Below are 243,441 nucleotides of genomic sequence, written 5' to 3'. Positions count from 1 at the left end.
TTTTAACTGTAACAAAACCTATAAACTTAACCCAGTAGCATGACACCTGGTAAGTCACATGACTTAGGTGGTAAGGGCAAAAGGTGGTGTGTCACGTGACGCGGGTGGTAAGGGCAACAGGTGATCAGTCACATGATTCGGGCGGTAAGGGCACAGTGCAGTATACTGTACACAGCAGTGGGATTTAAACCCTTAATCCTGAGGGTATCCGCTAAACCACCACGCCACCCAGCCACATATCCTAACTATTTACCCGTAGAATAAAAAACAAAATTTTACTCAATTTGGCATTGTTATTCCATATTTTTAGGTCAGCATATAACGATGTCACATTTAATATGGTCTCGCTAAAATCTTAAACGCCTGCATGCAGTCATTATCATCATCCAATTCCAAAGGCTAATACGTTGTTAGCAGACTAAGTGTCAATCAGTTATTTTTTTAATGAGCGATCATTTTAATTGTGAGGAAGCACGCGATAAAGCCATTACAAAAGTACAATTCACTACTGTCCAATTCGAACTAGGCCTAGTAAAAACTTACATTACCATTCTTTAAAAATCTTTAAATAAATGTCAAACAATAAAATCAGACAAAAGACATTGTATACTATCTCCAAGAACAGTGGAGTAGTGTGTGTATTACATTCATAAAGCCCATGCAAATACGGTAACAGATACTCTTGTCTCATTCATTGTGTAGCAGTTAAGAAACTGGCCAAACGGTTAAAAGTTCAGATCTCAGCAGGAAAACACTGCATCCTGTCTTGTAGTCCTTAGCTTGACCTGCTTCATTTTTTTCTTCTTCTGTATAAATACATCAATGAGCGTCGTACGAAAGTAAATGCATGGTCCTTCTCAGCTAAATAAATCTTTTACTTTAGCCAACAACTAATGATATATCATTATGGGTGGTGTATACTAGCTTATAACTAATTCATACTGTACACTGCACGATTGATGTCATTCATATTGTTACGAATCATAGTCACGTCAATTAAATACATTAATGAAACAGGTTAAATCGGGATGTACGGTAAAACCGGATATGATTTATAAATTTTAAATCGCTAGTACGCCTCATCTGGTACAGCATGAAGCTGCACAGGAGAGTTTCTAACTGTTGAAAAAATCAGGGGATTAAGTGAAGTCTACCTGGGGCTTGACTTTTATATTGAAGGAAGCTTGACATCGGGGTTAAAATACTCGGGGCTCGGCTTAAAATGTTCTGGGATACAGCCCCGAGGGATCGGACCTAACGACGCTCATGCAGCTGCACATTATTATGAGTGTTTTCAACGTGGCGCAAATCGCCGATGGGGTGCAGAAAACCATAATAAAGACTAATTCCGTACCTGTCATCGTAGCAAAAATCAGCGCCCAAGGTGTTAAGATAGATGACCAAAGCCACTGCGCTTGACACCAGCTCTGCAATCATTTCTCAGAAAAGAAAAAGAAAAAGGAAGAAAAGTAAGTAAATGGGAAACTGTATGTCCAGTTTCCTTCGTGGCAATGCTTTCACTATTCTCCCTTGTCTTTGTGCGCCCGCAAATCCCGAGTCTACATGCTCTCAGATCAGTCTGAATTTATAATCCACGCATCATTCCTCTCTAACCCATTTTGATTTGCGGCGGTTTCGGAGAGGTGCCTTTCGGCAGCGGGGAGAGTGCGCTGGCGCCGTACGCTGCCCAGAGCGACTCCTGGGTGCGCTCGCTGGAGCCCTCCCCTGGTCCCCCCCACCCCGGCGTTTGTGACTGTACCCGCCCCATCTGCACGCCGGGAATGAACCTGAATCCCCAACAAGTAGCGTGAGTCCCCGTTATTGAAGCTTTCTCCGTCCATATGTCTTTCATTTAAAACAATAATACTTAATAAACAAGCACAAATTAAAATAACGTAACTGTGAAGGAATGACGACAGTGCACACTACAATTTGCATACATTTGCATGGCACCAATAACTATGTAAATGAGCTAGAATTTTTAAAAATGAAACGGCAATGCTATATCGTACGAGAACAGGTATTGTGTCAGTCATGTATTATATTTAGGTAAAAAGTCAAGCTACGTAGGCCCACATTGTACATTAATGTGTGTGTTTAATTTTAAATACCCAAGAATTTTCCAATCATGCATTCTGCTTTATTCTTTTATACTATCATTTTATTTTATTCTGCTTTTGGCTTGAAGATATAATAGATTTCACCAATTCTCCACCAAATCTATGCATGCATATTTCATCTAGCAGAATTACTGTACTGTATGACAAAATAAGGATAAAAAAACAGAATTTTCCCAAAGAAATAGGTGTCACGTGAAGCGAGAACATACAGAACCTAATTTCTGACCTCAAGCAGTGTCATGATTGGATCATTTTGATGATAACCAACATTTTTTTCTAGGTAGAAGAGTTAATAGCATCACTATGATATTACAAAAGCTAAAATAAGGGCAGGATAGCATCATGCACAATGCATGTCTTTAAGGTGCGGAGGCATTGCTGTTGGTGTTTGGGCCAGACAGTTCATTATGGATTCACTTACACCTCTTCCAGCAACATCTTTGCCCTCAGGGTGTCTCCAGTACAACTGCTGTCTAAGGCCAGATCTGCTTAGCTTCAGGTGTTCCATGCAGAGGTCTGACAAGGTGAGAAGTCTGCTGGGGGAAGCCCATGCTGTCAGTGGTCCACACAATTCCGGGGTCTGCTTGCCATCAGCAAAATGAGAACCGTTGTCCGTGTCTAAGTCAAAGCAGACACAGACTACAAGTCTGATGTACACATAATTTATTATATTTTGCATTCAGACCCACCATGTAAGAGAAATTATTGAGCTGTCAAACTTAGAGTTAATAGTTAATCGGTCAAACAGTATAGACTTGGTGAAAGCGCAAGATTATGCCTATTGCCTTATTAGCTAACTGAGAAGCATCCATGTTGAAGCCTGCCTTAGGACTAGAGATGGGAGAAATGGTGCTTCGAATGTGGCTTTCTTTAAATCATTGATCGACGGGATGTAGTAACCTGCCCCCCCCCCCCCCCCCCCACAGTGGGCTTTAATGTCTCAATTTTCATGTCGCTGTTTAATCTCACCCTTCTTTTCCGTAGTATGATTCATTACAATTTCAGGTTCCACTGAGCACCAGTGAGGACAGATCATATGAGGGATACTGCTCTCCAGTCATCTGCACCTTTTAAGTGTTGACAGCGGGACATTGGGTGCCCCCCCTTATGCCCCATCGGTGGAGAGTGGTCCTTCTCTGCATCATCTAGGATGCTCACTGCTGTTCATAGACGGAGAGCCCACATGCGACTGCTATGGGGGAGGACTCACCCATGACGGATGAAATGGAAGGGCTCTCGGCGATCATCACAGGGTCTAGGAGGACCTTGCTGATGTCATTAGAGTTCCTTCCCATTTTCTCAGAGGACTGTCAGACAGAGTCAGAATCGTTTAAATGAGGTTACGATATGTAACCATGCAGGATTCCAGATTCCCCAGAAGCAAGATTTCGTTAAAATAAATAACAAAAGCCATGAGGTTCTCGGCTTTTGTGACAAATGTTGTGATGACTCAGCCTCACTTTGACCTAAGTCACTAATCCTAACACTATTATGTATTTTTTTCACAATATTATGAGTCAGTTGCTCATTTTTATTATCAGAATAAAAGTCTTGAAAAACACAAGATCGGCCAACATATCCTATTAGTATTAAATATTGAATAATTTTTATAATATTTTTGAGTTGGGATTGCAGGTTATCCACACTGGTTAAGCAATATTAGCTCAAATAGACCAAATCAAACGATTATGGATGGATCTAGTACCATGGAAATGTGAGTTGTAGCACTGATTAGCAAGCAAACCCTTTCATGACGGAGCGGCAAACATTTCAGTTTGCTGTCAGTGCGCTCTGAGAAGACTGCTGTCTAGCTGAAGCCATCTGGTTACTGTCTGTGATTCAGAATCTCACTGGGATATTGTGGCCTTAATTGAATCTTTATACCAAGTCGGACAGGAGGGTTTTGGGTGGGTCCTCCTTCCCACGAGCATTTTGCCAGGCCCAGCCGTAGCTTCTGCCAGAGTCACGCCTTCTGTCTATCAAACCCAAGTCAGGAGACTGAAGTCCTTGGCGTCGGGGCTTATTTACATATTCAAATTAGCCTTCAGTAACCTATTGCATGGTTGAATCAACAGCCATCTTTAGGGTGGCTGTGACAGTCCTGTCATCTCCGTTCATCATGTCTGGCCTCCACCCCAGCCTGGCGCCTTGGACAGCGAAGGGGTCAAGCAGAGCGGCTCCCCTTGTATGCCAGGAGACAGCAGGGGCCAAACAAGGCTCCTTAGGCTAAGCTACGTCCAAACGGGCGGCCATCTGCTCCAGCTGGCATCCTTGTTTGTTGGGGAGGGGGTTATTGGCCACTGGTTCCTTTTGGCTACATCTCAGGTACCTGTCAGCAAAGCTGCCGTTTACCCTAAGACCCCCCCCCTGCCCGACACCCCCACCTCACCATGACCAATATTCACGTGGTTTTGCACACAACGCATTTTATCAAATCAACTGTGATGCAGTACTGATGAGGCATATTCCAGAGAATTTAAAAAGCTTCTGTTTTTAATTTTAAATGTAGTAGTAGTACATAGTAGTTTGATTATTTTAATTTAATATTTGAAGGAAGAATTTAATTAGACAAAACCTGACTAAAAGAGTCAAAGAGCAGCATTTTGGCAGGAGAAATGATTAAAACGATCATGAAACTCTTAATGATGCTGCATTCAGTTTATTTATTGTTTCTTATTTCTTATAAGCTGGGAATCTTGGCTAATGTACAGCATAATTGAGGTGAAGGACTAGCAGAAGTTAAGTGGCCATTCTATACACATGTCTTATATCTGGGAAATGTCTCCCCCTTCAGGTTTGTTTATGCATTGCATAAGACATACACCATTAATCTGATTGGACTTTATGGCTTCCATGGAGAGATGTTACTAGGTAATATACCATAGATAAAAGATCCAAGCTGTTTGGAATGTAGCAGCTTACAGCATCGTTCAGCACTGTATTATTCCCAGGACTGTGCTGTGAAAAAACACAATGAACTTGACTCGAGTTTTGTGACTGCAAAGCTGAAGAGAAAGTAACTGCAGGATTGCAGGTGAATCCATGGCTGAGCCAAACCAAATTCTAAGTCTGCTCGACTTCATAAGTAAGCCATGCTTTATTTGAGTTGCTGCGACATGAAAGCCTTAACACCACAAATTAACACTTAAATTCTTTCTGTAAGGTGAAGTAACAGGTGAAACATCACACATTAAGATAAGGGCTGCAAGATTTGAGATTTTTATGTGTCACGTATATGAATGTACTGGTATACAGCAGTGAAACAAAAGTTCCGCTACTCCAGACAGCAAACAAGGTAGAAGGAGAAAAAATATATAAACGTTAACAATTTGATTACTGAAATGCAGAAATATACATAAATATATAAAAAGTAAAGTTGTAAGAAAATTGTTGAGGTTGTAGTTATAGGCTATTGTAATCAGTGGTGTTAATGATCCTACTGTGCTGGGGGTAGCAGCTTCTCCTCAGCCTCTCAGTCCGACCTGAGCGCAGCCCCTGGGACAGTTTGTGGAACATTGTTGGATATAGATGTACCGCAGGGTGGGCAGTTTTGTCCTGGTGATTCCCTCAGTGCACCATTTCACACTTTCCAGGGTCTGTGCAGTAACAGTAAGAGCGTCTGGTCTCAGCCATGCCATTTTGCATGCCCTTTACCTCAAATCAGCCTCAGATCTTCCTTTCATGTTTCATCTGATCTGGGATTATTTGGCATGGAATACAGTGAACATACTTGCTGACCCTGGAGTTAGCAGAAAAATGGGCAGGAGTGTGTCTGGCTTCTACAGGAAGAACATTGGAACAGGCTTTTCATCTTCCTCACTCTCTGGCATTTTCTTACTCTTTTAAACACAGACTTCACCTGAAGAGCAGATGGGTGTGAAACCGGTTTGAAGTTTAATTAAGACCACATGCTGAAGCGTGGTGATATTTAAGCTGCGATTACTGGGCCTCATGTGGTATGATGGCACGACCTACTGGTCCCTGGCTCACAAAGAGTGCAAGAGCCCATCCTGAAGTGGTCGCCTTTGCTTCTGGAAGTGTGGATGTTTGCGTAGAGAACGTTCCTTAGAAACTGTGGACTGGTTGAAGAAAAAAAGAAGACAAGCCATGTGTTACACAGTGGGGCTTGTCAACACTCAGGCTTTGGGTAGAGATGAAACGTGCTAAACCTGGAAGGCAGGTCTTCAAAGCAGCCCACCGTGTTTCAGAACATCTGCAGTTACAGGACATGGTGTGGAATTAAACATGGCCGCCCCCGCCTTAAACTCACTCTGACATCATTATGTCTCCATTGAGAGCTGTCAATAGGTACCAGGTCCAAGTTACAATCTGGAAACTGTGTAAGATTTCTCAGCAATAATAAGCACAATGAAACCTTCTTTGGAAAAAGTAAAAAATTCATACATACATATTTTATAGCACGAGTTGTTAAGTCTGTTCTTGTTAACATTCTATTCAGTGACTCTCCGGCAATATACAAAAGATCATTGGCTTCTGTGAAGACCTATTTTCTGGGACCTGACTTTGCGTAAGTGGGGCTGTAAGCAGCAGTGTGATTTACGGTTCGTATAATGACAGAACCTCACGGTACCGCTTTAAATTGTTTCCATTGAACAGCCGATGCATCTTGTTTCTGGCTTAGCCTCTTTATGCTGCTGCACTTAAAACTATTGGGTCAAAATCCTGTTTTGTACCTCCCAAGCTACAATATTCTTTAAAACCCATAGGACTTGAGCTAAAATTGCAACATCACTTTCACTGTTAAGGTTTGGGTCCAGAGGCAAAAAAAATTGACAGAATTTATCTGTCAGTTAATTGAAACATATACTGAAATAGTGTCAACAAACTGGCTGGCATGGAATTTTCAATTCGAGACAAGTCTGCACACTCATTCACATGTATGTAACATTATTAACGTTCCCCAAACGCTCACTAATGACAGTGTTGTCGTGGGGCAGGGCCCAGTCCCAGGCACATGCAGAGGGGGGAAGCTGCGGGGGACCTGAGTACCTGCCTTTAAAGGCACTGAGTGGCTTTTTTAACCTTTGAGCGCAGTTCAGGTCAGGTTGGCGAACATGCACTGGTAAAACCCTGCATTGGTCACAAGCAGTGTGCCCTCAACTGGATGCCATGCAGTTCGATGTAAAAATATTTATTTGAAAAATCGTTTCGGTCTAATATGCAAAATGTGCGAATGCAAAAATATACAAATTAATTAAATAAAAATCAGTCCAATAAGGATATTATGGAAATCGAAGATGCTGTAAACTAGATTTAGGTAAACTAAGTTTAGAAAATGTTACCACAATTTATACAGTATATCAGTCCAAGGCATATAGTTCTTATTTACCCAGTGTTAAATCTGGATATGGTGCAGTTAATATATACCAGTGGAAGCAGACACTTTGCTGTACAATGGCAGTTTCTACAATATTATTTCGACATAACAAAAGCAATAATTACTGTGGTTTTTTTAAAAGGTCGGGGAGAGCTCAATGCACTTAGAGGTGTAGGAACATCGTAAAATTACTTATTATTCACCCTTGATAAACATATCAAACAGTGATGATTCTTGTTTTTAATAGACAGCATGTGATAATCATTGTTGCAAGGCACCATTAAAGCGTATGGCAAACCTAATGGATGATACAGTCACGTTGTTGGTATATCGCTCTTTTTCCCATGGTTCTCTATTCTCACACACTCATGCAAACCCACACAAAGGAAATTACATAAAAATCAAATGTAGATAAACAAAGAATTCACATGAATGCTCAAGTAAATATTCAACATAATCTGCTTGTGTTTTATTGTGAAATCCAATGTAATTATACTGTCTGGAGTTGGAAAAGCTTCTCAGTCACAGTTCCAGAAGGACTAAGAGGTTTTGGCAAGTCTGTTCACAGTATCAAAGTTTTAGTTTTGTACCGGTCTCTGTCCTGGTTATCATCTTGTTTGTATACTGTAGTTGATGTCTATAGTTTGTGCTCTTACATTTTGCTAGGAATCGGTGTTGTTTTATATTTTACACCTGCATTGAGATAAGACAGCTTGCACAAACATGACATTGGGCGTATTCTGCAGTGACCTCAATAAAAGAATATATTAGAAAATTAACAAAGAATTAAATTATATATATATATATATATATATATATATATATATATATGTGTGTGCATTTTGTGCATTTGGGCACAGAAAACAGTGCTGGGGAAGTTACTCACAAAAATAATCAATTGAAGATAGAGATGGAAAGTTCAGGTCCAGAAAGTAAAAATCCAGACCAGGATTTTGGTTCGACCAACCAGTTGAGTTCTCTGTGACTGTGACTCTTTATGCTCAGCTGTTTGGTTGAAACAAAACCCTGGTCTGGACTTGTACTCTCTGTCTTTAATGGATTATTTTTGTGAGTAACTTCCCCAACACTGACGGTAAACCAGCTTCTGGGTGGCCTTCTGAACTATGGCCCTATGACCATCACCGGCAGATGACACAGCTACTGTCAGAGCTCATTCCCCCACTTTAGTTAAGACCACATGACTACCCTGTATGTTATGTGGTTTATTTACGGCAGGTTCCCCTAAGCAAATAGCATCCAGATGGACCGGTGGGAGGCGGAAGCTATTTCTGATGGGTGTTTAAGCAGCATAAAAACCACCTTTCTGATTTCTGGTGTAGCTCCAAAGCTGGAGGACATTACAGCTGAGTAAGCTTACATATAAAAATTTTATTGCGAAGAAATACAGAGATGTCATATGCGGATGCGGTTATGTTCTAGTGGCCTATAAAACGAAGACTAATTCATGTATTATTGGAACATTATGTTAGCACAGATGCAGTTAGCAGTCATCCTCCAAGACGTTTTCATGTTTTGGCTTCAGGATGCCTGACATTCACCAAAATGCACTTCTTCATTTCCTTTATTCTATAAATAGCCATATTTCCTACATCATGTGATTTTTGTTATTGTTTTTTATGTCAGCGGTTGTCAACTGGTTTAACTCCATCACCCACATTTTCCTTGGTCATTTAGTCATGACGCAGCAAACTTGTTGACATGGGTGGTGGGGGCAGAGATAATAAACGTTGTTTATTAAGTGGGGGGTTGTTTTTTTTTTAACACTGTTTACTCTAATGGTGAAGCCTTTTTAAAGACATACCTAAAGTTTGTGACATTCTCTCACCTACGGTTTCTGTGTTGCTTTTTTAAATTCCCTATCAACCTTCATTGGGCAAAGAAACAATTCCACACATAATTTAGAAATTTTATAGGAATATGGCTGAAAAACTTCCATTCTAGTAGGTGAACAGCCAAAATCCCACTTAATCCCACGCTGAACCTAGAATAAGTTCAGGTCCCAGGAACATGCTTTTATTGAAAGTAATTCGCAGCTAGCTTACAGCTCTGTGCTTCTTAAATATAGCTGGAATCTATGTTCATTTGCTGAATTAATTGTCATTGGACATCTTGCTCTAGGTTGGGCTCTGCAGGTACAGTAGCTACTCTATGCTACATCCAGGACTATACGAACAGGCACTATAGACTCTGGTATGGGTTTGACGCGTGCGTCAATATCTATGGGCATCTCAGAGAAGCCGGTACGCAGATGCAGAAACTGGCATCTCTGGACGGAGCCAAACCAGAGCATCTCCACACAGTCAATGAGGTCGGGTGAAGTAGTGCAGACATACCTCCAGCATTACAGCATTCATTTTTCAGCTCACACAACATTGTGTCAGGGTCACAGAAGCTGGGCTGTGGGGATGAAGGGGGGGTGGGCAGCTCTCTGACAGCAGCACTGCATCACCTCACGCAACTGGGTTCTTATGAACAGCTGTGTGCATGTGATCCATTATGAAGCATTACAAAGGCAGACGTAAAACACTGCAAAGCAAAGACTCGCAATAATGCGTTTATTGTGTAACATTACACAACACGTCATGAGTAGTACTTAATATCCTTTGCTGCAATGCACACAAAATGACTATCATCTTCAGTGACAAAAAAAAAATTTAAAAATTGTGAAACCTTAATTTGCAGTTTTTACAGCATTTTTAATCTGCGACATTTCTCGTCTCATGCTGGGTGTTTTTTTTTTTTTAACAATCGATTTCAATTCCTTTTTAATTAATCAGAAGATTAACTTAGATTTGAAAATCTTTCTGATCGCATTACCAATAGCAATGTGTGGACACTGGCCATACTGTATGTGCTCCAGTGTGGTCAGAGACATCTGAGTCTTCCACTGCGAATGCAGTGTGGTCAGAGACATCTGAGTCTCCCACTGCAAATGTGATGGCTTTTCAGGTGCAGGCAGTTACATGAGGTCAGCTCTCTTTGTACCAAATTCAAAGCTTTTTCCATTCACATGACTGGGCAAACTCCATGGCAATCAATAACCCAAGAGCTGGAAGGCAACTGAGATGGCAGAGTAAAGCTCAGTCAGAGAGCGTTTGGCCAGAACTGTGTGACAGGAGCATTTATATTAAGCGGTAAGAGTCTAGCTTTGATATATGCTTTCATCGATCCTGGATTTCTGGAAAGAATTCCAACATCCAAGAGACGTTGGGACTGCATAAAATGGAATACTGAATACCACTGGTGACCCCGAGTCAGAACATTTTTTCCTCTTCTCTGGTCATTGTTATTCTGAAAGAAATTCTCAGTGTGGCCAAATCTGCTTTCAGTCCAAAGCTGTTCTCCTATACATTATGCAGTATTCCTTAATTATCTAGTATATCGACATTCAGTGTTTTGAGAGTGATCTGTATTTTCCAGTTCACTGATATTCATCAAGTTCAAATTTCTAAATGTTGTTGGGTGCTTGCAGTCTGACAGTTCTAATAAACATACATGCACATTAATTTTTTAAATGAAGTCGACAGGCAAGTACAAAAAATGGATGTATAAAAATGTTATTTGAAATCATTTATAAGAATGATGCAGTGATTGAAGATGTTTTGGTTTTTATGGTTAGAGGTAAAGTATTCAAAAACTTATTTGTACATTTTGTTCATGTCTAATGTATTTGTTTATTTACATTTATTTCCATAAATACTGGTTATGTTTCAAGTTTTCAGCTTATGCAGAACGAATATTCAAGACGAATGAACCAACAAAAAATTTTAATCCATCCTTCACAAGCTCTTATCCAGCACAAGGTCACAGGGAAGCTGGAACCTATCCCAGAATGCACAGGGGCAGGGAACACCCTTTCCCAGAATGCACAGGGGCAGGGAACACCCTATCCCAGAATGCACAGGGGCAGGGAACACCCTGGACAGAATGCCAGTCCATCACAAAAACAATAAGTGTCTTGGCAAATTACCGTCTCAATCAGTTTTCAATGCATCAAAGTGCCTTGACCTTGAGGACTTCCTGTTTCTGTCCCATCTGTCACCTCACACGCTTGTCTACAGCATGGTTGGACCCAAATACGTCACCCTAATAAGCTATTCAGCAAGAAAACAAAGACTCCCTCATCCAGCAGCCTTGAGTCTCCGTGGGATGGGAAAAGTATTACTGAAAAGCCGAGACTGAAATAGGGCCTCACACTTGAGAATTCTTAAATTTTCGATTCCTGCAACTTGATATAGCATCAGTCATGCTAATGGCTGGAGTGGGACTAGGAAACATTGTTTTGCTCATTTTTTTCTCCATCACCTACTAAATATCCTGGAAGCAAAACTCTTTCAGCACAAGGCCCTTCAAAGCATGTCAGGGACACTGATCCTGAACATCCGTCTCTTTAACCCTTTACCACGGTTCTATCCGGTGGCCGTACAAATCACACAATGCCCATATCTCAGCAGGGGAGAACAAGGTTTCCATAAACATTTTTTTTTGTGCTCCACACTGTTAAAACATTTCCTTAAGGATTTTTAATAGTATTAAAGTCACTAAGCATGAAGTACCATGTTAAAAAAGGCATCTGGATTTATCCTGCTTGGATTTAAACATGTTTCTGAGGACTTTTGGCAAGAATGTTATTTTTCCATCAGATGACAAACATAGTAAGAAATAACTTGCTAAAGGATGGAACTTCACTAGAAAAAATCCATTATCTCATTGACAAACCCTTCTAAAACTTTTTGGCACAGACAATATTTAAAGCTATTTGTCTGGGTAGTAAGTGTATATTTGCTGATAAAAAACACAGTTTAAGATTAGAACATACAGTACGTAACATATGCGGTAAAACAACCTGACCATTCCATGCATTTGCTAAATTTCACCTCCAGCTCTCTTACTGTAATTAATTAACTTAAATAGTCAAATAACTCAATAAGGCATTGATTAGTCAAACATGGTGTGGTAGTGATCAAGTCAAAAATGCATGGGGTGTATTGGACAGCTGCTGCAAATACTGGGGTGACAGTATTTTGACAGACACAAAACATGAGGATCATTTAAACATGAATTTCTTCGCCTGCCTAATACTTTTTTACGGTTCTGCATCCTAAGGCATTTTTCATGCTTAAGCTAACATGAGGAGGTAAGGGCCAATGAGATGCTTGTGACCCCCTGCGATCTGACAGAAGGGGACTGAGGGACAGAGCCATGGTCTCTTTGCACCGTGATGAGCACCTGAGGCAGCATGGGTAAGGCAGGCTCCGTTACAGTCGCGATGCTGGGCCATAACAATGGCCCGAGCCTGCAAACAGCGCCTGGCGAAGGAGCTGCAGTGTCCAAGCCCAGGAAGCTGCTGTACAGCACATCTGGATTTATCCGGCTCGGAGAGAGCGATGCGCCTGAGGACTGCTGGCAAGAATCATATTTTTCCATTAGATGACGACCATAGTCAGAAATTCCATGTAAAGGATGGTGTTTCCTTGAGTCTAAAGCTCTGATTTTAAATGGTATCAAAGCCACAACAATAAGAAATGTATATGATATATGAGATTGTGCATTAGATATTACATGATAAATGTAAGTAGAATTATATATGATTGTATATTTTCTATGTCTCAAACTGTGACTGAATCAACTCAATTCTGTATAATGCCTCTTGTCTCTAACTTTTCAATAGCAGCAACCGCAGGTGGTACATCTGCCGTCACATGTTTCCGTCTGTTATTTCAACAGTAGCATTAGGCTCTAGGTCTCTGTGGTCTCTGTTGGGGTCCTCTGTGGACGACATCTTTGACTAAGTAGCTACCACAGAAAGAAGATGGCGATGTGCTGAACGCACATTGCAATGCGCATGACGGAGTTATTTCCATTTTTACAGCAGATAATCTGCCTGATCTGATACGAATGCAATGCAAATATCACACAATAAATTCATTTCTCCCATAGAAATAAAAAAAAAAACGTTAAAAAATACAATACAAACTGAAACAAATACTGTACATTTAGCTTAAACTTGCGACGATCTGCATTTCCCAGCATTATGGATTGAAAATTCCTTTATCATCCTTTACATGCGGAGGAACTTTCAGACATTTACTGATATCTACTCACCCAGAATGTCCGTCCCTGGGGCGTACGGATAACACCCTCTGGCGTTCCCTCAGCATGACCTTATTGATCCTTCGGAAACTACAAAAGAAGCTCCGATTTCCCAGGGCCTGTGAGCTGCAGAAATGTGGCCCTTGGGTCTTGTAAGCGGCACGCATGGTTCTGTATAGTAGTCTCCGCTCATGCCTCGCACGTATCTTTCCAAAGGCTTATCCAAAAAACTGCCATGAATTACGATTCATTGGGGGGGCTTTGGTACTACAAAGACCCAGTTGCATTAAATAAGCTTTACAATCCACATTTGCACACAAAAACCGCTTATAAGTGGTGTATATAACAACATCAAGAAGGGAATGTGACTGGAATATGTTTCCCCAAATAACATCTTGTGTGCTAGTGATTGAACCACTCAATAGATATAAAAATAGTCCATTTAATCTATTTTGACCTACATTTACTTTTTTATTATTGCTACTATTTCCATTGAAACCTTGTTACATTTTCCAAAAGGCTTATGTGTCCAATTGAATGAAAATAGCTACTTATATGGAGCCAAGTTATGAGGTTTGTAGACCTATATCAACCACTATAAATGTCCAATAATATATCAACCAATAATATTTAGCTTCAGATTGTTGGAATATTAATTGGTTAATACATTTTCACCTAATTCAGTATTAATTCACAATTAGTGCATAAATTGACTGACCTTTTGCAGGGCGTACACACATTCATACACACATTCATACACACATTCATACACACATTCATACACACATTCATACCTTTGGGCAATTTAGCAACTTCAATTCACCTTAGAACGTGAAAATGTTTTTGAATGATGTACGGAACCTGGAGGAAGCTACCGAATTACACAGGGAGAACTCAGGAGGAATGAACGTTGGTCCCAGATGTCTGAACTGCACCACCATTCCAAGCCCGCCAAGAAATTTTAATTACTATAATTACTTTTGTATTATATCCTGATCTAAATTTCCGTGGCCAGAGAATAGATATCAGACCCAATATACACAACAGAAAGGCATACTGTAAATGCCACCAGGTAGGTCATAAATACTGAGGTTTGTGCAAGTTTAACAATATGCATCCATACATATATTACATTTTACATATACTGCTCACTTACCTTTCTGTTTCCAAAGATCTCCCTCACACTTTGTGCGTTTTAGACTTTTAGACACAATAAAAGGCTTAAGCACGTCACTGTAATATTTTAAACCATGGGGAAAATCCACAGCTGCGAATGTCTGGGCAGTTTTCAAAGGATTTGACAGGGCTGTTTGAGCATGGCATGATTTTCAAAGGGACCGATGGTACCTGGCAGCGTTTTGTAGTGGCTGACTTGGGCTTCGCTACAAAAATGCAAGCAAAAAAGCACACAAAGTTTAACGGCGTGCACAGGTGTGGCAGCCATGCTGAGTGTGTCTTGGTTGCGCTGTCTTGGTCTCTTGGGTATCAGAGCTAAACTTCAGGGTCCTACCTCTCTTTTTGTGGAAGTTCACAGCAGCCTACAGACTCTATGGGCACTCCAGGAGACCATGGACGCCCCAGTGCTAAAGTACAAATGGCTGGCAGGAGACAGCAGGGTTTGGGAACCGCGCCAGAGTCACGAGCGGGAGAAAACGGCGCGATACAGCCTTCTGCACCACCGAAGCCTGCTGGTCCAGATACTCAAATCCTGCTGGTTATTCTTCAGCCCTGACAGTTGGCAGCATTGTGGAAAGAAGACGTTATTTCCCAGTGCCCTGCTGGCACTGAATGATGGGCAGCCTGGTACTCAATGCTAACTCATTCCAAGGCTTTATAATGTGAAATGTGCTAAGCACATTTTTAATTAAGCGAAAATGTGGGAGAAGTGCACAAATTTGCATGTGTATATCAGCAGAAGGCTTTCGTTTGCATTATAAATTCACCTGACATTATGATTTAATAAATTTAGTCCCGTGAAGTGAAAATCCATTAACATTTTTTGCAGTTAAAAAGAATGAAGTTTCACAATCAAAAATGTTTGCAAACCCTAAAATCATACATATTTGTTTCTGTCTGTTGTGAGCATGTCTGCAAGCGTCTATCTGGCATGCTGTTGGACGATTACTGTATGCATAAACACAAAATATGATTGATCAATAACTTGTCAGATTTAAGGTAGGTAAGGTAAGGTAAGGTAGGTAATGTCAGTGAATGAAGAGTCCATTTAAACTGAGGTACCCTGAACCTAGTGGAGAATGGGGATCAATATCATGAAGCTGGATTTCTTGTCAGATTTAAGGTGCCCTAGTTTAAATGGACTTTATCTTTGTTCACTTACATTTAGCCCAGACTACCTTAAATCCGACAAGTTAACCAGCTAGGCCAGAAATCCTGCTTTAGGATATAGGACCCCAGTTGTATTTTCCAGGTTCTGATGGACAGAGCTATAGACTAATATAGAGCTGAGACCCTCCTTTGTAGTTCTGGGTAAATGGTGCCATGTGTGTAGTCCCCAAATGGCTTCACTGAGGGCAAAATGTCAGCTGGGGCAGGTTGTGAAGTCAGGCTTCTCAAAAAAAAAAAAAAAAAAAAACGCTCATATCTCACAAACAGAATATCATAGAAAGAAAATTGCAACACAGATTTATTCCTAAAAAAAGTCCTAAAAATCAAGTCTCCGCCTGGGTCACATGTGTGCGGAGTTCGCATGTTCTCCCCATGTCATCGTGGGGTTTCCTCCGGGTACTCCGGTTTCCCCCCACAGTCCAAAAACATGCTGAGGCTAATTGGAGTTACTAAATTGCCCATAGGTGTGCATGTGTGAGTGAATGGTGTGTGAGTGTGCCCTGCGATGGGCTGGCCCCCCATCCTGGGTTGTTCCCTGCCTCATGCCCATTGCTTCCGGGATAGGCTCCGGACCCCCCCACGACCCAGTAGGATAAGCTGTTTGGAAAATGGATGGATGGATCACTCTAGTCCAACAGATGGGAATTCAGTGTTAAACAGGTTAAAAGTTTAACTCTTAAAAGGGTTTCAGAGCCAATAACCAAGCTGAAAGCTAAATTCATAAAATCAAGGTTAGCGGTTAGCAGTTATCATTACCATACGCTAAATATTTTTGTGGTTTATTGGTTTATTGAATTAATCTTCAGAATAAGCAGATTAGTGGTTATCAAAGCTAACTTTTCAGTAAGCTGTGCCCAACACTGCATATGGTCCTAGTCAAAAGGCCAGACACACCTAATGAAAATCATTTGTTTTTCAACAAGATAGCGACCCAAAGCAAGGTTATGTAGTAAGTATTAGTAAGTATCTGATTCTTATGCATTGCTTAATTTCCTCAAGGCCATTTGCTATTGGGTGAATGGCATAACTACAATAAAGAGAAATGTATTAAAACCAGGTATTTCCAGACTTTTGACTGGCACAGTAAATGAATCATATTCTTCATTACTGTTTTATACAGTCAGTGTTGACCCTCCATATGTCATGGAGCAGCTGTCAAACAACAGACACCACAGCCTGATAAAGGCTTTTTAAGGACCAGATTCTTACGGCAAAGCTTGACATGAATATATATTCAAACATTTATAGGTTCTGAAATATTGCAGATGCTAAAAGTGAAGACAAAATCCAGCCGGCGAGAACATTAAGAGGACAGAGATGTCAAAAAAAATCATAAAGTGGATTCTTAATTCCCAGACATAAGCTCGGAAGGCTTCCTCTATTTTTTGACAATAACACCGTTGACATCATTGTGGATGTTCCCAGCCAAAGCTCATCCATTTCTGAGTAGAAGGCAATAAGCTGAATGGAGCTGAGTCCCATTAAAGCCTCAGAGTAGGTCCTTTGGCAATTCCATTGGAATATATGGTGGTGTTTAGCCTGAGAATGATGTTTGATTCAGGCGATACATGGTTTGCTTCCTAGACAACAGAATGTGTCTTTTGAGTGTGTTATCTTCTTTCCCACCATTTAATTTGCCTCCTCAAAGAAAATAACAATCTGTAGTATAAGTGAAATATAATAGCCAAATACCAACATTTTTAACAAATGAAAAAAACATTTGGCATGTCTATGGAATATGACAGACAAAACAAAAATCATGTTAAACCTCTGAAGGTTTATTTTGAAACCATCTCCAACCATCTGCCTCTCACATCAGATTCTTCGTCAGGTCTCGGTGCTTACTGTAAGTATGAAGAATGAACTATAGCTTTTCCGTTGTAAATCGTTGTAGTTGAAGGTATTTTTCTGCTTTCTGTATTAAAAGTTTTTATCAAACTATAAATCTCAACGGCGCTCTGAAGAAGGCCAGGCAGATGTGAGATACTTCCTTCAGATCCGCCGCGCTCGAACACGCTGACATGCATGCTCTTCTTCTTCTGTGATTACGAGAAGCGTGAATCCGGGGTCGGAGTTTGGGGGGGCAGCCTGCACATGTTCTGCGCTTTTCTTTGCATAAACAGTTTGTTGATACCCTATAGGTAGACAAAATAACAGGCTATGAGTGCATCAAGTACGTACATTGACACATAAGGTAAGCAAGATGCAATTTTTTGTACCCCCAACAACAAATGTTAAATGTGTGAATCAACACTTTTTAAAGATACATCACTATATGATACATCACTACTCATGACAGGTAGACAGAGTTGGATATTTATTTGCGCAATAAATATTATTTGGGAAGCTCATCAGAGAGGTGGATACCAAACTTGGTCACATGGAACCAGGCCCACAGTCGGAAATGAATTTCATTGTGGGGGGGGGGGGGGGGGGTGCTTGGTATATTTCACCGACTGGGGTGCAGAAGCAAATTTTGAGGCAGATTCAAACTCATCATTTTCATTACTGGCTGTGTGTCTGATTGGTTCAAACCCATAATTTTACTTTGTGGCTACATGCCTGCATGATCTTCCCTCCCCAGCTAAATAAAGATCCGGTTTGTGTGCTGAATACTTCGTAAGTAAACCTGGAGTGTCTCTGTGCATCGATAGGCAGGATCCTTTGGTAATTCTGCCTAAACTTCATCTAATGGAATGCCATATTTGATTTGAGATATCTTGTAACTTATTATTAAATCCTGCTGCTGATTTTCCCTGAGGAAAATGTTGAACCTGTGGTTTCTGGCTAACCCAGGCTAAGATGTGCATTATAGTAACCTGTGCTCATGAATTATAAGTTCTTGATGTCCAGTTCACATGAGCCGTGAAACCAGTATTAGCTGAATCTGAGAAAGCACAGAAGGAAACCACAAATATAGCCCCACTGGTCCAGTACGGGTTGTGTGGGATTGGACTGGTCCAGACCAGACCACACCGACTTCCCAGTAAATAGGACCCATTCCGAGGCACACTGTGGAAATTCTCCATAACTCATCAGTATCTCGCTGGAATAAAAGGACATTTGATTTAAGTATTAAACATGCAGGCACTAAAAATCATTTCATGCTTAACAAATCACAAGTTTAACAAATATGAGAATATATGTCCTTATTATTGTTATAAGGCCATTTTAATCAGAAGAATAATATATTTGTATAATTATTATTTTCATTTGGAAACATCTGGATTTGAAAACAGAATGGAATTGAATGGGTGTAGCTGGTCATTAAATCATATACAAAAAAAGTTATGAATGTGTCATAGACAATGGTTAAAATAACAATAGCTCAACAATATTTTATTCCTCCTGTTTGCAGTGTTAGCTATCAACCCCTCATAACCATACATAATTCCATATTCAGTTTTATTATGCGTGAACTCTCATGCCAATAGCAGCCTCACCACTCCAAGCGAAGTATATTATTTAAAGTCAAGTAAAATTTTCAAACATTTTGTTGATTCACACCCAACACAAATAAGTGGTGGTGTCCATTTTGTTTGTGTAACATAACTCAAGCCTCAGAACATGAAACCAGTGAACGTGCTACATTTTGGGATTCACCCTGCGGTTAGACACAGCTCGCTGCCCTTCATGTACTATATCGTAGACCCTGAGAGGATCGTTTCACCCCTGAGAGCTCTGCACAGGCAGGTCCTGCAGCTCTGGGCACTCTGCTGGAAATCGGTCTGGTGTAACGGATGAAATGGGAAGTATTTTAACTGGCACAACACTGGACTGATAAATCAACTCACACATCTATCGCCAATGTAGTAAAAAAAGTGCAAAATGAAGCTAAGTTCCATTTTTGGGCACATCTTGAGTAGCTCATGTGTCTGGCTCAGCAGAAAGCTTAGAGACACATTAAGATTATCATTTCTTTTTTTGATGATGGTGCAGATTGAGTAAACAGTTGCATTAAAACCATTGATGAACAGACTTTGGGTGCCCCTAAAATTGCATACTTGTTTGCTATATAGTATGCAAAATATACTATAGTATGCAAAGTGAGTAGGATGTCCAAATCATCAGAAATTCTCAAGTGTACTACCGATGGACGCTAAACTATCGCTTGCTCAGAAATTTTGGTCAAGATGGGGAAGGGAGTGTTATCTCTGTAGAAATTTAGATAGGTAATAATGCCTGGTTACATAAGTTGACTCAAATATGTGTTTTTTTTGTTAACAGTTTTAAACAGTTTTTTTTTTAAGTGGGGGTCAAGGTACATTATTGGTAAACATTTGAGTCAGCTAATATGAAAGATGTCAACTGCACTATGTTTGAGAGCATGCATAGAAGCCTAATAAATAGTATGCTTTTATCAAAATTTAGTATATACTGTATACTATAAGTGTGTGATTTTAGATGCATCCTCTAACTACTGCAAACCTCCATTCTCCATCTTATTTAAGCTGTAGCAGAGAAAATAGTAAGTATTCAGTGTGGAAAATTCTCCTTAAATCCAGGGATTATATGTTTGCCTCTTGGCAAAATTGTCATATTCTCCAAATGTTTTAAGCAGATTAATACAAAGAAACATTAATATACATTATTGGAAAGTGCAACGTAACATTGCATTTATCAAATTTGTTTTGCAAATAATGTACAGAAATGTAAAAGTTCTTGCTCTTTGCTGCAGTGTTTCGTGATCCTGTGCCTGTTAATTTGAGAACAGGCGCATTTTCAAGACCTATTGTCACAGGCAAGAAAACCATAAAATACGTTCTGTTTGGCATCTTCAAAGCTTGCAGTTGGAAGGATCCCTGTGAGCCCGAAATAGCATCTGAACTTGAGGTAATAATGTAACACTCAGCTGTGTAAATCTGTACGTGACATTTATTTAATACCCAGCTGGTTGTCTTAAAGTGTTTTAGGATTAAGGGCGCCAAATAAAAGACTTCTTTAAAAATAATGTTTACCTTACACAGTTTGTGGTCAGGGCTGAAAACCACAGGATTCTGCATATTTATCTCCAGCTGCAATTTTGGCCATGTTGACAAAAAACAGTCACTGTGTATTTAAACACTCCATCATGACACGAAACAAACAACTTTTCCCTGAAAGCCTTTTTGGCTGTTTCTATAATGCAGACTTTCACAGAAATGCAAATTTCAGGACCTATAAATCAATAAGGTGCATTTCAGCAGAAAAATTTATAACAATAGCGTTTTCCATTTTGTTAAACTCTGTTGTGATAGAAAATGCAGACTGTAGATTTTCCTTACCAGAGTGCTGTTTTCATTTAGCTGGATATCCAAAGACTTCAAAGACAACACATCAGTTATATTTATTAATAATAATAATAATAATAATAATATAGAATTTTTTACATTTAGAATGCATGCAACGTTTCAAGTCTACATACAGTTTTTTCATATGATGTCTCAGGAAATTTAAATATAGTGAATATAAAAAAAGCAGGTGAACATTATACTTCAATGTAACGCAAAACCATTTCAAAGATGTAGAGCATAACTGCAAACACAGAAGACCTTCATAATTGGTCATAATAATCAGTTAACTTCAGTGTAGCTGTTGGCACTGGAGAAATCTGCTCAGTTATTGGCAGACAACCAACCAAATGTTTAACTAATTGATGGCATGATCCGAGTGGAGGGTGAAATTGGAGCATCAAATTAAATCATACCCTCAGTCCCCAAAGATAAAATGCATCAGACCTCCTTTTCTCTCAGTAAAAGGGGGCGGTAAATGAAAGTGAAAGATGAATGAAATAACTTTAAAAGTACTTTACTGTAATAATTTTAAAAATGAAAACATATTTCCTGATAGGAAGCCATCCATCTTCTTTATCCAGTGGTGGGTCAAAATGAGCCGGTAGCCAAACCCAAGATGCACTGTGCAAAAATTACGAGGGGTCACTATGGATACCCACGGAAACCACACAGCACTCACGAACACACTCACACGCACCACAGTCAATTTAGAGCCCTGTTACAGTAGGAATTAATTTCCCAAGAGTGTTTGTAGTTTAATCCTACTGAATATCTGCTGAAAGTAATAACCTTCACTTTACTGGTTTTATTCCAAAGTGCTCTGTGTTGCAAAAATAAAATAAGGTCTCGGTTCTAAGATGTCATTGTCATTTCAAGCCTGAGCTGCTTTGATTGAGTGACACATGGGCAGATTTGAGGGGAAGAGGAATGGAGTGCTATGCCGGTACATCCCTGCAGGACCAGTCCAGAGAAAAACAGCTGCCACATCCCACTACCACTGTCGGCGCGCTTGGGCAGCATGATGCAGACTAAAAATCAACACTGATCAAGCTCAATCTGGAGGTCAGCATTGTCTGTGCTATGGACCCACACAGTTCACCGATGTTCAGGAAATAACAGGCAGTTGACAGGGTAGCAGTTTCCAGGCTCAGTCTCTAAAAACAGGAATACAGATAGGGGTCGACATTTTGTTCCCCCCCCCCCACACACACACACACACACACAAATGCATGGTTTGAGTAGCAGTAAATACCGCTGCTGAATACAGAAATTATTAAAATAAAGGGTGTTTTGTAACATTATTCAATAAATAAATTTGTTATTTCAATCATTACTTAAATTATCAAATTACATTTTAAATTGTAATTTAAATGATTATTTAAAGGGATATTTAAATAGGCATGCAAATATTTGTTTGAAATATAATTTATACTGTATTATACCACCAACTATTTACAAAACTGTCCATCAAAGTCATCCATCAAACTCAGTGCTCGGGCTCTAAATAAAAGGTAACATCTGATTGGTTACATTGCAATCTATAACTCACAAATGATCGATTTCACCAAGTCGAATGCATTCTCATTTACAACTGTGTTTTGTCTGTTCCATCCTGGGAACAGACATTTAAATAATCAATTAAAGTGTTTAAATGGTATCTTCATAAACAATAATTTCAACGGCTATTTAAATGATAATTTAAATAACTGCTTAAATGACATTTATTTGTTGAAAATTGCCACAAAACACCATTCATAGGTTAAATGTCGCTGAATGGAACACAATATGAAAAGAACCACCGCCCTCTGCTGGCAAGTGCGAGAACAGCCACAAGAGCAAAGAGGTCACTGAAACCTCAGTCTTTTACTGTAGTCCTGATTCATTTACTGACTGCTGCCTTTGAACATTAAATGATATCGCAGACGTGTGGAACGTCATTGACTCGAAAGCTTTTCAAAGTAACTTCAGTTCCGGAGACGAACGTCCCACCACAAAACAGGAAACATATTTGAAACTCACGATCATCTCATGGTGTGTGAAGCAGACCTACTGTGGGTGCAGAAGCAGTGACAGAAACCAACCCTTCAGAGTGTTTTCAGCTGGTTGAGATTGCCACGTCGAAGCCTTTCACTTAATTAAACGTTAAACAGCGCGACACAAATTTTCACACCCATATATAGTGTCCGTGTCAGATTCGGATTGCTCGGTATTTATTATTTTATATATTATATTAGTACTGAACCGCTGTGATATTTACTTCTTAACTATTAATTCGTAATTAGTAAGGCCGGCATATTCGAGGCAGTATGCTTCGAGGCTTCAGGAACATAAAAGAAGCGAATGAAAACTTCGACAATGCTTTGTATGCACAGTAGATGGCAGCAGAGACTTTTGTAATTCATGAGCAAACTAAGACGCAATGAACAGAAGTTACACTTTACCTTGGAAAACATGTTTTATATTTAATAAAAAGAGAATGCGTGCAAGGAGAACTAATCTTTTAACTTTATACCATATGTTTACAATAAATCAGTCTCAGACCTTTCTGGTAATAATAATAATAATAGTAGTAATAATAACAATAGATTATAATTTTGAATAAAAAGTAAGCATTACAGGCTGTACATTGTCACTGTCAGAAATATTCGTACTTGATTCTTTCCATTTCAATTGAATTTTTAAAAAAGCACTTTTGCGTCACCAGTTTTGATTTTGATGAAATTTGCCATGTGAATTACACACACCTTCCAGAGCTCAAAAATGGTTTTAGCTATCGTTTGTAAGTTAATTGATGTTAAATTATTTTTTTAAGAAATAAAATAATTTCTGAGCTCTGGAAGACGATGATGATGATGATAATGATGATGATGGTCATGATGATGAAACCCTTTATTGCTGTTGCAATACACCATGACACTAGTCACAAGTACCAGCGAAAACACTGGCCATCAACCCGACCATACATGTACACAAACATCACAGTAGGGGGGAGACAGGTCGGGAGACAGGGGCAAACAGAGAGAAGAAAAGAAACAGAATAACATGAGGAGAGAGGAGGAGAATAAAAAAACAGCCCCCAGACTGTACTCCAGTGGGGAGGACATTTTAGGAACCGAAAAAAACACCTCAGCAACATAAGCACATGGTCACTACACCTTACAACACGACTTGCAACGGGTGGGGGAAATGGGGAGGTGGAGGTAGTCCAGCATAGACAGACAGCCATCCGGTCCTGCAGCCACGAGGGCGCTGGTCACAGACCCGCCTGTTCACACTGGGGGTATGAAGCGGCGAAGGCATGGGATGGGGGGAGGGTGCGGTGAGTCCTTGGGATTGGGGGAGAGGAATGCAAGAGAGTCTCACTGCCTTGCTCTTCCGGGCGTGTTGTTAGTTCAGCAGCGGCCTTGGCCAATGCCAGCGCTGATTAGGGGGGAGCCAAAACCAGATAGGGTGGGGTTGTTTGGGTTTCCGTACGAGAAGCTGTAATTTCCAGCTCCACTAATGTCCACGCTGGTCTCTGCCATCCAATAAGTTTTGCAAAGCTGTGAGCTTCTCCATGATGTTATCCAGTTTCACAGTCTGAGTGCTAACAGCTCTTCCCACTCCATCAATCATCTCGGCCAGCCTAGTGAGGCTTTCAGTGGCCGTCACCGTTTTCTTCAATCTCCGATAAACCAGGGCAATGCCTAATCCAATCAGCATAAGACCTGTAATCATGGTTCCGAATAGGTAGATGTCTTCGATGTCCTCCACGGAAAGAACTGCCAGGCACACGACCCTCCACCTCTCCCATCCGTCCATCGTGTAGCCAGCTGCATACGTTCCTGCAGGACAGTCAGGTTCCCCCGAACCTACGCTTCTCGTCGAGAAGATGGTGTCAGTTGTGTTGAGAGACCAGTTGATCAAATCCATGATTTTTGCTTAGTTTGGAGAGCAGAGCTGAGAGAGTCTCTCAAAGTATAAGACAGTAGACTAGACGAGACGAGAGGAGCGAAGCAGGGAAGATAAGGGGAGGGAGAGGGAGAGAAGTGCGTCTGCCTCCGCTGAGAGCCAAGGATAAAATGCGTGTGTGTAATTCACACGCCGAACTTCATCAGAAGCAAAAACGGTGATGCAAAGGCCATTTGTTGAATTCAAATGGAATGACTCATTTAAAATTAAGCAGAAGTGAGGCTCCAGGATTGGGGGTTTAAATCCCACCCCTGCCACACCTGTGTGTAGTCTGCCTGTTTACCCGTCTTTTCCCGGCTTCCTTCTGCAGTCCAAAGACGTACAGTCACTCAATTTAGCATCTTTTAACTTCCCAAGGTGCTCTGTGATGAACTGCCATCCTATCCAAATTGAGCCTGTCCAGTCAGCGATAGGAATAAATATCCAGGCACCACATATGTGCCTGCAAACATTTGAGCTTAGTCAGATTTGTGTAGGTACACAATACAGTATAGCCAAAAGTATGTGGACATCCCTATTAATTAGAGTAATTGCCTAATCAAGCCACACGCATTGCTGACACAGGTGTATAATTAAGCACACAGTCAACAAACATTAGCAGCAGAACGGGTGGTTGTACCGAAGAAGTCAGTGACTCTGCACTTGCGGACGTCATACGACGGCATCTTTACAACATGTCAGGTCGCCATGTGTCTGCCCTGATGAAGCCGCCCCGATCAACAGCAAGCGAAGCGACTGTGAATGTCACGATGTCTGGGCGCTAGTCCAGTCGCAAAGCCCCCCCCCCTCCCCCCCCCCCAAGCTCCCAGTATCGACGCCCAACCTGAATGGCAGCAAATCCCATCAGCAATGTTCCAGCATCTAATGCAAAGCCTTCCCAGAGAGACTATTACAGAGAAGTGTAAACCAAAAATACTGACATGGAATGTCGCACAAGCTGATGTCCACATACTTTCGGCCATATACTGTTTATCCATCTGTAGTGCTTTGTACATTATTGGTTTTGAGAAACGTCTGAAATAGTTCCAATGTTTTAGTGGGTGTGTTTATACTTACTGTTTGGGGCTCGTCTGTAGACATGTGTAGTTCTTAGAGTAACGGTGTGGTAGCGATTCCTCTGGAGGAATATATCATGTTCTGACTTCTACAGTAAAACACAAACCGAATAACCTCCAGTCTTCCTCCTGACCATCCCAGCAGAATGAACATACCTCCGACTCTCCTCTGCTATTGTCTCTTTCAGTGGCAGAGGGGAGGGAGTCACTCATAGCTGGGAAAATCGTCAGTCTCATCCGAAGGGGCAGCTGGTCCAAAAAGGGCTTTTAAAATGCCAGATTGGAAATAAATAAAAATAGATAGATAGATAGATAGATAGATAGATAGATAGATAGATAGATAGATAGATAGATAGATAGATAGATAGATAGATAGATAGATAAAAGGCTGAAAATTTGCTTGCTGAAAATATTTCAATGAAAGAAAAGGAAAGCTATAGAGATCTCACATTCCTAGTCAAATGCTTTATACAACTCTGGAAATTAAGAGACCACTCCATATTTTAAAAAAAAAATATATATATATTTTTAAACCTTGATTTAATCCTGCTTCTGCTGGCAGAAGGCTACACTGCACAGCAGGCTGCTTCCAGGCTCAAAGTATCTAAGACTGCAGTACACAAGGACGAGGTGAAGCAGGAAGTTTGGTCACCATACTTTAAGAAGGACATTGCTGCCTTGGAAAAGGTGCAGCGTAGGGCTACGAGAATGATTCCTGGTCTTAGAGGAATGTCTTATGAGGAGAGGTTAGCTGAGCTATGACACTGGGAATGACCAAAGCTCAGTGAGGTAGAGGGCAGAAGCAACTTTCTAAGGCCCATAACTTTTCTGGCAGAGGCTCATCAGTCAGAGGACGACCTCAAGTGACCTTCAAAAAGGATTGGAAACATTAAGTGGCGTGAAGTGCTCTGCTAGGACAATTCATAACAGGCTGCTGGAAGCAGGACTGAAGACCCATAAAGCAAGGAAGCAGCCCGTCATCTATGAGAAACATGGAAGAGCCAGGCTGGAGTTTGCAAAAAAAATTTATATTTTGCACAGGAGCATACCTTGGGGATGTTCCGCAAATCAGGATTTCTCAGTTAGCTGGGTTAACTTAAGCTAGAAGTAATGATCATCCAATGAAAGTTTAAGTAAGGAGCGTTTCTATTGGACAATCATAACTACTGGCTTAAGTTAACCCAGTTAACTGGGAAATCCTGATTTGTGGAACATCCCCCCCCCAGGTTACAGCACCCATGGGGTAACAATCTCTGGGCCTACTGTGAGCCTACAGTACTTTGATTAATCCACTTAGGCACATATTACTGTGAATGGAGTGGCTGCAATGGGTCTAATTAAGTCCCAAGACATTTGCTTCAAAACTCATTACGTAAACAACTGAAAAACCTAAGCAGATGGCACCCTCTTCTGGGAGCGAAAAGTAAATAAGAGTGGTCTTGGTGAAAGAAAATATTACGTTTCATTCGAAGCTAAGTAACGGTTATTTGATTATGTCAAATAAAACGAGATTTTCATATCAAGGAAATTGCATTTCAAAGAGATTGCATATTAGCAAATACCCCATGTGTTTCTGGACAGATACTGTAGCTGATGAAAACCTTCAAAGCTTGATATTATACACTGTCATATAATGTTAGTTATCCTAGCAAGCTGCAAAAATGTGTCTGGATTTCCACAGGCAGCTCATATTGGTGGGATTGGCTAGAAAACTAGTTAATTAGCTATTATTATGTGTATTTGTATGTCCCTATATCATTTAATTGATTGCAGATGGTTATATCAACAGGAATGTCAGTAATAAAATGTTTTAAAATACCAAAGCTTAGATGAAACACGAGTACAGTTGCCTGACTGATGACCTTCTGAGGGCCTTAGTTGAGTTCTTCACCGAGGAAATTATCAATTTGAGCAAAGGATAAAAGACACCCGCAAGGAAAATCGCTACATCCTCATTTCTATTGAGTTTTACTGAGTCTCATAAATGAATTTCTCGCTTTATATCATTTAAGGAATTAGTATAATGTTATAACGTTTGTCTGTAGTTTCCATCAAAAGCGGATAAATATTTGTGAATCCTTTTAACAGCTGTCACGGAGAATGAACTAAATAGGTCATGACAAATTTTACCCTGCAACTGTCTGCAAGCAATAATTATTATAGTTTTGGAGTGAATTATAATATGATATTACAATATATGAAATATTGTAGTTAGTCTGGGCTATTATCTGAGAATTACCTGATCATCAGTTACATTATATTTAGCATCTACTGCACTACACAAGAGAGTGGTGAGGGAGTCAAATGTGAATGTAATCGTTCCTAATGTGCCTGCAGTCATGGGGAAGCGGAGGGTGGTGAATGGGACAGGTAGCGCCTGTTTGGGAATTCTCTTCAGCCTGGGGAGGGAGTGTAAAAATAGCTGGGTGGGGGGGGGGGGTTAAAGGCCTGTGCTGTTACCCGCCTGCCAAAGTGGGACATGAAATAATAGCCCTTTCCAGTCAGCGCAGGTCCAACACCTTTTTTGAGTAGCATCCCGGGGTCTGTATCGCAAAGCCAGATTTCTTGCTTAGACAGATGACTTGTCGGATTTAAGGTAGTCTGGGCTAAATGTCAGTGAACGAAGATAAAGTCCATTTAAACTGGGGTACCTTAAATCCAGCAAGTTGTCTGGCTAAGCAAGAAATCCTGCTTTATGATACAGAGCCCTCATCTGGTCTCTGGAGGAGAACCTCTGCTGGTTATGGTCCCCACACAAAGCCTCCAGCAGCAGCCGGAAAGGAGCCACGGGCATCAGTAAAGCCCACCCCCCCATGCCGTCCACTCCTAATTACACCGACAATACACCGACTGCTCCTATCCCAGTCGATGTCTACCAAATGTTTACTCTCGATTACTCTCAAAAGCTGTCCACAGGAAACACTGCAGGTAACATCACGTCCTCTCCCACTGCAGCCCTTTCATTCATGGCAGGAGATGGGTCTCCTCTAGCCACACCCCTATACGGTGCTTCATGATTTCCATGCTGCCGATTGGCTGTTTATACAAGTGATGATGTCATTGCACAACTTTAAGCAACATGTTAGACAGGCACACGGCAGTGTGACGTACAGTGGGGCTGTGGTGCTGCATTGTGAATTTGCAAATATTAATTAATTGCGCCTTTAGGAGCTGCCTGAGCTTGTCATCCCACAGAAAGAATTAATGTACAGCACATTTTCATGCTCAAAACGTCAGAAGTTTGTTTTGAAATGCTGCAATGTAGGACGAATGGTAATTACGTCTATTACGTTTTTAAAGTAAGATTTCAGAGTTTTGCTGAAAGTTAAATTACCAGATACATTTCCTTCGAAAGGTATTCACACCCTGAAAATGTGTGTGAGAAATTTTGGCTGTAATCATGTTCTGTGTGAATGTGTCACAAAGACGCATCTACATTGTTTATAATTCAGCAACATTTGTTTGTCTGAATTGGGTCTAGCTAAGACATAGGTTGGGTGTCAGGATTTTCTGTAGGGGCTAAGCAGTGTTTGGGTAGAAGGGCTCAAAAATGTATCTTAAAGAGTCTTTAAAAAGGCTCCATTCACAGTAATAATTTTATACGTCTGTGATTGGTTGGAATTTTGGGGTGATGTGGTGGTGCAGTGGTTAGTACTGTTGCCTCACACCTCTGGGACCCGAGTTCTCCACCTGGTTTCCTCTGGGTGCATTCCAAAGAAGAGCCAGTAATATAACCTGTCTTTGCTCTGTTTCCAGCACATTTTCTGCCTGAACAGGAAACATTTCTTGAATCTCTTTCGGCCCGATGCAGGGCCAGGCAGCTCACAGAGCTGTTTAATTGGTTGCAGGTGTTTGCTGCTTAAAAATGCGAAAATTCGAGCACCAGCCCACTAAACGGAGGGAAGCATGCACTGAAAACAAGAGTTGACATGGTGTGCTGCTAATTGCCTCTTGTGCTGTTAACATTGTTTGTCAGTGGTTGTAGTTTGCTAAAGTGACTTTCTCTCTGGGACACAAATATAGAGGCATACAAGCAAGCTGCTGCTTGAGCTCTTTATTAAGATCTATAGTAGTGTTTCTCAAATCGGTCCTTGATGTTTTTGCTCCCTTCCCTACGGGAAGCAAAAATGTGGACTTTCAGGCAGGGAGCTGAGAGGTAGCAAAAATGGTCTGGGGGGTCGTCAAGGACTGGATGGAGATTATAATGTAATGGCAGGGACTGCAGAGACCAGTGCACCATAAAAGACAACAAGTGGAACCCTGTAAGATGCTTTGTATCCTACTTTATGCCAGGCAATTACAATATGTAATGTGGTTTGCATCTGGCTGGATGCCTGATTAGATTTGTTGTTGTATCTAGCAGCCACAAGGGGGCTCTCTTCTGCATTTTTCCGCAGAATGTATAGAAGTCAAAGACTGCTGTAGTTATTAAGAAAGAGCTGCTGTGTTGACAGTGTATCATATTGAAACAATGTATATGCAGTAGGATCTTTGGTTGTTTTAGGTCCTTAGATTTAAAATGATTAAAATGTATATTCTTTTTGCTTGTTTTATTTGTAGCGACCAGCTAAATGTCATTCCGAGAAAAAGCGTAAAGAGGCCATGTTATGTTCAGTACATCAGCAAGCTATAGCCAAGCTGATGTAATTTAAGGAGCTTTAAGTGAATTGGAGGGAACAGGCACTGTCTACACACATGGCAATAGCACCCTGCCTGTTTAAGGAGCACTACAATTGTCTGTCTCGCTAATCTCGGTGGTTAGGCCAGTCGTGTGAAGTTTACAAGGCGCTATATATGCTTAGAACGCCACCATGACGGCCTTTTATTAATGGCTGCTAATATCTGCTCATTAGCTTCCTTCTAAATGACACAGTGCCCGAGGCGGGTGCTTTGTTTGGTCGTTTCCCCACTTGCACAGGGCCTAACGAGGTGCCAGTGAAGGGCCAGCTAATAGGAGGAGACTACAGGGCCACACATGGTGCGTGGGACTCCTGCCCTATTTCACGGTGTCCCTGATGCGGAAGGAGCCCTTCTGCCCTGGCCCAGTTACAGGGAACAGCGGGCAGCAGCTCTCTCTGTGAAATCCTCTAGAGGATGGAAAGCAGAGGGCGGAGATGGCCGAGCATGGGGATGGGGGCGAGTCAGACACCAACGTCTTTGTGGGATCTGGAGGCCGTGACCTGGGGGGGGGGGGGGCATTGTATTCCTAGGCTTCTGAAAGGGGTGCAAAACTCTCCTGTCCAACTGAATCTATCATGATTAGTCGCCTGGATCTACGCACAGAAATGAAGACCTAAATTGTGGCGTCCCCAAGGCCAGGTGACGGACCTTGATCACACCACTCACTCTCAGGAGGAAAGAGACAATGGATAAGGTTAAATTCTTCGGAAACAGACTGCTGTTCTATTTAGGAGGTCTATTATATGTAATATTCATATATTTCTATGCAGACAGATTTTAGCTGCTGATCCATTGGAAGACCTGTACTTAGTTACTGTTAGTTTCCTTTCAAGGTGCCAGTTGTGGTTCTGTCTGTCTGCATTATAATTACTCGCATATCCATTTGTGCGATGATTCCCTCCCCTCTGCGGCACACTTTCATCCAGCTGGTTGGCTCAGTCATTTGAATCTCTAGGCCTATGATCTACAGCAGAAGGGCTTTACTTCCTTTGTCGTCGAGATCATGTAGGCGCTTGCAGTAGAACATCCAAGATGTGGGATCATTGTTCGCTCTGATTTTTACCCTAGTCTTTATACCCAAAACAACTTGCTTCACCTACAGGTACCCATCTGCAGAGAAGGGTTAATAGAGTGGGAACCGAAACCTCAGGTCCCTCATCACCAGCTGTCATTCTCCTCCAAACTATGGTCCACTGGAGGTCTTCTTCACCTGTTCTGCCACATCATGCTCTGTGAACTCCCTGTGTATTGATGCTTCACAGCCTTTCTGAAAAGCTAGTCCGACATTTATTCTCTTTTGTGCAGCACTGCGGGGTTCCATCTTGTTGGCAGGGCCAGATCCAGAAATAGGCAAACTAGGTAGCTGTCTAGGGCCAGATCGGCACAAGGAGGCCCAGGCAAAGTCATGAAAAAAATAATATATGTAAAGATATTGAGACAATACTTTGAATTCAGGTGCCTCATTCAGACCCATTGTCAGAGGTGTATAAAAATCAAGCACCTACTGTAGCTACTTTATGCAGTCAGGTTTACAAACATTTGTGAAAGCACGGTTGGTTTTGAAGAACTCAGTGATTTCAAGAGTGTTACTGTTATCAGATCATGAAATTTCTTCCTTGCTAGATGTTCCATATTCAACTGTAAGTGGTATTATTGCAAAATTGAAGCATTTAGGAATAACAGAAACTCAGCCATGAAGTGGCAGAACATGTAAAGTAATAGAGTGGGGGAGTAGAGTGCTGAGGAGCATAGTGTGTAAAAGTCACCAATGCTCTGTTGATTCAGTGACGACAGAGTTCCAAACTTCCTCTGGCATTAACCCCAGCATGAAAACTGTGTGTTGGAGCTTCTTGGAATGGGCTTCCATGGCCGAGCAGTTGCATGCAAGCATCACATCACCAAAAGCAATGCCAAACGTTGAATGGAGTGGTGTAAAGCACCTGACACCGGACTCTGAAGCAGTGGAAATGTGTTCTGTAGCGTGACAAATCACGCTTCTCCGTCTGGCAGTCCGATGAACGGGTCTGGATTCAGTGGATGCCAGGAGAACATTACCTGCCTGACTGCATTGTGCCAAATGTTCGAAGGGATAATGGTATGAGGTTGTTTTTAGGAGTTGGGCTAGGTCCCATCGTTCCAGTGAGGGGAACTCTTAATGCTTCAGCATACCAAGACATTTTAGATAATTTTATGGTTCCATTTTATGCTTTATACTTCCTTTGTAGGAACAGTTTGGGGAAGGCCCTTTTCTGTTACAGCATAACTGTGCTCCAGTGCACCAATCGAGGTCCATAAAGACATGACTGGGTGAGTTTGGTGTGGAAGATCTTGACTGGCCCACACAGAGCTCTGACCTCATCGATCACATTTGGGATAAACTAGAACATCAATTGCTAACCAGACCTTCACATCTAACATCAGTGCCTGTCCTCACAAATGCTCTTCTGGATGAATGGGCAAACAGTCCCACAGACACACTTCAAAATCCTGTGGAAAGCCTTCTCAGAAGAGTGGCAGCTGTTATAGCTGCAAAGGGGAGACTAGCTCCATATTAATGCCTATGGATTTAGAATGTGATGTCATAATAGTTCCTGTAGATGTTACGGCCAGGACCCCAATACTTTTGTCCATTTACAGTATATATAAAATTTATGAATGGGAATAATAAATAATAATACCATATAATTCAAATTAAATGTTTATGTGCAGGCGGAAATATGGCCAGCTTTAGCTATAGGCAAAATAGGTTATTGCTTAGAGTGAAACGCTGACTATGGGCTCTGAAAAAGTACATCTGGGCATGCATGTTAGATTTGTTATTTAGGTAAGAATTTCAGTGCTTAAGCTCAGTGTCAAGGTCAGTGTCAGGCTCAGTGTCAAGCTCAGTGTCAAGCTCAGTGTCAGGCTCAGTGTCAGGCTCAGTGTCAAGCTCAGTGTCAGGCTCAGTGTCAGGTTCAGTGTCAAGCTCAGTGTCAGGCTCAGTGTCAGGCTCAGTGTCAGGCTCAGTGTCAAGCTCAGTGTCAGGCTCAGTGTCAAGCTCAGTGTTAGGTTCAGTGTCAGGCTCAGTGTCAGGCTCAGTGTCAAGCTCAGTGTTAGGCTCAGTGTCAGGCTCAGTGTCTATTGAGCACAGGTGGGTGCTTTCAGCGGTGTGGCAGTCTTATAAAAGGAAGTGACCAGAGACAAACAAAATTTTACCATATGCAGAGAACACTCCTCAACTTTGCTTACTGTGGAAGTGCTGAAGCTCTGAAATGATTATTCAAATAAATTCTAACCAAAGTACAAAGGTTGGTTTTGCTTTACCCGGAATAATAACTCTGGTGTACTGCAGGATTTCTGAGCCTCAGGTTTTAGTCGCATGGTGCCTTATTGCTGAGAACTTTTGCTGCTCACAGTAATTATGTGTGCTGCTCAGTAGTGTGCAATGTATAGTTCTGCAATGGCATTATTGCATGCTCACGCTATACACAGGTTCTTAGGTTTGATATGATTATTCTGGCAGCTGGGGATTTGATCCCATGACCTACTGTACATAGACATAAATCCCAAAACCACTAAGCTACACACTTCCCCCCAGTGCATAATGACCGTAAAAAAGTCAGGTGTTTATAGTTCTAAATATCCAGGAAAAATTACTGTGGCAACAGGCTGGAATAATGTTGGAGGCGGTGGGTGGGTTGGAAAATGTGCATGAACTCACTGGTATTTTGTGAAAGCTGTGCTGAATCAAATCAAGACTGGTTTGTTGCATAAAACCCAGGTTGTGCAACAAGCAGTGTAAGTATATGTGCAAGCAAAATTACATGCAACATATTTGAAAAAATTATTTTTTTCAGCTTTCATTCTTAACTTTTAAAAGGTGAAAATTGGAAAGTGAAATATTTTAGTCATGTTTTGCTGAAGGGATTGATTGCATATTCACTGTGCATAAACAGTGTATCACGGTGTCACGAAACATTCATCCCTCTAGTTTTTAAAATGGCATATCACTTCATTATTGTCATACTGGCGTTTCCAGAGTATCACTCATGTCAAAGATCTTTCGATTGAAATTACTGTAATTGCAATCTCTCCATTGGATGGGGGAGGAGGAAAACGCTCTTGAAATGTCAATACAACGTTGAGACAATACTGAGATAATAGCGTGATTCACTGAGCAGTAACTGGTCTTGTCACTGGCCCGATGCCCCAAGCAGTTCACTGCTGTAAAGGGCAGTTCACTCCAGGTGTCACCTTCCTCAGCAGTAATTGACGTGTTTAACTCAGAGAAATCAGCAGTGCTTTTCTCAGCCTATGACCTGTGGGTCTCTTTCACCTCTCAGCCATCTGCAGGGGCACTGCACAGGTTTACCCAGGCTGAAGGCCTGGGGCCTCCCCAAAAATGGGATCTCAACTAGCCCTACTTAATCAAATTTTATACCAGTGAATTGCCATTCGTTCCATATTTGAATAGTAAAATGCAATTTATTTCATATTTTCATGTCTGGGCCAATGCACCATAATTTGGGCTGATCCATCAATTGAAACAATTCCCCCCACCCCCCTATCTCCAATCGGCAGTTTGAACACCATCATAGAAAATAGGGGCCTTTCGATGACTCCGATAGCCCAGGGGCCACTGACCCTCTGGCCTCCAGCATTCACCAGTGAAAGGGCCTGAATTCCCCTTGAGCTGCAGGGGATGACCTAAAGATCTTAGGAAATCATTATATTCCTGCTCTTATCAAACAGTTCAAAAAGTTCCAAAGTTCATATAAATCGGCAAACCACTGTACTGTATTTCCTGGGGGAGTAGTGGGCTGGAGCTGGACGTGGAGGCAGGCCTGCGAGGCTCTTGTGGAAAGCCAGCGGAAGCAGCGACAGGCTCTGAAAGGAAGCCAACGAGGAGCAGACGAGTAGAGAATCTATACTCCACACGCTGGCACTTCAAATACCAAAAATCAGCAGAGCAGCTGTTCGCAAATGCTGTGGGAAACGTAGGCTTGGACATCATGCCGTACCATAGGCATCTTCTCAGGATGTGTGAAAGGCGCTACATTCTCCTCCAGTTCACTAATACCACATATATATTTTAAAGAGGCAGAGAAAATACATATTTTATAGAATCTGACTGCTTCTAAAAATAGTGACAGAGAGCAAATAATAAATGAAAAGCATGGATCTATCTCCAAATTAAAATTAGGATGATATAAGACTATAGGATTACTAGAATTTCTGGGGCTCGGAAAATCTCATCCGCAATTGGCCAAGAGCATTTAGAAAAAGCGTTACTGTCATTTGGAGCCTGAATTGGGTTCATTGGTAACTCTGAGGCTCCGCAGCGCCTGGGCAGGGGCTTTGAATACCATCCCTGCTTTGCGTGTGGAGTCTGCACATTCTTCTGTGCTGTGCTGGTTTCCTCTCGCAGTCCAAAGCTGTGCAGTTAGGTAGTGTGGGATTTGTAAATTCCCCATAAGGAGTGTGTGTGTGTGTCTGTACCCTGCCCATTGTCTCCAGCACTTTTTGGAACAGCCTCCCCCGCCCCCCCCCCCCCCCCCCCCCCCACAGTCCTGCAGTGGAAGGTTTGGAGACACTTTGAAGAAAGTGGAAGAACAGATATTTCAAAAATTCAGGAAGCTAAAAATTCATTTCATATGGATCGGTATTCATGCGTTTATGTCCAGTGATGCAGGGAGATTATAACCACAAATGGTGTAAAAAAAAGAAAAAAAAACAATTAAATTTTACCCATCAGTGATGACCCCATGACCTGGGGTTAAAATTCAGGTTGGAGAAAACTATAAAAACCTGCACTCACAGCATTTTGGAAGCATTGCAAATGGCATAATTACATACATACATAAACAGAGAACCCTGACTATTATGAATAGTACAGGAATTAATTTGTCACATTTATAATAGTACTTTTATTTTGGTTCTGTGGCCAGCAAAATGACAGTAATTTTCTCTCCTAACATTATGTATCAGTAGAGGGCGCAATGGTTAAGGACATGGTGTCAAAAGGCAAGAGGTGTCTACTGAAGCAGTCATATCCCTGTCGTATCCCTGAGAGAGGTACCTTACCTGGATTCCTCAAATAAAACGTCTTAAATCTCAAATATTTTCAGTGTAATTCAAAAATTATTTCGTAATCTGGATCCCAATCATGACATTCGGAATTTATATAAGACCGTTCTGTTCAGAATCAAACCAACACAGTCAAATTTAAAACCTTCCCAGCATCCCAAGCTGTGCCAAGATGTGGGGAATGTTTCGCCATTTTCTCTAACACGATATTCAGTTCTACATGTCACTTAAAATTGCCAAGCCCAGAGATCCATTTCTGCAGATGGAAACATTCGCTTTGACGCTGTTCCTAAAACGTTATATTAGAATACGTTCCCTGTAGCAGTATTTTAACTAAAATAGTAATTTGCCAGGGGCGAACAATTGTGACCAAATAACCATGAGCCGTGTTTCCTTATTTCTTTTGCGTTTGACATTTTACTCTGGTCTGTGTGACTGGTTCTCCATCACCGTGGTGCTGCTGTGTCATCTAAAAACGTAGAGGTTAGTTAGCATGAAGTACAGTTTGTTTGAGGCTGAGTTGAAAACAGGCCACTTTGCTGGTGTTGGCACATGGCCGTTAGTCAGCAGAGCAGATGAACAGCTTGGAAGTGACACTTTGTTAGGTTGCAGCCGCAACAGATGAATTAATCTTTAGGGGAAACAGCATTACCTCTTCCAGAATGCTAATGACTGTTTCCGAGTGTAGAGCTATTTGGGGATTCAATCAAATGGTAATTCAATTATTGCTATATCCCATCTGTATAATCACCATGAGGGAACTGTCAAGTGAGCACAGAGCCAAACAGTTTAAATGCAGGTACAATAATCATTCTCATGGAATTGATTATTATGGCTTTATGCATATTTTCATGCTTATTTTATTTTTATTTTTTTTGTCTGTGGCAAAAATGACCCTTTGGGAAAATGGTGCTTAACCCTACGAAGCTGACTCCAGGAAAATCAAAGAGCTTTGAAGATTCATTGGTCACTCTTTCCCTCCTCACGTTAAGCCAGTAAGGATTATGTAGCATTATTGTTGTACTCTCCCTTATATAGTACTGTAAATAACCTTCAGTGACATTATATTTGAGTGTGCTTCAAAAACATTGATGTTATTTTATGCCAATTCCATTGGGAGAGATTTTCAAATGGCCACTGATTTGGGCTTTTATTCCCCCATTTTAATTCCCTCACGCCTCTCGAGATCTTGGTCAGAACTTCCACTTAAGCTTGTCTGGGTCACATTCACGCTAATGTTGCTTGCAGCTGATTTGCGATTTTGGGAGCTATTTGCTATTCCAGCATGGGCGGAGCCCGGTAGCATTCATTACAGCTGGCAGCGAAAAACCATGCATGGTTATACCAACAGAAGCTATCGTCAGATCAGCTGACAAAACAACAGGTGTTTGAGGGCAGTAATGAGACCATACCGCTTCTTAAATCGAATATGCCCGCTGGGTATTGCTTAATACGGAACCTGGACATGGAAAACGGGTAATGAGATCGATGATAGAGGACAATAATCAGGAGTGTGTCTCTGAGTGAATATGCTCGCCGAGTAGAGCTGCAAGGTGCGGCTTGTGGTTTTGGCAGGCTGCTCTGCCGAACGGAGCAGCGATTGATGGGGTCTGATTAATAGTGGGTAGTAATTCCAGGCGTCAGGTGTCAGGTTTTTGGCTGAAGAGCGCCCCCAGCAGGGGGGAAGGGGAACGAAGAGCGGCGGGGGCCACAGGGTGATTAGATGAGGAGAGAGTGACCTGGGAAGGACATGTGGAGACACGGTGTGTTTTATCCACACGCCGCTCGTGACTCCCACTCGTGTGTGTTGACATACTTTTGACGCTACTCTGCAAACGGCCAACCATAGCCGCCACCAGCAGTGATGTCGACGTACATTGATGTTAGGAATTAAACATTTTTATTATGTTCATTAAGAACCTACTTTTTTTTCCAAAGCAACATACAACTGAGAGAACAGGATCAGGCTGTCCTTGGAACAGGAGTGATTCTAGTATTTTTTTAAGCTGAGGAGAGAGGAGGGGCCATAATTCATGCTTAGGGGTTTACGTTATCATTAGATAGTGATGTGTTTTGAATCAATGAGTGACAGGGATGGGGCACTCTGTGGACCAATCAGCTTTCAGCTGGGGCCAGTGCCCCCATATACGCCCAAGCCCTGGAGCAATTGGGGTTTAGGACCTAACGTTGAAATAACTGTGACAGCCGCGGGATTTAAGAGGGTGACTCCCCCAATCTTGGGTACAACCTTAGGCGCCATCGACAGTCTAACCTAGAAAGTTGTATATCATCCATCCATTTTCCAAACTGCTTATCCTACTGGGTCGCGGGGGGTCCGGAGCCTATCCCGGAAGCAATGGGCACAAAGCAGGGAACAACCTGGGGGGGGGGGGACAGCCCATCGCAGGGCACACTCACACACCATTCACTCACACATGCACACCTACGGGCAATTTAGTAACTCCAATTAGCCTCAGCATGTTTTTGGACTGTGGGGGGAAACCGGAGTACCCGGAGGAAACCCCACGATGACATGGGGAGAACGTGCAAACTTCACACACATGTGACCCAGGCGGAGACTCGAACCCGGGTCCCAGAGGTGTGAGACAACAGTGCTAACCACTGCACCACCATGCCGCCCCGAGTTGTATGACTTCTCATTTAATAACACATTTAGTACCTCTAGCTATCTCTGGGAAGCCTGGGGATGGTGGTTCACGTATAGCCTTTATTACTGTTTTGTTGTTGGCTTGTTTGTGGAGAGACACTTGAGTAAATAGTCTGGCTCTCATGACTCATCAAGTCAATTTACGTTAAAGGGTGAAGCTTGTGAGTTGCTCAGGTGATCGTTCTGGAGGGTCCTGGTGGTGCTAATAAAGTCAAACCTAAAATCCACGCCCCCCCGTGTTGGGTACATTTCTCACTATTCTGCTGTGTCAAAAGCTGCTCAGGTTAATCATATGGCAGAGTATTCCGTGATATTGTCCTTCACACTAGGATTATCCCTCCATTATTAGACAGTGGGTCTATCACTGGTCTGCTATGATGTAGCTCTTAAATAACTTATATTTAGCAGATGAATGGGTTTTCTGCTGGACAGTGCCCAGGCCTTTGGAACTGCAACAAATCCCTGCAACTGGTTAACTCTGGTTTCACTCTTGGGAAACCCTTCCGATTAGCTCCTAAGCTTTAATTCTCATTGGACTGAAGACTCACTTTTGTCTGCAGGGCTTGTTTGTCTCACTGTCGTGTTTATATCTACACAAAGTCTAATTTTAGATGGCGGTGATGCAACAACTTGATGAAAGGCTGAAATGATTCATTTGAGGAGCTGCAGTAGGAAGTTTCTACACTGAGTAAAAACATGCATCGCGCATCTTTTATGCTGCATTCCCGTGGCTTATTCATAAAACTTTAATGGACTTTTTGATATAATGCAACATTTGAGAAGAATGGGGTTTGCAGTGAGTTTAAAGTTCTTTGTAATTATTAAAAGCAGAATATACTTTCAAAGGATCTACTTAAATCGTTAAGGAAATTATTGATATTTATGTTCTTTTCTTTATTGTTATGTGTGTTAATTTTCTATATATGTTCAGTCCGAGTCGGATTCTTTATATCAGTGTTTCTCAAACCAGTCCTCGTCGGATCCAAGCCCGTCTAGGTTTTGCTCTCTCCCATTTCCATGGACGTTGGGAGGGAACAAAAACATGGACAGTTTGGGGGTCCCCAAGGGCCGCATTGAGAAACATGGCATTATATGATGGAGATACAATGTTAGGTACAATACTGTAAAACCAGGTGGTGGCAGTCGTGAAATGACTCTCCCGTAAAATGGACGCACTCCCTCCCATGCCCATCTGAGTGCACACACATGCACAGATGGAGAACAGCAGCTTCCGATGAAACGTAAAAGGATGTAAGCCAAGTGGCGCGGGGGTGTCGAGAGAAGCTTGTTTGCCGGTGGGCACGCCGCACGATGAAGTGGGTGTTGGAGACACTGCCGGGGCCTTCTCGCGAGACTGATGTCTTTTGACAACGGCCACATAAAACTTCCCAAAAGAAACAATATACAGCTTGTCATCTGACAAGAGTGATGGGCCGCCCTGGAGGGGCAGAACATATTTAGCGATAGGGACTCCCGGACCTTCAGCTAGAAATGAATCATCTTGTGTATTGGCCAAGGTGGGGGGAGGGGCACTCCCCTGTATTCAGAATGGCTCTTGAATGGCTATGTGGTAGATTCTAGTACTCTACGTTATACCCTCTGGCAATGACCGTACTGGGAGTTACCGTTTCTTAAGGTCTATTCATAATAGATCTATACCGTGTCTGAGTGCGTTTGATCCCCAAAGCCCAGTTTGTTTGACTAGTGTGGTTGCTCTGTATCGTGCCCAAGCTGGGAACACCACACAGCATCCCGCTCGAGGTGAGGTAAACCCTGGGCATGGCTCAACTGCACTCGGGCACAGTATGCATCCAGTGCGATTGATTACTGTGCCTGAGCACGGAACTCAGACATGACGCCAGTGATGGGAATGGTCATTTAACAGACATGGCACATGGGATCACTTTGGTCCACAGTAGAGGTGCAGTGCTTGCTGGGAATTTTGGCTGATGAGAGGTTCCAGTCCCACGGTGATGACGAAAGTGTGCTTGGGCAGGACGTTACCCACGATATGAGCGGAGACGCACAGGAGACCCGTCCAGGTCTTTCAACAAAACCTGAAAATGGATGACAATTTTACATATTTGTTTTTATGAAAGTGTCGATAACTTCAACAAGAATTATATTAGATTTGAATACATGTCACACAGACTTTGTACATATATCATGATTTTCTTGTGTTTCTCATATGTATTTTATATATTTTACAACAGAATTTGTGCATTTTTCCACCTCAGTATTGTAATTATCTTCATATTCCCTCACTGGCTGCACTTATTTATTTTTATACAGAAATGTTTGTATGTGATACTGTGTATTGTCTATTTTTGTCTTTTGTGTAGTGATGTACTGTGCAGTCTATAACTAAAAATAGTCTCCACCAGGAAAATATAAATGTAGAAGTATTTTGATTCCGATTTACTTTACAGGCCTGTATGCATAGATGAATAGCAGCCAGACTCAGAATAACAGTGAACTACATTTCATTTGCTTAGTTGATGTTACCTGTTTATACTGGTGTATAAATTATGAAACGTCTTCAGAGTTCTTCAGACGGCAAACCGATTTATAGGACGGAAATTTTTTGGAGGAACGAGGAAGATTTATGTGGGCATCCTCATGGTCTGACAGGTGAGCAGAAGGAAACATGATACAAGAGCTCTTCAGACGGTGAACCGATTCACGCGACACGGAGAACTTCTAGAGGAAGTTCTCTGATCAGATGGATGGGCAGGAGGGAATAAGACAGAACTAATGGTTTACTTGCTAATTTAAATTAGCAAATCGTTTCATCACGAGAATCAGACCATTGCTCTCAGTCTCTCCCTTGATTGATACACAGTAACCATGTGTTTTACATAAGAACATAAGAAATTTACAAACGAGAAATTCGGCCCATCAAGCTTGTTTTGGGAGAACTTACCTAATAGCTCAGAGTTGTTAAAATCTTATCTAGCTCTGATTTAAAGGAACCCAGGGTTTTAGCTTGCGCTACACTAGCAGGAAGACTGTTCCATACTCTAACTACACGCAGTGCTTTCTCAAATTCATTTTAAAATGTTCTCCCGCTAATTTCCACTTATGGCCACGAGTTACACCTGAATAATTTGTCAAAAGACCGCACCCTTCCCAGAAACATTCACACACTCCCCACATTCCACATAGATATGTTAGCATACAGGTTAAAAACCAGACCTTTTAGATTCTACTGCAAAGCATTCTGGAACTTATAAGGTTATATTACATATTGCTTTCCATTTGCTTTGATTTCTATACCATAGAATATATCCAAAAACAAATCCTCAAAAACATTAATAATCATCTTGCAAGCAATAATTGTTATTGCACCCATTCCTGCAGAGTTTGAGATGAAATTAATGAAATTATGATAATCATCCTCAGATTAATTAGCAAATGGTGTATTTTTCAATGACTTCTGCAAACACAAAATCACCATCTTTCTGTTCCCAAGAGTCAATAATCTAGATAAATCACCTGTAAGCAGATGAAAGTCATTTCTCTAGATAATCCACAAGTTTCCTCATAATCCATACATTTCCAGAGTTAATTTTTCTTTTTCTAGTTTCTTGTCTCCTCCTTGTCATTTGTCGTGCATGAGCTGCACAAAAACCATCCTTGGAAGAAAACTAGCAGTTGTTTGTCGAGATACTTAATTTGGGACTGGTGAGTCAGGCACACGCGTGGCCGGCCCAGAGGTGTGACTCCAACAGGAAGCAGTCATCGCTGACTGGACCCCTGCCGTGACACCCCTCTCCTCTCCCCATCCTTGATTGTCCTCCTCTAAAAGGAGAGAGACCATCTGTAGGATTACAAATCCATTGTGGCACCACGGGGCATCTGCTGTAGATAGGAAAGCCAAGGAACTCCTCTGTTTATAGCTGATAGTCAGTAGGAATTTACTCATACTAAGGTCTTCTCCGTATTTTAATACTTACTTGAGTGCACCTTCGTAATGCATTCATATAACATTCATAAGCAGTATGCAAGTACACCTTACATCCTAACATCCCTTAACAGCTTTAATATAAATTAATAATAAACATTACATGATTATGCAATTATAATGTTTGTTATTATTATATAATGTTTGTATATTACAGCTGTTAAGGAATGTTAGGATGTAAAGGCATACATGCATGATGTTTATGAATGATTTCTGAATACTTAATGAATACATTATGAAGGTGTACTGAACGTTTTATGAATACAATATAAAAGCATTATGAAAGTGCAGTTAATGTAAAGCGCTACCATTTGTTTTGTAGCAGTATCAGTGTATTAGTTATCAATAGAGCTGTATGTTTTCTCATCCTTCATGTTTTATAGACAGAAGACAAGCACCTTGTTACTTGCATAAACCAATGCAGTGTTCCTAATGCCCCACTAAAATGATGGTGCTTAAATTGTAATATTAAATTTGACGAGCTCTGCTTTATTTAATCTTATATTTAGCATTTTTGAACAATTTCCATAATCAGTCAAGATCTATAGGAAGAGATCCTCACCTTTCTGGAGCAATATCAGCCAAGACAGTTTGAGTGAGATGCCAAATGAAAAGAGTAGATCTGGTCTCTGCTGAGCTGTGGACGGTCCTTGAGAATGTAGTGTTTGTGCTGCTGTGCATTCCCCTGAGAGAGGGACTTGAGGCTGTCGGGCTCCCAATGCATGCACGCTACGTGCAAGGCATGCAGAAACACACACGCGTGCAAACCCCTGCACCGTGCCTCACGAACAGCTGCGTATCAGTTAGGCTCCACACCGCTGGACGGTTGCCTGGCAACCGAGAATTTACGCAGCATGTTTCCGAATGCAACAGGATTTTCTCCTAATAAAAAAAGTCCTTTATATGTAATTGATAATGATATCTCTCTTAACAGCCTTCATTTATACAACACAGGATACTTATAACTAATGAATGATCCATTGTAATGTTTACTTTTTGATATCTTCATTTGTATGCACTAAGATGACCAGAGGAATTAAAAGGATAACAAAATCTATCTGCCCTTGTTCGAGATTGCTGCATATTTTGTGGAATGCACTAATCATACTAAACAACACGTAATTATGTATCATTACCCTGATATTATCACCAGTGGTGGATCCTTTTAAGTTGAATCGAGGCAAGTGAGACTACTGTATAATGTATAAGGTGATACTGTCTTTAGCATTTAGTTAGACACTCATCCGAATATATTGAAATTCACACTGAGAGAAGCACAGAGCCTTTCTCCCTAGCTGGTGTCTCACTGGAGTTAGCTCATTCAGCTCTAATGTTACACGTATGCTGGGAAGTTTCCAGAATAAACCCAAAACACCCATCAGGATCTGTTACTGTTGGCGTGCAGTAGTACCATGATGTAGATTTACATCATGAAAAGGCCAACAGGTCACCGCACATAAAACCACCAATACGTTTCAATACAGTTATTTCCAAAGCATATAAATAAGTACTGTCGAACAGGGCTATTGACTCTGCAAGGTTAAAGCCCTCCTTAGATAGTCGGACTCAACCAGATACAGTAACTCCACAAATAGTTCCATCATCTCTATAAAGCATTCCAGCTAACCCTAACCCTAACCCTCCTCAGCTGTTTTCCCGGTTATGACATGTTAATCAGCAACTAGATAAGGGCATTTCTTTCCAGAGGCTTGAACTATACTAGTTTCTGTTGGATGGATGGAACCTCTACTGTAGCATCCTACTGAAATGTGTTCCTGAGTTTAACCTGTGTAGCATATATACAACATCAAGAAAATATTACATCAGTTGAAAGTCTTCTTTACAGTAGCAACAAGGATTCCTCACAATAAAGTAATAGATTTATAGCAATTTTCTAATGTAATTCTTCCTAGAAATCACTCCAAAGCTGTTTTCTCTTTCTGTCCTCGTGGAAGTGCCCCTGAGTGTTACTTAAACACTGGTTATAAACCATACCTACGACTAGCTTGCTGCTTGATGTCAGGTTCTGTTGAAAGCACCATCGATTCTGATAAAGATTCACATCCACTGGCCACACAACTGCCCGACATTAAACTTGCTATGAATTCAATCCACAGTGTTCAGCCACAGGAGAAATACGTACAGGAGTAATTATGTATTGAGCCATATTACTCCTGTCAGGAAGTTCAGGAATGACACTGCTCAGTGTATTTATGCTGCGACGTGCTATACAAAGTCTACAGAATCTGCTTTGCCGAACAAGAAAGTAGTAATTAGAAATAACTCGCAAATAACTCTGCTAGCCTTCCACATCATGAACGCTTTTCAGTCGTGTTTCCAGTGTGGTGTAAAAGCATTTCACAGATTTTTGTTCATCTTTTGTCTTTCCTTGAGACCTGAAGGTCTTCCCCCGGAGTCCTGAACTACTGTGAATTTTCAAAGGTCAGATATTTAGTCCTGCAAGCAAATACATTTTCAATACAATTTTCTTTCGATTTCTGATACATTTCTTTCTCAGACAGTCTCACATCTGATGGCATTTCCATTGTACAGACAAAGACTGCCTCCAAGGTATTTTTGCCTGGGCTAGATGCTTTTTTTCATTGGCACAAGGGAGAAAGACATACACTACCAGAACCTTTTCCAGTGATGTCTTTCATTGTCTAACTTTATGATGTACCGGTCAAGAATATGAGTGTAGTGATTACTTTCTTAAGCGAGCACGTAGAGCAAAGAGTCTCTGAAGGTGTCGTATAGTCTAAAGGTCGTAAACGAGTTTCACCAACAATTACATGGAGTGCAGGAAAGTGTAATCAGCAAATATCTCTCACCACAATGGGCCTATAACAGCTCACCACTGCCTTTATGACCTCCTTAGAAATGACTTGGCTCCGTTCAGCCTTTATTAGCTGTGTGGCTGCTACAGGCAGGAGAGAAGGGCACCTGAATTAGAAGCCCATGAAAAGGCATCATTATATCAGTCCTGGTGTTTGATGGTGAGATAAAAGAGATTTACCAAAGATTGGGTGCTTGCAATCTATTCACTTCCATTGTGGTCTGGAATATCCCAGAACCCTGGTTGAAACCATTTCTTTAAGCAGATATGTAAAAGAGCCAGATTTACATATCAGAGGCTATCCAGAGGCTGGCCTGTCGCAATTTTCACATTTTGACCTTCAGTGCAAAGGTAAAATTACATGACTATCTGTCACAAGGTACCGGAAAAACCATCAAATGACACGGCAATTCAGATTTAGCTTTTTCCGAAGTGGTTATTTTTGCTGAGCAAAATGTCAGATCTGATAACCAAGCTTCATTTCCCGGGTAAAGACATGTTTGATCAAGTTCTTCTTCTTGCTACTGAATGGCCGTATCTGCCCCTTACGGGAGACGTGGACAGAGGAGACAAACACACCTTGCCCTTCAATCCAGTATCCATATCCTCAGTTCTGCAAAACTACAGAACTGGTGTGTGTGTGTGTGTGTGTGTGTGTGTGTGTGTGCTTTTCTAAGTACTGCACTCTCTATTCTAGGGGTCACTGAGGTTTTAATGAGTGATTAGCATTTGCGGAAGTGAAATGCAAATAGGTTAATCTACATGTCCACAAGCAGAAAGGGCACGTCTAATGGAATGAATAGTATTTGAGAGTCTTAACCTTTGACAAAGAAAATTGGATTCATTATGTACTATGGGTCACTCCTCTTTATATGTAGACGTGGCAAATTAACATGAATGACATAGTTGTAAGATAATAAAAAATATTATTATTGTTATTGCTGTTCTGTGTATGCAATAAGCTTACAGGAATCCTATGGAAATGGTACAAAGACCAAGCATAGAAATAGTGGATATATTATGGCATAACAAGTAAATAGAAAAATGAAATTATTACATAAATAATGCTTATTATAACAGGACTTGTTATAAACAGATGTTTAAATTGTGTTTTGAAAAGTTATTATTATAGACTATGTTATACAGAGCAGTGTGAATATGTTATAAGTATACACCTGTGTGTTATTCTGAAAATATGCAAGTTAAGAACCACTGTCGTGTATTCAGAGGGCCATGCCGAGCCTGGAATTCCCCGGCTGCCTGCAGAGCGGTGAACCAGTTTTTCGGAGTCTGGGGTTTTTGATCACAAATGCACAAGTGCACATAAGCTCAGCGGGTATCAGTGGGACGGCAACATTAGCCGCCGTCCTCCGTGCAGCACCCTGGACAGCAGCAAGCACGTTCGCGCCCTCGTATCCATGGTGACGTCGGAGTGACACTGGCTTCACACCTTAGCAGAAGACATGCATTGTCACGAACTGTACCCTGTGGAGATCCCCCTTTGTTTCCGAAGCAGTGACATGTCATATTGCTCAGGGGTTGAGGATAAGGGTTCAAGAGGATCCTAAGTCCTTGCACCAAGGATGCAAACGCACCAACTGTATCTTCAATAGCTTCACTTCATACCATTGTATAAATATACAAAATTACAAGTTACTGTAAGTCACTGCATGATTTTGTGATGTTTGTGGTGTTTCGTTGATAAATGCGATATAGGATTTCTTTCTTTCTTTGTCAGTATTTTTCAGGCAGAGATTGATATTGTTTTATATGATCCTAGACTTTCAGTAGATTGATTTTAGATTGCTAGCATTTTAGTGTGTGTTTGATGATGAAATGTGTCTGCATTTTACTGCTGGCCTTGAATTGCCTCTCTGGGGACAAATAAAGTATTTTGAATTGAATTGAATTGGTAAAAGGTGAAAAGCATAACTGTTACTTACCCTTTTGTCCATCTATTCTGCATCCTGTAGCCTCTTATCTGATGCAGTGCCGTCGTGACCTTGGACCCTGTCCCAGACCAGGGTCACAGGACACATATCCACACAAAACTGATAAACAGAGTCTCTTTGAACCATGAGAGGAAAAGAGTGTCAGTATGAGGAGGGACTCAAACCAACAACCATGGAGGTGTGTGGGCACTATGGCATCTCACTATTTATTTATCAAAGTAAAATATTTACAGTTCAAGAAATTCAATAGTCGAATTCAGTACAAAGCAAAAGCCAGGGGCTATTTTTTGATGAAAGTCCATGCACCTATGTGAGCAGCCTGTTAAAGACAGATATCTCCTCCTTCCATCCTCCTCCTTCCAGTGGCTTTTCCAGTACTGAGCTGAAGCAGTGCTGGTGCCTATCCCAGGACACAAGGCAGGGGTACAGCCAGTTCTAGACCCTGTTTAGGAGGTCTTTAGCGCCCCTTATTTTTTTTTGTCTCTACTCGCCTGAAAAATTGCTTTTTTAAAACCCGTCAGCAATTTGTCCCTGATTGGCGTATTCATTTCGTACCGCCAGCTCGGCAAAATTTATCGTGGGGATCCCCCTTTTTATCATGGGAGGGGGGTGGGGTGGGGTTACGTTCCATATTTCTTTAAAGGGTACAAACTCCCCAGAAAAAGAAGAATCGCTCCTGAGTATGCTCCAGATGGGGTGCCAGTCCATTGCATGGCACACAATACACATATTAAAATTAGGTGCCACTTTATCATTCAAAAATTGTATTTTGTGACGTCATGCATTTAAATGAGGCTACATTTGAGCATGTTCGCGATGGAAAAAAGTCAAAAATGGTGAAGACGCAAAACTCTGTTGTTAATTGTTTTTGTTTCCTTACAGTCATAACCGGTCTTGCACTGGCAATCCAGTTAATTAGCAAATCAGCCATTTCCTATAGTTCAGGAGCTGTTTGGAGTGTACATACCTTCACACAGCATCTAATTCGGATATTGCATACCGCAAACTCTTTAAAGTCGCCGTATTGTATAATAAAGTGTTATCTGAGAAATGTGCATGGAATTGCTGGAGGTGAACGCATGATACTGTTTTGGCAGAGACCACTGCTGTAAAGCGAAGAGGTAAGGGGATACACAGCACTTCACTTTTTACTTTGCTAGAGTTTGTAGTTACATTTAATATCCGCGATTCTCCAAATTGGAGCGCCTATACTTTGCATAAAATTAAAGCGATTCCTTTATAATGTGAATAAAAAACTGAAAATGTCGTTGCAATCATTCATATAATCTGCTGACCATTGTTACTGTCGCCCCCAGAATTTCTTCAAAGCTCTTATTTGTAGTAATACCCCTGTCCTAAATCTTTGCTTTGGTGTTCTGCATACGTTTTGGTTCATGCAGTTATTTTCTTTCCCATTCTACCGCGCAGCATTCATTAATTTGCATGCCCACATTAGTCAAAATAAGATTTTTTTTACTATGCATTTGCATTTTCAAAGAATCTGAGATTTACTCCTTACTCTAAAAATGCACATCTGCAACTTTAAGACCCAGCTCCCCTCCATCTGCGCAAACAATGGTCTTTACCGGGCCGAGCTTCCCAGTGCACAGATTGTTACATGCCATCTTTACACCAATGGGTATTTTTGGAAAACGTAATGTCACCGCAAAGCCGGACAGTTTGAAGTGTTTCTTGCAAAAAATGCCAGCTGTGGATTTAAGCGCGGCGTTTCCTCCGGCATCGCCAGTTTCCTTCCCGTTAGAGGGGTACTAGGAATACGGCCGTCTGTATGATTGCATTAAGCGGCGGGGACTGCGGCTGTCATTGATCTGGTTGTAGGAGCGGATACAGACACACTGTAAGTATCAAAGGCGTGACATTTCGTCTTTTCCCCAACTCGGCACTGCTGAGTATCGTGCGATTCGTGACCTGTTGTACGGGAACCGAAATGGGTGAATGAATAAGATGATTTCTTTTGGGGCGGTACGAGGGAAACTTCTTGCAGATGTGCATGAGACTGGAGTGAAACAGCTTGCTTTCAAGGAAGGCACGCTTAACCACCTACGTTTTGCATAATTCCATCCTCGTTTATTACCGGGGAAAACCCGGGGAAAGGAGGGGAAATCCAGCTTGTCAGACTGTGCTGTGACACGAAAGCGTTGTAGTCAAACTGCGGGGAGGGAGGAGCATGATGTAATGCTTTCTGGGCTATTGTCTCCGGTTTTCTTCAATTAAACTGGCAGACCCGGCGAGAATGGCAGTCCCCATCGGAGAGTATAAATATACACTTATATTAGCTTTATATTCTGGGTGTAAAGAGGGAAAGGTGAGCCGGGTGAGCTTCTGTTTCCAGCGGGCATTCGGAGACCGGAGTGCAACGAGGGATGCTCTCCACATTGACAAGTGACATTTATTACACGGCTTGTAAAATCCAAACAAATGTCACAGAAATCCTGAAAGCATCAGTCATGTGGAGACGGACATCCGTCCTTGGTTCACTGCTTGAGTGTTGACACTGGATTATCCATATCAAATACATTTCGATAATTGGCTAACTAACATGAATAATGGGTCATTAACCATGTTAAATATTGATTAAGCTCTATATACTTGAAGAGGCACGTTATGAATGAAAAAAAAACCTATTTTGATGATTTTACTGATGCTACCAATACAGTAGACGCAAGTCCAGTGGTTTTGTCTTCATCGTTATTAAATTTACGATTCTTTATACCAATGCCAACGTTAATCACGTTTAATTCCATTATTGATTCGCTCAGCGGTTTTGATCGCTGTGAAATGAACTTGGTTATTTTGAGGGAGCGTGCGATGGCATCCTTTGGTGGCCCCATCCCTCGATGCCACACGCCGGCGCCCGGCGAAGCGCATCTGCAGCCTTGCCTTTGAAATAGTGTCGAACTGACCTGCCTCGTCCGCTACAGATGAGGTCGGGTCTGATTATAAAGCCGATCGCTTTCCTTTATCTGTGTTTTATTAGATGTTCATTGATTTACGGTCTGGGTAACCTTGCTGTACCCACACGGCTATCGGATGACATCATTCTGGAGGAAACTCGCTTTTCTTCTCCTGAGACCTGATGCAGCCCAAGGAGAGAGAGAGAGAGAGAGAGAGAGAGAGAGAGAGAGAGAGAGCCCATAAATGGGCAAATAAATTTATCTTTCCCTCGTGGACCATTTCTGAACTTGAAGTGCCCTATATTTCTACTTAATGTATTAAAACTGCGAGCCATTAAAGTCTACTGGAGTGGACCATTTGTTTTGCTACGGGCGCCGTGTCAAAAAAAGTTCAATTCTCCAGTGTCTTTGTATCATTATGTGGATCTTTATTTCATTATTATTATTTAGTCGGATTGAGTTCGGACCCAGCTAGCATTCGTTCGTTGGGCCGACGTCGGCTGTTGGTCGTTATGTCGATGGTCAAAAGCGGACGTCGACACAACGTCTGGCCAACATAATGAAAATAAGATTTTTGGATATTATTGTTTGTTAGATACACTAACTGCCTTTTAATGGGCTAATTTCCTTTCTTTCTGAATCGATGAAATACACTTGATGTCGTCCAAATTTTTCGTCGGCGTAACGTCTGGCAGACGTCTCATAGACCTTTACTCTATGTCCAAGATCGAATTTATACATATTTCTTTTCAGATCAAGATGAACTGTACAACCTATACCTCCACAGAAAAAGTTTAAAGGATTCCATAACAATCCCTTTTCTTCGTTGGCTTCATGTCCTGACAACGTTGGGTATTGACTAACTCATGGTCAGTCCCGGACGTTGTCCAGACGTGCAGCCAACGTCCAGAATGTACAGTATACCACAACCATGACAGCTTCCCAGCTAACATTTAACGTTGGCCCAACGTTGGTAGAACGTCGGACACAACGTGCATTTGCACATCGGGTTTACGTCAACTCAACGTCTGGAGTTAACGTCAAATGCACGTTGTCCCATCATAGGTCAACATGCAAACTCTCAAAGGATTATTTAGACACTTAATTATATTGCTATTATCAAGGCGTGTCTAATAAATAAACTTGATCCTGTTGAAAGTTTTCGTCAGCTTACCGACAGACGTTCATCGCGTCTGTAACCCAGGTTACAAATATTGTAAATAATAAAATAAATAAATATTTAGTAAATAATTAACTATAAGATAAGACATAAAACAAAGATTTGTAAAATAGCCTAATTTACACGTGAAAACATTTACATATAAAAAAAATGTGCCCCTCCCTTCTCCTCGTGCATGCGCAGTAATGTAGTGCATACTAACAAGTAACTAATTAAAATAGGTATTTTATAAATGGGCTGTGTGTTAGGTCGGAGTACAGATACTTGTTTAACACATTCCACAGTTGTGACAGGGACCAAAAAACTGATATATAACTGCATATCTTTTAAATCATTTTCTGCATAAACATGTATTGTGTAAGCAGGGTAATGTCATATTAATATTTCTAAAATATTATAAATATTATAAACTGTAGCGTTCACAATGGACCATGTGTTATGTACATAGAATACAAGTATTACCTGTAGTGAAAGAACAAGAAAATTAACATAATTGGGTACAAATGTTTTAAAATTCAAGGTGATTTTATTATTTGTGATGCAATTTAATGATGTTCATTTTTCATTGTTACTGCTGAGTTGAATTATTTATCAATGTCCTGTTAACATGGCTGTTATCATAACAACTGGAATGTTAAGGGTTACCTGAAATAAATTATAGGCAACAAGTAGTGACCTCAAACATTCTATATTACATGTATTTGGGTTGTTGATGTCATCCTGGGTAATGCCTGATGTTCAAGATGCTGTGTATTTCTTGATGTCAGTTTTACTTGGTACCTCGGAACTTTGTACATGTAAAAAGTTAGATTTTATGGGGATTTTAATATTTCATATCCCTTGTAAAATTTATTTTAAGACAATATAATAAATTTAATTTGGAAAATTTGAGTATGTGTGTCTTTTTGTTCCCTTTTTAGAGAATTTTGATAATTTTCTTCTTCATTATATTTAGTTTACTGAGCGTTGGCACAATGTGCATTTTACGCTAGCTGCAGACGTTGAGTTGACGTAACCCAGACATTGAAAGTAGGTTGGCACATGGTCCCCATAATGTCCGTGGGACGTTGGTTTTACGTTGGCCACAGGGAATTGCACACATTTGCTTATCACTACTTGGTTTACTGCACGTTGGGAGAACGTGCATTTGACGTTCGCTGCAGACGTTGAGTTGACGTAAACCCGATGTGCAGATGCACGTCCGGCCAACGTCTGCTAATGACGTTGGGCCGACGTTATGTCCGACGTTCTACCAACGTTGGGCCAACGTTAAATGTTAGCTGGGGACTTGTCTGCCCGCACCCCCCTGCTGTCCATCGCCGGAACCCGGAGACATCTTCCGAGTTTCTCCGTAGTATTTCTGCTCTCGATGGCCAGTCCCCGCCTGGCTTTTCTGGTCCTTCAGCAATAGGGAATCCTTTTTTCCTGGCACACCGGGTTCACTCGAAGCTGGGCGGGGTGACTCTGGACGAAGGCCAAATGTATTACCTGCCAATTGCAGGGCCTCGCAAAGTCAAAACCCATGCTTGGAAAAGAGAGTCTGCTGAGATGGTAGACCTTTGTTTCTGGGTGAACAAATATGCAGGCGTATTTTTGTATTTAAGCTTTATTAATTGCTTATAACATAATATCGGTCCTTGTGTGTTTCCGTAAATGTTATTCTTCTTCTTCTTCTTATTATTATTATTATTATTATTACACAGGCAGAAAATCCTGCATTTGTATATCAACAAAAATTTTTTATGTCTTTTAGGAGTCACTTTCAGTTATGGTTTGTACTGCCATAATGTCGACCAAGAGCATTCAAGACATTGGGTCTCCCTGTAGATGTGTGTAAGTTTCCATAAAATAACGTCCTACCCAAAAGGCCACGGATCTCGTTTGTATAACCTTCCCACACACTGTACCTAGATAACATCACCTGCCGCAAATTCGGTGTCAGTCTTTCTTTTAAAGTCCTTATAATTTGGTGAGAATGATACCAAGAAGTTAGTAATGTTATGAACAACCCACATACAGTCAGTCCCTGCTCTCAGTAATTTTACCCCCTGCCCCCCCCCCCCCCCCCCCCCCCCGATTGTCTGGATAATGTTAAGTGGATCTTCCTGGCTCAGCTGAAGAATCAGTGGCTAAACCAAGGTGTGACTTTGCAGGGCAGCGTGTATAAATAAAACTATGCTGGTTAAAGTGATTATATACAAACACCAAGGGGAAGAGAGCAGCCTTGCTGACAAGCACGAGTGTGCAGTGATGGGGTGTGTGTGTGTGGATTAGGTTACATTTCACCTTGTGAGGACCAAATGTCCCCCACAATGTAATAAAAACCTGTTTTTTTTAGCATTGTGGGGATCATCTTTCAAGTCCCCACAAAGATCTGTCAATGCAATTAAAAAGTTAAAAATGCAAAAGTCTCGTATTTTGTTTGGTTACTTATGGTTAAGGTTAGGGCTGGGTAGGGGTTAAGGTCGTCATGTTGGGATTAGCGTTATCCCCATCCCCATAGAAATGAATGGAGAGTCCCCACAAAGATATAATTACAACCCCCCTGTGTGTGTGTGTGTAAGAGAGAGAGCAAGAAAGACAGTGAGAGACTTGTCCGAGTTCCATTAGTAAAGCTGACAAATCTTCTCGTCCTTTTTGTCAGTCCTGCTCCAAAACAAACCGACGTAGAATAATGAGCTCATCCCCCCCCCACCCCCCCACCAGCTGGATGGCAGGTCGTTTCCCTGGAATGGGGGTTAAAAATGAACGCTAAGTCTGTTTGGAGGATTTGCCATTGTAACCTGCCACATTGAAACCAGTATTTGCCTCTGTTAATGTAACAACAAATTCAGTGAGTAAAGTTTACACTTTGAAGATTCCCCAGGATGATTACGAGCTGTGTATGTATTTAACACAAGGCTGTGTGCAAACTTTATGGTAGTCGATGAAGCTCTATGTTTGGGAGTGTATTTGGTTTGTGCTGCAGTCTTTCATCCACTCTATGTAGGTCGCAAATATGTGAAAAGACACAGAATGCTGAGTGATAGGACATCGCGTCTGACCATCGTTATTCTGGTCTGAGTGGGGGGGAGGGGTGGTTGGGTTAATTTAATTACACCAGTTACCAAAGTGCAGTACATTCAAACACCACACACAGCCCTCCAGCCCTGGAGGTGTGAGATCACAGTACTTTCCGCTGAGCCACTGCTACCCAGCAACGGAACTGCGTTAAGCTCTGTCTTCACCAGTGCCGACTGGACACCCGTTAAATCCAGTGCATTGAGCCAGAGACTGTCCTTCCATGTCATTCATCTAGATTTTATCTTTTACTTACAGTGTATCCCCATAGTTCTGCTACATCAACTGTGACTCCTTGCGGTAGTACTGTCAGAAGTGTCCTGATAATTAAGGCTCTTGTGCACATCAAAGGGAGTTTAATTGGTGGGAATTTGCAAGGTTTTCTCCTATTGGATAAATGGTTGAGTATTTTTGTGGCGCGTGTGATGCAGATTTGACCTGGCTGATTCAATCTCCCTATCGCAGAGTTGTGCCCTTAGTGTACCCGGGTCATTTTTGGGGTAAATGCCACATTAGTGTTGATTTAATCCATGTGGCTATACCAGCAAAGATATGCTGATTGATAAATTATTCATAGAGTAAGAATAGTTTATGGTTATAGGCTTAGGAAATTTTGAATATATATCATGTATAAAATTGTCTTTCTGTGATACTTCTTATAATTTTCCATTTTAAATGGGTATCTCAATAGAGAATATTCATTATTTCGATCGTATCTTTGTCATATGAATTAGACTCCCCTTTTACAGCTGTGTTTGCTATGCAGTTGGATATTTACTGATGCAGAGCATGATTTTCAGTGCAGAAGACCAGCTTGCCTACCCACGGTACCAACTAGTACCTGTTATATTAATAATAAGGCATCAGAGGTTGCGATCAACTGCCTTTGATCGCAAGTTGCTAAATTATGGACTCAAATCAGGCTTAGTTAATTTGATCTGTTGTTCAGGTTGAAGACATAGTCTGCTTATAATACTCGTAGGTCAAGGGCTTGTAGGATGAAGATGATTTCATGGCGCGTGTCAACAAAGAGGATTGTGCAAGAGAAATGGTGTGAAATGTAAAGCGATGGATGTATTTGCTTTGGTTTGGGTCTATGTTGAGGCTGTGTGAGGTCACCACTCAGTTGTGCAATGCGACAATAAAAATTATGCTAGTCTTCATTTGTATCAGGAATATACTATTAGTTTTTTTTTTTAAATATTGAATATCTCTGTTCACCGCAATGGATTTGCTGGTTTCATCTACACTGGTACTTGGCCCTTTGGCCTATGGGATGGAGAGTTCCCTCAGTTAACTGGGAAAAAGACTGTACAGTATATAGTTTAGCATGTCTTTTAGTTAGGTTAAATCCAAACAGGAGTAGCAGTATCCTGTCATGGTCCTCAGTGTTCTGTGTCTCTGGGGTGCCACGTAGCTCAAACCTGAACGATGTCCTCAGGGTGACCAGAAAGTTGACTTAGCGCCGGGGCATTGAAAAACGTAGCAGGCCCAGCGCCGGAAATCGTGGGCTGGCTAGCGATCACTCGTGGCACTCCGAGAGGAAGCGGTGGGATCCTCGAGAAATTGGCAAGGCCACCGTGTGCAGACAGAGTTCCGGCGGATCCTCGACTAAGGAGGAGATGCGGAAGACACTGGTGGGTGACCCACCAAGCGACATGAGCGCGACATCTGGAGTGCAGTGCAGGGTGTCTTCGAGGCATAAAATCATCTACAAAACCTGAGAGTTCTGCAGTGCTACTTGCCGGGGAGTTTGTCTCATTGTTCCTCAGGCCTCTCGGACCGAGGTCAGTCCTAAGTGAGTAAGCATATTGATGCCTCTGATGCCACACAAGATGCCATGCTGCCCCTTGAGCACCTATCCAGCTTCCTCGAGCTTCTTCCGCTCTTTGTTTTTCAGGTGTGATCGACCCATCTGAGAGGCCTTAGTGTAGTAGCCTGTATAACGGCTTTCTTTGATTTAAGAAAAGACCTTGAGGAAAACCTTTCTTCCAGCTGTCATGGCGAAGCAATAAATTTGTGTTTTTCCTGGATGAATATTAACATTTGCCTTTTTACAGTACAGCACAAATAAGGGGTAAATATGAGTATCTGGTGCAAGTTTGGTGAATGTAGCATTTTCCTAGCCAGAGTTAGACAGGGGGGACATTCTGTGGCAAGGTGGCTTGCTCTAAGATGCTCCCCCCCCAGCTAGAATCTTTTCCGTATGGTGCAGCCCAAGGTAATGTATACAGCACAAATAAGGCACAAATATGAGTAACTGGTGCAAGTTTGGTGCATGTGGGATTTTCCAAGCCAGAGTTAGACGGGGGGGGCATTCTGTGGCAAGGTGGCCTGCTCTAAGATGTCCCCCCCCCCAGCTAGAATCTTTTCCTTATGGCCCTGCCAAAAGTAATTTCTACAGCATAAATATGGGGTAAATATGAGTATCTCGTGCAAGTTTGGTACATGTGGGATTTTCCCAGCCAGAGTTAGACAGGGGGGGCATTCTGTGGCAGGGTGGCCCGCTCTAAGATGCCCCCCCAGCTAGAATCTTTTCCTTATGGCCCAGCTCAAAGTAATTTCTACAGCACAAATTAGGGGTAAATATGAGTAACTGGTGCAAGTTTGGTGAATGTGGGATTTTCCCAGCCAGAGTTAGACAGGGGGGGCATTCTGTGGCAAGGTGGCCTGCTCTAAGATGCCCCCCCCAGATAGAATATTTTCCTTATGACCCAGCCCAAAGTAATTTCTACAGCACAAATAAGGGGTAAATTTGAGTATCTCTTGCAAGTTTGATGCATGTGGGATTTTCCCAGCCAGAGTTAGACAGGGGGGGCATTCTGTGGCTAGGTGGCCTGCTCTAAGATGCCCCCCAACTAGAATCTTTTCCTTATGGCCCAGCCCAAAGTAATTTATACAGTATTTGTCTGTGTTTTGCAGTATTTACCTTTTTACACATGTATTGATGTATTATTCATTTGTGTGTCTGTGTTTAGTGGTAGAGGAGTATCTCATCTATTTTCAAGTTTAATTATAAGTAACTTTGAAATAACTCATTACTGTAACTTATTTGTCCTTCAAAATCACATTTCTCTTTTCTTTGGAAAAATGCAATATTATCTATTTCCTATTTTTTTTGAGCCACCCATCACCACTGATATATAACGATATGATATGTAATATTTAACCTAATGTCGAATTATTTCGTTAGAATATCTGTCTATTCACTCTTTTAACCCCCCAGGGAAAGATGCTGTGCGAGGTGATGCCAACCATCAGCGAGGACACGGCGGCCGGCCAGCGCGGCTCCCAGAGCAGTGCCTCGGACCCTGACTCGCACTTCGAGCAGCTGATGGTCAACATGCTGGACGAGCGCGACCGGCTGCTGGACACGCTGCGTGAGACGCAGGAGAGCCTGGGGCTGGCCCAGCAGCACCTGCAGGACGTCATCTACGACCGCGATTCGCTGCAGAGGCAGCTGAGCTCCGCCCTGCCTCAGGTAAGCCCCGCCCACATCACAGCCCTGTTATCCCTGCACTGTCAGCTGTTGGAGTTGCTTCCTCTGCCCCCCCCTACTTTGGACTCCCCGGAGCTAGAGCATGTGCTGATTTTTTGTCCTGTTCGAGTCTTTAAATTTTGCTTTGGTTATTTAAAGGGCTTGCAGTCATTTAAATCCTGCTAAACTCAATGTGTTAACTGAGAAGCCAATACGTTTCGGTTGTTAAACCACATTTTATTAGGAAATGGTTACAGGAACATAAAAAAAATCTTTAGCTCTCTGCTTCACTCCCACCCAGAATAAACTAGACTTTAAAAGTCACACTCAGTATCTGCATCTAGGGCTAAGAATGAGTGAGTAAATAAATGATTATTTGAGAAAATGAACGCTGATGTTATGTCATTTATTGGAAATAATTTTATATTCTTCTGTTTCACTATTGTGTTATTAATGCATGCAGTGTGACATGATCCCCAGTTTATGGGGACAGGAGTCAGTGATCTGTTTGCATTGCGTTTTTGTTCAATTAAAGGGAAATTAGGAACTACCACACAGTGAAAGCCAGTCTATCCTGACCCTGTGTGGATTTCACAGTCACATTGTAGAATATTCCAAACTGCAAGTCTGTTTTCTTATTTTGTCTTGACGCCTTGCTGCCTGTCATGGTCCTGGATGATGTCATAAGCAGTGGGCAAAAGGCAGGTCATGTGACCTCTTGAAAAAGCCATCTTGCGGCCGATGTCCTTAATGACACGGCCCCTGCAAAGCTGTGCAAGAAGACTGCGCTAAAGTAGCATCAGGACTGATGGAAGCATGTAATATTCTCTGCGTTTCTCTCAAGTGCATGCTTGCCTTGGTGTGTATTATCCAGGGAACGATAGCAGACGTCTGTAAGACACTTTTACATCTTCGTGTAGATAACTGAAGATGGTTCCGGATTACCAGCCCTCACTATTTCTCTATCTAGGGGTTTTCTCCACATAACCAAACAAACCAGAAGCAAGTTTCACACCTATATGGTTCATCCATGTGATCGCTAGAGGACTCACGGAGTTGTCAGCAGTAGTGGGTGTTTCTCCTCGAGTTTCAGTGTTCTGTGCAAAGGCACCTACATTAAAATATTACCAACTGATTATTTTCCAGTGTGCTATAATCAAATTACTGTTTAATTTCTTCTGTTGAATTTTTGCATAAAGTCTAAGAACAGCACCAAAATGTGTGTCAGTGCATGTGAGTGTTGTGTATGTATAATTTTATCAAAGGCACAATATTTCGATCCAATTCCAGATCAGGTGGCATGGAGCTCTTCGGTATTTGGTTTCATTTATATATTTTTAGTATAATGTTCATCTGAGAATGTCCTGCTACAGCCTGATGTTCTGGTCCGGCTGTGCCCAGAACAGCCAGCCTCAGATTGCGGGTCGCGATCCAAAACCGTGTCGAACGGTAACTTGGGTCATCACTGGCCAGGCAGGCTTCATGTCAGCAGTCCTCCGTGAGGTGACAGCACAAGTGTGTGGCACCCTCCCTTGTCATTTTTACAACAAAGCCCCCCCTTTTATAGATGTTCTTGTGCTGCGACTGTTCTGTTAATTAATGTGGCGACACCAATTAACCTGGGTGGTATCGCTGCCGTGCGACTGCTCCCTGGGGCCGTAGCGGACCGTGACAATGGCAAACGGGAATTCGTGCGGGCTGGCGGAGGCTTCTGGGAGGTTCCCGCGGCGTCCACACACGTGGGAATACGTGCCGAGGAATCAGTCTGAGGGCACCCATCAATCTCTGTCTAGGTTTGTTAAAACATTATACATAATTCTTCACAATTAATCTCTAATTTGGTGCAGCAGTGTTCCAATTACAGCAGAGCTTCCATATGTGCACCAAGACCTACTGCAGTTACCCAAAACCAGCAGCATATAACATACCTATCATAATACTTCATTTATAAATTACACACAATAAGACATCAGCAAATAAACATATAACAATTCTAATAATATACTGTAATAAGAGTTATGTGAATCTGGTCTATGTCTGTCTGTCTATGTCCCACTAATGAATGGGATTCAGACGTTTCCACTTAACCCCCCATGAACAATCGGGTGACGCAAGTACGAAAGGCGACGCAAAGTGGCGCAGAATTTAAAACTCATGTACCGTTTACTTTTGGAATATTCCGCAATATTTTCGGGCCATGGTAAACCGCAGGTACTGTAACTGAGACCGTGACTCAGCAGATGTAGGGCTTCCACTATAAGTAACTGTTTTAACAAGATGAGGAAAATCCTCTTTTCGGAGTGTGGCCGGTACTTATATTATATTCATGCTGTAAGTGTTGCTGATAATGTGCCCTATTTTAAAAAACGTTGGATGACGCATCCGTTCGACAAAGCATGACAGATCATTGAAATGTCACAACAGTTATTCAGGCCTTACGTTGGGGCACGTTACACTATTGGGACGCCTCTTGCTACTCGCTGTCCATACCTCACGCCGTGGTCCTGGGGGAGCCTTACCCTCTACTTCTGTAGAGCTGTACATGGATGGAATGGCAATGAAGCCAACTAGCCTTGACAGTATATAGAGACAAAGGGCGTAGGTTTAGTTTCAAAATGGGTGGGAACCAAATCAGGCCTCGCCCCCCGAAACACAAACGGTACTCCCCTAATGTTGGTAGGGAAACGCCCCTACCATCCAAACCTAAATCTACGCCCTTGCTAGACAGTATATCATTCTGGCAACACTGTGAAAATGGTCTTGTCCTCTTTAGAGAGTGGTAAAGGCCGTAGCGTAGAGAGGAAGCTGTGATTGGCTGAGGATATACTCCAGATCCCCTCCCCCACTCGGCCCAGCCTTCCCATCCTGCCCTGCGGCTCCGTGTGACTCATCCCGGCGACTTGCACTCAAGGCGCCTCCTCGCATTGTGACAGCCCTCCCCGGGAGGTTGAGGCACGACTGCCTTTCCGTGCTTAAAAATAAAATCAAATGTATGTCTTGGCTCCGTTTTGTTGGCGACGCGGCCTGGGTGGGTGGGTGTCGGGAAGCACGGGCTCGTGCTGGGAACCTCCTCAGCTCGCGTCCTTCCAGCATGGCGCCGCTCTTCCTGCTCCGCCGCTTGGGCTGCGGCCCATCGCAGCCGAGGCTGTCTTCGTTAGATGCCAGGCACTGCTCCACGAGGGACGGCCACCCAGTGCTTAGCTCCACCCATTAGCGCTCGCTCCTCTTGCCCATGCTCTTGCCGGTTTGTCGGATCCTTTTTCCAATTCGATACTTGATATCTCCTTCTTGTTTGTCTCAGGCGATGAATAGACTGTCTCGTGGGGCCTGTTTGACCTTGAGCTGCATGGAAGACCCCGTCAGGCCTGCACCATGGTACCTTTGCCATGCAGTTTGTCTTCGGGACTGTGTATTTTCTCATGCTGAGCTTTTCTCTCTTCCCTCTGGCAATCGAATTAATGAGCTGCAGTCCTCAGCTGGACAGCAATGATGTACCTGTTCGTATCAATTGCAAATGAAGGACATACTGAAAACTTCTGTTTACATCTGAGATATGTCCGTCTTCCTTGTATCCATCTGTCTCTCCAGCTGTCTGTCTCTGAATTGCATGTGTATAGCATGATGAATCCTCACCCGCTTTGCTGGATTGATGTGGAGTGCGGGTGGCACAGCGGCTCAGTGCATAGTGCTGGTGCCTCAGTATACCCCTGGTGTGTGATTGTGCGGGTCAGCATGTGCCCTGCGACGGACTGGTGCCCCCTTCAGCGCGTACCCCTGCTTTGAACCCCGTAGCTTCCCTGTGACCCTGTATGTTTAGTTGTTTTCTTGAAAATGCAAAATAAGCCGACTGACATGGATATCTTTAGGTGTTTAGTTGTTTTGATGGAAGGTGAAAATCGCAGGGTTAGGGTTAGGGTTAAAAATCGCCATCAGAGAGATTAAAGTTTTAAGATGCCTTCTACATACTTACTGGCTACTGGTTTCCTCCAACTGCACAGTGCCACGCTCTAGTCTTGTGTTTCCCAATCCAGTCCACAGTGCACACTGGACAAAGCCACATTTTTGTGTTTTTCCCGTTACACCTGTAATTCCTGCTTGCTTGGGTCGGGTGTTCTGGGAAGTGGGATAAAACAAAAAACGTGGATCCATCCAGTTTGGAGACTGATTTGGGAAACACTGTTCTAGTCCCCAGTTCTGTTTGTTCTGGTTATTGGTTCGATGCCTGTTATCCATCCATTTTCCAAACCGCTTATCCTACTGAGTCGTGGGGGGTCCGGAGCCTATCCCGGAAGCAATGGGCACAAGGCAGGGAACAACCCAGGATGGGGGGCCAGCCCATCGCAGGGCACACTCACACACCATTCACTCACACATGCACTCCTACGGGCAATTTAGTATCTCCAATTAGCCTCAGCATGTTTTTGGACTGTGGGGGGAAACCGGAGTACCCGGAGAAAACCCCACGACGACATGGGGAGAACATGCAATCTCCACACACACGTGACCCAGGCGGAGACTCGAACCCAGGTCCCAGAGGTGTGAGGCAACAGTGCTAACCACTGCACCACCATGCTGCCCCCGGTTCGATGCCTGTTATAAAATTTTTAATTCCATTAGAGTATGAAGGATTTAGTGTAATTGGTCCATGTTTCCATATAGCCATCTTTCTGACTGTCCCTGCCAGAACCAAGGTTCTACCTTTTTTTACCAGACCTGAGCAAATATTGCGGCTCGTGAAGAACAAGGGTCTTGTTTGTTTTCCTTTCCTGGTAAACAGAGCACAAAGGCGCGATTGATAGAAGGAGAAATATAGAGAGGGGAAGGTTCCCTGGTATGTGTCCCAATGAAATTTATGTAATCTAATACTTTAAAGAGTAATGCCTGTTTGTTAACGGCATTAAGGAGCCTGCTAGCGTGATCTGGTAGCGTTTAAACAGGAAAAGGCCGTTTAATTGCGAATGGACAATGAGTGTTCCCCTTTATTGGGCTTGCAGCTGGCTGTAATTAAGGGTTGCATTTGTAACTTTGGAATTCTTTGAAGGGTCTAAAAATAGTTCCGGATGTCACATCCTCTCTGTGTCAAATGGTATATTCTGTTCGAAGGCTGATGAGGAGAATTGACATGCTGGAGCATCGGTGCATCTTGACATGCGGGTGAAGTGTCTGCCGGTTAGAACATCTCTTGTTAGGAAAGGGCAGTTCATGTGCAGTGGTTTTCATTCTCTCCAGTGGAAAGCCTCTTTTTCAGTCTGCAGCGAATGTGTGTGTGGTCCGGATATACCTTACATGAGGGGACCAAATGTCCCCACAACGTGATAAAAACCTGTTATTTTGACACTGTGGGAACCATTTTTTTCAGTCCCCATAAGGATAACCTCAATTTTATAAAAATTGGTGACTGCAATCAAAAGACTGAAAATGCCAAAAGTCTTGTATTTTGCTTGGTTACTTATAGTTAAGGTTTGAGCTGGGTAGGGGTTAAGGTTGTCATGTTGTGATTGAAGTTTTCCCCATAGAAATGAATGGAGAGTCCCCACAAATATATAATTACAAACCCATGTGTGTGTGTATGTTTAGGATCTTACATTAGGGGATTCAGCTATGTTCTGGTTACTCCCACTTGTCACAGACCTCCACTCCTCTGAATTGAACCACCTTCTCGTTCCTCCTACCTTCCTGGTTCACCCTTGACCTGGTGGTCAGTGAAATCCAGAAAGGAATGAGAGGGGACCAACAGCCCTATTGATAGAGCCATGTGACTGCTGTTTCTGAACCATGTGACTGCTGTTCCAGAGTCATGTGACTGCTGTTCCTGAGACATGTGACTGCTGTTTCTGAGTCATGTGAGCTGCTGTTCCCTGGCAAGATTCCGTTTAGTGTCAGCTTTAACCAGACGGGATTATGCCCCTCTTTTCACTGCTTTTGTGAAAACGCCACATGTGGTTTTGTCATGTTTAAATGTCACCTTTTCGCAACCTGTAAGCTTCGGATCTTGCTGACTGCGTTAGAGCCTTGGGGTTCTTATCTTTTATTTTATAAACACAGTGAAGTTGGAGATGCCTACAGAAGCACAACTGAGGTCTCTCAGATGTTCTCTGGGATGATTGGATCTTCTCTGGGATATCCCAGATCTCCTCTAGGATGATCATAAAACCAACCAATGACCAGCATTTCTCTTGTAGCATCCCATAGCTCTGCATCGGGGATTATCTGGCCTTCTGTATGTAAATGAGCTCATTTGGCATAGTAGTTGGAGAATCTTCAAGCAGGCTGCGGACAACGTCCGTCGTAGTGGTTGCCCATAGATTTCTCACCTACGTGGCGCTGCTCAGTTCGATTACTTCAGTATGACTTCTTTCTGGAAGACGTAAATATACACGGAATTCTAACTCTTCCCCCCGCATTTCCGATCCTTCTGGCCGACATAGCATGATTCGTACGAGCTCGGGATGCTCAGTCCGTTATGCAGGCGGTAGGCAGACTGTTCACCGGTGAGTGTTTACTTCTTCTGCTATTTATTCCTTATTTATTTATTTCGACTGGCCTCCAGCTTCCTGGGTAGTGATAATTACAGGTTGGCTGCAGAATGCCCACCCGTCGTCGCCAAAGCTGCCTGTTCTCTTCCGGGAGACAGGTACCTCCCTCCATAACCTCGGAATATCCAGCCCTGTGAGTAGATGCCCTGGAGGGAGGAGCGGACACCGGGACATCGGGGAGGTGGGTCTGAAGCACCCGAGATTCAACCACATGGAAGGTTACAACAACTGAAGATGTACCATTAGCTAGTGTTAGTCATAATTAGCTGAGTCAGTATTGCATCACTAAGAGCACTTTTGGGATTCTCTTAAAGGCTCTTCTGAACGATGGAGACATGCACGGTGTTTTCTGGACTTTGCCAAATTTAAGTTATCAGCCACCGAGGGAGATTGGGCACCTCTGACGTCAGAATTCAAGTGTAGATGCTGTTAACCAAGATAATGAGGCACCTTCGGCATCCGATAATCGGATTGCGTCCAGACATCGCCCGGTTATTTCCGTGTAACAGTAGGTAATTCTCACCCCCTGCCCTTCTCCAGTCCTGTTCAGAATCACTGCACACAAGTGTTAAATCAGTCCAGCTTGGCGTAATAACGAGTTTAGTGAAGTGTGTGCGCTCAGATAGACTGAAAACCAACATACTCTACAGACCCATTCTACCAGGGCCGAAGATGCCAGCCATGTGAATCTCTCACCAGAGGTGGTGGTATCGGGGCTAAACAAAGAGCTTTTCTGCCAGTGTGTCATGTGATTGGGCCACCCCAAACAGATGTGATTGTTCCTGCGGGGTCATGTGACACCATGCCTCACAACCCGCCCTGCCCTGTGTGTCTGTTTGCCTTCTCCAGGGTTTCTCTGCTCAAGATGATCGTCATGTGAGCTGCATTTGGAGATTTAGCTCTTGTGATGCCGCTTTTATGTAGATCTGCTCCCCGTCAAGGATCCTTTACATTTTTTTCCTTAAATGTCATTTCTAGCTAATGTTCTGATTCTGTAGGCCCAACTTGCAAGTTGGGGAGGCATACTTTTATACATTCCATCGTTTTTCTGGTTCCTGTGCTTAAAACGAGGCTTGTCAGCCCTTAATTGCTCTGCTTCACTTAATTTAATCTGGAGAAATGTCTGAAGTATGTAGCTTGACAGCAGCATTCAGCTGAAACCACTTGAGTACAGGTTTGGGAATCACCAAACCTGTTGAGCGTGACTCTTGTCAGCAAGCCGAACGCGCTGCCTTTACGCAGTGAGCTTCATGTAGCTGTTCTGTGTCGCTCATCCTATCATTTCTGACAGCTCTGTGCTACATTTCGCCAGGTTGACTAACTGGAGACAATGCTTGTTACAGACTTTACAAGCGTTTGTCACTGGGAGCCGGCCTTACTTTAGGTTTTGAAATTTATTTTTCATCCATCAATTCTTCTTATAACCACCTATCCTGGTCAGGATCCCTGGTGGGCCTCGAGCCTATACTTACTGTACTGTATATTCTGGATGGAACGCATAAAAGGAGCTGGGAACAGTGACCAATCACTCAGCCTGTTAAGGCATGTAGCAGCCCAGGGAGGAAACAAACACACTAGGGATAAAGGCGCTGCAAGACAGAGGAGGGAACAGGACGGCCAGCGACACCTGCTGACCAAACGGGAACGAAACATATAGGACAGGACCAGATGGGCACTGATCCTGACGGTACCACTATGAAACATTAGGTCTTTGGGTTATGGGAGGAAACTGGACTGCTAAGGTGGATAGTTTAGTTCCAGAAGGTGAAAATCCAGACGCAGATTTTGTTTCAGCCAACTAGTTGAGTACCCTGTGAATGCTTCTCATTTTTCAGCTGGTCCACTTCTGAGTTGGGAACCCAGTATGATTCTTATGGCTCAAACTCTAACATCGTTATGCTAAGCTGAGCTGGCAGGATCCTAAAAACAACCTAATCTCTAAATAAACTGGAATTATCCGCTTAACCTCTTGCAGCTCAGTTTTCCTTATTGTGAGGCACTGGAACTTAGAATGCTGTAGTCAAACCTGTTATGAGTGAATTGGAAAAGATAGCTTTTTTGTAAGATTAATAGATTTGAATATGTGATGCTTTTTACTGAGTACTGTTAAAACTAAGTCTTTTTTTACTTTTACTTGAGTAGGATTTTACTTGACTTTTATTTGTGTAGCATTTTGGTGTGATATCTGTACTTTTACTTAAGTATGAAAACAGCTATTTTTTTCACCAGGTGATTTCCACCAGTATCCCCCACACTCAGTCCTGGAGACTGTGCGTGTGTGTGTGTGTGTGTGTGTGTGTGTGTGTGTGAGAGAGAGAGAGAGAGAGAGAGAGAGAGAGAAAGAGTGAGTGAGTGAGTGGGTATACCTATCCTTATGGGGACCGGTTTCCTGGCCCCCATAAGGGAAAACTATATTTTATAAAAATCAGTGACTCCTATGAAAAAACTAAAAATGCAAAAACTGTTGTATTTTGCTTGGTTATTTATGGTTATGGTTAGGGCAGGGTGGGGGTTAATGTTGTCATAGTTAGCGTTAGCGGGCCCCATAAGGATAGATGTACCCTACACGTGTGTGTGTGTGTGTGAGTGTGTGTGATAGTGTGCGTGTCTGTGCCCTTAAATTGACTGTCACTCCACCTTCCTGTTTCCCTGGATTTACGATGCCCTTTTCTTGGAATATATTCTCGATCATCGTGCTGCTGTTTGGATGATCGATCATTCATGTATGGCAGTCCAACATCTGTTTCTCTGATGCTGATAAAGAAATCGCATTCCAGTTCCATGACAAATAAACCGGCCTTCTTGTGCTTGATTAGTAATTCATACATTTGTTTATCTGGCAGACACTTTTTATCCAGAGCAACTTGCGATCCAAAGCGAGGCAGATGATCCAGTGCAAGCATATGGAAGCCCACAGAGTGCTGCTAGCCTGAGCTTCCAGTGAATGACCAGCAACAACTGCATGTTAGCGCTGGAGCAAGAGCTGCAAAATACATCACAAAACTCAGTGAGAGCTCAACTCCAGAAGCGCCACTGACATCATGAAGACTAGGAACACTTTGGTTCCAGTGGTTTTAGCAACATTTAGTGAATGTTCTAGATGTCATGACATATGATAACCTTGCGTATATTTCATTATTTACTTTAAAAGCCATGGATGATTTTTTCTTTCGCTCTAGTACTCTACAGAGTCCATAAAAGGGGACTAGGATTGAAATGGTGCACATTGCATCTCTTTAGGTGAGGCTTTCTGATTCCAGGGAAATGTCTATGAGTACAAAGCAGAACTTGTCAGTTCTGGCCTCCTTTAGAGGCTGGAACCCTCCCTCCCGGAGACTTGGAGCAGCACAGTGGGATGACGCAGAGTCTCTTGGCTGTAAGTTCTAGTTCTTGTAAGTAGGTCGCAGCCAACCCCCCAATGTAGAGAACCGCATCCACCTCACTCTGTGCTCCACACAGTTTAGGACCAGGTACGGCCAGAAGATGGAAGGATCCCCACACCCGAGGATGATCGGGAGATATCACAGTGCCACGATGCGTCATTGGCAGACAGACTCGTTGACGTTGGTGATGGTTACCTTTGCCTGGGTTGCTGAGACTGGAAGCTGACTTGCTGTACCAGTCAAACGTTTGAGTAGATGTGCTGGTAGCCAGTTTTTTTTATAATGTTTCAGTACAAATACTTAATTGACAATATAAATATTAGGGATGCCAAACCACTGTTCACAAAAACTGAGAATTCCCTATGTTCCCGATATATTCCTGATTCTCTTGGATTCCTCAGAAAAGCAACCATTTACCTTTTTGGCCTGGCCCTTTTCAGCTCTTCAGGAATTCTCAGAGATATAGCATGCTTGTTTTTTTATACCTTTCTGTCCAGTTTTTCCCATAGAAGGTCTATGGGTCTGGAGACCCAGGCCAGGTGATTATTTGTCCTTCATGTTCTACCTTTCCGTTACAGATATTGAGGTGTGTTCTAGTTTGTTATCTTTGTGAAGAATGGACTGCCCATTCAGCTGTAATCCAGATGGAATGGCATTCCTTTGACATGCTCTTTCAGAATTCCGTGGGTTTGGTTAAGCTCACCAACTCTGTAACCAGAAACATAACCCAAGATTACGTGGTGGTTGGACCTAAATATTCAAATTTTGACACATTAGTCCATTTGATTGACTTACCTACCTACCAACAAGTAAGCACAAATTCAATCGGGTGTATTTAGACTTTTAACAAACTACCCATTAAGTTTAAACTTTGAACTGCAAGCTTGGACAGTGATGTCACTTACAAGCATACATTCATCCGTGGCCCCATTATGAATGCCTGTGGGTTAGAGCTCAAAATCAGCTGTGAAGTTACTTGGAGGATTTCAGCCTTGCTCAGTCCTGATTTAATGAGTTAGTTTACATTTTTGTAGTTAAATCCATGTTCTTCTGGAACACTCTACTCTGTAATGCTCTTGGGCCTCGTTTACAATGTCAATAACAATTAAAGTATTGAATTTAATGTCAGTTGTAGCACAGATCTACATCTTGTGTGGTTTACAGGTGCTTTTGTTGAAATTCCTTTAATCTTTTCTTGAAAAAATTGCTTTGGATTGTTGTTGGACATTTGACTACATTGCAGTGGTTGTCCAGCAAACAAATTTCTTGGCTGTACATAGCTTAATTTACTTTACATATTATTATTTTTTGCCAAAAACTAAATGTATTTAAACTGAATGGTGCTGGCTGACTGAAACCGTTTCTTACATTCTCTTGGGTAACCTCAACAGAGTTCTGGAGAAATCCACCCAATAGTCCTTTCAGACTATTCTTTAAATATATGCCCACAGTTGCAATCAAACCCTGCATGTTAAGAACATAAATGAAGTGAAAGGTGGAGTGAGGCAGAAGAAGGGAGGGGGTGTGTGTAGCAAGGAAGGGGCAGCACACTCAGCGTAAATCACGCCAGCAGGGGCAGTGGTAGGCCTACCCCTTCACTGTGGGTGAACTTTGGGCTGTCCCACCATGTGATAAGATAAAATCGCAGCCATATTTTTGGGACCCCCCCCCCCCCCACTCTTCCTCCACCCTTGCATGTGAGATAGTCATAAATCGAACCCTGGCCAGTGATTTAAGCAGACAAATAACCAGAAAGGGTCCGTGTACTTTAAAAACCTTGGCTTAAAGACTGATAGGTTGAGGGTTCAATATCAAGGAGGTTATGGACCTTACAGAAGGATCGTGTCTGACGTGGCTGAACATCTAACTGACTTATCCAGCCAGTTAACATGGCTTGTCTTCAGATAGACAACATCACAGCTGATATTTTAGGAAACCTGAACCAAAAAAGTAAACCAATAGAATTAAATTAACCCTCCATCACAATATCCGGAATAGGACCGAGTACAATGGAGTTTTTTGCAGGAGTCCAAAATATTGCATTCACATCGAAAAAGTATTTAAAATGTAAACTTGGATAACTCTACAGTGCAGTGCAGAACAATTCTGTACATAAGACATCACACAGGACATAACATAACACCATAATAGAGAGCAATCAGATGTCTTAGTCCCTCCTTCTCTAGTTACTTGGACCCACCTCCTCTACAATCTAATTGGTTATCCCTCTGAACCAATCATTTCTCATTCTGCCCTCAGAACATTTTTGTTAAAGTAAAACTACCACAAGTTTTTTTTTTCCTCTGTAGTATCTCTTCTTCGTTGATCTTGGTGTGACAGCGTTAGACATCCAGACTGTCCGCACTTCCCGCTCTGCCAAAATCGACGCAGTGCTTTTCCTTTCCAAGTGTTCCTTTCACACATTTTCTGCAACAGATTGTTGAGTAACTATCAAATCATCTGTTTGCTGATTGCGTTTTGTCTTATGGGGTGGAGAGGGTGGTGAGTAGGCAAGCTTCTATTAATGTAGCAAGCTACAGAGTTTATGTGTCAGAACTAAAAGGTTATAAGACGAAACTCCCTGATGGGCAAAGGTGATGTGGATTCTGTAAGGTACTTTCCTGTTGTCTTGCTAGATCCTAACCCGCTGTTACTCATACACGGCTCACGAGCTGAAACAGAAGAAACGTAACATTCATTCTATTCCCGGGGTACAAAGTTTTGCTAATGGACACTTTGGAACTTGTTCAATGCCGCACAAATTCATTCATAAAGTGCTTTCATTTGTATCATTAAATATTTATGTCAATCTTTTGCCACGCAAGACCAAAGCAGTTTGTCAGCGTGATGCATAAGGGAGGTGGTCAGAAAGCAGAGTCTTTAACGCTCTTCACCTTCTCCGTGGGTTTTGGTCGAATTTCACATCTCTTCTTGCCAAATTCCCCAATCTTTACTGATTTTGGGGGGGGCTCCGCTCTTAGATAGAAATTTTGAGATGGATAGACTGCTTCAGAGACTCGAAAGGCCATGGAATACAGACCTTTTGTGAAAGAAGGAACTTCAAAACAAATTTGAAGCTGTTTTGAAAGTGATCTTTCGGCTCGGAATCCTCTTATGGACAGACTTGTTAGCTAATGGAGAATTTTTTTGTTATGTTGCAGTTTAAAACCTTGGTTTTCTTTATTGCCATTGATATTTATTGTTTATTTGGTAAATGCTCTGTTAATTAAAACAACAGAATACATTTCTGGCAATACGTGGGCCATAGATCTCACTTTGCTGGCTCCGGCATCCGGTTTTTTTAATTAAAAAATCCCATGAATTAATTATACCGCGTATCCCACTGAATTCTATGCTCACCCTGATACTTAGAAATCAAATTCTTGCATGAAATTTAGCTTAAGGGGGTGCTGTTTGTTTTTCCACATACATCAATCCATCCATCTTCTGTAGCTGCTTATCTAGTACTGGGTTTTCGCAGATCCAAGAACCTCTCGGGAGGTACGGGGTTTGAGGCAGAAAGCATCATGGATGGGATGCCAGACACTCAACATACAGCTCACTCTGTTGTAATTTCAGTACTGTAAGGCTATTATTGTGGGCGACTTCTGCTGTATTTTCTGATTGAGTAGACATGCAGGTATGGTCCTGAGCATTACATCAGTGGCCTTATCATCTGGTTCCAGTGACATTTAATAGCTTGCCCCAGGCAGCATGCAATGCACCATCTGCTTTTAGCCGTCCTGTCTCAGTGGGTGTTGCTCCCTGGCGGGGGCTCCCCCAGCCCCCCTCTGGTCTCTGCTCGGCGCTCCCCTCATCTAGCCTGTAAACGCGGGAGTCCACTCTCGGGGGACGGGCCCCTAGTGCGCGACAGTGTCTGTTGGGCCCATGAACCCCGCGGTGAAGGACCTTGTCTTTTCATCCCTGATTAGGGGCAAGTCAACCTAGCATTATAGCAAAGAGAGAACCAAGCATAGTCACAGCGAAATAAAGGCTCCAGAGAAGGAGTCCAGTATGATGGAAACCTGTAAAACGTATGTAATATAGATAGATAGATAGATAGATAGATAGATAGATAGATAGATAGATAGATAGATAGATAGATATGGTTGGATAGACAGACAGACATAGGCAGATGGGCAGACAGATAGAAAGACAGACAGGCAGACATCGACAGACAGAAATGGATGGATAGATAGACGGACAAACAGCTAGACAGACATAGACAGAGAGACAGAAATGGATGGATATATAGACAGACAGCAGACAGACATAGATGGACAAATGGACAGTCAGACAGACAGACAGATACACTCGGTTAATCTTGAAGGATTTTGAAATCAATTAATGTCCATGTTATCTGTGAATTAAAGTTACGCTGTGAGATGTTCCTGTCTGTCCCTTCATTAATTAATCAACAGCAGACGTGCAGGATGCTTCTCGTGGCTGCCAAAGCATCGGGAATCACGTCGGCGATCTGGACAGTTATGCCAGTGCCTGGATGTCAACGAAGAGTGATACGCCACCCTGCCCAGACTCCATACGCCTGGCTCTCTTCCACGTCTTATCCAGCATCTTATCCAAAATGCTAATTTAATTGATCCCAGAATCGCCGCGCCTGTGGGTGACATCTCACTTGGAGGAAGACGTGAGGAAGGAAGACAGCGGAAAGGAAATTGCAGAAAGCAAGACTGATGGCTGTCCCAGTGGCACTTCTGTGGGTGAATGGGATGCAGCTGCCTGTCATTTACCCTTATAGAAACGAAGGGGTTTCCTTTGTGTGTGCGAGGGGGTTTCCTATGTGTGTGCGAGGGGGTTTCCTATGTGTGTGCGAGGGGGTTTCCTATGTGTGTGATGACAAGTTTTACATGCAAAAATTCATCCAATCATTTAAGAAGCTTTGGTTGAGAAGATCAATAATATGTAAGTCAAGGCAGCTGTAGTTGGATGGCTTTACGTGGTGTCTTAGTGGGGTTTCCCCCCACTTTCCAAAACAGTCTAAGGTGAACTGGAGTTATCAGGTGTGAACGGTGTGTGTGTACTGCGATGGGTTGTATCCCATCCTGGCTTGTTCCCTGCTTTGTGCCCATAGCATCCAGGATAAGATCTGGATCCCTATGCCCCTGCATAGGACAAACAAATATAGAAATGGATGGATGGAATAGTCTCCTAAAATTTGTGCAGGATCAGTGGAGGCTGTGCATGTAGTCATGTTGTATCAGAGACGTGAATCAGGCGTGAATAGGGAGAGCAGTGACCATGTTTGGAGGGAGCCCGCCTGTGTTTTGCCATGTGATGAAGTCCAGAATCCTCCACAGATCCTGTGAGTGATGGGTAGGGATGACTTGGGAGCCCCTGGACTTGGTGCGTTGTTTGCCGAAGACACCAACCTGACATCCTGGGGTTGCATGTGCAGGAGAGACAGTGCGGTGATCCTTTGATCACTGCCTAACGGATTTCACCAAGGGGAGGGTAGAGGCGCATGTTAAAGATTGTGGAATTTTATGAATGTCTGAATTTACGTTGACTATGTGGTTGTAGAACTGATCCAGAGTTAAGGACCCACAGTTAACTGTGAACCTCTGGCGGTTATTGCTGTCTCCCTCTAATGGCCTTTACTGGAACTGTCTCCACAGGCTCAGTTGTTAGTTGCTGTGGAGAACGAAGTTCTTGGAATGGGAGGCAGCTTGTTCGCAGGTGTACAACGCACGTTTTTTCCTGAAAGTAAATATACATTGGAGTCATTCTTGGAGCCATCTGCTGCTAGTCTGAGGGTCCAGTGCTGAACATCACAGCGTCCGGTTTGTGTTCCTTGAAAAGTTTAACTGCAAAGCCAGGGTCGAAGCACATTTGCGCGTTCCTGCTACCAGTAAGTGTTTATTCGAGGCGGCGTTTGTCTACTTGAATTTACATAAAGTTTCACACATGTACATTATATTCTTGCTGTTTTCAGCTAGTTTTGGTGTATGTTGTGTAACTTGAGGATATGATTACTTAATAAACACTTAGGGATTGTACAGTATGGGCCTTATGTGAGCTTGTTTGTACCTGTTTTGTGCTACAGGAGCAGACATTCGATAAAAAATTTCCTACTACTCCAGATTTTTTTTACAGACACTTTACTTCGAATCTAGGGCTATAAATGCAAGAAGAAATATATTATTCAGGTTCTTAAAGGATTTTTTTTCTCTATGTGAAAGTAAGTGGTGCATATTTCTAAGTTACTTGAATATTCCAGTATTTGCTGTGGGAGCATTTTTACACGATGCTAAACAGTCGGATTAGAATTTTTGAAAATTTTGGTAATCGTTTAATATAAAGTGTTCCTGTAGTACTGGTCAGGGAAAGGGGGTATTACAGTGTTTTGTTGAGGCTTAGCAGATGTCAAGAAAGTCTATGTGTTTTTAGTTATCTCATTTTCACGAAAACATTCTTATCGCAAATGTCTAGGCACTGGTTCCTGTTCTCTTCTGATTGAAAGTGTTGAGGAAGTCTATCTTGCAACTAAATCATGTGATTCAAAAGCTGACTTTTAAGTTACTGTGACATGTAGCAATTTATCCTCAGAAAGCAGGTCAAAACCTCCTTTTGGTAAAACTGAATTCATGCATTGTCCCCACGGCGAGAAAGAATAACATTTAGTGGTGCGTTTGCAGTCTGTGATGTCAATTTCCGCTGGCTGCTTCAGTGCACATTACCGCGAATGTATTTTGACATGCACAGTGTTGGCGTATGGTTGTAGCTCGTTTAATCACAGATAAGGAAGCCTCTTATGCAAACTTTGTCACATGTTCCGAATCACATTGACTCATCGATGAAGATTCCATTATAGAATATGCCCAATATTATCATTATTAGCCAATATCCCAGGCCCTTATGGACTGAAACAGTGTTTCGCAATCCGGTCCTCTTGGACCCACGGACAGCCCATGTTTTTGCCCAAAATTGTGGTCTGTCTGGCAGGGAGCTGGGAGGGAGCAAAAATGTGGACTGTCTGGCAGGGAGCTTGGAGGGAGCAAAAAATGTGGAGCGACTGCAAATCTCCATGGACTGGATTGGGAAAAAAAACTGAAGCATTTGTATCAGAGTCAGACATCGCACCATGCCAGTTAAATCACTGGGGTGAAAAATTTCATTCCAAACGGTTTAGCGATGGACTGGCTCTCCTTTGCTCCAATTCCAGCCGAGGTACACAGCGCATCCTGTAGATCTCTGTCAAGATTTGCCAAGATGAGAGCAATAGAGAAGATATATGTGAGACGCTGCAGACATAAGAGTATTTTCATGATCTTTATACTGCTGATAATCTCTGTGTTTGGCAAAACATTGATATTCTGGGTAGCACAGATATGATGGATCCTCAAGCCCTGAAAAAGTCTGACTTTGTCTCCTTCAGAATTATGCTATGTAGCCAAGAATTGATTTTAAAAGTAGATACTCAGATTGGATGGAAACAAATTCAAGAAAACATCACTTGGAATTCCTGCGATCTGTCTATATAATATAGAACCTTCCACATGTGCAAACTTTTTGAAAGGAAGTTCCAGGAACTACTTTTATAGCTTTGGATCAGAGATTTCAGCAGATAATATTAGAGATTCCAAAAGTTACTGTATTTCCAACCTCAGAACTGGTGCATTTGTGTAGCTTGCTGGTGCCCAGTCTGAAATTAACTGGGAAGTGTTTCGCTTGGACGGTGGGGTGCCACCTGGTATGACACCCCCCTCCCCCCGATCTCACTTGGCAGGTGAACCATCCAGACTTGCTATGGAATACAGAAGTGAACACAGTATTGACGAACCCCAAAGGGCAACGTGTTGATATTAGAAGAATAGACTCATCACATGAGGAGGATTCAAGATGAAACAGAATCTCTGGCATCGTGAACCAGGCTTTGCAAACCACATTTATCTGTCAGAATCCATACCCAAGCTGATTGCTATATCAATGATCGTAGTAACAGTTGTGATATGACACTGGAGAATCACACATGGTTTTCTTCATGCTCAAATAAGCCTCTTCCTTCTGCCTCTGTACTTGTGAATCATCAGCTTTCAAACAGTTGTCAAGCCAATACTCGATCTGTTCATTTGAAAATTTAACCAGGTGAAACACATTTCCATTGGCATATCTAGCAGGTAATATTATACATGATTATCCTGTGAGATCCCTTTTATAAATCAATTATAAACAATGTATGTACATGGTGATGACAGCAGTGCAAATATATATTCATAAGGTTATGATCTTCACAGGGTGCACTGCTAAATGATACCAATAGAGGGCACCGTTTACTAAGAATCTTAGCAGGATCTGTAAGCTGGGACATACTGTGGATCAATCAATATGAGTTTTATGTATGTGTGTGTGTTCTGTGTGTGTGTGTGTGTGTGTGTGTGTAATCGTCACACCATTTTGGGAAAGGTTGTGATACTGTGTTATGATCATCTTAGAAGATGCATGGGAATCTTCATGAGAACTGTAATGGATTGATGGCTGAGGGTCATCACATGAGAGACCCCATTGCAGTGAGGAGGATTAAAATATCTGAATTCAAATAATCTTCTGCATTTGCTGTCAACAGGCCTTTGCTAACTTCATAAATACTGTCAGCCAGTGTTTGAGTTGTGTGTCTATAGCTGCAATGCAGTACAGTTTTGGACCACATGGTACCCAGTAAGTCTTTTAATCACAGACGAACCTGTCAGGACGCTTCACATTTCTCTGAGTCAGACAAGGCCCAGATATCTCCAAGAATACAGCAGACCTGTTAGGTCTGAAGGTCCTGGGGTCTCAGGAACTCTCCGTTCAAATGAAGGTCTTTTTTTTGATCTGTGGCAGAGGGTACTGAAGTGTGTTAGACCCATAACACCGAGGTCATTTCCTGTTACAGGAGGTGCCTTCCTAGGTGCCTGATCCAAATTTCTCCTGTGAAATTCAGGTGGAAAAACGCAATACATTCACCTAGTGACCGCAGAAAACCTACATGTACAGTTCATTTTTGGAAATAAACAATCACAAAGATATATTAGCTATACAGCTCATTTGCTGATTGAGGGTTAATTATAAGAATATACCTCAGAAATATATGCTCACGCCATTAGAATGAATCATTTTGGACACCCCCCCCCCCCAGCATTAATTCAAAGCAGTAACATAAAATTCCCCGTTAAACTCGTCATCACAATTAAAGAAAGTGCTGTGCGAATGTGTTTATCTAAGTTAAGACCTACAAGTAGAGACATTGGTTTCTTCTTGGCTGTTAGTGTGTAGTGAGGGTGGGATCTTTCATTTCTGTTACACATTTTCGATGCAATGGAACTGTTTTCACTTGAGTAATGTCGGTTCCTACAGAGTTATCCTACATGATATAATGTGCGGGTCTCCACATACAGATCTTCTCCGTGCAGGTGTATCTCTGTCTATCCTGTTAAAAAATCGGCCTGGTGCAGTTGATGAAATAAGCGAAATATCAAAGGATGATCGAATAAGATGGAACTTTGGAGCCGCATGCCAGGTCTCTAACTTGGTTAAATTGTCCTTTATTTGTTTTTAAGTAGTTTTAGTGAAAACTTTGACTTTTATTCCTCTCCCCCCCCCCCCACAGAATAGGTTGTTGAGGCAGGAGACATTTGTCATGAGACTGGAGGCGGTAATGAGAGTTTTATATAAGGTTGTTCATCCCCTGACTCCATGCAGATTTATGACTCTGAACTGGCAGCTGAAGTTAAACCAATCAGGCCTTTTTGGAGGAGCAGCTGTATTGGGGAAAGCTGAGATTGAGGGAGATGTTTGGAGGAAGTTCACAAGATGCATGGCTCTTTATTTTAACTGTGTGAGTGTTTCTTTTGCCCGGCAAATACATTGGATAAATATGAGAGACACATTTTTCTTCAAACCTATCTGACAGCCCAATTTTGTTTTACATTTGGCTTGTCATAACAATGTATAGAACAGTTAGCAATAATTGTGAAGGCTTTAGTGTCCATTGCAATTTGTTGAACGACTGCTTGCTGTTCAAATGCCCTACCTTGGGCTCCAGATGCAACACCCTGCAACGAATGAGTGCGGCCCAGATCGCTATGGAGCCGTCTCATTGGACAGCTGGCTGGACTTTGCCATACGTTCTTGTTCAGTGGAGCTGTCCAATGTGCTGAACCCATCTTGCCCCCTGTATTTTCTATCTATCCATCCATTTTCCAATCCGCTTAGCCTTTTCTGGAAGCAATGGGGACGAGGCAGGGAATAACCCAGGATGGGGTTCTGCCCATCGCAGGGCACACTCACACACCATTCACTCTCACATGCACACCTACGGGCAATTTAGCAACTCCAATTAGCCTCAGCATGTTTTTGGACTGTGGGGGGAAACCAGAGTACCTGGTGGAAACCCCACGACAACATGGGGAGAACATGCAAACTCCACACACATGTGACCCAAGCAGAGACTCGAACCCGGGTCCCAGAGGTGTGAGGCAACAGTGCTAATCACTGCACCACCATGCCACCCCTTGTATTTTCTAGATACAGCCAAATGAAGCTTCATGAACCATTTTCTGTATTTCTGACTCCGCTCTTGGTTTGCTTTGGGGAATGAATTGAGCCAAAGCTCAATTACCAAAGAGCACCATCTAGTGGTGTCGGAAAATACAGCAAATGGTTCATGGAACTTCATTTGGCCATCTCTAGTTGCCCTGACTAAGAACACCTGACTTACAGATTCATACTCACAAACGAACTGTCATAAAGCCTACTTTATGACACTCATGAAAACATTGCATGGCTTCAGCGATTCATTGGCTTGTGGTACAGTGCAATACTGAATTATTACTGTTCTGACTACAAATATGAGTTTAAAACATACTTAGGGAAGGGTCTCGTTCGTAACCTGTGGACTGCCTGTACTTGTCTTTATTTTGCTATCTTTACAGAAGTAGCCCTTTTGCAACATTACAACATTTGAGCTTTTGAGCACAGTACCCACACAGGTACAAGTCTCCTGCATTAGTAAGATCCTTCTAACCAGTATCAGTGGCTCCCTGTTGGAACATTCTGTGTATTTCAATGCATTATTCATCACTTTAATTAATTAGGCCCTGATTGTTGTGCGCTGCAGTTATTGGCTTCACTTCAAGATTGTGCTCTACAGGAAGGAAACCTGTTAGCTAGTGAAGGTACCTCTCCTATTGCATTGGCTGTCAGACTGGCACCTTTTAATTGGCAGCTTTTGACAGTTGTGGTTTATCTTACAGAAAAGAAACACTGTTGTCTTTATAAGGAGGTCTGCTTTGTTAGCTCTTCAACAAAACAAAGCTGAAGTCTCATAAATACTTGGATTAGTCACATACTTTAGGTGTGCGTGACTAACATACTAAGAAACTTGAACAGAGTTGATTCTATGATTTCTTAGGTCCAGGGCATAAGAGGTGCAGACGGTCTAATCGTATCATTAGCTAATATGTTTTGAATTGGTGATTGGCTGGCAGAGTGGCACTCTGGCAACCAATCAGCTCCCAGCTGGGGGCAGTGCCCCTGTGTCTCCCCCCTGTACATGCCCCTGGATCATGGGTAGCTTGAAGTGAGATTGAGCAATATGAGTATAAGATGGAAGGAATGTACAAACGCAGTCACGAGATATGCTACATTTTCGCACTCCAGTATGAACCAGCAGTCTCAGTCAATTTGCATAACCTAATTAATCTTCTCTTACTCTGCTTAATTTCCACAGCTTTACCCCTCAGTGTTAAACCTTTAAAAGTGTTTTCATGCAGGTATGCGGCAAGGGATTTGTTATATTTTTTAAAAATACATACAATTATCAAATGTAACATAGTACACGCGTTTTCTCATACAAAAACACCTCCACGCTCAATTTTGCCTGCAATTTTCATTTAGTCACAAATCATCACTGTTTTCCCTGAAGATCTGAAGATGTCTTGGAACAGCCTGAGAACAGTGATGTGATGCTGTTTTAAAAGAGCTTAATGGGCACGACCCACCGTCAACCAGCCTTACCTGTCAGGAGGGAATTAAACCTCAAAGGGTTTTCCTGTAAAGATGGCTATTAAGGAGAGTGAGACATCAGTGGAAAGTTTTTCTCTTGCCATTGTCCTAACACTTTCCATTTCATCCCTCTCCCAGGTGCTTTCCCATGTGTTCTGAGCTGCTTTGATTTCCCTGCTAATCTCTCTCGAGGTGTTTAATCATTGGCGAACTGTGTATGGGTACTCCTACAGTGCCAAACATCACACTTGTCAGATTTCCATTTATTTATTTTTTAATGTGCCTACGCGTTATTTTTTGGGCGTATTGTGAGAATACCTGCTATATTGGGGGAAAGCGTGTATTCTTTGGAAAAGCTAGAGAAATATATCCAGGAACATGGTGAGTGGACAAAATGGGTGATGCCATCGAGAAGCTTAAAGACTCCGATAGAAACCAAACTGGGGTCAGCACTGACTTGACTGCACAATAATAATTAATAAGCCATTTTGGGACGCTGAATGTGAAACCTTATGATATTTGAGCTAATTTAATATCAGTCACAAAAAAGACGGTCAGTGTTGATCTTGTTTCAAATTTTGAGCCGGACATTCAGCTAAATGGCTGTAACTTACTGGCCCTTGTGACACATTTCAAAAGACAAAAGGTCCGACATGCATGTATCAGTTGAGATGTCTTTCCTTCTTAGGCTGTGTTACCTGCATTGGCCGATGGGAACATCACACTTCACGCTGTGTGCATTTTTTGCACTTTTCTTCCAAGACATCTTGTTGACTAGAACATTATCCAGGCACTAGGAGGAAAATAAGCGAGCAAATGTATTAGCAGCACAACAAGCGGGGATCCATTGTATTGTGTCATGGTGTGATTTGCTTACAGAAGATTTTCATGTTGTTTATGTTTGCGAGCAGAATATGTGTTTCTCTCTGGAATGAATTTTGTTGTCTAATTTGGCAAAGACACCCTGGGCTGGTGAGTCTATTTGCCCTCGTCAATAAGTTGAGAATTCAGCATGAAATATGCAGCGAATGTGAAAATTAGGAGCCTGTGCATATTTCGGGAGGTGTGAATGGGACTGACTGTTCTGGAAGTGTAGAGAGACGGGGTCATGCTGGATCCGAATTAAGCTAGCAAAGACATAAAGGAGCAGCTGTCGGACCTTCTGACAGATGCATGTGCTGAGGTAAGCAAGCTGGCTCGCTTTTAATTTCAGTAAGGGGGTCCATTTGGCCAGGACTTCTGCTAAATGTACAGTACAAAGGAGATGCCTGTGACTTCTGCTACATGCGTACATAAGGATGTTTATGTTAATAACTTTCTCCCTTTAATCTAGATTCATATTGGCCACCTTTCCAGTATTTTGATACTGGAATTTAGTAGTTCATGGGAACAAATGCAGACCACTGTAGAGGGGGAATGTCCCAACTGGATTCGAAACATGAGAGGACGTAAAGAGATGTCTCCTATGAGATAAGGATTCTCATTATGGTTAGGGTTGAGACTAAGATTAGCTTCTGGCTTGTCATTAGGTGTAGGGCTTGAGTAAAATTTAGGGTTACTTTTAGGTATCGGGTTAAGATTAGCTCTCACATCTACCCTGGGGTCAAATTGACCCCAAAGGCACATGTTCTCATAGTATCATACTTAATGTACAGTAGGAGCCTATAAGGGTTAAGTTTGAACATAGATTTATGTCTATGGTTAAGACTAGTGTTATAGTTATGGCTAGGGTTAAGTTTGGTTTTTCAGATTATGGTTGGCTTTACGGTTAGGGCTAGAGTTGGTCTTAATGTTACAGCTAAAGTTTGGGTTGGTTTCCACGTATGGCTAGGGTTAAGGTTAGGGTTAGGGTCTGTGTTGAAGTTAGGGTTGGCTTTGCTTTTAGTGCCGGGGTTAGGGATGCATTTAGGGTTACTCTTAGGGCTGCTATTGGGGTACAGTTAAGGTTAGGTTCAAGACTAGGTTTAAGGATGGCTTTAGGGATAGGGCTAGGGTTGGTATTAGTATTTTGTCTTAGTTTAGGTTTAGTATTAATGCTACTGCTATGGTCAGGGTTTTCTGTACGTATAGGGTTAGAGATTGTGTTGTGCTCGGTATTATGGTTAGGAGTTAGGGTTAGGGTCTGGTTTAGGGTATTAGAGCTGCAGCTGAGCTCAGTGTTCACATTGTGGGCATCGTAGCCTCCAACGTGCAGGCTTGTGAATTTGAGCCCCACACTGGCTTGTGTGTAAAGTGTGCAGGTTTTCCTTGGGTGTGTGCAGGTTTGTGCTGGTTCTCTGGTTGCCTCCTGGAGTCCAACAACATCGAGCTGCTGCATCAAATTTGCCCTCGGTATTAAGTGGGTGTGTGAGCGAGCGCTGTGATGGATTGGCACCCGGGCACGATTCCCTCTGCCTCAGGCCCTGTACTTCTTAGAATAGACTCCTAGGTCAATATGGCCCTGCATTAGCTAAACGGAAGCTGAAAATGGATAGGTGGATAATGCTGTAATCCCTAATTATTTCAGAGTGCTCCTTTAATTGAAGTGGAATATACAGTATTGTGCAATAGTCTTACGCAGTCAAAGTAAATGATGCTTAAATGATCTTCATGTTGGTGTAAAAGTCACACACCGTTCACTCACAAACTTCACATGCAAATGGGCAATTTAGCGACTCCAATTAGCCTCAGCATGTCTTTGGACTGTGGGGGGAAACCGGAGTACCCGGAGTAAACCCCACGGCGACATGGGGAGAACATGCAAACTCCACACACATGTGACCCAGGCGGAGACTCGAACCCGGGTCCCAGAGGTGTGAGGCAACAGCACCATGCTGCCCCCCTACCTCATTCAGTATATCTATATTTGACTAATATAATTCATGCATTCCACACTCAATATTCTGTATCCATGCTGAGATTATATATATATTTCTCCAGTGCGTATCGTTATGGTGGCAGTTGTGAGACACAGCAAATATATTTTTTCATGTATTTAAGCTGAGGTTTTAAAGTAGATAAATTTTGGGGTTAAAATCCCCTCCCTGCTCTCTGTCTATGGAGTTTGAATGTTCTTCCAATGTTGCATTTGTTTCCTAACTGGTGACTCGAAATTGCCCATTGTGTGCAATAGACTGGTATCCTATCCAGGGTGCACCTAGCTTTGTGTTCTGTGCTGCATCAGATAGGCTTCGGGCCCCCTATGACCCTGATCAGGAGAAGCAACTGGAAAATGCATATAGCTGAATATGTTCCTTCCCCTATTTACGCATGGTAAAATTCCATGGACAGCCAGCGCTAAGGGAAATAAACACAGCACACTGTATGGGTCCATGATTTAAGGCAGTCTAGGAGGAAAGAAGCTTTTCTGTTTGCTCAGTGTGCATGCTTAGAAAAAAGGAACAATACGGTATTGGTGAGACAGGCTGCGATGCGGCGCATGATGAGTTTTGGGGAGGGGAGGTGATGGAGAGGGGAGCAGAGGGGTTTGGTTCGCGGCGCTATCCGCATCCCTCATGGACCTTGCCTAAGTTTGCACACTGGTATTCCGGGAGCGCTGTCTCTGTCCTGCATTTTATTAGTAAGAGCTGATTCTGAAGGCGAAACGGAGATACCTAAATAAAGAGAGATTAAAGTTATCTGGTCGTTTTCCTCTGCAATGTGGATGGGCGTGCGGTGCCCAAAGTGCGGGTTAAACTAATCGAATGGGACGGGGGGGGGGGGTATCCATCTTTTAGCCGCATCTCGCTGAATACCTGCTGATAAAAAGATTTAATACTGCTACGGCTCCAAGGGTTTCGTCGCTCAGGACTTTTGCGGCTTATTCAGACAGCAGACATGATTTTCTCGGAAATGAGCGCAGTCTCAAGCTCCCCCAAGGCGCATCCGCTTAATGGGACGCGGTTTTACACATTTCAGGCAAGTACTTTCTTATGTATTACCGTGCGTTGTGTTTTCAGCATAATACAAGCAAAAAAACGCAACTAGTATTGCGGCGATCCCTGGCCGTCCGCTATCCGGTGAGTTTAGGGTCACCTGCTGTGGGAAACGGCAAGATGTTGGAATTGCAGTGAGAGGAGTACAGGTCTGGGGGAGATGTTTCGTATTCCGTTCATCAGACTTTCTTAAACCCCGTAGTCGGTATTCCGTACTGGTGAAGGACTGGTTATAAAACCCGTCTCGTGTTTTTTTTCCTCCCTTTTTTGTACTGCAGAAGCATCTGTTTTCTGCCCCATTGTCTTATTGTGTTTTCACCGATTAATATCTAGATAAAGGAGCCAGAGATAATTGGCAATGTCTTCAAAAGCCTGCGTTTGCGTGTGATAATGCATTTGGTGCTATATGTATTTGCATGAGTTTCTTCGTAATCTCCGACTTGAGTGTTGTAAATGATACTGTTTTGATAAAGTTCATGATTATTACTTATATAGTAGAGCTGTGCTGTATTACCATTAGTGTAGTTGGGTCGGCTGTGACACGTTTTACTGGAAAAGGCGTTAACCGCATAATGTAAGTCAGCAACCGACGCCGCGATCGCGAAAATGCATTTTTTTTAGCGCTGGTGCCGGTGTCACATGGCGCCTGTAAATAAGCTTTAACCCTTCAGATTCATACTGCGCTTCAGTGCGGTCACGGTTAGTCCTCCACTCTTGCCGTTTGCCGGGTATTTATACAGTAAGCTTTCACAGCTTAAACATGATCGGCGGCTTTTTGATGCATTGTAAATAATGAATCGTTTTTTTTAAAAAATATATCTTGCTTGTTTATTGCTGAATCCTCCTACAGATAGAATATATAAAACATCGACATTATTTCCCCATTATGTCCTTCCCTACAGTTATTTTGCAGTGGGTATGTCGGTTAATAGAAATCAAAGATTGTTTTGTTGCAGTTTTACAATAATATATAACACTGGCAACTAAAACACTTTAAAGTGGCTCCTTTTGTTACAAGGAGATTTTGCAGTTACTTTTAGTAGGCCTGTTAAATATATTTTTTTGCAGGGATATTGATCTGTTTATTGCTGTCAAGACTGTAAAAATTATTTGCGGTTTTGTGAAAGACTGAGCAGTCAGAATAAATGTTGGAAAATGAAACCGGCAGTGTGTCATGTTATGTATATGAAATACTGAAATAATTTTGCACCCAAGCACCACTGAGACTTTGTGGTTACCTGCTTTCTCTGGTGCCGATCACATGTTCTCTCCGGCACTTACGAATGCAGTTAAACCCGTCCCTGCAGCATTGTCTTGTAATCCCTCATGTACACATGGTGTGTTATGTAATTGCCGTCTCTGTAGGATAGATGTACAGTCTGATTGCCAGGGGCGATGCAAATGTAATGAAGCTTTATTTTATGCAACAAATAATCATCGTTCCCTCTTGTCTGGCGGTTCTCTGGAACAGTCAAGGCACACAGAAATCTGTAAAATGTTACTTGCAAATTGCAGAGGGTAGCTTTTTGTATTCAAAAAGTGCATCGCTGACCCCTATTGACATACAATGAAACGTATCTCTGCCTCACTGAGCTTCAGGTTATGGTATTTACTGGCGCGGTATTTATTTTGCTTTCGACAGCAAGGCAGGAAGACTTTCTCTCAGGAGCAAACCACTAACATTAACTGGCATTATTGTTAGACATAAAAAGCAACCCCCTCCCTATTAATTCTGACTTTAAAAAAAACATCCTCCCTGCTACTAAGCCACACACATACACACACACACACAATGGGACCTAGATGTGGCTACAACTAGATATCCGGATATGCTTATAATTTCTGACACATTTAGTTTTCATTTAAGCAGTAAAGTGGCTATAGGAAAAGGATGGATGGATGTTTTGGTCTAACTGCATGAATTTATTTTTTGAGAAGTCAGATTCATGTAATGTTTGATAAGGTTAGATGGTTTTTTTCTCCATTCACTTTTTGTCAATATTATTTATTGTTATTGTTCTTTAGTTTTTACCTTATATCACTTTATACAGAGGTGCACTTTTTTGCACATATGGTTAATGTAAAAACAGATGGGGATTCTTTTATAAGAGGTTCCTTTACAGGTTTAGCAGGGTGATGTAGACGCGAGGAAAGCTTGGGGACCGAGACCTGAGTCGGCCAGCGTCTAGCATCCCTGGAGCAGTTGGACTTGAGAATTTGGCCCTGATACGATTACTCTGCCAGGATTCAAACCCACAACCTTCTGGGCACTGGCACGGACCCTTAACCCTACGGAGCTGTACCCAGCCCTATATGCTCGGTCACATCACTAACCTCATTCTGTAGTTCATGGGAATGCAGAGCTGATTTCCCTTGTGGACTAGGATGAGAGTCCACTAGCTCATTGGTCCCTAACCAGTAAGTGATGGATGACTGTAAGGTCTGTTCCGACAGACCTACCAGCTGTTTGAACCAGTCACTGTTTGACACCTCAGTAGAATATCTCAAATAGTTCCTACCCCTCATAGGAGGTGGTGGAAGTTAACATGGCCCCCGGCACAGTGCCATCTAGAAAGACGGTTTGTGACATTTCTTCTGTTTATTTGATCAGTCCAGTCAGTTTTTTATGATAATGAAGCCCCTCATCATTCTGCCATAACCGAACAGTCCTGGCTGACATCCTGGGCATGTTTTCTTTCTCTGTCCCAACTTTCTCTTCTGATGCTAGAGTCAAAAATGATCTTTATTATTATATATATCTCTTATCAGTGCCTGTGCATTAAGACCTTGGGCAGGCAGATGGGGAGTGGAGTTTCACCCACTTTGAGTCATTTCTCACAGATTAGATTAAGCTTGTACCAACAGTAGCTGTGCAAATACTTTCCCGCTGGTTTTGACTTTTTGTCTCGTACAAAGGCCTGGAGATTCCAGGATAAAATCCTTTATGTTCTTTCAATCTCTATTTTCCAATAGATCGGAGTGGGGGAAGTATGTATGATCAATGGATCCCATGTATAAGATTTTAGTATAAGTCTGGAAATTTCTGGTGGTACCTCTGCCTGCTTGTGTTTTTGATGTTGGGGGTGGGGGGCTGTCTGTCTATCAATAAAATCGAAGGAGGTGGAAGTAGGGAGTCCATTGAGCAGATGGTGCAGTGACTTGATTATTGGCAAGAGTTGCCTCAACAGCCATGTCTAGACAAAATCAGTGTTGATTCTTTTCAGACACTTGTGTGCAACAAAAGCAATCAGTGTATCTGCTAAGGCCAGAGAACATTGCTGAACATTGATTTGTCGCGAACGTATCAGAAGTAGAACTCTGAGTGTGTCAAATGCTCATCGCGACAATCCAGGTTGATGATTTTGGTTTTAGTTATGTAATTCCACATATACACAATCTTGTATTATTACTATGCACTGCGATGACATCATCTGCACCTCACTGAAGTGTAAGTGAGACCTGTTACACAGTAGAAGAGATCGGAGACGTCTTTGGGCTCAATGGCTCGTCATTATGTTCTTAAACATAGTGTTTCTTTGAGTGTTTTCCAATGAAGTTGTCGAGGCATTTGGAGAAAACACACGTCACAGTGACCATGTTTTTCTCAACTGTGGCAAAATCTGCACAAGTAATACAATGGAGTTAGTGGTGGACTTTCCTAATGCCATGGAACCTGTAAGACTGGTTACCTACCAGGAAGTGGAAGTGATGTGGAAGTGATGTGGAAGTGGAAGTGATGTGGTCATGCAAGTACTTGGGGTTCCATTTAAAGAGCAGATTGGATTAGAGGGACAACAATGATACACTGTACAAGAAAGGCAAGAGCAGGCTAGCCATCCTTTTTGAGAAGACTAAGGTCGTTCAGTGTGCAGCGAGCTCTGGGGATGTTCTGCCAGCCCATAGCATCCCGCATAATTTACTGTGTTGTGGTCCTGCTGGATGAGCTGAGGGATGCACAGTAACTGAACAAATTGGTCAGGAAGGCTGCTCTTGGACCAAGACATTATGACTAGTGTTGCTTATCTACTTGGCACCGTTACATCCATAAACATCAGCTATCTGCTAATCCCACCACTATTTGCTAAGAAACATTACGGGGCTGCTTTCTGTGAGAGGTCACAAGACTTTATAATGTCTTCTCCCAACTCGCCCCCCACACGTTCCTGCCAACTGTAACCGGGCAGTATTCAATGCCACACAATCAATGGCCAAGCTATGTAAAAACCATGCATACAACAATCAGCAGTACTGCTCATCAAACTACCCATCTCGTCATTTATTTATGTATCAGCATCTGTTTTTATACTGTCTCTTCTGTCCTTGCATTCATGTACTTCGACGGTGCTGCATTTTCCCGGTTGAGATCAAAGAAGTCGGTCTGTGGGCCAGTCTTGTGTTTTGTTTATAAGAATCTCCATGGAGACGTGTACATTCTCCTGCCTCTAGAATCTGCGCTGACCATCTGATTCAGATGGTCAGGCTGTGGGCTTATTCTCACCGCGCGCTCACGTAACGTCCTGAGGATCACATCGTCTGGGGGAAGTGTCCGCACCTGTCGGAACCTGCTTCGCCCCACCATGTCATCAGGCACTGGTGTCCCGTCCGGATTGACAGTCTGGGGCAGCATGGTAGTCCTGCAGCTTAGGGTTTCCTTTGGCTGCTCCGATTCCCCCCCCCCACACACACACACACACATGCTAAGCTGAATCAGAGTCACCAAACTTCCCGTACGTGTGAATGGTGTGTGAGCCCTGGAATGAATCGGTGCCCCATCCTGAGTTATTCCCTGCCATGTGCTTCTACTGTAGCTTCCAGGCTCCGGACCCCCGTAATCCTGAATCGGAAAGGCAAGTACAGAAAATGGATGGATGGCCTTCATTCGCTCATCACTGCTAGATGCTGTCTGTTGTGCTTCAATGGGAAATTCTTGTTAGATTTCTTTTCTGTAAGGATTATTAATTGTTATACCTAAAGCTACAAAACGCAGAGCTGCTGTTGTCCTTGACAGCTTCATGCTACATCTTCACAACAGTAGCGTAAGCAGAAACACGACGTGCTGTTGGGCTTGGACTGTTCACCATCCAGCAGCTGTAGTCCAATTTTGTTTCCCACCCACCAGGATGATCCTGTTAAACACTGTGTGCCATTATCAACCCCCCAAAAGGGTGAGATTATCTGATGAGGACTCGTGGGATCTGACAAACACCCATACTGGTGCTGATGAAGCAGAAGCATTTACATTCTTCATTACATTTTGTGTATTTAGCAGATACTTTGAGAAAACAGGATCAAACAGCACGTGGAGCAATTGGGGTTTAAGGGCCTAGCTTTGGAGCCCAGTAGTGAAATCAGTCTGCCCACACTGGGATCTGAAGCCTCTGATGGCAGTTGCCATACAGGAGAGGATAGTGCCAGGTTGTTGGTGCTTAGCAGTCTAGCATTGCAAATAGCACCATAGCTAATGGCACAGATTCATTCCCTTAAGGTTGTCAGTTCAGTTCCCAAAAAATGCTTGTACTAAAGTATCCTGAGGACTGTTAGTAGCCTTATTTCAGTGCACGATCCAGTTAGAAAAGGAAAAATAATTTGTTGCTTTTGAGGGAAAGGTTAAGAAAATAATAATTAAAAATGAAGGTTTCTGCATCACATTTTGTTGAAAGTTCTGTAGAGAATGTGTAGTTCAGTTATTGTTGCATTGTTCAAAGGCGGTGTAAAAGTCAGCAACCTGTGGACCCAAGAATCCCCATCATACATGAGCCCGTAATAGGGAGCAGCTGGGAAATTAATTACTGTTTTAAATAGCAAAGTGTAGTCAAAGGCCCTTGAGGTTTGTGCAGATTTTACTTAGGTTTCTCTAAAATTAACTGCAAATCAGAACCCTAATTGTCAGTGTGTGTCGGGGCGTGAGGAAGCAGCTCTCTGGACAGCATCTGAAAACATCTAACACCCTTGTTATCTGATCTAGGTTGTCAGCTGAGCATTCCTTCCAAGTACAACTTGCCAGAAGGAAATTATGAGTATGTGATTATTTATATATCTGTGTTTGTAGCAGACTGGATGACTAGAAGAGAGCAGAATTTGAAAATTTAAATAGTCAAGATGTTCTTGTGTATTTTATTTAAGATATTACATCCCATCCTGGGTTCTTCCCTGCCTTGGGCCTGTAGCTTCAGAAAATGGATGGAGGTATGGATGGATAGATTGATGGAACATTGCATTGCCATATAAAATGTAAATGTAGAGAAAATACCTCCACTGGGGTGGTTTGATGGTTCGCAGCTGAGTGTGAGGTGGCTGGAATGAGGATCTGCATCTCCAAGTTTGAGGCCTTGATTCTTGACTGGAAAAGGGTGGATTGCTCTCTCCTGTTGGGGGATGGGTTGCAGTGCAGGAGCTTTAGTATCTTGGGGTCTTATTAACAAGTGAGGGAAGAAGGGAGCGGGAGATCGACAGACGGATTGGTGCAGCGTCGGCAGTAATGCAGACGCTGTACTGTTCTGTCATGGCGAAGAGGGAGCTCAGCTGGAAGGCGAAGCTCTTGATTTACTATTCGATCTACGGCCCTAACTCAACCTATGGTCATGAGCTTTGGGTAGTGATCAAAAAAATGAGATTGTGGATACAAGCGGCCGAAATGAGCTGCAGGGTGTCTGGGCTCAGCCTTAGAGATATGGTGAGGAGCTCAGACCGTCGGGAGGGGCTCGAAGTAGAGCTGCTGCTCCTCCGCATCGAAAGGAGCCAGCTGAGGTGGTTCGGGTATCTATCTAGGATGCTTCCTGGACGGCTCCCTGGGGAGATGTTTCGGGAATGCCCAACCAGGAGGAGGCCCAGGGGCAGACCCAGGACACGCTGGAGAGATCATATCTCAGGACTGGCCTTGGGACACCTTGGTATTCCCTGGTGGGGCTGGAGGAGGTGGCTGGGGAGAAGGAGGTTTGGGCATCACTGCATCATTGCTACCCCTGCAACCCAACCCGAGATAAGCGGCAGAAAATGGATGGATGGATGCAGAGAAAAGGCTAAATTTGAGCAAGCAGTCTATATATTGAAGTGCAGCGCTGTCACGTCATTTAGAACAGGATGAATTCAGGAGGGAATCTTTGTTGTAGTTTTTAATTTGTGGGTCACCATGGTTCTGACGAGTGTGTCACGTCTTTGGACAGTGATATATAGGTGTGCTGGCGTGCTGGTTTAGCCTTTCTGTTCAGAGTTGTCATCAAAGTGTTACATTGAGCTGTGCCGGGCCTTTGCCCTGCTGTGCTGTAACAGATGTCTGTCACCTGGAGGCGGACGGCCAATCGAAGGGACCCGCTGAGGCATGGCCGGCCTTCGGCTCACGCTGGGAACGCTGTGTCTTGTTGCCGTGGCAATTACCACCGAGCTGATGCCGCAGATTGACTGAGGATTGTTGCAGCCAACGGCCACCGAAATACACCTTTTCAGCGAAACAAGCACTTTAAATCACAAGCTTTGTTGGGGACATCAAAGAAATTGCCACGCTCAATGGAATCACTTTGAAAAGGGCTGAAGATCTGGCAGCACGATAGACTGAGATTAGCCTCGTTACCTTGTCACAGAGCAGGAAATCTTACATTCAGAGATTGTTTTTCCCATCGTGCTGCTTTGGGGGGTTTTGCTGATGAATTTGGGGTTCAGGGTTGTTCCAGTCTTTCCAAGTGATGCCGCAATATTATCCGTCCCTTATGTTGATTGGCTGCTATGTAGAAATACTCTGAATAGCATGTTATTATTGACAGGATTGGTTGCGCCACTGTTTCATAAAATGGAAAACATTCATCTGTTTATGTGTGGTTATAAAATAAAAAGTCACACAGTGTATCTCTGTGAGCTGGCATATGCGTGAAATCTGCCTGGTGTCAGGTCTCCACATTCTTGTTGACAAACAGCAAATGGCGCGATTTCCGGCAGAGTTCTTCTGCCGGGGTTTTTTGTTTAATTTATGGGCTGAAAAGTGAAGCGATGTTTGAAGGCCCAAGGGAAAGGAGAGCCAACTCGTCTTGGCCTGGATACTTGTCGTTTTTACCCCTCTTTTTTCCATATGCATGCATGTTTGCCATTAAAATTTGAATCTCTGAAAATGCAAATGCTTGTACTTTAGCCAGTCATCTAGAACCCTCTCAGAACTGCCAAATTTCTAATATCACACAAATTGTAGCATTTTAAAAGCTGCTTGGTCATATTTTGACTGCAGAAACGGCACCAATGCTCAGTTCCACAAATCCCCCCCCCACTTTAATCTTAAACAAAATGCAAATAAAACCACTTCTTAAAGCCTAGTGTCATATGATTCCATTCCCTGAGCTATTAAATCTCCCGCAAGAAAGTTATTACTTTTCATCAACCAGTGATTTTAAGTGCATGTATAAGATGTAGTAATGTATGTTCGTTTTATTTTGAGGTATCTAAGAGTTAATTGTTTTGATCTATAAAGAAAAGCAGAATTTTTACACATTAATAACTTAAAAACGTCCCAGTGTTCATTAGAATCTTCCAAAGCTCCATTCATTATTTAGCATTATTTCTGTGCAGCGATAGTATATATGTATAAAAAAAACTATACTGTTTAGAAGTACTGAAACACAAGAAGTTCGTACCTGTTTTGCTGACTCATCTGCACACTCTACCTGCCCTCACTCCTCACTGGCTTCATTTTCCACACGGATCTTCCATAGACACGAGTCATGGCAGCGTCAACCTACAGCTGGGAGCAGTGTTTGCTGCTGCATGTGAATGTACCTCACAGACACAAACGAAAGGTCCAGCATATACAGCCACTGTAGTCTTCATTTTGGTTATAATTGGAATTTTTGTTCAACTGAAGGAGTCATGTGCCAGACAGGAAGGTCAGCTGACCTCAGCTTTGGTCACATGACTCAGATTTGCCCTGCCTGTGTGTTGTCTCATTTTCTTCAATGGATTCTGTATTCTCTTTCTCCAGCACTCTCTAAAACACGGTACACCTTGACCGGCGTCGGACAGGTGGTAACTTGCATTGTGATTGGCTCGGCCTCGTTCCTTTGGTCACGCATCGTGGGTTAGATGTTTTTACCAAGCCTGACATTAATTAAGCATCTACATGTTCTTTTTTTCCCACCTCCGCTCACCTGATATGAGTTCAGCGACTTGCGAGTATGTTATTGAAGCTGAACTGACCAGCAGTCAGTTCAGATGGCTGTGTTATGTCTTCTGTGCCTTTGAACTGTTGTGCTTGTGATGAGTCTGTGCTTTTATTTAACTCACGTTTCCTGTGTCTGGTTCAAAATGTTGCAAGGATACAGCTTCCATACCCTTGAGCAAGCTACTTGATCTCTGTTCACTTTCAACTGTATCAACTTTTGACGCTAGTCTATTCTGAAGACGGCCTTTCTTGGTATTACATCATCAGCATGGCTGTAGCTACCATCATCATCGTTAAATTATTAGTCATGGTTTGTTTCAGATCAATACAGCATGACTTTTAACTGGTGAGCTTTTGATTTCCCTGGACTGTCTGTTTGTCGACTGTTACAGTAGGTTTCATTGTAGAAGTGTCCTGTCTGTACATTTGCATTCATTTATTTATCAGACGCTTTTGTCAAATTTGACACACAAGAAAAGCAGCTAATCCACCGCAAACACAGAGCTGTCAAGAAGGCGACTTACAGTAGGTGCATTGGTTTGTGAACACATTGTAAAACATGCATTTTTGAGAGGTTTCATTTTAAGTTTTCCATAACTATCTGAAAGCCAAACAATGGAACACATGTGGTATGGATTCTTTCAGAATACTGATGTTAAACTGGAAAAGAGACATGTACTGTACAGGTTCTGCTATGTATTGTTAAGCCCATAGGTGGCGCTCTTTTAGAAGTAGTACACTTGTCGTATACAGACGGGTGTGGTCCATGGTATTTGAGGATGCAAGTCTGTAGCCATTATGTCTTACAGAGCTGCTGTGCCTTTGAAGATCACAGATAAGTGACAGAGGTGGGGTAACATAAACTCTGACATGTAGCCCAATAGAATTGTGAAGCTTTTAGCATGAAACTAGTTCATTGACACTATATCCATGGTGATGCTTGGTGGTCTTGACTTCCTCAGGAAATTGGCACATTTTGTCTGTTTGTGACAGAATGTGCAGTAGGAACCTGTGACAAAGGCAGGATGAAGCACAAGACAGAAGGGCTTATTCAAACGAAAGGACTGGGGCTGGCATCAGATCAAGATTCCTTGTATAATGAGGGAAGTGAAGGAGGACGTGCTGAAAAATGCCTAACCTGACATCAGAATCACCTGCGGATGGACATTGTGCTTCGCTGACCATATTTAGTTGATCCCAAAACTGTGTCTCCAACTGAGACAACTGGGTTAAGTAACACTGTCGCCTGCAGGCATGGGGTGGGTTATTGATTACAATGGTTACAAAGCTTGGCCTGGGCCGTCACTCTGGGTGCATCCAGAATCATGTTTACTATGCAGTAGCCAAAATATAGTATGTAGAATGAGTTGAGTCCAAATACTCAGTATACATCAAACAGTAGGCTAAGGGTACCCAAATGACATTCTGTGAAATTCCAAAGTCCACAACTATTGGATGTTGCACTTTCCCACAAAGCCACAAGAGCTGTAAACAGAGACGAAAAACTTCACTTGTGTCAATATGGTGGAGGAAGTTTATACATGTAGTATGTACTACATTAACAGTCGAGTAGTAGGCTTATAATGAAATATAGTATGTACTGTGTAAGTACAGTATGCGATTTTGGATGCACCTACAGTGTCCTGGTTCATAGTTCCTTTGGCAGTGTTATATGGCCATTCCTAACAGGGCGGTCCTGATTTCCTTCTTTCCGTTCCATCTTTCAATCAAATTACAAATGAAGCATTAATGCACGTTGAAGAATCGTAATTGGAATCCTGTTGTTTTCTTTAGTTTCCATTATATGTCAATACTTTTTCTTGAGTTAAAGGAAAGATCTGTCAACAAATGGCATGCATGCCTCCTCACTGTATGTACATGTCTTCTGTACTTCATGGATCCAATTTTGAGTTTATAAACAAATTTTTAGAGCAGATGTACAAAACTTGGGTTCAAACCCTCCCCCGATGAAATGTCATCGGCAAATTTTTCCTATCCAAAGAAAGACTTACAGTAAGTAAGTGTGGAGTTGAAGTTTCAAAGTGAAACGGTCTATGAGGACAGTTTTATTCCAGTGTTGACTGCTGCAGAATGCGAACATGGAACACGGCATGCATTCCAGGTTTATTCGAGTCTGTCTGAAGACGTCTTTTTCAGTTTCAGTGTTTTTTCAGAGGCTTTGATATCTCCGGTTTTCTTTATGCTTGGGAGAGGATGAAAAGGTCCTCTTGTGAGTCTAGGCAGCCAAAATCAGTTGGGGGAGTCTAGGTCCCTCCTAATATCCCCCATTGAGCTCGTGATTAATTGCCTCCTGATTGATGATAATACAATGAATCGACTTATGGCATGTAGCTATATTAAACTTCTCACAGATAATGTATACATACAATATTGTCTTCTGAAGGAAGGTAACCTGCACCTAAAGGTCGTTGTGTATGGTGTCATTTCGGCATTTAATCTTTTTGTGTGTGTTTTCACTTTGATGTGTTTCAAAGTCTATGTACCTTATGGTTTTAGCACTTGTCCACTGAGGAATACAATGTGATCTCTGACAGCATCGCGTCGAGTCTAAGAGACGAGAGCCAACTCTCATTGGCCATACTTGAGTGTAGCATGGGCCTTGGGAAGATTGCTAACGCACCCTTAAGTATGCATGACTATTAACAGTGAAGAAGCCCATGTGTGACAGTGCATGCCTGCGGTCTGATAGAGGCTAAAGCCACTGAAATCCTTATGCCTAGAAAAAGGTGACTCTGATGTCATCAATCTGAGCCAAGACTCCTTCAGCCTCGTTCACATTCATTTTCTTTAACAGCTACAGCCAAGAATGCCGCATGGTGTAGTCTCTTCCAGTTTTGCTGTCCTCTTACATCAAGACAGACAGACATGGTGAAACTGCTTCTGACCGTCTTTAATCAGTCATCCAGTTATTCAAAGGTCTTTATACTCAAATGTCATGATTTTCTCACATACTGTAGAATCATGAGTGTTTTGCTTCCACGTTGAAATGGAAATCTTTGTTTTTAACATCACTAATAATAATAATAAGAAGAAGAATAATATTTGATTCTTCATTGATCCCTATGTGGAAATGCTCTTCATGCCTCCCCCAGCTTGCTCTCTGTAGGTGGGTGCAAGCTGCCCACGAAGGGCAGCCCCCCATAGCAGGTCCCCGCGAGCTGGGGGTTAAGGGCCTCACTCAAGGTCCTGCAGAGGCTTGAATTGGTGACCTTCTGATCACAGGCACAGAGGCTTAGCCCACTGAGCCTCATACGGCCCCTGGGGGCCAGAAAGGCCACATCGCCCGTCTCCCGATTAACTGGTTGAATAACACATTTCTTAATGCAGTATTTGTCACATGGGTAAGCAAAAGCTTGAAAGGAATTCTTTCTGTCATCCTTCTGTTTTTCATGCGTGTTGGATCTTCTGAGAAAAGCCGGTGCAAAGGCCAGAAGTTACCCCCCCCCCCCCACTGTTTCCATGCACGGGGGTTTGGTAGTCGAAAGGCTATGACATGAGCAAGCAGAAACATAAATATCCCATGAAGTAGTATGGCGGTGAAACAGGACCCTCCCCCCGCGGGATGTGCTGGATCCAAGCCGTGCGTTTCTTGCTTCAAGCTGCGCGTTTTGCACGCCGTCTGGTTAAGCGCTCTCACCACTGGGGCTGACTTGTGTAGCTGGGGGGGGTGAACTGGGTCGCAGAGCCTAGAGACCTGGAGATGGATTTGTTGGACTGCATTGTGCTGCGTTCATGTACCCTCCGGCTGATCGCTAACTTTGACTGGAGAAACTCGGGCATGTGGTGCACCTTGATGAACCCCCCCCCCCCCCCAAATGAGTCATGATTTTAAACAGCTTAAGTGTAGGAAAACACACTATTATCATCTGTATCTGTGAGTTAAGTATTCCCTCTGTACTGATGGTTAATTGCACATTGTAAGTGTGGATGTATATTCAAAGGTGATGTGGCGGCCTTTGATTGGTATGCAGTAATGCTTATAGAAACAGGGTGGATTTGTTTGGGAACGATGGGGCTTTTGATTCTGTAAAGAATTCAGGTTTTGTCATGTAAACAGTAGTTCAAAAAATCTCCAAAATATGATGTTGAGGCAATTCCTCGACTACTCTGATGGCGGCTGGCATTTTCCTACTTTATCCTCGAGGGTTGCGGGGCACGCGATGGTGCGATTGGTCCTTATTTACACTCTGAGTCAGCACCTGTGCATTTATACTCTCATCCAAAAGAAAACATGAAAACCTGAAGGATTTCAGTCTTGGAAATTGCCTACAATTCCTTTGCAATAAGTTGGACATTTTGCATAAAAATTTGAGTCTAGATTCTACTGTGGATGCTCCTAAATGATGCGTACATCTTAATCTGATTTAGCCTTTGATTAATAATCTTTTAAGTGGCACATTCCTTTATTAGAATACCAGCAGATTTCTGATTGACTAGAAAATGTGGAATTTAATTAATATGATTTTTTGTAATCAGTTGAATTTTAGGTTTAATTCTTCCATAATGGTTTTTCATGAAGGCATAAGCACATAAGCACTAAGTTGGTTAACTCCAGTTGTGTTTCATAGCAGATTTTTTTGATGATCCGCCTGATGGATTTTAGAACTTACAAACTAATTTGAGGGCCTTGAAAAACACAAGGCATACAATTTGATTTACCCTGTTACAAATAACCTTAATGAATGAGACAAGTTTGAATTTGATGAGTGGCTTTTAACAGTTGCTGTTTTGAGTCACTGTTGCTGGGCAGGTTTGGACTGGGAAGCGGAAATGTGGAATGACAGATACGGTCTTCGGCGCGGATGAGGCGAACAACTGGCTGTAGCGGGATTCGAAGAGAAGGAGAGAGTGTTAACTCCCCCTCATCAACATGCCCCCTGGGTATTTGGGGGGGGGGCGGCGGGGTGTGTCATGCATCTGTGGAGCAGAGCCAGTCTCAGAACATTTATCCCCGAGTCTACTGGCTATATCCCTGAAAAGATCGCGTGCATGAATATGCCTGTGAGTGGCTGTATGTGCCTTTGCTCCCTGCCTCTCTGCATGCAGGTTTCTCTTCTGTCCAGCGTGTTTTTTACAAGAGTGGTAAAAGGTACCGATGTGCGACAGCTCTGGCTGCTGTCTGTCCTCATTGTCTTTTCTGCAGGGTTAAACATTAGGATCCCTTCTCGGGGTCTGGTCTTTCTCCCATGTACACATCGTACTGGATCAGTCTCCTGTCTTCATCCATCCATCCATTTTCCAAACCACTTATCCTACTGGGTCGTGGGGGGTCCGGAGCCTATCCCAGAAGCAATGGGTATGAGGCAGGGAACAACCCAGGATGGGGGGCCAGCCCATCGCAGGGCACACTCACACACCATTCACTCTCACATGCACACCAACAGGCAATTTAGTAATTCCAATTAGCCTCAGCATGTTTTTGGACTGTGGGGGGAAACCGGAGTACCCGGAGGAAACCCCACGACGGCATGGGGAGAACATGCAAACTCCACACACATGTGACCCAGGCAGAGACTCGAACCCGGGTCCCAGAGGTGTGAGGCAACAGTGCTAACTACTGCACCACCATGCCGCCCCTGTCTCCTGTTTCTATAACCATTATCCCATACCTTTTGTATTATCCTACTTTGCATTTGTAACATTTCTACAGTTCATATTTAAGTAGCATAGCAATGAATTCTGTCCACCGCACATGTTGTGTTTTAGTGCGGACAGATTCTGAGCTGCTATTGTTTCCAGCGAAGTTGAAAATATTTCTTTTGCGCTTTGGTGTAAACAAAATCTGCAATGGGATGTTAAATGAAGATAGATAATAATAACCGGTTTCCATGGAAACAAATAAATAACATATTAGATATAGTGTTTGATAATTACTTTGAAGCATAGAATGAATGTTTGTGTCCTGGGGGTAAAAACATTGTCTGGCTATTGCTGAGCTGTAATACAAGCTGAAAATGAATCGCTTAAGGTAGTGACGATTGCAGCTACTGTTTACTTATTTATTATTTATCGAGAATGTTTATTATTGTCTTTTTTAAATTTCTTTACTGTATGTTGTTGTAACCATTTCTAAACTTCTGTAGCTGTAACACCAACAATGTCCTGATTGTATTTATGTGTGACTCTTATTTTGAGTGTAAATGATGGACATGACCCAGAATCATTCTAAACTTAATGTAAATTTAAAGTAAATTTTAGACCAAAAAGGTGAAACGAGGTAGCCCGTGGTTTTTGTCAGGCCCCTACAGTATATAGCCACCCATAGCTTCATCAGAACATTGACAGGACCAAGGTGAAAGCAACGCGGGAAGTGTTATGCCACACATTAAAATGTTTTCATTAGGGATGTCACTACGGATTACATTAATAATGGTTTTCGCTGTTTATCTGAAGCCTCATCTACTATTCTCTGTCTTCCTTCCGCCATATTGCCGAGAATTTGAGAGAAAAAAAATCACGTAATCAAGTGTAATCCAGTCTAATTGAGTGTAATTGAGTAACCGTGACCAGTCTAGTTTACATATATTGATCGATTCATTAATTCATTCATTCATCAGATGTGACCGACCAATCGCATCAGACATGGTCGTTTCGTACATGCATTAAGGTCCTAACCTGTTTGCCAGTAATTTTAACTGTTGTTATAAATCTTCAGCTTCTTGGTGCATTAAAACACACAAGCACAGAGTCGTTTTGCCCAGAGAGGACACACATATTCTCAGCGCTACAGTTACATTTATAGATTTCTCTTCCTAATCTTCCCAATGCAGAATCACCCTCGTACAAGCAGACACACTTCACTGGACAAACAGAGGCTCTCCCACACTCCTGTCATATCCAGACTACAGTCTCTTCAGCATTCACCACAGTAACTAATTCACAAATACACACAGCCTACATTTACTCAAATCAGAGAGCAGTAAACTATGAAAAAAATACCCTGGCCGCATCTGTGTCATGTCAGTCAAGCTGTCTGGTAATATGTGCAAACGCACGTACGCAGAGGGAGATTCCCTGCTCTGAATTCGACGGCAATAGTTCAGAATTCATTTTTTTAATCATATGCATGCTAATCCTTCAGCAAAGATTTTCCAGTCATTTGAAGTTTTAACTAGTATTGATTGTTGTTCCTGCCCCTTTTCCCATCTGTCTGTTCATATTTTGAAGTTACTCTGGGGGATCTTCTTTAGCGTTGTTAGCGAGCGCTTCGTAATGCGCGGTGAACTCGCTCAGGCTAAGGAGCTTCCTGAAGGTCCAGTCCGCGTCCTGCAGAGGGAAGCCCGTAAAATCCGCGGCCCCCCCTGCACTCGGCGCGGCTTCCTGTCGGACAAACCGCCGCTCGCAGTCACGATGCCGCTCGCGTCTCCGGCCTCCGCACCATTAGCCGCCTCTTCGCAGAGAATTTACTGGTTGATACTTCACATTTTAAAAATGTTGCGTTTTCTGTTTTTTAATATGCAGATGCTCCTCGACTTACGGTCAGGTTACGTTCCGATGAACCCATCATTGACTGAAAATATTGTGAGTCGAATATCATGCATTAATAAGTAAATGAATAACTACTGTCACTGAATACGAAAATAAACAGATAATCACTAGAATCAAATATCAATAGTTAAGTAATGAGTAAATAATTGAATGTGAGTTTATCTTATTTGGGCCTGATCAGGTAAGGACATAGTACATGTACAATTCAATGGGAAAAATCAACACCGGCTCTTCAGTTCAGCGTGCGACCCGGGATCCGGCTCCCCAACGTCACATACGGCGTCTTTGGTTTGGAAACAGATCAAAATCCTGAGTCCAAAATCCATCATCGTAAAGTGGAGATATTTTAAGTCAAACCATCGATCTGTACTGTTACAAGAAAGAGAATCCCTCCCCCAAAAAAAAAAACAGAATGCCGACCCATCAATGTCAACTGACCTTCGCCTCAGGATTTAATTTGATGGAAATTAATTCATGAGAGAATTTTGAAATGTGACATATAAAAGCCATACAGTGGCCCCAGACAGTTGCAGTATTGTGATTTAACCCACCTCTTCCTGTGCTCTGTGACCGGTAATTTCCTGTCAGTCTCCACAACAACAAAGTACGTATTTATAATAAGGGAAAAAACGAGCACACTTAAAATTGCAAAAGGCACGTAACAACTTTTTACGTAAATAAATTTAATGACTCCAATTGCTTGCCGGGCTTGACCAATCTGAAGACTTTTATTCATTGTCTTTAAATTTTCCTCAATTTCATAACTCTGTGGTCCAGTGAAATGCAGCCTGTCGAATCATCCAGTGCCCATCAGACTGGTTAGCAAATCCAGTCCCACCTCAGCATCAGGCCCAGATGATAAGTAGGTTGCATGCACTGGTTAATTTACTACGCTATACACACACACACACACTGTCAGGCCATCCCAACACTTAACATTGTGTTTCATCTTTAATCACCAAATATGTTAATTAGCTGGTTCCCTCTCTCAGCTTGGTGCACTATATTTGTTTTGTATATAGTTTCGATTCCAACCTCATAAAAAATGCATTAAAAAAAATCTGAAAATATGTGGGAAACGAGTAGCACATATTTAACTGATAGAAACAGTATACTGTGTAAACACCCAGCAAACGGCTACTCATTTACATCACATGGTGTAAACACCAAGCATCAACGACTCATTTACATCACATGGTGTAAACACCAAGCATCAACGACTCATTTACATCACATGGTGTAAACACCAAGCATCAACGACTCATTTACATCAAATGGTGTAAACACCAAGTATCGGCTACTCATTTAGATCACATGGTGTAAACGCCCTGCATCGGCTACTCATTTACATCACATGGTGTAAAAACCAAGCATCAATGACTCATTTACATCACATTGTGGAAATACCCTGCATTGGCTACTCATTTAGATCACATGGAATCATGAATGAAATGAATCCATGTCTTCTGTACTCCTGGTTCTCCTGGTTCTACAATTGCTAAAAACCAAGCCAACAAAGCTGTTTGAAATTATGCTATTTTGAAAGGTGCAGAATCATGTTGCATTTCAGTATTCAGTATATTTTAGCATAAAAGTTAAATATATAGCATAAAAATTTCTTTATTGTTGGTTTCTTGAGGCTAAACCTAGCATTCCGGTTTCCATATTTCACTCTTCTGAGGGAAATGAATCCTCCAGATTAGTTTGCTTTTCTTAGTTAACTATGATCGGTCCTGCGATGGTTCGCCACCCCATGCTGGGGCGTTTCTTGCCTTGTGCCAGTAGCTTCTAAAATAGGCTTTGGACTCCTGGAGTACAGCACAGGACAAGCAGGTCTAGAAAATGGATGAATGGACTGAGATAAGTCCTTTATTTGCCATTTACTCAAGTACATTGGAATTCTTGTTCATTGCTTGGGGAGAGGGGTCACAGTGCAATATCAGCCAATATGAGGTGTCCCTGGAGCTGGGGGTTAAGGGCTTTGATCAAGGGCCCACAGACATGTGACTCTTCTGCTGAAACCTACCTGTAAATCAGCACCCTTTTGATCATGGGCACTGAGACTTAGCCCACTCATGTCTGAGACCTTTCATAATTGTGAAGGATAGTGTGTGATATTTAGGTGTGTTGCTCATTGTGTATAAACTTTTGAACGGCGTCACGCTGCCACTATCTGAGGGCCCCGCCATCAGAGCTCAGCATGGCTGATGGCAATGCTAACAGCACCACTAAGCAAACACCCCCGTCCGTGCAGAAGGGGGCCAGCAAATTAATCCCACTTGCAGTACAGGGCAAACTCCAGGAAATTATCTTTTAAGCCCTTTAGCAGCCCGGTATTAATCAAATCGCCCATTCCCCACAAGCCCTCTGAAATATTTCCAATTAACAGAGCCCTCGCCTGCTCTGTTGGGCAGGGACCCGATGCTTGTAAGCGGTGGTGGGTGGGGAGACAACTGGCTCATAGAGACTTGTAAAAGACAAATGGACAGAGGAAGCATTTCTCTGGGTCTGGGGGTTTTCGGCGTTTAGAACGGAGTGTGCACAGAATGCTCGCCGGAAAGGACTCTCACATGTGGCTCCATGCATGTCTGCCCCGTCCCAGCGGTTTGCCGGAGAGCCAGGAGGTACAGGAACTGTCCTCATCACGCCCCGGCTCCCGGATCTATGTTTACACTGGACCAAATGTCCCCACAATGTGATTAAAAACCTGATTTTGATGTTGTGGGGATTTTTTCGGTCCTCATGAGGGGAAACTCAATTTTAGAAAGATTTGTGACTGGTTAATTATGGTTATGGTTATGGTTATGGTTATGGTTAGGGCGTTGTAGGGGTTAAGGTCGTCATGTTGGAATTGGAGTTTTCACCATTGAAATGACTGGAGAGTCGCCACAAAGATAGAATTACAAACCTATGTGTGTGTGTGTGTGTGTGTGTGTGTGTGTGTGTGTGTGTGTGTGTGTGTGTGTGTAAAATACATGCATAGCATTTAGCTCCTTTACACATGGAGAGCACAAGCCTTTAACTGATTGGATTGATAACTAAAGCAGAAATTTTGTTTACATCTCATAATGTCTGTCTTATCTACAGTTAATTATCACTGCTTTTCTAATATTTCAGTTAATATTTTGCGGGTTGAATTGAGCATATCGACTAATCTAAATCTGCATTGTGGATGAATTAACCACTTTATACATGTCAGCTACAGAACAGATAAGCCCCGATTACAAAGCTTTTGAGTAATACGTCTTGTATTTATATTTTTAAAACACCAGTTTCCGAAATACTAGCTTTTAAAACCTTGTATTTTCATTTTGCCAAACTTACCCACAGCTAATGTGGAACGAGTTTTTCACATTCAGTTTTATGTGATGTTAATCCTGACTTTCTGATTTTCAGCCTTGTGGGTTTATACCTCATTATTGCAGTAACTGAAATAATACGTTTAACCACCAGTGTACCTACATAGCTGCCGGACACGATTTATTTTCCACGACTCATTGCCAGCTGATGAATAATGGCACGTTTAAGGCCAAATTCACTTAATGTGTGTTATGTTACTCTTCACACTATTTATTGTATGATATTCATGCAAAATGTCATTCATGAAATGTAAAAAATGCATTATGAATGATTAACCATTAATTACAATGTATTTTATATGATTAAGCTAGAATTATTATCAGGATTTTTGCATGAGTCAGACATTTATTACTAATAACTTCCTGTCATCTGGTTGATATTTCAGGCTGTTACTCCTGTTGCCAAAATTATAGTTATAATCCATTCGTATGTATTGTTTTGTTTTTTGTCTTTTCCGAAACAAATTTCTTTTTTTTTCGCCAGCCTTTTAAACTGCAGTCCTCTGAGGGAAAGTTACAGCCGGAGAGAGAGCTGGAAACTCCGGCAAGGGTCCCACTAGGAAGAACAATTGCCTTGTTTTGAACGACCTGACACTGAAAATAAAATAAATAAATAAAAATAAACACGGATAAAATTAGGTAGGGCTGTCTGAATCACTTTAGGTGCACTGTAAGGAAGGAATGGATTTCTAAAAGCTAAAATAAAACGAGCAGCTGTACCCAAAAACAGCAAGCGTGTGAGTTGTTTGACATTGTGTGGGTTAGCGGGGAGGATAGCACATTCCTTATTAGAATAATGATTAGTTGCTAAAATTATCACATACCTGAGCTCCCTGCTACCTAAAATACTTGGCCGCTGACTAATACATTACCTACAGACGTGTTCCTAACGCGGATACCTTCAGGAAGGCAGCGCCCATACCGTGCACCGGGATGCTCCGCTGCCTCGTTATCATCTCGGTAAACGCCGCTTCCCCATCATCTTGCCCCAGGGGAAGCTTTCGAGGCTGCGGACTCACCAGCCGCGCTGCGATCGCCTGCATTCGGTGGCTCTTCGCTTTAAGGGCCATGCTAGATTTCTAGATCAGTGTAATCGCTTAGCAGATTATACATTTTCCATTGTGACTGATGACGGCGTCTTTGTGCAGGCTGGCTGTAGGGTTAGATGTACCACGCTTACGCTAGGTGTACCGGCAGTACGCTAGAGCATCCTCAGTTTGTCTTAGGGGAAGGATGGTACGTCACATTTGTGGCTTAGTACTTAGAAAATCCCTAACAGCAAGTTTCAGCCTCGGTTTCCATGAAAATACGAAGGGAGTTCAGCTTGGTAAAGAATGACAGTTTTAGTATTAATATAGCTGAAGAATGGGGGCATCTGCACTGACAATGGAAGATATTTACAGTAATTGCAGGTTTTTTTTAAACTTTTAAATAGGGGCTGCTACATGTAAAACAGACCAGAGATACACAGTTCAAGTTTTGATGTTAAACTTTAAATAACACAATGTATTCAAGCTAAAACTGTGTTTGAAACTGAAAAAATAAGATCTTGAATATGATAGTAAAACATTTATTTAAAAGAAATCCAGAAGTGAATCTAAATTATATTTAAACAAGAACAAAAAAAACTTTCAAACACTTATTCTTAGTTTGATTACATTGTTGTGTTTTTTGAAGTTCAACATCAGAACTTGAACTTTCAGTTTCAGTTTAGCAAAACTGTTGGCCCTGATTTAGCACCATAGTTATAGTGTAGGCGAAGGCATCGGATATGGTGGGAACTGACAGTGATGATAGGGTGCTTTGGCTTAGCAACAAGCTCACTGCAAGGGGTGGGAGACTGATGACTGTGGTGTCGCCGAGATGCTGCTCATCAGCCTCACACTGCTTGTGTTCATTATGGCTAAATTAAGATCACATGACAAACATTAAATCTCGCAAATAATGTGCCCTTCCTCAAGCTTAAAACACCCCCGTGTCAATACATTTTTACAATAGAATACATGGCAATGTTTGAGATACCAGAATGCATTAGTCTGGAGGCAGGGACGGATTACGGACCGGGCCAGCGGGGCCGCTGCCCAGGGGCCCTTGGGGTGCAGGGGGCCCGTGGGGCCCCTAGCCCAAAACAATTTGCAACGCTTATCAACAATGTATTTTCGTTTGTCTATTTTAGAGGGCCTACATTCTTTGATCCTCTGCCTATAAGGGCCCCTGACCCTATAAGGAGGGCGTTTGGCTGCCAAGGGCCCTTGAATTGTGGTGGTTGTGGTGGTGGTGCTAGTGGTGGGGGGGGGGGCTCGCGAACGTTTTGCCCAGGGGCCCACACAACCCATAATCCGTCCCTGTCTAGAGGCAAGACTGGGAAACCCAAGTATTTTTACAGTACCCATAAGGATAGAGATTTTTACTATGATATTTGACTTTCCTGGTAAATACTACAGTGAATCACAATGAAAGCCCTATAGTAATTCAATCAATACTGCTGCTAAGTGTGAGGAATTTGATTAAGCGAACATTCATTACTGTTGACTTCCCTATTGCCTCTATTTTTATTACAATTGTGGTCTCATACCATCAGTTACGTAGTAGGTATGTTTTTAAAGTATAGTATTTATAGATGAAATGTTCTCACAGGAAATTCCCCATATTGGCTTCTGTGCAAATGTACATGCAACAGGCAACATTTGAGTAAAAGTCAGTCAACTAGACCTGCTTTGTTAGAGAAATACGGAAAATACAACCATAAAAGTCAGTCTTCACAGTCTTCGTATTTAACCACATTTATTCGGAGGTATTACAGATCATAATAATGAGATAGTAAAATACTTATGATAAAAACTGCATAGATAGCCTTTCCTTGGATAATGTGGAAAACAAAAAGAAAAGCCGTAAGCCGGCATGTCCCTCAGGGAAAAGCTGATAGGGCTTCATAAGTTACGCTTCACGGAGTCTCACTGGACGCAGTGGCAGTGTGTGAAAACTGGGGGGTGTTTTCCCAAAATGCAGTCACCAGAAATGTTTGTAGTGTGACATCATCCAACAGATCTTCATTAATATGAAATTTTTATTAATTATAATACTTAAATTGCGCAGTCGAAGAATTCAAATAGGCTATATTCCGATATATTTTATTGTATGAGTAATTGAAGAAATTCTTACATTTCTCTGAAGAACTACCTTTACCTTTACCTGTACCAGTCCCTGTTTCAGTCAAATGGGAACCAGTGAAGCAACCAAGGAAGTGAGTTATGCCATGTCATGGGTCGACAGAGGGATATGGCTGTAACCCTCCAGTTTATGCTTGTGTTCCTTCCCCTCTTGGGCCTTACACTACCGATAAAATTGAACTACATAGCGAAAAAGGAGGAAAAACTCAATAGACTATATAATCCAAGGTCAAATCGTAATATCAGTTCAAATCCTACAGATGCTGGAACAAGATATTTATTTAAGAACGAGTAATGATAATAGTGATGAATGTGGCTGGATTGGTGGGTTATTGGTGGAAGGGCCTGCTTTATCATTAGCCAATGATATGTTGTCATTCGGTGAGTGACAAGGGACGGGGCACTCCAAGAGCCAATCGGTTTTAAGTTGGAGCCAGCGTTCCTCTGGTCCTGCTCTTGTACTGTATAAATCCCTCCATGGTTGTGGTCATCTATAGTACATAGCCAAGAAAAATCTAAATGTTTTCTCCTCATTTAGAGAAACAAATTATGGGGCAGCCTTGTAGCTGTGTAATGTCCGACTGTGTTGACATTTGATTTGGTTTAGTCTGGCTAAACCTCTGCCAACATTTTTGGCAGTCCTCTGTGATGTGAGCATTACAAAATGCCCTGAAAGCATTGATCCCTCTCCAAGAACCTGTGACATTATTCCACTTGTTGGTGTTGGCTGGAATTAGATTGCTATTGCTTCACGTTCCTTTTTGCATTAAAAATTAAGGCCAACTTCAGCATAACTTATTAATTTAATATTATTAAGTATGTACAGTGGTCTCCCATATCTGCAGGTGATAATTTCCAAGACGTACCATGGATAGCCAACACCGTGGATAACAGTGGACCTTCTGCAGACCACACACATAACGTGATTTTCCGGTATATTCATTTGGTAAAGCTTAATTGATAAATTATGCACAGTTAGACATTACCAACATTAAATACAGCAATAAAATACATTATACATTATATGTTGCTTTACACTGCTGTACTCAAATGAAAGAGATTTAATGTTTTAGCCTAATTCTCAAGGGACAATAGAGCAATGAAAAATGTCATGTCATGTACCAAGGGAAGATGGAGCAATGAAAATCATGCCTTTTAAACTCCTCAAAGGACGAAGGGACAATTATAAAACTGCTACACATTTTACATTTTTTTGTAACCACAGATATGAGGGGGGCCGCTGTAAATGCTTTGTTTAAGAAATATTTTTCCAATTATTGGTTGTTGATATATCCTGGATGTGCCCTACCTTGCTCCCTGTGCTTTCTGGGATATGTATACTACAAACTCACTGTGACCTTATGCTGGATGAGTGGTTATGGAGAATGGAGGGACTGACCGATTAATGATTGGATGGTGGGTGGGATTATTGGGGGCTCTGTCTTAATACCACTTTCTATTGGTTAATCTGTTGGAGTGACTCTCAAATTGAGTTCTGGATGCTTCTCTTCCATCTGAATCTTTAATTAGACCTAATTAACATTAAATTCAAATTCACTTAAGATATAATACGTGTTTTATATTGATAGTTACAATCTATGTTAATAAAGCTTTAAAACTCTGTTTTAGCTCTTGTTCTCTGTAATTGTATATATTTTAGCAGATCTGGATCAGTTCACTGCGCTTAAACAGTTAAATCACTATACAGCTGTAGAGTTGTGGAATTGACATGTATACTGTAGTCACTGTAAGTGGTTATTTTTTGTGATGTACATAAATAAGTAACCTAAATTTGAAGAAGCATATCTGAACTTTAATTCATACAGTCATACCTACAGTATGATACATACACGTTCATCATAAGTGGATCAGACCTGGATCATAACTGGTCAATCAAACTTCATTTACTGGGTATGGACAGGATCATTGGTACCAGGGCTGACGGGGGGGTATACCTTCCCAATATCTCCCCAATCTCCCCAATATTTTGTTTGGTTTCATCCATCCATACAAAAAAACCAGAACTTTACATTTACATTATTAACCCCCCCCCCCCCCACATCAAAGTCTCTGATGCCATGGAGTCTAGGACTGCTTTACCTGAAATCGCGCTCAGCCCAAGCCTTCGACATCCTGGTGTTTCAAAGCCATTTTCTCATCACTGCAGTTTATTGGTGAACGTAGATTAATAGTCTTTTAATGGCCCAGAGGGACGATTTCACTTTCCGGGTTCCTTATTTTGTGAAGGAACCTCTGTGAAAGAGTGCTGGTCTTTTAAAAAATGACTCTAAATTATTTTTTGAAGCAGAGGAAGACAAATGTAAGCCTTCAGGGGACCGGTAAGCTTATAAATAGCTAAATCTAAGGTTATAATTCATTACAATGGTAGTGTGGGCCTGATATGGTCGATTATCATGTGTGTCCTCCGTAGGAGTTCGCTGCTCTCACCAAGGAGCTGAATGCCTGTCGGGAGCAGCTGCTGGAGAAGGAGGAGGAGATCTCCGAGCTGAAGGCGGAGCGGAACAACACGCGGGTGAGTAGTACCCAGCATCCAGGAAGAGGTAGATGGGCAACTGGCTGGCACCTCACACCTCACTCCTCAGCTCCAGACTCTTCTGGAGCCAGTATCTGACTGATGACCAAACAGGAGCATATCCAGCGAATGTGTCACTACCAGTCTACCAGAGAGACATATCATATTTATCCCCTGTTTTCATTACCGCATTGAATCTTCTAGGGTCACGACTTCCCATGTATTGCTGATACAAGACAGAAAGTCCTTTGCATTTTCTGTTATTGGATTGATTCGTCATCAGATGGTACGGATGAGATGGAATGATCGCAGGATCCATGCAGAGCTGATAGCTAGTGTTGTATATCTGCAGAGTTTGATTGTCAGTAACACACATGAGGTGACGTGCTAGAAGCATAGGAGCAGTTGAGGCATGCTTGGTGATCTCACAGAATGACAGCCAAGTCAGAGAACGGGGCTGAAAATTGGGTTCTGATTGGTTAAAAAGCATGAGGCAGTGACAGGGGTCTCAGTCTGTCCATCATCTGGGTGCTATACATGGACGGGCAGCTTTACAGATCAGTGTGGCGACTTCTGGCGGAATCCATTGTACAACATCTACCTTAGACACCATCATGCCGTCGTGACACTTTCTATATCATGATCCTCCTCCTCCATTGCTAGCCTGTATCTCCATTGCGACATTCCTCCTTCAGTGCAGTCGCATTTCTCCATTATGACATTTCTCCTCCAGTGTCGCCCCTTTCTCCGTCATGACACGGGACAATGTCATTCCATTCTTCTGTTGTGACACTCCTCCTGCAGTGCCGTTCTATTTCCCCAGCATTTCACTGCGCCTGCAGTGCCCTTTCTCCATCATGACACTCCTCCTCCAGTGCCGCCCCATTTCTTCATTTTGACACTCCTTCAGTGCTGCCCCCTATTTCTGTCGTGATGCTCCTAGTCCAGTGCTGTCTTCTTGCTCCATCGAATCCTCCTCCAGTGACATCGTCAGCTCCGTATGACACTGTCCTCTGGGGAAAGCACAATTTTTTAAAAGTAGTTTTCCTGATCTCTGGCCAGGACTTCCTTCTTCTATCCCCTTGTCCACTCACTAGGGGAGGTGCAGCCTATGACAGGAAGCCTGGGGTCTGCTCCATCACAGGGCACACACCCACACAGAAAAGCCCTAAACACTGAAGGAAGCACCTAGCACATTTTTTAAAGCATTATAGCTAAGTCTGCACATTTAGTGTTTTTAATGAATGCCACGGGAGAGCAGAGCAGCAGAGGCAATGTGGCGGTCGATGTTTTTGCCAGCCTGGCTGTTCCTGTCTAATAGCATGATGTGCAATTTCATCCTGCTACCTCAGGCTCTATAGGAAGGGTTTGCTTTAAGTCCTGGCTGCCCACTTGTGAAACCAAATCTCAGCTGAATGTTCTGGAAAATCCAGGGACTGCCACACCTCTTCTGAGGCTGCATGAAGTTCCCTTTCCTGAGATACGATGTGCTGGTGCGCGTTTCCACCTCCAGGGTATTGCACAGGCCCTGCCATCTGCTCATCATCAGCTCGCAGAACATTGCCTGTCCAAATTAGACGCTGATCATTTCTGTCTTTCATTCTCAAATGGCTGCAGTATTGTTCAAGACTCTGTAAACAATTTTCCTCTGCCAGGTAATAATATATTTTTGAAGTATAATATTTACATGGTATTTGTAAAATTTATTTCCTAGAACTTCTTTCTAGGGGTCAGTAGTCATTGTGAAGTTCTGACCGCATACTGACCGCGTGTTTGACCATGCGGGTGACATTTCTGCCCCCCAGCTCCTGCTGGAGCACTTGGAGTGCCTGGTGTCCAGGCACGAGCGATCGCTCCGCATGACGGTGGTCAAGAGGCAGGCCCAGTCGCCCTCTGGTGTCTCCAGCGAGGTTGAGGTTCTCAAAGCTCTCAAGTCACTGTTTGAACACCACAAAGCACTCGATGAAAAGGTAGGGAAAAGGTCAAAAGCACTTGTTATACTTCATTGCATGTGTATTTGTGGGTTTAATGTTTCTTTAATGTATCATCCGTTTGTTTGTTCGAATGAACTTTTCAATTGTGATAAAAATGGACTGGTGCAATTTACATAAACAAATGCACCTAATGCATTGTTTTTTTTTCTAATAATAACTTATGAACTGATGAACCACAGTTATCATGCCCCCAGTGACAGTGAGTAATTATACATGGGTATAAATGGATATAGAGAATTCCCCCCCCCCACAGCACACTTAGCATTACCCTGACGTTGAAGGGAGACATTGTCTGAAACCAAAGGTAAGGAGGCTTTCTGGCTATCTGCTTCCGGTCTCCAGGAAGGGGACCAGGGGAGTTATATAACCGCATTGCTGTCTGTCCTCTGAGGAAAGCCCAGCTCTCTTCACTTTACAGCTGGATGGATTTGACTCTTCTTTCACCTGTATTTTGAGTGCAATCTTCTCTTTAGGTGAGGGAAAGGTTGCGGGTGTCACTCGAGAGGGTCTCAGCCTTGGAGGAGGAGTTGACGGCCGCCAATCAGGAAGTAAGGATGGACCGTTTCTTCCTTCTCAGTCGCATGTCTGTCAGCTTCACTCCTCATTTGCTCCCCCAGCTCAACCTGATAGGTCTCAGCTGTGGGAGAGTGTAAGGAGATGCGGATCCCTGCTTTGCCGCTACGCTCTGCATCCTTGCTAACTTCACCGACTTCTCTCACCTGCGCTCTTGTAGCTTGAGGCCTGTCTCTGTTATCTGTCTCTCACACACTGCCTCCCCACGGAGGCAAGTTCTCACCTTCTCCCAAATCAAACAGCCCACAAGCAGAATGCAATATCAGGCAACCATAGTGTTCTTCATCTGCCCAGTTATGTTTTTAAATAAAGATCCACAAGACTTTTGGTTGAGATCCCATTTTACTGATATCTCCCTCGCTGACCTTTTAGATGCAAGTTTGCCATTGGGGTGCTTGTTGCTGGACAGGATTATAGGACTCAGTGACGCTCCTATAATCCTGGGGGGACCTGAATCCACACTGAGCTTTGCGGGGTGAGAAGTAAAAGGTCCTGCATCAATCCATAGTGCGGAAGATTGAATAGAACTTATATTTTAATTGTACATCTTTTCTATAGAATCTTCGGTAGAATCTTGAATATGGACAAAACTTCATATTATAAATGATGAATTTAAAAAATTATGTTGTACAGAGGTGGAAAGTTCGGATTAGGAAAGTACACATCCAAGTTTTTGTTTCAACCAAGCAGTTGAGTCCTCTGTGACTCTCACTCTTTATACTCAACTGGTTGGTTGAAACAAAACCTTGGTCTGGATTTGTACTTTTTGAACCTGAACTTTCAATCTTTGATATTGTGTTATTTCTCCATCTAAATGAGTTGAGTGTGAATGAAATATTTCATTTTCAGTTCTGATTTTTACAAGTAAAAAAAAAATCTTCTTCATGTGCTATTGAAATGAGTGCAATACCCACTGATTCACAATCAGATTTGGTCTCTAAAGGAACGCAGTGCTATCTGTTCTGTCACACCCATATGGCATGTGATCACATGTGTAAAACCACTGCAAAAATCTAGCCTTCGTCTTCGCTTTGCTGAGGAACATAACAATTATTATAATCACGAGTCTAGTCATGAAGAATTGAGCAGAAACAAATGGACTGACGATTGAAATGAAGTAAACGTTGACATTCAGTGGTGTCAGGAAGCAGTTCGGCAAAAGCGTGGCGAAATTTCTGCGACAGCATATTAACCTGAAACAAAGTCTTTACCTATCTTTATAAACTGAGGAGGGAGAAATGATACCAACCTTAAAAATGAGTTGGTATTTTATTTTTTGCAACTAAAAACAGCCTCAGCCCTATATCTGCATCTGCCACAACACCGTGTTTATACTGACAGGAAATTATGAATTTATGAACCCTCTCTGATCACCACTAATGCAAAATCAATTGTGCAGCTGGATTGAAGCCACCGCAAAAGCAATTAGGTTTGCGCTCTGCGCTACTCTCTGCTGACGTCTTCATGAGGCCTGTCCACTGTGTCATTGCACTTCGGAATATAACGTTAGAATTATTGGAATTTATTTTCAGAGTTAGCCTGGGGCTTGCTCTACCAGATGACAGCACGTCGCTGCGTCTCTGAGCTGTAAACTTTATCAGTAATGGGATTTCTAATGATCTACAGTGTGATCTTAGTGACTTACTGTAAGAAGGTCTGATGACAAACACAATGCAAAGTGTCTTCTGAAAATTAATGACATCGTTGTTTTATTCATGTGGTTTACATGGAGAAAATGCATTGAAATAGAGAGGATGTAGTAATTGATGGCAAACGTCAGTCTCCTGCACAAATCCTGTTTTCTGCAAAGGTGTGACATACGTATTTTTGGCCAGTAGGGAGTCTAACGCCGAGAAGCTACATGAGTGAGCATGTAGCTGAACGGTTATGAGCTGAGCTAAAGACTGCACATTCAAACCTGACTCCTTGCTGCAGAATTCTTGGGAAAGACATTTAAACTGCATGAGCCTGTTAATATTTCCAGCTGTGAAATGAGCAAAAATTGCTTCAGGCAAAAGTCCTGGCTGAGAAAACGAATTCAAAGCAAAGTCCAGTAAACAAACAGTTTGGAGGAATCTACTGCAGTGTTGATTCTCCTTTCAAAGTGATGTTTTCATTTTGGTTTTACTACCCGGGTCTCCAGCCAAAGATACTGCTCAGGGTAAACATCACTCGATTCAACAGCTCCTCATTGGTAGCTCAAGTCGAGAAAATCTTAAATGCTGACGTTGTCTGCAACGCATGAAAATAAAGACAGCAAATGTTTTTGGTACGTTTTGGTCGGCTCAAACCAGGAGTTTATCATGATGTTAATCATCCTGAGCATCATGTAAGTATCATGTCTTACCTTGGAGGGACCGGAGTCAACATTAGACATGTAAAGAGATGTCTCATTGATGATCTAATGATACTTGTTTCCAACGACTGAGTTCTGGGTTGTGTCCTTCCCACGAACCCCCCCCAGATCACAGCCTTACGGGAGGAAAATGCCCGCATCCAGAGGAAAGTGGCATCAGGGGAGGGTGCGGAGGAGCTGCCAGAGAGTGCCGATATCACCCAGAAGACCCACGGCAAGGTGGGCCAACCGTAACTCGTTCCATGGGTTTACATGGGGAATTAAAACTGTGGCTTAGAAATACACCATTACTGCCATCTGTATTCCAGAGCAAAGTCGAAATGGTGTGTCAAGCTCATCACTGGCAACATAAAAGGTGAATGAGACAATGCACTATTTAAATGGCAGTCGCTTTAATGAGGTCACTTCCTTTTTCAATAAGCAGCAGAAATGCTTGTTTCTTTGGGGCCGCAGTAGGTAGGCTAGTAAAGCACGAACAATTTTACACCAGATTTCTCTTTAAGATCCAAACTCTGAAATCCTCAATCTGAAAGCAAAAGTAGCTTTAATTTCACACCACTCAGGGATACTCAGGTGTTTTCCAGTTCAGTCTTCGGGGACCTGCAGCCAGTGCACGTTTTTGCTCCCTTCAGATGTGGACTGTTTGGCAGGGAGCTGGGAGGGAGCAAAAATGTGGACCATCTGTGGGTCCTCGAGGACCAGATGGTCGTTGCTCTAGAAGGTTTCTGATGGCTTTCCAGAGACAGTTGCACCGTCCAGGTTCCCCAAACTGAATTTGGTCTTTTAGTTCCTTAGTGGAACTTACAAACATACCAAGCACTTCTCTAAATCACATATAATTATATGTATATAATGTATGTCAGAGTTGGGATTTGTATTTAATTCCTATATTTTATGAGCTGCAGTTTTGGTTTATGTGTACTATTTATATTATCCATCCATCCATCCATTTTCCAAACCACTTATCCTACTGGGTTGCGGGGGGTCCGGAGCCTATTCCGGAAGCAATGGGCACGAGGCAGGGAACAACCCAGGATGGGGGGGGCAGCCCATCGCAGGGCACACTCATACACCATTCACTCACACAGGTACACCTACGGACAATTTAGCTATCCACTGCACCACCATGCCGCCCCTATTATTATTATTATTATTTTATTATTATTATTATTATTATTATTGTTATTGTTATTATTATTATACCCTTACTTCTTTCCTTTAATTATTAAATTGCTGTGTTCATATCGTCCCTGTATATCTGCATTAATTCGAGCAAGAAAAATCCCTAGTTGATGTACTTGAACAGTAAATGAGAAGCAGCTTTAAGCAGCAGAGAAGTCCTTGTCCATCGCTTTCAGACAGCATTAGCATCTTGTCCTGAATTCAGACACAGAGGCTGGCTCTGGTCCATCCCAGTCCTTCCCAGGAAGCATCATTGACCAGACTGTGGAACCAACCAATCTCAGCTGGCCCAGATTGGTCATAAGAAAGGAAAAACCAAACAGGGTGCTGCCAGGTTTCACAAAATGCACCCAGAAAAGACTTGAAAGAATTAACTGGTTAACTAAAGTACTAAAGCTGGACAAATATGACACCTGATTTAGAGAAACCAGCTGGGAGCTCAGATTACAAACCATGGGGTAAGAATGTTCACTGATTGTCTTCAGACTGCATTATAGCCATGCCTGTAATGACAGTGACAATGAGGTAGTGTAGTCCTATGGTCAGCTCACAGCTCCCCTGAGCCCCTTCCAGACACTCATTCTCAATCTTTACTTCAGCAAAGTAAGCACAGATGGATTGTTAACATCTGTAGTGGAGGGAAATTATCCAAGAAAAGAAACCTCCCTTGTTACTGTGAAAGGCAGGCAATTGTGTCTGCAAGCAAGGCCTCCTAACTGGAGCTAAATAAGGCTGCAGACTAATGCGGGAATCCAATTGTGCTCAGCAACCATTTTTTTTTTTTGCAATTTGCATATAATATCCCTTCCAAGGTGTGATTCCCATGTTCGCTTGTCAGGAGCTGTTAGAAAAGTAATACATATTCTTAAGATGATACGGGGCTTGTAACCGCAAAAAGCGTTTAGATTTAAAGTTTTAAAATTCTGCTGAAAATTATTCTTTTATTTACAGGTATTTCTGAGGCAATCATTCATACAATACAATTTTGTCACTGTTTTCTGTCCTTGACTTTAATTAACCTTGGAAAGACGTAGGAACCTGGATCTTCATTTTCTGTAGACATTTATGGGCTTCGCCTCACTACGAAATATTATATCTTAATATAATTCCTATTGTTATTCTCTATGATAAGTAGACCATATAAATAAATGACTAAATGATCCCCTTAAATAATACTGACTTCTTGATAGTCCTTACCCTGCTGAGGCAGTAATAAAATCGTATAGCTCTTACCTGCAGCTCTTGGTACAAGGCGCGTCCTCAGCTGTGGTTGTCGAGATGCTCAGACCTTCTGTCTCTCTGTACCCAGCGTCTGTCCAATGGTGCCATGGAGACCGTCAGTGAGGCCAGTCAGGTGGTGGAGCTGCAGGAGCTGCTGGAGAAGCAGAACTACGAGCTGGCCCAGATGAAGGAACGCATGTCCTCGCTGGCCTCGCGTGTGTCCGAGGTGGAGCAGGAGCTGGAGACGGCCCGCAAGGACCTAATCAAGTCCGAGGAGATGAACAACAAATACCAGAGAGACATCAAGGAGGTGGGTGTTTCGCTGATAGTATTGTCACTCATTTGAGTGGCTACTCTTTATAAGTGAAGAGCAGATGTCAAAACTCACTCATCCTATGGCATATGTGGATGGGATAAGTTCTCAAGTAAATATGAGGGGTTTTTGGAAATCTTAAGAAAGCACTTTGTTGGATTACGTGAAGGCTAAGAACGTTTTGGTTCCATGACATATGATGAGGAAACCTGACTTTAGGTCATTGGTGGCCTCACCTCAAAAACAACAAAAAATGGACTGCTCTTCAACACAAGAGAGGCTGGATGTAGGACATGTCCTGCCAAACTGTGTTTGTGTTGCTGGAAAACGAAGAGTCGACGAAGAGTCAATCCAGCCGGCTGATTATAGATATATCATGAATATCATCAGCCACTATGGCTGATCTTAGTTTTTTTTTAAAAAATAATAAAGGATCTTAAATCTTAAAATCTTAAAGGATCATAAAGTACTATTTGATTGTGGCTTATTCTGTGTGCGTGGGGAGGGCCGATGGGCATGAATACACATCCATGACATGAGGTGATGCAATCGTTCAGGCCATGTGTCAGAAGGAGGACATGGAAGAGCGCATCGTCACCCTGGAGAAGCGTTACCTCAGCGCCCAGCGGGAGTCCACCTCACTGCACGACATCAGTGACAAGCTGGAGAATGAGCTGGCCAACAAGGAAGCTTTCTTGAGACAGGTGAGGAGGCCCCGGTACTTCTCTCGCAAAGCCGTAGACTCGAAGAAGGTCTTCTTTTTCGGGTGGGGGATGTGTTCTCCAAGGATCGTTTATCTATTGAAGGCCTCAACTGCTTGAGTTTGCACAGAACATCTCATAGAACTAGGTGCCGTTCCTTGTTGCCATGCCAACAAACACGGGCCGCACACTGGAAATATTTCAAATGGTGGCGCTCCGGGATCTGGTTGTCCCCCCGGGTCTCCTGAAGGTGCTTCTTCAAGAGCCAAGGAGCCCCTACTTGCTACACGCACTGATTAAATAGGATTTTGTGTGATTAGTGCGGCTAACCAGTGCCGCGGAAACCAGCACATTTGTCCCCAGCGCAGCGGTTGCCTAGCAGTCGCCGGAAAAGGGAAGGAGACTCCTGACATCAAACGCTGCAGGGTGTTTGATGAGAAGCGCATCACAGAGCTTAACAAGCTTTGAGATGTTGATTAGTCTCATCGCCAAGAGTTGGAGGGAAAAAGTAAAAAAAAAAAAATCAGTGAAGAGAGAGCTAGATTTTGTGCAGCCTGGCCCAGCCCACCCACTCCAAGAGAGTAGAGAAGGTTTTAATGTAGTGATCTTTTCTGATTTTTGTCTCATTTTAGCTGAAAAGGTGGTGGTGATGTTCAGTGACTCATGAATTCTGGTGGCTTCTGTGCTCATCTGTAACTAAGCGTCAGCTGAGCGCAGTGTTGAGGCCGGTCTTGTTCTTAAGACCAATTTTCGCACTCACTCCTTCTTGTCTCAGAATTGAAAGCATTTCTACTCAGTCTTGAACTGATCTCGAACTACAGCGTCTTGGTTCGGAATGTTAATGCAAGACCGTGTTTTCTTTCACCAGTGAGAAACTTACTCATTCCTCCTACTGCTCTCGAAGTAAAGGCACACGATAATAAAATGAAATACAATCAATAAAATGAAAATCTTCTATTTATATCTGTTGAATTGCCTGCATACTGCAGTTATTTTATTTTATTTACTTTTGAAAAGACTGAAAAGAGTGCAGTGCTGCTTTGAAAATCCCTTCAGAACAGACACAATGTTATTTTCAGTCACTGTTTGATTTGACCACATTAATCACAAGTGTGATTTTTTATGTTTTTGCATGCAACCACACTTCTCTACACTGCAAGTTCTAAAATGCTCAGTACAATGGATATTGTTAGAACCGGCATGCGTGTGATTACCATTTAGGTTTTGCATGGGCAGTTCTCCTCATAAACTCCTGCTAGTTAGACAGGTATTATGAAACCTGCTGTTTTCATGGCAATTATACAAGTTTTTTATTGGTTTCTCTTATTATTACAGTATCAGCTTTAGATGAAACAGCAGGCACGCAGAGACAGTGCAAATTATTTCTCTTTCTCTGTTTTTCATCCCGACTACATACTACAATTACAGTGTGCACTGGGTATGTTTTTGTACATTTCAGACAAACAGGGAAACAGTGACAAACCAGTGAAAACTCATTCTCACTCAGACTTATTCGTACTGGAACTCTCAATGATAAGTAGATCAACTGAAAATTTGTTCAGCAGTGATATGATGTTGGGTATTTGTGACTAAATACTAATGCTTGAGATCAAAGGATTGTCATGCTTAAATTCAATTTTACCTGTGAGTCAAGTGTCAAGTCAAGTGGGCCTTTAGTGTCTTACCATCTACATATAATACACAGAATACAGTGGCCCAAAATAACGTTATCCTGGACCACTTTTTCTTGTCTTGGTCTCAACCCTCCCAAAGTCTTGGTCTTTAATCGGACTCAATATAGGTGTATCACTAGTAGAGCATTTCTTCAAGGTCATGCAACCACCTTAGTTGGAATAGGAGCAAACTTTCCCCATCCGTTTGTAGATGGAGGAGAAGAACCGGCAGCTGCAGGAGAGGCTGGAGCTGGCCGAGCAGAAGCTGCAGCAGACCATGAGGAAGGCGGAGACGCTGCCTGAGGTGGAGGCTGAGCTGGCCCAGAGGATAGCGGCCCTCACCAAGGTAACAGCTCCCTTCCTCTTCTAGTTAAAGTAATGTTCCCATGGAAGGTGACCATGTTCATATTGATTCTATCATGTCTCTGTTCCAAGAAAGAAGTGTAGCCAACTGATATTCTCTTACCTAATACCTCAGCACTTGTTCAGCTGGTCTAATAAGGTAACACAGTCCACATCATTTCATCAAGGAGAAACTTCAGGCTCTCCTTAGGACAGTGTTTTCCAACCCAGTCCCCGGGGACCCCCAGACAGTCCACATTCCATCAGCTAAAAAGATCTGCAGGGAACTAAAATAACGCATAAGATTATTGAATGAGTGTCAGGTCTGCATTGCACTAGGGTAAGTGGGACTGTACTGTACAGGAACTGCGATCCTCACATGGCATATCTAATGTCATGCATGTGGCATCTGTGGCCCTGATTGGTTCCTGCTGACCACGGGGCCCTGTCATGTGACTGTGGTCACTCTCCCACGTCACACACACACATAGGCTGCCCAGTGTTTACATTTTTTTCCCAATAATATGAATATAATCCAAATTAATTTTTGCTAACCGACTCAGTGTCTTAAAGGCTAAGAACCGTACCAGACACACGCATGTGGGCTAAAAACTCGCCTTCACTATCAGATGGAATGATACCTGCTTTACCAGCAGAATGACACACATGCCTGCATATCATTCCCATCTGTATGATTTTTTATTTAGTGTTTATCTAGTTTTTGCTTTCCTCACTTGGATTTGTTACTAACGATAATTTAAGATTTTATAAATGCATGATCTATCAGACACCACACAGTGCCTGTCCGCCTATCCGTCTCTCTGTCCGTCTGTCTGTCTGTCCATCCGTTCGCCCGTTTGTCTCTCCGTCTGTCTGTCCGTCTGTCTGTCCATTTGTCTCTATGTATGTCTCTGTCCGTGTCTGTCTGTTCATCCGTCTGTCCGTCCGTCCGTCTTTCTGTCTCCGTTCTGACTCTCGCATTTGTCCCTCTCCTCTCCCCCTGCCCCCCCGGCCGGTTAGTCTGACTCAGGCTCCTCTTCCTCTGCCGATGATTATCAGTATGTTATGGAAGCTAAACTCCAAGACATGACCTCCGTCCTTAGGAAGGTAGCTGCATAGAACTTTGCTTACTGTTGCTAATTAAGAATCCATCAGACGTTTGCCCGCCCCTGCCCCCGTTTTTATTTCTGTTTGCCGAAGCCGAGCCCCTCCATGGTCTCCTGCTTCCTCGAGCTTGTGTGTGTCCGTCTCTGTGGAAAGAGGGCAGGCTTGTGTTGGATCTGTGGGGACGTTGCATGACACTGGCTGGTTGACACTCGAAGCCCGTAGCTTCCTCCGACCCGTAAGCAGACCTCTGCAGCCGATGCACCTGTAGCCATGTGGTCCGGCTGACCCTCCCTTCCGGTCCGGCTGACCCCCTCCCTCCCCTTGCGATCCAGCTGATCCCCAGCCTTGTGGAGCTTCAGCTGGCCGAGACCTAGTAGCTTGGCTTGTCTCTCCCGTCGCCCCCTTGCCTGCGCTCCCATCTCCGACGCGGCTGCTAAATAGCGGACCCGACCCCCCCTTCCACCCCACCTCCCCTCTGGTCTCTCCCTCTACTAGGCAGAGGAGCGGCACGGGAGCATCGAGGAGCGCATGCGGCAGCTGGAGGGCCAGCTGGAGGAGCGCAACCAGGAGCTGCAAAGAGTGAGTCGCCGGGAAGCGTGCCCACCCCCTCCCCCCACCCGCTCGATCAGTGCCGGGAAGGCTGCGTGGCTGCATGGCAGAAGCACGCTAGCGCTCTCCACCTGTTCCTCACAGGTCCGGGGCATGACTTGTGAGCACCCTTCGTGCATCGTGCCACAGGGAGGCGCTCACATTCAGGGTGGAAAACTCCCGTCTTTCAGAGCCCAATTCTTCCGGTCCCTCTTCTCAATTTCCTGTCTGATATCATTTCTTCAGACAGGCCTGACCAGCTCCAGGTTTTCTAGGTCTAAATTTGCAGATCCTACAGCCGCTGAGGACTGGAGTTCGAAACCCCTCGCCCCTGGCTATCGTTCAGCTCTCAGTACGCAAGGTCAATGACATCCAGTACGTTACCGCACTTTCACTTGGGGTGGGGTGGGTTTGGGTGGGGGTCGCCAGGCCCGGCAGAGGGAGAAGATGAACGAGGAGCACAACAAGCGTCTGTCGGACACAGTGGACCGGCTGCTGACCGAGTCCAACGAGCGACTGCAGCTCCACCTTAAGGAGAGGATGGCGGCCCTGGAGGAGAAGGTAAGCCATGATGGGGAGGGGGCCCAGAGGCCTGCAGCGGGGGGGGGGGGGGGGCTGTCCGTCATCTGCAGCCATGCGCTTAACGACGCACATAAAAAGGCCGCAACTCCGAGGGGACGTAAAAACGCATGGGGCAGATTTACGAGTCCATCATTTTGTCTAGATTGGAAATGTATGCTACCCCGCAAACCCCTCCCCCCCCAGAATGTCTTAATTCAGGACTCGGAGAGCTACAGGAAACAGCTGGAGGATTCGCTCCATGAAAAAGTAGGTTCACGTTGGACATTTTAAGTATTTTGCTTGTCAAATTAGAGTTATTAATGAAAGAGTGATTATGGCACTGATTAGAGTGTTTGTAGTAGCAAGAATCACATAAGCAAAACCTTAATGTGCATGTATGAGATTTTATATTCACAGTTACATACATTTACTTGGCCGACACTGTTGTCCCAAGGTACATGCAAGTGAGGCATGTAACACGTTCTACAGGATGCTTGCTTATCGTAGTTTAACTTAATCTATAATCTTAACCTGTGCCTATTGTGCCGACCTCCAAAAGTCTCAGCTGGCTGAAGAGATGGAGAAGCTGAGGTCAGAGCTGGACCAGTACAAAATAAGGGCTGGGTCAATTACGGACCAAACCTTGTCACGGTAATCAAAGCTCTAAGCTGTACCGAACTGAGCTGATTTGTGTGAATGTGTGGCTATATAATAATACAGCATTTTCATGACAATTGAGCCCAGATTCTTTTGGAAAATTTGTATTACAATTGTAACAATTGCAATGTGCACTGATCAGCCGTAACATTAAAACCACAGACAGATGAAGTGAATAACATTAACTCGTCAAAAATGACACCTGTCAAGGGTGCCATTATATATTGGGCAAGAGAATGGACAGCCAGTTCCTGAAGTTGATGTGTTGAAAGCAGGAAAAATGGCATGAATAAATGTCTGAGCAGCTTTGGCAAGGGCCAAATTGTGACAACAATGGCAGGTCTTGTGGGGTGTTCCCAGTATGCAGTGGTCAGTACCCATCAAAAGTGGTCCAAGGAAGGCCAACCGCTGAACTGGCAATGGGGTCATGAGGACCCAAGGCTCATTGGTGCTCATGGGGAGCGACGGCTATCTTGTCTAGTCTGATCCCACAGGAGAGCTACTGTAGCACAAATTGCTGAGAACGTTGACGCTGGCTGTGCTAGAAAGGTCAGAACACACAGTGCATCACAGCTTGCTGTGTATGGGGCTGCATAGCCGCAGACTGTTCAGAGTGGCCATGCTGACCCCTGTCCACCACCGAAAGCACCGACAATGGACACGTGAGCATCAGAACTGGACCATGGAGCAACAAAAAATGACAGTCTGGTCTGATGAATCAGATTTTCTGTTACATCATGTGGACGGTGGGGTATCCCTGCATCGTTTACCTGGGGAGAGATGGCACCAGGATGCATTATGGGAAGAAGGCAAGCCGGTGGAGGAAGTGTGATGGTCTGGGAAATGTTCTGCTGGGATACCTTGGGTCTTGGCATTCATGTGGATTATATTTCTCAATGGCAGTGGCCTCTTTCAGCAGGATAATGCTCCCTGCCACACTGAAAAAAATGTTCATGAATGGTTTGAGGAACATGAAAAAGAGTTTCAGAGCCTCCAAATTCCCCAGATCTCAATTTGATCGAGCATCTGTGGGATGTGCCGGACAAACAAGTCCGGTCCCTGGAAGCCTCACCTCACTGGAGCCTCACTGGAGTCCATGCCCTGACCACTCTGAGCTGCTTTGGCAGAACAAGGGGGACTTAACACAGTATTAGTCAGGTGGTTAATTTAATAACTTAAATGTTATGGCTGACTGGTGTATTTCTAAATAGTCAACTGTGAAGAAAATTAAAGAAAAGTGTTTAGGTTCATGCTAACTGCTCATTAGCTCAAATTTACTACAAATTAAAATGAGCTCATCTGTTGTTGACTGTGCAAGGTATTTTGTGATAGTGTATTAATACTACGAGTCTATGAACATAACTTTAGATAACAGCTATGTATTTATTTTGATTAATATAAGGCAATAAGAATAAATTTTGCTAGGTGAGATAATTACTAATCACGAATGACTGAATCCATTTCCTTAATCCAAAAGTAGAAGATAATTCTGTAATTTGATTTGACTTAAATTAGTGTCCATTTCAGAGTTCATGAAAACACATCAGTACGGGAGAGATGAGTAAAGTTGTTTTTTGTGTTTCCCAATATGTTCCTTGGAGACCCACAGACAGTCCACATTTCTGCTCCCTCCATGCTCGAGACATAATGTGGATCGTCTGGCAGGTAGCTCAGAGGGAGCAGAAATGTTGACTGGCTGTCCCCGTAGACCGGGTTGGGAAACCAATACGGTACACATATCTAACCAGGTCTTCCGGCTCAGGTCCCACCTGGACACGTCCACGGATCTGCGTTTCTCCCTTGGCTCTCTGGCCGACACGCAGTCCGAGCACTACAGGTCGGCCAAGGCGGCCCGGAGGTCAAGAAGAGGCCGTTTGGGCCTCCACAGGGATGAGCCAAAGGTCAGCTTTGAAATAGATGGAGGGGCTGTACACTACAGCGGGTGATGCATGGATGTTAGTCACAGAGCACGCAGTTGCACCGACTGCATATGCCAGTGTTTCCCAGCCCAGTACTCAGGGACCTTCTCCCATCCAGCTCCCAGCACATCTGGGACTTTTTGGGGATCCCCAAGGACTGGGCTGACAAACACTGGTGTGGGCTATCCAAAGCTATCCAGCCTTTACAAAGCAGGGATGATTCTCAGGGAAGATTTTTTGAGGTGGGAGGCATAAGGGGGCCATAATTCATACAGAGGGATCAACCTTATCATTAGCCAATGATATGTTTTGAATCAGTGAGTGACGGAAGGCAGCAGACTGAGGGCCAATCAGCTTTCATCTACCGCTAGTGCCCCGCCCATATATATACCCCTGGCACTAATGAAGCAGTCACTCACCCCGTAGCGTTCCCGTAGCCCCCTCCTCAGAAGGTACCCTCTCTCAAGGCCCCTCTGTCGTCCCACCACAGGCTAAGTCACTGGGAGAGCACGAATGGCGGGCGCAGCAACTGGGAGTCCTGGGCACGCACACTTTTGAGAGCGACACGGAGATCTCGGACATCGACGACGACGATCGCGACACCCTCTTCAGCTCCATGGAGCTGCTGTCCCCTGGTGGGCATTCGGACGCTCAGACCCTCGCCATGATGCTGCAGGAGCAGCTGGATGCTATTAACAAGGAAATCCGGTTAGCATTGGGGGGTGGGGGAGGGGGGAATGCTGCCACCTAGTGGAGTCCCTGTCACAGCCAGTTCAGGGACTTTCCTTATTAATTCAATACCACTGACCTTTTATCTGGTTAAAAAACATGGTCCTTACAAGAACTTTCTCAAATTCTTTTTGAGGCACAGAACAAAGAAAGCGATAATATCTTTGTTTTCAGTTTAATGGCTGGCTTGTTTTTTTTCCATTCCATCCATTTTTAATTGAGTGAAACCTGCTTATCGCCTGAATATATATTGAAAAACTTAGGGCTGTCTTATTACTATAAATGCAAATATCAACGGATTTCCAGAGAAGGCAGACCATAATAATTAATTTTAGCCTGCTTCCTCCCACCGCAGACATTGTTCGGTCTCCTGCCTGGGGTTCCCAGGCGTGTAATCTAGTTAAGTCGCTAATCAGCCGTGTGCTTGGTTGTCTTAAATCAAACACACCACTCTGAGGAACTGAAATCCGATGGCCCAAGTCGAGAGGGTGGTTAATCGGGCGTTTCGGTTCTCTGTGAACCATAGACCCTGAGACCACAGGAATGTGGGTACGCTGCCTCAGTCGAGACTCGAAGAAGCTGAATCGCCTCTAAGCCTTCCAAGCGGAAAGATCTGCATAATGCAGGAAGCATATGCACTGTCAGTAACAGGCAGGCAAACCACAAATGGGGAAAGGGTAAAAGTAACCAGTGAGAGAACGGTAAAAACGACCAATGGGAGATGGGTAAAAGCTGTTCCTGAACGCTTCCACTCACAGTTGACCATGGAATATATAATAGGCAAGAAATATCACAATATGACTTATTGCAAATTGGCGTCCTATGACAGCACCACGCTTGAATTCACTGAGCTCTTCAGAACGACCCATTCTTTCACAAATATTTGTAAACCTGACTGCATGGCTGGGTGCTTAATTATATGCACCTGTGGCAATGTGTCTGAATGAAACACCTGAATTCAATGATTTTTCCCAATACTTATAAAGTACCAAAAGGGAAAATGTTAAAAGTAACCAACGGGAGAAGAGTAAAAGTGACCAGAGTCAAAAGTGATAAACCATAATGACTGACAGCACATAATCCTGCCAACTGCAGGGATCGCTGTAATACACTAGAATTTTTTTGTGACATTACTTAAATATTCTGCACTGCTCACAAAAACTGACAGCACACTACGAAACACGAGTAAGTCTGAGTAACACGTCTTAAGTGTCATTCCACGCTGGTTGTGAAAAACGGCAGCCCTCTACAAAACATGAGCGTTTCTGAGTAACGTGATTTGAATACTCTTCCATGATGATCCTGAAAAACCTGCCGCTGAATGGCAGCGCTGGTGTCTTACAAAGAAGCATCCCAGCTGACAGACAAGAAGATTCTTTTAAGTACTGGAAGAGCATGAAAGAACCAGGACACCCATGAGTAGCACATAAATAGACACCTTATGGCCAGGGTGTTTACAGAAAGAAAAGGTCACCTTGGCATGTCTGAAACTTCCGTATAAAACTCCACATTAGCATAATTATTCCAGGGCCAGTGTCTGCTTTGGGCGTTAGAAAGCTGCGAGACCAGGTTTGAGCTATAAATGTGACTTCTAGGGATCCTAGGGAAGCTTCTTCTGGCTTTTTTCCCCTTTTAATTGGAGTCCCACAGGAAAATACCATTAAGACTAGGGGCTGTGATTCCTGTAAGAATGAAGGAAAAGGAGACTATTAAACAAAGGCTCCCACTCAGTTCCGGTGTTTTCTAGAGGGAATGAGAGACACCCAGATGTTGGGAATTCCCCTAGTCAGCTTACTGCTGCTTTATACCCCAAATCCCCTCCCCCGCCCACCTGCAGGCTCATCCAGGAGGAGAAGGAATCAACGGAGCTCCGGGCGGAGGAGATCGAGAGCCGAGTGGCCAGCGTGAGCCTGGAGGGCCTGAACCTGGCCCGCGTGCACCATCCGGGGCTGTGCCTCACTGCTTCAGCCACCGCCTCCTCCCTGGCCAGCTCCTCCCCCCCAAGCGGGCACTCCACCCCCAAACACATGCCCCACAGTCCCGGCCGCGACATGGAGCGCATGGGGGCCATGACGCTGGTGCGTTGGGTTTCAGAGACCTGTTTCAGAGACCGTCGAGGGCGTCCCGTTTCTGCAAGCCTGCGTGACATTGTATTAATAAAACAAAAAATACATCGGAGCTCAGCATGGGAAGGCTTTAGTGACGGTAGTCTAGGATTCAGAGTTTAAAGTTAAACTAATACTGAGGCCTGCCACTTTAATCACCACTGCTGCTCTGTTCCCTATCAGTAACTATCATACCAGGTGATGGACAAAATATGCCTGAGAATTGGAAGCTGCATCCTACTTGAACTAGCTCCCCCTGCTAGGCAAAGAACTGGGGTGGGGGGGGTGGGGGCTTGTTCCAGGTAGGCCACCACTTCCAGTTCTCAGACTTGTTTTGTCCATCTCCTGGTATGATACGTTTTCCATCCATCCATATTCTGTAACTGCTTATCCAATTCAGGGTCTCAGCCTATAGGCAGAGAACAACCCAGGATAGGACTCCAGCCCATCACAGGTCACACACACGCCATTCACTCACACGCACACATCTACGGGCAATAACTCCAGAAAACTTCAGCATGTTTTTGGACTGTGGGGGGAAACCGGAGTACCCGGAGGAAACCCCACGACGACATGGGGAGAACATGCAAACTCCACACACATGGAACCCTGGTAGAGACCCAGACCCTGGTTACAGAGGTGTGAGGCAATAGTGCTAACCACTGTGCCAACTTGCATTTGGAAAAAATATCTGTTTTTGATTGAAATCACATATCTGTCACAGTAATCAAAGAAAGAAGTGATAGCGTGGTCTGTACCACCAATGACCCACCAACAAGTAAACCATCGGTCTCCACAGTGGAGTCTACAGCTGTGTCTACGCTAAATCGATCACCATGGGTTCATGGTGTCTCCTTAGAGCTCCTTATGGAACATGTTTTTCCTGTATAATGACATCTCTTCTCTCCTTGTTCTCCTTCCTTTCATCCCTGCAGCCCAGCGATTTGCGAAAACACAGACGGAAGGTACTGGCCCACTGCACCACTGGTGTTTATAGTAATGTGGATCGCAAGTGCTACCATGGCGCGTTTCGGGGGTCGTCTTTGTCTTGAAAGTTTCACAAAGGGACGTTTCGGCATCGACCCGTTTTGGGTTCCCTCCTCAGATCTCAGTGGTGGATGAGGACGGCCGAGAGGACAAGGCCACCATCAAGTGCGAGACTTCCCCGCCATCAACCCCACGCCAAGTGCGGATGACCCACACGCTTCCTGGCTCCTCTCACAGTGACTCTCGCGGGTGAGTCTGGGGGTTTCACCTAAAACATACACAAATGTCAGACAGACGTCACTCCTTGCTGTAGCATTCTCAACAGTGCATGGATAGGCTGTCTGGTACCTTCCAGGAGACGCAGGAAAACGTGATGTGATGTGGGGAGATATGCCTTTATTCAAGTTCATTTATCATCGTTTAGCCTCTATACCCATTTTGCATTCCCGTAGTATCATGATTTCTCACTCAGTGTTAGCAGGAAAACCTTATTTTGTCATATAATCTGGATAATAAAATACCACAGTGACATTTGCTCTTAATGTCTCAGATAAGATATCTTCTTCCTGAAGAATGTCTTGGCTGACGCTCACTGGTGTGTAATTAGCACGTTCTCCACCTGGGTAGGTGAAGCTCTGGGATTATTAAATGTGAGCCTATGTGTCTCCTGTTCTCCTGGATCTCCTTGCAGCTTGACCACTGCCATGGAGGCCGAGGTCAGTGCCCTCAGCAGTGTCACCAGCAGCCAGGACTCCCTTCACAAGCAAACCAAGAAGAAGGGCATAAAGTCCTCCATCGGGAGGCTCTTCGGCAAGAGGGAGAAAGGACGACTGGGCCAGCTGGGCAAGGAGCTGGGGGGTCCTGGTCCAGGTGGGGTGCCACTTACAATTCTCAGACTCATTTAGTCCATCACCCGGTACGATAAATTTTGGAAAAGATGCCTCACGATTTTTTTTTTGTCCATTACAGTCAATCGTGAAGATTTTGACTGAGAACTCAACCAACTCAACCCCCACCGAAATGCAATGATAATGCATTTATGTCTCTTCCTGACAGGCGTGATGTTAGATCCGGAACTGACAGGTCAGGACCTTGCGATGGGGAAGCTGGGCACCCAGGCGGAGAAGGACAGGAGGCTGAAAAAGAAGTAAGCCCAATCTCTCACATCTACAGTACCCTCATCTCAAGCCAACATTCAGACTTCTCAGGTCATTCGCGGTGGTTCGATGACAGTCACGGTAGCTTGATGCATGGCAGTCTGCGTGGTCTGTTGTTACTGCTGCTGGCAAAGACCGTGAGAGATTTTGGTTGATCCTTTAAGGAATCACAAGGACTTGATCCGGCGCTGAAGTAGAGAGGCACCATCCTGTTAGGGAAAAGGAACATCTCCTAGTTATTAGACTTACTGGATTGCTTCCCTCTAGATCTCTGCTACAGGACCCCCTAACAGGACTTCCCTGGGTGATGGCCAGTAGACCATCCCTCCACGCATATAAATGCTCTGCTGTATCTACTGTGAATGAACCCCCCCCCACTCTATCTGTAGGTTTCATCTAAGTCATAGATATTACTTTATTCCTTACACTGATAAAAAAGAACCAATAATTAAGTTTTAAATAAAACCTTGAGTTGGATCTATTTGTATTATTTAAATATCCCCTATGCTGTAAGACACATGCCACGATCTTTTGCAAATGATTGATCTGAGCAGGGAAATCTCTGTGGGAGATGCAGAAGTCAAGGACTGAGTTTAACGTAGCTAGTCGAGAAAACTCAGCTTAACAAAATGTCATTCCAGGGAGCAGAGGTCTTCCCCATACAGATCCCGTCTTACTCCAACAATCACACTCATATTTTGATTGTCAAGTGTTTGAAGCCTGAGCCAGCTACTTATTGTTGCTAGATGTTATTGTTACTAAACATTCTAAGACTTTTTTCCCATGAATAAACTTCATTCAGGGCAAATCACTGGATCTTGAAGAATAAATGGAAAATGATATGTTCTCAGACCTATTGCGAAGTCCTCCATTGGGGGTGTCCTATTGATTTCCCAGTGCAGGCAACTTCCATAGTTGTCTGTTTATGTAAAATGACCGTCCCATTGGAGCCACTCAGTACATCTCCAGCCTCCCACATCACAGCCGTTCTCCTTCAGAGCGCCGAAGCGGAAACGAAAACCTGTCCTGAAACGATTTACCCGTCCGTCCTCCACCACCATGTAGTGTTGTTACAAACCCCCCCCCCCCAAAGTTAAGCTTTCGGTTATGTAACACTGTGTTGGGGTCCTATTGCTGGAACTTTTGGCTAATCATGGATGACCTGAGGAGCTTCGAGAGAGAGAGAGAGAGAGAGAGAGAGAGAGAGAGAGAGACAGAAAGTGACGGATAGACTGACCATTAATCGTCGAAGGGAAATTAAGGTCTTAATGCATTCCTGCGTGGACAGAAGCTGACTGCTTCCTCTTCCTTTGTGCCTGATTACAGTGTATTTGCTCATTAACATTTATGTCTTTTCCATCATTCTCTCTCTTTCCCCCCGGTCACATGACACTAAGCGGGTAAGTTAGATAGCGACGCTGCTGCACCCCTGCATTGTTGGCACCGTGGCATTGTCCTCTTCCCGCCCTCAGTCCGGGCCCTCTATCTCTGTGTCTGTTGGCACTGGTGGTACGCATCGCTGGGCCCGGCACCTGTGAATGGAGAGCCTTCATTTAATTTACTGTGATTGGATGTTACGTCGTTCCTATTCCCTCCCCCCCACCCCCACCCCGAGACTTGAACATGCCATGCATCGATAGCTGGGCAGACTCTCTGTGGAATGTCGGTCCCTCCTTTCCCAAGATGCATCCTGCTTGTACGGTTCTCTGTGCGTGTTTGTATGTATGAGAAAAAAAAAAAACGGCACTTGTTCTTGTCCCGACTGGTCCCGGTTGTTGATTTTTTGGTCGCCCGGATGTTTTTGTTAACCGTTGTAACCATTTCTGTTCCCAGATGCTTTCACTGGACATGGTTTGCTCATGGGAGTTTTGCTTACAGAAAAATGTTCTGAGGGCAGACCAAAAACCGATTGGTTCAGAGGTAACCAATCAGACTGTAGAGGAGGTGTATCCAAGTGCCTAGAGGAGGCGGACCAACCAATCGGATGTCTTGGTCCCTCCTCCTCTAGTTGCTTGGACACACCTCCTCTACAGCTGATTTGTTATCTCTCTAAACCATTCATTTCTCGTTTTGCCCTCAGCACATAAAACTCCCAAGAGTACATGGTTTACATGCACACACATGAAAAATTGGTTAGTTTTGGTTGAAAACGCAGGAGAAACTTGCTCACTAAAACCCATAATACTACTACTTTACAAAACGCACAGGAGCTGATACACCAAGGACTTGATAAGGGCTGGCAAGCATCATTTATCTGCTTAAGCAATCGACTGCAGATCTTTGTTAACGCCACTACTTCAGCCATAGTTGTACTTCAGAGGGTCCTGGTTTTTTCATTGCTAGTATTAAATCTGACCCCTCTCCTTCTACTTGACACTGGGCTTGTGACAGTCACAGGATTCCCTAATGCAAGCTTTCAGCACCATGCTGTACCAGTCAGGGGACAGCAGAGGGCAGGCTTCTGATCAGATGCATCTCTCCTTATTTTTCTTGCTTGGAAAGGTGGCTCGGAGAGCTCGCTGCATCTCCAGCACTATAATCGCTAACGAGCCAAGGTTTACCAGGGGACCGCCATTCAGTTCTTTCACCCGCTCAACATCTCCAAAGCACTATATTTAGTGCTACTTAATGGACGTACCTCACATACAGAATGTGATTCATAATAGAAATATCTGCGCATTATAATTTCATTGCTACAGGATGGTTCTTCTTAAATGAGGTTTTAAGAACAGTCTCTCGAACAGTCATGTGACTCCGTCTCCATTGCGGCATCTCCCTCCCTCCGGCTGCAGTGAGAAAGAGTCCCTCTTTCTGCTGAGAAACACCCCCCACCTCCCTTCATCAGAGTGATGAAACATGGCACGTGTGTTCCGCCCTCTGTGTTATGCTGATGCTCCGCCCATGACTCCACCCCAATGTCTCCCCCCATCCAATAGGCATGAACTACTGGAGGAGGCGAGGAGGAAAGGCCTGCCTTTTGCCCAATGGGACGGCCCCACCGTGGTGGCCTGGCTGGAGGTAGGCCCCAGGCTCACCCACACACAATGAAACCAGGCCGCTCCTCCTAATGAGCCCCATAAATGATATTATAAACTTTTAGTTATTGCTTTTCTTGAGTTCTCAGCATTTTTTGCTGTTTAATCATGTTTCTGGGTATCATTGTGCCCTAGAATGCAGTATAAATTATACCAAAGTTTATGATTCCTCATAGTTGAACAGTGGGGCGGCATGGTGGTGCAGTGGTTAGCACTGTCGCCTCACACTTCTGGGACCAGGATTCAAATCTCCACCTGGGTCACGTGTGTGTGGAGTTTGCATGTTCTCACCATGTCATCGTGGGGTTTCCTCCGGGTACTCCGGTTTCCCCCCACAGTCCAAAAACATGCTGAGGCTAATCGGACTTGCTTAATTGCCCGTAGGAATGCGTGTGTGAGTGACTGGTGTGTGAGTGTGCCCTGTGATGGGCTGGCCTCCCATCCTGGGTTGTTCCCTGCCTCGTGCCCATTGCTTCCGGGATCGGCTCCGGACTCCCTGTGACCCAGTAGGATAAGCGGTTTGGAAAATGGATAGTTGAACAGTTTCTGTTATGAATCACACAGTAGTTTACATATACAGTCAGTCAAGCTGCAACGCATGACATCACACCTCAAATCTGTTTTAACACAACTAAATATTAGTACCCAAGTCTAATACAACGCGGAATGTGTATTGGCATGATTTTCAGTCGAAGGGAAAAGTATTAAGCGAAATACAACAGAATATGGTCTTAGTCAGAAACACTATTTTCACACAAAAACAGCAAATCTAAGTGAACGACAGTGATGTCCGATTCGAGAAGGAACCTTTCTTTTGAACTGCTTCATTTCAGTGAATCAGCCGAACTGATTTTCATATCTAAAAAAAATGTAACGTTTTGGACATCCGCACATTGCACAAGTCAAAGATTCAAAGCTTAAGATTCAATTTTTTTTGACAAATTAACATATAAAACCCACGAGTAGTTTATTATTATTATAAAATGTACTATTGTTCACTGTTATTACTGTTTTCATTTTATGTCATTGTCATTCCGTGTAACAAAGTTTGGGAGTCGCTTTACTCTAACTTACAGAACTGAGATGTTTATGATATCATTTATTAATACATTCTTATTATTCCTTATTTAAAATGCATAATGGCCGCTGGTATCATTTCTTATTTAATTTATCTGGTTTGCCGTAAGTTACTAAGTTTTGCAGTTGTGTTCCCTGAACCCTGTTTTTCCTCTTGGATAGTATGCGATTTTAGTGAACTTGAGGTTTTCAGGAACGCATTAGTTACTTTGTTACAGGACTGACTGTACCTCGTGTTGCCCTGGACAAATGCAGTGCATGTGATTTCTTAATAACTTTTCAATTGCTCCCGAATTGCCCTCAGAAATAACATTATTTCTATTATCCCGGGGCCAGTTTTTAGTTGCATGAGTGTATAGAACAATGAGATGCTTCCTTACGTGCATCCTTCAGACTCGTGGCAATAAATACAAGACAATAAACAGCAAATAATAAACCAACAATTGAGCAGAGAACACGCTACACCTGCTCATGCAAACGGCCGGGCGTGGCCAACAGAACGTGGGAATAGTGTCAAGCAATTTCCGTGCATAATTAGATTTTGCTGAGCAGTGTATTTGCTGTAATGTTGAATGTTTTATGCCTAGTTGCTGTCTTCAGCAGGTCAGTGATGTCTGACCTGTGATGCCGTAATTGTGCTATGTGGTTAATTATGTTATAAAGTCACTTACAGAAGAAACCCATTAGGTTTTCCTATTATACGTTTCTAGAGCAGTATTATTGACCTTTGCTGCCACCTGCTGGCAGAAAACATTCTTCTAGGCCTGGGATCTTAGCCTTTTTCTGATCCCGGTCCCTTCAGTGGATAGAAAGAGCAGGGACCCCCCCCCCCCCCCCTTTGCACATTATAAAATCGTGGCCTATATTAACATGAACATTAACTACATTAACCTGTTTTTTTATGAAAGAATATAAATGAGCCTATTAACCTGTTTATTTACTTTGACGCTTCCAATGCAAAAACTACAAACATAATTGACTGAGGCTTATAATTATTAATTTTTTTGCATCTCATTTCTGATTCACTTCACATTTTTTTAAGGTGTCTGTATATATACTGTAGTTCACGTAACTTGCTTATCACTGTGAGGTGTGGATAAGGTTTATTTTCTTGTTTTATTACAGGTACTTAAAGTACGAAGTGTAGCAAATTAAGTGGGACAGTATACAGTGTCTACATTGCAGTGGAGGTTATATATAATCATGATCATGCAAATAAAAAAAAAGATTGCACTTTACAGTGATTATTTATCAATGGTTTAACTTAATACTGGTTTGAGTTTATATAAAATTCATTTATAGACATAGAGTATCTTGTTTAAAGCTATTTATCTGGGTAGTAAGTACACATTTTCTTAGAACAAAAATTTTTTATATAACATAAGACATATGAAAATTATGAGTAACACAATAAAACTAGTAAAAATGTCTTCTGTTCTCCGAAAAGTAACTGATATCGACTTGGATAGCTAGATGAACTCCACTTCAGTTTCACAGTGGCACTTGAACCATTCCATGTATTTATTGAATTTCACCACCAGCTCGCTTAATTAATTAACCTAATTAGTAAAAAAAAAAGTAAATGAGATATTAAATAGATATATGAGGTGGGCTAGTGGCCAGATCAAAAAATACACGGCTGTGTTGTACGGTTGCTGGAAATAACGGGGGGATTTTAGCAGAGGTTTTGAAATGGCTAAGCCGACACACTTTGCTAGGCGTAACAGCATAGTTTAAGGCACATGTGAGATACGTGTTAACTTATTAAAACAGACGGTGGTCAAAACAAAATGCGCGTGCAGTTTGTAAATATGCAACTGCGGCATCTGAGGAGGCTTCAGGTTCACTCTGTCGGCATGGGTATCGTGGGTTGTGGAGATGCATGATAGGATAGTGTTCTACAATGGTAGACTTTGCCAATTCGATATAATGATATATAATAATGAATCACACGTTAATTGATAACTGATTAACTGACCATTTAAAGTCTCGTTTGGGCTATATCTGGTGTCTGTCTCCTCCCCTCCTAACCACCCACCACGCCTTCATAGCTCTGGCTGGGCATGCCCGCCTGGTACGTGGCAGCCTGCCGCGCCAACGTGAAGAGCGGCGCCATCATGTCGGCGCTGTCGGACACGGAGATCCAGCGGGAGATCGGCATCAGCAACCCACTGCACCGCCTGAAGCTGCGCCTGGCCATCCAGGAGATGGTGTCCCTCACCAGCCCCTCGGCCCCTCCCACCTCCAGGACCGTGAGTCCCCAAAGGACGCCGTGGCCCAGTGCTTGCCGCACCACAATGGAGACTTATGCTTCCTATTACCGTCTCCACTGGAGCTATTATGGTTGCCATAGTAACACCTGATAAATTGCCCGCTCTGTTGCAGTGCAAGCCTGCCGGCTCTCCGCGTACGCTAATGCGTATCATCGGCGCACTTGAGTCAGGCGTTGCTTCCTTTAACAAGCAGATGTGGTCGTGATGGCATGCCAGAGGAGGCACGGAGCGGATTGCATGGGGAGCAAATTACAGCACGCAGCGCAGTTCCCGAGGAAACGATTATATGTGTAGGCCCATTCCTGCGTCCTTGTGTCACTCTTCAGTTCCTGCCTGGACGCAGGATTACGCAATGGCAGCCATCCCGAGACTGAAATTGGGAACGGCATGTTATTCACATGAATTATTTTGTTTTACAAGCATGAATAATGTAACCTGGAGTTGCTTGGGTGTAGATATCACTGCCGTTAACTAGGATGCCATGTCTAGGTTACAGACAGAAATTCTTTCAAAAGGAGAAAATATCGGCAAAGCGTGATGGCTTATTATGATTAATTTCCTCTAGGGAATTAAGTGAACCAGCGGCATCTCAAGCCCTGATCTTAGCTATCTTCTCATAGAAAGACGGTGAGGCCTTACCCACCTTCTATGCTGAGGGACAGTCCTTGTTCTTGCATGGCACAAAGGTGAACTTCTTAGAGCGTCCAGAGGATTCTGGGAAATAGACTCTAGCTGTTCGTAACTGGATGCCTCCCTGGAGGCTCCCTTCGGCTGTTTAATGTACCCTGTAAGCCCGGGACAGTGTAGAAAATTCGGATGAGGCAGGTAGCACATTTCTAGGATACCATGACTCAGAAGACTTGACAGATGGCTTAGGTGTTCAGAGGACATGGCAATTTCACAAAAGCAATTTACACCAGAGGAAAGAGTTACAGTTTACACATGCTCCTTGGGATTTAAACCCATAACCTTTGCATTGTTAGCAGAATGCTCTACCTATTGAGCCTCGGGAGCTAGCATTGTTGTGGTGGATTAGTGGTACTTATACTCAACTTGACTGAACATCAGCTTATGCTAATAGTTTGAGCTGCTCTAGACTGGTCTTCCTGCTCATCCTGTATTTGCACTTGTTGCTTTCTTTGTGTCTAACCCTACGACTCACTCAAACACCAGCACAGCCGCTTGTGGCCCCGGCCAACCAGAGAGCTCTGCTTGCCTTCTCACTTTGATGCCGTAACACCATTGGCTTACAGTGGCGCTGCTCTTCTTCTTTAACGCTGCTTGACTGGCACGGATCGCTGCTGTCGCTTGCGGGGGCCCTCCCCATCCCGGTAGCCCTCGGGCAATGTCTGGGTGACCCACGAGGAAATGGAGACCCTCGCAGCTCCCACCAAAATGGTCAGTGCATAGCCCCTCCCACCGAGAAAGTATATAAAGATCTGAGGGTGCCCCCTCCCCTCCAAACAGCTCATAACATAGACAGCTGAATGAGCACATTAGTGGGTCAGTCAGTACCAATTTGCTAAGAACCCAAAATCCACAGGTTGTGCATCACATTAAAATGCACAAAAGTACACAAAACATAACCACATTACAAATATAAAACATTTATATAAAACATTGCAAAATAGTTAAATATAAGTAAAAATGATTTAGCAGGTCTTAGCTCGATTTGCACAATCTCTACGCGGGTGTCATAGGATTTGCGAGATTTAATTTGCATGCAATTTGCATCCTGGGGAGGGAAATGACAACCCTGCAAAAAGTAAAAATAATGTGCCCAATCTGTAAACCAAGTGAAACCTGTCAGCCGGGTATGTGATGAAAGAATCTTTCTGTGTCTTTACATCTGTGTCTGAAATGACTGAATCTTACAGGCTTGAATATAGCACTCGGCGAGGAACCGTATCCATGATGTGACAAAGCACGGAATCGGCCATGTTTAAGCCTGCAGCCTGACGCTCTCTGTCTTGTTTCATGTTTTGAACATGCTCCCCTCACGCCGCAGAAGTCCGAGTCCGAGGAGGGAAGCTGGGCGCAGGTGAGTAGGGGGCTTTAGCCGTGGCACTTATAAGGGGGCAGGGGGCCCCTGACTTTAAAACCCCCGCAGCCTGCTTCTGCCTGAATGTTTAGCTGTGACTCAGTCGTCTTGCGTGTCTCTGCACTGACTGCTATGAAGATGCCGCACAGACAGCAGTCAGGTTACAATGTGCAAATATCGCAGTGAAACTATTTGCAAACAAAACTGACAATCCATGTTCCAACTACTTATCCTGGAGACCTGCAGCTTATCCCAGGCAGTACAGGGTACAGTGCAGGGGTATAAACTGGATAGGATGCTGGTCCATTAAGGGTGCACACTGAGAGACAGCAGCTAACCTACCTGCATGTCTTTGGACTGTGGGAGGAAACCAAAGTACCTGGAGAGAGTTCACAGAACATGAGGAGAACATGCGAACTTCACACACACAGAATGGAGATGAGACTCGAACCTCTAACCCTGGAGGTGTTAGGCAATATTAATCATCAGATGAATCAGATGAACTGAAATAAATGTCTTTTGGTGGCAAGTTACCACAGCTTAGCCTGAGAGGGAAGATTTAGTAGCAAATTACTGGATTTATCCCAGTTTATAACATTTACTCTACCCAGGGGTATAGCTCGAAATTATGGCACCCCTGAGATAATGTCACCTTGACCCCCACCCGCTCCAATATAGGGTTACAGGGGGAGGGTCCACAGTAAAATTTGCTGGGCAGGAACGGGGAGAATTCAAAAATTTGTATCAGGACATGGCATTGTTGTTTAATAATACATATGATACAGATCTGTGCAAGTTATATATCGAGTTTTATGTCTAAAAGGGCCCCTGTAAAGTGCTGGGCCCCCTAAATCTGCCAGGGTATCCATGCCCCAACTGCACCCCTCAGTCCATCACTGAGCGTGCTCATGGGTCATGTGACAGGCTGTGAGACAGTGCCACAGAGCGTGCTCATGGGTCATGTGACAGGATGTGAGGCAGTGCCACAGAGCGTGCTCATGGGTCATGTGACAGGCTGTGAGGCAGTGCCACAGAGCGTGCTCATGGGTCATGTGACAGGCTGTGAGGCAGTGCCACAGAGCGTGCTCATGGGTCATGTGACAGGCTGTGAGACAGTGCCACAGAGTGTGCTCATGGGTCATGTGACAGTCTGTGAGACAGTGCCACAGAGCGTGCTCATGGGTCATGTGACAGGCTGTGAGGCAGTGGTATGGGATTCACTGCTCAGGCAGCTGTTTCTTTAGAGAAAATCATCATAATTCCCATTATGCCATCAGCACAGTGATAAAAATATAAATGAAATAGGTAACTGAAATAGTTTCTTATAAAGTCCCTTTGATAAATGATGTTTCTATTTTTGAGTCTCGCTAGAGCACTGACATGTTTATCACTATTCCAGAACTACATCATTGTAAATGGAAATGATGGATTTGTTACCCTCCCCAAACCAAAAATCCACCACCAAATGGACAGAAATTCATATTAACATTTAATTGTACTGTCATCTCTATAAACACAAATACAGTGATGCACTGATGGTTCTCAGTGTAAAGGGAGATTTTAAGATCACCATAAATATTAATGACAAGTCAGTTTACAAATAATTCAATTAGCACACCAGTTGCATACGTGATAAAAAGCTCTAAGAAAAAGATTTGTTATGTCAAAAGAATCTTCTTAAGACATTTCAAATGATGTGGTGCAGTGGAAAAGCAGGTTTACAGAACATTCAGATTTTAGCATAAACTGCAGCTGGAGTCAAATGCAGTGCTCTCCTGGTCTGAAATTAACTGGCGGAAACACTGAAATGAACAGTACTATCAGCAGAAAGCCCAGTTACTGCTGGGAGGTATTAGTGGCCCAGTAATCAGCAGGTCCAGCACACTGCAGTACCAGTTACAGGGACAGTTCTGGAAGCAGTATCTGTCCTCACTGAGGCTTAGACAGGACATTGGAAGGCAGGAGGCTGAATTAGGATTCAGTAACCTGCTGTTCAGTAACTTGGCGTTCGGTAGCCCGGCGTTCAGTGGGCTTGCTATTAGTAGCCCAGAGTTCAGTGGCCCTGCATTCGGTAGCCTGGTATTTAGTAGCCTGGCATTCAGTAGCTTGCCTTTTCTTGCTTGTTTGACTCATTTAACTCTGATTCACGTAGTTCACTTGCGTATCTCTAGAGAAGCCTGGCAGGTGATGTATTTAGTAGAAATGCAAGGAAAAGACATTTGAAAAATGAAACCATTTCAGAACAGGACACTAAAAAAATCTGTGTGGGAAGTTTTGTCTTCAAGTGAATGTTTAGGGAATACCAGCCAGAATCCATCTGAAAACACAGGCTAATTGATTGTTTAGGGACATTGAGTAGACATTAAGAAAGTGTTTTTAGAGCTGAATTATTCACTTACTAAAAGAACTGTCCAGAAGGTGTATTGGATCGTGTTGCCCTAAATCTCAAAGAACAAGGTGCCAAGTTAGATAACGGCCCCATATATTAACATAGAATGAAGCTTGAGGTCTGAACCCACGTGCTGGAGGTTTACAGGAAGTCCACCAGCACTGAGGAGGCACTCTGAAGGCCTGGAGAACTCGCTGTACTCGCAGCTGGCCTACAGGTGGCGTCTGTCCCTTTCAGACCCTGGCATACGGCGACATGAACCACGAGTGGATCGGCAACGAGTGGCTGCCCAGCCTGGGCCTGCCGCAGTACCGCAGCTACTTCATGGAGTGCCTGGTGGATGCCCGCATGCTAGACCACCTCACCAAAAAGGACCTCAGGGTACACCTCAAGATGGTCGACAGCTTCCATAGGTATCTCCCTCTTGTTGCTTGAACATGCATCGCATGCGTAGTCAGATATTGGGTCTGAAATTGGACTGGGGCACTGGGTCAAGCGTCCGCCTGCACTTACTCCTGACCTCTTGGGGTCTTCGTTCCTCATTCCAACAGGACGAGCCTGCAGTACGGAATCATGGGCTTGAAGAAGCTCAACTACGACAGGAAGGAGCTGGAGAGAAGAAGAGAACAAAGTCAACACGATATCCGAGGTGTGTGGCGTGTGACAGCTGGCTCAGGAGTCGTGCTTTGCCATCTCTGACTGGGCGTCTCTATCTGTCCCACAGACGTGCTGGTGTGGAGCAACGAGCGCGTGATCCGCTGGGTACAGAGCGTCGGGCTGCGTGACTATGCCAACATCCTGCAGGAGAGCGGCGTGCACGGTGCCCTCATCGCCCTCGACGACAACTTCGACTACAGCAGCCTGGCTCTGCTGCTGCAGATCCCCACCCAGAGCACGCAGGTGAGGAAGTCCCACACGGACGTCAGGAACCCCCCAGTCCATAGGGATATAAGGTCTCTGTAAGAGGCCTCTGTCTTTATATTATTAAAGACAGAAGACCAGTCATAGTCGCTCACCCCACTGTGTACACCCCACCCCCAGGCACGCCAGATTCTGGAGAGAGAGTTTAACAATCTGCTGGCCCTGGGCACGGACCGCCGGCTAGATGAGGTGAGTCGGACTGAGGGGTTACGGTGGTACAACACCCGGACCTTGGAATCGGTACCGGATTCAGGCCTGTGATGTTACCCAGGAGTGGGTTGTTGTCGGGGGAAAGGCTGTTAACAGAGGAAGGGGTGATCTGGGGGGGATGGACATCATCCTGAGCTGACCCGGTTCCCCCGGCCCCGCCAGGACTTCCAGCGCGGCTCCGCCTGGAGGAGACAGTTCCCCCCTCGGGACGTGCACAGGATCAGCATGATGCCCGGCTCCGCCGAGACGCTGCCGGCCGGATTCCGGCTCACCGCTACATCAGGCTATTCCCGCAGGATGCCACCCGATGGTGAGCGGGGGGTGGGGGGGGGGGGCACTCCCAGCAATCTCACACAGACAGCCTGGTGGGGAGGGCATTCTGACAGTGTCCTTGTCATTCTCTCTCTGCTGGGGGCCACATAGCCCTCTACGAGGTGCGGGACGACAGTACTGATGACTTGTTTTTGGACTGGGTTCAAGGTCAGCCATCTTGGAGTAGTCCCCCCCCCACCCCACCCTTTTTGTCCTCCCCCCCGAGTCAGCACAGTTTTCAGAGGTTCAGCACACACGTTAACCTGAGACATCCTGCCACTCTAGCAATGGCCAGTGTGAAGCAACACCCCAGTCAACCCATGTTTCTCATGTTCTCGTCTCTGATTCGTCATTACACAAATCCCGCCCCCGTTTTAACAGCCAAGTGGCGTGCCATGACTTTGTCTGACCCTCTCCTGCTTGCAGTGTGCCCCCCTCCCTCACTCACGCCCCTCCCATGCGATGCTGCGTACTGACCCGGTTCTGTCCCCCACAGCGGGTCCGGCCACAGTGCAGAGGCTGGATAGCTCGACCGTGCGCACCTATTCCTGCTGAGCAGCCAATGGGAGCGAGCCGTGCTGAGCCCTGTGAGTGCTCTCAATGTCCCCGTCACATTGGCACTGTTAATAGCCACATTTCATGGTACAGGTGTACTTTTTGATACGTTGCATATACAGTACTGTACAAAAGTCTTCGACTGTCAAAGAAAATGTTTAAAGTCATTTATCTGGATAGTAAATGTATATTTGCTGACTTTGTAATACTATTTAAACATCAGAACATATGTAAAGTAACATTACAATAAAAACCAACAAAAAATCATTTAAACGTCATTTTCTTTGACTGCATAAGACTTTTTCACAGTACTTTATGTCTAGCAATTTAACATAAAATTTAAATAAGAAATCGACAGATGAACTTTAGTTTGTGATCGTTGTACATATCTTCTGGGACGTGTTCTGAATAATTTAACGGTTGAGGTTTTAGAAAAGTATGGTTACCCTTCACTGAAGACTTCTGGGTGTATGGCAAACTGGTAATATATATGATTTTAAAGAATCAACAGTCCCTCCAATCTGAAGCTTAAACATGTCAAAAAAAAAGTCGAATAAAATCGGCATCTCACCTAAGGGTTCAAAAGCAGCGCCGAGCAATGACACTTCACTGGGTGACTGACTAACAGCACCACCCCCGCACTTGTCCAACAGGTGGAGACTCCTCAGGCTAGGGAGGGCGAGCGAATTTGCCGGAGGTCCGGCGAGACACACTGCCAGGGAGCGCCCCCTCTGGTGGGCACGGGCCGGGCCGGGCCGCCCCTCTGCTCCCACGCGCCTGAACACTGGAACCCGGTGCCGACTGCGGCCTCTCTCCAACTGCCCTCCGTCAGCATTCCTACCCTTTTCTCGTAACTAGTAAAACAGTACATATGCTTTAACGGAACCTATAGGCTGTATGTAAAATAATATAAATATGTTTTTATATATATAATACATATAAATGGGAAAAAACGTACTCAAGCGTGTGCATATAATATTCCAGGATGCCGTTTAAATGTTGGAATAATGCTGCTATTTGTACCCTACTTTCCATGAAGCTGTTTTTCGTTTTTGTATGTTAATGTTTTTGATCCTAGCCCGCAGGGTTTGAAGTACATCAAGGCGTTAGCGCCTCCTAGGGGGTATTTTAAAATCAGCTGCGTCGCCCTGGCAGCGGTGACGCGGCTCCACCTTTATAGCTGTGACAGCCAGCCAGCGCCTTCTGTATGCGCTCCACTGGCACAGAGGGATTCTGGGAAAAAATGCACAGAAGGACGTTGTCAGAGCCTGAACCGACAAGCTCTGGCGGTGGTATTTACACTGATTTTTTTTTTTTGAAAAAAGTCCGGGATATCGAAACTTGAATTAACAATCTGTTAGCGAGAGACACGGATGGCGGAAAGCTGATTCGGAAGCTTCTGGACCGAGCTGGCCTTATGGTTATAGATCACACTGTAGTCACTTTATCAGCAGAAATATCTGAAAGACAGTCAGAACCTCGCAGTGCATCGTTGACCTGGGCTATTATTTAATTTTTTTTTTCTCTCAATGGACCCAGTGCTTGCTGTGATTTCCTCTGGTGTACCTAACTGTCAGCTGTTATTTTTTAACGTAGAAGTGTTGAGCAGAGCTGAAGAGACCCCCTTCCTGATTACGACCCAAGCCGTCTTTTAGTTATTTCTGCCACTATACCCGAAATGTTCGGTTTTTACACTCTGGGTTTGCACGTATGGAACGATGATTTGTGTCCATGATTATTTATCACTAACTGTTTTATGGCCAAGAATGAATTGTGATTCGACGGGTTTTCGTTGTCAATAAAGATGTGTCAGTAACTGGCAGCGACTGGTATTATTATGTACATTTCAAACCACCACAGGGTGGCACTACAGCACCATTTATTAACAAATATTCATCTTTTCTATATATACACACAGACTCACTGCTTGGAACGTTGAACAACTAAGCAGTACAATTCATCTGGGAAGCAAAAGACCATTAGATGGCAGAATTTGTAGTTTTATACAAAAATGAGAGTTCTCTCAGCAGGTTTCCTTACAAGAACCAGCTGCTTGTGTCTTTAGGGTCCATGAGCAGCCCGACACTCCTAAAATTAAAAGTGAGTTAATTTCCTCGTGAGACAGGCTGTGAGGTTACACTTCACAGTCCTGCACGGTTGGCTTGGCGCATGCTTTCGCCAAGCTGAAGGCCAGTAGAGGAAGATCGAGAGAAGATGGTAGGCGACAGAATGAATAATGAGAATGAGATTGGTCTGCTCTCCGCAGCCTAACAGACCCGTGGCAAGACCCGTGAGTAGCAGATGTCGCAGGTCAATGGCAACATGCCGCCACACAAAGTCCGTGTCAAACAATGTCTGATCCAGCAGATTAAATAAACGGCATGCTGAAAGGCCTCTGCCAACCCACAGACATGGATTAAGGAAAATAGTGAATGAACGAATGCATTTATGTAGCACTTTTCACCCAACGCACTTTACTTAGGCAATAGGGGAGCCGCTTCAACGCCCACCACTGTATAGCCCCCACCTGGATGATGCAACAGCAGCCAGTAAACTCACCACACAGTAAGTAAGGTGGTGAAGGGGCAGGAGAGAATTCGGCAATTATATGATTACGAGGCCAGATCTGGTGGGCAGATTTAGCCAGGACATCGGGGTACCACCCCTACTCTCTCGAGAGAGATGCCCAAGCATCTTTTATGATCTCAAAGAATCAGGACCTCGGTTTTACATCTCCTCCGAAGGACGGCACCATTTTTACAGCACAGTGTCTATGTCACTGCACTGGGACATTGTGATCCACACTGACCACAGGATGGGCTCCCCCTGCTGGCCACACCAACACCTCTTCCAACAGCGACCCAGCTTTCCTAGTTAGTTTATTGAATAATCATACCCACCGCAAAGTCAAAATATCGTGACACAGACCATAGTAACCTGGCGAGCGTCTGTACTGACCCGACGATAGCAGGTCATTGTGCACATTTTCATCCGGATAAAACCCCTCTAACCAGCTGGCTGTAACCGCTAACCCCCCCCCCCCCCCCCCCATCCCGCCCCCTTACCAATCACGTGAGTTACTCCAGGTTAAAAATAGCCACGATGAACTCCCACACGCAACAGCCTTTGTGTTCAGCAAAGACCGTGGTAAGGCATCATGATGGAGAAAGAGTAACAGGCTGAACATACACACAATCAGCTTTGAACTTTCATAGAGAATTTTATTTTAAAAGGTAGAAGGTTGGTTTGGGTCCCATCGGAGGACGCAAACGCCCAAAGTTCACAGCAGATGACGGGCGATTAAGCTTTAGCCCATTGCATTTCAGTACATTCATGCCAGGACATTACTTCAGAATGGTGACCCCCCCCCCCCCAAGACTGAATTTAGAAATAGTGTGGCAATAAAACCAATCACAACACAAGCCTTGATTCTGTGACTCACCACCCACCAAAGATGAATCTAGGCCAACTGCGGGACTGCAATAGCCTAGAGAACAGATGAATAAAACAGGATATGATGTCGCCGCCTGTTTCAAACAGCATACTTAATATAATGAGGCACAGTACTAAAATGATTTGCTACAAATGAAATCTGTTTGCCAAAGAACAAAGTTATAAAAATAGAAAGCAAAAACAAACAGTCTGTGGTTTCTGAAAACGAATTTAATGGAATAAAAGCTGTTCCAGTCCAGTAAAGCGGACACACACACACACACACAGGTTAGTAATTATATCTTTGTGGGGACTCTCGTTCATTTCTATGGAGAAAACCCTAATCCCAGCATGACAATCAACAACCACGCACACACATGGTTCGTATCCAGCTGCAATTGGCACTTTCTTCTTAACCAAGTGTCAGGCTGTATCGGTCAGCACCCTGAGTCATCTGAGGCTAGTCCACGCTGCTACATTTTCGTCTAAAAACATGCCGATCAGTCTCTGTTTTCATCTTTTGTCCACACTTCCTTAGAGTTTTCCACCCCCAAAAACTTGAAGCTCTGCATGGGCCATATCCTGAAAATTCCGTTTTAGCATTTCAGTGTTGGACGGAAATACGTCTGTGTGGATGGAGATCGCGAAAACCCAGTTTTCAAATAGAAATGCAGCACCGTCGATTATATAAGATGGACCAAGGAACCCGCTAGAAACTTTGACCAAGAAACCCGCTAGTAAGGGACTGGAAAGAGGCACCGGGAGAGGTGTGAGACCCTGTGCAGCAGCTGCAGCTGTAACGAGGTGTTATTCAGTTCCTCGGCTTACCAATAAAACACAGCCTCAATGTTTATAAAAAGCTCAACACAGGAGGGACTCGGCAGTCCCTGTATGGCCTCCATACGTTACATAAGAAAGGAAGATAAAGATTCAGCTGTCATACAAAGAGACGTACTGAGCTCCAGAACGACCCAGCAGAGACCAGTCTGTTTACCAAAGTAAACATCACCCTGAAGAAAAGATGGAATGGAATAAAGGAATAAAGCTATGGGTCACCGTGGATGGGGTGAAACTAAACGGGGCACTTCCCCCGACCATCCCACGCAACAGGCACGCTGACCCAAGCTGAAAGTTGATTGGCTGGCGGAGTGCCCCGCCCCACCCCTGTCACTCTCCAGTTTAAAACATATAATTAGCTAATGATAAGGTTGGCCCCACTGTCTGAATGATCTCCCTTATGACCCACACCATATTAAAAAAAAATCTAGCATCACCCCTGGCAGCGTGCCAAGTGAATCTCCACGCATCAGAGGGCCATGAGAGCCGGTGAGTGCTGGAGATTTGTTTGCGAGGCAGCCGGCCTGTTTGGCTGCCCGCTGTGCCCTGTGTGTGTACTGTACAGCTGGGGGAGCCTCTGCGTGCTTCATTTGCATATCGGGATTGCCCTGGCAGTACACCGTTGCTAGGGAAACTCAGCACTGGCCTGATCTGCAATCGCAGAGATCAAATGCTGGGTTGAAGTTCAACAGCACTTAGAAGCAGTCCTCCGTGAAAGTATAAGCCCCAAAACTTTGTATTTACAGACTAAAGATAACAGGAACTCAGACCGATTTCACTGTTGGGCTCCAGAGCAAAGTCCTTAACCTAAATTGATTTAGGGACCGCCTGACCCACGGTTCTCAATCGCATGTCGCTTTGGATAAAAGCGTCTAGAAAATAAATAAGACGCAAATACTCGACTTAAAGTTGAATGTACAAAAATGAAGGAATACAAAAAAATGAAGTTACTTTTAGAATGTGCTTCAAGCACCAATGGATGTTTGGAGGAAAGCAAGGAGCCTCCATACTCCCGCGGGTTCTGAAGATGCACAGACCTCTGCCTGCCTACTCGTCTCTGACAGAGCTGCTCGCCCAACCATGGCCTGGAGGCCTGAGGTAAGAAGCAGCACTCAGCCCAAGCTTCCACAGACAGGAACTTCCGTTAAGTTGGAAGACTGCTAAAAGAAAACTGGGCGATGAAAGCCATTAATATAACGACCTCCTGGAGAGCCCCCCCAGTGATTTTCAGTTGAATATTCAACAAACGGGGAGCTGTTTGCTTCTCATGAATGACACCCCAGGTATAAAACAGAGGGGGAACAAACTGTTTGATTGCACTAATAATGAACCACTCCCGCTGCTTTGCAAATGTAACCATGAAGTTGTTAATGCCACCGTTGCTGGGGCAACACGAATGACATCAGAAGTGTGTGAAGTGAATATCTGTAGCTTTCAAAGCAGGTGAGGGTTTTACATTTCCGCTCCCATTTATTAGAAGTGTTTGGAAACGCACAACAGCTGAATTTAAATCTGAAAGTGTGCCGCGAATTTGCATCCTCAACAGCAGTGTGAGCAGCTGTAAAGCCACTTCTTAAAGCGCGAGGGCAGACTCAGTGATAATCCCGCTATTCCTGAGGCCCATTATCTGCCTTGGATTCGTCCGCCTTGGATTCTTCCCACTGTTAGGAATTTCAGTAGAAGCAGAAGTCTCAATATTTTAGGGCCTTGCATTGTCAGGACCCAACACAGTTGAGGCCCATAGCATGCCTGAAAAATCAAATGAATTTCTTCGGGAAAAACAAATGTTTTATGTTATTGCTTTATGCATGAGAAAATGATATTCCATCTAAATGAGTTAACTTAGAATTTAGTTCTCAATTTTTAGTGCACTCTGAAGAATGGATGTGGCTTTCGGGTAGTATGCGTTTAGGAGATACACTAGGCATGTCACGTATCTCTGGACCCATCCATCAGTGCCCACAATGACTTTCCGATGACCACAAGTGGCTATGAAAGAGCCCCCAGGAGACTGAAATATTGCCAGCTGAGAAAGCTGCCTTGTGAATTTTTAAATAACAGTTAAAGTTAAAATTGCAAGACAAAAGAGCAATAAAGTTGATGTAGGATGTTAGGAACAGGAACATTTGTAAATAGAAATAAATCAGTGATAATGCAACTCTTAGGGGGGAAAATTATTATAAAATGGGATGGATGGATGGATGGATGGATGGATAGGGCATGCTTATCTGAGCAAATCACACTGAGAATTAAGCAGAATCAGTACGATAAAATCTGAAACTCCTGCCACACACGTTCAATAACATCTCATCTATTTGTGTGAACATCAGAACTCAAACAGGCCTTCAGCTCTGCCATTTCCACTTGCAAGACACAGTAGAGACACATTAGAAATGCTGGACAGTGTAGACAGGCTTGGACGTGCTGGTAAGTGGGCAGAGAATTTGCATCTCCCGTTTTTAGCCAGTGGGGAAGAAGGGCCCAGGCCTAGCCTACAGAAGCCGGACAGCCGACAAAGCAACTAGCAGCAAAAGCAAGCTAAGTGAGTAAGCTACTCAAACCAAAGACAGCAGACAGAGGTCTGATAGCTGGAGCCCATTTTACTGTATGTAAAGCAGGTGACTTCACCACCACAATTTAGCAAATCCCAATGTACCCCTGAAGGAAGACTCACGCCATCCCAAAGTCCTATAATTCTTGGCTAAAGCAGATAGACTTGCCTCACAAATTCAAGTACAGCACCCTAGTGAGCAAGAGGTGGAGTAGCATTCTCTAAATGTCTCCCACAATGACTGTGAAGCGGCTTCATAGACCACGATCGAAGCTCTCGCTTTGATGCTACGTACACATGATACTGGTCACTCATGGGAAGAACAGCACTTACGCATAGCTGTCTCCATGACAGCTGTTTGAAATGTACTGTCTACTTCACCCGTGTGTCACTTTGAACAAAACTTAAATACATTTTTAACAGTTTCTGGTGACTTCTGGCTCACAGATGTTGAGGAAGGTCAGCTCTCCACAGCACAGCTCTTGTGTGGAATAAGTATTTCACCCAAAAAGTCTTGCTGACTACAAAACCGCAGAAGCTAACAGGGGCTGAGGAAACACCAAGCGTGTCAGAAAAGGTCCAAACATCACTAGTATGTGGGCCTTCAGGGTGATTCCCCCAAACCACCATGACCTTTGGTTATTCAGACAGGCTTCTTGACTTCGCTTGCATGCCTCTTTAAATAGAGACTTCAGCATTGTGTCTTTTTAAAAACATACACAACAGCGCTCATGATCAGAAGCGGGCGGCTCTAGCCCGACCTCGGCACGTCTGCGGGTCCTTGAGCAAGACCCTTAACCCCCTGGGTGCCACAACAGGTGGCTGCCCTTCGCCGCCCATTAAACTTGCTCTTGCCTACAGAGAGCAAGTTGGAAGCAAGTGATAAGAGAATATCAATTATTATTATTATTATTATTCACCCCTTGCAGCACCGTGGTTTCACCACAAGATCATGATGCTGAAAACAAGCCGTCACCTGATTGGCCCCTATACCGCGTCATTGGCTAAGGGCCGATTTACCCTGAGCGCAGGGTTGGCGCCTCAGCATTCCTCTCCTGTTTATTGCCCTACATGTTGACTCACAGCTAGCATGTAATAGCGCTCCTAAGTATGAAATCCCTCTTCAATCAGTGCCATTCACACCTCACCACACATTCAGTTCAACAAACGATCCATCGTCCACAATTACTAAGTCCGCAGAATGCTATGCACTTGTTAACGGGCAGCGGCGTGTGGTTCAGTGGGTCAGGGTGCTGTACCTTTGATCAGAAGGCTGCTGGTTTGACTGCTGTGGTCGGCAGAGTATTTTCACCACTGGGACCAGCAAGGCTCTTTTTTTCTCCAAGGACTGGTCGACCCTGTTTACGCACAAAACATTAAATGCTTTGGAGAAAAGCAATTGCTAAACAAACAAAAATTGTTTTTTAAAAAAAAATCTGTTGTGGATTCAGACATATTGCCTTACTACTCTATACTGCAACCATAATGAGTTCAATATTTGCATCTTCTCACAGGAGGTCCAGCTCCAAGATCTCAAACATGAGATTTCAGGAGATTCCATCTGCAACACCGAAATACCAGCTCACACCCGCGGGAAGCCAATAGACTCTGATGTATTTCCTGCCACAGTAATAAACCTGTACATTTTAGAGTTCGCCGCTGTGTCATCAAAACAACTATGACGCGATATAACAAATGTGGTACTTCAGCCCCTTTATGTCTGTGATCGCTCAATACTGGTGTGATGCATCTGGCTGTTTCAGTCAACAGCTGCAGAAATGCATAACCCAGAAAACAACATTGTGTTGTAGCTTTATAATATATACCTAACAGTCACTAGTTTGAAGACTTTAAAAAATATGAGAAACAACATACCGTGGAGTCATTTGTACAGGTTCCGTATGTTAAGTTAGACCAAGGAAACATTAGAACACCTTTAAGCAGCATTTTAAATAATGTTATTCTTGCTAGCAGTGTCTGGCATTGCCACACTAATTATTAACAAAATAGTCCAGAGATAAGACACTCTCCTATTCAGAGGAGGCTCTCCAGGCCCCTGGTACACAAGGAGGTAGAGAATTATGATAGTTGGTGTACCATTACAATACATGTACTAAGACAGGTTTTATATTTATATACTTCAGCAGGTTGACCTGCGTAAGATTTCTGGCCAGAATAACAAGGACCAAGCAGAAGCCAGCAGCAACTGCAGAAGAAAAAATGTATTTCCGAGCAACCCTCCAATACCTTAGTTCCAACCAGAAAAATTACTGTCAGTGACTCAGCATTGGTATGGTACGATTTTCTTTATTAGTGAAATGATGCAAATTAGTGTCACAGCGTGCTCTGCATAACGAAAAAGTATCAAAAACCTGCACCATTATATAATTTTTCAACCCCCCTTGCAAGATCTTCTTCAACATGATTGGTTACCATGTAGCATGTCCAGCACTGGATTTCCAACACTGCATAGCATGTCCAGCACTGGATTGACAACACTGCATAGCATGTCCAGCACTGGATTTCCAGCACTGTATAGCATGTCTAACACTGGATTTCCAACACTGCATAGCATGTCTAACACTGGATTTCCTAACATATACCTCAACTGTTTCCTGACTTGTATACTGGTTAATCTTGCCTACAGGATTGGACAGCCAGTTCCCACTATTTTATCCCCCCTCCCCCCCACACACACATACCTGTATAATATTAACTGAACAAGAGAATTCAATGGTAAAACATTAACTGTTCTTTTCCGAGTCTAACACCGTTATGACATTTGCTCCAAACCTACTATGAAAGTGTTGATATATCTCCCTTAAACATATATTAGATTGAATCATTATTAATTTAACTGAACGTGCATACTGTAAAATATCAGGGATATGGCATACCCCCCATAAAGCGTTCACTTTTTATTATTTTTATATTATTAAAACATGACACGACTACCTGCGAGAGCCGGAAACAGATCGGTCGCAGAGGAGCAGAGAATATGACGATTTCAGCCCAAACTTTGATGGCAAAGTGCAACTATTAATCAGCATGGCAGTTATAGATGAAAGGCGACACACATGAAAGGAATGGAAGATATTGTACAAAATGGAGCAGTGAAACGGCAATCTGCAGAATGCCTGCCTTTATTCTCTCATCTAATGGATCTCCACCCAGCGATATCCTCCATTTGGTTGCTCCAGAGAGTGATGTAAGGGCTTTGGGCTACGGAGGAGGAACCCACAGAACAAAATCACGAGCCAAACCCACCCGGATATGAAGCTGCTGACTTCAGCGCACCACTAAATGGGACTTCAGGATATTTCTCAATAGCTCATTGGGCACAGCCACCCATAGTTAGAAGACAAGATACAAAAGATGTAACTCCTGGCATCACGCACAATAGCCTTCTATGTTCCCATCCAAGTTTCTGCTGGTTCTAATGGAAGCAGACGTTTTCAGAACCTTCCACAACAGTTTTGACAATGGAAATGAAGGAATTTTAGGATCATGTCTTCCAGAAAACTTTCACTGACATGAAACAAAACCCATTATCCTTCAGGTCACTTTTGACCGCCTAATGTTCTCCACCATAACGTTTGACACTGCAGAGCCTTCCGATATTCGTTTCAAGAACAGATTAACCGATAAACAGGTTAACAAAGTCACCCCATCATAGAGGTCAAGCATTTTCAGTGTGATTCTAGTATCATGTGGCACGTAAGGGGAAAAAGGCATAGTATTTACAGACCAGAATTGTTACTATGGAGGTATAAAACAGACCATCTTTCACCTAGATTTCCACCTGCCCTGGGAATGAAAAACATTAAACAAATCAGGTATAATATAGTTCTGGCAGCTACACAAAAAGATGTTTCTAAAAATAATGGCTAACAGAGAAGTGAAATTTCAGTGCTGTTCACTGGCCTGGCCACGTGAGGGGGTCCTTATGGACAGTGGTTGGTGGAATCAGGGCAGTCTCACTGGAAGAAGCTGCTAGCACATGTCAGTTCTCCGTAGGAGGCCAACTGGGTTAAATGGTTTGCATACGCTGCCCATAGTTAGCTTAGCGCTCTGCAAAAATTACGGTTGGCTATTCCATCATTCTAAGAGCCATGAATATCAACACACAATTCTTAATGACCGTAATCCAATTTTACATTCACAACTGCCACTTTTCAGTTTAATTTTTGTGTCCCCTCCCTCCCCACCCCCCAATAAGAGAAAAATGGTTCATTAATTTCTATTCATATAACGCCATGGATGAGACCTTGGAGGTTTGTAAAAAGAAGCCTGAATGTCAAACCACTGTACAAGAAAGCGAAGTTAGTCCACTGCAAACAGTTCCCATGACAACACAGAAATTATCCAAGTCTTTTTATCTCTTTCAACAAAAAATAGAGCCATAGAAGTAATTTGATTAAATCATTACTGTATAGTTTAACTACCCTGTGGAAACCGGTAGGCTGTAAAATAAATATTTAAATGTTGTAGCGCACCACATTGCCCATGGGGAGAAATGGCAACATTTTGCGTTACATCTTTTAAACCAGTTCTCTGTCCCCTACTTTCATTTCACCTTCCTGAATTGATTTCTCCCCATTTTTCCATTCTTAAGTAAGCCATCCACTGCTGGGGGGGGGGGGGGGGGGGGGGGGTGAGGAGTGCCGTATGGCAGCTCCAGGGTTGTTAGCGCATGGACACGTGAGCAGACTCTGCTCATTTCCACCTGGTCTTCTGCCATGTCCATCGGAGCACCCGTCGAGTGTCCGGTGACTCAGTAACAAAGCAGTCCCAGCATTTCCCAGCAATCAGCAGGATATATCAGGTACACACACACACACTTACACACACAGACCTGTACTCATATCTTTGTGGGGACCTGTGAGCATAACCCTAATCTTAAGTATGACAAGCTTAACCCCTACCCAGCCATACCCTTAACCACGAGTAGCCAAACAAAATACAAGACGTTTGACATTTTTAGTTTTTTGATTGCAGCCACAGATTTTTATAAAATTGAGTTTCCCTTGTGGGGACTGAAAAAATGGTCCCCTCAACTTCAAAATAAACAGTTTTTACCACATTGTGAGGAAATCTGGTCCCCAAAATGTAACATATACATAACCCAGACACACACAAACACACATTCACCGACAGACATTTGCTCAGAAAAGGATATATATGAAAGCTTGATGCTTCATCTCAAATACGTCATAAGATCACATCCTCAGTTCTTATCCCAGAGTCACATGTTCACATTTTCATGCTAACTGGAGTCTAATGGAAGCGGAGCCGACACAGGAAGCGGCTCACCACAGCTCTTGATGTGCACTTCCTCCTCTGTGAGGGACCCATTGGGATGTAGCCAGTTTGAGCCTGCAGGGTTTTTCACCTGAATAAATCTGATGAAGTGTGCTGACAGCATAACTCCGACAGGGAGCTAAATACACACACAGCCCTTTATAGACATTTTTTTGATTGCATAGCAGCCAATCAGAAGGCTTTAGGGAATATCAGCACTTTCCCAAAAGGCAAAGCAGCCAATGAAAGGGGATTATTCTCAACAATGTAGTTAGAATGGACACGACCTTGCTAATACAATATTGTATAACTTACTGATGGTGATTCCCCAAAACCAAAAGCCAAATAGGCCACAGACAAGCAAATTAACTGTACATGTATTTCTTAATTAAAATATAAGCACATTCACCCTACAAGTATCATTTTATACTTTACAAAAATTGGATTTATTAAAGCTGTCATGTTATCAGACAATTTTCATATCGGGATTTCTTCCAGAGTCTGGTTCAGATTTATGTACAGAAATGCAAATGAGGGCAGGAGTTCATGAACAGCTTTCAAAAGTTTGCTAAATGCTAAAGTGCAATTGAAACTAAATGAGCAGCACCTCTGAGAATGACCACAGAAGGTCTGACAGCGCTTCACAGTCAGATCTGTAAGAGTGGCTTATAACAGAACCTGAAATGTAACCAAGCATCACTGTCAAAGGCATAAAAACAACCCAAACCCTGAATTTGAACGAATTCCTCAAGTTACAAGCCTAGACCATAAAGTTTATAAACACTGCCAGACATGGATGTAACTTAAACTGCAGGAACAGCATGGACCAGACCTATAGAGACACAAGACTGAATATCATGGAAAGTAAACTCTGGGGATGATTCCTTAAACCCTCACATAAGCTAAGAGCTCTCTCCTCCAGCCCATTCCCAAATCTCCCTGGCACTCAATAAGCCCCAATCTAAAACACCCATCGTTTGCACTCTGTGAGTCTCAGGCGCTCGATGTCTCTCTCTCTCCTGAACAGCATCAGCCACCAACCCCTGACTGTACCTTGGAGACTGTGCTGACTGAACAGGCCTCCCCGCTTGCACAAATTAATTGAAAACGAAAAGAGCAATTGGACTAGGACCCACGTTTAAACGACCCGACGCAACTGCCTCAGCAAACAAATTAACCCAACTGGAATATAGAGCTTTTTGTGTCCCACGGGGATGCAGGGCAGCACCGGAGCAGAAAAGTCTCAGGAGAAAAAAACTAATGTTCATGGCACAGACCACAACCGCCCCTTTACTCCCCTGAGGTTATGCATTTCCCTATTTCAACGTGTTTAAGATTTAAACCATTTAAAACGCAGTAATGGAGCAACCACTGCAGCTACAACAATGGCTGCAGTCAGTTTACACTGCTGGGCCACAAACAAGCAAATTGTTCTTAAGTTTATAAGCATGACCTATAAGCCTCAGGTGACCTCAGAATGGGGGCGGAATCTTGCATGTTTCTGCAATGATGTACTGGAAACATTTATCCATAGTTATGAATAAGTAATCAAAGACATAGCAGGTAGAAGTGTATTATTCTCAATATGCCAAATCAAAGGGGGTAGATTTGGCCATGAACATTAGGAACGTGTTCCTACCAAGACTGTGGAAATACCATGTGTTTGGGGAGGGGCAGGCGGTTTGGGTCCCTACCATTGATGACATCAAACATACGCTCTTGGCCAGGTCACATATAGTGGAGATTGCAAGGTTTTGTTTAACACAATAACTGGATTTCTGGACAACAAAACTACTTCCTGTCATCACACTATAGCTACTTCATAGCTACTGCTTGCTAGTGAAACAAATAAGTACGTATTTAAAATTCCGGATGTGAAAACCCGGCTCGTACGCTCCTCGTGTGTGCCACGCCCCCTGATTACCCACGTGTACTCCCCGGATCGTCTCCATCTGTGTCCGATTCCTTTGATTAGTCCAGTCCTATTTAAGTCCTTGTCTTGCTTGTCTCCCTTGTCCGTCATTGTGGTTATGGTGTGGTCTGATGGTCTTAGATGTTCCCTGCTCCCGTATTCCGTAATAAACCCCTAGTTTGCCCTGATTCACGCCTGTCAGCCTGCTCATTGCACGCCTGCCCGCACGATGCTTTTCTTTATGTACAATCAAAACATTAAGCCAACAAAATGCTAAATAAGAAATACACAAATGTGCCGAATTCACCATGCAGCTAACATGCTTAATGGGATTTTAATTACTGACAGTAAATTGTCTCTGAAAGTGACTGGAAAAAGTAGTTACCACCCACCATGTCCAACAGAACAGCCTTTAAAATCATTCATGAATAACAAAACAATGTGTCTAACTCTATAAAAAAAACTGCTATAACATAATTTATTATTCTTAAGACTGATGAGTTTTATGTGCGGCACAAATTTCAAACGCGAATCTCGATAAAAAGGCATCTTTATTATACTATAATGGGCCAGGCTTTTCATCAGTGTGATTGGTCATATAATTAACAATTAAAAGCTCCAACTGAGCTTACATGTTGGATGAGAGTTTTTCCCAAAGGGTCCCCATCATCGGCGAGATGGGAAACTAGAGTTCGGCTCGGCAAAGCCAGATAAGCGGAAGAGGCTGTTTATTCAAGTGGAAATCAGCACGGCCGTCCTTTCCTGTTAGTCTGCCTCGCACAGATTCCTCTGCCCATACTCCTCACTCTCAAGCGGACACAGTCACATTACACCCTACACTGTAATCGAACAGTTCATCACCGGATTAGCATGCATGCTAACATATATGCTAGCATGTAATCAGCACCCTGAGCTTCCCACACGGTTCTCACGAAATACTGCTTTATAACATCAATATAAAACAAAATAAAGATGTTTCAGTAACGCGGCTGATTTAATGTCAGATGGCAAACACACCCAGCCTGAAATCTATCCCAAAACTTATTCCTACTTGATTCCTATTGTAATTTGTAATACAGGCCCATTAATAAATTACTGCACTGAATTACACAACTATAACCCCCCTGACTAATAAGGGAGATGTTTATCCAACAATTTTTCACTTTTACTTGGGCTGTCCCGCTTTTCATGCATCGATGATGTCACGCACTCCGGAGCACGGCAATGATTATGTTTGCGGTACAGCCTTGCTGTCTCTGCAAATATAAACGTTGTCTTGATTATTAAGTCTCGTTAAATCAATTTCCACTGCAGGCAACCGCATCGGTAACATTCTTGCAGAATGTTCTGTCATCTGTCTGGATCTTTAGGTTTTTTTACGATGGCGTGTTTCACTGCTGTGATGATCTTCTTCAAAGGTTTCGGTTCTTTTCAAGCCCGACAGACCAAAGACAGGAAGTCTGGTCAACTGGCATCTTGAAATCATCCGTAGTGCACATGCATTTGTGTAACATCCGCTGCCCGAGCGGGGAAGCAAATCCAGGAGACGAGGATTACAAAAACCGGGGTTTATTCAAAGAACGTGGAGCAGCACAAGACAAACGTTAACAACAAACTGGAACACGGACTAAATATATTAGACTAATGACAACGATAAGGAACAGCTGGTAAACACGGGGAATCCACACGAGGTTAATGGGGGGGCGTGGCACGCCGAAGGAGCGACGATCGGGGCAGGACAGCAGCATCCAGTCCAGGGTATATGCCCCCTAATGTCCTGTTCTGCCTGGGACAGTCTCCAGACTCATAACACTAACCAGGAGTAGAGGTTGGAATGATGGGCCATTTGGCCATTCTAAAAATGTACAACTACTTCCTTAGTTAACAGGTCAACAATAATAAAGAAAATGTCCTCAGGCTTGACAAAGAGCTGAATCGAGAACAATCCAACATGGTGTGTTTGCATTGAACAGCTGAGTGGTGTTGTGGTTCAGGGAAACCATTAGGAGAGTAACTGACTCGTCTGCCTGTCTGCACTTTCATTAGCTGATGGCTGTAAATGAATCACAGCACCATTATGGCGCATTCAGCTGATGCAGAGCAGCAAACGGGTCACGGTGGCACCACAGATGTTGGTCAGACCACATGGAAAAACGTCATCCATACTTAATGCTGAGGTGTGCACATTTTTAAATCTACCATTTTCTGTACTTGCTTGTCCTGTGCAGGGTCACGAGGTGTGGGAACAACCCTGAGTTTGGGGGCCGATCCATCGCAGGGCACACACACCATTTACGCTTGCAAACAGGTTGCCGACTCCACTTCACGTTAGCTTGTTTCCAGAGTGGGGGATGTAGGTGTGGATGACCTACATCATGAAACGAGATTTGCCAGCTAGCTAAATAACCTGTCGGATTTAAGGTAACCCTAACCCCAAGTGGACTTTATCTTCGTTCACTTTCATTTAGCCCAAACTACCTTAAATCCAAAAAGTTATCCTGCTTTGTGGATCCGGCTCCTGGAGGAAACCCCATGATGACACGGAGAGAACATGCAAACTCCACGCACATAAAGCCGGGGAGGAGACCCAAAGCCCGGTCCCAGAAGTGTGAGGCAATAGTGGTAACAACTGCACCACCATGGTGCTCCCTTACACCCAATTTCTGCTGAGAAATTTCCAATCTGGCTGTAAGATTGACAGCGAAACCACTGCACATCCACATAATCCTCCAGACAGCACCACATCCATTCCAGCCCGGAACAACTGATGAGGCTATTTTCTTTCTTTTTTTGTGTTTTTTCCTCAGAATAACACTAGTCAAACTTTCACAATGGTGAGAGGCAGCATCTCGACGGGGTTCTTCAATGCTTGTGACTAGATCAGTGACCCCGGCTGATAGCCCAAGCTAACTTGGGAGGAAATTGTCACGCTGATCATCTGAAAAGCAAACAGCAAGTATCGGGGTCCTTACAAATCTTACCATGTGATTCATCCCACCTTTTCTCCCATTGCTTATGGCCATTTTGCTGGTACAAATCAGGGTGAATTGGATTCAAGGCTGCAGGAGCATGAACTGTAAACTTTTCAGCTCGAGTCCTCATGTACTATGCATCTGACCCCTTCTTGCATCGAAATTCTTTTGCTTGGGATTGGGGGGAGGACTCGGACTCGGAATTAAGTTAGGGGCTGCTTTTTAATTGCACAGACATTTATTCAGAGTATGTCATATACACAAATTCCATTTAATGCTTAATCCGTTTATGCGAATGTGTTTTAACTATGGAAATATCATTCTTTCTCCCAGAGGGGTAGCAGTTTTCACAGATTGCTGTACCTGAAGTGTGGCACAGCCAGGACGTTCCCATTATGGCCCGGGCTGCCAGCTTTGGTCAGCTGGCTGGCGTGAGATTTCAGTTTGAGCCAAGTCTGCACACACATTTTCATGTATGTAACAGTTTTATTACCTTGTAAATAGTCTATAAGGTTTGCAAACTATGTACTTGATGTAGATACTTGATGTAGGTAATTAGGTTTAAAATGGAATAATATAGATGTGACGTAAGATTTCTTGGGGTCTGAAAGCGTAAGTGTCATGCCAGATGTGTGACAGCAGGCACACATGACAGATAGCGAAGGGGGGGAGGGGGGATCTTTAACGTTAATCTCTTGAACTCCTCTGAGATGTAAGATGTATACGTGCTTTAAGCTGGTTAGCCAGCCCCCCCCCCCCCCCCCCCCCCCCAACTGCAGTCCAACAAAACAGAACTGAATAGGTGGTTTGAAGATGGACAGAGTGATCTATGTCTCTACAGGACTATTAATTTCAAAGCTATTTTCAAACATAAAGACACTTTTAATACTTTAGTCAAAGGATACATTCTCTACTCCATGGCGATGGTCATTTAAACATTCCTCGGAAACAAAACGCATACAAACTTACCAATCATTGAAGATGAATTGGGTCTAAGTGTTTCTTTACACTTTTAAAGAGAATTTTAATTGACTGGCACTCAAACACACTTCAGTGCAATTCTCCTGCCTGTGATGCAGACTCACACATAGGTACAAGGTGCTTAACTACGCAAACAGGATCCACTAGCTATCGCACACATTATGTCAAATCAAAATGAAGTTTACGCCACTTTTGCCAGGTCAGTTATAAACGTTACTGAAAAGGGATTCGCTTGGGTGTGATTTTGTGTCACTACTTAACGATCATCTTTTTCTCCCGTCGATTTTAAGAATAAGAAAAGGCATGACATGAAAACAACGCAACGTGAGCCCGGCTGTCACTCCAAGCCACTCCCATCGCCGGACCTGGAGCGGCTCTCCGATGCCACAGCCGCTCCGTTTCGCGAGCAGGGAGCAGCCATGGCGACAATGGTCCAGCCGCTGACTCTGGATCGAGGTAAGAACCGGCTCCGTCCGCCATCCTACCCGAGTCGCCTGCGATCGCTTTGCTTTGCCTTTCACACGCGATTACGGACCGTACCCTGTATTTACCTCCCTACTTACTACAGTGCTGCAATTAATTATAACCCTTCCTGCAAGTGGACGGAGGTCTGTACATATGCAGAACTGTAATTGTATTATAATAAATGTGAATTAATTCGTAATTCGCTGTTTTCCATGCACAATAGGTAATTGTTTTTCCTCGTGTGTTTACAGTTATGTAACGTCTAAATATGTGTTGATATCCTGAATGATGACTTTACAACAGAAGGACAATCGAGTGGGAATTTAGTTACATGTTACCCAGTTCTCCTTTCCCTGACCAATATATCTCCCAAAAAGAATAATGCGTTTAATATGATGTATTTTTATTGCTGGTTTGTATGCACGGATAAGGTAAAGACCGGATAGTGTTTTCTAGAACCAAAGTATTTGCGGGCAACTCCATCAGATTGGGAGTGAATTTGGCAAATGTGTGTCCTGCTGCAGAAGCTACGCGTTGCATTTTACTCCTTTTATTCTGGTTAATGGAAACCCCGACGGTGTCAGTGTCATAATGTTGTTACACGCATCACATAGACGATGCTATACGAGTCCAGGGCAGTTCAGTACTCCGAGCAAAGGCAATCAATGTCACAACTTCGAAACATCTGAACATCAAGCAGTGAAATAAACTGACTTTCTGGCCAAATCTAAACTGCGTTTTAAATCCTGTCGCGTTCCCATTTTAAACGGATTTAAAACGCAGCAGGATTTTACTTTTAAAATAAACTTTTTTCTTTTTACCTTACGCCTCGACCCATTGCCGTGCAAAGCACGTCAAAGCAGCATTGAAATGTAACTCCCTCACAACCGCGGCCCGAAAGCAGCGTGATGGACAACTTTATAAATAGTGAAACGCGACACCGGAGGCATATTTTAAGCCCTATGGATATAGCCGCCTACTGCTGATATGGCGATTGCGCCGGTGAAGCCCCTTTCCCCAGGGCAAATCGCACAGCTTCATTTTCTCCGAACCCAGGGAGGCTCCGATGCAGCAGCACCGGGCCCAGCGTAGCTGCTTGGCCCCCATGCCGTGCGCTGCAGCAGCGCCTGGTGGCGAAGCCTCTGTGCCCATGCTTCATTGTGGCGGTATATGCATAGCCACGGTCACGTTATTTAAATGAACCTTCTATCTGGAAAGGGCATATGAAGATCGGTGGATCTTTCGATTCTTGCCGCGTGTGCCCAGTGACTTTCATGCGTGGAATGCAGACATGTAAATAAATGCGATTCACGTATCTTAGGGCGCATTAACATACATGTATTGTATGATTCTACCATAATTCTTCCAGTCTTTGGAGTGAATGGCTATAAGAAACAGGAATGAAATGTCCTTTAATTTGGACATTCACCTTTGGATAAAAAGTAAACCCCTGTCATTTTCAGTATGTGCTGCATGATTTTTACTGTGGCTGTCAAACTGCAGGCAGCAGGGGCCGTGGTGCCTGGCCGGCTGAAATTAATCGTGTAATGATTCCAGAAAGGTAAAAGCACATGGAGCATCCCCATCATGTAATGATTAAAGGACTTTTTTTCTTTCCTGATGAACACAGATCCTGCCTTTCACTTGCATTACTGCACCATCAAGCACAATTTCAGGCAGAGGAAAAAGAATTTACCAGCAGTCTGAGAAAAAACGAAACGATATTTGCTGACTTCCTGGTATTGTTTTAGGTTGTTATTGCAAGCCGAAGTCTGTTTCCATATTAAGCTGTGCTTTGTGTGGTCCTCTATGCATCTCTGAAGGTGCAATGCAGATCGTGACTAAATAAGTATAATATTAGTACTGCTCATGTCTGTGTACCCTCAGAACTGATTTGTGAGGTCTCTTTTATAGACCATTAAAGTGTATCATGGATTTAACTTAAAATTTTCCCTCTGTGGCAAAACATCCCATAAAGAAGAAACCAACAACTACAGGCCCTACCAGGCTGTGTTACGCTTATATAACCCATCGCAAGAATATTACATATTTGTGTACCGTTGTCCTTTCACAGATAGCGTTCAGCCTCAGAGATGACAAGTGCTTAAAAAGAAGCACAGATGCTATATGACTGGTTTGTATTAAATTCAGTCTCTCTAGTTATCCGGTAACTGAATTCATAGCCACTAAAAGGGAGACTGTGTTGTTTGCAGAATCATCCTAATTGCTCACTGGATAGAGGGCCACACACAAACACACACACTCGCAGAGCTGGTGGTTGATGACTTTAATTGGGGGGGGGGGGAACCAGGGCTAACAGCTCATCATATGGTGAGCAAGCCTTAAAATAAACAAATAAAAACAGTGCAGCTATTGGAATGTCTTAGAGAGAAGCTGCAATTATGCATGCAAGGATGGCAGTAATGCATTACTAAAGACTAATCCAATCACAGTTATAAGATAAAGGCAAGATCTAGCAGTTGCTTAGTCCTACTCCACCCTAAGCCAGGAGTGTTAATGTGGCACTAATTTATCACAGATTAGTTTTAATTTATCCTGTTTCATGGCTTGATGAGCTGCGGTAGACGGCCGGACACGGCGGTACAGCGTTCCAGTCCCACGACGTGCTGATCTCAGCCGTCCTGGCAGGATTCATCAGAATGTGTTTTTTTTTTTTTTTTTGGGTTTTCAGAACCTCAAAATTTTAATCGCACCAGATGGCGAGGCTCCCCACGGGTGTCCAGGAGCGATTTGGAAGGAACACCCTGACTGAAAGCAGTAAACATGCAAAGATGCACACACACACGCGCATGCATGCATGCATGCACACGTTCACCCACAAACACACAGTTGTTTTTTTACAAGAAAGCAGTCACCCAAAAAAATGAAAAGTCTGAATGAAAATTACAATAAAACGGGAACAAAGTTAATAAGCAAATCAGAGGTCTTAATTTGGCCCGAGGGGGCGTGGGGGTTGGGCTTGGGTTTCCGGAATGATCTGCTGTCAGCTTTAGTACCTGCTGACTCTAAATACACACTAGATGAGATGTTAATAAAACAGTGAAGGCATTGGCCTTTTTTTTGCATCACACTGGCAAGGTAGTTCCGTATGCACCTGGAGAGGCTGTGACTTATTCTCAGGATGAATTACGAAACCTTGTTCCAGCGGCACCATATGTCATTCTCATTAACAGGAACACGGATGGCTGTAATACAGCCGGGGCTGCTTGGGTCCAGCCTCTCAGAGAAAGGGCACTACTGTGGCAGGTTTTAAAACCCCTTTGAACTTTCTCCCTTAAGGGAGCAGCGTATACAGGCTCAACACAGTGGGGATTCACTCGCTACTTCCTGTTTGTCTCTCTCGAGGGTGCACTGTTTATAATTAGGAATTCTCTAAACGTCTCCTGCTGGGATTACGGGCACGCAGTGGCGGCGGGATGGGATTGTCTTTGCCGGAAATAAGTGGGCGGCCATTTACACAAAAAAAAATTTAGAGGTCAAGGCACGACCTTATTGGGGAGAGACGGACTGTAGTGTCAGGAGAGGGTCTGCAAAGATACAGCACGCAATGGCGCTGCACCCTTGGAGTCCAAAAATGGAGCACATGAACTGTTTCTAAACATTTCGGCAGCTTGGATGTAATTACACGCATGGCCAGGGTGGGGGCGCTAGCAGTAGGTTTCTGTGGTACTCCTGCTATTGTGCTTATTGTCCCTTTGACGCTCATAAATATGCCAGTAAACATCGCAGGCTGAGCTGTCTACCTCTTTTGAGCAGCAGCACAGAAGAGCAGCTTTACTTGCCATTTTGAAGGACACGCATCTGAAACTCCTTTCACAGAGGCTACAGTCAGGAGCCAGTCGTGTTGGCTGATGAATGCCCAGGGTGGTTCTTTGGGACGCAATATGATCCTAACACCTACACATATATATTTAAATCATATTAAAATTAAGGAGAATGTAATAATGCTCAAAAATTAATCAAATTAAGTCTTTATAGACATACACACACATGCACACAGGTTTGTAATTATATCTTTGTGGGGACTCTCCATTCATTTCTATGGGGAAAACCCTAATCCCAACATGACGACCTTAACCCCCACCCAGCCGCAACCTTAACCATAAGTAACCAAATAAAATGGGAGACTTTTGGCATTTTTAGTTTTTCGATTGCATTCACAGATCTTTATGGGGATCTGAAAAATGTTCCCCATAACATCAAAATAAGGTTTTTATTACATTGTGTGGGACATTTCATCCCCACGATATAATTTAAACCTAGTCCAAACATGTCCACACACACACACACACACACACACACACACACACACTGCACAGGCAAAAGTATTGGGACCCACCTCTTAATCATTGAATTTCATTCAGACCCGTTACCACAGATGTATAAAATCAAGCACCCAGCCACACAGTCAGGTTTACAAACATTTATGAAAGAATGTGTCATTCTGAAGAGTTCATTGAATTCGAGTGTGACACTGTCTTATGATACCACCTTCACAATAAGTCAGTTTGTGAAATTTCATCCCTGTTAGATATTCCATGGTCAACTGACAGTGGTATTATTGTAAAGAAGAAGCATTTAGGAACAACAGAAACTCAGCCATGAAGTGGCAGACCATGTAAAGTAATAGAGTGGGGGAGCAGAGTGCTGAGGAGCATAGTGTGTAAAAGTCACCAATGCTCTGTTGACTCAGTAACTGCAGAGTTCCAAACGTCCTCTGGCATTAACCCCAGCAAAAAACTGTGTGTTGGAGCTTCATGGAATGGGCTTCCATGACTGAGCAGCTGCATGCAAACCTCACATCACTAAGCGCATGGTACGCATCGGATGCAGTGGTGTAAAGCCCGTGTCTTATGCTTCCAACTTCGTGGGAGCAGTTTGGGGAAGGCCCTTTTCTGCTCCAGCATGACTGTGCTCCACTGCACAAAGCAAGGTCCATAAATACATGGATGGAGGAGTTTGGTGTGGAAGAATTTGACTGGCCCACACTGAGCCCTGACCTCAACCCCATCTAACTAGAATGGAGAGAGAGAGCCAGGCCAGCATCAGTGCCTGACCTCACAAATGCTCTTCTGGATGAACGGGCAAAAATTCCCACAGACACACTCCATGTGGAAAGCCTTCCCAGAATAGTGGCAGCTGTTATAAGCTACGGTGGGCGGAGAAACTCCATATTTATGCCTATGGATTTAGAATGTGATGTCATAAAAGTTCCTGAAGGTCAATTGGCCAGGTGTCCCAAAACTTTTGTCCATATAGTGTGTGTGCGTGTGTGTGTGTCTTTAAAGCTGTTCATCTGGATATTAAGTGTCTATTTTCTGAGAAAAAATGCTATTTAATGTTAAAACACAAGCAAATTAATGGTAATGCAATAAACACTAATGGGAATGTCCTCTGTTCTCCAGATTGCTCCTGATATCTTGTTTGATAGGTACATGAACACCACCTCTCCTCAGGGACCCCAGCCGTTCCATGTATTCGTTCGATTAGTCACCACCAGCTCCATTAATTCATTAATTTAATTTGTTAAATAACGCGATAAGGTATCGATCAGCCGGAGGAGGTGTGCAAATGCTCTGAATACTGTGGCGATTTTAGCAGAGGTTTCGAAATGGCTAAGCCGACACACTTCGACATCATTTCACGGTTTCACATCAACATGTGGGTCATTTTTGCATCATTGTCTTTGTCAGCTCTGTTTATGTGCAAAAGTGGAGCCCAAGGGGCTAACATATGTTACATGCATGATACACCAACCTTCATTTTATGGGATGGACAGATTTGGAGTAGCCTGTAGGTTGATGTCACATGACTGTGAGTGGAGGATTACGGTAGGAGAGAGAGACAGCACTGTGGTAAGAGGAACAGTCCTGTCCCATTTCCTGACATGTATCTTTCCACATTTATCGGAGGTGGAAAGTTCAGGTCCAGAAAGTATAAATCCAGACCAAGATTTTCTTCCAACCAACCAGTTGATGTGAATGTGACTCTTCATCTTCAACTGGCTGGTTGAAACAAAATCTTGGTCTGGATTTATACTTTCTCTACCTGAACTTTCCATCTCTGACATCTTTCACTTTGGCTCCTGGTCAGACTCCGAAGAGAATGGATTAGAGTGCAGCCCAGCTTTGGTGTTAGTTTGAGGCTAAACGCACCGTCCAGTTGGCCAAAGCCATTGGATCCCTGCAGATAGCAAAGACCGATCTGAAAGGTAATATTAACACCTGAATGCCTAGAGTACCGCGCTTCGTGGCATGATTGCGTTTCCCTGTGATTGTTCTTCAGTTTTAGTTATTTATAAGTCTGTCTGGGAGCTGGGTGACAGTGTGGGTGTTAAAAACTAAGGGAACATTAGTTTTGAAGGGTCTGTATTTATCCCCTGCGGTACCTGTGACACCAGCCTCGACCTTTATTGACGTTCTGTCGTTTTAAACACACCATTTGGAGATCATTTTCCTATTTATTTCTCAGCCGTGACCTGGGGCTCTGATAAAATTCAGCCCGACAGCTCTGCCCGCACTCAGATCGCTACTGATAGCTTCCGCGGTAATGTTAATCCCAAAGGTGTGTTCTAATGAGCCGTTCCAATGCTGATACCCACACCCGGCATCTCTGCATTCCAATTACTCCGAGGGTACATTATGCTCACAGGAAATAGAAAATGAATACGGTTCTGGTTTGATTATCCTTTCGGCTCTTTATTTGCTGCAGACCACACAGTTATAGTCCTGCCTGACCCAGCCCGTACCTGAGACCGAACCCATCTTACCCGAATAGTGCTAGCAAATCTAAAACCCAAACCTGACTTGTATCCGAATTGTGGAAATATTAGTCATACGTATATATTATATAGATGGTATTTTCAACCGTGCAGCTTATATGCTCTGGGAAAGTGCTGGGATTGATGCAAAACACTCATATTTCTTAAATAACAAAAAGCCAATCAAAAAAACGAACCCCAATCCAACCCGAGCCCGAAAAAACTAACCTGTACCTGGCCTGAAACCCGATACTGTATTGGGACCCATCAGGCTCAGCTTGGGTCCTGACCTGTATGCTCAATACGTTCACCGTCTGTTCTATTGTGACAGAAACCTGTAGAGTTAAAGGAAGGTGCTGTATTGATTACTTTGTAATGGGAGGAATGAGGGCTTTGGTGGGTGGGATTACTATGCACTATCCAATTGCTTTATGGATTACCCCTGATGGAACCAATAAAAGCAATGAACAGGAAGTGGGTTCCACCAATCAGTGACTGACAGCGCGTGGCACATTCTGTCCCTGCAAGCTGCACAGTTTATAAAGTTTGCTATGTTGTAACCATATACTACGATCGCCTGGCCTCACGATGGTTAAACACATGAAGCATTGCAGATTCACACGCTAATTGCCGCTATATTGTGCCCGGGGATGAGATGCTCACCAGATTCGCTTGTGAAAACACAGGCTGCTGTATAAATCGACAGAAAGTCATTCTGGATAAGAGCATTACTTCAACAGCTAGAAGTAATATGATCCTGTTATTCAATTATCCGAATACATTTATTTTATCGGTTAGGCCAAGTATGCTGCTGTTAGTGGTGTAGGTGAAAAAGTGGCTCTGCTTAAATCACTGTAATAACAGAGAGCTCTGTCAGTGTACACAAGGAAAATATCATGGAGGACACTGTGGACTAGGTACAAGTGCTCACTTGTTACTGCTTTTGGTTCCAGCAATACTAGCAAACGCAGTATGTCTGCAGCAAGTCTGATAATTAAGTGTCAGATTTTAATATTGAGCGTGAAGGGGGAAAATTTAAGCCAAATTAAAACGTATGACTTCCCTGGTCTGGCTGTGAAAATGCCCTTAAAGAAGGATAAAAGTTTCGGTCTATGCGGACAGATGCAGGACGAAGGTTAAAATTAGGCCGTGTGACATCATATCACTGCCGGTGTCTGAAAGGCAGGTAACGCATATTCCCGCTACATGAAAAGTGCATTTTTATGCTGACGTCCCATTTCAAATACACCTTTTCCTCTTTGTCTCGATCCTTTCCAAAGCGACGGGTCATCATCAGCCCCCCACCCTCCTGCTTTTGCAAAAAACAACCCAAGCAAAGACGTTTCTTGCAGTCAACAGAAACTGTAACTCAAGACATCTGCATTATTAGTATTCCGCACGGTACCATGTTCGGTTCCTGCTCGAGAAACTCATTCCAGCCATTAACTAATGAAATCATTAGTTTTGTGTTGATTAAAATGATGTAACTTGCGGTCATCACTCATTCTTTAATCCTGTGTACTTTAATTCCATCTCCTGATTTGGAAAAAAGAAGGACAGTTAATTACAATCCCGCTCTTCCTGCTTCGTTTGACATTAATTAGGGGCAAGAGGAGACGTAGGTGAGTTTTTTTTTTTTTTTTAAATTGTCTGCCTGTCAGCAGACAGCCCTACAGAATTCCTGTCTCACTGATTCAACGTAATGTCAGACTGACCTACCTTAACAAAACACGCTATCTTCCCTCCGATGTTACTTTACATTTCGTGTCTCCTCTCCTCTTCCTCCTCCTCAGATGTAGCCAGAGCCATCGAGCTTCTGGAGAAGCTTCAGGAGTCAGGGGACGTCCCTGTGCACAAGCTACAGTCTTTGAAGAAAGTGCTACAGAGCGAGTTTTGCACTGCTATTAGAGAGGTAGGTCTGAGGTGTGGGTGGCGGGGGGGGGCTTTTCAAGTGGACAAACCCACCGGGTAAAAAGGAGACTAACTTTCCCCTTTGAGGGACTGAGGTACTAAGTCCACCCCATAGCCAGTAGGAACCCATGATTGGAATTTAAATGACATTAGTCTGGGATAGGTCAGGGAACAGGGAGTAGACGTTCGAGGTGGAATCCAAGTCACTGATGTGGGGTGGCGAATTGAGGCAGGTCTTGAAGAGCTGAAGCCGAGCTCGTAGCTAAATCAGACGCTCGCCCACTTTAATCCAAACAAAACAGCCAAAATATCTGCCGAAAATGGCTCCAGAGAGCCTCCTTTCCATGCCTGGAGACCTTCCTTATCGAGTTTCTCCAGACAAACCCAGGCCCTCACAGCCTTGTCAAGGTAAGCTTTAAAGACAAATCAAGCAGGATCATTATCTGAGCATCTTCTGCAAATATAACCAAAGTTGATATTGTTGCCAGGGTTGCGAGCTCGTTGGAGTTTTACCAGTATAGTTTTGCTGAAGCATCTCCTACCCAGCTGACATTTAACGTTGGCCCAGCGTTGGTAGAACGTCGGACATAACGTCGGCCCTAAGTTGACGTAACCCAGACATTGAAAGTAGGTTGGCACATGGTCCCCATAATGTCCGTGGGATGTTGGTTTTACGTTGGCCACAGGGAATTGCACACATTTGCTTATCACTACCTGGTTTACTGCACGTTGGGACAATGTGCATTTGACGTTCGCTGCAGACGTTGAGTTGACGTAAACCCGATGTGCAGATGCACGTCCGGCCAACGTCTGCTAATGACGTTGGGCCGACGTTATGTCCGACGTTCTACCAACGTTGGGCCAACGTTAAATGTTAGCTGGGTATAGACAGGTCCAGCACATTACAAGGTACCAGGAGAGAGAATCAACATTCTGCATGATACTGGAATTATAAATTGGTATTTAAATAATGCAGTCAGATGACAGACAATGTCAGAAAGTCAAACACACAGCTGGAATCTTACATTTCCTATAAACAGGCATATTCTGTCATTAGCTGGCTACTTTGCTAAGATGTTTTAATGGGACAAAAAGCATTCCGCTTATTTCAAAATCAATATGCACAGCCATTTTAGGGATAATTAACTTCCATCTGATAAGGATGATTCACAAACGCAGTTTCAAAAAGGAAACTATTGTGCTTTTTGGTTTTTCACTACTTACATAGACACTTTTAAATTGCGTTTCCTTAGAGGGTTCAATGAGATTGTTTTTTTTTTTTTTTGGACAACTGTTAGACTGGTGCATAAGGAATTGAACAAGTTATTTCTGGTCCAAAGCTTAGAGAAATTGTTGTTGCTCCCTTGAATAAAGAAATGATCGCAGTAATTTCAGAACCAATTCTAGATGAGCCAATCTGTAAGAACAGAAGTAAACGAGGATTACTGACTTTAAAACTACTTTTTTGCAGACTTTTGATTTCGCCATACTGGCACAGTAGATTAAAATTTGCAAAGACCAGCCAGGCTGCTTACATGACGTTGAGTACCAGGTTAGAACAACCAAAACTCAAGGTCGTTTCCAGAGGGAAACGCAGAGGGAAGGTGAGGAGTTTTCTGGGGACTGAGCAGTCGAAGTTTGGGTGCACAGGACACTGATGACAGCCGGGATGGTGGAGCTGCCTGTCAGTGGTCAGGATGAGCTGGGAAGCATCAGTGTTGTCCGCATTTGATCTGCAGGCCCTTGAATCACGCCTCAGTCAGGCACATAAACGGACGAGAACGTGACATGGCCAAGTGCTGACCGGCTCTCAGAAACCTGCCCCATCTTAGAAGTGTGTGTGTGGGGGGGGGGGTTATACAATAAATCCGTCTTACTCTAGATTTTGATAACCTGAAGGTAAGAGCTTCAAGCCCGGGAAACACATTGCAGAATATAAATAACTATAAAAGGACGTGAATTAAGTATGGATTAAAATTTTATTTTATGTACTGCAGTGGACCAGCAGTCCATCCAGGATATATGTCCCTCCTGTGGGCCCTGAGGATTCTGGGATTGGTGGGAGGTACACTGAGAACCCTGGATAACAGTATTAGATAGATTGAAGAATATACAGTACTGTGCAGTAGTCTTAATCAGTCAAGGAAAGTTATGCTCACATTATATTCATTTTATGTCTGTCAAAGTGTGTCACAATTTCAAAACCTCTCCTAAAATCACCCCAGTATTTGCAGCAGCCATGCAATGTATGAATGTATTTTTTGACTTGACCACTAGCACATCATGTTCAACTAATCAACACCTCATTGACCAGATGCAGTGTTGTTCTATCCATCCAGAAAGATATCAGTGACTATTGGGAGGACAGTAGATGTTACTATTAGTTTTTATTGTGTTACTCTTAATTTGCATATGCATCACGTCCTACCCAAATAAATGGCTTTACACATTTCCTATGACTGCCTAAGACTTTTGCACATTACTGTATATCACGTACAGACTAAAGGAAAGTTTTGTACAGCCTGTTGAGTTTGAGTAGGACCATTTCTTACTTTAGGGAAAGGTAATAAAGACGATTTGTCCATTAGCAAATAGGTTTTGCGGCCTGTTTGAATTAGAGTGCTAAAATTTCAGAACCTCTCAGGAAGAGTGATTGGTCATTTGAGTCAGTGAACCCAGTTAGGTAACAGCCTGGAAATGTGCCTGTTTTATCCATCATGGCAGAAATGTGACAGCGCATGAAACCCCACTGATCTGCTACAGCCGGCCTTTCCATGGCAGGCGGGGTGACAGACGCTCGCAGGCAGGGGCGTGACCTTTACACAGCATCCTCAACTGCACTTTTTATGCTTATGTTTAAAACCCCAGCAGGAGGCGTGATGGCTCTCTGGGTGGTCTTACTACATCACACCTCCAGGGATGGGGGTTTCTGGGTAGTCTTACTACATCACACCTCCAGGGATGGGGGTTTCTGGGTAGTCTTACTACATCACACCTCCAGGGATGGGGGTTTCTGGGTAGTCTTACTACATCACACCTCCAGGGATGGGGGTGCCTGGGTAGTCTTACTACATCACACCTCCAGGGATGGGGGTTTATGGGTAGTCTTACTACATCACACCTCCAGGGATGGGGGTTTCTGGGTAGTCTTACTACATCACACCTCCAGGGATGGGGGTTTATGGGTAGTCTTACTACATCACACCTCCAGGGATGGGGGTTTCTGGGTAGTCTTACTACATCACACCTCCAGGGATGGGGGTTTATGGGTAGTCTTACTACATCACACCTCCAGGGATGGGGGTGCCTGGGTAGTCTTACTACATCACACCTCCAGGGATGGGGGTTTATGGGTAGTCTTACTACATCACACCTCCAGGGATGGGGGTTTCTGGGTAGTCTTACTACATCACACCTCCAGGGATGGGGGTTTATGGGTAGTCTTACTACATCACACCTCCAGGGATGGGGGTTTCTGGGTAGTCTTACTACATCACACCTCCAGGGATGGGGGTTTATGGGTAGTCTTACTACATCACACCTCCAGGGATGGGGGTTTCTGGGTAGTCTTACTACATCACACCTCCAGGGATGGGGGTTTATGGGTAGTCTTACTACATCACACCTCCAGGGATGGGGGTTTCTGGGTAGTCTTACTATATCACACCTCCAGGGATGGGGGTTTAAATCTCACCTCTACTTGGTGTGTGTAGGACTTGCATGTTCTCCCCATATCCTGCAGATTTCCCCTCACAGTCCAAAGGCAGGCGGTTAGGTTATGGTGCTGGAGACAGTTCCCAGCTTCAGTTTGCTGCAGGTATTTCCAGGCGCATCAAGGTTATCAGAGATGTTTCATGCAGAAAAGTACATACTGTCAAATGAATGTGGGTTTTAATATTTCAATATCCGAGTAAGTGGAATATTTTGCTTGTTCATTCATTTTCCATTCATTTCTAAGAGCAAAACTCTAATCCCAGCATGACGACTTTAACTCCTACCCAGCCCTAACCTTAACCAAAAGTAACTAAATAAAATACAAGACTTTTGGCATTTTTGTTTTTTTATTGCAGTTACAGATTTTTATAAAACTGAGTTTCCCAATGTGTGAACCAAAAAATGGTTCGCACAACGTCAAAATAGCAGGTTTTTATCATACTGTGGGGACATTTGATTCCAGCTATGCAATATACACACGAACCACACATACTGTACACACAGACACACACATCACAATGACTCAGGTAGCCTCCAGTTTCCAACAGTTTATAATTGTTTAGTTCAAAAAAGTATATCTCTTGAGGAGGGCATTGGATAAGTACTACATTGTTACAAAATGCTAAATTTTCCACAAGAACCATCCTTTTGTTGCTTAGACAACATGAAGGATTAGCAGAAACCTCCTTTGGTTGGACCAGCCCACACATTGCAGGAACAGTCGAGGTGAGGTTGTTCCGTTTAAGGTTCTGACACCCTGGGTACTTCATACGCCCCCTGATATGCTGGGAGATGAAAGAAATATTCACTGATGTAAGCAGGAAGGGTAACATATACACTGCTCATAAACTCACACACTAGTAAATAAATAAGGCTGGACTTTTTCCTAGAACTGCACTGAGATTCAGTTTTGCCCCAAAAAAGTGAAATGAAATATTCATCCAATAGTTGAATAAAACAGAAAAGTTCACTAGGTTGGCAAAAAGTAAAAAAAAATAATAATAATCTGACAGGCAGGAAGAGGGCCGCCTTTGTGGGGTCCATTTGTAAGGGCCAGCTCACTTTGTTACTCAAATTAAGTATCACAGTGGTCAGATGGACTCATATTTACATAGCAGCTGATTCCTTCCAATAAATTTCTGAGTAGGCAGACAAGAGATTATCAAATGCAGCTCATTATAAGGCCAAAAGGATTTATTTCATGAAGTTTTTTATTCATGCCAGCATATAAATAAAAAAAAAAAAGTCATATCCTCATTACGTACGAGTTCAGGAACCACTCGAGGTTTGAAGCTGGTATTATGTATATATTATATATAATGTCTGCCTGCTCATTACCAGATACATCACTATGTCCTGGACCCAACAGAAATAAATATTTGTTTCACAAGGATTGCTTATTTAATTGTGTCTTTTGCAACTTTTGAGGAATCTGTGTTTGAAGACTCTAGTACTTGAAGACAAAATTTAGAGTCTGTAAAAATTAAAGGAGCCTTTCGCTGTTAACCCTCAGTGAGGTCCGGTGCTAGCAGAGACATCCTCTATAAAAAGGCAGGGATCTCCTAGTGTACCAGTACCAGTCACTGCTGTTTAACCATGACTGCAGATGGCATGAGATCATCGACTAGTACCTTCAGTATGTAGAGGGAAATGGGCGTCTTCCCTAATGTGCAAAAATGCTGATGCCGTTTACTTTACTAACTTTTCTCTGCAGGTGTATCAGTACATGCATGAAACGATAACTGTGAATGGCTGCCCGGAGTACCAGGCCCACGCTACAGCTAAGGTAAATGCTTCCAGCACTTCTGCCATACCACGTGCGAGCGAGTGCACCACAGCAGGCATTGGTGCGAATCCGTGTCTGTGTGTTCATGTGCACTATTAGTACCGGTGCTCTTTGATGTACACGGGGTTACATTCCGATGACGGCATCATAAGTGTTTTAAATATTGTAAGTCGAATCTGAAAGCTGTATGATAGATAAACAAGTAAATAAAAGCTAACATCACTGAATAAGTAACTATTTACCATAACGTAATAAAGACCAGTAATGAAAATGTAAGTAAATGAATACAAGTTTGTTTAACGCTGCATGAGATGTTTACGTCACGATTGCCACCGAGACTGGAAGCGTGGCTGCGTGGATGTTGTCACCTGGCATGGATAAAATGTATCGTACGGAATATCGCTAGCCTGAGAACAGATCAAAGTTCAAAGCTGACCGCCGAACGTGCATCGCTGTGGCACCATCGTGAAGCCAAAATATCTTCAGACCACCGTAAAACGAAGAACATCTATACTGTACATCAGCACGTCATCATATTTAAAGTGGTTTTGTTATTCCCATGTTTCAAAAGACAGAAAAACAAGCTTGTAACTGAATAGATAGTGGGTTCCATCTCACCTGGGTGACTGAGACACGTCACTGTAAGAGGTAGGCTGACGGCGATTACCGCCCTGTACTCTAGCCACTGCGACGATGAACATGCTCCATCAGGAATTCTCATCCGCGCCGCTCCAACACAACCCACGTGATCCACAACAGCAAAACGGCTCCCAGTTCTGTTCCTTTGCAGGCGATGGGGTGTTGATGTTTGAACATCGCCCCCTTATGAGACACGCAGGAACACCACCATGTTCTCTACCAGTTCATTCAAAAGCATTACTAGTATTTGCCAAAAGAATTGTGAAATTATCTGGGTAAACAGGTATACTGTAAAACTTTGTCATCTCTATCAAGGCCTTGATACAAAATAGTGTCTTAAGAGTATAATTCACTAGAACGTTTTTTTTTTTTTTTTTTAATGCAGAGCTTGGGGCAAAGTTGTACCTCAGTACAGTTCTGCCTTTCCAATTATATTCTGGGAATCCCAGAGCAGGACGTTAATAAGGGCAGGACAGCCTCATCTGATTTAATGTCACCTCACCGACTCAACCTTTCCGGCTAAGCAGAACCTTAAAAGTGAAAGCAGAACCTTAAAACTGAGGCTGAACATTGGCCACCAGCATCAGAGCAATAACACAAACCGGCTTAGGACCCCTGGGGGTTCGATTTCAATTAACAGTAATCAAATCACAGGGTGTGATGCCACCTAAATCTCATTAACGGAATCCTTTCTGGGTTAGCATGGAACAGACATACTAATTGGGCATTTTATATATATATATATATATATATATATATATATATATATATATATATATATATATATATATATATAGTCAATACTGAGCTAACTCTCCCGCAGCATTAGTCTCTTTGCCTAAACCAGCCAGAATAGCAATACTTTATCCGCGTGGGAGAAACTCTCTGCATTCAGCAACCCTACAGTCAGGGGATTAAAGGCCTCGCTCAAGGGCCCATTCTACCAAGGCTGGACCGTGAACCGACACCTTCCCAATCACAGGCTTAGCCCCCAGAACCACATGCCGACTTAACTAAATAGCCACATAAAAGATGCCTTTCTGTTAGATGGCACTAGCAAGCGCGGTGTTTACAGACAGCTCTGTATTTTGGCATATTTAGATTTACAACCCGGGTGAAGTAACGAAAGAAAGAGCATATTTTCTGATAGGAAAAGTAAGGAGAGGGAGAAACCGCTCATAGGAAATACTGTGGAAAATGCTAGAAGGCTGCCCGATCAGTCAGGGTCTGTCTGTGGCACTTTTCAATTCGCCTGCTAGAAGCTGCACCTGTGAAGGTCTAACGGAGGGACCATCCTGCATATCAAACTTTGTAGAGTCACATGACCCACGTGGAGTCACATGACCCACGTGAGCAAATGAGTGAGCCAGGCAAGTGGGCCTTTTTGCTGCATAACAGATAGCAAAGGGCAGGAAAGTCCCTGGGTAGAAGTTGCAGAGATCACACATCTACAGTACATGGTTTAATGAGGAGAAGTTCTGCTGACAACTTGTGCGAGTGTTTCGCTGCATCAGGGTTCGGCTATTTGCTTTCTCTAATCCCAGTTTCCCCAAACCCCAGTAACAAACTTCGGGCCTGACACGTCAGGGGCCGATTTGCACGGCGGGTTTGTCTCGGAGTGGAAATATCCAGGGCGGCAGCAGAACCCCGGCGTTGCTGGTGCGTAATCTGACAGCTGTGTAGTGACTCGGCTCCTTGCCTGAGGAGACGATGCTTCTGGAAGACGGATCGTAATGGCCGCAAACGAAAACCCATACTGTACCTTGATCAGAAGTGAAGAACCTTCTCTGGTCCAGAAATGGCTTAGAGCAGGCACAAAGCTCCAAGGCTGGTATGTGAGGATGCATCTTAGGTGCTCCACGCCGCTGGCATCGCTAAGCAACACAAAGAGGAGGCGGGGGTTTTGGATACTCTCATTCTGGTTTTAGAAACAGGCAGGTGAGCAGAAAGTCAAAAAGTATGTTGGGGTATAAAAGCTTTGGATGTATTTGCGATGAGAGGAAACACCCTGTTTGGTGCCAGAAGCTGAAATCCAGTTGCAAACAGGATTTCAGAGGGCTCAGGGTTAGCGGTATCCAGTGTATTAAATGACACTGATAGCTGCAACACATAAATGATCATTCCCACACTGATGTGTTAGGGGGCCCTCAAGGTGCTGACAGTATGTGATCCAAAAAGCAGCGATTGTGGGGCATTTCTGGAGTCTCTCACCCCCCGCCCCGCTTCTCACTCTGGATCTCCGATGCAGGCTACGGTGGCGGCGTTTGCAGCCAGCGAGGGCCACTCGCACCCACGCGTGGTGGAGCTGCCCAAGACCGAGGAGGGCCTCGGCTTCAATGTCATGGGCGGCAAGGAGCAGAACTCACCCATCTACATCTCGCGCATAATCCCGGGGGGCGTGGCCGAGAGGCACGGCGGCCTAAAGCGGGGCGATCAGCTGCTGTCCGTCAACGGCGTGGTGAGTCGTGCGATCCAGTGCGAAATTAGCTCAGGATACCAAGGTAACAAACCCTTTCTGGCAGTATTGAGCAGTACACAGACCCTCCAGGGTCCCCTGGTCGAACCCCAGAGGGGACGTGTGCTGCAACCATGACAGAAGCAGATCTGTAACTTATCAGGCAGCCAGAGGGGGTCGGGGTGAACATGTACCCCTCAACATTTAGTTTGGTTTAAAAAACATAGATATTAACTTAAGTGATTAAGCTGTGTTCCCCTCAATATCGAACTCTCTCCTACGCCCTTGACAATATCACTCGCAGTCTTACAGTGACGTAAAATGAGAGATGCGCTTTATGTCCTACACCCTTTAGAGAGCAGCTGTTCAAGACGTAACTTTTTAATCAGCCGAAGAAACTACTTTGAAGTTACAGTCATGGTTTTGTAAACATGCAATCAACAGAGAGGTTTTAGAATCTAGGAGCTAAACAGTTAACTGTCTGTACTGCTTATCTGTCCACTGAGATTCTTCTGAAATTACTTCCTATCCAGTTACTGGTGCAACGATGCAAAGCCTATTTTCACTGAAAAAAAAGGTATAAGTTCAAGTGTAATTTCACTATTCTTGTATAACTGTTTTATATCATCATCCAGAAAAAAATCAGGCTGAAGATGAATGGAAACATGTATTGTTTGGACAAACCCTATGGATTCTTACCACACAACCCTTTCACAAAGAACCTCAAAAGCAATTACATTTACATTTTCATTTATTAGTGTTTGGCAGACACTTTTGTCCAAAGCAATGTACAGTACAATCGAGGCAAATAGCACGTGCTCTAGTGCAGTCGACTAGGGATTATTTCACAGCCATTTATAATTATATAATTTTTCAATTATGCAGATTTAAGAAGGATATTCATGAAAACATGCACTTACATTTGATTGTAACTAATGTGTCCTCTGCCTGTAATATAACACACTGCTGAATATGACAAAGATTTACATGCAAAGTCATTTACGGCACTTAACAATAATAGCATTTTCTTACAAACAAATCAGATGATTTTTATTTATGGTAAATACTAGAAAGTGGTACAGCCGAGTTATTGGTCCGTACCAATTAGACGCCATTGCAACATTAGCAGTTAGCTGAGCGCTAACTGGCCACGTTAGCAATTAGCCGAGAGCTAAGTGCCCCCTCCTTGTGACAGAGCGTGGAGGGCGAGCACCACGAGAGGGCCGTGGAACTCCTGAAGGCAGCCAAGGACAGTGTGAAGCTGGTGGTGCGCTACACGCCCAAGGTACTGGAGGAGATGGAGGCCCGCTTTGAAAAGCTGCGCACGGCCCGGCGACGCCAACAGCAGCAGTTGCTCATCCAGCAGCAGCAGCAACAGCAGAACCAGTCAGCCCAGCAGAACCACACATCATAGGTGAGGCCTTCCGCCCCAAACAGGTGATTCTGCCCAATACCAGCACATCAAACTATCTCATCCCCAAAAAGTGGGATGTTCCTGACATCCGCCCAGAAACCTTCGGGTTCCTCGCTTCACCACACGCCAAAAAACCTGCCGGTTTCCCTTTAAAACTAGGAGAAATAAAGTGGGCCTCTTGAGCAGCTCGCCTGGCTGAGGTGCACTTCCAGTCTCCGCCTCGTTCGCGCCAGGAGAAACATTATTTCAATAATTCAGGTGAAGGTGGAGCACTTTTGAATTATTTATGTCTAGACAAATAACAGCTCTGACTTGTGAATAGCTGTGATAATACTGCAAACAAAGCCAATCAGTTTTCCCCGCTGCCTCCGCAACGCACCGCTGCCTGTAAGCCAGTCTGCGAATTGCTATACTCTCAATAGACAAACATATCTCTATACCCCATATCCACTTTTTTGGATTTACCCATTGAACGCAAATTAACAGACATTTGCATGTATATGAATGTCGTTACTGTAGTCAGTAGTGCTACTAATGGATTAGGACAGATCCGGCTGGAACACCTATAACCCTATAACAGCATTCCCGTTTTCATAGATCCAGCTGGAACACTTATAACCCTATAACAGCATTCCCGTTTTCATAGATCCAGCTGGAACACCTATAACCCTATAACAGCATTCCCGTTTTCATAGATCCAGCTGGAACACTTATAACCCTATAACAGCATTCCCGTTTTCATAGATCCAGCTGGAACACCTATAACCCTATAACAGCATTCCCGTTTTCATAGATCCAGCTGGAACACCTATAACCCTATAACAGCATTCCCGTTTTCATAGGCCGTCTTGCAGCCACCTTTTTTTTTTTTTTGGCATTCAGGTGTCCGAATTCTTCTACTAGGATCTCCCAGGGACTGTGCTGGGAGCATCCTGAATAAACACAGGCTGCCAGACACGAACACAGAGACACCAGGCTGGATGCTCTAAGGGTCCGACCCCCTACCCATGCATGTTCCCCAAGAATGGGCTTCTGCAAAGAAGAGCTAACTGTTTTCTCTTTTGAATAACAAATTCAGAAGATGGATGGATGGATGGATGGATGGATGGATGATGGAAGACATACAACTTAAAACTTATAATTTAAAAAGGACGTAAAGAACAAAAATACGAATATTAACTGGCTTCAGTTATTAAGTTAAGGAACTTTCTGAGTTCAGTTGTGGGATGCTGCAGTGTGGCAGAAACAGGAACCAGTTCCTGGAGTTCTGCCACGCCTCTGTGTTGGAGGCCCACACCAAACTCTAGAGAAGGAACAAGACTCTAGTGACCCTCGGCTCCCATCTCATCTCACCTTCTGCAAACAGGAGGAAGAGGAAAGGACACCGGCTGGCAGATGTTCAGCGTCCAATCCCCCATCAGCAGTGAGTTCACCAGGAAGCAGATCCCATCTTCTCATCTGGAAGCAGCCTTTCCACATACTCGTTTCACAGCTGTGCCATGGATCCCTGTGGGTGTGCATACTCTACAGATACCCTATATACTGGTGCTTAAGAAAGAGCAGTGAGGCGAGAGTCAGATTTGCACTGATCATCCGTCTGTTTCCACCCACAACTTTGTTCCATTTACACGTATTTATTCAGCCTACACTCCTACCCAGTGCAAGCTACATATGAGAGATGAGGGTCAGACAATATCCCTAAAGCAATTGGGGTTAAGGGCCTTGCTCAAGGATCCAAAGATTAAATCTCTCTGCTGACCACAGGATTTGAACCAACGACTACCTGCTCCCAAGCATAGAGTCCTAACCTGCAGAACCGCATACCCACCCCCCAAGTAGCTGAGAGAAAAAAAACATTGTGAAAGCCAGGAATGGTGTCCTCCATTTCATAAAAATCCATTTTTCACCGAGACCTTTTTTTTTAAGATGAATGGTATATACATATTTTGTTGAGTGAATGGACACTAATTACCATGTTTAAGGTATTATTTGGAACAAGTTTATTTTAGCATGAGGGTTTTTGGTTTAGCAATAATGTTTATTAAAAAAGACACTGGCAGACTTGTCAAAGAGGAGCTTGGCATATGAGGTGGCACAGAGGCTCCTCGCATGGTAGCGCCAACACCCGCCTGTACCCATTCAGGTGCATGACCTTAAGGTAACCTCAGCACCTGCGGGAGGAACATGAGTAAGAGGAAGGGCAAGTTTTTTTAAAATTAAGAGTGATTCAGGGCTGTCTTAACGAAACTTCCCCAGTTGGGTCAGTCTTTCAGCGTATAAATGATGTTAATTTATAATTACATTTTTAATCTACTCAGCACTTAATAGCACACAGATTTGGATTTTTAAAAAATGTATATATCACCGGGGTAATGAATCGGCCTTAATATTTTGTTGCCATTAAATATTTATATTTTTTAACATATAAAATGTAAAGAAGCTGTTAATAGGCAGCTACCCATCATGATGTGATTGATATATACCATACAGGGAGGGTCAAGTGAAGAATCGCGTTTCTATATTTTAATTAGCAAGTTGAAGCACTGCTTCACCACACGGGACTAAGTGTCAGATGAACGCACAGTTAAATACTCCGACTGGCCCTTGGTTTCCCGCAGACAAGCACGGACCTTCCTCTTGCATCACGAATGCTCCACAAGTCCATTCCTTTGCAGAAGGAATGCAAGATACCTAACCACAGACAGGTGCCTGTTCTCCATAACAATGCAAAACGGATCGATTTGTAATATGTTTAGAGACTAATAGTTTTTAGTAGTGACAGGAAGGTAAAGGAGTTAAACTACAAGTGTCTAAGATGCAGAGGTGGCAAGTCCAGTTTCAGGAAGTACAAATCCAGACCAAGATTTTGTTTCAACCAACCAGTTGAGCAGTAAAAGGTCACGTCCCCTAGAGTGCTCAACTGGTTGGTTGAAACAAAATCTTGGTCTGGATTTGTACTTTCTGGACCTGGACTTGCTACCAATGATGTCGGGTAGCCTTGTGGAGCTGTGACGTGTCCAAGTCTCGCATTCAACAATTCTTCCTGAAAACTTTTTCATGCCACATTTTCCATCCCTCTTGTCAATCATCTGAATTGTACTATAAGAGAAAGACAGATGACAAGCGATTGTTATATTTGTAAATAAATGCGTGTGTGTACAACAGTGCCTTCTGTCCTTATGCCTGTTAGCCTCGTTAATCTCATTTACATTTTACTCATTGAGCAGACAGTTTTACCTAAGGTACAGTCTGTGGTTGAAATTGGTGATTACGGGCCTTGCTCGAGGGCCCAACGGCAAAATCACTGATGACCCAGGGCTTTAAACCCATAACCTTCTGAATCCAGACACACCCTTATAACCTAATAAGCCACACACCCTCCCCTAGTTCCCCATCCCCCAGTTGCTTGGGAGAGAGGTGGATGGATGGTGCTGTGTCAGACACTCCTCATTTCTCAGCGTCGCCTGCTGTTCAACAGACATGTGAAGTGAAGAATGACAGCGGTCAGTGGTGACCTCAGCAAGGGTTTCATCGGCGTCCCGCAGCTCTGAATACCTGTGGGGTTTCTCCAACCTATTCCTAAACCAATACAGCCACCAAGGACCACATTAGGAAGCAACACTGGAGACACTGTAAAGAAACCCCCAAACTCAGCGATTTCTCAACGCCTGAATATCTACACTAGTTGATTAAGGCAATCAACACATGTAGAAACCACTGTTCGGAATCTAATTGAAAAGGGGGTATTGGATTAAAATCCTGGAGCAAGAAATACTGGGTAAATATTGCAAGATTATACTTGCAAAACTCCAGCTGCATCCAAAAGCATCTGCCTTTGCCTGCCTCAGGGATTTATCAGAATATTCTTAGAATCAACTGCAATTCCTCTCGCCAGCTGCTTGCATGTCTTTCCCCACATGAGCTCCCAGATGAGCTCAGGAGTTTTTAGCAGATAGCATAGTGGCTACGGCCTTTAAAAAATCTGCCAGTTAAGGTCCCAGTAACCTTAAGCAATGCATTTAACCTGAAAATGCACCAGTGAATTATCAAAATGAAAATCACGACCTGCTTTGGATAAAAGCTACAGTAAAATGCTAATGCGAACCTGAAGCCCACTTACACATTGCACTGGCACAGGTATGATTTAGGAGCTTCAGACTGTGATGCGATTAAACATCCATCCATCGTGCAGTGAGTTCAGGGCACAAAGCAGGATGTCAGTCCATCACTGTTCACACAGTTAAGGGGCAATTTAGGTACAACAACTAATCACATGCTTCAGAGCTGTGGTAGATAAACTGTGCAGGCTGTAGGTGGCTCTGCACTCTGACCCAGGAGCAGGATTAAAACCCGCAGCCGCGGGGGAGTGAGACCACAGCGCCACCTACTGTACCACCATGACACTGTTTTTTTATATTCCGTTATGACCTTTATATGCAGTGATTTGGACATGGATGGAACAGGCTGCCACACGGTCACAGAGTTATAAGTTCCGGATTCGGCCAGTTCTATCGGAATGCTTTGTGAAGCCTGTTTCCAGGGTTTCCTTCTGCCACTTGTGTCTTTATAAATTTGCTCTCAAAGAGCCGACAGCTCTGAGATGGTAGCATGCAGAGTCACATTGCAGTGAAACACTGCAGCGTGTGGTGCCACCCGTCAGGCGGGTTTCTCCATCCTCAGGGGCCGCAGAGAAACCAACCAGCATCCAGAAGCCGAGGGGCGGTTTGCGGGCATTCCGCACCACTGTTGGCATGGGTCTCATGTTTAACGGGCCAGTGGGGTTACCAGGATGCCATCCTTTGGTGGGCATTTGGGTAAGTTAGGTGGGCACTGTTTGAATTGTGTCGGAGGTCTTAGGGGGTCCCCTGGTGGGCAGTGCAAGCATGACACAGAAGTGCAGCAAGTTTGCTTAAATGTAGATCAGGGGTCTCTAACCTTATTTAGATTTCTGGGGGGTGGGGTGGCACTGGATCTTATTTTATCTGTCATGGTAGGTCCTGGGATGATTCAACTAAATCACAATGTTTGCTTAAATTTAGCCTTCTGTTCCAAAGCTTGGGGACTTGTGACAAAAATACCACGAAAAATGCTTGAGGACTAGAGCGAACAGCAGAGTCAACTTTGGTTTGTAACTTGATGCACAGTTGGGGCCAATCTCACAAATCCCTGATGGGAATCTAACTACAGGACCCTGCGGTGTTCCGTTATTTCATACCAGTACACTCCAGTAAAACTGCCAGCACCGACCCGAAAGCTCCACACCTACCTAATATATTCATACACACCGCTGATTCGTTTGACTGTGGGGAGCACGTCCATATGCGGGGCCCGTCAGTGTCCGTTACATGCCGTGCCCCTCCCCTCAAGGTGAGAAATAGACAGCGCTGGGGCACCCGCAGCCCCCCTCCCCAATGTCCCGCTTCGGCTGGAGGTCGCGAGAGTTGGGGGATCCCTCTGGCACCTGCTGACCTCGTGATGAATCTGGAAAAATCTGCAAAGGATGCCTAAAAAAACACCAAATGCCATTTGCACCTGCTCACAATGCAGCTTCCATCCTCCGGCCAGTGAATGTGTTTGCAGCTGTTTAATCAGTGAGACCCCAGGCAACATCTGGAGATACAGGCCATCAGGTGATACTGTATTTTATTTATATTTTACTTATTTACTGCTGTGTTATTTATTATTGCTTACAGATATAATGCACTATGCATATAAACCTTTGTGTCCATCCCCCCTGTTTTACACTATTCTGGATAAAAGCTGACGCTTACCCAGCGCACCATAGATTATTGCAGTAGTTCTCAATCCTGTTCCTGGTGCCCCTCCTACCAGAATTTTTTCATTTCAGCCCTCGGTGCTTTCAACTTGCCACTGTCATTACTAGCCTATTAAGGACCATATAAGCCTGAGTAACGTAGGTTTGAAGTGAAAACATTCCTGGCAGAGGTGACGCCAGACACTGGATTGAGAACTACTACATTATTGAGAGAACACAGAGTCAAGCAGCCCTAGGAGCAGTTGGGGGTTAACAGGGACCCAACAGCAAAATCACTCTGTCAACACTGGGCTTTGAACCCACAACCTTACAAGCACAGCATGTTAAGCAGCTGAGTCACACATCCTCACGCTGCAAGCAATGCGAAACCCTCCCTTTGTCACTTGCTGTCTGTGCCACTGTATTCTTGGATATGGATGCTATGAAAAAGCCAGCTTGTCTAGACTTGACACACAGCGAAAGGCAGCTCCTGTTCACAAAAGGGAGAACATGAAGGAGCTGGAGATACACACCAAAGAGTCTCAGCGTCTGGATCACAGGAAGCCATCGTGGAATCTAAACATCTTGGCCGAATCAAGGGCTTCTTGGTTCGCTGGAGGCTGTACAAGCTGATGAACAACTAAGTAACAGAAGGTCATTCAAAAAACGGAAATTATTTCCTTCATTTAGGCTAATCTTGTTCATAATAGTATTGTCAGGAAAAATGACTTCCATAAATCGTGTTTCCATCGCCTGGCTCACAGCCAAAAGCTTCCGTGCAAAACGTCTCATAAAAAAAGACGATATAGAACAACCTCTACCCGTAAATGCCTTGATTGACTGGGTCACTTGGGAATATCGTCAATGTTACATCAGCACCCTATTTAACTACGTAACATTCACCCTGCACACATTCCTCAAAATACACATGCAATTTCACACACACAATGTAATGCTATTATCAAGTAACAAGAGGAACCATGTTCCGAGTCCCACTGTGGGCAGGATTTACAATGCAGACATTCAACCTGATGAAAAGCGAGTTACTCAGACATTTCACACTAATGTCACCCACAGAAAATCTGAAAGCCTCATTCCACTTATTATCATAATCCAAATCTCTTTAGTACAATCTTTATAATTTACCACACAATTGTTCCTCGCGGTCTATTTGTAAGCACAATATAACCCAACAAACTCAGACCTCTTCGGATCAAAAACTCTCGTAGATTAACTACAGAGAAACAGGAAGAAATTGTAGAATGACAACAGTATAGGTAAAGTATCAACATTAAAGGGACATTAAAGAATATATTTACACCAAGCAAACTTCTTTCAGTAAAAAAAATCACCAGGCGTTGAAACAGTAAACAACCTTTTGAATAACTAATGTATGCTGCAAGAGAAGCTTTCAAAACTTTTGTCTAGAACAGAACTGCTTGCTACAACACTCCAGCTTTCTCTGATGAAACACCTTGCAATCTCCCTGACCCTGCGAAGGATTATTTTCAAGATAAACAACCCCCGCAGAGAGACCTTGGAACATTTACAGTGAAATCTTAACCACGCGTCTCTGGATTCCCAAACTACAGTCATCATACAAAAACTGATGTAGCCATATCATCATATTAATACAAGGTACCTAATTCTCAGTTTTCACATCCTGAAACAATGTCTTTAGTTTTAAGTGGCACTTTTTTATTCCGCCGCTGGAAGTCTGAGTTATGCAGGTACTTTAACGCGGCGACGGTCGGCGCAGTAACGCTTCACGGATCAGGATCATTTCAGCGCACAGCGTGTTTATATGCCGCAGTAATATTTACTGAAATTAAATCTCCCCGAATATGACATTCAGGTCACTGATAATCCAACATCGCGGCAGACAAGTTGTGAATTTTACCCACATAGTCTAGAGATATATGAGAAGGGAACTGAAATGCACGGAAGGAGAGAAGATTTAATGTTATGTGTGGATGATTTATTTTAAAGTGCAGGGATTCCGGAAGCCATTTATTTCCTTATTGCCTTTGCTCTCTAACACACTAAACATACTGATGCAGGGCTTTTGCTCGAATGCAAAATGGTCACATTTGATGTGCATTGTAGATGTTGACGGGCGACAAAAAAAGTTCTGATTAAATGCGCACAGCAGGCAGCGTGCAAACATTTACACTCTTCGTTCAAAACGGATCTTTTCAAATGACAAATAATGTTAAAGGTATGTGCGACGGAGCATCAGTCGCACTGCTAAAAACAATTGTATATTAATTACCATACTAAATGCTCATTCTTAGTCTGAACTCGAAACTTTGGTGCGCTCCTTACCTTAATAAAACAGGTGAAAAGCAAATGATTTACTTAATTATGCTGCTGCCTCACACAACTGATATTTGCAGATTTAACCTATAAATTTATATATGAAATAATGTACTAAATGCGTACGCTTGTCAGCGTCATGTAATGTATTTTTTAATACAAAATTGGGGTCTGAAGGTTAATAGCATTAGAAAAAGGCCTGCTATATTGACACAGTATCCCAGTAAAGGACTGGAAGGCAGACTTTTATTGCCTTTCTATGTTAAAAATGAAATGGAGTTTCAGTCGTAATGTTGACATTGAGGTCGTTGCCAGCAAATGTCATTTGTCATGTCTGTGATGCAGGAACCAAGGTTATAACTATCATTTGGAATATAATTGGAACATTTCATAGTCCTTTGCGATCAAATAAAGGTGAACACTGATACTTAGAATTTGGAATTTCTTAATGTTTAAACATCAGTTTTCTTACATTTAAAATGATCCACTAAATGTTTGTAAAAATAATTCAGTATTTGCATTCATTATTTACAGTTCTCATTCACACTACCCAATTTTGCATTTTAAATATTCCTCAATAAAAATTGAAAATAAAGGAAACATGAAGCTATTTTGTACCACTGTGGTTCGTAGGAAGCTCACAAGAATTCCATTATATTAAGTTTATATGGCAACAAAAAAAAATTAACCTTGATATTTTTCATGTTTAGTGTGTATTTTATGTGCAGTGATTTTAAAACATGTGATACACCAGCCCAGTCAGAGCTGGTGAGACCATCAGAATATCCTGTGGTTCCAAGCCCTCTGTGGTGATGGAGATACACTCAAGGCTGCAGTTGTCAGGTGGTCTTGGGGCCAAACTTTGTATGTCTTTATATGCAGTCATGTGCTCTTTTTCAGCACTGACAATGACTAAAGTATTGTGCTAACAATGCATAGGTTGTGGGTTCACATCCCAGGGAGTACATGTAAAATTATACCCCTTTACTGTAAACCACTTTAGATAAAAACATCTTTATTACATGAAATAATTAATATTATATGGGGCTCTATTTGGGGGCAGCATGGTGGTGCAGTGGTTAGCACTGTTGCCTCACATCTCTGGGGCCCGGGTTTGAGTCTCCGCCTGGGTCACATGTGTGTGGAGTTTGCATGTTCTCATGTCGTCGTGGGGTTTCCTCCGGGTACTCCGGTTTCCCCCCACAGTCCAAAGACATGCTGAGGCTAATTGGAGTTGTTAAATTGCCCGTAGGTGTGCATCTGTGAGTAAATGGTGTGTGAGTGTGCCCTGCGATGGGCTGGCCCTCCATCCTGGGTTGTTCCCTACCTCGTGCCCATTGCTTCCGGGATAGGCTCCGGACCCCCCGCGACCCAGTAGGATAAGCGGTTTGGAAAATGGATGGATGGGGCTCTATTTGTTATGAAGCAGGGATAAGGAACTATATTTCCCAGTATACGATGTGCCTACATCCTGTCTGCCTTTGGTTTAACAGGTGCTTCTTATCTGACTGATGAGCTAGTAGGAAGTTACATGCATCTGGTATTCATTAAGGTTTGTGCCCACATACACACAACCACCCACCCACCTACCTGGTCCTGTGTCAGGTTGTGAGATTGTTCGTTTACTTGTGTTTGACTGCTGTTCGGGTTTTCAGCTTTTGATTTTGCTTGTGAATTTGGATCGTTTGCCACACCTTGTATGTACTGAAATAGATTCTGATTATGGCTTAATTTTGTCTTGCCCCTTTTGTCTTGCTCTGTCTTGAACATATTCCACCCTAAGCGGGATTGTGACGAGGGAATACCTCCAGGCCCTTGGTGTAATGACCTGTTCTCTGCATCTCCAGTCTATAGTCCTCTGTATTCTACATATGACATTATTAATGTCTTACCTCCTTATTTTTTTCTACTTACATATGTCCTCCTTTCTTGGAATGCCTGTGTCAGCTAAGAGCTGCATATGAGTAGAATGGACTCTGTCGTCGTTATATTTTTAGGTTGCATGCATGGTTAAAGTGCCCATTTCCTGCATCCCTAAGCAAAGGAAGGACCTTGTTTAATTTGAGAGCAGTTATGGCGTAAACACAACTTGATGGAACTCGAGAGATTTTGTAGTGTACAAGACGCTTCTGATGTCAGACTGAGGCTGCCTGGCACAGATGCTCCGTGCAGTATAATGTTTAAATATTGTGTTTGTCCATCATCAAAAATGGATTACCCGCTGTTAAAATATAAGTATCGTATTCAGGGGCTTTAAAAGCTATTGCTCATTTTATGCTTTCAGCTCCAGTTTAGCAGCCTTACTGTCGCAGATGTTTTGTCTGCATACGCTAGTATGGTTCTTGCTCATTAGAGACCAAGCTGAGCTATGGCAGCTGATCTGGGACAAAAGACAGAATGACGTCAGCAGTTTCTGAACTTCTTAGTTGTTACTTTCAGTCAAGTTTCATTTTGTGCCAGTTCAGAATCTAGAACGCATCATTATCAAAGTTCCCTTGGAATCGCAGATGATTGGTCAGTTAACTTCACATCCCATGAGCCACACGGTGAGCGGTCAGCGTGCCCTTCTGGGCTGTGCTTTGCTGGGTGTGCTGAATTCATGGTTTCCTGGCAAGTTAACCTCCAGTCTTCCAGAGGACATTTCCCCAGACTACATTTTTCAGGACACCCTGGCATTGAGGCTGCAGTCATGCACCTGCCCACATTTACTTGCTACACTAATGCGGTAATTTTCCTGGGATTATTTAAGTTTGAAATGTGGACAGTGGTGCAAATCCTGGCATTTTATTATGTGTTACTGATAAATCCCTTTTAATTCCAATGACTCATCGTCATTATTTCCGAATTACTCCCTCTGAAATGATATAAAACAGCCAGGATTTTCTTTAAGCCGCTCTTTCCATGACCCTGTGTTGGATACGTTGTTGGATTCATGGCACATTTTGTTTTTGTGGCATTATTCTACACATGCGCGGTATTCTGTGACTTTTTGTTTTTACTTAAGTAAGGCTCCAATCAATGCTGAAGATGTGCACTACTACACATCGCCTCAATACAGCATCTCCATATGAGTTTAATAGAAGTAGCATTAAAAGTAATGACTGCAGGATTTTTTAATACTGGTGTATACCATAGCACCAGCATACTAACCAAGCCCAGCTGCCAGACCCCTGACACCTTGCAGACTTTCCCACATCTGCCTTCCCCAGCGTCTTCATCCTCAGTGATGTCATCTAGCAGTAGACTCTAATATAAAAACAGCGTCATAAAGTAAAACTGGAAGAGGATAGGTAGTGGGGAAGATGGCATGCAGAAGCATCTGATGCATTCTATAGTGATAGTGAGGGCATGAGGCACAAATGATGTCATTGGATTTGATGATGCAATCAGATCCCTAATGACATCATAAGATTATGTGTTACAACAGGTATTATAGAGGTAGACATGGTTCAAGACAGCACTAAAAGGAGCTCCATAAACTCTGTAAAGAATGTGCCTTGATACTCTATGTCTATGTTTTTCACCAGATTATTGCACATAGCACCTTCCAGATTTACAGCCAGGATAAATTGTATTGTTACTGGCACACCACAGCTGCACTGGAAAGTGTAAAATTTCAAGAATTTCTACAAAAGTACACTTCACTCCAATATCCAAAACCAATAAGGGCTTGTTTGCAGATGATTAGGTCTGCATTAGCAGTTAAATTACCAGCTATTTTTCGCAAGACTTTAAAAATGTAGTTAAAAAAAGACTATGCATTCATTTTCTGTAATTGCATGTCCTGTTCAAGGTCATGGGGGAGAAGGGGGTGTCAGATCCTATAGACACAGGGCAGGGAACAACCCACCACAGGGCACACTCACACCTATCAGCAATTTGGCAATTCCAGTTAACGTCAGCATGTATTTGGACTATGGGGGGGGGGACCCCATGACAACACAGGGAGAATGGGCAAACTCCACATGCATGGAGCCTGGGCAGACACTCACTCTGGTCCCAGAGGTGTGAGGCATCAGTGCTAACCACTGCACCATCACATCACCCCTGTGGATGAGTAGGTTTTATTTTTTCCAATATATACAAATCATTTTATGCCCATACATATTGTAAATATTTAGAAAAATGGCAGCATACAGTGGTGTAATGAGTGACTTTGCAGTCTTGCGCCTCCGGGCTTGTAAGTTCAAACCCCCCTCCCCTCCTTGTTCTTACTGTATTCCTGGCACCTTCCCCTTGTCTTTGCATACGTTTTCTCTGGGATTTCGGGGTGAAAACAGTATGAAAACATGCAGTTTGCTGAATTGGAACCTGTAAATTGCCTGTAGAGTTGGAATGTGTGTCCCTGTAATAGACTGTGTGTGGCAAATTGTCAGTGTTTTAATCAAATAAATTTAACCACTTTTTCACATGAGCGGACTAGATGATTTTTTGACTCCACATCCACATCCATTCTAACATCCACTTCGTTAACAATCCCACTTACTGACTCGAAATACTCACTCCAAATCCTTGTAACCATCGATCTCTTTTATTTTCAAGAAGGTTGTCGTCAACGGGATCACGTTCAGTCGTAAATAAGCTTCAATGTTTCCAATTAACAATCAACGACGAACAAAATAATAACGGATGAGAATTTACGGTCCAAAGACTATATACTTCCAAGCTGCGCATATATCCACTTTTTTTTTTTACTTTCTTTTTTTATTTTTTTACTATTGTCACATGTACAGCCTAGGATTCACATCCTGACCAATAGAAATCCAGCATCAATAAGGCTACGTAAACTTCCGTACTTTTAACCATTACAAGTTACCTATTGGTACGTATGCCTGAAATAACATTCAAATTGGCTCTAACAGACTGGTATAGCTGCCGGGGTCCTGTGATTCCTGGGACAGGCCCACGGTACTTTGTCACCCTGTGCAGGAGAAGTTGTTATAGACAATGGGTGGATGTGGCATGTTTATGTAATTAACATACACAGGGGGCCATTGCTGTCCTCTGATTTTGAGGGCTGTATGGGATTCAGTCTGACCACAAAGGTGTGGGAAACTGTCTTTGCTCTCGCCCTGTCAAGCAGGCGTCTAAGTGTAGCCTGACGTTTCAGCTTCTCGGTGCTCCGTTCCCCGGCTTTTCATAGGGCAGTCGAGGCACTTCTTGACACGGTCTCTTCTAAATCACATCACGCACCTCCTGTCAGTGAGCTACTGACACGTGGTTCCTGCAGCAAGGGTGGAAGAACTGATTCACTGCTTGATTAAAGGAGGCTGACAAGTCATGGCTTGCTTTAAATCATCTCTCATTTACCTGCTTGTAATTTTGAGTCCTCTCGCCAGAACACAGAAAGAATATAGCGAACATGTTGGAACAAAAGTAAAAAGAGAAATGATATTATTCATTTTAAAGGAAATAAGTGTATTCATCATCCCAAGGTTATTTGCTAAATTAATAATATTTTTCGTCTAAAGGGTTTCATTTAGGCAAAGATTGCAAAAAATGGCAGAACATGAACGGCAGCGTTCAAGCTGATGCTGAAGGGCCTTTGCAGCGAGGGAACCATGTAACGCACATAGCAAATGGGCATTTTCAATTTTCCAGCCATTTTTCTGCAGAATAAAAAGAGCTTCCTGCAGCTGCCAGCTTCAGCTTCAGTACCCAGCTTCCCCACCACTCCAGGCCCACAGATCTGAAAGGAGCTTCAGCTTGAGTTGGCATGCCTCCTGTATATTGAAAAATAAAATGCAGTGTCCCATTTTGAATGAATATAGGATGCGATTTGTCCTACATTTTTGCACACGTATTGATGTGCATATGGATACCTATACTGTACAACTGAATCTGGACCATATGATCGATCATCTCCTCCTCCTCCCCCCACCCCCCCAGCTCCAGTGGCATATTTTATTGTGGGGGAGTTCTCCCCCCCCCCCAGTCAGATCTTTACCGTCAGAGACACAGCTGGCTCCGCAGGAAAAAAAAAATGACACGTATTGCTTAGAAATTGTTGTGGACAGTGAGATGTGGTCAATATTTTCTAGCTAGACTCATTGTTATTTTATGTTTTTTAAACTCATACCAATGATATGTAGGATTTTATCTGTGGTAAATCTCAGTTCGAGAGTCTAGATAACAGAGATGACAGTTGGTATTGAACGTGATACATCGAAACATTACCAGATTTATTAAAGAACACGCAATATGAAAGAGAAAAAAAACATTAATATTGACAAAATAATTGCAATTAATTTGCCACAAAGTGCACGCATTTTTATAATTGTCTTTTTTTTGTCTAAATACAAATTTGCAGCAGTAACATAGGTTACTGATTCATAACAACACCAATGTAAATAAACAGGAGTTAATAGCAAAGACATTCACTGAAAACTGTTAAACTAAATGTAATAATTTAGGGTAATGTATAAAACGGATTGTTACAGATTGAAAGTCATGTTTCTGTACGTGCTTCGCTGTGGTTTGAAATGAAGAGACTGCAGGAGAGTCTTCGCCAGCCCCCTTAGGGATTCCGGCAGCTTTCATCGCCAGCTTTCTCTGGCCATTTTCAAATTGCTTACGCTAATTTACATTAGTAACAGCCAGACATGCCAATAACCCATCTCTGTACCAACCTAGGATGGGGTATTATATAAATGAATTAGAACGGGCCATTCTCTAATGGTTTTCACCACAAGTTAAACTTTGAGAAAACTATTATCAGCCATTGATATCTTAATATCTTGATATTTAATCTTAGTTTATGAATTTATAGCCAGTTAATTCTGTTTATATTTTAAATGCAGGCGAACCCTGAGGATTTAACTCTACATAACTGTGATTATATAACCGGCCTGTGTCTGTGGTCTCTGATGACGTTTGCTCTCCTAAGCGAAGGCCCCCGTCGCGCTCCTTCGATCTGTAAATGCGCGGGTCTTTCGCCTGACTTTTTTTCTTGCTCGTCCAGCATTTGCAGCAAGTCCTGTAACTTCTCGATGTACAGGATGGCGCTGCGTAGGATCTCCACTTTGGGCAGCCGCTGGCTCGGGTCGGGCACGGCCTTTTTCTTCAGCATCTCGAAGGCTTCGTTGATCTTTTTCAGCCGCCTCCTCTCTCGCAGGGTGGCGGCTTTCCTCCTGTCCGTCGGCACCGACTTTCGCTTGCAAGTCGCGCAAGCCCAGATGAGACAGTGGCCAGTGCAGCGTGGCTGTAGACCCAGGCGGGACGCGATCAGCTCCTCACCGCCGCTGTCGCATCCAGTTTCTAACAGTGGCTGTCCCCGGCCGGCCGATAAGGAGCTGTCACTCTCCCGGAACAAGGGCGACTCCCCTCTTATTTCTAAATTTTGCAAGGATCCGTTTTCCAGGCAATTTAATTCGTTGAGGAAATTGGTCTCAAAAAGGTCCATCGTGGTGCTGTAGCCTCGGGTGGACCAAACATCTGACAGTTCTGCTGTACAACTCTGTCCATGGCATTTAAATAGCCCAGTGACAGAGATCACACGGCTTATATATAGCTAATGAAACCCTAACCCATCATCTAGCTGTTGCGGCGCCTCAAGACTCCTATTTCCAACGACCCCCGAGAGTACTACGACAAGCTGAATACATGCGAATAAAATACACAGGCGTTAACACCTCTCAATGACAGATGAAGTGACACTGTAGACGTAACAGGTGCTGTTAGGATTTACCGCACTGTGCATTTGCAACATCTGAAGTCTGCCAATACCCCTACAGTAGGCCTGCCATTCAAAAGTTTGGACACACCAAGTCGTCTACAAAGGACATATGATAGTGTCACATCGCAGGATGTGTCCACCTGACCTAAACCCTGTGGAAATGGTTTGGGAGGAGTCTCAACAGAGAGTGAAGGAAAAGTGGAAAATGAGTGCTGGAAATATATGTGGACCTCCTTCAGGACAGCTGGAAAAGCATCCCAGGAGACCACCTCATGAATCTGCCATAGAGTAGACAGTAGGGTCAGCCAGTCCCGGGGACAATTGTGGTTAAGGGCCTGGCTCAAGGACGCAATGGTGGGATCACTTTGCTGACCATGGGATTTGAACTAGCAACCTTCTGAGTCCCGACCCACACATCTACCCCCCCCCCCAACAAATTATTATTTACATTTTTTTTGGTCAGTGCATAATTCCAATTCCATATGTGTTGCTTTATAGTTCTGCTGTCTTTAAAATTATTCTAAAATGGATTCATATAAATAAACCTTTCTATGGCAAGTGTGTCCAACCATTTGGCTGTATGATCATGTAAATTTATCTAAAATGTGATAAACAATTAACATAATTAAAGTGACCTGCTTCAACAGTAAACCATTCTGCAACTGTCTGAGTAAATTAATATGCCAGTTTTTCATGGAAATGTAATTAAACAAATCGATATATTGTGCATTCTGACTGCTGAAAGTTTAAAATATATTCCATGCACATGCATCTGGGGTTTTCAAAGTGAGGGTCATGACCCATGAATCTCTGTCGCTGTTATTTTGAGGATCATGGGCTGAAAAGTTTGGGAACCCGTGGTTTGACTCGTATATAAATAATTGTTTTTTTAACACCACTTAATGCAAAAGAGAAGCAACCGTTTTTTCACAATCATGATTCCAGACAGCATTTTTCTGCTTGAGGAGTAGATACTTCCTAAAATTAGGATGATTAAAAACTAAAAAGCAAGGGCTTACTTTTGAAAAGTGGATTTGGCATGTTGGCAAGTGTCTTTAGATGCTCAGAGACAGAGGTGGACATTTCTGATCCAGAGAGTAAAAATCCAGACCAGGATTTAGTTTCAACCAACCAGTTGAGCATAAAGAGTCACAGTCACAGAGTCCTTAACTGGTTGGTTGAAACAAAATACTGGTTTGGAATTTTACTTTCTGGACCTGAAAAATCCGCCTCTGCCCAGAGAGTCTAGCAGATGGCATTCATGTGGCAATTGTCTCTGACCTGACCAATATTTGGTGAGGAGACTTTGTACATTTTAATTAATATGCCGTATTTAAAATATTTTTAAACACAAATAATTTTACTACCATGTTATATATTTTTATTTTTGTAAATAAAGCATTTTACCTTACAATGGGTACTAGGCCTATACATCTGATTTAATTGTCCCAGATAATGATGCGGCGGTATGTTGCACACAATGTAGGTAAAATAGACATTAAGTGACAAGAATGGTCTTTGCCATCGGGATCGTGCCAGATGTAAACCTAAGCCTTAAGCTGTTTGCTGAATTTCCACATGCTTTTATATTCCTGCCTCTTGTTGCATGCAACCCCCCTGAAAACAGCGGAAATCTGAAACACGCACAGCACCTTCATTAAGCAGTTATGCTGGAAACACAAAGAGCACCGGTCATCCTTCAAAATAGCGAGACACCCTGTAAACGTCAACATGCCGGTCATGTGACAGAAGGTCCCGTTATGTACCGTGACAGAGGGGATGGTACCTCACAAGCCCTTGAACTCAGGGCAACTATTATGTGCCTGATGGCGATCGATAAATCTTCCCCCCCCCCCCCCCCCCCGTCCATCAGCTGTCTTGCTTTTTTGGCTGAGCGCAGGACGGGGGTCATGTGATACCATGGCATGAGGCTTAATTTAATTTTGGGAACCACAACTGTAGAAGCTTTACGTGGAAGGTCTCGTCTCTCAGAACCTGGAAATCCACACAAACGTAGTACTACAAGAAACAAAACCGCCAGTAAAAGCAGAAATAATACAGATTTATTCAAATAAACACATGGGTGAAAAAAACAGTTATATACACACACAGCAATACTCCATTTGGCGTAATTTACATTACAAAAACATAATACATAAATTCAGAAAATAACCCAAACTACGGAATACAGGCAGCGTTGTCTGCGTGGGAGAGTTACCTTTGCACAATTACATTTTATGTTGAAAGCAAAAAGTATGTCTTTCTTTCAGCACGAACATAAGAGGACAGACGCAGCTGGGTCCTATTTGCAGAGATTTGGCCCCTGTTTCGAGGTACGTTTAGGTCGAGTAGCTTCAGTTTAACTACTGAAGGTAACACTGAAGCGCATTGATGAAAGATGATTACAACTGACGCCAGTCACATGGTTGTTTCCTCCCATTCGAGTTCGACGTCACCTGAAGTAGGAAAAAAATGTGATTCTATCACACAGAGATATTTGTCATCCTATAGTCTGGCAGTAAATATGGGGTCTGGCTACAACCTCAAGTCAAGCCCATTAGTAGCAAACACCTCTGGATTCCTACCACTCTGGCCTAGATCTGTAATACAGGTCCCTGTATTTTGCACACTCACCCTCCATGCCATCTAGAGAGTCCTTCCTCTGCAAGCCGGAACTACTGGAGAGCCAGACTGGATGGCTGATCCCTTTCCTGGAGAGGAGCTCCAGAGCGCACTGATGCAGGAACATGTACTGCACCTGCACAGAAGCATCAAGCAGGCCGAATCATGTGACCTCGTCGGCATCTCTGTGAGGTCAACACTCTGTGAGGTCAACACTCTGTGAGGTCAGCAAATTTAAAATTCAACAGCCTCAGCCACAGTTTAGGGTTAAAAACACGGAGCCTGGAGGATTTTTAGTGTTCGTTCGATATCGTCACGGTCTTGCGCTCACCAGGTTCTGCACCATGCACATCCTTTCACCCCGGAGTTCTGCTACCAAGCTGAACAGGTCAATGAAGTCATGGTCTCTCATGTGCTGGATCAGGTGGTCCAGGGAGATGAATACTCCGGTCCGACCCACACCGGCACTGTATCACACAACAGAACCATGTCTCAAGGCCTTCTTGAATTCCTACCAGCTACAGATGCTCCTCGCTTTACGATGGTTCGACTTGCGATATTTAAGCTTTACAACGGTTCGACTTGCGATATTTCAGCTTTACGACGGTTCGACTTGCGATATTGCAGTTTTACGATGGTGCGATAGCGATGCACATTCAGTAGTCAGCTTTGGATTTTGATCTGTTCCCGAACTGGTGATATACCGTGCGATACTTTCTACTGATGCTGGGCGACAGCAGCATCCACACATCCAGTCTCTGTAGTGCTTGTGAGCGTAAACATCTCGTACTGAGTTTAATTTATTAACTTACTCTTATGGTTAAACTTGCCTTCATTTGTATACTTTGCAATTACTGGTATTTAGTTACTTACAGTAATCATTTACTACTTATTCACTGACCATACTTATTTATTTACCTATTTACTTATTCATTTTCAAATTCGACTTTTCATTACAGTCGGTTCATCGTAACGTTACCCCATCGTAAGTCGAGGAGCACCAGTGCACAGATTCACCTGACATTCTAGAATTGTTTGGGTCAGTCACCTGCAGTGTACCACAACAGTGCCCCTGTCACGGCCTCGGATGGTCCGGATGGATCTCACAAACTTGATCAGAGCAGTGCTGGTTGCCGGCACGCCATGCTCGGGCCAAGATGTGAAGTTGAAGTGGTTTACCAGCATATAGTCATTATACTGGATGGAGAATCGGTATGGTTGTTAAATCGGTTACCAGGGAAACAAATCAGCAAGTCTACATCTCTGATGGAAAATAAAACACAATAAGCATCCCTATTAAAAAGCCATTAGCTATCTTCATACCCAGAAAAATAATGAAGTGAATCATTCAAATGAGTCATTCAGAGAACCTTTTCTGCAGTGAGTTATATCTGTCCTTTACATGGCATGAAATATAATTTGCTTATATTTGATCATATTTGCTTCTCATTGATCCTATAGAATCACAAATTAAGGGTTTGAAAATACATGTTAGCTATCATTGCAGACATAGACATCAGCTGCCTGGGTCTCCTTGTTCAAAATCTTCAAGCAATCATGAAGACGATTACTCAAATGCAGTCATACGGACCCGCTCGATTCTAAGCACCCGCACGGTCCAGTCCGGGAGGGCATCCTCCGTCAGCTTGGTGATGACGATGTCTCCGAACACAGAGATGGGTTTGTCCCCCTCGGGCCAGTATTGGTGGCAGCGGACCTAAAGGGGGGAGAGAAAAGGAGGGTCCAGTGTAGGGGAGCAGAAGAGCCTGAGGTGGATGTGCTCCGAGCGCATGCTCACCCTGCCCTTCTCGAAGCACTGGGTCATCATGACGATGGTGCAGGCCCGAGTCTCCCAGATCATCCTCCAGAAGTCACCCACTGTGCCCGGCAGCGGCCCCTGAGTGGCGATGAACTCATTGGGGCAGAGGTAGCCCTGCAGAGGGGTACAAGGGGACACACCGTTAGCAGTGCTAGCTATAAGGGTAGCTATAGGCCCCAGGGGTGTCGGAGAGGCAAGGCCATGGTGACATTTTATCAGGGGGCCCGGAATGTGTTCCCGGTTACATGCTACTGAGTCTGTGCAGTAGACTTACGCACACATACGCATACATACGCACACATACGCATACACACACATACACACACACGCACACATACATACGCACACATATGCATACAGTACATACAGCATTTTCAGAAAAGGCTAGAACAATTTTTATCAAGTCGTCAATTCTGAGAACATTTCTTCCGCCTTCACAAGGCAGATCATTTTTAACGATTTTTGCAAGGATTAAATAGAAAAAAATGTTATATACAAATATGATTTGTAGCCTTATAGGTGTGGCAATCCATAAACATGTGCTGGAGAAACAGTATGTAAGAAATCCTGGCTGGACAGTTTACAGACTCAAAGGAATCGTTTCACACACCCCCCGTTCCCCGCATGTACAGACTGTGATATTATGATCTTATCCTTTATTTACGGTCATATACCTGGCAGGGAATTTCCTGGAAGTTACTGCAGGTGCGCAGTAACTTAATGTTTATATCAAGTTCACAGCAGTGTTATTAAAATATTCCCAGCCACCGATGAAAAAAAGCCATTTACACACCACTAAATAATAAAACATCAAAATGATGAAGCCGTGATCTAAAGCATTCACCAGTCGTAAGCAGTTATTGGAGTTTGTTCCAGAGAAATGCTGTCTAATGCTACCTAAGATAACATGTGAAACATAAAGACAGTGATAATCTCCTCACTTTCAGAGGGCCGGTCATGGACAGATAAAAATATACAGAGCGACGGACACTGTGAGGTTTGCGGGTTTACCGAGGTCCAAATTAAATGACAAGAAAGATCCACTGCTGGAACTTTCCTTTCCTTTCCCATCGAAATTCCAGCCCTCGCCACGCTCCAGGCTGACATTCTCACAGAGGACGAGAGAGGTCCAATCGCGGCCGGACCTCAGCTGACCAGGGTTATACGCAAGGCTGGAAATGAGCCCGTCCCAGTGACCCCCTCCATCAGGACGGGCCTGGGGCTAATTCCGTTGTATGTCTTACCCATTTTACAAGCAGTGGGAGGAATGTAGCTATAAAATTTGCAGGGGGTGGGATTACTCTGCGCTGTCAATCACGGGGTCTGACTTGACCCCGCGGAACCAATAAAATAACTAACAGGCGATTGGCTGAAGCACCACTGTGATTCTCCTGCCAGCGTCAGCTCTTCCCACTGCTGGTGTCAGGTCCGGGGACGCCACCTCATGGCTGTCACCCCCCCCCCCCCCCCGCTGGCTGACCTTACCGAAACGAAGCTGGCATTGATGTAGTCCGATCCGGGTGAACCAGGCTCAGACAGCAGCTTCACCCTGTTGCTGTTGTCTAGGAAACGATAACACGCCAGTAAGTCGTATCATTTATCAGCATAAATCTGAAAAACGTATAAAAAAAATTAACAACACAATATGATTCTTATATAATTCATAGACACATAATTCACCTTCAAAGACTAACAATGAGCATTGTGAATTTTCATTAGATACATCCAGTAACATAAATAACACATAATTGCCGGTAATTAATGATGAGAGAGTCTGAAGCATGTGATTCTCAGCCTCCCTCTATAAACAGTGTCTGATTGAAGTTCCAGTGGTGAATGAATTCCCAAACACGGTGTTTGTTTTGAAGGCATCTGGTCCCATATCTGGCACAACATGGATTCCAGCTGAATGAACAGCTGGATTTGTCTGGGGGAGGAGGTGGGCGGCTGTGTTACATGTCTCCGAGGGTGAATCGATGGCACAGGGCATCGTCATATGGCACTACAGCCTACATAATCACAACTGGCTTTTACTGCATTACTAGCCCAGCTGAGGGGCAACGTTTCTGGGAGGCAGTGAAACTCTTGTGTCCACCTTGATAGACTGTTTCAGCTGTAAGTGCATGCAGGAAACAGTTTTAAGATGTTTTTCGGTGCTAAAGAACACATGGGTGCCCACTATGGGTTTGATCAAAATAGCTGAAAAACACAACTACAGCTGGATCTGAATGATACGGTTATGATATGGTTATGATACGGTTATGATACGGTTATGATACGGTTATGATATGGTTATGATACGGTTATGATATGGTTATGATACGGTTATGATACGGTTATGATACGGTTATGATATGGTTATGATACGGTTATGATACGGTTATGATATGGTTATGATACGGTTATGATATGGTTATGATACGGTTATGCTTTAGCTGGGAACACGAGGTACGCACATGGTTTGATATTGGTGAAGCGGTTCTTGGACCTGTTCCAGGGCAGGTCCGCGTCCGTGGTGGCGAGGTCCGGCAGCAGTTTGGGAAGCTCCTGCAGGAAATGGACAGTCATGTCAGTGTGCAGGAGGTGAACTGCAGCTCCTCCGGAGTCTGACATGGGATCCTCCTGATTGCTAATAACAGACATCCTGCCCATGTTAAATGTTATAATTATACTTTTTGCTGTCTTGAAGCGACCTTTGCGATTATGTACAGTCTAAGGACAAAACTGCAGTAAGGGCAGAGCACGCTTTAACCTGCAGTTATATTGCTATACATCCATCCATTCATTCATTTTCCAAACCGCTTATCCTACTGGGTCGCGGGGGGGTCCGGAGCCTATCCCGGAAGCAATGGGCACGAGGCAGGGAACAACCCAGGATGGAGGGCCAGCCTATTGCAGGGCACACTCACACACCATTCACTCACACATGCACACCTACGGGCAATTTAGCAAGTCCAATTAGCCTCAGCATGTTTTTGGACTGTGGGGGGAAACCGGAGTACCCGGAGGAAACCCCACGATGACATGGAGAGAACATGCAAACTCGGCACACATATAACCCAGGCGGAGACTCGAACCTGGGACCCAGAGGTGTGAGGCAACAGTGCTAACCACTGCACCACCATGCCGCCCTCTACTGCTATACATTGTTGGAAAAATGCAGCTAAATATTCTTTACAGTATAATGAATTTAAATCACAGGAATGCGACTCAAATTTATGGACAATTAATGGGCACTAGACTATCGGTGAACTCCAATAAAAATAATCCTGTATTCCAAAAATGCTGTAAAAACTATAAGCTTCTTTCCACTTTCCAATTGTTTATTCTTTAAAGCTGACATGTTTTCTCACTAATATAAAAAGATGTTTAACCCCTGCCAGCTTTTCTCAGGACATAAGGAATCACAGACCCACAGCTTTGGTGTGAATCAGTGAGATCAAAGGCTTATCTAACTCGACTGGCCTCTGGCCTTTAGGGAGGCCTGGTTCATAGATGGGACGACTCTGGCCCACGTACCAAGAACTCTTCTTGGAACTTAGCATTGTTGTCGGAGCAGAGGTCCTCCACATGGTGCAGGAAGACCTTCTTATTAATGGGCCTGAAGAAGAGATGGGAAGGTGGGTCAGTGGCCGGTTCTCCTGGATGACACACTCTCTTACACGCAAGTACATGTAATACTATCACTGACTTTAACTACAAAGCCCCAAATGAATCCCAATGAGTCCCAAATAAATCATCAATGAGCCCCAAGTGAATCCCAACGAGCCTCAAATGAATCTCAATGAGTCCCGAATGATTAATTTACCTCAGATGTTATAACAACTATGCTCTGAGTTTAAGCCTGGGATGTCTTAAGATCCTAGCAACACTCCTGGATACCATTGTTGTAAAACACTGAGATTTTCATTAAATGTGTCCTCAAAAAGGAAAACATTCTATGGGAAAAACCCCAATCCCATCAATGAGAACCTTACCCCCACTCAGCCCTAACCTTAACCACAAGTAACCAAAATATTTTTACTTTTTTGTTTTTTGATTGTAGTCATATTTTTTATTTTTATAAAACTGAGTTTCACCTTGTGAGGACCGAAAAAATGGTTCCCACATCAAAATAACAGGTTTTTATTACATTGTGGGGACATAATATGTACATGACCAACATACAGACACACACACACACACACACACACACACACACACACACACACACACACACACACAGACAAGCATATCTGAAATGGTCAGCAACCCAGACCCATCTTCCATAAAATCTGTATTGTATTATGTCATTGTATTACTGGCTAATGAATCTGAGTATCATGTTACCAAAATGTGCACTGACAAAATACGGAGGTATTAGGACAGTTATGTGTTCATGACGTGTTCATGAAGCATGAAGCCAAATTAACGATTGAGGGGTAGAAGTCTCACCCAACCCCTGTTCCTGTACCCCTGTTCATGAGAGCCCTGAATGTTCTCTCAGGCTGCTGCATCCCGGCTGCAGACCTACCTTCCTGAGTACTGAATATTGAGTACTGCATTAACCAGAGGGAGCGCAGTGCTGGCTGACCTCATTGCTGAATGACGATACGCTCCGCAGCCCCCGAAAAGCACAAAGAACTCGGAGCCCGATTTATTTCCCAAAGTAAAAGACTGACTTGGCTCATCTTCTGTTACCAGAGTTTTAGTCATGGGCCACTGATTTATGTTTATCAGTGTGGAGGGGGAGGGGCCTGGAACCAAACTTCTAATTCCCCAAAGCCATTGAACCCGAGTTTGTACTCTGCAAAGAGCTTCACACACAAGCCAGCATCGACAGACACTTACTTCACAGATCTTCTATAACTGAGCAGCCTGAAACAGATTCACAAAAGAAAAACAACATTGCGTAGAACACCAGTTAGAAAGCAAAACTCCATTACAGGATACTCATGAGAATCACAGCACCTGCAGGCTACCATTTCTCATGCTGTGCGGCAAACAAGCTGTTCATGATTCCCAGGCAAACATAGCATAACATTCAGAATGACTGTCGGTAACACGTGCGTTCTCTACCGTCATAATTTTTAGAGCTATACACTTTGCATCTGTCAGCACAAATATACTTAGACATGCTAGATTTGTTTCTAGTAGTTTTCCAAAAGGTTGTATTTCACTGCATACGTTTCTACACCAGGCCGGTCTGTGCTAGGTGGGAGGGCTTATTTCTGAAGGTCATTGAGGTCAACCATTTCCACATATGCACAAGCAGTGAGGAATTTCACAAGAGGCTTGTGAAAGGTCTGCCTCGATTTTTAAATCGGCACTGGAGAAGATGGTTTGATTCTGACCCCTGGCAATTACTACAGCGTCTAAGGTCAACTGTGTATCTAACATCTAGATCAGGAGGCGAGTCATGCAAAGCAGAAGCAAGTAGAAAGCATTGATGCTTCCCTCACAACTCATGCTTAACTCTCGGCCACAGCGCAACTGCGTTTCAAAGGGCAGTCCCATTCAACTTCCTGTTACAATACAGGCACAGGCCACCGGAAGAGGGAAAACTTACTGTATGACAAATATGTCCTTCCGTCTAAAGAATAACGAGGGGTACCTGGAAACACAAAGCCGGGGAGAGGTGAGTTAGCAAAGGAGATGCAGCCGCCTTGGTGAGGTCAAGCCGAACAGAGCGAAATGGGAGACGCAAACGGAAAGATAACAGTGTTTGATCACGGACACAGTGCTTTAGTCACACTGGGGGCAGGCATGCAGGAGACAGTCAGACAGGCAGCAGAGCAGCGTGTGAAAGAATACAACCGAACTTGGCATAAATGTCACTGAATATCTTCTCAGACAAAATAACACGCCCTCTCAGCAGAAAAGAATAGAATTTAATGATTAATGAAGCTCAATAATGCAAGATTTCAAGCCTACTGAGGGCTCACTGAGATAAAATGCTTGATCAGTTAGCGAGTCCTCCAGTAAAGTTTCATGGATCCAGAGCTGGTTAAGGAGCCTTCTGACACTGCATTGAATATTCTAGTATTAGCCTGCTGATAAGTGATCCGTGCCCGGACTGATGGCCCTTACACTGCAGGTGGAGCAGACAATGATCAGGTATCACCTATGCTAATGCTAGTAGTCACTGTCATGCAAACAGTTGTATGACTGCCACACCACATCTTCAAGGATTCCCAAGACTGACTGAGTATACAGCAGCTTCTCAGCACTGTGGAAAAAGAGCAATCGTCCATAATGTTATTTCTCCAATATTTGAATTAAAAACAATGAAGATGGATCAGATTTCTAATCATCTCATGACAACAACAATGCTCCTCTTCTGGAACGTAATCAGAGAGAATGCATGTAAACAGGATCCCACCTTCAGCTGTCGGTATTATACCACCTGGAAATCTAACTCGACACAACAGCTGAAATTGGCTAAGCAGGGCAGCAGAGACCAATTGAAATATTAATCGGAGAACATAACGGATGTGTGGAGGAGAATTTTGCGCCTTGTGGTTTGTCCTGCTGCTCGCCCTTGAATTTCATTAGCAGAGATTAGCTAAGGCTAGCGTTGCATTCTCATGTCTTTTCATCGCTGACTCCCTGCCTCAGGGATTCTCTGTTGACTACGTCCATTCAGATTTTTCTTCCACAGTAAAAACTTAATCTATACTTAAAGGTAGATATCGGCGCCTGGCAACAGCCGCCAGTGAACCTTCCAGACCTTCAGCGTAGTCCAGTACTTTGTGTTTTCTCAGCAGAGTCAGTCTGTTTATGTCTTACCGTCATTTCCTTTGATTTGCTCCTAACTCCATGCAAATCCACGTGGGATAATAGCAATAAATTGGACTTTTGCACCATTTAGGAAAAAGAGATTTGTAAGAATACATTTAAACAAATGGCGCCTTTATCTGCACTCAGCCCGCAAAGCCACTCCTTGTGCCGACTGAGATGAGGCGTACTTTATGCTACATTGACGTGCCCATGAATCCTGATATATCTGTTATGGTCCTGGACTATTAACTGGAGAGTCCTGGGGCTCCGATGCGTAGCATGGAGTTACATGTATCAATAAACACTGTAACTCTGTTCCCATCTCCAATCAGTGTATTAGAAGCTCTGCGGAAGCAGTACCCCATGAAAGGAACCAGGCCCTGGATCTGGGACCCCAGACACTCACTGGCTCAGCTTGTCTTCCTTCTGCTCTAGGTCTGCGGCCGATATCACATGGTCCAGCTTGAACTTTGTGTCGGTGATCTCTGCTTGCCGTGGGGAGTATGTACCTCCCTCCCTCTGCTTGTGGCAGATCCTGGGGTTCAAGGGAGGAGTCACGTATGGTTTTGTGAGCAGGGCCGGTAAAAAGGGTCATACTTCATACAGAGGGTTCAACCTAATCAATAGCCAATGATGTGTTTCGAATTGGTGACTGACATGTGAGAGTGTACTCTGGAGCCAATCAGCTTTGAGCTGAGATCAGTGTCCCTATAGTCCCGCCCATGTGTACACCCCTGGTTATGAGCTGATTGCTGGGGAACAGCAGAAGTGTCAACCATACGGCCTGGGTAACCTGGGGACCTGCCTGACCTGACCTCCAGGGGAATTCATGCAGCTGACTTACCGTACAGACATGCAGATCACTATGATGAGAATGGCCAGGAGGAGGAAGGAAAGGAGAACCCCCATTATAATCTGCTTGTCCCGATTCACCATGGGGACATCTAAAGAGGAAATGAAAGCCGTCTAAAGCGGAGCATAGCAGAAATGCTGCGTGAATGGGCAGCTCCACCCTTCAGAATGTCAATTAGCCAGGCGATGAGAAGGTCACTGAGCCAAAAATCTACAGCATTCAAATAAATAAACCAAACCCAAAATACAATATGCATATTAGTTTGTGGCCTCCATCACTTCATTTCAGACAAACTTTACCTGCAGTTTTGATGATGTCAGAATACTCAGTATCTGTATGCTGCCCCCTAATATTTGTTGCTCGAAATTTAAACCTGAAAATCAGCAACAAATAAGTTAGCAGAAGACCAAATTGCTGCGAACAACGAATGAAACTCCTGTGTAACAACGTACCCAAGGCACGTCGCAATACTCACACGTAACGAGTTTTTGGCTTCAGAGGTCCATTACAGAATGCATTTTCATTTTCCGGCAATAGGCAACCGGTGTCGCTCCCAATGCTGTACGTGTTTTCGGCAACGTTGATCGCCCTCATGCTCTCTGAACATTCTGGGTTCGGGAAACCATCATCGGTGGCGTATGGCGCTGGCTTTGAGCTGTAGGCACTCTTCCAGTTCGTCACGTTGGGGCTATCCATAACTGTGCAATTAAGAAATTAAATCTGGAGGAGAGACACTTACACTGCACCCCTACCTCACCATCAGCAAGCATGCAGACCAAGTACATTAGAAAGTCCAAACATGGCCAATAAACCCGAGTGCTGAAGTCTAACTAATGATCCATAATCCATCGTCTATCCAGTATAGGCAGCTTAGGGCACAAGGCAGGGGGACACTATGGATGCAAACATACTTCACTTCACTTATGGTGCTTTTCCACTGACACCAAGAGGCAAGCTGTGCCCGAGTGGAACCGCGAAGAGATGATTTTCCATTGTAAATTATGTAACCCTAACCAAACTCATACCCGTCATGGCAGGGCCCTGCTTACTATTACCTGAAGGAGCTAAAGGCATATTCATTGTTAGCAGTATTGCGATGTATTGACGCATTCTCAGTAACTCGAAATATGCAAATTTCCAACCTCCTACTTAAAAAACTACTAGCGAATGGCTAAGCGGAATAGACTCGTAATGCAAATTCATGCAAGCTAATGCTAGCATAACATGACAAATCTCACAGACGTGCTAACAGAAATTAGCAAATAGCGAATCATATGATCAGTAAATAAGCGTCCCATTAGTTTTACGACATTGTTGCTCTTCAAACCCGGCAGCACCTTTACTGAGCCGACCCTTCTGCAGTGGAAAATCGAAGCAATCTAGAACTGGCTGTAACTAGTGTCTGTTCGCGGTATGCCTCAGGTGGTGCCTGGTTCCTGTATGCCAGTGAAAAAGCACCGTTACACAATACGGGCAATTTATAAATGCCAGTTCATCCAAATGTATGTCTTTTGGCTGCAGAAGGAAACTGGAGGGAAACGTCTGCCACATATGGAGCCACACTAACTGTTCAGACGCAGAGCGACGGTGGCGAAGCTGATTCACTCTGCTGCCCACACTCACAGCTGCAGTACAGATTGCTCAATCTCACTCAGTCCTTCTTTTGTTATTTTCGAGATGAGACCACCAGCGATCTAAAGTTAGGCTTCCTTATCATATGTTACAGTATCGGAAACCAAAACTGACTCAGTCCTCATGTAATCCAATGAAGAACTTTTGAATCACATTTCCCAGAAATTTGTACCTTTTTTTTTTTTTTTAGAAATTCTCTCTAAAATGTATCTCATGGACTGAGTGAGTTTTGGAAATTTGCTCTTCAGTTTGGTTACAAATTTAATTTTTCTGCATTAAAAAAAACCATGAATAAAGGAAAGCAATACCTTGCATATTTTAAACAGAATGAGGCTATAGACCAGAGCTGAACACTATACATACATTTGGCTTCAGTCTTACCTCCTGCTTCTGCAACAATGATCTGCACTTTGACTACGGGCCCATGATCATCAGTGAAAAAGCATGCAGGCATCAGGACAGTGATGGTCTTTGAACTCAATCTTACGACTCCAGGTGTATCAAAAACGGGCTCCGGTCTTTTGCTGGGTTTTGGCGGAGCTGGATGACAAAAAATCGCTGTTTACTCACGGGTCTGGAAAACCCCTTTCACACCTTCCACGACTGTATTTACCATATACCTCCCATCTAAAACATGTCACGTACTTGGCCCAGTCATTTGCACACAGAAAAACACACATAAGGACCTACCAATAATACTCGTTGAGAATGCAACCTCTGAACTGGGTCCTGCTCCTGCTCCATTGACAGCTGCTATCTGGGAATCCAAGAAATCTCACATTAATAAGCTCTAATTACATGGTCATTAAGCTTGAGGTTCATGCACTGTTGTGCACAAGCGTAAGGAATGAAAATAAGGCTGTTATAGACACAACATAGCATAGCCATTCTGCACATGGCCTCGTAAGTCTGGGGGTCCTGTTAAAACACAATGCTGTGCATTCTGGGTAAACAAACCCTCATGTTGTATCGGTGTCCACCCTTAAGGCCCTCGACGATGGCGGTGATAGTTTGGTTTTTTCTCTCGATGACCCGCAGGCTGGGGATCTCAAAGACTAGCTGGTCCTCCTTGTAGACTAATGCTCTGTAGGCAGAGATTTCACCGTTGGGTTCCTCAGGTGGGAAGAACGTCACAAGCACCCTTGTCACATCATCTGGGATTATGTGCAGGGTTAGGTTCTTCGGGGGGTCTTTGGGCTCTGTTGAAATATTCATAGACTATGTAGGAAGGCAGCTTTTGATGTTGCAGATACCCTATAGACTGGCACTACTTAGTTTCATCCAAAATACACCCGGATTATTTTTTTTCCATCACAGATATTTTTTGCATTGAAAAATATCCTTCTGTTGATTTTATCCCCGTTTGGTGCTTACCAATTTCCAGCGTCCGGACGTAAACCGGATCGCTGGTTTTCCCAGTCAACCTGGCCTCAGTTAAGTCTCCTGTGAATGCCGTCACAGTCACGCAGTACCAGGTAAAGGGTGTGAGGTCCGTCACCTCCACCTCATTTGGTTCTCCGTACCTTCTCACAAGGGTTTGCGTGAAATGTGGCTCGCTCACCTGCAGAAGACAGGCGAGGAAGTCAGGACGTCGGTCCCCTAGATCACGTGTTTAACTACACGCCAGACATGTCAACAAAGCCACAGTCGAGTGCTTAAAAAACAAGACCAGTGTGAGGTCTTTATCTGCTTGAATGATGTAATCAGATGTAATCGTTGTTTCATTGTATGTTACAGAGTAGAGCAGGGCCTGATTAACATTCATGTACAGATACACATCTCATCCGCGGAAAGCTGAAGGGCACCACAAGAGGCGAGTCCCCAGAAAGATACCACCTGCTTAATACGGGGATACTCAGTCAGTATATCATCTCCACCCACTTAAAATGTATCGGTCTTCACTGGGCAGCTCACACAGTAGCTTTCCTACAGGGTACATTGGGCCCAGATGTAGGGGCAGGTGGAAAGGTAGGGCAGGGGATGTTATGTGTAATGATGTCTGGGAAATGAGTCTTTTGCTAAGCCCTGTACAGGACACTCAGAGCCATGTCTCCCACTTCCTCTAATGAAAATCACCCAAGAGAGGCGACATTCCTCTCTGTGCCACTGAAACAGTAGTGAGGAATGAGAGTCTGGAAAGGAAGAGTTTTTTGCTCAGATCTTGCAAGAAGTTGAGGCTCAAGATAACTACTTCCTGCTGCTGTAGGGCAGTGTTCAAAGTCCAGGGGAGGAAAAAAAAACATTCAAAGGAGAGCGCAGGGGTGTTTAGAAAATCACATCGGGGGGGCAGTTACTGGGCAACATGGCAGAAAAAAACTGTGTATATAAAAGACAATTCAATAATGCAGCCCAATCAGAAACAATTCAATAATCCTGGCCAATCACAGTCAATTCATTAATCCTGAATAGGACAAGCGGTCACAGAAAACAGAGAGACAGATGGATGGATGTAAGGTTATATAAACTCCATTAGTACAAAATGATCACTCTGAGTGTTGGTTTAACACTGCCATGAGTCCTGTATAGGGAAATGGACTGGCGGCCTCTTGGTGCTGATATGTGGGCAGTCAGGAGGGTGCTCACCGTGACGATGTCGACAAGGTAGGAGGTCGGTCCCGTCTGCACCAAAGGGGCTTTCCATTGGACTCTCACGCTGCTGGGGGAAGCGAGAGCTGACACTGCACTGGGAGGGGCATCAGGATCTAGGGGAAAAGACCAGAAGTCCACACCATGCAGTCACTGATCAAATCAAATCACTTTTATTGACACATCGCTAGAATGAGAGAAGTAGTAAGTGAATGCCTGGGGTCATGGGTTTTCTCTCAGCAGTGCAGCACATTAAATAAATGCAAACTGTACATAAATGTACAACAGTTTACAATCTACATATGCACAAGGAGCAGTACTGCATAAACTTTATTAGGAGATACTGCATTAACAGAATGTTCAAAAGATGTTTTTACTGTCATTCTTGTGAACCCCTCCATCTACGCATCCATCCATCCATCCATCCATCCACCCATATCATGCATCTATATTGTTAGACTCACACATAACAATCGCACACATACAGCCCTTACATATAAGAATAGCGTACAAAACGCTTTACATGATCATGTTCCGTCAGCACAGTGGGAATATCAGTAAGCTCCAGACTAATAAAAAATATGAATAAAATTAAAATTCACACTTGTAGACACCACGAAAATGAGGGACCATCAACATTATACCTACATTAATAAATGACCAGAAAATTATTTGGACAGAAAAATCAGGAGGTGGCATGTAAGTGGGAGACTCCAGGCAGTTTGCAGTAAAGAAACGCCCAGTGACCCTCACCGGTTAGACTCTGGATAATCCGGAGACTTCTGCCGCCTGTCTCTCCCCCCCCCGCCTCCCCACTGATGTGTGATGTGTAACTAACAGGCATCGGCCCCCCATTACCATTCTCCTATCACCCCCTATGACCCCCGTGGGCCCCAGGAGAGGCCAGGAGGTGGACGCAGCCTCTCAGCCCGCCATCCCCCCCCCCTCCCCCCCCCACCGGCTCCCCTGGCTCAGGTCACTTTCACACACCCGAAGCATACGCTCTCACACCTCTGCAGCTGTCTCCCGGGGACCGGCTCCATTAAGGGGCCCGTCACGCCTGCCGCCACCAGCCCCCCACTGATAACCGCCTCGGTGAGAGCTCCGTGCGTTTCTCCGGCCGTTCACTCATTTAATTATGCATGTCAGAAAAGCGCAGCCCCTTGACCGAGCCGAAAAGCGATGACACACTAATGAACAGCCCATGTACCATAAGGGTGTGGCTGTCCGCCAGATCACACACATTATACTGCAGGTTCTCAGCCTCATAAAGCACCACAGCTGAGTCGTCAATGTTAATTTACATGTTGTTATCTGTTTAGCTAATGCTTTTCACTAAAGTGACGTACAACTGAGGAAGCAGGATCAACCAGTCCCTGGAGTGAATGGCGACTAAGGATTTTGCTCAAGGGCCCAACGGTGAAATTACGGTGACCAATCCTGGGATGTGAACCAACGACCTCCCGATCATAGGCACAGTATCCTAACTCACAAGGCCGCACACTGCCCACTAATGTTTGGTCTCATACTGACACAAATCAAATTAAAATCCGTTTACTCCAGCAACCTGTTGCTATTTGAGTGCATTACAATTTACTAATGGTCGCCGAAGGATGGGTGACAGTGAATTCTCGCTCACCGCCGGGGGTCGTGTGCACGTAGCTCCACTCAGACGCATTCCCGCACCCCGCTGCGGTACAGGCCGACACGCTGAAGCGGTAGAGCCGGTACTTGGCCAGCGGGTACAGGATGGTCTCTTGGATGCCCCCCGTGGCGTTCACGTGCAGCACCTTCTCGGCTTCCAGGCAGCCGGCGGAGCCCCCGGGGGGGCAGGAGAGGGCCAGCAGCTCCAGCAGCAGCCGGTACCCCTGCAGGCGTCCCGGGAGCTGCGCGGGGGGGGGCCCAGCTCAGGGTGGCGCTGGTGGACTGGATCTCAATCACTTTCACATCGCTAGGAGGCCCCGGGACTGAAGATGGTCAAAGAGAGGAGAACTTCATCGACAGGTCGAACCAGTGGTGTTACCAGGGCGCCATCTTCGGGTGGGGCACCAGTGTTTGAATTGTGTGGGGGGGGGGGGATGATGGCAAAAGAATCATTTAGGGATTTTGTTAAATTACTAATGATTGGGTAATTTTGGTCTGTTTTCGTTGGCTGGGCAGACAATTCAGTTTGTATGGACAGACAGTCTGTTTGGGTGGGCACTGCTCCCCCCACCTGCAGTTTTCATCCTTCCTCTTTACAAAATGGGAAGATGGTTTTTAACTGCCCTACCAGAAAAAGATTAAAGCGCATGAATAAAACTGTCCCTTCATCAGGTACTAATTGCAGGGCAGTCAATAAACAGAGGATAGTCCATTATGCTTTACAGCCTTTTGTAAATATAGTACATATCACTTAAGGAATGAACTCTATGATAAATGTATTGATGTGTACCTTTACTGTCATTTAAACATTCATCTACACTATGTTTAGCATTACAAACAAGATTTACAGTTGGGGGGGGGGGTGTCCATGTGGTGCCAGGTAGTAAATCAGTGTGGATCCCGTGACCTCAGGCACAGAGAGGACACCCAAGGTCAAAAGGTGCTGCTGACTAAAGCAACACTAGATCGGGCTTGGAACTAACCACCACACTGGGTCAGGAGACCAGAGCTTGCTGTACGGCCATGTATGAAGATGCGAGGAAGGTAGCCCGTGCATCTGAACAGTGAGATAAACTCCTCGTCACAAAGGTCTGGAATAAACAAAGAGGCTGTGACTCAGCTCCAGCGGGAGTGGTGTGACTAACACTGCAGCTTCATCGGGTCACCGCCTTTTCTCACGTATTTCCAACCAGAATATCGGGGGGGGGGGGGGGGGGGGGGCATTTGGGTGGAATCGTTGAAGCAGATAATCAACAGAGTCTCTGCTCTGAGAAGAAGCAGAAACGGGAATCGTGGGAAGATATTAGAAGAGCAATATTAGCAAAGGAACGTGGGAAGTATTAGCAGAGAGGAGATGAGCCACAAAAATCACAGATATGAGCGGCTCTCTGCTCGGAATGCATCATTTAGGGGGCCACACCTCATTCCAACTGTTTTCTAACAGTACATGTGAATCACAGACACAGGGGCAGTACATGTAAGTACATGTGAATCACAGACATGGGCAGTACGTGTAAGTACGTGTGAATCACAGACATGGGCAGTACGTGTAAGTACGTGTGAATCACATGCACAGTGGCAGTATGTGTGAATCACAGACACGGAAGACAGTATGTGTGAATCACAGACACAGTGATAGTATGTCTGAATCACAGACACGGTGGTAGTATGTGTGAATCACAGACAGGGTGGCAGTATGTGTGAATCACAAACACGGTAGCATTATGTGTGAATCACAGACACGGTGATAGTATGTGTGAATCACAGACACGGTGGCAGTATGTATGAATCAGAGACACGGTAGCATTATGTGTGAATCACAGACACGGTGATAGTATGTGTGAATCACAGACAGGGTGATAGTATGTGTGAATCACAGACACGGTGGCAGTATGTGTGAATCACAGACACGGTGATAGTATGTGTGAATCACAGACACGGTGGCAGTATGTGTGAATCACAGACACGGTGGCAGTATGTGTGAATCACAGACACGGTGGCAGTATGTGTGAATCACAGACATGGCGGCAGTACCTGACTCAGGCTGTGTGCTGACATTGCAGGACACGTCTACCCCTGGTCCAGCTGAATTCACCGCCCTCACATGAAAGGTGTAGTTTGTGTCAGGCTGTAGACCACTAATGGTGCGTTGGTGCCCGGGCAGATTCAGCTCCAGCTCCTGGCCACTGAACTGGACCAAGTAGTGTGAGATTTTGCCATTGGGCTGGTCTGGGGGCTCCCACTCCAAGTATACAGAGTCCCAAGTAACCCCGATACAGGAGAGATTCCCAACCACGTCTGAAGCTGGAGGAAGAAGAGTAATCTTCTATAACTGAAGACCAAATCAGACATCCAGTGAAGAAAAACGAGGGTTCACCTGTTTGATCTGTTGTAAATGTGACTGGATTGCTGTACTGGTCTCCATTCCCAGCCCGGGTGAAGGCGCTGACACTGACTCGGTATGAGCGGTGTGGCCTCAGCCCTGTGAGCTGGGCTTCAGTGATGGGCTCAGAGGAATTCTGGGAAAAGAAAGACTGAATACTCAGAATCCATCCATCCATCCATTCATCCATATTCTAACCACTTATCCAGTGGTAGCTAGCCTGCAGCCTATCCTGGGATGCACAGAGCATATGGCAGGGGACACCTTGGATGGGATGCCGGTAAGACCATGAAAAGTAACCGTGGGAAGACATGCAAACTACAAAATGTCTGTAAAATGTCTGCATAAAAGGTGTCACGCTAAAGACCCAGGAAAGACCCAACCACCTCACACTTGCAGCACCTGGTACATCAGGGTTTGGCTGGGGAGCTCCAGGACCCGGAAGCTGTAGAACAGCACCACCCCATTGGGCTCCGGGCTGGGCCTCCAGGACAGCCACACGGAGTCAGCCGTGTGGTTCAGCACGCGCAGGTCCCAGGGTGGGGAGGCTGGGGCTATAGGAACAGAACCACGACATCAGCCCATTCAGCTGTGTGAAGGGGTTCAGTCAAACTCTGGTCACAGGACTACAGGCTGAACTGAAGTGACCTCATTATAAACGTGTGTGATGAACTGTGCAGAGTACAAGTCTAATGACTGTGATAGACAGCAGCAACGTAACTTAAAATGTACAGATAACCACACCACAGCCAAAATGATGCCTCATGAACCATTTGCTGTATTTTTTGAGCCCACTAGATGGTGCCCTTGGTTTGTTTTGAGGCATGCTTTGAGCTCCCTTTTGGACAGAGAGCACCATCTAGTGGGGTCAGAAAATACTGCAAATGGTTCATGAAGGATAATTTTTGCCATCACTACTGCATAAAAACAAATGTGCACAATGTAAGACAACGTGTGAAGGCACGGTGCAAATAAAGTTGTACAAAACCGAATAAATAAAAAAAATGCAATTAGAAATCAAGTAGGGATACACACGTGATGTATTTAGTTTTACTTAGTTTTGTGTCACTGTCTGTTTTTAAATGCCTTCCTCGCATGACAGCTATAACGTCCGGCCCTGGCTGACGTGAGATCACCGATGCCGGGTCATACTGACCTGCTTCGTCTGTGTGGAGCAGGAGCTCGAGGTACGGCCCCACGCCTCTTCGGTTCACCGCCCCGACCAACACGTTGTAGGAGGTAAATGGCCGCAGGCTGCCGAAGGTGATACTCCTGTTGTGGCTGGTGGTCCGGTTGATGCCGTCTGGGCCCTGCAGCTCCACGATGTACTCTGTGATCAGGCCGTTGGGCTCCACAGGGGGGAGCCAGGACAAGTGAATAGAGCAGGAGGTGATCCTCCAGTCAGGGTTAATTACCGGGGGTGATCCGGGTACTGGGGGAGAGCGGAGGGGGCAAAGGGCAGAAGATTGATTGATCTTCCCAGTCTCAACCCTCACAAAATGTCACCTTGGGCTCCCCCACCCCCCTTGCATCATATACATTTAATAATTTTACATATTGAAGGACCCTTGTAAAGTGTTGGGCCTTTTGAATGTGTCAGGGTATTCATGCCCCTCCGACACCCCTGTGCCGGGGTCACCCATAAAGTTGGAGAAAGGGGAAGAATTTCAGGGGGCCAGCCACTAGGGGGCAACCATGAGCATTTGTTCTAATTTTTCAGTGCCCCAGTCATGCCTTTGTGTGGCCCTGATCACATGTATAGTTCAATACGAAGGATCTTTCAATGACGGTAGTGACACCAGACAAACTAAAGACCCCAATGAGAAAAGCAAAATTCTCAGAGCACTCTTCACCTGTGCAAACCTAAAGTTACAAGGTTCGTACATATTTAAATTAATGCAGTCTTCCTCGACAACGCAAAATGTCTCACATATTCAGCCATTTTTTTTCGTCTAAAATGCTCAAACGGTCATAAAGGGGCCCTTTTCCAAAACCAGCCGTGACCAGCTGTTACATGGAGGGTAGGTGCTAAGCAGGAAACAGTTCAACTCACAGTCATCGCCCGTAGTCAGGTGCAAGGCCGCGGTGCTGCGTTCCGACTGGCCCGCGAATGTGGCGGCGGTCACCCTCAGCAGGTAGTCTGTGTACTTGCGCAGCGCAGTGAAGAGCACGACCGTGTCACTGGTTGTCCTGTTGATCGCGCTGCCATTTCCTTGCACTAGCTGCAGGCTCAGGATGTAGAACACCATGCCATTGGGTTCGAGCGGGGGGTCCCACTCCACGACGGCAGAGGTGGGGGTGACAGAGAGGACCGTCAGGTTCAGCACGGGCCCGTCTGGGACTGCAGGAAGGAGCAGAATGGAGACCACCGTGAGGGAGAAAGTCAGTAGTCTCCTGGAAGAACTTAGTATCGGCTTCATATGACGTATTATGATCTTTAATGACAAAATAAACACTTCTATTCCAAAGAAGCATATAGCAGAACATGTCACAGCAGACCTAGCGAGCATAAATACACTTTGTCATGTATAATACAAATTTTACTACGGTAAAAATGCAATACAATAAATGTACTATAACATCTGATAAAATAATAATCATGGAAGCCTTTGCAGCAGTGTAGCGTAAAGGCGGCTCGGGAAATATGTATGCTGTGTGGAGGAAGACAGAGGGAGTAGGGAGACGGGGTGAGGGGTGCTCGCTAAAATCACATTATTTTAAGAGCAATAAAGAAGTCAGAGTGCTTGAGTAAATGGTTAGAATGAATAAGAGATCTGCTGTATCTTCTCAAATGTTTTTTTATTCAGATAATCCTTCCTAGGGGTGATGTGGAGCGCAGTTAGAATGCTGCGTCGGTGGTCTGAAGGTCGTTAGTTCGAATCCCAAGTGACAGAGTGCTTTTACTGGTGAGCCCTCAAGCAAGGTCCTTAACCTCCGCTTGCTCCAGAGAGCCTTTTCAATGAAGAAAAATGTACATTGCTTTGGATCAAAGCGTCTGCTAAATTATATAAAAGTACTAGGCCTTAGAAGAGGCATCTCTTTTCACACAGGCTCTTAATGAATCTGTTCTGTTGAACAGTTAATTCCACTGCCCCATTATCTGGGATACACCTGTGATTCTCACGGGTGATTTGAGCCAGCCATAACACGTCACTCTAAGTCAGCAGACTCAGTAAACATGTCTGTGTACATCCCCCGTGAAAAGGCATGTTGTCACCTAACGAGGAAACCCATCATGCGTCAAACATCTGTGTTAACAATCACCGTGACTGGATCCCCCCCCCCCAACTAAGTGTAATGCTTTAAATACTATAGAAGACTGACCTCTTTAATGCAGTGGAGGACTAACACCTTAAATACAACAGAAGACTGACCTCTTTAATGCAGCGGAGGACTAACACCTTAAATACAACAGAACACTGACCTCTTTAATGCAGCGGAGGACTAACACCTTAAATACAACAGAACACAGACCTCTTTAATGCAGCTGAGGACTAACACCTTAAATACAACAGATGACTGACCTCTTTAATGCAGCGGAGGACTAACACCTTAAATACAACAGAACACTGACCTCTTTAATGCAGCGGAGGACTCACACCTTAAATACAACCAGAAGACTGACCTCTTTAATGCAGCGGAGGACTCACACCTTAAACACAACCAGAAGACTGACCTCTTTAATGCAGCGGAGGACTAACACCTTAAATACAACAGAACACTGACCTCTTTAATGCAGCAGAGGACTAACACCTTAAATACAACAGAAGACTGACCTCTTTAATGCAGCGGAGGACTAACACCTTAAATACAACAGAACACTGACCTCTTTAATGCAGCGGAGGACTAACACCTTAAATACAACAGATGACTGACCTCTTTAATGCAGCGGAGGACTAACACCTTAAATACAACAGAACACTGACCTCTTTAATGCAGCGGAGGACTAACACCTTAAATACAACAGATGACTGACCTCTTTAATGCAGCGGAGGACTAACACCTTAAATACAACAGAACACTGACCTCTTTAATGCAGCGGAGGACTAACACCTTAAATACAACAGATGACTGACCTCTTTAATGCAGCGGAGGACTAACACCTTAAATACAACAGAACACTGACCTCTTTAATGCAGCGGAGGACTAACACCTTAAATAAAACTGTAGACCTTCCTCTTCAGTGTCATTAAGTAACAGCCCCCTTAATTCAATGGACATTTAGCCACTTTAATGACAAGGAGTCACCCCAGTGCAGGCAGACACAGTGTGTGACAGAGGTTCATTTATAGACAGAGGGTCTGTGGTAGCAGGTGCACTTCAGGGACAGGCTGTAGGCCAAAATCAGCTAAAGATTGGAACCCGTTCCCTGAGCCTGAGTCCTGCAGGATGTGATGAATGTGTAGGCAGGAGTCCAGTCTATAGGCCAGTCCCATGAGTCAGCCAAAAGTGTCAGTGTGTGCCTCATCAGCTATCAAACCCCGCAGAGCCCATCTGGGACACCAAGGTTCCTCCGGCCGTCCGGACCTCAGGCTACCTTAATTACTCTGCTTTGCTAACCTGGCTGAGAAGCTCTGTGGGCATAACATTTATGATATTAACAAAACAAAGCACTTCACTCCCGACACACCATCGCCAGCTGCTGAGAAAGCAGCCAAACATGTCACATTAAGCCATAGGCTATGAAGTCTTCGCTGAAAGACTGGCAGGAAAAACAGCCAATTAAATGTCAGGGCCTCTGATTAATCGCAATGCAGCACAGTGTCTTGAGACCAGCACAGGTGCCATATGGTTCGGCTGACAATTCGCTCCTCCTGAAGACAATCTGTATATTTTCAGCCAGGAAATCTGCAGTCTATTCTACTCACTTCAACGATGGCTAAACAGCACAGCCTAAATTAAAGAAACACACATTCTGCAGGCTGTTTATTAAATACTGTAAACTAGTAGTACTATGACATTCTGAGAAGATGAACCTTTTAATAAAGGGAGTTACCTAGAAGCTTGTAGAGAAAATGTAATTACAATGATGAAAAAGCCCAATATTCTAACTGTAACTAATGGGCAGGAGCAAAGCAGGCTGGTAAGCAGGTGTTTTACACATTCTACTGTAATGAAAATCAGCCCTGCAAAACAGCACTGGCTGAGACTGGCCGTCCACCTGCTGCTAACACGGCCCCCCCATCCTAACCCCCAATTTACCATCCTCCGCAGTGGTGAAACGGAGCACCTCGCTGCTCTGGTTCCCGTCGCCCAGACTCGTGCTGGCGTAGGCGACCACGCTGTAGTTAGCGTACTTGCGCAAGTGCTGCAGGGTGACTGAGGTGCTGGGCGTGCTGAGATTCATCCAGTGGGTGGCGTTCCAGAACCGCACTGTGTAGAAGCGGATTATGCCATTGGGACGCAGAGGGGGGTGCCACGAGATGGACACCTCTGAGGAGCCTAAGCTGTCGCAACTCAGGTTAATCGGAGGGCTCCCAGGAACTGAAGAAGAAGGGCGACAGATAGAATGGTCATTATCAACATGGGCTTGTGAGCAGACCTCTTTGAAACACTGCTGTGAAAGTGAGTAAAATTATAATCTCTGGTTAGATGAAGCATTTATCAGCCAAACAGTAACAGAATCATAAAAATGAAAAACACGTATCTCCAAAAATCCATTACTTCAGGAGGGCGAAAAATGTGGGTTTTTTTCCCAGAAAACGCTTTACAAAGTAAACATAAAACAACATAATGAGACATCCATAGCACCACAAACAGCAACCTGTCTTTACGCAGCCATCAGTGAACAGTTTAATGTTATAAAAGGACTTAAGTGGATTGTTGTCAGCAAGAAAAATATATCAGCGTCAACAAGACGCAAATTAATCCTGCTTTATATTCACAATTAACAATGATGTTAGGTAGCTAGCTATCAACGTTAAGTTGCCAAAATTAGACATATAAAGTAATCCATACAAATAACCTTCATGACTCCAAATGTTAAATAGTACAAACATAAATACTAGTTAAATTGATCACTTCATAAAACATGGATTCATTAGTCAATTAGATGTTAAATGTTTTCAGTAGACGAGAATGGGCGCATTCCATCTCAATATAGCAGTCAAATGCAACCACTGACAACAATTCTCTGGCAGTCATTGGCTGCTACACACCACATAAATCATAGGACATATACAGTAGATCACTAATGTAATGCAATTGAGAAGCCGGCTTTACATATTTGACTTAACAGACCAAAGGTGTAATTCTGAAAGTAACTCACCATCTTCACCACTCAGTACCTCCAAGACTGCAGACACTTGGTTTCCATGTCCGTACTTAGTGTAGGCTCTCGCAGACACATTGTAGAATGAGTACGGCCTTAAATTCTCTAGCGTCACACTCGGCTTTGACGTGTTCACTGACATGCTCATCGTTGTGTTCCCATACAGTATTTGGTAGAACTGGATGATCCCATTAGGTTTCTCCGGGGGGGACCAGGTGACAGTGGCAGAAGAGAAAGTGAGGTTGTAGACAGCCAAGTGAATCGGGGGAGAATCAGGTTCTGGGAGGCAAAGACATGGAGAGGTCAAGATTTAGTGATTAAAGAAATCATTTTATATAATACAACATACTGGACAAATCTCCTTTTGTGAGTATAGCTGCCACAGAACACACAAGCAATGCTCTAAGATGGCTAATCTCCAACAGACAGTCCTACTCCAGGGCTATGCTGGGGTGGGCTATGGAGCGATACACGTACCATCTTCAAGGGTGACAGCGAAAACATCATCCACCTCAGAAAGAGGGCTCTCCCCTACTGCGGTGGAGGCAGCCACTCGGAGCTTGTACAAGTTATACTTCTTCAGTCCTACGTAAGAAGAATATTATATTACTATAAAATTTGCTAATATCATTCAAAATAATATCTTTCTCATGGACAATACAGCAGCAGATTCCAGCGCAGAAGATATGAATTTGGCAGTGATGGCCAAATGAAGTTTCATGAACCATTTGCTGTATTTTCTGACCCCACTAGATGGTGCTCTATATTCAAAAAAGGGTTCAAAGCATGCCTTAAACCTAACCGAGAGCACCATCTAGTGGGGTCAAAAAATATAGCAAATGATTCATGAAGCTTCATTTCAGCCATCATTAGAATTTGGCATGACTAAACAATGTTGACTGAGCAATACTTCTTAAATCACCTGTAAGGACAATGCTGGTCTCGTTGGTGACACTCCGGAAGGCCTCATTAGTACCCACGTCTAGCCAGTAGAGGGCATAATAAGTGATTCTGCCATTTGGGCTCAGAGGAGGTGCCCATGTGACCAGGATAGAGGTTGAACCTATGTTCTGGTACGAGACACTCATGACAGAGCCAGGCACTAAACAAAAAGACGACAGGAAGCAAGTTACCCACGATCAGTGGAAACGTGGACTTTCTCTGAAAAAGACCACAGGTTTCGGAAACATTACCCTGCTCTCTAGTTATCGCTGTGATTTCAGTGAAAGGTCCCTCGCCGACGGCAGTGAAGGCAGACACTCGGATGGTGTACTCTGTGAAGGCACTGAGGTTCCGCACAACGTAGAAGGTCTGATTGGCCGATACATCCACCATCTCCACTGTTGACCATGTTACTGTCGGATACAACAGAAAAACATGTCACTCTGTCACTCATTCTGCTCCCTTCAGCCTTCTCTCACTAATAGGGTGTGAAGCTATGAAGTGCGGGAACTTATGAGAATGAGAAATCATCAGCTTTGTTAGTGTAGGGCATAAAGGGTGCTGTTCATGACAGAGGGAATCAGACATTTGTGCTTGAACAAGAACAAGAAACAACCTCCTACAGTCTCCTAGGGTGGCCTTAATGGGGGTGACATTAATGGTGAAGTCAGAAGTGGGCAGGGTCCAGTTAATGGGTTAGAGGTTCCAGAGGTGCCAATTTTAGCAGCTTCTGTGCGAATGTGAGGAGTGATAGCTGAGGCTATGTCCACATTTCTGCATTTTCGTTTAAAAAACAGACATTAGTCTCCATTTTCACCTTTGATCCACACTTCTGAAAATTTCATTTTTGTGTGAATGAGTGAAAATGTATACTCTAAATGTTCTTTGTCCCTTCGCATCGCATGGCCCTTCCCTGATTTTATTCCGGTTATACCCTCTCATTGTCTGATTGGTCAACTGGTCATACTTCACGGAAGTAAACAGTAGTGATGGTAGATGGTGCTCTCTGTTCAAAAAAGGCCTCAAAACATGCCTTAAAGCAAACCAAGACCGCCACCTAGTGGGGTAAAAAAAACAGCAAATGGTTCAAAAAAGCTTCAATTGGCCATAAATGGCAAACAGTATTCCAACATGGCCCATTTATTTATCAGTGACTGTGTCTACTGTATGTGTGTATGCCCAATTTAGGATCATGTACATTTTTGCTCGTTTCAATGTGTGATAATACTTTTGAAAACAATGTGAAAACAGAACGTGGATGGAGATCGGTTTTGTTTGAAAACTCTGTTTTTAAACAAAACATAGCAGAGTGGATGTAGCTTGAGAAGACGCTCATTCCACGCAGAGCAAGGAAGATGGAATGGGTAGCTTCTGCAACGTACCATCGTGAAAATCTGCATCTTTCGGGCCCTGAAACAATGACAAAACAGTGATCAAGTAAAGCCCTAAATTCTGACTGTTTTATGGGAGAGTGTTTACTGAATATTTATTATGTCCGTTTTACGATTACAACCCCCCCTAAGAGAGCAGCATGGTAAATCAGTGGACAGCGCTGCTGCCTCACACCCTTCATGGTTGTGGGTTTGAATTCCTTCTCCACTCTGAGTGTGTGGGTGTCACATCCCTGGGTACTCCACTTTACTCCAGCAGTCCAATGACATGTAGTTAGGTTGTGTAACTAGTGTATCTGAATTGCCTTTGCTTCACAATTGCATGTGTGTGTCTTGCGATTGACTGGCATTTCATCCAGAGTGTAACTCAGCCTTGTGTTCTGTGTTGCCTTGAATAGGATCTTTGTAGATTGGGAAGAAAACGATAAACATATACTCAGAATAGGAATTACAGGTCACAAACCTAACAGGAACTTACCTGCTCCTGTCCAATCAGGGTGATGTTCTGCACCACTGTACTATGGTCTAAAACCAAAACGTGGTACTTGGTTATGAGTCCGTTGGGTTGGCTGGGACTCGTCCAAGACAGCTGCAGCGATGAAGAGTCCACTTCGGTGGCCGACAGATTGCCAACGACACCCGGAGCTACATAACCACACACACGGCCACACGGTGGCACCATTTAGCTCAGATAGCAATAGCAGCTACAAGCGTACTTGACACATGCTTGATTACTCAGTTGTCTACACACACCATCTACTAGAGAAATCTCCACTTTGGAGAATTTTGAACACTACTGAACGATATAACTCCACACTGATAAGGGAAACACAGTAGTGCTTATAAATCTAATGCTCAGACCTCTGGGTAATGTATAATACTCACTGTCTGCGAGAGTTAAAACAGTCACTTCTGCTACCGGTCCCAAAGTTCCCGCAGACTGGGCCCTCACTGTCACACTGTAGTTCGTGTACGGTGTCAAACCCGAGTACGTGAAATTCACATCAAGCGTGCTGTCACTAGAGACAAGTCCTAAAATTTAAACACAAATAAACTCTGAAGGTCATAAGTTACTACAGTTCGTCCAAAATGTTCTACCTTACTACGGTAAACTGAATCACAGTAAAACCCATTAAAACTATGCATATCATTTATATAGATTGACAACACATCTGCCTTATGAAACCATAAACTTATTCATGGTGTTTTTATTTATTCATTTATTTATAAATTTATTATGGTGTTGTTTTATGGAGAAGCCCATCGTAAGTGACATTAGGACACCCCAGGGACCTGTAATTAGCTATTCTCCTGAATACTGTCTCACCTGAGGACTTGTGGAGCTCGAGGACATAGCTGAACCGTCCCGTTGCAAAGCTAGGAGGGGACCAAGACATGGACAAAGAGCTAGCAGTGATGTCCCACACAGACAGGTTCTGGGGAGGGTCCACGGGACCTGCATTGGGACCATAGGAGGCAGTATAAGACTGGCTATTTGCAAATACCTCGACGCACCATCGATTTATTGCATATATATTGCATATTTATCACTTATCTCCTATTGCACTGCTGTTTGCTGTATTGTACCCACATGCCCCTGCCCTAAGCCCTTGTTCCCCATGCCCCTACCCCCCATGAACATGTCCCCCAACCTCTCTGTCCCCATCTCTCTGTCCCCCATCCCTCTGTCCCCCAACCCTCTGTCCCCATCTCTCTGTCCCCCATCCCTCTGTCCCCCATCCCTCTGTCCCCCATCTCTCTGTCCCTATCTCTCTGTCCCCCAACCCTCTGTCCCCATCTCTCTGTCCCCCACCCCTCTGTCCCCCAACCCGCTGTCCCCACCCCTCTGTCCCCCAACCTCTCTGTCCCCATCTCTCTGTCCCCCATCCCTCTGTCCCCCAACCCTCTGTCCCCATCTCTCTGTCCCCCATCCCTCTGTCCCCCATCCCTCTGTCCCCATCCCTCTGTCCCCCATCTCTCTGTCCCCATCTCTCTGTCCCCCACCCCTCTGTCCCCCAACCCGCTGTCCCCATCCCTCTGTCCCCCAACCCTCTGTCCCCATCCCTCTGTCCCCATCCCTCTGTCCCCCATCCCTCTGTCCCCATCCCTCTGTCCCCCAACTCTCTGTCCCCCATCCCTCTGTCCCCATCCCTCTGTCCCCCATCCCTCTGTCCCCATCCCTCTGTCCCCCATCTCTCTGTCCCCCATCCCTCTGTCCCCCATCTCTCTGTCCCCATCCCTCTGTCCCCCATCTCTCTGTCCCCATCTCTCTGTCCCCCATCCCCCATGCCCCATCCCCCATCTCCCATGCCCCTGTCCCCTATTATTTTTCTCCAGTCTTCATAAGATTCCAAAATGTCGGCACAAAAGAAGGATACAGTGATAATATTAAACCTCAAAGAAATGATCAAGAAAACATCAACGTCATTAATGTGGAAAGTTCTGCACTTGGTCCAGGATCTGCCATACGGAACATACATGAAACAGATGATCTATAATTGTCTCATTACCAATCCATATGTATCCGTTTTACACAGACCGAGCCCATACTGCCACCTGCTGGCTGAGTAGCACACCACAGCACCTCACAGGAAGGAACGACCACCTGCCATGGAATGTCAAAGTCCCAACTCACCTGGCCACAGGAGGCCGGCCACAGCAGCAGCAGTAAGGAGAAGGCTGAGCGGCAGCATGGCGCGATGGGCTGCATTTAAACCGCGCCTCCTTAAACATGCATCACTGCCACGCTGAGCTGCTGGGTTGGGATCTCCGGCACTGACCCACACTTCACCAGATGACACCTTGGACCTGTAGTACTTGGACCTGACCCACTGACTCTTCTCACAACCAAAACCAGACTAACTTTCCTCTGGTTAAGAAGTAATGCAAGGAGAATGCACACTGGATTCCTAGAAGGCATTCTTCTTTGACATGGAATGTTTACGCCCCCCACATTTCAAAAAGGTCCTGGCACCGTAGCTATTCCAAAGGCAGGCTTCTGGCATCAGCCATTCTGAAGCTGCCGTGTAAACACACACACACACACACACACACACACACACAGACTCTGTTTTTGCTTCTTTCAAGACCTGACGTTCTGAAAAGAATCTGACTTTGGCTGCGAACGTTACAAACAAGCTTCCTGTCAGCATCCGGTCCTGACCGGCTCAGTCGCGACATTCATAGGAGCACACCGCCTTTGGCAAGCCTCGGAAGTCCCTGGAATATATCCAGGCTTTTTTTTTTTTTTTTTTTTAAATTTCAGCTTTAAGACAGAATCAGTTTTGACAACCCAGTGGTTTGAGATCCAGAAGGCCCTACGAGTTAGTATTCAGAACACTGACAAGCCTTCCCCTCACCCCCGGCCGAGAGCTGGTAGCGAGAGGCGTACCCTCCGTTACCGAAGGAATGAGAACAGTAAGGAGTGATGGATAAGAGGGTCAAAGATGGGGTGCTTCAGTTTTTCAGGAAGCTGCTCTTCGGTTCCACACAGCTTTGCTCTTCCCAGGTTTGACAGCGACCACTTACCCCACTCCAACAGACAAGGATGATGTGAAGCGTGAAGGTTTTTTGGAATACGTGACCAACCATCGATCCCATCCTGGGTGTACCCAAGCCTTGTCCCCTGTGCTGACTGGGAGAGACTCTAGCCCAACTGTAATCCAGCTCAAGATAAGCTATTGTTATTTGGATGAATGATCAAGCATGTCCATCTCACCTTAAAGAGCTGAGACACCTTAGCCCTCTTGATACCGTCGTTCTGTGTAGCTTTCAGTGAAATGAAGGCAGGCCTGTGTAAGCTTAGGAGGCCTACCTGACTCAGGTGTCAAGACCGCTTGGCCGGCAGGTGGACCCCGCCCACTGCTGGTGGCTGCCGACACCTGGATGGTGTAGCTGTTATAGGGCTGAAGATCGTGTACCTCCACACTGATGGGCACACTCCAGGGGGCCGGATCGGCGATGTATGCCAGGTGAGTCTCCAAGGACCTGGCAGTGCTGTTGGACGACATGCCCACTGTGTCCTACAGATGGACACACAGAATCACATGCACATATGAATGGAGAATGCTTCTATTTACACGGGTTAAGTAATGTTATACAGCATTGTGAAAAGTAGGCTTGAAGAACTGAGTAACGATATGAAGCGACAGTAAGATGCTGGGACTAAATTAAGCACTTGAAAATTATATATTTTTAAGGATAGATTCCAGGCATTACCACTCACATTGCAGTTAGGAAGAGTATTAGCCAAGACATCTTCTGCATTTATCTCCTGACTCCAAACAGTTGTGTTAGATTCTCCATGAATGGCGTCGATGGTGAACTTGGTAATCAGCCCGTTGGTGCCCCTGGGCAGGAACCACGTCACCATGATGGATGACTGACTCGAGGCGAAGGCTGTGAGGTTGGTCACAGCGTGGGGGGCTGAGGTGACAGAGACGTAAAGGCCTGGGTGACTTGGATGCTTATGTGCTGCACTGAAATGAACGGACGGTAGAACAGAGACCCTCACCGGCTTCTTCTGTTGTAATAATCAGCGGCTCACTGAAAACTCCAGAGCCAGCACTGTTCTCTGCTGCCACCTAGAGGTGAAGAAAGCAAAATTCCCTCTGCTTCATCATTACCAATACACATAACCCATATGTCCTTATGGGAGAGCAACACACAGCCAGGTTGGAGTCCTCATATCTGTTATAAGAAAACAATACTAATTGCAAATTAAGGTAGCCTGTGACCATACATAAGCTAAGCAGTTGGATGTAGGGATGAACAAATAGATATATCCATTTAATTCATAATTTATAACCAAACCCATCCATCCATCCACCTATTTTTTGTAACCACGTTCTGTAACGACGCAGTGAGAACATGCAAACTGCACACCCATGGAGCCACTGTGCTGCCCCATTATAATAATGTGTAGCAGGAATTTCATTCTGTTTATAAAACAAGTAAAGAATTGCTGTTAAAATTAACTTCAAAGAAATAAAATGATAAATTCACAATGACAAACGTTTCAAAATATTAAAAAGCCATTTAAGTGTTTAATGATGCATCAATGGGACATCAGATCTTGTCTTTTGACTTTAAATTAAGCAGTAAAATTTTAGGGAGTCCTGGAAACTCCCCACCACGGAATACCAAGTCCTCCCCAGGCCAGAGATATAATCGCTCCAGCATTTCCTGGGTCTGCCCCTGGGCCTCCTCCTGATTGGGCATTCCCAAAACACCTCCCCAGGGAGTCATCCAGGAAGCATCCTAGATAGATACCCGAACCACCTCAGCTGGCTCCTTTTGATTGTAGAGGAGCAGCAGCTTTACTTTGAGCCCCTCCCGACGGTCTGAGCTCCTCACCATATCTCTAAGGCTGAGCCCAGACACCCTGCAGCTCATTTCGGCCGCTTGTATCCACAATCTCATTTTTTCGGTCACTACCCAAAGCTCATGACCGTAGGTTAAGGTAGGAATGTAGATCAGCTGGTAAATCGCAAGCTTCGCCTTCCAGCTCCGCTCTTACTTTATTACTGCCAACGCTGCACCGATCTGCCTGTCAGTCTCCTGCTCCCTTCTTACCTCACTCGCGAACACTTATATTGCTAAGAGGCTTACTAACACACCAAGAGTCATCCTACCTGGATGGTGTAAGTGGATCCAGGGTTTAGGCCGCCAAGGAGGAATTCTGGGAAATCTGACCCGGTCTGAATCGGAGTAGCGCTGAACGTGGGCCAGGGACAGACCTCCCTGTACTCAATGATGTAGGACTGGATCCTACCATTGGTCTCGTTGGGCGTGGTCCAGGACAGGTGGAGGAACGTGGAACCTATCTCATCCACCCAAAGGCCAGTGGGCGCACCTGGAACTTCATGGAGGCAGAGACACATTCGGGCGAGATTGACAAAACCGTATTACACGACTGACATATTAACGAAAATTAACTACCTTGTTAAAATAGACATTTGGTATAAAAATTTAGACAGAACCGACTGTCAGTTAACCTGGGGGGGGGGGGTAAAAAATTGATATAAAAGACTGACAGACAGTAAGAACAAGGAATCAATAAATGCAGAAAAGGCAATACACTAAAGTTAAGAAACTAATACTGGTCTTACATTTGAGGACCCAGCTGACATAATTTCTCAATAAAGCATCCTAGAAATATTTATTTTAAAAAAAAGCAAAAAAAAACAAACAAATGATAACACTCTAGTATAATGCATTATATATACCTTCATAATGCATTATAATGCCTTATACTAACCATCTATAGTGCATTATAGAAGAGAGCTTCATAGAGCAGTAATAATGCGTAATACACATCGCTATAATGTGATATGCCTTTTTATTAATACTTATAGCGGTGTTTATAATACTTTATGAATGCATTATGAAGGTATCTAATTCATAATGCATTATGATGACTGCTTTAAGTGTTACCAAACAAATTTGCTAGATATCGCCGTATTAGTATTAGTAATATTATTATTTTTCTCATTATCATTGTGTTGCTGCTGTTGTTATTTTTATTACTATCCCAAATTAAACTCTATTTCAATGTATGAGTTTCAGCTTTGTGGGTGATTAAGATACTAATTACCCTCCATATCTTTTGTCCACGTTTTTCATATCGTACTTTTTAAAGGTTTGCCTGGAATAACATTAAGCAGGAGGTCATTTGGAAGCACTTGGGACACGATATTGAGCAGAACACAAACAAGCCACACCATGTGATGCGAGCTTACACGTCTCATTGGTGGTGATGGATACAACCACGGGGGAACTGAAGGAGGACGACGAGGCCACCGCGGTGACCGCAGCCGTGTATGATGTTCCCGGAGCGAGGGTCGACACATCCGCCTTCCAAACACAAAAGACAGGAATAAAACACACAGAAACTGGATTCCAATCCACACAACTGAGGTTAAAAATCCAGCTTTATATTCTTGACTCTGAACTTACATTCAAACCGCGCGCTGACAATGTCGTGAAGACTGCCTTCTTCCACCACCAGAAATATAGCTTGTGTAAAACCATTTCTGGAAGATGCTAAGAAGCTAACTCGTGCTTTTCTCTCACGCATAGACTATCGTAATGCACTTTTTTCAGAGGACTGTCTAAAAAAGCAACAGAAAGATTATAACTCGTCCAAAATGCAGCAGTAAGAGAACTTACTCGCACTCGAAGAGCGTATTACCCCTGTTTTAGCAAGACTCCACTGGTTACAAAAAAGTGGAACACCAAAAAATACCAAGCACCTTTCTGATTTCAGACACCAAAGATTTGGAACAACTTGCCCATAGATGTTCATCAGGCCCTTTGTCTGAGTATGTTTTAAACGCAGCGGCAAACATACCCTGGCTTTTAGAAATAGTTTTCACTGTGATAGTTATCACTGTGTTATAGTCGTTGTGTGTGTGTGTGTGTGTGTGTGTCTTGATTCTATTTTGTTTTTATTACTTGTTATTTACAGTCTCTGTAAAGCACCTTGAGCTGCATTCAGATGTATGAAAGGTGCTATATAAATACGGTTATTATTATTAGGATTATTTTTACCAGCAGCTGAACACTCCTGCACTAAACAATGGAGTTAGATTTGCATCTCATTTCCTATCACCAGAAATCACATCTTCTCTATTTTGATGACTTAAAATCAAGAAATTCAACATACCTGCACAAAGACACAATCCAGGCAAAAAGTAGCGAGAAGAAAGCAGGCTGCAGGCATCATTGGTGGGTTATTAGTCACTTAAGTCTGATATTCTGGGTTGCCCTCCTGATACAGAGGCGAGGCAGAAGAGGTGAGCCTCATTAAACATTTATTGGTGGCTCTACTTCGGGTAATAAGTAATGAGCCCATTGGCGGCCGCTGTTTACTACTGTTACTTGGAGTGCCACCCGACACCTGGTGGGGGGGGGTGTGTTTGAGGGGGAGGGGGGTTAAAAGACCACGATGCTCCTAAAATGGCTGGCCACCGTCGGCTAGAAAGGTCTGGAACACAAATGGAGGGGCTTGCTGCTCTATAAGACCAGGTGACTGCACTGAATGGGGGGGGTGCCTTTTAAATTGAGCTTTAGTGGCTGATAAAATCGGAGGGTTTTCTGTTCATCAGAGGAGGCTTATAGTTTGGCTATGGAGTGTAACCAAGAGGAATTGTTTTCTGGAAGCTTCTATGAAACGCGTCACCAGACTGTGGAGGTCATCGGGACATTGATCTGACCCACGAGCACAGAAGGTCAGGAACGTCACCTGCATCTCCCCGTCCGGCAGGCTGCTGAGTACCACAACACCTCGTCTGGGGAGCACATCCACCCGGTGTCTGTCTGCACACCCAGTCGGCACAGCCCAGCGCAGAGAGAAGCTTTGGGGGGAGACGCCAATCACACGCACTCCCTGTGGGCGCCCTGGCTCTGAGGCCCAAAATATGGACAGTGAGTCACCAACCCAGAACCTACACTAAAGTGTATGATTACTCAAAAGTAACTTTCTCCCCAGGCATAAGTAAACTAAGCGGCTGCTTAGGGCCCTGCGGCCACCAGGGGGCGCCCCATCTAATCATCCCGTCACAATGGGATGGAAGATGACAAATGACACCTAGGTTAATCAAATTTACTTTAGGGCCCCAAATAGGGCTAGGACAGCCCTGTCCCTCCCAAAAGTAATTAAAAATACAGTGTGCTACAATGAGTTCTGAACGTAAAATGAGTTGAAAGACAAGACCCCTCACCTGTGAGGACTTTTAGAGAGGCAGGGGTCCCATGGACCCCATTTCCGACCCTGTCCACAGTCATGTTGTAGCTACACCCGTCCAGCAGGCCAGAGACAGTGAATGCCAGGAGCTCCTTGGAGATGTGGACCGTGCGGGACATGGAGGCATTGGAGACACTGAGCTCGTAATGGTCAAACTGGCCAGCAGCAGACTCCCACGCGATACTGGCGGAGGAGGTGTCGACGCGGGTCAGTGACAGGGAGCAGACCGGAGCCGGACCTGTGACACAGACGGGGTGTCGTGGGGCTCTGTCACAATGTCACCTGTCCCACAGCTCAACCACCCCTCGTTTACATAAAAACAAAGACAAATTCAACGGTCAAGGCATTTATTAAAGAAATTTGGTCTTTATTTATTGGTAAAATAATAATAATAATCCTTATTGTCCTCAGATGTTGAAATTTGTCTTTGGCTTTATGGGTATTTTTTTAAAAATCGCAATACATTACAACACTGAAAATTGACAGTAGTGAAAAAGCATCATAACAAATAGCATTTATACTCAAAGAAACTCAAAGTATTAATTCTTACGTTTGACAACTCGCTTTGACAGTGTTTTACTGCTGTCAGACCCTTTAAAGGACTGCAGTGTGAATTGATATTCTGTCCCAGGGATTAAGTCTTTTATTCTCATATTGGTCTCCTGAAGGATGAATTCATGAATAGGCTTCTTAGCTGCCAATGAGCTGTACTGTACCTAAAAGATCAAGAAAGACACGGAGACAAGCGAGCGATTTAACATCAGAATTGAGTTTCAAGGACAACTTTTACTGGCCTGTATTTGAATACATAAAATACCATACCGGTCAAAAGTCTGGACACAAGATAACGACGTTAAGCACAACTCAAGGTTATATAAGTACCGTCTGAATTATCTTGGGAAAAAGGAATGAAATAGAGTGTTGTGACAGGTGACCTGGACCCAACAACCCCCCGGTTTCGGATGAGTTGGATAAGATAAGAGCAAGGTAACCAACTTGTGCCCAGAACGCTGGAGAAGCCTTCCAGGTGGCTACATATGGAAGCTGGCTGAAAGAACCAAGAGTCTGTGATGCTGTCCTCGAACAAAAAGGGGGCTGTTATGAAGAGTGTAAAATTTGATAATATTTTGAGATGTTGAAAATGTTGCAGTATTTGATGTATTGCTTCATTGTCTTGAGATCCTTTAACCGCCAAAATACAGACAAACGCATTAAAAGCAGATGTGTCCAGACATCTGACTGGTGCTGTGACTATAAAATGGGCAAATTTGTGCTCAGTCATTGACTTAATATGTCACTGTGTTGTCGACAGGTTGCCATCATGTATTTTTAAGTGGCTTGAAACAGGAGCCGTTGTGGCCTGACCGTCCTAGGTAACCACCACGGCGATGGGCTTGTTAGGAAACTTTAAGCGAGGCGCTGAGCAGCCTTCTTGAAAAGGCCACTGCAATCAAGCACGGGAAAGTTGTAAACTGAGAAGCGTGTATGTCAGGCGATTACACTCCTTAAACAGAAAGTAACTGTGCTATATGAAAAACGTACCACTGAAAGGTGGTATAGCCTGCATTACTGCATAAAGATACTGACATGCTGAATTCAGGAAGCTCACCTTGTAACCATCAACAAACCCCCAAGGTGGACTCCAGGTGACATACATGGAACCGCCATCCTGGTCCACGAAATCCACAGACACAGGGACAGCGGGGTCTGTAACACAGCCCCCATCTGATCTCACCACACTACATATTCTCACAGTCGTTACCTTTTCATAGTCTGCCAGGAGTCACGGATCTGACAATCATGTCATGCTATCAATCACCAACCATTCATCAGTCACTCAACAGCCACATTCAAGAATCATCCAAACGAGCTTCAGTTAATGTATGTTCTGTCTCTTATTATATGTTTCCCAGTTTTCCTAATTGTGTCACAAAGCCTATATTAGGATGGAGCCTGTTTGACCCTTTCCGTTCCAAAAGGGGGCAGCATAACCTAACAGCAAACCCTAAAGACAGAATTAGTATGACTAGGCCTATGACTACGAAACAGACTGATAGAAGAAACCACTCACTTGTTGTCACATTGACGATGGTTGGGAGGCTCCTTCTCATTCCACTTGTGCCGATGATAGAAATTCTGTAGGTAGCCCCAGGTAAAAGGCCATCAAACATATGCATTCTGAAAACAGAAAGTTTTGGAAGGATGCAGTCAATTGAGAATTCCAGAGCCAGACATACGATATATGGGTAATCCAATGTAATATTTGATCTGAATTACTTCATTGTCTCAAGACCTTTTATTGCAAGGTCAGCAAACACGAAAAGAGAGACAAATCATTAAAAGCAGGTGTCCAGACTTTTGATTGGTGCTGCACCTCCTTGGTGCTGTCATTGGTCCATGCCTACCTTTGGCCCAAGTCTGCAAGACTTTTCTGTCGGTGAAAGGTTCCGTTCGTGACGGACACTATGAAGCCATCAATGACACCTGGAGGTTTGGTCCAGCTGACCGTTACAAACGTCTCATTCTTATTCGAGACCAACATCTCAACTGTACTTGGTGCTGGAGAAGAGCAAAGATGTTGCCCCAGTTAAGACCATGTTATATCATAATATAATATAGCATTTTTGCAGTTTAGACTAGTAGCAAAGTCACACCTGCCCTTATTTGGAGGAACACCTGCCGGCTGTCTTTGAAGGACTCCTTCTCAGTCCGAACAGAGAAGTTATACTCTTTCCCAGGAGTAATGGCAGTGAACACTGCTCTTGCATCTCTGACCTTCTGAGCCTGATGTGGGGCGAAGATGTCGGCCAATTATATCCCGATGGCAGGAAGCGGACCCGTACCCACCTCTGACAGCTCTTACCCAGACGGTGTCGGCACAGTTAATGCACATCACTTCGTACGTCTGCCAGCTCCCCTCCGCTTCGCTCCACAGGATTTCTATAGTTGTGTCAGACACCTTCCCAGCTCGGAGGTTTGTGGGCGGAGCCAGGCCTAGACAAGTCACATGATTGTCAATATCGCGGTATTTAACCACAACACTGTGAGAATATAATGATGCAGTTTAAAACCTGTGTGGGTATCAAGATACTGACATTACACCACCTATCGGGATAACAACTCTGGTGATGCTCACATGTTTTGACTCCTTTTACTAGGTATGGCTCGCTGGTCATATTTCCACTGGTGACTTGCACAGCAAATTCATACGCCGTGCCAGGCGTCAGGCCCTCTATGGAGACCTTATCATCCCCCCCAGACAGTGCTGTCCACTTGCTGCCCCCTCTGTAGGTAACTTGGATGCCATCAAAAATGCCAGCCGCTGGCTTTTGGATGTAAAGCACAGTGGAATAGGCGCTGGATTCGTAAGGGACAGCAATCTGGACCTGCTTGGGCTCTAGGGGGCGGAGCACAAAAACGGTCATGTGACTGAGCTGCTCGAACATTCATTGTGCCAGCAAGCTAAAGTAACAACTAAATGTTACTAAATCATTATGCCAGTCATGCATCTTCACAGGGTACGGGTGGAAGGAGCATACTTAATGTCTGAAGGATGGTCTCCCCCTCGCTCCTGTTCCCACTCTTCACTGCCACCACGCTGATCTCGTACGTCTCTCCGGGAGTGAGCGCGCTCAATTCGAAGCTCAGTGATCTGTTTACCCAGAGTTCCCTGGGCCAAACTCCGGTGGTCAGTGGTTGGACAAGAACGAAGTACCCATCAGGTTTCACCCCAACTGGTGGGTCCCACCGCACCGTCACATTCTCCTCCCCCACGTCATCCGGCCAGATAATCACTCCATCCGGTGGACTGACCGCTGTAAGACAGAACATGTCATTCTTACAAAGCACCCCTCTGCTTAAGCAGATCTACAGAGTAATGATGGTCATCACAAGTTAATGGTTGCCCGTTAAAAATTAACTTTAGTCGTGACTTGCCAGTGATGACTGAGCAGACTGTGTGGTCACAGCTCTCAACGCCACGTCCAGTCACGGTCTGAATGCTGACCCTGTACAGGCGGTAAGGCTCCAGACCTTCGATCACTGCTGACGTTGTCTGATTGGCCACCAAGAGAAACCTCTCTGTATCCGCGTCAACATCCACATAGCGGATCAGGTAGTGGTGGAACTGGGCATGGTGGGAGTCCATGGGACTGCTCCAGCACACATGAGCTTGCCTGGAAGTTACCTTCGTTACTCTGATGTTCTGAGGTGGTCTGGGCCCTGAAGATAGAAAAGTAGAGAGTCACTGAGACCTTTATAGTGCATTATTGACATTGACATGGTCCGCATTCATTGGTCGGTGTGTACATGTGCGAGTGAACTCCTATCAAATTCACTGATATGTGGAAAAACATGCACTGTAGGGCAGATTAAGGGAACCATTTAGATGCCTCAATACTCACTTGTCACAACTGTGAGGGTGGAGCCCAAGACTCTTGTGACTCCGCTGAGGTGAGTCACCCTGAGGGTGAACAGGTACTCGTGACCCGGGGACAATCCCTGCACGGTCACTCTGGTCATGCTGAATGACAAGGCTTTCTGGTGGGCCTGGAGGCCAGGACTCTCATTTTGGTACTGAATGGCGAGCTCGTCCACGTCTGTCTTGCTTACCCAGGCCTGCAGGTCACTCCATTTAACAACGGCCTCTGTCTCGCCAACCTCCTCCAACAGGAAGTCAAAGTCCGTCGGTCCGGCTGGGACTGCAAAACATACAGAGTTTTCTTTGTCACGAGGGACAGCACTGTACCTCCAGCTTGCTTCGGAGATTATCTGTTCAACGAGGAAAAGCTGAATAGGAAACAAGGCAGGAGACACGCTGAACAGGTCACCAGTCCATCACTGAGCAGACCCACACACATAATCACACATTATGAGCAATTTGCCTAGCTGGACGGACTATGGATGGAAAACGCAGAGCATGCAGGAAATTGTGGCAAATCAATAAATAGCTTGTTATTTGCATGATTACAGCTTTTCTCAAATGCTTTGGCACATTTCATGAAACGTGTTTAACATTCTCAAGACTATAAGAGCATTCCTCAAAACAGTTTATCTATATAACACAACTCTATGGTTTAGCTGTCCCAAAGGCAAATAATGCCACCAATGAATCAGTCAGTGCCACCAAAATGAAAAGTATAATCAGCAACATTTTAATCACAAGGGTAAAAATGCTTATATATACTAACAGCATGTCAGTGTAAGTCTGCTCCTGAGCTCAATAATTCTGAATGATAGTCGGGTCCCGCTTTCTCATTATCATTGACTGATCCTTTTTCATTAGCAACCTGCTACTTATTAATGTCAAAGACACCAGTTTTAACATTGTAAGGCTCTACATCACTGTATGTAAAGTTCACTGGCAAGAGGAAGCACTCGCATGCACATGTAACTTCAGATCTCATGACACGATACGATAGCAAACGAAAAAGTCACACAGCACTGTATAACAAAAAAATAGCAAGATAGTAGTACAAGAGCAAATAAAATGACAACAAAATCTCGTACAGACGCTCCTTCACTTACGAACGAGATACGTTCCGAACGGCCGTTCATAATTTGAAATGTTCGTAAGTCGTTATTCAACATCATTTTAAGGGTATACGCAAGTACAAAGAACTAGGATGCTGGGAGTACGCAGGTTATGCTGGTGTGCGGCCGGAGTAGCGGCCAGACGTCGTACTAGGCGGATTTTGGTGCACAGAAAAAAAGATTGGATGTTGCAGACAGGAAACGGGAGCCCAATGAACACAATTTGGACTTACAGTCCTCTTCGTTCGTATGTCTGAAAGTTGGTAAGTTGAATGTTTATAAGTAGAGGAGCATCTGTATTGTGGGAACCAAAAGCACAGCAATGGTATATCACTGAAATTTATGGAATATATTTTTAGATCATTTTCAAAGCTTGGTTAACGGTTTTGCATGTGGTGGTGAACAACATGATCACATACATATATAAGTTTGGGCATAAAATTATTAAAGTGAAAAACTATATGATCAATTAAGCGCAAAAAGACAAAAGCAACTGAAAATAGTGCCAAATCAACAAAACAATGTGCATATATGTAGTAAAACATTTGGAAATGTATGAGAAGCAGTGAGAAATTATGTTCTGCTGTCAGAAGTGACATTATGGTGTGGGGATTACACTCATTGTTTTGCAAATGCTAATTGTAATTTGGAACTTCTGCAACTGTATGCGAAGGTTCGATTCAAAGGCTTACTTCTGTAGTGACACATGTAGGGCAGGGGCATATAGCAGAAGAATCCAGTGAAGTAGTAGTTGGGGCCCGTGGCATTCAAGTGTAAGGCAAAGCAATCCGTCTGATTGGGGGGCAACGCTGATGTCACAGCACTCTTCAAGCTATATGCAGACCCGTCAGCCCAGCGGAGATCTCCTTCCTGCTGTAGGACATGAGCATTTCACATAAGACAAGAGAAGAGTAAAGATACCGGTTCTTGAACTTGTAGCTGTAACAACTAAAGAGAGAGTCTGACAAAAAAATATTTGCCTCTTTGAGATCTGCTGACGTTTATTCCAGGAGTATGAAAGAAGAAAACAATGCATTGACTTACCTGAATATCATTGAGGCTGGTCCATAGCAGCACTAGGTTGAGGCCCTGGAGGAAGGAGGAGACGAACGCCAGCTCCTCCTCTGTGTCAGTGTCTACCAGGTGAGCTCCAGGGGCAGCCACATCACAGGCCCGAGCCGCTTCCTGCCACTGTTTGATCTTCCTCGAGATCAGATAGCAGTTCCTGCCATAGTGAACCCAACCATCTGGGCACTGCGCTGGTGAGGGAGGAGGTGCGGTCAGGTGATGGTTCTCAAAAGTATTATTCAGGGCTACTCAGGGATATGAGAGGTCAGATGAACAGACAGACAGATGGATGGACAGACAGACAGACGGACACACTGACAGACAGATGGATGGACAGACAGACAGGCGGGAGGACAGACAGAAAGATAGACAGATGAACAGACAAATGGACAAATAGACGGATGGACAGACAGACAGGCAGATGGAGATACAGACGGACAGACCGATGGACAGACAGACAAGAGGACAGATAGACAGACAGATGGACAGATAGGCGGACGGAGAGACAGACGGATGGACAGACAAACAGACAGGCGGCCGGACAGACAGAGACAGACAGACAGATGGACAGACAGACAGATGGACAGACAGACAGGCGGATGGACAGATAGATAGATAGATAGATAGATAGATAGATAGATAGATAGATAGATAGATAGATAGATAGATAGATAGATGTACAAATGGGTAAAAACACTGTAGTGTGCAAATAGTACAATACAGTAAATGACCACAAATGCAAAACGGATGTGTACAAAAGAACAAATTACCTGTACGATGAGTAATCATAAATATATTATCATTATACATAATAAGTATGTATAAAGAGATGGGGAGATGAAAATGTTACACTCCTCAAGAATAAAGTGATGAAAATAAAGTAATACAATACGGACAGCTTGAAGTCAAACGAGCTCTAAGATTTGTTCTGACAACATAATACAGTTTCCCGCTCTTACTCCGTAGACCGAAATGACTTTGGCAATAAACGAGGTTGGAGGGTATTAAAACAGCTACCTGTGTGAAGCAGCACCTTTCGCCTCAGCATCACTGTCACATTAAGGTGTTCAATCAGAGACTGGAATTCCACCGAGAACCTGTGTAGTGTGGCCGGCTGGAGACTGTCCACACGGTATGAGGATTGACCCCCTGGTACAACCCAGGAATGTCCATCAAGACTTATAATGGTGGCATGTATAGCAACCTGAGGACTCCATGTAAACACAGCACTTGTGGAGGTAGCTTCTGTCCTAAGGGACAAGTTCGCTGTGAGGTCTACCAAAAAAGAGAATAAATAAATACATTCACCAATTCCAAAATGCAAACGTTAACATATTTGCCCTTAATTGTCAAATGTTCAACCTAAACATATGTGTCTGCTTACCCACATGAACAGGCTTTGTCTCCAGAACAGCATTGTTTTTGACCGATTTCAGAACAATGTCATATGTGTCCATGTCCAGCAGGTCACTGATGGCTACGTGACAGCGTGAAGCGCACTCACTGACGTCGCTGGCATTCCACCAGTGCTGAAAGGGTTTTTGATTTTCAGTTTTGATTTGGCTTACAAAACAGAAACACTCATGCATTTTAGCTATTTTTCCGCATTGTTTTTTTTTTTGTATTATCAAATTGTATTTTTGTCTCGGTGTTTTACAGAAATGTTAAGATGTGTTGGTTTAAACTGCTGGTTCGTAATTAGGACGGATCATGGTTAGTACGTTCTTACCCCTTTTTTAGTGCCAGAGGAATAGGTCACGGTATAGTGCCGTGGTTCCTCCCGGAGTGGGAAAGGACTAAATTCCAAATAAACATCCACAAAACTTGGTGCTTCAACACAAGCCAATCTGACCATCTGCATGGTCAAAGCAAAATATGATAAATAGACATGATTCCTTATATGAATTGAGTAATATTTTTCTGAGCACTTGTCAGAAAACTGTTAAGCAATTTGTACCAATAATTCTGTAACATCTGAGTATCAGTAAAGAAACCATATAAAAATGAATCAGAAAATTGAATATAGAGCAAAAATCTGCATCTTCAGTAAAACGGGATACTTTACCTGGAACAAATAATCCGACAGAAGCCAAAAGAGAACCGCTTTGTCCATGGAGAAACTTTCTTTCACGTAATATGCATATGACAAACGACAATTCCTAAAAATATTTCAATTAACCACACACACAAACACACAACTTAAACAATGGGCAGATGAAACAAATAAATTAAGAATGTAAAAAATAAACAAATCTAATATATTTCCGACATACATCAGATCACTTTTAACACATTTGCTTTCATGTAAATACTTAAATGCTTGCTTTATTCTGCTTTGGACACGCACATCACTGCCTACCTTCACTCCCTGAAGTCTGCGAAAGTTTTAAATTCAGCGCGCTCTTCTCCCCCCTCCAGCGCGAGCCTGCAGGGATTTTCACCGCTGCCCGGAACTTGTGCGGACGGGTCCTTGCTTTCCCGTTCAGATGTACGAAATGTGCTTCCCCCAGCCCTACTCTCCAATTTGTTCTGGCCATTGCTGCCCTTTTTCTTTTGTTATACTTTAAGAGGGTCGTCATGGCGACCGAGGCATCCAGCCACTCCGATCTGGACTCCCAAATAGCCGGGGTGCGGAGGCGTGGCGTTTATACATGCAGCGGGTCCCTGTCGCCTGTGTGCGGCGATGCACTGAATCCGGGGCTCACTCACATTTACTACAGAGCTGGAGAGTGAAGAAATGTCATACTGTCACATTCATGGCCGTGCTTTTGCGTTC

The 243,441-nt window shown here is 43.8% G+C and overlaps 5 protein-coding genes and 1 long non-coding RNA gene across 19 annotated transcripts in view; 2 read left to right on the top strand and 4 right to left on the bottom strand.

Annotated features, from left to right (window-relative positions):
* The window catches only part of LOC125739443 (protein O-mannosyl-transferase TMTC2-like), a 28,092-nt gene extending 26,394 nt beyond the window's left edge, over positions 1 to 1,698 (bottom strand). For all 4 annotated transcript variants that reach the window (XR_007397160.1, XR_007397161.1, XM_049009565.1 and 1 more), the window contains exon 1: positions 1,355 to 1,698. Coding sequence is in view for 2 of the 4 variants with exons in the window: in XM_049009565.1 (XP_048865522.1) it covers positions 1,355 to 1,437 (83 nt within the window). In the remaining 2 variants the exon portion in view is untranslated. The remainder of the gene's footprint in view (positions 1 to 1,354) is intronic.
* Positions 1,699 to 49,964: 48,266 nt separating this feature from the next.
* LOC125738891 (liprin-alpha-2-like) lies at positions 49,965 to 145,342 on the top strand. 4 transcript variants are annotated; one of them, XM_049008393.1, is made up of 33 exons: positions 49,965 to 50,221; positions 58,745 to 58,999; positions 110,441 to 110,542; positions 112,348 to 112,512; positions 113,010 to 113,084; positions 115,574 to 115,684; positions 117,957 to 118,178; positions 118,739 to 118,885; positions 120,767 to 120,901; positions 121,918 to 122,004; positions 122,500 to 122,583; positions 123,022 to 123,153; positions 123,358 to 123,420; positions 123,713 to 123,804; positions 125,573 to 125,711; positions 126,220 to 126,437; positions 128,296 to 128,536; positions 129,499 to 129,528; positions 129,669 to 129,799; positions 130,242 to 130,420; positions 130,607 to 130,697; positions 133,644 to 133,725; positions 136,871 to 137,071; positions 138,428 to 138,490; positions 139,101 to 139,133; positions 141,760 to 141,935; positions 142,074 to 142,171; positions 142,247 to 142,422; positions 142,564 to 142,632; positions 142,816 to 142,963; positions 143,077 to 143,133; positions 143,462 to 143,552; positions 144,174 to 145,342. In XM_049008393.1, the coding sequence occupies exons 2-32, from the start codon at positions 58,751 to 58,753 to the stop codon at positions 143,518 to 143,520; spliced, it is 3,855 nt and encodes a 1,284-aa protein (XP_048864350.1). In that variant the 5' UTR covers positions 49,965 to 50,221; positions 58,745 to 58,750; the 3' UTR covers positions 143,521 to 143,552; positions 144,174 to 145,342. The 4 variants fall into 4 exon arrangements, with proteins under 4 accessions (XP_048864350.1, XP_048864348.1, XP_048864349.1 ...); XM_049008391.1 differs by lacking the exon at positions 121,918 to 122,004; XM_049008392.1 differs by lacking the exons at positions 121,918 to 122,004; positions 143,077 to 143,133.
* Positions 142,046 to 144,615, bottom strand: LOC125738894 (uncharacterized). Its single transcript, XR_007396930.1, has 3 exons — positions 144,479 to 144,615; positions 144,092 to 144,374; positions 142,046 to 142,131 (listed from the first exon to the last, which is right to left on the bottom strand). It is a non-coding gene; the product is annotated as an uncharacterized LOC125738894 (long non-coding RNA).
* A 3,213-nt stretch (positions 145,343 to 148,555) lies between the features above and the next one.
* Positions 148,556 to 183,838, top strand: LOC125738892 (protein lin-7 homolog A-like). Of its 8 annotated transcripts, none has more exons than XM_049008402.1 (8): positions 148,558 to 148,887; positions 160,859 to 160,998; positions 161,797 to 161,962; positions 170,546 to 170,664; positions 176,092 to 176,163; positions 179,051 to 179,260; positions 180,453 to 180,671; positions 182,038 to 183,838. In XM_049008402.1, exons 2-7 carry the CDS (start codon positions 160,921 to 160,923, stop codon positions 180,669 to 180,671), a joined length of 864 nt encoding a protein of 287 aa, XP_048864359.1. In that variant the 5' UTR covers positions 148,558 to 148,887; positions 160,859 to 160,920; the 3' UTR covers positions 182,038 to 183,838. The 8 variants fall into 8 exon arrangements, with proteins under 8 accessions (XP_048864354.1, XP_048864359.1, XP_048864358.1 ...); XM_049008401.1 differs by having other exon boundaries at positions 160,022 to 160,998; XM_049008398.1 differs by having other exon boundaries at positions 159,600 to 160,998.
* Positions 183,839 to 193,267: 9,429 nt separating this feature from the next.
* On the bottom strand, positions 193,268 to 196,200 carry LOC125739552 (myogenic factor 6-like). The gene is made up of 3 exons (XM_049009781.1): positions 195,591 to 196,200; positions 194,053 to 194,465; positions 193,268 to 193,966 (listed from the first exon to the last, which is right to left on the bottom strand). Exons 1-2 carry the CDS (start codon positions 196,142 to 196,144, stop codon positions 194,444 to 194,446), a joined length of 576 nt encoding a protein of 191 aa, XP_048865738.1. The 5' UTR covers positions 196,145 to 196,200; the 3' UTR covers positions 193,268 to 193,966; positions 194,053 to 194,443.
* A 2,258-nt stretch (positions 196,201 to 198,458) lies between these two features.
* Positions 198,459 to 243,177, bottom strand: LOC125738652 (phosphatidylinositol phosphatase PTPRQ-like). Its single transcript, XM_049007836.1, is given in 61 exon segments — positions 198,459 to 198,873; positions 199,052 to 199,175; positions 199,371 to 199,506; positions 200,088 to 200,236; positions 200,631 to 200,756; positions 200,838 to 200,972; positions 202,344 to 202,420; positions 203,315 to 203,405; positions 204,378 to 204,459; positions 205,689 to 205,715; positions 208,024 to 208,152; positions 208,462 to 208,561; positions 208,770 to 208,843; positions 208,946 to 209,168; positions 210,484 to 210,642; positions 210,793 to 210,859; positions 211,060 to 211,301; positions 211,477 to 211,663; positions 212,686 to 212,804; positions 214,328 to 214,577; positions 214,579 to 214,655; positions 216,367 to 216,636; positions 216,710 to 216,851; positions 217,118 to 217,269; positions 217,872 to 218,147; positions 218,769 to 219,056; positions 221,918 to 222,199; positions 222,984 to 223,265; positions 223,464 to 223,571; positions 223,909 to 224,088; positions 224,180 to 224,341; positions 225,311 to 225,338; positions 225,798 to 225,964; positions 226,205 to 226,351; positions 226,647 to 226,775; positions 227,955 to 228,177; positions 228,931 to 228,953; positions 229,062 to 229,341; positions 229,545 to 229,744; positions 229,833 to 229,902; positions 230,953 to 231,179; positions 232,060 to 232,174; positions 233,565 to 233,725; positions 234,043 to 234,303; positions 234,616 to 234,781; positions 235,675 to 235,772; positions 236,137 to 236,243; positions 236,471 to 236,624; positions 236,720 to 236,849; positions 236,929 to 237,059; positions 237,202 to 237,462; positions 237,605 to 237,880; positions 238,002 to 238,286; positions 238,469 to 238,765; positions 240,290 to 240,470; positions 240,642 to 240,856; positions 241,683 to 241,940; positions 242,050 to 242,194; positions 242,395 to 242,520; positions 242,731 to 242,824; positions 243,013 to 243,177. Coding segments are annotated over 61 exon segments (9,711 nt in total). The 5' UTR covers positions 243,015 to 243,177; the 3' UTR covers positions 198,459 to 198,835.
* Positions 243,178 to 243,441: the final 264 nt, after the last annotated feature.

This window comes from Brienomyrus brachyistius, chromosome 3, assembly GCF_023856365.1.
Source record: "Brienomyrus brachyistius isolate T26 chromosome 3, BBRACH_0.4, whole genome shotgun sequence".
Taxonomy (NCBI): domain Eukaryota; kingdom Metazoa; phylum Chordata; class Actinopteri; order Osteoglossiformes; family Mormyridae; genus Brienomyrus; species Brienomyrus brachyistius.
The sequence above is the reverse complement of the archived record's forward strand: the minus strand, read 5'-3'. Positions and strand labels throughout refer to the sequence as shown.

Coding starts and splice junctions, on each gene's coding strand:
- LOC125738891 (XM_049008393.1), top strand. CDS start 58,751: ATGCTGTGCGAGGTGATGCCAACCATCAGCGAGGACACGGCGGCCGGC. Junction 129,800..130,241: donor TCTCACAGTGACTCTCGCGG/GTGAGTCTGGGG, acceptor ATCTCCTTGCAG/CTTGACCACTGCCATGGAGG. Junction 142,423..142,563: donor TCCCCACCCAGAGCACGCAG/GTGAGGAAGTCC, acceptor CCCCACCCCCAG/GCACGCCAGATTCTGGAGAG.
- LOC125739552 (XM_049009781.1), bottom strand. CDS start 196,144: ATGGACCTTTTTGAGACCAATTTCCTCAACGAATTAAATTGCCTGGAA. Junction 194,466..195,590: donor ATCAGAGACCACAGACACAG/GCCGGTTATATA, acceptor TTCAATATACAG/GAGGCATGCCAACTCAAGCT.
- LOC125738892 (XM_049008396.1), top strand. CDS start 148,765: ATGGATGTTTGGAGGAAAGCAAGGAGCCTCCATACTCCCGCGGGTTCT. Junction 170,665..176,091: donor TTTGCACTGCTATTAGAGAG/GTAGGTCTGAGG, acceptor TTTTCTCTGCAG/GTGTATCAGTACATGCATGA. Junction 179,261..180,452: donor TGCTGTCCGTCAACGGCGTG/GTGAGTCGTGCG, acceptor TCCTTGTGACAG/AGCGTGGAGGGCGAGCACCA.